A 288,358-nucleotide genomic window follows, 5' to 3' on the forward strand; every position below is an offset into this window, starting at 1 on the left:
ATTAAAATGCTCTGTTTCCAGGACAGGGCTGACTGGATGGTGTTTTGCTACAATACAGTCACTGTCTGACATTTGCTTGAGCAAGTTTCCCACCAGGAAGGAAGCGATGCCCAGAAACCTCCTTGGGCCCAGCTCACCACCAGCTGTCAGCACTATCTGCAAACGTCCAACACTGTGCCGTTGCTGCCACTGACGATAACCAGAAAAGCAGCTGAACCAAGCCGGCTGGCTCCCAGAGCAGGAGGAGTGGTAAGGGGTCATACAGCCCCTGCAGCATCCCCCAGCCAGTGCAGAGTAAGTTTCCTGTGTGCACATTGAGCAAAGCCCACACTGCCAGGGCAGGCCCAGCAAAAGCCACTCTTGAGCGTGCAAGAATCAGCTTTGTTGGCCAAAGTTCATCTAATTTGTCCTTAACAACCTACAATGATGTAAGACTTTACAGTTTCCCAAGACAATCTGTTCCAGCATTCATTACTGCAGCAAGTCCCCAGCTGAAGGGTTGGGAGAGGTTTGTAGTGCACAACCCGCAGGCACAACAGAGGCGTGTGCCACGGAGGTATTGGGATGGCTTTGTCTGGTGATGCGGTACCAGTGTGGTTCTTATCTTCTCTGCCCTTAGCCCTGGAGGAAAGAGATTATTTTTTTTCCTTTGCAGCCACTTTTTGGGGCATGAAGATTGCTTCTGTGCCCTCTTCTATCTTCTTTGGCTAAATTTATCAGTTTTATAAATGCGCAGAATGTCAAAGTAATGTCCTGTTGCCCTGAGAAAATCATTACTGTAGCGCGGCTGTAGAAGCACTGATTATGAAAATGAGTTTTGGTAGTTCTTGATTCAAAAAGACATTAGCAAAGACTTAATATTCCTATGTAATTTTATTTATTTATAAATTTTCAGAAATATGTCTTCTGTATGAGTCTCTTAAATATTACCTGATTAGGCCTTGATCCCATGACCTCTTACATGGGGATCTAGCTTTCCACTGAATTATATTATGAATAAATGTTCTATAAAATGACATGCAAACAAAATCATTTGCCACACATTCACATCTCCTAATAAAAATAGCTTAAAATCTAGGTAGAGCAAAAACCTCCCTTCATATTACTGAAAATAATTCCAAAGCTGTATAGCAATTACTCAATATGTAATTCAAGTTAGTCATGATCATGATAAACAACATTGGCAGAAATGTATATCTTCATACTTAATCACTCAGCGTCAGTGGCTTACAAGAATTCAAACCTGCCTCTGAATTTTGCTGTAGGAAGATATATCATCTTTGCCCGAGTTTCTGACTTATAGTAAGAAACACAGAGCAATATCACTGTAATATTTTGTATGACAATGATACTCCACTAAAATGAAAATTCAAAAGTATTCTTATCACATGCTTACATTAGTTTTTGTAGATACCTGCAAACTTCTCTTATTCTTTTTTGAAGCTTTATAGGCTGAATTTTGGAACAATGTAAGGTATATCTTTGTTGCAAAATACACATTTGACATGCTTACATAAACATATGCTCTGCAAAGCATAAACGCTGTATCACACACTCTGCCCTCTCTATCACATCCATTTTTGTGGCATGTCAGTGATCTCTGTAGGCCCAGAGGGACGAAACCTTTCAGCACTGGAAATCTAAAACCAGGGTGTACAGAGAGAGGCCTGTATTTGCATCACCTCAGCAAAGTCAAGGTGAGGACTCCAGAGACAGAGCCTTGCCAATACCGGATTTTGGAAGAATGAGGTTTACCTAGGTCATAATAAAAGAACGCCCAGTGATCGTAACTAGGTAGGGCATGTCTTTCACTGCTTCTCTACCTCCCTGGGCTATTTATGGCTTACACATCACCAATGAATCACAGAATCATAGAATAATTTGGGTTGCAAGGGACCTTCAAAGGTCATCTAGTCCAACTCCCTGTAATGGGCAGGGACATCTTCAACTAGATCAGGTTGCTCAGAGCCCTGTCCAGCCTGGCCTGGAATGTCTCCAGGGATGGGGCATCTACCACCTCTCTGGGCAACCTGGGCCAGTGTTTCACCATTCTCATGGTAAAAAATTTCTTCCTCATACCTAGCCTACATCTCTCCTCCTTTAGTTTAAAACCATCACCCCTTGTCTTATTGCAACAGGCTAAAAAGTCTGTCCCCTACTTTCTTACAGGCCCCTTTTAAGTACTGAAAGGCGGCAATAAGGTCTCCCCGGCGCCTTCTCCAGGCTGAACAACCCCAACTCTCTCAGCTTGTCCTCACAGGAGAGGTGTTCCAGCCCTCTGATCATTTTTGTGACCTCCTTTGGCCCCTCTCCAACAGGTCCATGTCTTTCCTGAGGACTCCAGCAGAGCTGGACACAGAACTCCAGGTGGGCTCTCACCAGAGCAGAGCAGAGCAGAGGTGCAGAATCACCTCCCTCGGCCTGCTGGCCACGCTGCTTTTGATGCAGCCTAGGCCTTCTGGGCTGTGAGCGCACATTACCGGCTCATTTCCAGCTCCTCACTCACCGATGCCCCTCACCCCAGGGCTGCCGGCACTGCTGCCAGGCAGCGATACCAGCGGCCCTTTAAGGAGGCGGCGCCAGCCGGTGCCCATTGGGGCGGCCGCGGCGCTACGTGTCGCCGCCATGGCCGCCGCCCGCCGGGCCCGCGCAGCGCGGCGCTGGCGGCGGGGCGGGCGCTGACAGATGTATTTGAAGCGGCCGGCGGGCGGGCTCGCCTTCTGCCTCTTCTACCTGGCCTCATGCTTTACCAACAAGGTGAGGGCGGGCGCGGAGGGGCCGGGCGAGGCAGCGGGAGATGCCGGGGGTGATGGGGAGTTCATCCGCTGTAGCGAGAGCGGGGGGTGAGCTGGGACCCGGGAGGAGAAGGAGGAGAAAGAAGAGGGATGGTGTCCTTACTCGTCCTGCCCTGCTCAGGGGGAGCCGGCGGGTCAGGGCTATCCCACCAGTGAAAAATAAAACAACAAACCAAAACCCAACGAAACAAAAAAAAAAAACAGCCCCACCAAAACCAAACCTCTGGCGTTTCATCCCAAAGCCCGAGGGCTGCCCTTCCCCGTGTGCACTCGTAACTGGGAATATGTGTTAACTGGAACAAAAATACCAAGTATCCAAGGAAAAATGTGAAATATTCAGTGTTACAGCAGTAGTGATGCAAATATTAGGTTCCTTGGACCATTTGACAGTTTAATTAACGGGCAAATTAAGGACAAGAAGGCTGTTTCCTACTGTGCAGCTCGGTTGCCTGTTGGTATTGCTGAAATGTCTAAGCAAAATGAGAAGTGGACTGAAGATGGCCACATTGAGAATAAAGCTGTAGAGTTTAAACATAATTTGAAGTTGTTTTTGTTGTGTTTGTGTTGTGTTTTTTTTTCACTCTGAGAGGGGGAGATAGAGTAACTGCTCCTTGCTGTCTGATTTATCAGAGAGTGTGTCTGTATTTCTGGTGCAGATTTCGAAAATAAATTATTTTTTTGAAGCAATTTGCGTATGGATATCCTGAGGGAGACTTAGGAAGAAAGCATGATTTTGGAGGTGAAAATAAAATCTCAGCACTGGCTACTGGTTTCTGTTCCATGGTGTACTTGCCATTAAAGATACCCAGAAGCAGACTGAAGTCCAGGTTTGAAACAAAGTTTGTAGGAAGAGATAATGCACGTGATTTGACAGACAGCTGGGAGCAGAGATTAGTTAAGCAGAAAGGGGTGAGAAGAGCTGCCAGATTGCATCATACATTGAAAAAGGCACTTGGCTTCAGTATACTTGAGTGGAAGTTGGAAGGACCTTGACATAGGGCCTCCATTTTCAAACCTGAATGTAGGGTTTAATGTAGTAAAAACAACCAGAATATAGACCTCTCAGTTGTTGCAGGTGGTATATAAATGCAAACAGGGTACGGGCATGTGCAGGTATCCTCTTGATTTAAAACCCATGTGACAGTTCTGATAAGCGTATATGTGTAACATGACCTTTTGTGAATCAACATGCTCTGTATATTGATACCAGATTCTTAGTGACACCCCTCACACCTAAAAACTGGGCCTTGCAAAGTGTTCAGCACAGTTTCCTCCCTCTTGAAAGCTTTCGACTTCTCCTTTTGCCATTGACAGCTTCTGCTGGCTCCTGGAAGGAATGGCAGGTACCTTTCCTTTCCTCTGAGGAAGCTTCAGTCATTCTTCTTTGCAGAAATAGAATTTATATACTTCTTTATGGGAAGTTGTTAGATCCTGATATACATATCAAAAGGTGTATGTATTTCTGCCTTGTATTTGCATATGTACATATATAGTGGGAAAGGACGCTAGTATCCATACTCGCAGACCCTGACACAGCATAATAAAGCGACAATACAGAGGCTTTGCTTTTTCCCCCATCATTTATTGCATCTCCAAAGGGCTTTATGGACTGCTTAATGTTTTACACAAAATGCTGTGTGAACAGAATGGTAGGTCTGTAAGATGAATTAATCATCACATTAAGATTATAGGTCATGATTCTGCCAAAGGTTGCCTTTGCTGTATGATACAATTTTAATTTACAAGTGCTTCCATCTTTTTGTTCTGTTTCACTCTTTTCACATTCAGTGCAATGCATGGAGTGTGCTCAGAAAGTGAATGATCAATGCAGAAGGTAGCCTTCTCTCTATCGTTCAGTGTGTCCAGTCATGTGTGTCTGATAACTTCCACAGTGACCGGGGCAGCATCCAGCAGTTCTGGCTTGGAAAGATAAATTACCTTTTTTTTTTTTTTTTCAGTTGTCTTTTTAATTTGTATTTATTTTGGTAGAAACTTTTTGTGTTTTGTTGCCCTCATGGTTGTTTGTTAATGTTAAAATGCTGTGGGTGTTTGATGTCCATTAATTTGGTATTTGTTTTCCAGTATGTCCTGTCTGTCCTGAATTTTACCTACCCTACCCTTTTTCAAGGGTAAGTACCATTTTAAGATACAGTTGCTTGAAAAATGGCTTTAATCAGTAAGTGTCTGACTGTTCCATGCTGAAACTAACTTTAGTACCTCTTGTCGTTACTGGCTTTTACAGTCTAGGGAACATACTTTATGAAGCCTTAGTAAAGCATTCATTAATATGTCTTGCTAATTTTTAAACATCATGATGGTGGTGTAATTAAAATAAATAGCCTCCATCATTTCTCATTTTTCTGAAAGTCTTATGATTCAGCATAGAAAAGTAGTATAATACAGCCTGTCTTATTTGGAAATGGCACTCATGGATAATGTGCAGTTGCGGTGTATTCTTTCACTGTGCTAATGAAAACCAACCTTAAACCCATCTCAGGCACATACAATTACTATGTTGCTTATTTTCATGCTCACCCTTTGTTGTAGCTCTGCATCACAAGTCATTGTCATATCTTAATGATCGTAATGAGAAATTTAGTGTTTTGTCAACTATCCATATATGCCTTCAGTGCAGTTAATATTTTGAGAGACATTTAGTGAAAATCTGGCTTCTTAGAGTCAAGACTTCACCCATTTGTTCTTTTGAGATAATAGAAAATCCACAGACACTGGATATATTTAATTCCTTTACTGCTGCTTGACATGGTTTATATTTTTCCCTGACTTACAGCCACAGGATTCTGATGATTTTAAGAATAACTGCCTTGGGAATCTCCATTTTCTTTAAGTGGATGCAGCTCTATTAAGTATATGATGAATACTTTCTTCAGTCACATGGGGAAAGGATTTTGAGTAATGTATGTAAAATACAAATGCAGTAAATCAGCAGTAAAGAAGCATATTTCAGTGGCAAGCAACTGCCTTATGGCATCTGTGTTAACAGTTACTTCCTTTTTCTAATATTTGGAAATGCATCTCAGTATCTTAATCTTTTTCTGTAAGTTCTGGGTTTTAAAAGGTGACCTTTCCCTGAAAATTATTAAGTAGCTCAGATGCACTTTCATTTAGAACTATGACAGATGAGCAAAGAAGGAAAAGTGTGTTAGACTCAGTTCACACTGTTATTGTTCATTGTCATTGGTTTTGTTCCCTATGTAATTTAAGACTATATTTCATAGAGCTAAGCATCTGGAACTGTTACTAACTTCAACTTCTGTCCTTAAAGCCTGAGACAAGAGGAAATTCTTTACAGTAAAGTTGATGGGAATTAATCACTGGCTTGGAATAGGTCATCAAACATCAGGGATACCTGGCTTTTGAGCTCTCATATGCTCTTAATCTAAAAAAAGGTGAAGTGAGCTGTGATAATAGCATTGAATATTCATCATATCCGTGTGGACAATGAGCTCACCCTTCTCTGACACTGTCCAACTGTATGTAATACTGCATAGAGTGAATATTTGTTTATTTGTCTATGTGTGAGAGAGATTATAAAAACTTTCTTAAATGCATTGCAGTGAATGGGAATAATAAATAAAACTACTTCTCTAGTTGTTATAGATGTTAATGTGATTTAACACTGTAGTACAGTATCTCTGTCTGAACTGTGCTAGATGTTCAAGGATTTTCCGCTAAGGAACATGAAACACCTCTCTGAAAACCACTACCTTAAGGAAGAAGGAAGCTAATAACTTATTTTAAAGCTTAAAAAAATCTGTGTGCATCACTACTAATTTTAAGTTATCTGCAAGCATTTCTAAGGCCTCACATACTATTTCCATAATAGACTAAGGGATGCCTTTATGGTAGTATAAGTCAGTTAAGTCAGTGCAGAATGTGTGTAATTGTTACATACCTTTTCAATGAGAAAACCACAGAATTGTGGTTTATGTGCAAGGTTATCTGCCTGTAAAGATGTTTTCTTTAGAGGCTTTGAATCAGAGGTTCATGCAGCATAATGGTGTTATTGTTGATGACACTTGATGCTTCCTACGCAAGTTGTAGCGGGGGGCAGGAAAGTGTTCTGAGCTTGAGGAAGTTTATAATCTAAACCCAGCACAAATAACCATGGGAAGTCACAGAGCTAACATTTGAAACTACTAGGACTACACACGTCATCCTTAGGGCTTATTATTTCAGCTGAAGCGATTCTTTGAATCCTGAAATATTGTTTATTTGTTCTAACAGTAACAGTTTATTTATAAAAATATATTAATCTCTTGTCGTGAACCTTATCTCACTTTCATCTTCAGATCATCATGACTGTAGCATCACTATTATTATTGTAAACCTTATGTGGGAAGAGATGATAACATTTGGATTCAGTAACATGACTAAAGTAATTGTGGTAGATGGTAATTTACAAAGCATTTGAAACAAGAGGTGGGAGAACCAGACTATTAAAGAATTTGGAGGAAATTAAGGCCCAGAAAAATGAAAGATTCAAAGAGGAATAGTGGCATGCCTGGAAACCTAGAGAAATGGTAGATAACTAGAGACATGGGTGTGCTGTGAGAATTTCTGTGGATTCTAAGGTCATGCTCCCCATGGCTAAAAAGGATAAAGAATTAAGAGGTGCTGTTTTGTTTCTGTTTCAGGTGGCAGACATTAGTGGGTGGACTTCTGCTTCATGTCTCTTGGAAGCTGGGCTGGGTGGAGATAAACTTGTGTTCAAGGTACCGTGGGGTTCTCAGTAGCTGCTAAATGCTTATTTTCTGTAGCTGCATTATGACGTAGTTAGGTTGGTTGTGGAAGTTAGGAGCTTGCTAAAATATAAGTCGGGGTGCATGTATGCGTTCTGCTTCATAGGTGTAGAAGAGATCTTGTGGTTTGGTCTAATGAATGTTCAATGATGCATGCTTCAACTGATTACTAATATGAAGTGGATTCAGTTTAACTTTGGTAAGAGAATCAAAAAAGCATAGCCATTCGTGAAAACTAAAAGGATAACTTATTCAACCGTCTGTCCACATCTCTTCCCTGGAGTATTTTATAGCATTATAAGAGAAACCTTAGTAATGTTCGTTAAGAGCATTGACACACCCTTCCCCAAAACCCCAGTGCAGTGAAGTCCACAAATGTCATCTGACTTTTTCTCTAAGAAATGTGTCTTATAAATGGGAATCACTCACCCTTGCCTAACTCCAGCATTTATAGCCACACAGCAAGAGCAGCCATTGCAGTACAGGATTGGCATAATAATCAAACTCCAAATTAAAAGGTGCTTTGTAGACGAAGGTCACCTGCTTGAACTGAGTGTGATGGCAACTCAGAAGAGTTGTCCAGCACACTGCACTCTGCTCAGGTGTGTCCATTCTGTGGTATGAAATGTGGCGTATCTTTTTTATTTTGCAAAATGTTGTAATTTAGAAGATGTATGCCCACAGCAATTGTTGAATCTCCATCTCTGGAGATATTCAAAACTTTACTGGACAATGACCAGTGTAATGTGACTTGACTCAGAAGCTGAAGAGGATTGGACTAGATGACTGCCAGAGTGCCCTTCTAGTGTAACTTTTCTCAGTGATTCTGTATTAGTAAATGACAACTGATGAATTTTCTGGTTGGGTTTCAAACAGTTGTCTTGCAAAACTGAATCTCCTCATTTGGAATGAAATTTTGGTTTTTTTATGTCAGAAGAACCAGACTTAGTTCTGTTTTCATGTCTGTGCAAGTGACTACATCACCACCAAAACTTTAGTCAAGTTGTAAATGGAAAAAGGATTTAACTTCCCATCTTGTATCAACGGCATTGATAAAATGAGAATATTGATGTAAAAGCTGTCATTGATATTGGTAGAGGCAGGATTTGGGTCCAAACCTTGCTTTAGTGACAGTTACTGATATATATACATTGTTATAAAACATATTGTTTATGCAGGCTTTGTCTTCACAGTACAGTCTAAAGGACAAAGGAATACGACCATCAATAGTGTCCTTTTTACTTCAGCTTTTCATCACTAGATGGTTACTTTTGCTTTAAATTGTGAAATTAAAGAAGTTGAATATTTTTTTCCAGCTTGGAAAAGGTATTTTTATTTTTTCAAAAGTCTGAAGACATTAAAGAAAATACTGGAAAAGAACCATTTTCGGCTGTCAAAGGGGATGTTTTTATCTAAGAAAGGTTTAGGTGAAAAATTAGTTCATGTTTTGATTTCAAGCCGCTAGATGTCAGCACACTATAGGAAAAGTGATTAAGATACATCGTCAGAAACCTGGTCATTACTTCAGCTAATCCAGAATGCCTTTTCTAGAATAGACTGAATTCAATTACCAGAATGAATTGACATGTTTTGGCTATAATTCAGCCAACTACTGAAGCATAAGTTTAAATCTGTCTGTCTTTAGAAGAAGAATTAAGCATGTGCTGTAATGCTTTGCTGAACTGGAGTTGAAGCGTCTATCTCCTGTAATAAAACCAAAACAAAGCAAGCAAAATACAGACAAACCAAAAGACAAAAAGATGCCCCCAAGACAACCAAAAAACTCCACAACAGATAAACAGAACATCTCAAAGCTTCTGTGTACCACTTCTACTCAAGCTGCTTCCCTCCTTCCATTTCCAAAGGTGATTTTTCTTTTTCTTTTTTTTGTCCTTTTTTTTTTCCTGGTGTATGTTTGGGATATGTAAGAATACCATATCTAGTCCCTGGTCTTCTCTTGCTTCAAATAATAAACTGCCACCCATTTGTTTGTTTGTTTCCACAAAAATCTCTGTATTTCTGTCATGTGGACTGATCTCATAGTCTTTCTGAGCCAGTTCAGGCTATCCCAAAGTGTCTCAGCAGAATGATTTTATTACATAGAGATCATCACCTTTTTTTCTGAGATCAGGAATGCTAACTTCATGATAAAGACCAAACAAAAGAATTTTACCTGGAGTAATTTCTCTTAGGTTTTGTGGATACCCTGCTTTTCATTTGCTTACCCCCAGTATTCCCAGTTGTGAGGGGCTCTTGTCGCCATCATTGTTGCTTCTAGGGGGTGAATGGTGACTGTCTGCAAAACATGTATCCAAAGCAAGGGTTCTGTGGAGGGCAGAGCAATGTGTGCAGCATCTGCACAAAGCTTCCAGCGCTGAGATCTGCTGCCCAGCTTCTGCCTGTCCTGGTATGCACTGTAAGTCCTGTGTGTTCTGCTTGATATTTGTCATAGCACATGAGTTTTCCCAACAACTAAGCAGCAGCTTAGAGCAGGGGTGTCAAACTCATTATTACCAGGGGCCACATCAGCCCATGTAGGAGTAGTTACATTTATACAGTCCTAAAATTACATTCGGCCCTTTGAAGGCAAGTGGCCCCCAGTGACAATGAGTTTTACACCCCAGGCTTAGAGCCTTGCTTAAACCAAAGCTCCAAAGTGTGGTTTAGGGGATGCTACCCATTGACTGAAGCGGGCTTTGGGTGTAGCCTTAGCCACAACAAACTCATCGGTTCTTTTATGTCGCTGAGCTTTCCTGTTTTGCCTGTATATCACTGTATTGCCAACATAAGAAGCTACTAATTGGTTTACATACAAGACAGATTGTTGGTGCTGACACATTACATCAAACATCCATGCATTCTTTTGCAGTCCTGAAATTTCCACTTGGCAGCATAAACTTCTACCATTACATCATGGAAAAGGCATTTGAAGTCCTTTTCCATTGCGCTTGCATTGGAGATGAAGATATATTTGGGATTCCTAGAATTTAATGGTGGGGAACATGAAAGAGTGACATTATGTTCTAAATGAAAATTCAGTTTTCATCGTGTGTTCTTTTCATCTTCCCAGCCATCCTTTCTTTTCTCCCCTCCCCCCTTTCTTCCATTTGTTTCAGTTCCAATAGGATGGGGGTGTTTTTGTTGATAAGGAGGTATGACAGTTTTAGATCCTGATCTTGATGAAATTGCAGCTGAAGTCAATAACCTTAAAAGGAACAGTGTTTGTATAAAAAATTATGGTGGCTACCCCAAAAAACAGAGCAAATACTTCTGCCAGTGAAAGGATCTAAAGGTTACTCTATTTTCCTTACCCTGGGTTTTTGATCAAGTCTCTTAGAAAATTATATGTATAAAACAAAGATAAAATGTGTGGTTTTGGTCTGTATTTACATGAATTTTTGGATATGTTTTATCTTCATTCAGACTGGTCTGGTTTTCTTGTGTTCCATGAAGTGTGGTACCTATAATTACGTTTTAACTCTTACATGTTAGCTGCAAATGTAATCCAAATTAAGGAACTACAAGCAATTTGATTTCATTTTGAGAACCAGCGTTATTCACTAGCGTTTTATTGACTTTAGTTTGAAGCTTGGGAAGAGTGAATGGGGGTAGCAGTGTCTTCAGTCCTGGGAAGCCTTTGGAGCAGGGCCTTAGATCACTGCTACTCCTGTTCTCCCTTGCTCAAAATCTTACATTATTCTCTCTGTAATTTGCCACCTACCCAATCTATTTTTCCCCTTAAATACCAAGATCAAAAAAAGAGGAAAAGTGCAAATTCTGAAGCTCCTTCTCAGAACTGAAACCTGACCCTACCGCAATAACCATGGCTGAAAAAAATATCAGCTCGATCTGCGATGACTTCATTCCTCCATTAGTTGTCAAACTGCCTCTAGGAGTTTGGCTTAGTCAGAGGAGTATCATTAGGAAATCTCAAGAGACAGGCTCCCACAGAGACAATCTGATCTTTAGGAAGAATTTCTTTGTAAGTCTGGCTGAGAAATGAATGTGTGGGTGGGTAAGTGTATCTGTACATAGTGAAAATGTGTGCTGTCTGTGCAAGTACGCCATTTTATGCCTTCATTTGTCAGTTTTTCTTCCTTTTACAGTGCATCAAGGAAATTAGCTGAAATTTCTCTTCCTTAAAACCAATAGGAGTAATTTCCATGACACAAACACTTCTGGAGTGATAGAAGCCAGGGAATAAGTAAAAGAAAGAATATATATCTGCAGATAGTCACTTCATCTAACCCCAGATAGGAACTAATATCTGCCTCAGACTTGTTTACTACATGAGAGGAATACTGAACAATTGGACAATGAATTTAATATGCACACCCTTGAAATACATGTACATATATACATATTATTATATTCCTTTGAAACCACTGTTGCTGGCTGTATGTAAACAGAATGTGGTGAAGTAATGGGATTTTAATTGTTTTCACAGGTCTGAAATCCTGTCATGGCTTCCTGCTTCAGTACTGTTTGTTGGCATTATTTATGCTGGCTCTAGGGCACTGTCTAGATTGGTAAGAAATGCACAAATAGAAGTTGGTTCTTTATTACCTCTATGAGCAAAAAACATTCGCTTCTTACAAGGTGTTTAATGCTGATCCTGGATTGAGAGGAAAGAAGGGAGGAGGGGTTTAAGTAATACGTAATCCATTAATGGTGCTAGAGCAGTGGTCCAGTCCTACACAGTGTGGAGCAGTATCCAAAAGCACCTCTGTGACAGTCCAAAGCACTCAGCATTTCTCCAGAGTCCTTCGTGTTTTGAGAACAGATCCTCAGCGGTCTGAATTGTGCAAGTAAGGGAGAAGCTGTAAGAGGTTACTAGCTGTAGTTTTGTAAAAGGGGAATGGGCCTGTGGGAAATCCTTCCAAGGAAAGGATGAAGATCATTTCAGTGAGATCCTTTCCAGGATTTGAGAAAAAATAAATTGAAGGTTGGAAAGAGATTATGGGAAGGGTTAGATTAATCAGTTTTATGATCATTCCAATCACAATAGCCTACCAAATGTTTAGAGGATATTGGATCTACTTTCACTGAAGTTAAATGCTTTTTACTTAAATGATATAGTCTTTGTTTAAAATAAAAAATAAAGGTGATGTGAATTTTTAAAAACCAGCAATGCTTTACTGGTCTTATGCAGTCTGCAAGGCCAGATTCTGCACTAGTTCCCTTCTGCATTCTGTCAATGCATCTTAATCTAACTCTGGGGCCAGCTCCTAAGCCCCCAAGAAGGATCAAAAGGGAATTTTTGACAAGATTCTGCTTGTAGTGATCCCTTGCACATCCCAGTGGAGAGGTAGTGTGGAAAAAGACAGGAGGTCTCTGTCCCGACAAACAAGGCTGGGGGCCTCATCTCAGACCTGAGTGGTGTTTGGGAAGCACAGGCATGTGCTCAGAAGCCCTGTGCCTCCAGATCAGGTCGGTCTGGGGGTGATTGCATTTATTTCCTCTTAGCTCCTTGTCAAAGCAAGTTCCATTGGGCTTCCTTGGTGTAAACTGAGCAAAGATCCCTAAGGAGAGCCCTGCCTGCAAACAGCAATAAAGCCTTGGTGGCAGCATCTTTTCAGTCTGCTCACCTGGGAAGTGGAGGTGGTATAAATTGCATCCTCTCTGCTATTTCTTCTTACTTCCTATTCATCCCTAAGTCACCCCGTTTCCCTCCTGTCCCCGCTCTGATCATTCAAGAGCGAGATGCACTGGAGTGGCAGAAGGGCTGTGGATGGTTTTGATTTGTATCCCAGACCTTTCTTAAGGTGCATCTCCCATTTCTGAATGGCTTTTTGATGTACATGAGTGGGGATTTAGAGGCCTAGTTCTGTGGCCATTTTGAAAGGATAGACAAAAGGACAGGTAGTCTCAGGCCATAGTTATGAGGTGATGCCTTGTGCTGGGGCTAAATTCAATCCTACATAGAAGCTTTACTTACAGTAACTTTGCATACAACAATTTTATGACACAGTGAGAAGGAAAATAGACTCTCCCAAACGTCTACCTGAACTGGCTCACCTCAGCAGCATATTTGAATTGAGTGGGTTTATTCTTAAAGCAGAAAATTATGTATGCTTTTTTTTTGATCAAATCCAAGGAGACCCACTTTCAAACACTCCTGTATACTGGCAGGGTGATAATCTTAATTTCTCATTGTGCCTCTCCCTAGAGGTGCTGGCAGCCTCCCCTGCCCAGGAGGTCAGGGCTGGAGCTGGAGGAGTGCTGGTTAGCTCCGGACTGTGATGCATTAACAAAAGTATGCAGAGCTGTGAGGGGAGGTTTGTACAGAGTCTATTCTCCCTGTCTGCCCAACCAGTAAACCTTGCTTTTCGTAAGCATTAAGCCCACTCAGAAATTTAAGAAATACTCACATCAAAGACAATAGACATATGGAGAAGTTTATCTGGGCTAGGCAAACTGGAGCCATTCTTGGCTCCAAAACACACTTGGAAGAGCCAAAAGCATGAGGAAGGAAAGAAAAACCCAACAAATTGCCTTCACAAAAGGAAGAATGTAAATTCTGCTGTCAACTTGTGTTTTTTTCTTGTATGTCCTATTACTGTGTCAGGCTCAGGATGCTGTTAGATACTTCTGGTTTTTTGTTCTCAGTTGTCCAGCAACAGGATTGAGAACTGTTTTTCAGAACCTTTGAAGCTGGAACTGAGAACGTCATGCCAGTTGTGTTTGTGTGACATTTTTCATTCCTTGGTAATTTAGAGGTGTTAAAAGTTATCTTGGTGTAACTGTTAAGTTTATGGATACACCCAAGTAGTCATTATGACTTAAAATGTTTAATTAGCGATGCTTATCCAGCTTGATGGGAATGAAAAGGAAAATGAGAAAAAAAATCCAGATTTCTGAAAACAAAGTCAAATTTAAGAGGTATTTGCTGCTTATATCACCTGATACTTAAAAGGCGTGGACTTCACTGAGAAATTAACTCATTCTCTACTCATGTGATTTAAATACTATAAAGAAGTGGGGAAATACTGCTTCTTAAAACTGCCTTAGTCTTTAGATTATCTTAATTGGAATAGAGAATTGCTACTATTTCAGCTGAGAGACCACAGATCTGCTTTAGAGGAAGTATTATGAACCACTAATTCTGGTTGGTTTTGCCTGGGGCGATGGGTGTTTGATTCACAATTGTTATCATTGGGGTTTGTTTCCTAATGATTTCATGCTGGGATGGTGTCCAGATACCTCACTGGGTATAATTTCAGCATCACTCGTGTATGAACTATTATATTTCTATGCTAATTTCTGGCAGCTCTTCCTCGCAGTAACTGAAAGAAATCACTTGAAATCATCTTGCCCATAATTTTGTTGCTAGGAGTCACACTGTATTCTTAGCACCAGCAGGCAGAGATAGGAAAAATAATGAGAACTGTTTACCGTGGAGGCTGCAGATATTTGAAGAGAGACGAAACTAGAGGCAGAAACCTGGTGCAAATCTCACCGAGGTAGCTGTGTTCAAACAAACCGAGTGTTGGAAAGCAGGAGGAGAAGCAAGCATGGTCTGCATCTAAAGATGCCTGTGCCATCTAATAGTGATTGGAATGAGTCTAAGTCCCTTTTAGGAGATGTAGCATGGGTTTACAATTTAAAAACAAAAAACAAAGCAACCACAAACATATGGGACAGCTGTACTTAAGAGGAGTACTCCTTCCTATGTATGTGACTGTCCTGGGTTCATTTGAGTGTTTCTGTTCTCTCTCAACGGCAGCCTATCCCGGTGTTCCTCACTGTGCACAATGCAGCAGAAGTTATAACCTGTGGGTTCCAGAAGTTTGTGCAGAAAGAGGTAATTGATCTGTTAATTGATACATTCAAGACACCTCCTGTGATATAACTGCCCTGTAGCAAGATACCTGATTTCTTTTAACATGGGCATGAATGCCACGTGCTTTGCTAGTCTCGCTGTGATATCTAGTCATTAATGAAACCCAGAGAGAGCTTTGCTGTTGGCAAGTGTCTGTATTGATGTTTTCTTTTCTGCTTTAGTTGATGAAACACTGCAAGTGCCTATCGACAGTTTAATCTGCTTTTTTAAGACTGGCTTGGTCCTGCTTGGTTTTTCCTTTTGAAAGTTAATATCCCCTTTTTCTCGTGCCCCATGTAAGGATCTCTTTGTTTGTGATGAGAGGGAGGAGGACTGGGTCCTTAGATCTAATCAGTGTGATATATTTACTGTGTTGTGTGATTATAGATAGATCACATCTCCACATGAAATGCAGCAAAACCAGAGCATTTTTGGATTTATTTTAAATGCTTTAGAATTTGTCCCAACACCTATTAAAGTCAGAAGAATATTTCTGGTGCCCTTTAGTAAGAGCTGGGTTTGTTTCTCACAAACTGCATTGGGGATTCTTCTTTTTAGGCTATAAAATGTTTTTCTAATTGACCAGAGAGCTGTTGTGTGAGGTAACACTGGGAAATCATTCATCACAGAAGTAATTTCTACAGTGGCCTCTGGCTCGCTGTGGGAGAGATCTTCCATTCACTACATGTGTTGTGTATATAGAAGACAGAGAAGTGGCCTGTGTTGGCTACTCCTGACAAACTCAAGAGGTCACTGAGGTTATGCCTGAGGGAAAAAGCAGTGTGTACCATGGCATGTCCATGTGGCATTGTCCTCTGATTAGTGTCTCTGTCGAAGTATTTCATATCTTCCTTCTAGCTCTCATGCTTATTACTCTTCTCTTTAAAAACAAAAGCGCTATGGACAGGGGTAATGCAAAAACAGGTCTTGCTGGAAAGCTTCTGGGGAACAATTTTGGACCAAAGGACTGGGAAACTCTAATGAGTTTAAATCAAGGCTGATTTGGCTGGAGTAGTACCCAGTTAATTAAGAATACTCAATATTTGAGTGCATACAATACACAGTTTTGGTATAGTGCAAGTTAAGTTTGAGGACCGGGTATAAAGTTCACATCTGGTTTTAGGTTTACCTGCTGGTAAGTAATCTGAAAATATAAATCAAGTTGAAGTAGGCTAATCTGCAATCCTGTTTTGTTTTTTTTTTTTTTCAGATTACATTTGCTAATCAGTGCTCAAATGTAATGGGCTGTTGAATGTTGCTTGCTGGATTTTTAATGTGTTTGGTGCAGTCAGATCAGCTGTCATCACTTTCCTCTTTTTGGAAGGAGAAAGCACTATTTTACGGTTTTCAAATGTTAATTTTTTTAATCATTTTTTTTTTTTTACAGCAAACCTCTCATCTGAAAGTCTGTAGGTAAGCTTTTGAAACTGCTCAGATTCAGACTTGTTTTGACTCCAGCTTCTGTATTTGCTTCAGATAATGGCACACCAAAACAATGAAGAATGTAAGGCACATTCTCATGGGTGGTGAGCCCAAATTGCAACATAGGAGTAATTAAGTATTTTTAAAATGTATTTGCCTTTTTTTTTTTTTACCAATTGCTTAAGTAGATACATATTTGTCTCCTTGTAAAAACAAAAAAGCCAGAAGGCCAGTGTTCCTGAATAACAAAGCAGTGCTTGTAAGAATGTTTTTGGAAAGAAGATGGAAACCAGGTTTGAAGTTCCAGTGGGTAGTCTTAAACACTAGGAGAAAGATAATGAGTGTGATAGAAAATAGCTAAAAAATGCCTTTCCTAAGAAATAAAAGGTTAGTGATATCTAGTTCTGCTAGAATAGTTCATATTAAGCTACACAACCTACCAAATCTCCTTGGCCCCAGTTGTTTAGGCTCCAAAAAGGAGATAGAAAGGGACAAACAGAAGACAGCCAGTCATGTATTAGAAGTTTCTTTCTACCCCCCATCCCCTGGAAGAATGCATATTTGCTGTCTTCTACATTCTGTAATCTTTTAGCTCTGGATAACATTGGGTTATTATTTAGTGTACTTAGAGACACCATCTATCCTAATTTCTCCCTGTTGTTTCCGTTATTTGACTTACTGTGGCCTTGTTTTCCCTACTGGATTATTGTCAAGGATACCAGTTTTTTATCATCTTCATTCTGTCTTTTCCTATGCCCCTAGAGAGCAAGAAAATAAGTTACAAAAGCAAATGTGTGTTATTATTAACAATGACAGTCCACAGAAATTCCACATCAGTGTGTTCAGTGTAGCCTGTCGAAATACTGACTCAGCCACAGGTTAAGAATTTACTTAGTCCAACTCAGTAGCTAGGAGAGGACTTGTGCTGTCCTTAAGCCATTTCTAGTGTGATACCACCCACTCCCACTTTGCTCTGTGTTCTGGAGTTACAGCATAACTTTAAATAGTCACCTCACCTTGATGAAAAAACTTCTGTATAGCTGTTCACAGCCACAAGCCAGTTTATTTTGGCTTTGTGAAGCAGCCTAGGGAAGCCAGATGGCAAGTGAAGAGTAGTATTCTATACCAAAAAAATGGTTTTTATCACTGCTGGGATGTTTTGTGCTGCTTCTCATACTTCACTGTATATGAGTTATGAAGAATGCAAGATGTAAAACTTAATTTTGGTGGCAGAAATTACTGTTAAAATATAGAATAAAAATTAAACAAATGAAATGTCAGTGTAAAATAGAGTGGAATTGCCTATACTTTGCGGAGAGAACAAATCCAGGTTACGAGCTTTTGGTCTTTTTTCTCTTCTCCACAGTGTGCTGTTCCTCCTGGCAGCAGCAGTGTGCCTTCCTTGGTGTGACACACAGGTGAGCTCTGCTTTGTACAGCTGCTCTAGTTAGACCTTGATGTTTGACATCTTATTAGAAAATGGGGAATGCAGCTTTGACTTGTAAGCTAGGGTGGGATTCCTGCAAAGGAATTGTAAATGTTGCCTGTTACCATGCTGTAGTCTTGCTGGTTTTAACGTGTTTGCATCATGGTAAAACCTCTGAACGGTGCAGACATGCAGCTTGTCGGTGAAGGTGGTCGCTGGGGAAACCACAGTTTAACTTCTTACAAGGCTTATAGCAGATCACTTAGATTTGAATTAATTGCAAGTGCTTTCGGTATGTTCCTAAATTAGCTTTGTAATCTACATGCTTCCTCTAGCTACTGGAGAAGGAAAGAAGGTACCTCCAGAGAGTGCTTAGTCCAGCAAAGATCTGTTCCTTGGAGGTGCTTTTCTCTTTTGGAATCTGTGGTTTAGATACTGTAGTTAATATCTGAAGTCAGGTGGGATGAATCTGGGAACTTGTCTGGTTGCATCTGATCAAATGTCACCACCAGAAGTGTTGCACCTGCTCTGGCTCCCTTCATAGTCTGTGGTGCAGAGCCAGGAACTTCTGGTCTAAAATTAATCTCCCCTGAAAGCAGACATCTAAAATATGCCAGGTGAACTTGTTTCAATTAAAAAAAAAAAAAAAAAAAGCCTTCCATGTGTATTTTCCCCATTGATTGTGAAAAAAACCTACCTTGCTTGGAGGCAGAAGTCTGCTTAAAGCACTTTTTCGGAGTTAGTGAGAGCCTCAGGGAGAGAGTGCTTAGTGGCTGAGAGGGGACAGGAGGCAAAACCAAAACCTTAGTGATGTTCCTCTGATCCTCTTGCCCCTGCCTGATTGCCAAAACAAGACTAAACAAACTGGGGTCTGTGTTTTCAGATTGTTTAAAATGGTGTACATACCTGAAAGAAATAGAGCTATTCTTGCCAGGACTAACCGAGAACCTGGATAATGGATGTATGCAGATCTCTCAGTGGGACTGGAAAGGCTTTACTCTTCCTCATCTTCTTTAGTTGCCTTCTCTTTCTTTGCAGCACAGCTCCCACTTGCTGTGCTTGCTCTGTGAAGTTAACTGCAGGGAAATGACAATATGTATGTTTACATGAACGTGCATTTATTTATGTAGGTGTTCTTTATTACAGTTTGATGCAAACGGTTATTTATGGGCCCTAATTCACTTGATCTGTGTCGGTAAGTGATTTTCTTTTGGAAAACTAATTAGAAGGAGTAAATGTGTTGATGAAGCAAATCAGCTTTACTATGAAGTTATTGATATTGAAGGTTCTTGATGTAAGAAACACTTGGAAAGAATGAAGCAGCTCAGTAAATATAAGAAAGTGCATTCCTTTTATACCTTTTATGTTGAAAACAACAACAGAATAAACTAGATACTGCAGTCAGTTAACAGTGGATGAGAAAACGCACGTACAGTATTAATCAGCATTAAGCTTTTCTGAGAATTTTTGATGGTTGTCTACTAGGAGATGCTTCTTTCTGAGGAGAGGAGAAACACGGAAAAAACCCAAAAACAAGCAGTAACTTGTAGTTGGAGATTTATTGCACACACTGGTTTTATTTAAAAACTGACAAAAATATTCTAAAGTATCACGGAATATGGTCCCAGAGGAAGGATGTTGAAATGCTGGGGTTTTTTTATGCAATCATATGCATTTTTAAAAAATTTTAACAATGAGTTGCATGACCTGTCAGGTTTTCTGTTGTCCTTTTCAGACCAAACATTGATTTAGTTGACACATAATTCTTCCCTGAAAAGCTGGAAACAATGAGACACAGAAAATCTGCAGAAAACAAGAATAGTAATTTTTTACTAGGAGGCTGGTGTCTTTTGGAGCATTAGGCTGAATAATAAGGAACTTGTATTTGGTTCTTAGCTATCCTATAGACTTAATGAGTGATTCATTCTTAAATTAAGTCTTGTCTGCAAATTAGGGATGATTCCTTCTTTATTTTGTATATTCATACTGTAAAATTTTCAGGGCAGAGGTTATATATTTGTGCTTATTTGTGTCTAGGGAGGTCTAGAGATCCCACTGGAAAATATTGTTAGCATACAAATAAGTTGGTTTTCTTTTCCCTTTAGGAAATGTTAGATGGTAAACATTTGCTCATTTAGATGAAACAAAAAGCTAAGCATTTTTCACTTCAAATACTTGTTAGCTGTAACAAGCGATGATATTGCTTTGTCAAAGCCAAGAGGTCTCATTTGCAAAGCAGTGCTAAGGCACGGAGGTGGAAAGCTGCCTAGAGAGTCTTCAGGAGGCCTCTTCTGTGTGCTTGAAACATGTAGGAAGTGCCAACATAATGTTTATGCTCAAAATGTCGCTTTCCATTTCACTTGTTTTTGAGAGGAAGTTGTTGATATGACTGTTTGGGGTTTTTTTATTTGTAGTTAGATTTCCTATCAACTAACACAGAATTAAGATGCTACAAGAAAGGGCAAACAGATGAACTGACTTATCACACAGTTAATAAAGACAGAGCATTAGTGACAGGACATGTGTTCTGCCCTTCAGCTTGTCTAACAGAGGCAGAATTGAGGACATTATGACATAGTGTTCTACTGGATATGCTTTTTATGTTCTGGTTTAATTTGTGAACCAAAAAAACCCCAACAAAGCCTTGAAGAAGGGGTGTGATAAAATAGAGCCTGAAGCTGTATTGTTCCTTCCTTGAGTGCTTAAAGCTTTTCCAAGAATAGAAATGGGAGCTGACCAAGAGGTGGGTAGGTCAAGAATGGAAAGAATGTGAAGACCCTAGAGCTGACAGAACCCTAAACAGGAAAGACAGCTCAGAGCCAACAACTGTAGGGGTCTGCAGAGATGAACACATCATAGAAGTTACCTGAAAAATGGGGTGGGCTGCAGAACCCATTCTGTGACACTTTCCTGTATGTATTTACACACACTCCTTTGTAGCTGCCATGGGCTAGGAGTTGTCTCTTCTTCAGAAGGACTAGCAGAAACACATGGCATGGCAGCGCTCCGAGACAATAACACTTGGAAAACCATTAGTTTGAAGCAATAGGTTCATTTTACTCATGGGTTGGGCATCCTTTGTGCCACGTTGCTAAACTGTAATTCAGAGGGGTTCCACGTCTGCAGGTACCACAGCCACACAAGCTGTTGTTTGTCAGAATGATTGCATGTTATGGCAATTACACACGTTGTTTCAATTACAGGGGCTTACAAAGTATTTCACAAGTTATGGAAACCTGGCTCTTTAAGGTAACATGTTTTAATATTCTTTTAAGAAGAAAGAGATTGCTATCAAAGAGGGTTAGAGACACATCTGTGTAGCACCCAGGTAAACTGTAGGGATCTCTGCATTATCAGCATGAGCTGGGCCGCTCTTGGTTAATCATTAATGACTTAGCTTGCACAAGGAGCCTTATTTATTGTTGATAACAATAGCATGTGGTTATTGATAGTTATACCTCTAACTCAAACACTGAATTAGTTTTAAGCAGTGTATTATCCAAGAGTGATGACTCGGTCCTGGAAAAAGAACCCCTAATTACCGGCACAGGCATGAAGAGGAAATGTTAGTTTGTGTTAGCCTTGCAGGCTGCATGGCTTGAATCTATCAGTATCTCCCTTTGCAACACCACCTCAAAAGTGTTGAGCAGCTGGTGACTTGCTGCAGGACTCGGAGGCTGAGCACTTTAAAAACCTTGAGACCTCTCGCTAATCCCATGTGGTGTTAGAACTTCAGCCAGACAATGGTTGTTCTGAGAGCAGGTGACATTACACGTTCACAGTGTCTATAACCTGCAGTTGTCTGTATGGATGCAGATCAATACGTTGCCACTGTGTATTATGTGTATGTACATAGTATTTACATGTCTAGGATATGGTTAAGCTCATTTCTTTCAAAACCTTTTTCCATCTCAGTTTAAAGAGTCTAAATTTTAGTCAGTCTCACTTTATCTTCACTTCAAATGGAACTCCCACTGACAGAGTAACAACAAAAATAATGTGCAAATGATGTGTAAATTAATATGCTGACTAATATATTTATAATATTTTGGTTATAATGTATATAATTATAATATTATGTTAGTTTAACCTCAATATACTATTGTGTCAGATATTATTTAATATTAATATAATGTAATATTACAATGTTATAATACTTATAATACACTGATCTCTTATACTAAATGAACTGCAGTACTAAAAGAACACCTTTTTTTTCTTTCCTTCCTCTCCCAGTGATCTGGACCAACAGTACATCAACTATGTATTCAGGTAAAATGAATAAGCCTTTGATACACCATAGCTGGTTTTATATGGTATATGTTTTCATTTTCAACCATGGCTTGTTTAGGAAACTCATAACTACCACTACTTAAATGTATTTATTTGGCCAGACATTCACTGAAAGAACAGTGCTAAGCTGAATGGCTTAGCAGCGCAATTTTTTTTGGCTCTGGTTATATGAGAACATGCCAATATACACCTGGGGAGGTAACGAGGTGTTAATTATGAATTTTTTAATCATCATGTGCACAAGCGATCTGTCATTTCCAGAAATAATATTTACAGAGTAACTCCCTGGCAATGCCCCTTTTCAGAAAATAAAACTCATACTAAATTGCCAGAAGGGGAGGTTGTGATTACAAAAGCACAATGTGCAAAGAACATGGGCAGTAACTGATTGTTCAGTGTGCTGTTAGCGGTGGGATTGAGTAATTCAGACTTTCATTTGGTTTTCTGATTTGGAGATAGAAAAGTGGATCGTTATTTTATAGTTAGTGAAAGAGCCTGAGTCACTGACCAGACTCCTCTGTGGGGCTTTTTTGTTTGTTTGGTGTTTTTTTTTTTTTTAAAAGGTCAATCCTTTCCTCAAAGAGCCATATAAGCCAGAACTTTTGGTGTGCGTGGCTTCTGCTAGATTTTTGTAAAGCTTTATTTGAGGTAAGGTATATAGAGACTTTACTAGATTTTCCCCCATCCGTAATCATATCTTGTATGTGTTGAACTCTTTTCTTGGAATGGTAGCTGAAGTTGTATGGGAGCACTGTAGAGTATGGATACTGAGTTTTAAGAAAAGATGGTCGAAAGGAATGAAATCCATAAATTAGCTCAGGAAGGAGCAGAATGGAGAGCAGAAGTTAGGAATAAACATAACAAAATGAAGTTGTGCTTGTACATTTGATTAGATGGATATGTGCTCTTGTCTGACCACATTCAGATCCTTGATAGGAATGTGTCAGGGACACCAGTGTAAGACAGTTACTTCACTTCAATTCCCATTTATCTTGTCAACAAGATAATTATAATTGAACAAGCATTATAATACTGTGTATCTCTTTCAATCTTAGTTCAATCAAATCTCCTATTTCAATAAAGAAGTAACACACACTGTTAAGGGAATAGAAAACTTCTGTAACACAGGCCTCTGATTTGGGGTTCGTGTGATTCCGGTGTCTGTTCCCCAGGGTCCCAGGCATTAATAATATCTGAATATCAGTGTGCTTGAAGTAGCAAGTCAGTTGTTGTTTTCCATCTACTATGAGGTGCAAAGCAAGTCAGTTGTACTCAAAGAAGATTTCTGTGTTTATTGAAAGAATTCTGAAGAATTATGAATATGAAATATGAATATATGGAACTTGCAAATATGCTGCGATGTGTAACAACCACCCATAAAGTCTTGAATGAGCTGTACCTATTTGTCTGTATTGAAGGGAGAATTGTGAAACAAGCACTAAAATAAATTGATTTTTCATTTGGCACCTGCCTGACTATGGCTCTCTGTTGTCATTTTAGTTAAAAACTGCATTTGGGCCTGAACCTTTAAAATAAAATTTTGGCTGAAGGTCATAATTTTGCAGCTTTGATTGAAAAGTCAGGGCTGGGTTCCCTGCCGTGTTAGTTGATGGTATCCTTTGAAATCTATGAAGCTGTGTCCAGCAGAGAGCAGGAGTTCCACATTACAGGGAGAGCATGATTATTGACTGAGAGGCTTTTGAAAGGGAGAAACTTCTTGCTAAAGAACTGTGAGGTGCAATAGTATGTATTTGAAAACTGTTCTTGGTTTTGTGTGTGGTGTTGGTTTTTTTGGTGTTTTCTTTTGTTTTTAAACCAACAACAACAATAGAATAAAAGCAAAAAGGTGTTGCCAAAACTTGGGAAGATTTTTGTCTTTAAGACTCTCAAAAGTCAGTGTAGCTTGTGAGCTGATGGTGCAAAGCAACTGTGTAAAAGTGGCTTAGAAGGTGTAGAAGACTGGATGCTTATTTGTTTGGCTTGGGTCTGTGAATATCTATATGTCTGTATCTATGTATGTATGTATATTTTTCTACGTGTTAGAGAAGCTTGTGGTCCGTATCATTTGGACCTCATCTTGTCTAGGGAAAACAAACAGTACCATGGGCAATGGGATAAGTGATATCTGATTTCTTTTAGAGTTTTGTTTTGTCATAATAGTGGATGATGTTTGAAAGGGTGGGAAATTTGGCAGAAGCTCTCTTCTTGTTTGCAACCTCCATGATGTGCCTGTGCCAGGAAGGTCCTCCAGTACTCAATGGGGCCAAAATCTCTGCTGCAGAAGGCACTGGCAGGGTTTGTCTCTTTGTGAGACCTCTTGGAGATGATTGCCACTTCCCAGATTTGGATGAAGCTGGTCAGCGTGTTTGAGAGCTATGTAGAGCTATATTTGTATGTGTACGCACAGCTTTATTGCACAAGCTTCATTTCTGTAGAAAATAGTCAAAAGTTAAATCACACTGAGTAGAAGGCATTTTACTCTGAACATTCTCTGAATGAGGCCTAACTCTCACGGGTAATTCTGGGTCAGAATTACTATGAATGTGTGTTTATCTCTGTTCTACTTCCAGAGCAGGGCAGTCTAATGTGTACTGGTGGTCTTGTCTCTGAGTAAGATTCTGTGATTTATGAAGGAACTTGCTAGAGTGGTATCAGTGCAATTTGCTCTTCTTAGCACTATTATCAATAGGCCTTTATATAGATCCTTATTTCTAACCTAGGTCAGACAACAAGCTGTGTGGGGAAAAAGAAAGCAGCTGTACAGGCACAGCCAGATGGTGTTTAGAATCATAAATCATAGAATCGTTTAGGTTGGAAAAGACCCTTAATATCATTTAGTCCTACCATAAACCTAACACTACCAAGTCCACCACTGAACCGTGTCCCTAAGCACCATGTCTACGCATCTTTTGAACACCTCCAGGGATGGTGACTCAACCACTTCCCTGGGCAGCCTGTTCCAATGCCTGACAACCCTTTCTGTGAGGAAATTTTTCCTAATATTTAGAGAAATATAGGAAAATATATAGGTTTTTTTACAATAGAGGTTGTTCAAAATGTCTCTTTGGTGCAGAAGCACAGTTATACTCTCAGTGTAGAGACTGCCTAGATAGAGCAGATTAAAGGTTCTGCCCCAAGCTACTGGTTGTTATAATGTAAGAATATGTTAGATTAAAAAAAATACATTTAGATTAAACATAAACATTAACTGCATTTGCTCTGTTGGCCATTTCCAGAGGTGCAACTGAAATTAGCAGTGTCTCCTAACAGATGCTATCTCTAGATGCCACACACTGTTCCTTGGTTTAAAATCTGGAACAAATTGGGAGGGGAGAGCATCTTAAGCAAAGGTACATTAGTGGGAACTTTCCAGAACCAAACAGATCTGAAGAAATATTTGCTGATGTTGAAAGTGTGGCGTTCTTCTCACTTTGTCACTTACGGTGTGATTATTTAATGGCTTTTATAAAGGGAGTCAGAGCAGAACAAGTTCAGGAGGAACAGCAGAGCCGTGCCATGCAGGGATGGGAGGGGTGATGGTGCCCAACGCCATCGTGTTCATCCATCCTCCTTGTGTTTAAGGAGGTGGGGCAGGAAGGAGGGGGAAGAAAAGGAGGGAAATGTACTTCCAAGAATCTCCCTCTAATCCTTCAGTCTTGTTCCCACTGCAGCATTGTATTTCCCTGTGCTCTGATTTCTGGATTGGTGTTTTACTTTCTAGAGGTTTTAGCAGTAATCTCGCATTTTCTTTCGTTCCTTTCCAGCCCCTCACTTTTTATTAAGGAGGGAGCCAGATTTCTTCCCCCGTAGCAAGCTGGCAAGGGGTAGTGGGTCTGCCTGGCATGTTGAGGGATACATGACATGTCTTAGAAGTGGGTCGCAGCTCATTTTGGGCTTTCTCCTGTGCTGAGTCAGGTAGAGATATTTTACTTCTTGTGGAGAACCTGTAAGAAACATCCCAGCATCTGTCACTGTCTGAAATTTGTTCATAAAGGCATACTAGATAACCTAGCCGTGACTGGTGAGGAGAAAACAAAGACAGTGGGAGAGTTTCAAATGGTGAATAAATGGCACTGACAAAGGTGTGAGGTAAAGGCTCTACTCTATGCAGCTAAACTACATCTGGCTTCTGGAAGAGCTGCTAATCTGTCACTTTTGTGAATTAAAAAAGCTGCAGTAAATTTTCTGCAATAGGGAAGGGCAGCTTTGCAGGCATAAATTGCTGTTCTTGCTGACAAAACCGCTTTTTAGCCAGAAAGAAAACCACGAGTGACCCAGCCCTCAGTATTGAGTATGGGGAAAAAGAGAGGAGCAGAGAAATCTGGCACAGGGATTTTGTTTTTGCTGCAGCCTGAGGTTCAAGCTGTCCTGCTGGAAACCTTTGAATCCCTAATCTCATTTTACAACATCATCATGTCTTTTCTACTGATGTTCCGTTTAGAGCAGAGTTACGGTACAGCTTTAATGCCATCTAACCCATTTGCCTTAACCTGCCATTTCACAAAGAAGGTTTTGTTTGCCTTCTATATTTTCTTTGGATTGAGGCCTGGGATGTCTGCTGGCATTATCAATTCCTCTTGGTTCCAGAACCAAGTTTCTCTCTGAGCATTTCCCCATCTCACTTTTTTTTTGTCTAAAAATTAATAATGCAAAAAAGAAAAAGTGGAGAAACATGGCTTAGTCATAATTCTCATCAGTGTTGATACAGTTTCACTTGACTTGCCAGTCTCCTGTTTTCTTTGATATTCAGTCAAAAGCAATAGGCCTTTGCTACTTTTCTCTTTTTACCAGGAAACTGAGGAATTGGGTCTGTTTATTGTTAATTCCTTTTGGCATCCCATGCAGGAAGAATGTGCATGTGTGGGGAGGAGCGGCAGGGGGGAATTCCTACTGTAAGTGATCTGCTTTGCCTTGTTTAATGTCTTTGTGACAACCACATCTTTCAAAAACATACATAAATATTGACAATGTGACCATACTGTAACAGCTGATGCCTTTCAAAGACATTGTATAAAACATTAAGCCTAAAATACTCGCCTATCTCTCTCACTCATGAACCTTATCATAGAATCATATAGTTTGGGTTGGAAGGGACCTTCAACGGTCATCTAATCCAACCCCCTGCAATGAGCAGGGACATCTTCAACTAGATCAGGTTGCTCAGAGCCCTGTCCAGCCTGGCCTGGAATATCTCCAGGGATGGGGCATCTACCACCTCTCTGGGCAACCTGTGCTAGTGTTTCACCACCCTCATTGTAAAAAAATTTTTCTGCCTGTCTGGCCTGAATCTCCCCTCTTAGTTTAAAACCATTACCCCTTGTCCTATCACAACAGTCCCTGCTAAAAAGTCTGTCCCCATCTTTCTTATAGGCCCCTTTTAAGTACTGAAAAGCTTCAATAAGGTCTCCGTGGAGCCTTCTCCAGGCTGAGAAGTTGCCTCCTTCAGCCCATTGTCTTCCACACCTGGTTTCAGTGACAAGCTTTCCCCCAAGGCTTCCTTGGCCATGAGATTTCCATGCTTTGCATTTCCTTTTGCTACTGGCACCTCTGCAAAAGACACTGAGATTCACCAAAGCATGCTGAGGGCAGGCCACTGTGCACAATAGCCCCATCATGTAGAGAACTGGGACCAGCTGAGAGCGAGCAGGCTTGGGAACAGTAGCTGTTTCAACACTAGAAAAGGGAGTTTGCTTGCTATGAGCACCACATTGATGATACTGTACTGCTACAGGTAGCTCATTTACAGCAAGTTCAGCTTTCTAGCCATAGCCTTGTGTGTTGGGAACCACTTCCAGCTCTTTCTCTGCCTTCACTTTTCCGTGTGCAGGCTTCCCTTCCTCTGTGGGCTGGGCTGGCACTTCACTGCCATTACTGGGCCTAGTGAACTGTAAGAATCACTGGCAATTAGCCAGGAAAAATTGCCTAGCTTTAGCATTCATAACTTGGATTAATGTCTTTTTACCTTTCTAAGTAAGTACAGTGTTTGCTGCTTAGCACGTAGCAGCCTCTCCAGGTACTCTTTTCTCCTTCTCCCTCTTGTCCTTTGTGTTTGTCATGGATGTATGTTGTTGCTAATGGGAGGAAGCTGTAGCTGTTATTTGAAGGCTTGCATGTTTCTTCCATCTTGCAGTGCCCCAGAATATGTTCCTATAGCCTTCTAACCATGGAAACAACAAGGAATAAAAAACTTTGAGGGGAGGGGGAAAAACCACACAGATATTTACCAGAAGAACTGATAGCACTGAAAAAGGCTCTGTACAGCCTATACCACAAACTCAGAAGGTGAAGTTTTTGTAGGACCTCAAAAATCTTAAGTGATACTCCAGACAAAAAACTGGTCCCAGCTCATTTTCTTGTTCACTTGTACCTTTCTGAAAAGTGTGCAGCATTTGGGCTGGTACTTGGTTTTATTTTAATGCATTTTTAAAAAATTGTTTAATTGCAGCATTTGTCCTTTCTCTGATGTTTGGGACGTGAATGTGCAGTACATGGACAATCATAAACATAAGACTCAGTATTTGACTCTTATAAGTAATATATGCACATCCCTTTAAAGTGGACATTGGTATGCACACAGCTGACATTAATCCTCTGACAGAGAGACACTCAGGTCTAGACACAAGTACAGTTCTCTATAGATTCTGGCTCAGTGGTGTCACCAGCTGGCTGAAAAGCAAGTGGGTCTGTTAAAAAGAACTTGGGGATAACACTGGATGCTGAGGTCTATATGAGGCAGTAGTGCATGCTCATGGCAAATTAAGGCAAACCATGCATTGAGCTACATGAGAAGGAGTGTGGCCATTAGATTGGGAGATGTTATTGTAAACATTGCTGAGGCTGCAGCTGGAATAGTCTATTCGGTTTGGGGGCTTCCAGTTCAAGAAAGATGCTGAGAAATTCAAGATCTAGCAGAGGACCACTGACATTGTTAGGGACTTAGAGTACATGGCAAGGAATGTTTGAAGGAGCTCGTCTTGTGGAGACTGGTGAAGTGGAGGCCAAGGTGCAGCCTGACAACTGCCTACACCTCCTTGAAAAGGAGTTGCAAAGGTGGCAGAGCCAAACTCTTGTGAAGAGTGGCAGATGATATGACATGGAACAACAACCACAGATTGCAGCTTTGGTGGTTTAGAGATGGGACATCAGGAAAAACTTCTTCATTAGGAGCATAGGTTGGCTCTGGGACAAGTTACCCTGAGAGGTGTGGAATCTCCAAGTTGGGAGATATTTGAAACCTGGGTTTTTGAGACAGAACCACAGAGGACATGATCATATATTAGTGATAGTCCTGCTTTAAGTGAGAGCTTGTGTTAGGTGACCCCAGAGATTCCTTTCCACACAACTTTTTTTTTTTTTTTAATTTATACTTATGCCTCAGTCATTCTATTTAACTGGAAAAAGTTTCACCATGAAAAAAAAACAAGCACAAAGCTGTCAATTTATAATGTTTAGGCTATGTCATAAATTCTGTAGTATGCAATTAATCTTTTTTTTATTTTTCAGTGTGGTGCTCTTGGCATCTGCATCACATCCAGCAGGTAAAGTGGATTAAGTTGTTCCTTTTTTATGTTTCCATATTGCCTTTCCTTTCCATGCATGTTTTCAGAAGCCAAACTCTGTAGGACTTTAGCCCTGGAATTTAACAAGAATACGAGCAATAATAGGGTATCCTGTAGGAAGAGGAGGGTATATAACACTGTGTAAATTGCATGATGTTTACTATACCTTTCTTAGCTGCCCTTTGCAAATAAGCAGCACGAGACAGACAGCAAAGAACAGCCTTTGAGGTGGGGCATCGTAAAGAACAAAGATTCCCTAGGTGAATATGTCCTCTTCAGAGCAGTGTCTCAGAAGTCCATTGCTCTCAGTGCTATGCAGAGATTTTGTTCTGTTGCTTTCATAGGATGTATCCCATCACAGGATTTGAAGTAGCAACAGAACAAAGGCTAAAAATGGAGAAATGGAATATTTCATGGTGACTAATATTCCTATCATAGTAGTGTTTAAATAGTTGGAAGGATAAAGATTGTCTGTTGCTTTCACTAGACATTTGCTCAGACAGAAAAAGGAAGAAGCATTTAAAAAAGTACAAATTTCCCCTTTTTCCTGGTGGCACATATTGTGTATAAAGCATTCCCCCACCAGGATAGACAACATGTTAATCAAAATAGTCCTGCATTTCAAAAAGTGGAAGATGAGCTTCCTCTGAATCTGTAGAGCCTGAAGGCTCCTGAGAATTGTTGTTACCAAGAACAACCGGGGCTCAGGTTCCTGGAAATGCAAGTACTCGAGACCTCTGCTTGGATCTGGGAGAACTTTTTTAAACCTCTCAACTTGCTTGGTGTGACAGAGTTCACGTGCCAGAGGGGGAAGCAGCCAACATATGTCTGTGTTTCCTGTTGCTTCAGTAGGAACTGTCACGAGCTCTGTAATATAATAAGTGCATATGCTGCATGTCTATCCACTGGCAATTGTTGCTTAAGCAGGATCTTTGTACACTAGCAAAGAATACTCTTATTTATCCCTTTGCCTTTTTTCAACCAAAGGCAGGAGCTGGCTAGAAGGAAGGTCAGAGAGAAATCATTAAACACACTAGAAATGTGGAAGCCATCATAAAGGAAAAGTCAACCAGCTGTAAATGCTCAAAGGAATGTTAAACTAGTGATGTTCATTTAATTGCTGTTCACTTGCTTGTGAGACTGGGTAATTTTTTTTCTGCTGTGTTCCACTGGATGTGTTGCTTTGTCCCTCAGGTGATCTCTTCAGTGCCTTGGACTTCCCATTCCTGTACTTCTACAGGTTTCATAGCAGCTGCTGCGCCAGGTAACCTCTTTATAACAGGCCAGATTAATGTTTTCAAAATAAGAGATCCCGTTGACTTCCAACCTTGACTCTCCATTAAAAATTTTGGAGCATGCAAAACCTTAGTTATACTAGTTTCTGCTGGCATAAGCCAGTAAAACTGTAGATAATACTTATCTGTGTGTATGTGTGGATATGCATTTGAAGGCCAGAGATTCAAATGTGCTGGAAGTATATGTGTTTAATTGAGTGAGTGCATTCTGACCAGGAGAATTCACAGTCACCAGTAAAATATTTTTTACCTAATGTAGCAAAGCATTGCTAAATAGCATCTCTCAAAAGCCTCTCAAGTCAGATTAGCCCTTGTAAAACTTGCTGTTTGCAGTGATTACAAAGTATTAGTCTTCAACAGTACATGGGTGTACATGGATTTATTTGCCTGTACATCTTGTTATTTGGCAGAATGCTTTTTTGGGGTAAAAGGGAAAAGCTTTAACAAACATTCCTTTATTTTGAGTAGCAAAAGTTCACTGCCCAATAGTGTAATTCTCAAAGGACAATGTAAGTATGTTTTCTGTAGATCTTAATTATCTCAGAATAATTTATTCCTGTCTTTCCCCTCCAGTCTCTTGCCAAATTGAAGTATTTTCCTCTTAGAGGGGAAAAAATATTTTCAAGCTAACTGTTGGCAAAAATATTTCCTGATTGTTAGGGATTTTCTTAATTGTATCCAGATTTTCCATTAAAAGAGGATATTAAAAATTATTGTTAAATAATTTCTCTATGTACATAGTTTTTTGGTATGAAAGTGGCTTTTTTTTCAAGGGTGGACAATCCATGCTACAAGTAACTTGCAGTTAGATATCAATTAGGTTCCACGGTAGGTAGGTGAAATCTGTTTCTTCTTGAAGGCAAGGTCTAACTGCAGGCGCTAGTGGGTATCTGTCTAGCCCAGATACTCTTCTCTTTCACTCTGGAATTTTACCACTGTTGTAGCCTCCCACTTCTGTTTCAATTGTCCCAACTTTAGCACTGTACACTACCACAAGTGGAAAGGAATAGTTAGATAGAGAAACAAGCATTTCGGTTACTCTCCTATCTCCAAAATCTAGTGATTTTGCAGATGTAAAAGGATTTGGAGGAAAACATATACAATGTAAAGTAAGGGTAACTGATGCAGCTAAATTTACTATCACTGCAGAATATCTGAAGCATTAGTAATAAGGTGTGAAGTGCCCAATTTATTTAATGAGATATTAATAAATCAATATTAATTGTGACATCAGTATTTCAGGTGTTATAATTAGCCATTTCACTTTTTATCTCTGAATTACACTAAATGGCTTCAAATCACTCTGACTAAAAGCCCTTCTCAGCAGGGTAGATGTGGAACAAACTTAAGCCAACTCTCAAATGTTTGGGCAATGCTGCTTCATTGAACTCACTGATTTCTCAGAGTGGAATGTGCTACTCATGTTCAGCAATCCATCCTCTGCACCAGGGAGCTGAATTTGGGCCTCATCTTTTATCAATAAAGCAGCATCTGCTTTCTTGGCTCCAGGCACAGTGGATGGTCCTTTGAGGTCTTGTGTTAGGGCTCAGTGTATGAGACTCTTGTACCTCCTGCTCCTGGGCAGTTACCTTACCCTACTGTGGTGTATCAAAAACACCTGTACTGACATGTGGCTGAGATACAACTTTTTTTTTTGTTTGAAACAACATCTAGAGCCAAAGCTTATAACCTCTGTGAGGTGTGGAGCAGAGTTTCCTTAAGAGTAGTCTTGGCTACAGAAGCACTGGGGACTACTGTTCTATATGACTTGAGAATCAAAATCCACTTAATTGTCAGGAGAGAGCTTTGTAATATGCTGTTCCCAGCATTACTGAGTCATCTGTCTATTTGTTATACAGTAGAAATGTATTTGACTTCCTAATTGGAATTTAGGCTTCATGAAGTTAAACAGCTTGAAAGCTACAGGCAGATACTTTCCAGTGGTTATTTTTTCGATTTGAGGCTCTGTGGAGGTTGAAGTGAGTTAGTTGCCAGACATGTGTGGCTCCTGTTGAAATTAGCAGTGCCTTTATTCAGAGCCATTTCGATGCCCGAAGTTAGTATTTCACCTCATGTTTCCAATAGTCTCTACTTTTCTGATTATGCAAGTGTATTAGAGGCCAGCCATAAGAGTGTCAGACTTTACTCAGACTCTAGAACAAAACCTGAGATAGACTAGACATAATGAAAGTTCTTTGTCCACCAGCTTTCTTTGTCCAAGCATGTTTAGCACTGCTTGGAGGGCGACTGTTCAATTCTGCATTAGGAAAACCAAGATGCCTGTAAGAGGTTGCTTATTTGAAATTAAGAGACTTTATTAACAAGTTTTCCCCATCCCTTGCAGTGGACTGTTGGGATTCTTTCTGATGTTGCACACAGTGAAGCTAAAAAGCAGCACAACCTCAGGGCAATATGCAGCATGGAGTTTCCTTGCAAAGGTAAGAGAAAGGACGTCATAGAAACACAGTGGATCTGTGCTTTTCCCAGGAGAACTGAGGAATTTCTGCATCTCTCTAGTTTCCCTTGTGATTCCTGTGTGATGCTCCTAGGGCCTGTCAGTGCAACCTCCATGTAGAGTTGAGGTGACAAATATCAGGTGCATAGCAGGCCAGGATCATTAGCTGAGGTGAAATGCTGTATATAGATTGAGTTAAATGGAACTGGGCTGATTATTTCAGCGAAGTATTTGGCCTACTGAATCCCAGTAATACGAACCTATACTTTCCAAAGGTGTTTTGGAGAAGAATACTCCTTCTGAGAGTGTGTGAACCAGCTGTTGTTTCCAGTATGTCTTCCCAGAGGCAAGAGTTAAAACTGTTTCTCTGAAGTTCAGTACCAGAACTCCCACAGCTATCATTGCAGGGGAGACTGGTGGATGTCATTTGGCTTGACACTAACAAGGCTCTTGACAGTATCTCCTGCACTCTTCTTATATCCAATTTAGACTGTTACAGTCTGGATGGGCAGACAATTAGATGGGTAAATAAATGGTTGGATGATCAGGCTCAGAAGATAGAGGTTAATGATTGCTACTCTAACTGGAGGCTTGTGACAGCTGGAGTAGCACAGGGGCCTGTGGTGGGACACCTCCTGTTTAACATCTTTGGTGAAGAATCAGAGATTATAAGAGTGCACTCACATTTGCAAAGGACACTGAACTGGGAGGATCAGTCTATAGCACTGGAGAACAAGGTTGCCTTCCAGAGGGACCTGGCCAGCTCCTGAGAAAGTCAGGGGCTGGAGCACTTTCTTTGTGAGGAGCAGAGAGAGACAGCTTTGGGAGCACCTAAGAGACAGCAGGCACCTAGTAGCTATGGAGAAATTATCAAGGCAGATCCAGGTTCTTTAGGATGGTGCATGGTGGGGTGGGGCAGGGATGAAGGATAAGTGTGAGTTGAAAGAAGAGAGCTTCAGATTTGGTATAAGGAAAAACTTTTTCACCTCAAGAATGACTCAGGCAGGGACGCAGGTTGTCCAGGGAGGCTGTGCAGTCTCCAGCTTTGAACATTTTCAAGACTCAAATGGACAAAGCCCTGAGCAACCCAGTCTGACCTCCTGTGGTCCATTCCTACTGGAATTATCTTATGATCTGTGGATCTAGGGTTTGGCTGTACTTGATTTAAGTTATTAACAGCTCATTTGTTAAATTATCAGTGGTAACTGCAATCAGAAGATCTTGTCAGACTCCTTTTCCTTGGTTAGATTTTACTTAGTTTCATCACTCTCAGCTAAGTCATCTGGAAACCACAACCTTCCCATGTGGTTTGTGATCGCAGCTTTCCTACTACAGTGAATGAAGCTCTTACCTTACAAAAAAAAAAAAAAGACTTGCGTAATATGCTTGTTTAGAAACTGTAGTCAAATGGGCCTTTGGTTTTTCTGGGGAAAAGAAGAAGGGAGTGATATGCCTCATTTTGTGCTTTGCAAGCTGTTCCACAATGTACAAGTCACGTAGAGTTTCTTACCAGTTTGAATTTCTTCCAAACATTCTGACTGTGCAGATTTTAGTACCTTAGCTTTCTTCTTGCTCCTTGGTAGCAAGTCAGCTGATCTAAAGCTTGCTCTTGCGTCTTTTATTTTCTTTTTTAACATTCTGGGTTGGAGATGGGAATAGCTGGCTCTGCTGGTAGGTATTGTGAATGAGGAGAAATGGTTCTACATGTGGTATTTCTGACCTATCAAAAAAAATGCAGGCAAAGATGTGTTGTGAAATATATTTTAAGTAGATTTGGGTCCTTCCCAGTTGAAGTGGATCAGAGACACAAAGTCTGGACAGGATCAAAGCTTTTCCAAAGTTCAAGAGTTTCTAGATTTGTGGGCTTTTGGCCAGTTCTAGACTTAAATTAGACAAAGTTTGTTCTGGCCACTGTTGTCAATGAAATTACATGCCTTTATACCAAGTAAAGATTTGTCCCCGTGTCACTATGATAATTTAATCTGTTCTTCAGCTTTAAACATCTCTGTTTGCTAATGTACATGGTTAAATTATCTTGCTTAGGAAGGTTTTTATAACAGGGCAGATTAGTGCTTTTCCTGTCGTAGCTTCTAACCCAGTGCTCAGCTTTTATGTCTTGAATAAGTATATTACTTATACATTACTTGGACATGAGATCTGTCTGTGGCACTAGTGTTTTTCACTAGTGTTTTAAAGCTTGCTATAAGCGTGATTTCAGGGCTCTGTCGTACCCATCTGAGGCAGTATGAGGAACATGGAGGAACTGCTGCTCCAAGTGATTTTGAAGTTAGTGAATACTTGAAAAATTCAATAACACAATATGTCAGTTTTAGAACAGGGATCAAAAGAGACTGCAGAAGCAGACACAGAAAGGCAGAAAGCAAGAGCTGAACTGGAGCTTGTCTACAAGGGTGAGGGCTGATCTACCAGCTCCTACAAAATTCTCACAGGGTGTGTTTTAACTGTAAGGAAGCATAAATTCACATGTGGTGTAGTTAGGAAGAGACCTGTCTGTCTGTTCGCTGGTGCTGCTTCCTTCAGGTCTTTGGAAGTGTTAAAACTACACATTGATCCAGCCCAACATTGCCTGGGTATGGGAGCTGTCTCACTCACATCTTAAGTCATCATAGATGCAGAAAAGCAGTATCTAACTCATGCTGTAAAAATCTGTTTAAATCCAAGTGTGTGACTCTTTTTTAAAAAAGGAAAAAAGAAAAAAGGGAAAAAGAAGGAAGTTGATGTGAATAAAGAATAAAGATAGAAAATATTTGAATTTGGACTTGCAGAATGAGATCCAGTGGAAAAAAAAATTCTGGTCATAACACTGGCTTTGTGTTCCCACATGAGCATTTTTCTTGGATTGAGTAGTGCCCTAGATCATCCTCTTAATCTCTCAGACTGACTGAAGTTTTCACCAGCAGTTGGAAAGGAGCAGCACATGAGGCCAGAATATGTTTGTCTTGCAAATAAGCCAAGAAAGGAGAAGGCTCCAATCCTCGGACAGCAGTGGAGGTCTCTTGGGAGGTGCAGAGAATCAGAAAATCTGTTTTCCATTTGGATGCTTTGTACCTATGTGACTGAGCTGGGGCCGAAATCGTTGCCACCACTTCACTTCTTGTTAAGTGCCAATAGACCAATAAACTAACCATGAGATCTGATCGGGCCTGCTTTGCAGATTTGAAACGACATTCTTTGTGAAGCCCACATGTTTGGCTTCTCTGCTCTCTAATTTTTCATTCACTTAAAAACTGGAGTTGGGTCGTAACTTGTTTTTATGATACTTACTTTGACTGTGGCAAGTTAATCATTGTATAAGGTTTTTAAATTCTTCCCCATAATGATTTCTGACAGCTTTCGTGTCAAAGCGTTGCTTTGTGCAGAGACAGATGAAGCACAGGTTTCATCTGTGTATATAGCCCTGTGTTGTATTTATAGTGACAAATACTCTCTGCACTTTTGCTGTGAAAGCAAATAGTGTGTGTGTTAGTCACATCTGTATAGATTTTTGAGAAATGCCAAAAAATCACTAAAGTGATCTGTAAAACAAACAAACAAAAAGCTTTTAAGAAGCCCAAGATATATGGAATGCTTTGTCATAGCCTTGCACAGATTTAATCCCCAGAAGAGCAAGGACTTGAAACTGTACTGAGTTTTCTTGTTTTAATTTGAAAGTTGTTCTAGTGTCATGGGTCACATACTGGAAAGAAAAACTGGACGTGCTTGTATATACAGACAGAAGCATCTGGTGAGAATGCTAATGAGCTGTAACAGTGCTGTCAGTGAGTTTGTTTAGATTAAGGCTGCCAATCTATATCTGGTGTTGAAACCTGTTAGTGTTTCTAAAAACTAAGCAGCAGAAATAATTTAAATCATGAATAGAAGAGGAAAATGGTATTTCAGAATATTTCTTCAAGACAGTGGTTACTTATGAATTCATACTTCTGTATCATGTTTAGTGTTACCCCAGTAAACTTGTAGTAGGGAATTCAGCTTGTTTCCAACAGGAACTTATTGAAACAGCTTGTTGTAAAGAGGAAGAATACATGGGAAGGTCAGTGGAACATGAATTTTGGATTCTCTCTTCCTCTCAGCTCTGAAGAACTGAAGTTGGATAACTGAAATGAAGTTGCATTGGATTTTACACTGATTTTCTTATGCATTGGTTGGAAGAAAATTTAGATCCATCTGAGCAGCAGTGTGCAGCCCTTTTCCCTATGGCCTTCCCCTGCACCGTTATGTACTCTAATGTAGCTGAATAGTGTTGGAGGCTCCCTGATACATAAAAGCATCTCCTGACAGCTGCTTTGCTTCCTTGTTTGTTAACTTTACAAGTGTTTGTCGCCGGTTACCCTGTGTTTAATATTGGCTACCAGACATTGCAAAAGTACATCTGCAGAAGCATCTGAAAGAGACTCTTACCTATGGCTCCTATGTGCCTAACTGTAGCCCACTGTACTTACACCTCAGCAGTTGTAGTCCTCTCCCAAAATACAGGACAGCTGTTCAGAATGACTCCTGTACTCTCTGATTTTATGTTTTGTGTCTCTAGATCTGCTTCTTTGGTCCCCATGGTTTCTTGAAGAGAATGGATAGACTAAATCCATCTTCATGTCAGTGCAAAAAAAAATGGATGATGTCTCTCTTAAAGACTGGGAAAGTACTGATGTTTTTTACTAAAGCAGAAAATATTATTTATTTTTTTCAGCTTCTCATAAAATGGAGAGGCCACAACTGCAAGTCGTCTGGGGCTCCTATCCTGGTTATGCCCACTGCACCTCTCTCCACAGATAGCAGTTCACATGAGAATTTTATCTGCTTTAATTCCAGAGGCAAACCAACCAAGAGTAATAAAATAAATTCATGGTTTTCCACATTTTTGCAGTCTTAAAGCCTCTGCTAAACCGTGCACTCCTATTCATATATCTCTTAATTCCTGTCTCACTGCTCCTTATTATGTAGGTGCTATAAAATATTCCAGTCCAAAATGTCAGTTCCTTACTTCTGCCAAGGGCTATTTACTTGCAGATAAGTGCCACTCTGAAAGATTCCTGCCATTGGTACCTTCTGAAGCAAATGGCTCTTCTTGTTCATCTCTGCCCTAATGGGAAAGGATTCTGGATAAAAAAAAAATCTGTTTACAATTTATATATATATAATAACCAGAAGAAGAGTGTATTTGGTTGTTTTGCACTTGCCCACTTGGTTATATTGTAGACTGAAGTAGTGTCATCTTTGCATGCAAGTGACAGGGAGACTCTTGGTTGAAAATCACATTGCTTTCTTGGCTTAGACCTCCTAAAGCTTTATGCAGAATGTCATAAACTCCCACTGGAGTTCCATAAACACAATGTGTTTGCACTCAGCAAAGATCCTAACCCCTGCGTGTAAGGCTGTCTCAGGATCTGTGCTCACCTAACCTGGAAAAACTCTGCAAACCTGGAAAAACTACAAGCCAAGGCCCTGGGAGAGGGGGAGAGTTGTGTTAGAGACCTGACCAGACTCTGCTGGTAGGTGCTCTCTGTGGCACCAGTGTAGTTTGAACTTTGTCTCTAATCTGAGAGATGGAATTTCCCATCCGAAGCTTTCAAGTGTGCCAAGAGGGGTTCTTAAAAGCAGAAGTGAGCTTCTTCTATCTATGCACCTTGGGTACTCACAGGCACGTGTATATGCACACACATATGCATAAAGATAATTAAAAATTGTAAAAATCCTTATGGATTTGTGGTTGGTCCTCACTGTGTGAAATACACACATTTATTCTTGACACATATATCTGATTCTTGGGGGTCACCATGGGGACTATGCAAATACCTTGGGAAAGAAAATGTTTTCCTCAGCTGAACTTGACAAGCAGATTAGGCAAACAGTGTGCTCCTAACTGTGCCTTAAGGGTCTAGGAAAAAAAACAGTTGCTGAAACCTTAGAAGTATAGGGTTTTGGGTAGTTTCCATGGAGACAGCTTGATAGTTATGTTGTAGCATCCAACACTAATTACACCATACAATTGTTGGGAAGACCAGTCTCCATAACAACTCGTTTGTGTGCTACATGACCACTAAGCTAAGTGTCATGTGCTCCCTGGGGGCACTAATGGAATTCAAGGAAACTGTCTCGAAAGAATAGCAGAGGCTCGTTGGAGATTTTGAATCTCCAGGTAGTGGAAAATTTTAATATGTATATTAAGAGGTGTTGTATAAGGGGTGCAGTTGTGTATCCATTGAAAATGGCAGCTACACAACTTTTGAGCATGACATGGTCACACAAATAAGCACGTAAGTTATGTGTTGCAACTTGGTGATAGTATTACAGCACGATTTTCATCTGTGCTCGATATAATAAATCCAGTCTCAGAAGTCATTTATTGATAGACTGAACCTTAAGGGATGCTCTGAATTAGTTTGTTTCCTTTTTATCCATCATGATATCCATTTGAAGCACATAATGTACATTTGGTGTTGTCATTCTCTTGAACATAAAGCTCACTGCAGAACCATTAATTTAGGGTATGTCTTTGGAAGGTACTTTTTCACCCCTACCCTTGACAAACTGTCTCTATATACTTATCAGTAGAAAATGACAGTTTAAAAGTAGATTTCGTCAACTCTTAACAGAATTTTGAATTGCAAAGGATGCAGGATCATTGGTTCCTCTGCATAATAGATTCCAAGTCGCCTGTGTGTTTATTTGGGGTCCTGGAGTTACTTACATATGGAGAGCTGAGGCTGGGAGATAAATCAGAAGCGTGACAAAGAGAAGACAAAAGAATGAGGACTTTTTTGCAAATTGTTTCCATTGCTAATGTGCTGATGCAAATGCCAAAATCATATGGGAGAACTGTGCACTATATATAATAACATATTAATGCAGAAGGTTTCAAAGCTAGCTAAGGCTAGGCTTCCGAAAATGAGCAGAAATAGCCACATTCTTCTCCCTTGCTCATTCCCTGTTCTTTTCAGGATCTGGCTCGCTAGTTGCCGTTTTGATTCTTAAAAACTTTCATGGGTGAAATATCTCCAGGCTGCCTCACAGATCTTGACCTTTCTTCAGAAACTCCTCATGTTAGTGAGCTGCTGCTGTCTGAAACGGGTGTCCCAGTCCTTCTCTTGCTTTCCCTCCCCAACTCAGAACCAATCCTTGCAAATTCTCAAGTGCATCCGTTTTTCAATCCCCCTCTGTACAACTGTTTAAGGATTAGATTTTGACTTTCAACAAGAGTCAGCAAACAGCCACAGGGCTCTGGAGGAGGCAGACTGAATGGCTTATGTCCTGTCCCTGGAACATGTGGTGCTCAGGGAAATCACACAGGCTTCAAACAGTCTTAGGAGATGGCCATGAGCTGTCCTTGGCCTATCCATGGGTAGCACAAAGAAAAAGAGGGCAGAGGCCAGCTTTCTCTTCATGTGTGTTGCTATGGATGGTTGTCCTAATGAGGTGGAAGGGAATGGGTCCTGTTGTAGAGTCTTCCCCAACCTTTCTGAGGGAACGGGAGGCCAAAAGCTATAGTCAACTAGAGTCACTTCTGTCACTGTTGTCCCATGCAAGAGGCATAAAGGGCCCTCTGGTGCCCACAGGGCTAAGTGTGTAACCTTGTGACGTTGCTCATAAAAGGCATTGCTCAAAATGGATTAGCTGGGTTAAAGTTTTTTTTAAAAAACACTTTTTTTTCAAGTATCACAGTTTTTAAGGTTTCTGATGGAATATTTTGACCTTTTGAATGGTTAGAAAGCCCTGGAAATACTTTTGGTTTTGAATAAAAACAGAAAACCTTAAAGAGCACCAATTCTTCCTTGCAGTCCTTAGCAGAATAATACTGCTACTAATAGCATGTTGATTTCTTTCCATTACATCATCACTAAAACAGCATAAACACACCAGAGAATGGCAATGCAGAGCCTATGTCTGTATTATAATTGTTGGGTTGTACAGAAGGGGGCCAGCAGGGAGATTTAGTTATCTGGTCTGGGAACTGTTTGTTTATGAATTAGGTTTTCCCAAAGGAGTAGTGAGATGGGAAATACAATAGGAAATGGACTTTGTACATGCACAGAAATACCAAGATTGTAAGTGTCATGCGGGAGAGAGGTTGATGGAAACTTGCTATTTTTGCTAACAGCTTTTTAAAAATACTTGATCACACACCCTGAAGTTTCCTATGCTATTTTTGATACTAGTGATATCCTCCACAGAGTTCCAAGTTAGTCATGACAGAAATATGTTTTGCATCTGATAATGTTGACAAGGAACATAAGCACTTCACGTATTTCTATGGATTTTAACAATGGAAAATGCATTATATTGCTTTTCACTAAAACATTCCCCTTAAGCCAGGCATCCTCTTTAGTTCTGACAATATCCTCAAACCCTTCCAGCAACATTTGTGCTTTCCATGAATGAATAAAGCAGCGTGCGTAGGATCTGGCCTCTTATAGCAGCGATACTGGAGGCAAGAAGAGCTTTGAAGAGGCACTCAAAAAATGCACAGGTCTTGAAGTGACAATGGCCTCAATCTGCAGTGTTCAGCCTGAGACCTTCGGGCAATCCAGCATGGAAAGAACAGTCACTGAGAATGTATTCAGCATCCTACCCAGCACCCCCTCTACAGCAAGGTACTCCAGGTATAATCGGTCTTGGCAAAATGGGCCAGTCCCCACCTGGGTCATTTGAGCCAGCTCTGGAGGTGGCTTCAGAGCAGACAGCTGGGTGGGTGGTCACCTACCTGGTATCTGTGTGGAAAATAAAGTTTGTTCAGTTTCGGGCCCCTCATCATAAGAAGGATGTTGAAGTACTAGAGAGAGTGCAGAGGAGGGTGATAAAGCTGGTGAGGGGCCTGGAGCACAAGTCTGATGAGGAGCAGCTGAGGGAACTGGGGTTGTTTAGCCTGGAGAAAAGGAGGCTGAGGGGAGAACTTGTCACTCTGTACAACTACCTGAAAGGAGTTGTAGGATGGAGGATGTTGGTTTCTTCTCCCACGTAGCAAGTGATAGGACAAGAGGAAATGGCCTCAAGTTGTATTGGGGAAGGTTTAGATTGGATATTAAGAACAAAAATTCTACACAGAAAGGGTTGTCAGGCATTGGAACAGGCTGCCCAGGGAAGTGGTGGAGTCACCATCCCTGGAAGTGTTTAAAAGGCATTTAGACGAGGTTCTTAGGGACATGGTTTAGAGCTAGAGTTAGGTTATGGTTGGATTAGATGCTCCTGAGGGTTTCTTCCGACTTAAATGATTCTATGATTCCCAGGTTGCTCAGGGTGTATTTTCTGCTGTCAGTCCTCTGGTGTGCTTTGTGAAGGTATTATCTGGTATACGGCAATACCTAAGCACTTGGCTTTGGCTTGAGTGTTCAGCTGACGTTTGAAAAGACGTTCAGTTTTTGTGATAGATGGAAACACATTGATGTGGCCTGTAGCACATCTGCCTTTGGCCCCGTTTTTTTGCCTCTCTCTCTACAGTGTTGAAGTTCTCTTTCAGAAGTTGTGATCCCTTGAGCTGTGTTCTCTTGAACTTTAAAAGAATAAACTGACAGGGGTTGAAAGTATCAGCCTGGTTAATTTGGACTTTGGTAAGAATTATGAAATGGTGGTCATAAAGTGGCTAAATGCTGAAGAATTATCACAGTCACTAAGTGTCTTCCACCACTGTGCAAATAGATTCTGCCTCTAAGGAAACTCAAGTCAATTCTCCTTTTCTTCATGGACCCCAGCTGCCAGGAACTTTACACTCTGCCTGCTGGAACCAGCTTTTCTTTTTTCTCCTGGATGCCAGCTGAGCCACCACTGAGATACTGCTGTGGAAGGTCATGGTCCAACCGTGAGGACTTTGGAATTGCCTCCTCTCCCGCCGTTAGGCAGAGGTCCTGATACTGCAGGGCAGTTATAGTAACAGTTCCTGCCAGATCTGGCCGCTGGCCCACCCGCTGGCATCTAACACTTGGGAGGAAGACAGACATAGGCAGATGCTGAGCTAAGTCCTTCCCAAAGAGCCAATTCCTTTTGTGCCAGATATATGTAGCAAACTGTCAGCTTGCCTGTTAAATTTGCCGCTTAACTGTGACAATGAAAAGCATCATCCTCTTATCTGAGTTATCAGCCTTCTCTGTCTCTTCGTGGTAACCTCAATTTCACGATCTCATCAGGGTTAGATGAGGTGAAGAGTGACTTGGGATGCCAAAAGCTCTTGCTGAGCTTAACATAAGATGAAGTGTATTTTACAGCAACAGAGCGTTAGAACAGCTGGCTGCTCCCCAGCTCTGAGAAGCAATACTTTTCAAATCAGAAAAAATAATTCTTTAACACAGTATACCATATTACTGACCAGTAAAGTTCAGGGCATCAAATAGAAGATAATGCTGAGACAATTGACTGAGTAAAAGTAAAGAGAGGTGTATATTTTTACAGGTTCAGATCTGTTCAAAGGGTTTCAGTGACTGAATCGCTAGTAATTTCAGCAGAAGCAGACATTATATAGAAATCTTTCTAGGACAGAAATGGAAAGATTAATATACTGTGTGCCACAGTGTGCAAGTTTCGTATCAACTAAGGCCAAGATGCAAATTCTTCCTTTTCTCTGATGCGCAACATTGACTGCAGACTTGCTGCATTAGGGGAGGATCATAAATTCTCCTGACTTCTCTGCCATCAGCCAATACTTGATTGAACAAACCCTTGGTCCACTCCAGTTGGTGTCTGTGATCCTAATAGGTAGAACACTTCACTGCTGCTGTTGTTACTGTTGCAATGCCTACTCCATTACACAAATATTTAATAATGCATAAAATAAGAACAAGATGGTAAATCACATTGCCCTGTCAGCTTCTGAGCTCAGAGGTATCAGGGAAGAGACTAAATGGCAGGAGCAGTTTAAGGCCTTTGCGGTAATGGGGCAGCATATAAGGAAAAGAGACTTCTCGACAGGCTGAAAGAGCAGAAGAAAAGTACAGTGAAGCATTATAATGTATGCAGCATTTACAGGAAACAGGAGATTATGGGGCTTAAGTTTGGTATAAACTGGAAATACTAACATATTTCAGCTTTTGGTCAAATATACATGCATCGACAGTCAATCTTTTAACAGCAAGAATGGACAAAGCACTTATTGGCAGAGCCAAATAAAAATAAAGTTATTTCACCAAAAGAAGCCTTCTCATATTTCTCAATAAATGACTTATGTTGTCCTTGCTTGACAAAGCTTCAGCTTCCTGGATCGTGCCCCTCATTTACAGAACTGACCCGAACAGATGCTGTTAGTCTGGTGCCTGCACACCCACCTGTTGGAATCATGATTGATAGTGTTTCCACATCAGCAGAGCTTACTTCAGGGAGAACAGCCGTGAACTGCGCAGGGTTTCCCCTTCAGCTCCTTGTTACAGAACCAGAGCACTGAGAGTAGTGACAGCATCTGGATTACGTTTTCAGTGGTCACATTTAAGAGCAATATTTCCATATGAACAGAGGCACTGTTAAAACTGAGTTCTGTACTATAACCACTCTACACTTTACAGGCTGAAGATTGGTGGCACTTCCCCAGCTATCTCATTAGTCACAGGAAAGGGAAATATATGTTTTGGCCATTATCTCCAGTAGTGGAGGGCAAATGCTTCTTGCTTTGGTTTTCTCTTTAAGATGATAGCAAGTCTGATGTTTGCATTTGAGTGAAGGTAGGGTGGAGTGGCTACTTGATGTGCAAAAAGAAATAGCTACCATAATTTTCAAGTCAATCTAGTATTTCACAAAGGGCAAAGAGTTTTGTTTTTCTTTAGAAATCTCAGGGTATGTTTCACTTTTTGTAGGAAAGGAAAATGAGTTATCATTGCTTGCAATTGTTCAGTCTTATCAGTGGTGTATATTTATATATTTCTATGCTATATATAACAAGTGTTTATATATGAAAGCATTTATAGGTATGTGTTTATGCATTGATAGATGTAGGCCTTTCTGAAAAGAAAAAGTCTTGTCTGATCATTGTAAATATGACCATGATATCCTGTTTCTCAAAAGATAATTGCTTTTGCAAATTCTGTTAATTACACTCAGTAACCCACATACCGTTCTTTACTTTCTGTACTTAACTACTGGAAAATGTCTCTGCAACATAAAATAACTGCTGTATCTTTCTCTGTGGTGGCCCTTGTGAGGTTTGAAAAAAAAGATACAGTGCAGAAATGAGGAAATTAAGGTATTGCCCAGAATCAGAGTCAGAAAGGCAATCCGTTAGCTACACATTAAATCTTTGTATGGCTGAGAGCTTTAAGGTGCCACGCAGCTTAAGGAGATGAAGGCAGAGGGTTCTTTAGCAGTGATTCAGAGGCAATAGGCAGATGGGCTTTTCTGCGTTGTAGGATGGGGCTGAGCATACAGCTGGGTTCCAGCAGGACCCAGTAACCACAGTATCCCCTGATGGCTCATTTTCTCCTGCTGCCAGACTGCTAATGAGATGCATACGGTGCAAGAACAATAGCTTGGCCACCTTTGTCGTATGAGGAATAGAAGAATTAAGAAGTTCGGCGACGATTTAGCAATTCTTTTGGCATTCACATGATGCTCAGGGTTAAAAAATGGTTATTGTGGCATATTAATGAGAAAGGATTATACAATAATCCTTGACATTGTGTTAATCTGATAAAACAGGATGCTGAATGTCTTCAAGGGAGCTGATACAACCACTTATTGCTTCAGTCTTGCACTTGCAGGATCAGTATCTTGCTTGTATTAGTCACCGTGTCCTGGAAATGAGAAGAACATACAAAAAACAGCACTGAGAAAAAGCTTCATAAATGCGATGGAAAGTAGAGGAGGGATACCTAATTCCCTAAATACTGGAACTGCATATGGGTATCTAGGCATAGAAATGCAGAGGATTATCTGCCCTCTAAATACATACTAGGGATAATTAAGAAATTTAATTTCTTATAGCAGTTGAAAAGCTGATATATAGGAATGTCCCTCCGTGATACAGAGATTATTGTTTTGTGTGTCAGTAAGGTGAAAAAACCCACCTTAAAAATATCTGGCTATTTTGCTGGAGGCGAGCATTTATACTGCTTCTGTTCCGAAAACATTTTAGAGAGCAGGCTGCTGATTGTGTTTGTCATTTGATCCACCCTTGCCCTCTTTTTTTTAATATGTTTTATTTTTTAAATGCGACATGTAGCTGATTTTAAGATGGATCAGAAATTAACTGCTATGAAAACCAGATAGATTCATTTACGCTAGAACTAAGTTTTATCATTACACTTAAGCATTTGACTGCCAGGGCATGTTTAAGCACTGGCTGCTTTTGAGTCACAATACACGGAACTAATTGCATTCTTAAAGAACCCCTGGAATTTACCATTATTGTTTTAATAATGCTCAACAAAATAAAGGAAAATAAAATATAAGGAAAGGACAGAAGAGAGTGACCAAACCTCCTTTGAGAAAAAATGTGTTTTAGAGAAGCTGGACATCTGTGCAGGCATTTAGGCAAATATGAAATAAAGGATTTCAAAGAAATTTGCAGAAGCTGGTAAAACTTCTGTGTGGCTGGATCAAAGCTGTGTGGATGATGAAGTCACTGACTCTATCACCGTTGCCATGATGCCACTGTTGCCATGGTGCCAGCATCACCAGGCCATCCTTTAAGTAATATCCTTTAAGGCCTGTGCACCTCTTGGTCATGGGTGTGTGTCAGGGAGGGTTAAAAGCTTTGTTTCCTTCAGGAGAGCTGAGCAGAATCCACCTGTGAGCAATGTGCACCTAAATATGTTGTAATGCACAAACCCATTGCACCGTCTGCTGAATTAATAGACTGACAGTCTCCAGTTATGTCTGACAGGGAACAAAAACCCTTAGGGCATGTCTGCACTTTGCTCAGGCGGTGAGGGTAATGCAGTAGCTGGGCTGAAGTTAGTTTTAATGAGCAGAACTGAGAGCAAAACCTGTTTGGTTTTCCCCTGTTTTCCAATATATTTCACTTAAGATTGTTTCTTTCCCTTGTTTGGGCTACTCAGCTTCTCAGGCAGGTTCATGGCACTGATTTTTTCTTTGGAAAAAGCCATTATTTTGGTGGTTCAAGGCTAAAGCTTCATTACTTTTCCTTGGAAAAAACTGTGTCTTTGCTTTAAATCTTCCTTGTTGGTGGATTTATTAGTACTGCTCCTTCAGGGGGCTGTATTATCAGTGGAAGCCATTAGGTTAAGCAGCGTATTTTGTCTTGCCTTTGGATTGGTAACAACAGGCTCTCACAGAACAAAGCTGAAAACTCTCACAGCTCATTTTGATGTGTTGATTAATACACCTGAATCAATATCTAGGGGAAGGAGGCTTTACAGAAGAGTTGGTCAGAGGAATTTTGCCCCAATTTGCTGTATGTCTTTTAACAAGAGATTGGCTGCGTCACGTTAAAGATGAGCCTTCAAGGAGGCTTCAAGCTTCTAGAAATGATCTAAATTGCATTTGAAAGCTTCCAGGTAAGTTTTTGTTTCTGTGGTAGATTCCCCCAAAGCTGACCTGCAATTAAACAGTTAATGCTTGTTTGATTTTGGTCTGGTTCTGCAGGCTGTATTCATTCAGGTACTGTGCAGGACTGGGAAGATCTTCTGTGCACAATATCTGCAGCTGTTAATAGTGCTCTATTTTGACTGACAACTATGGGAGAAAAATAGTATGTTCATTTTTTCTCCATGTTTTCTTTATATTTGATTCTTTTCCCCTGTCTCATTCACAAGCAAGCCAGTTGTATTTGACTTCAGTTCTAGTCTTCTTTCTTGTGAGGAAGAATGTTCCCATCTTTGTCATCTTCAGCAGAGATTTTTGCTGCCCACTTATGGCAGGTGTCCAGTGCCTGTTCCAGCCATCTGTCCACAACTGGTGAGCTTATTGGTGGTCATTGATGCCTCTCGCTGTTCATTGCCGACTTTCTGCAGTCTGTGAAACAGTCAGCACCTGGTCTATGAAGATCTCCTCTCAAGTTTGGGCTTTTTCAGAAAGGCTTGTCAGTACGTGCTGGGCCACTTTAGTCAGGGTTTAGACAGGAGAGATCCAGGTCCCTTGGTGTTCCTTCCATGTATTTGGCTGTCCCAATTAATGCCTTATTCTTCTGTTTCTGTATCTTCTGGATCTCTGTGAATCAAAATATTCTTGCTGAGGCGCAGAGAAGTTACCGATCTGGCAACCTTTGGATGTAGTTCAGTGGAGGAGAGCTAGATAGCAATGGCTTGTAGTCCGGCTGGGATGAAAAATGTATGTAAACAAGGAGGATTGGTGTTAATAGCTTAGTAAATTCCTGTGAATTAATGAATAAAGAAGATGGCATTTAAAGAATCAATGCCCTTTTTTTTTCCTGTTCTGAAGATATTTGTTTTTGCTAGATCTCCATACCTGACATAACATTTTGTGTGCACATATGTACATATGCTTATTCTCAAGTAGACATGTATACAAGAGACGTAACTCTGAAATCTGGGAAATTATTTCAGTGGCCATGCCTCAAGGAACAGAAGAGTACGTGTTGTTACTGATGTTTGCCAGCTGTAATTTCTGGTAGTACTGGATTATCTTGATGTAGCTGTTTTGAGTGGCACTAACAGTGATCCATCGCCCTGATGATATTTGATTATTATCTTAGCAGCTGGTTAAAACATGCAGAAGAGGGAGAAAACAAATATTATGTCTATAAAAAGCTTGACATTGCTTTAATTCCACCAGTAGAATGAAAACAAAGGTTGTGTACATCAGAAGCTTTTTCCTTATGTTTTGAGAAGATGACCTGATGATAAATAGAATAATTTATTTTGAACAGTGAGTGAACTTGATGAGCTGTTTCAAAACACTGTCTTTGGAAAAAATGCACATTCTTGTAAGGACAAAAGTTTTGGCAGTTTGAGGAACTGAGGTTACAAGGATTGGCTCTGTGTACACAAATTAAGGAAAACTTTGTAAAGTATTCTGTGTTCACTTACAGCAAGAACTATGACGTTTAACATTCTAGCAGTTTTACAGTGAATCAGAGGAAACATACTTTTTACATCGTATGTACCAGTATAGTTGTAATATTAACAAATCACGGTCATGTCTGGACTGAATCCGCCATATCTTTCCATTCCAGATAGGAAGATTAAATCAGAATCTAAATTTTGAAAATGTCCTCATCCATGTTCTTGACTATGTAGACAACATGCTCCTGAACACCTCAGAAGTGTTAGATATTTAAAATCTACAGCCAATTCCTGCAGCTTGAAAATCTTTCTCTAAAGTGATGGAAAGTCAGAGATGCAAGGGAGCAACGATAGCTTGGTCAAGAATGACACATTTATCTAATCAGTGCTGGCTGGTTTGAAATGATTGAGAATTGACACCGTAGAGGCTGTGGGATAACCACAGCTGGTCAGTGGAGAAGGCAGGCAGCAAAGAATGTCGCAAAAAAAATGTCCCCCATTTCTGTATCTTCCAGGATCCAAGTTTCTGCTTTGTCAAGTACCAGGAACCTTTAGGATGCCATTGCCATCTCCTGTCTTCAAGCCACATGTCAGACTTACCAGAATTTTCTGATGTTATCTGGCCAAGAAATAGCTCTAACAGAGAAACTGGCTCAGCAGTGATCTTGCCTGTACTCAAGGTCCTCCAGCAAAGAATACTCCAAGCAGTCTTTAATTTTTATTTCGTTATCTATAAAATTTAATTATTTTCTAATTCTAAATTAATGTATAAATGTATTTCTAATTTTTAAAAAAAACTTTTAGGAAATAAATTTGGCTTTCCCTTCTGAACATTTTTTCCTGTCTGCCCATAATGTGATTAGGAGAAAGGAGGGGATCATTCACGTCATGAGTTGTGTTGTGGTCTATCAAAGTTCCTTGGGAACTCTTTAAGTCTAGTTGGTAGTAGTGCCTCCCTCTGCTCATGAATCACTAAAGCAAATTTACAAATGCAGATGTATGAGAGCATGTTCTTTCCTTATGCCTCCTTTTGGCTGTGCAAGGGTGATTTTGTGTGCTGGATTTGTCCCTGCTGTGCAGCAGGTTCTTCCATATATTAGGATATTTATGCTTGGTGAGTCTTAGTCCGTTAACCAGCATTTCACCAGTACAGTTGTTGTTCTTGTTGCCCCTAATTCAGCTTGAAAAGGAGCAAACTCTGGGCCTGTGGAATTGACTCCCTTCTTCTCTTTGGATCCTGAAGATGTGCACTGCGTTGTCCTTCAGAGCATATTGTTAAATATAAATGACGATGTAGGCAGTGTGGGGGGTTTTACATGGCATCCGGGCCTGTCTTTGGTTCCCAGAATGGTGAGAATTCCTGAGGTTTTCACCCCCCCCTTTTGTTTTTTTGTGGGAAACTGAATCTGGGAATCTCTTCTAACCAAGAAGGAGTTTGAAACCTCCAACTGTCCCACTTCTGGGTTAATTTTCTGGAGGCCCATGTCCCCCTGCTTTGCCAGGCTGTGGTGTACCAGTACTCGAAGCTCAGACTTTCAGACAGGCATTTTACCACTGAGGAAATAGCAATTTGTTTCCTCCTGCTTGATTCCTCATGATCCTTCCTTAAAGCTTCACCGTAGTTCCTGCCTTACCAACTTCTGACAAGTTATCTTTGGCCATGGTTTCTCTAATGCACAAACCCTAGAACTCTTGGATGTCTGTGGTCATTAGATACAATGAGTTCAGCCTCATCTGTTTCTGTTTTGATGTTTACAATAGATCTTTCCTATCACTGAATCTCCTCAAAATATGTTGCTCTTATTCAGAAACTGTAGCAGGGATCTCACAAGCTTTGTTTCCCTCTTTAGGGACTTGGGTTGCAAGGTGACAGAGGAGTCTATTTCTCTGCTGTCTCACCCTTTCTAGGTGGGTCTAACCCCACTTCTGATGCAAACTTGTAGAAGGACTGCTGGAGAGGCTTGGAGGAGACTGAGGGGAGACCTCATCATGGTCTACAGCTTCCTCAGAAGGGGAGGAGGAGGGGCAGGCACTGATCTCTTCTCTCTGGTGACCAACAACAGAACCCGAGGGAATGTCAGGAGGATGTGCCAGGGGAGGTTCAGGTTGGACATTAGGAAAAGGTTCTTCACCCAGAGGGTGGTGGAGCACTGGAACAGGCTCCTCAGGAAGGTGTCACGGCCCCAAGCCTGACAGTGTTCCTTTTCCTAAAGCATCTGAATGGTGACCTTTGAAGTGAAGAAAGAGAGATTACTGCACTTAGCATGTTATGGTTTTGTGGTTGTTGTTGTTTTTGTTGTTGTTGGTTTTTTTGTTTGTTTGTTTGTTTGTTTTTTTTTTTTTTTAAGGACATTCAGGACTTCCATGTGGGTGGGTTTTTCTGAACGAAATAGGCACTTAAGACACTTTGGAAAATGCTGAAATGTACTTGAAGGAAAATTACCTTCTGAACTATGTCCTTAGACTTAAGATTCTTCCCCTGGAACAAATAATACAGTTAGCTTCCCTGAAAACTTGTTTTCTATTTTTAAATGCGCTCCTCTTTTAGAGATATAATCAAAGCTGGATGTTTTAGCAATGTGTTTTCCTTTTGCTTTGTTTTTGTTTTGGGGTTTTTTTTCTTTCACACGCTTACTTCATGTGCTCTTCCAACCCACATTTTGTTTCTCTTTGGCACTGAGAGACTCTTACATAATTTTTCAAAAATACAACAGTGTTCTGCTGTAATAGCCCAAAAGGCTACAGCCTGCATTTTTGCAGAGGTTTGGGATGATCACAGTAGAATGGTGTATTGTTTTTGATAAGGCCTGTTTTGGGAGAGTTCTTAAACGGCTGTTTCTCTGCTGTTGGCCTCTTCTCAAGTTGCTGATAAACAAGACTCTACAAGGGAGTGGGTGACACAACTTTAACTTGTGTCACTTCTCAAATACAGCACTTCAGTTTCTTTCAGGAGGACAGCTTAAAGAAAAGAATGATCTGTAGATACCACAGCTGCTATCCTTCATTAGTTCCTGTTTACATGCTCAGTAATGAATATTGTATCTTTTTATTTAATAAGTTAGTATTAGCCTAAGATAACCTCAGTGCAGTTGATTCTACAATAATTCATGCTGATGTAAAAGATAAATAGTTCCTTGTAGGTCAGCACAGCTGCTGCAAGGTGTGTGAGAGGAGAATCCTGCCTGCTGGAGGAAGACGTGGATGTATTTTAGAGTGATGCATTTGAACTGACAGATATTCAGCTTAGCTTAGGAGCTGTATTTGGGTGAAGTGCCGGAAAGATTCAGCTCCTGAGTGCTTAACTTCCACTACTTGCGGTAGGTGTCAGCTCTCTCTGGCTGCAAACGACTATGAGACAGGCCAAGGTGTGACCTGAATGCGGACAGTTGCAATATCGTTTCTTGAGTTTTGAAGAATAACTTTCAATTTGTGACTTTTCCTTCTCCTTTGTCAGTCTCTTTTGGGTGCACCTATGTTGTGATACGTGTACATCCAAGGCTATAGAGGTAGAGCTGATTGATACATACCTTTGATTTTCCCCTGGAGTGGGAGCTCACTTTTTCTGTTAGCTTTGGGCTTTACAGTATTGTCCATGTTGTTCATTGCTCTGGAAGGCTGTGTGCAAATACTTAAGTCAGATGGATGAATAGTTCCTATCAGGAGGTCTGTGGTTTTGTGGATACCAGCAATATGACTGCTGTGCAGGAATGGAGTGGATCTGCAGTTTCATGGCATCCTTCCTGGATGAAGTCCATCTCCTGCATCTTTCCCTGTACAAGGTGCCTCTGCTATAGGCAAATGCAGAACAGTCAGGGTGTGACTTATGGTAATATCTAGGAATTAAAAAACATCTGAATGCCTCAGTCTCCCTAAATTAGAGAACAACCCCTAACAGGCCAGAGGAGATGCTCACTGTGTAATCCCCATTAAGCACCACCACTCCTGTGTGTTGCTTCCTGCCACTGCGGGGTCTCACTACTGGCTCTGCTTGATTGTCCCCGCTCCGGCTAACTCATTAGAGTGGGGCTGGAGAAGTAGGGGACAATCATCTCTTTTTCATCCGCTGCTGCTCATGATCCTGCACTGATCACACTCCAGGCAGATTCAGAACCCTGCCTTTTAAAATGCAGCCTTAACAAATGTGGCGGTATTGACTAACAAATGGTTGGTGCAAGTTGTGGTGCACAGAGTCTACTCTAAAATGGCATTTGCTTCCCTACTGCACATGTAGTAGTGTTTTAACGAGTAATAGATTAACGAATGAAGTTTCTGCTGTCACCCCTGGGAGTCAACTAGACAAACAATGATTAGAAAATCTTAGCTGATAATTGTTTAAATGTTTTGTTTCTTAATTTCATCCTTTTCCTTGGGCAATTTTGTATTATCCTAAAAAGTGCCTCTCATTCCTCAGTGCTTGTGTTTCCCAAGTATTTGTAAATCACTACCAAGTTTTCCTTTCCCACAGGCATTGCTTATCCTAACTGTTGACTGAAAATCAATCCCTCCATCTAATGGCTCTGTCACTGTTCTCTGAACTCTTTCCATTTTACATTATCCATCTGGCAACAGAATGTCCCAAACTGCGCACAGGATGCAGATGTGGTAGCTTTGTAGCTGTTGAGGCAGGGAGCTGTTACAAATCGTATGTCGGGAACTTGCTGGTTTTAGGATCAGTATTGTGAAAATATAAAGTTGTTTGCTCACAGCTTCTCTGCCTAGAACACCTTGGTGTAATGGTATTTGTGATACAAACCCACTGAAGTTGCATTGTTTTTACTTATGCCGTACCCTGTTCCTTTTCTTTGGCTTTTCTGCACCCACCAACACATTTCAAGCTCCCATTCTTCTCAGAAATATGATGGTTTTCGAGCCCAGGATCTGAGTGCTCTCCCAGCCTGCTGTGGGCAAATAAAAGCCAGGAGGTTTCCAGGCCAAGGCAGCTGGGGTGTGTGATAAGGGACCTTCTGCTCTGGTTCCCTGTCCCGGTTCTGTAGGAGTGACAACTGAACTGTGACACATAACCATTGTACCATTTTCTCCATTCTTTCCAGCCTAACGAGCAGCATCTTTTGCATGTGCTTTTCCAGCAATACCCCACAGGGAGGTTCCTGCCCCAAGCTGGCTGTGCAGCTCTTGTATCCCTGTCTGTTGGGACTTCTTCTGCTTCATGGATTGATCTGAAGGGTTAACACGGGTGTCCGTCTCTTCTCCCAAGTGACAAACGATAGGACAAGAGGAAGTGTCCTCAAGTTGCACTAGGGGAGGTTTAAAATGCGTATTTGGAAAAATGTCTTCACTGAAAGGGTTGTCAGGCATTGGAACAGGCTGCCCAGGGAAGTGGTTGAGTCACCATCCCTGGAGGTGTTTAAAAGACATGGTGCTTAGGGACATGGTTTAGAGATGGACTTCGCAGTACAAGGTTAACGGATAGAATCAATGATCTTAAAGGTCTTTTCCGACCTAAACAATTCTATGATTCTCTGAATCTATTTCCTGCTATCTCTCACTTATATCAGGGAGGGAGGTTGGGCTGAAGTAGAAGCTCCATGTTTAGCAAAGTTGTTGAGTTTCTCCTGTCCACTGACAATCTATTTTAGGTACTAAATGTAATGGTTAAGACAGACAACGAAGAAAAAAAAATAAAAAGAAAAAAGAAAAAATGTGACTGCACATTGCTTCAGCAAAAGTATTTCATTTTTCATTCGTGATATCACAAGATCACAAGGTTTGCTTCTTTTTCTTTCAATTTTACAGGTTATCACTGCTAGCTTATCACCGTTCTTCTTTGTCATGACTGCCAATGTACTAACAATTTCTTGGTAAGTGCCTACGTGAGCTTTTTTCTTAACAGTAGAAATTAATTTCCACACAGTGCTTCACGTGAAAATACTTTCTAAATGTCACCTTCTATTAGCACCAGTAATATTTTGCATGTAAGGAGAACCAGGTGTGCAATGATGGATGCAGTTCAGCAATACAGAGAGTTTCTTCTGCCTCTGTGGGAGAACACAGACATTTTGGACATAAAGCCTCACCACAATTCACTCAGCATGTTTTACAGCTTGACAAATGGAAGCAATGGGCAAATAAATGACCCATTCAAAGTCATGCTATAAAGTAGTGGTGGAATTGGAAATAAAACACAGGCATCATGGTTTGGTGACAGCATCTTTTTAACCAATAGGGTACATTCAAGTGCCCTAACACAGTGTGTACTGTGAATGCATACAATGAAAATAGTAGAAAAAAAAATTATAATAAACTTTTTCTAAAGCTGTATTTTGTAATGTATGGCCACACATTATGAATTGCCTTAACCTGAATTTTTTAGGTAGCAGTAGAAAGGATTGGCATGCAAAGTTATGTGGTCAAAAACTATAGTTTTGGTCTGTGCTTGGACAGCACTCAGTGAAAGGGAATTCCAGCCTATGACCAACGCTCCTAGATGCTTCTGCTATGCAAATAACAACTAGATATGAGGTTGGGCATGTATCTCTGAAGACAGACTTGTTGTCGGAAATGAAAATCTGCTTGCTTTTTTCCCCTCACAGTTTGATTGTCATCCTAAAAAAACAGCTATGCAGTCAATGGAATTAGCATATTCTTTTTTCAGGTGTGAAGTTACAGGAAGGAGAATCTCGGTTTAAACTAGCCTCATATACATATGTGAATATGCATCCTCGTATGTGTGTTAGGTGCAGGTAATCTCAAATATTAAAATAAGTAATGTGCAAATTTTTTTAGCTCTTGCAATACATTTATGTGGCCGATGTGTGTAAGAGGTTGAACAAATATCAATGCACTCATAGTGCAGACCATTAACTTGCCATTCCTCACCGTGTTTTACATGTGTTTGTGCAGGTCTATCATGTGCATCATAGAGGTAGGCTTTTATAATATGTATGTATTCACTGACATGTATACTAAAAAATCATGTATGCCTTTGTTAATATGAGAACATAGACCTGTATAGTTGCATACACACCCCATATGCACTGAAAGTAATATAAATGATGAACACATATGTACCTTTAAAAGAAACTTTGCTTTAGCCCTTGGGCCACTGTTGCACTTTGACTGTCATAATTCAAAAATATAACCATTTTATTTATTTAGTTAGTTAGTTGGTTAATCATTTTGAGTGCTGTTATTGCTTGTGCATCAGCAGTGCCTTGGCTACCAGCAAAGCTCTGGAAATAGTTAGATGATAGCAGCTGCAAATCACTCATGAGATCATTAGTCACTGAATTTTTTAATGTTTCTCCAGTGTTGTTATAGACAATATAATATGTTAATTTCTGAGTGATAGGCAAATGCAGTTAGCTGTCACCCCACAATAAACAGAAGCTGGAGGATTTGCCAGATGGTAAAATTAAGGTAAATCAAGGCTTGATGTTTAGCAATGGTTTTTGCTTTGCTTCATCTTGAAGTTATAATGATGATTTCTATTGACCTAGTAATCTGGTGAGTATGGATTGCATGGGCACGTGGATACCTGGGATTTATTAAAGAACAGTTTAGATACAGTCACCTTTTTTACAGAACAGGGCTGTACAGTTCACTAATTTTTGTATAGAGTTGCCAGTCTAATTTTTAGAACGCTACAGCAGAGATAGGCTTCTTTTTTAAAGCCTTCATTTAAAATGTTGTAGAAAACAATGTGTCTATAGAAATTTAAAAAAAAAAAAAAAGTAACTTCTAACAGTCAGGTTTTGTTTTTCCTATATTCAATGGGTTTTTTTCCTTAGGATAAAAAAGAATATAGTATCCAACCTTAGCTTCTGAAGGAATTAATGCAGAGGGGATGTTTATAACTGGAGCTGAAATCCAGGCAAGACATGGGGTTAAGCTTCTCCAGAGAAAAGTGCTCAGAGGTTGTTAGTGATCACAGGCAGACAGACTCATATGTTTTAGATCTTTCTGAAAAGCCTGCAGTTCTCACAGCCCTTTGCTCCTTGTTGGTAATTCCACACCCAAAGTTATTCTGTCTCCAAAGTGGACCCTCTACAGACTGTCTGTAGCACCTACTTTCCAGGGCTGATTACTGTGTAAGTGTAAGATATTGTACTGTTGTTATACAATGTCTGATCCTCTCAGGAACAAGAGCAGTTATGTGATTTTTAAAACAGCTCACCAAAGGTAAGATTTAAGCGAATATAATGCTGTTAAAGACCAGAGAGCCTTCAGCTTTACATGTTGGGGTTTTTTTCCAAGAAAAAAAAGCGCCCTCTTACAAATGAACTTAACAGAAGTCTGTTCATTAAGGAGCTTTCCTGTTTCATAAACTCACTAAGCCATGAGGCTAAGATGAAAAGTCTGTACACTCAGCTTTGCACTGTTATAAAAGGGGAGAGGAGTTGGTATCCTACCATATTCCTGTCAGCTAGGATAGATAGCAGAGGAGATTTGGGGATTATTAACTGTTGCACGGGTTGAATGTGTTGACAGCTTATTTCAATGAATGGCTTTTGTTTGTAAAACCATTCATCCTGATTTGGAGCCCTGCTTCTAGCCTGAGTCTTGGAGGGAAGCATTAGTGCTGTTTTGTCTGGGGCAGGTTCTTTCACCAGTTTCCTCACAAACAGAAGCAAACATGGGAATTCTACCCACCTTGCTACTACCAGTGGGATCTCCCCAAAGCAAAATTATTTTTCCCTGTTTCCTCAGTTCCCAAAACCTAGGCTTTATATCTCTTCATCACTTCAGGACAGAACACAACACAAACAGAAATTGCAAGGGGGAATTATTAACCTAATAAGGTTCAAACTTTCCTGCTTTCCTTTCCTCTTCTTGCTAGTGTATGGGTGTGCAGCTGTTCTTTTACCTAGGTGCAACCTTCTCCATCTAGATTTCTGTCTGTTGATTTTCATGTGAATAGCACCTAAAATATAGAAAGGGTAGTTTCTGGTGAGATCAGTTAAAGACGACATTGCTGGTTTCAGCCTTTTCTCAGTAAGGCAAATGAAAAAATCACTGGGTTACTGTCTCTAGGTTTAGATGTGTTTAGACAAAACAATACCTTTCTCTTAATGTTGTGCTGTTTGCCATTGTGTGAAGTAGGGGGACTTGCATGATCCTAAATTTGTGGTATACTTTGTTTACAGCCTTGTGATCAGTGGAGTTGGAGAAGCTTTGCTTGTTTACACTGAAAGGACAGGCACATAAAGAGGAACCGGATCTCACCAGCTGGGAAAGAGCTGACTTGCAGCCTAGAGACTCTATCATGAATAAAATGAGGCAGCAGGAATGAAGAAGTGCAACCAAACACAAGGAAAGAGACCTATTGTTTTTCTATTGAGAAAGAAAAACTGTGCTATTAATAGTGCTGGTAAGAGGGCAGCATAGTTGGCAGGATGGTTAGGGGCCTTTGCCTCAAAGCAGAAGACAAACTATTTCTGATTGATGTGGTAAAGGAAAAACTGTTCTGTCTCATGCTGGTGGCTCTGTGCTAGAACCTCTCAGGAGCAGCTTCTTGCACAGGGAATGGAACTCAGGAAAAGCAGCATTCCCCACTGGATGTCCCTGTTTCTTTGTGTGGAAGCTGACGGCAGGTTGTACCAAACAGTGTCAGAGCCCAGATCCTGCCATGAATTCAGGATCAGGAGGGATGGATTTTTGTCTCCAACTGTTCCATAAGCAGCAAGCTGCTGCACACAGGTCTCTAGTCACGTCGTCTGAACTGACACGGTGACTGAGGCCATGGGGAGTCTGGAGATAATCCCCTTCTGGATCTGCAGTGGTTTGACAGCTTTGCAGAATGGGGAAATCAGCAATAAATCTCAGTATCTGTTGTGGTTGCTCTGTGTGTATTTTTTTCCTCTCTCGTTTTCTGAGATTTCTCTTGAACTCCGCAAATTTTTGTCAGCTGGAGGGGGTGGAGGGACACATAATGTTCCCAGCAGTGGCTTGTCTCTTAAATTACTGCAAGAGGCAACAAAGATTATGAACCTTGACTGAATGTCATGAAGACTCTAAGGTAATTCATGTCAAGAGTTCTTAAAATAATTTCATTTCTGGTTGCTTAATGGCTGTTAGAAATTAGTCTGGATATATTAGTTCCTGGGAAACCAATCTATGTGGAAGTAATATTAAATGATGAGTTGATAATATGGTGCAGAAGGTCTACATGGTAAAAGGAGCTTGATAACAAATCTTCAATGAGTAGAGGGACTTGTCTCACATGACATTAGATAACTAAAGAGTAATACCTTAATCTAAGTTGACAAAGTTTCCTTCATAGTCAATGGAAGGAGAGAGGTGCCCTCACAGAGATGATTCTTCTTGAAAAGACTGCTGTGTTAATATGACTGAAAGACCCTCTGGAAGTGCAGCTCTCTCTAGATGGAACCCTGGTGACTAGTCTAGGCAAGACATGTGGCTTTTAGAAGGCTACAGTTAGCAGAGGCATATCTGCTTCAACCTAACAAATTCCACCAGATGGGTTTTAAAGTATAGCCATGTTTAAACTTCAAATAAAACACCATAGCTTAACAAAGAAGGTATGTTTTACAAAGGATTGCAGTCTATTTCTATGACTGAGAAGTTTTAAGTAAATTTTCATTGGTTTTCAGAAAAAAAAAAGCTTTCAATTAAAAAAAGATAATTCAGAGAAGTAGTCTGACCTGTATTGTACCTAAGCTTATCCCAGTTGATCGCAAGGTGTCTGTTTATGCTTGCATGTTGTCCATGTAGGCTGGGTCACGCTCTGGCTTGAGTTTGGAGTGAGCCCTTTTCTTGCCAGGTGGTAAAACTCAGGTTTGGGAAGAAAGGCAGCGAGAGGCGCAAGAAACCTGTGCTTGAACTTGAGCACTGGTCCTGAAACCAACATGAACCACATGGCACAGGGACTTGAGCCCATCCTCATGCCCAGTGAGCCAAGGCACAGCCAGCCATAGACCCTCAGGGCCTTTCAGGCTGGAAAATCAGACATTGCTAGGAGTAATGGCTGCAGCGTGCTGGCTCTGGGGGAATTCAGCTGCTGAATTAGCATCTCCCTGCGTAATAAGAACACTACCTTTTTATTTAACGTCATGCATGTTAAACAACACTGAGCTGTTTGCTTCTGCTTTCATTTTTGTGCCTTAGTGCAATATGCTTGCACTTCTAAGACTCTGCTTGATGTAAGTAAGGTCTAAATTTATTGCCACATAACCAAATCGAGGAAGCAGAGTTGACAGTGAAGTTGGGCTCCTCTATCAAACACGGCTGGGAAGAAAAGGCAACCTCTGACCTGATCTGCTTCAGGTGAGGATGACTCCTGCAGACCAGCACAAACAAGGCTCATCAGCCTTGCTAAAGACTCAGAGGAGGGTGGAAGGGGAGCTTTGTGGCCCTCAAAATCTGTTTCTGCATGTTCAGAGTTGTCCCAAGGTGTTCATGGCATGGGTTGGCTTCCTTCTTCCTCAGGCAGTGGCAGAGGTGACAGCAGAGCCGGGGTCTGGCGTGGCAGCCGGCGAGCGAAGGGCTGCTCAGGCCTTCCCAGCAGCAAGCGGCAGAGGGTTCACCCTGCTCGAGGGAAGAGTTTGCAGAGAGAGAGACCTTTGGTGGGCTTCTCGCTGTTGGAACAAGTGGTGCCTTTGTCAGTGGTGAGTGCTAGGGTGGGGATGTTGGCCTGGGAATGGTGAGCTCTTGGGAAGGGGCGTGTTCCTGCCAGTGGTATTTTGGGGAGAAGAGATGCAAAGAGGTGTGGGTTGGGCTCCCTGTTCCTGGCAGTAAACAGCCCCAGACAGGGAGGGGATTATGGCGGGGGGAGACATGGGGACGACAGACGCAGACTGGTCACTTGTGGAGACTGGTGGCTGGAGGGGATGGGGCAGAACAAACCTTGGTGGTTCCTGAGGAAGCAGAGACCTGAGCTTTAGTTCAGCCCTGCCTCAGAAGGAGGGGTAGTGCCTGGTAAAAAACGTACTTTGGGGTTGTTACAATGAGGAGGAAAACTCAGAAGTTCAAGCTTAAGATGGCTCTTGCAAGACTAGCGAACAGTTATGTTTAGTAATTTAGAGAATGAACATGCAAAGGGTGGATTATTTATATCTAATTGTTCTTTTTTCCAGTCAGTCAAAGATACAAAGTGAGAAACACACAGCTCTAAGGAGGAGTTCCTTTACTTTCAATGATACTAATTAAAGCCACTAATTACTGCCTGACTACAACACAGTAGGTCTGTATCTCAGCTGCTGGTAGAACTTCTGGTTTTATCAGTATCTGTCATTTAAGTTCTTGAACTGTCTCCATGTCAGACTAGAGAGAGAAGTCAGAGTGTGCTAGTCTTTCTGAAGGACAGCAGGTCCCTGGAGGCTGTCCCACTGTGGTGTTTTCTTATCTACTGGTTTTGATAAAACCACTCAGACAGAGATGGTCCTGAATCATGTAAACCCTTTCTGATCTTGTCTTGCTGACACTTTTATTTTTCAAATGTCTTATTTTTTCATCTCGCTGAAGTAATAGGTTTGTGGCAAGGCTTGTATTATCTGCTGCAGAGGCTCGTGTGTGGCTGGTGTTTGTGCTAAGGAGCCTCTACTTAAAGCCAAGTGCCATGGAAAGAAGACTGAAATTTTAAAGCTGATGGATATTGACTACAAGTGAGTTACTAAAACGCGGGCAGCAGCGATGCTGTTTCAAAACAGTCTTGTGGATCTGGCGGCTGCAACATAGCTTCCAGCAGAAAATGTTGTTAAATTAATTAAATGAACCTGATGCTCACCACTGAAGCGATTCTGTTGTTGCTTATTGCTGAGTGGCTGTTGTGCTTTGTGTTGGAAGAGAATCTATGCCATGCTTTCAGTACCAGTTTAATACTGAAGCTGAAAGTCTGCAGAACAAGAGATCTTAGCAAGAAGCAATAGGAAAAGCTTTTTTAATTATACTTTAAAAAGCAATAGACCTATTAAAAAGCTTGGTAGGGGATAGAGTCCTGATTTACTATTACTCTTTTTAACACATATGTCCGAGTTGGTGGATGAGTGTATATATATTTATGTTCTTGTTTCCCCATCTCAAAAAACAAGCTCTGAAAAATTCAAGAAATGTGATGTCAACATAGGATATGTTTTGAAAAGGATGCTTTTATTAAATATTGTAGAAAAGTTAGTTGCTGGGAGCTGTGCTGAGCGCTGAGGAAAGGTTTCCTCCAGCTTTGTTTTCCCTGTAAGCTAAAGGAGATGGTGGGTTGAAGAAAACTCCGTAGCAAATTTGCCTTGCCCGGAGCAGAAGCTGAATGAGCAGCTTTCAAACAGATCATCTGCTACCGCAAACCAGGCGACAGGCTCAGTGTGAAACTTTAATCCTGTTCCAGACGACAGACACAGGGACAGGCTCATTTTGTTTGAAGAGAAGGTGTGGGTGAGGGAAAGGAGATTGGGGGCAGGACTGAAAAGAGTTGGGGCCAAAATAGTTTCATACGAGGAAATCAAATCGGAAGAGATTTGCTTCTGAAAAATGTGTTGCTTATTCATAGGGGGATTTTTTTTGTGTGTGTGTTTTTGTTGTTGTTGTTTTGTTTTTTAAATTCGGATATATTACAAATACATGTCTGTTTAGTCCCAAAAACGGATTAAAGGCGCTCATGAAGGTTGTGTAACTATTTCCATATTAATTGCCTTGTCTGAGAAGCTTAACCCTTTTTTAACTATGCTTTGAAAGTGGCATTGTGTAAGCTTTGATTTCTGTTAGAAAATTGACTATTATTTTTTGGAGGGATGCAGGTGAAAAAGTTGTGCTGTCTCTTCTTGATCAGGAGTGTACCTCTTCCCTACTGTCTGGGATGGAAAGCAGTCACACAGTGCTCTTCTACCTTTTCATAAATGTCTGGGCTTCCAGAAAATGAGAGGAGCCAGCTGGCATGTGAACTTCTTGATTTGATGGTATACAAAAATCTCTTCAAAAACCACACTGAGAGCAAACTTAGAATATTTTTGTCTCATGCTCTGCCATTAAGGTTTAAAAACATATAGCTCAGAACTTGCCCAATTGCCAGCTTGTACCTGCATAGAAAAGCAAAGCACATGGTTTTATGTATCGTAAAATGAGTGCAATCTTCTCGAAAAACCACCTGGCAAAGGATGAAATCCCCTAATGGCATTTGCAGACGTGACTGTAAGAGAGGCTGCGTAATGTCAGGAGCTGAGAGTGCTTGAGCTTTTCTTATTACTGTTTGCTATCGGCAGTTCCATACCTTTCATGACTCCTCACAAGTATTTTGAGATGGTGGCAAACTTGTGCTTCTACAGATGAAGCTGAGGAAGAGGTGGTTGATCTACCCTAAGACTTGTGTTGGTCCAAGTACCCTGGGAAGCAGATGAAAGGCCCATTTTCCTCTAGGACCTTGATCCATGTTTATGCTTAAACTTCTGATTTCTGTACCCCTTGATGATGATGAGGAGGAAAGTTGGTGTGCCAACAGGTTTGTTGATGCTGGAGTTGCAGGCATGCAGCACCTTGCAAACCTGGGTAACATTAATGCCGACCAGAGGCAAGCTGGCTGGATAAAACCAACCTCCAGCACAACCCCAGCTGATAAGGAGAAGGCACTGATGTTGTTTGGAGGAAATGGATATTCAGACTGAGGAACTGGTAGTTTGGAGTTACGTTCATTGAGTCATTAGACAATGAAGATGGAAAGGAAAGGTGGAGAGCTGGAAATGCCACTTGCCATACCTGGTTGCAGAAGGGGCATCACTAACACCAGACAGATTAACAAGTGGGTTAAAGTTCCTGCTAAGAGGACTGTGGCTCAAGCATGAAATTGTTGTTGAGCAGAAGTGTTTTGGAGATTTGAAAATACCCACTGCAAGAACTAGGCTGCAGTAATTAGCAGTCACAGCACGAAAGCATAAAGGATTCATGGACTGGGGTAGGAAACACTGCAAGGCAAATATTTCTCAAACCTTCCTTTGAAAGCTGTTGAGACTAAGCCGCTCTGGCTAATCGTCCCCTCTAGCCCTGGCTAGAGATGGGAACCAGCAGGGGTTTTTGCTGTTCCTCTGTCAAACACGTTCTGGAACATCAAGGAATGAGCTTTGGCTTCAAACAAGCCATGGAAAACTTCTCTCAAGGAGTCACTTCTCCCTTAATAGAAATCAGTCTGTTCTTTGCCTTCTAAAGGGAGGGGTCCCTGTGCCTTCATACCAGTTACCTCCACAAGCTGACAAGTTAGCGGATGAATTAAATTCAGGTTAGAGCAGTCAGAAAATATTTAATTGAGACCCTCCCTCCCTAGAAGTCTGCAACCCTGCAGGCAGTCCAATACCAGCAAAAAGATCATCAGCGTGTTGCCAGGGTTGCTCAGTGTGATCAGCCCTTACAGTGAGTTTCCTCATTTAAGCTGAATGACAGAAATGCCAACCCCATTTTGGCGTCACTGGAGACCAAGCTAGAGGTAAAGTTGCGTGTGACTCTGCAGGCATTACCCTGGATCTCGCTTTCCAGCAGTTGAATGACTTCATCTACTTGTGAAGCAAACTTTAGCAGTTTGTGGAGAACACCCCGATAGCTGTAGTGTAAGAGGCACGATAAATTTTAGTGGGCAGAAGAAAGCAGCGCCCAAGTTCTTCTCATCCTGCTTCTTGCTGTCCCACTGCCTACGACTCAGATCTGCAAATCACTCCGGTGATGGCTACTCAGAAAACAGCACTGAACTTTCTTTCAAACATTATGCTCCTTCAGGGCAAAGTTAATTGTTTTCTCTCATTTAATGTCTCCAGTTATATTCAGAGAATTAGGATGTAGGATAGACACAGAAGCTAAAAATTTCAGTAAGGCAGCTTTTATTTCTTTATTAGACTTGTCTGTTCATACTGTCTTCAGCATGGTTGCTCCTTGGGCTTATTACTGATGATGAATAAGAATAGACTGTGCAGATTAACACAGATGGTTGTAGCCTCAAGACTCGATGAGCTGTAACCAAAGAAAATAAATCTCTATTTTCAAGGGGAGCCTTACACAACAGAATTTCATGTGGCTCAGCTGTATTCAAAGTGGAATATTAAAATTGCTGAGCAACGAATTGAATGGCTCATGTTGTGAATAGCCATGTTGTATGGGTAAGTTGCTTACCACAGCCCCTCAAATGGAAAAAACCTCAACTATAGTGTTTTCTTTTGGGTTAAAACAAACAAACAAACCCATAAAACAAACCCACGGTGATTCAGAAATCTTTGGAGAAAAGCAGTGTGGTTCACCAGAGCTAATGCTGAATTGCAAAAGCAGCACCACTGAAAATTTTCACAGAGGAACCCTTAACCTCCTGCTACAGAAACTGGTGTAAAAGATAGACAGTAAGTTCCCCTTTCCCTTCAAAATCTCTCTTGTGTTTTTCACTCTTCTTGTTTATGAAAATGTGATGCAAGGGCACCATTCTGGTTTGAACTCCTCTTTGAAACCATGGAAGTCTGTTTTAAAGGAGTCAATGCAGTGGAAAACAGCCGAGATGGTTGTGTAACCTCTTGCTGCCAGTGTCTGGGCCTTCAGCAGCCCAGGGGAAAACAGGGAGAGTTTTCCAGACTAGAGGAAACTTGGGTCTATCACAGTGTTCCGCACTGTGATTTAATAAAGCACATCTTCTTTTAAACTGACGCAGATTAAATTTGTTTATCAGTCAGTTATGATACTCTGTTCACTGCACATGGGCTTTGGCCTAGGTAAAGCTCCCTTAAACAGATGGTTGTGCTGGTGGGAATGTCTTAGCCTGTGACTGCAGCTAGGAGAAGGAAAATAATGGAATATTGCATCAGCTCCCAGTCCGCTCAGTTGTTTCATCCAAAGGTAAAGACTGGAAGGGTTTTGCAAGTTCTTATGTTTTTCTCAGGGAAAGGAGAAATGGGAACATACTCTTAAATAGGCAATGTCTTTCACGTTGGTCTCTCTGAGAGACTTCATGAACTCACTTCATGACAAATTCTTTCATAGGCTGGAGGTTCGACCATCTTTCCTTAATAGGAAGGTACAAAGTGCTCTGAAATATTTTTGACCATTCCAAAAATATATTCCTGCTATAGAATTCTATCTTCATTTTCCATGTGATAGTTTAAAAACAAACAAGAAACCAAGCCCATGGCATGAGATTTCAGCTGGAACATTCTTTAAGGTTTTGGGGTATTTTTGGTGTAGAATCCATTAAGGTTCCGTGTCATTATATTGGTTTCATATCCTCTTATTTTCTATAGTAGTCTTATGTAAGTAACCATAGTTACAATTATACTAAAAATAAATATTTCTTTTACTTTATTGCTACACTGTTCACTGAAAAAAAGAAAATAATATGAGGGCAGTATTGTAATTAAATCGATCAGCAGGTTTAAGAGCAGCAATTCAACGTGGTTTTCCAGCTTTTTATTTACCTATTTTTCCCCTTAAGAACCCCATTGCTACGACCTAAGTTCAGTTGCCCTTTGAAATGTCAATTTACTGGCTTCTGCTCTCTGGGCAGCAGCAACCCAGTGTGGATGGGTTTCCATGTGCCTTCATGGGCTTTTCTAATGTCTGATGAGATCTTCAGTGAAGGTTGCTGCAGTGCCTTCTTCCCTTTACTCAGCTGCTTATTTTAATGAAACTACAGAGTGATGTCCCTGAGCCTCCTTTCACTTTCTCAAACTTAGTGATGAGTACAAAAGTGAGTGGAGAAAGCCCAAGTGTTATCAGATATGTCTCAGGTCTATAAGTAGTTAAGGAGAGAATAAGTTGGGTGGTTAGCAAATTTAACGTCATGGCGATCAATGTCCTATCGTATATGTTCAAAAGATCAATTCTGCAAAGTGTCTGAACTTCCTACTGGTGAGGAATATTTAGATTTTTCATCCCTGTGGCCTTAAAGACTTTCATGGTACCCTTCTTTATCTTCCTAACCAAGGAGCTGCTTTGGGTCACAGACTGCCATTTCTTTAAAATTTGTCCTTAATAATTGTGCTGCCACCATCAATTAAATTCACCAGGTATTTTTCTTCCTGACCTCCTGCAGCTTTAATCTGAAATTTTCCATTTTCCTGCCCATGGATAGCCTGGACCATCACAGCCTGAACAGACTCCAATTTTCCATTAATGGACACAGCAGGCTTTTAAAATGAATCAGACAAAGGGTGGAGTCTGCAGCTCGGGGTACACCATGTGGAAGAGTCAGCCAGACCCAACTCCCACTACTGCACAAGCTTCTTCCTGCTTATCTTTGCATTTACTGACATAATAAAAGGTGAACCAAGAGGAACGAAGAAACAAAATAAAGAAAAACCCCACCTAAACAGCAGCGGTCAAGTGAAAAGCAGCTAACAAGGAATAAAAGAGAGAATGTGATTTCATGATTCTTAATCCATCTACATGATCCATAATTTAAACTGTGATACCTGGAATGTTCCTCAGAGAGTACATTTGAATGCAATGCCTCATACACTCCACTGGTTGCCCACGGAAATACTGATGGGCATTCAGTCTCTGCTGCTCGCTGGAGGATGTTTCAAGATAGCTGGGAGGGTGTTGCTCCAGAAGAAGGCATCAAATATTGAGCACAGAGTGCATGTAAATGCCCTGGAATTGCTTATGAGTTGGTCCAGTTTTGGCTAGAAAAAACATTCACAGCTAGCAGAGACGGAGATTGGAACAACTTCCTGATGTTTGCAAATGAAATGTGTTGGACTTCATCCATCTGAAACATCTAAATCATACTTAGATATTTTCTTAAAATGCTTATGCTCCATGAGGAGCTACAGTGCAGGTAGTTGGTGGGTTGCATCATGGGAGGCCAGATCATAGACCTGGCACTCTTGAATAGCTCACTTTTGGCCTTGGGGGCAGAAGGTAAGTTGCTAGTGATTGTATTTCAGTCATGCTGTTCTGTGCCCATTTAGTCACAGAATCACACAGAATCACAGAATTTCAGGGATTGGAAGGGACCTCAAAAGATCATCTGGTCCAATCCCCCTGCCAGAGCAGGAACACTTGGATAAGGTTACACAGGAACCTGTCCAGGTGGGTTTTGAATGTCTTCAGAGAAGGAGACTCCACAGCCTCCCTGGGTAGCCTGTGCCAGTGCTCTGGCACCCTCACTGAGAAGAAATTTCTTCTCGAATTTAAGTGGAACCTCTTGTGTTCCAGTTTGAACCCATTACCCCTTGTCCTATCATTGGTTGTCACCGAGAAGAGCCTGACTCCATCCTCGTGACACTCACCCTTTATATATTTATAAACATTAATGAGGTCACCTCTCAGTCTCCTCAAAGCTAAAGAGACCCAGCTTCCTCAGCCTTTCCTCATAATGGAGATGCTCCACTCCGTTAATCATCTTTGTTGCCCTGAGCTGGACTCTCTCCAGCAGTTCCCTGTCCTTCTTGAATTGAGGTGCCCAGAACTGGACACAATATTCCAGATGCGGTCTCACCGGGGCAGAGTAGAGGGGGAGGAGAACCTCTCTCGACCTCTCACAGATTATGGAAGAAGAGATCCTTTTCTTCAGAAGACATGATGATGCAGATGAAGATGATGATGATGATGATGATGATGAGTGGGTAGTCATTGCTTCAATTCTCCTTTCTTTAGGTGAATATGACTTTAACATGCCTCAGTTCCCCCTTTTCCTCATGGGATGCTCATGTGGACAAATGTGGTGAAGGCCCCTTTCACTCCTTGCCAGTGCTGTGGGTTTCCTTTTGAAGGAAGGCTGAACATGTGGTGGGTGGGTGCACAGCCAGGTCTTAACACGCAACCAAGAGGTAGCCAAGGTATGCAGTTGGAAGCCAGACCCACCATGTGTTCCTGCCCTGCAATGACGACAGACTTCATACCTTTCCGGATTAAAAGGGATGGCACATGGCAGTTTGATTGTGCTCTCACCCACGGAAGTGGCAGGACATGAGGAAAGTGCAAGAGGTTCATGCCTCTGGTTAGGGGTGTTCACACGTGTGGTGTTCTGCAGGGACATCCAGCTGCTGGCAAGTGGGGAGGGACTGGGGAAACAGCATGATCTAAGCTGTTAATCCGGCTGGAATGGTAGCAATTCCATCATTTTTGCTCTGAAAGGGATGAGAGCAGTTCAGAAATAAAAGCTTTTTAATGTATTTTTTGAACTTCACAGCCACTATGTTTCTATATTAGGTTTTATCTTTTTAAACCAAAAAATACAATCGGGCTTCTTCAATTGCCAGCAGAAAATACCCATGGTAACTGCAGACTCCCAGTGCTTGTTTATAATTTCATGAACGGTTCCTCCCTCCCCCGAGCAGCACCTCAGCCTGTGATTCTCGGCAATCCTCCCGAGTCTCTTCCCGGAGCGTTATCTCCCCTCCCCACCCTGGGCGGCTGTTTAGTCAGGACCATATTGAGGTGTGGAGGAGCTCAGGGAGTCATGAATGTGCTGCTGTACCAGCCCAGACTGCCACCCGTGCTCCTTGCAAGACGGTAGCAGAGCAGCAGAGAAGAAATGGGTGGCTTGAGGTAGCATAGGTGTCTCCAAACCTTTCTTGCTGGAAGGCTCCAGTCTTTACAGGCGCTGAAAAACTAAAAGAAAATCCCAATATTCCATTTCCTAAATCACTGAACAGAATCCATTCCTGGTAAACAATGCTCTGCTTGTGAACACCGGGATTTAATACTGGATTGTAAATAAACCAGGCTTATTAGGCTGCCCTTCTGCCTGGTCATCCTCTTGCTCTCCCAGTCAACTCTCAAAGTAAAAACCCTCCAGCTGTTGGTGGGGGGAAGCAATGGGGAAGAGGAATCTTGACCTTCATGTCTGTATGTGTTGGGAAGAAGAGTATAAAGGCTGGCTCATTGGTGCTGGTGAACTGAAAAAGTGTAGGTTTCGACCTCGTGTTGGTGGTTCTGGAAGCCTGGCTTGGACAACTTCCTCAATGGAGGTACCTTCTAGCATTAGCTAAGGCAACACGCCACTGCACTTTGAAGCTCTTGGAAGAGGATTATTTTCACCTCTCCTTTCTCCTTTCAGTATCTTGTCTAACTAGACACCTGACCTTTGTTAAGAATACCTGCTGCCATGGAGGACCCACCCACCTCCTAGTTCCCATGCAGAAATATTTCGGTTTCAGGTTAGATTAAATACTGATATGAGTTCAAGAAGTTATAAATTAGTCACCATTGAACTTCACTCACAAACTGGAAGGCTTCTTCTGGTGTGAGGCATTAAGCCCTGGAGCATCTGTCTAAACAGTGTAGCAGAGGTTCCTAGCTGGTTTGAGATGATGCTCAGTAAGCTTATGGAAAGGGTTGTATGACAGGCTAGAGGAATGCATACAAAAAGTAAATTAATTTCTGATGGAAGCCAATATTTAGCACTCATTAAGCTACCCAAATCAGCAGCAACTTCTTGGTCCCCCCCTGCCTTGCTTTGAAGGCATACAGGCCGTTTTCCAGGATCACAGTGTCTGCTCTTTCCCAGCAGCACACTGGAAACATTACTTCTCACTGTTGATCCTGGTGTTTGCCCTTGGGGGGTCTGGGCAAGGCAATTTTTGGTTTACAGTGACTGAAAAGCTCTTCTCTGAGCTCATCTGGACCAGCAGGCTCCAGGCTGAGGCAGGGAGACTTTGGGTCTGTGGGCTCACAGCAAAGTTGGTGGGAAGGAACAACATTCAGGGTTTCAGAAAGACCTTTTTGCTTGTGTACATGTTTCTTTGAAGGGATGCACCTGAATTCCCTTCTTCCTAATTGTTTTTTTTTTTCACTCCTTCACTACAAAGTTTAAAATATAAGATGAACCAATTAAGGTCAAATTCACCTCCCATACCTTTTTCTCCCCTCCCCAAACATGCAACTTGGGACAGATTTAGCCTCAGCTAGTGGTGGTGGCATCGTTGCTGTGATTACTCAGTCTATCACTTTGCTAAACCGCTGTTACCTTTTTTTCCTTTTCTCAGGTTTTTTTTTTTTTTATGTTTATTTGGGGCCTGGTGCCAAAATCCTTTAGGGTCGTGGGAAGGTGTTATCGTCTCCTGCCAAACTACTCCTCACTGCTTCCAGAAAAGGGCTTATGCTGTGAGCTACATATGATGGGGCAGGAGCAATTAGCTGAAGTTCTCTCATTTAAAGACATTACAGACTATCCCAAGGAAGTCACTGCTTGTAAGTGAGTAGTTTCAGAAAGTGATTACTAAAGCGTCTTCCTTATATTTCTGTGTTCTGAGACCTGTGTAAATCCAGCTGATGTTCAAATGGCTACAAATATGGCTAGAGGTAGGTTGAGGTGGGGAGCCAAACCTCTAGCACATCTTTATTAGAGTGGAATGAAAATGCTAAATAAATGGATGCTGTTTGTCAACACCATCTGGCCTACCTAGGCCCACCTAAGTGTTTGATTTAGGGGAGAAAAATAGCTTGAATGCCAACAGGTGGTGGATAATTTGGTCGTGTGCACACTCGTGAATGTCCAAAATTGAACTTTTGTCCTCTCAAGCAGAAGCGACTGCTTGTAAGCTACAACTGGTACAGGGGCCAGTTGTAAATTTTACTAACACCTGGACTGAAGTGGTATATCCCATATTCTCCAGTGAACAAGGAGTCACAAAACAGGGGCATTGCTGAGCAGTCTGCTTGTGCCTCATCCTTCTGCACACTGACAGTTTGGACTGGGAGAACCAGGGCCTGGCAGATCCAGGAGGAGGAGGTGCTGCCAAAAAGAAGAGCTTAGAAAAGAACAAACCAAAAAAACCAGTGGTTTCAGAAGACGAAAGTGAAGATCTTGGCTGGAGGAAGTGGGGACTCTGCAAAATCCCACCATTGGCTTATTTAATAAGCAGCTTTATGTCGCAGAGGAACAAAAAACCCAAAACCATTTGACACATAGACATGGGAGAACAGAATACTTTGACATGTTGTCACCAATGAAAAAGAGCCTCGGTTTTTCGTCTTTTTTTTAAACTTTTATTTATTCTTTTTTAGAAAAGGAATAAACTCTGCATGGTAGAGTGTACGGTATATAATTTCAAAACAGAACAAGTGATATGGAATGGATTATTTTCCCCAACTATTTAAAGTTGAACCTAAAATCATTTGTAAATCAACACTCATTACCATGTAAGACAAAGGCGAACAATCAACATGGTTTTTTTTGTTTGGTACGTATTTTCTCTACCACTTCAGCTTGAATCTTCCCAGGGTTGGGGAGAAAAGGGGGGCAAATCCTGCCTGTTGTCCTAACCATAGTCGTACTGACCAAGCTTTGTGCTCTGAGACCTAGCATCATATGGCTTTATATACGTTCCTAAGTGAACAGTGCAACATCATCACCATCGTAAGTGTTTATTCCACATTCAAACTGTAACTGAACATCACTCGGAAACGTTTTCCCACCCCCAAGCCAATAAGAACAGCAACAAAAAGCAGAAAGTCTCCAGCAATCAGATTTCATCCCAGAAATCTGTGTAAACTGTAGATCAGGGTTGGGTAGCAGCACAGAAGACAAAAGATGTGACAGCGTGATTCAATAGCGTCTCTAAAGACTACTGTAAGACTGTCATTCTTTAGTCGGCATCTTGCAATCACAATTTGCTTTTTCCCTGCAATACTATAAAGCAACACAGAAATAAAAAAATCAGACTCAAAAGCAAAAGGTAGAAGCCTTTACAGAAAAGTAAAGCTTCTGCTTAGCCTTGAGTGGTCGCTATTAGAAACAGATCTCTGCAATCAGAAGCGAATCTCGAATGTACATACATGATTTTGGTGGGAAGGGATGCAGCCAAGGATGGAAGCCCTTCTAACAGACCTGCAGACCTTTTTGGCTTGTAAGTCAACACTACACCTCCTTTTTGGGCTGAACACACTGGCAGGGCAGCTGTAGGTGCTGAGCACACATCAGGCTCTTGGCTTCTCTGCTCCTTGGCTGCATGGGGGCCGGGAGAAGGAGGATGAGGAGGGAGCAGGAGTGCCAGTGAGGGCCCTGTCCTCCCCTCGCTCCGCAGCCGGTCGAGTGATGTGTGTGTTGCAGCGGGGAGGTTAAGTGCACGGTTCTCTCTTTACCCCCTCCTCCCCAATCCTGTTGGAATGTATCTAATCAGTAATTAGATAAGTATTAATAATAACTATAAGCTAGCATTGTCACCCTCCCCCTTTAAATGGAGGGAGAACAACAGCATCAAACAAATACCCCTTTGTCCTGACATGTGTAATCTTTCCAGATCCTATAGAGCAATCATATGCAGGCGTTTTGCATACTAGAATTTAAAAGAGTCAAAGGTGGTAAAGAAACTAGATGTTTCTTGGCCTAACTGAAGGAAATAATACAACTGATTAAAGTAAGAGCAAAAGAAAGTAAGCATTAGTGTGTTTACATCCTCTGGTACATCCCACTTCTCTATGTTCTGCTCACAAGCCCTTTCCATGCTCTGAGCAAGCACTCCCAAACTTAGAGAGGTAAGGCTTCAGCTAAAATCTCTTGGCTGAGATTTATTTTTATGCAAATACCATAAATGTATTTGATTTACCAGATCCGTGTGGGGCATGCCAAGGGCAACACTTGTTAAGTGAACCAGTACAGGAGAAGATTGGACAGGGGTGTAATCCCACAGGATAAGAGCAATTGAACGATGTCCGTAAGCATGGCAATAGCTTAGTGTGTATGGAGCGCTGGGGAGCTTGGATGAAACCCTCCAGCTTTCTGGGTGTCCAGTCAGAACCAGGGAAGCTGAGAGAAGCTTTACTGTAAAACTCCAGTACTGAAATGCCTAAAGGAACTGGACCTCTAACTTCAACGGGCACCGATTTTAGGTTTTGCACAGTTAACTCTAGTTAAAAACCAAAACTGTAATAGCTGATGCCCCTGCTGTTGGAGCCTTAAGACACCTGTTATACTGCTGAGCCCTACTCTTTTTTTTTTTTTTAATAAAACACTGTTTTAAGATAGAGCACAATAAATGTGCTTATTACGCACTCTAACATAGAGCACAGAAATACAACACTACAGAGTGCAAGTCTAACCATCTCCACAGTGGGAAAAGTGCGAAGGTTAAAAATATGCATGTGGCTTAACACAAGATATTTTTAAAAAACAAGACATGGAAATCTCATACTAATGCTTTCATCTTTATAAACATGACTGAAAACTTAAGGTCAGTTGCTGATCCTTCTCTCGTAGTAGTAGTAGTGTAATCCTTTCAAAGGTACAACATTGGAAAGATCAGAGAATAAAAAAAACCCCAAGTGTCCAAAAATGATCCCATTTACCACTTTTCCAGTAGTTATGTTTTTCAAGAAGTAAACACGTAAGGTCACCTTGATCTTCGCCATCGGTAACTGATCCACTCGGAAACAGCTAAGCCAACCACCTGGACTGAGATCAGCTCGGTGTCACACACGCACACACACACAGGTACACACACAAACACCCCACAGGAGAAAGTGCACTTTCAATTGCTGATACAAAAATAGATTGGCACATTCTTTTTTGACACAGTGAAGAGAATCCTCTTTAAAAGCTTTTCCACAATGTTAAGAAGTCCTTTTGGAAGTTGCAGCAGGTCTGTAGAAAAAGCGCTATGAGAATGCACTTACGTGGGCTTCCAGGGTTTGTGTGATGGAGAGAGGGGTGGCAAGAGCTGACTTTCTAATTTTTGCCTACTTTTGTAGCTGTAGTCCCCACAGGTAGGGTCACTCACCACCCAGGTTCAGCACATCAACCATTTACCAACAGCTCAGTCTTCACCTGCTTTGAGAAAGTAGCAATATGTGAATTTGTCAAAGCTGAGAGCCTTACGTCGACTCAGTGTTTCCTGTATGTTGCCGGAAAAACTGGTTTTGTGGGGAGAGAGAGAGTGAAGTTTTAGGAGTCTGATTTTGCATTTCCAGTAGTAACTGCAGCTCGGGAGAGCCAAGCGGGAACAGTCAGGAGCTCCTTCCCCGCAGGGCAGCCAGTGCTAGGAGTTCTGCACTAAGCGTCTGTAGTGCGGCATCACCTCGTGCTCAGGAAGGTGGAGAGCGAACTCCAAGGCCACCAGCACTGGGAACTCGAAGGCGATCAGCTCTCGCCTGTTCAGCCGGAACTTCTCTTCCAGTTTCTGCAACAACAGCCACGGAAAACAAAAAAAATCTGAATGAGGATTTGACTTTCTAGCGCTTTCTTACAGACAGTATTCAAAACACAGGTGCTGCTGGCATTAAACCTCTGTCCTGCTGGACTCGCATGGCTCTAGGTTCAGAAAATGAGAGCAGGATGAACGGGATGTAGTGATTCCTTCCTGTGAAGGTGAACTCACAAAGCTCAGTCAGCCATGCAATTTCTGCCATGTTTGTTGTTTCACTCGTTCCATCTCCAGCAGATACATCTAACAATCACAGTGATGACCACTGCTGGAAGAGGAAATCCCCTGACTTCGTGCAAACATTTAAATCACTTGTCTAATTCAAGACACGCGTCTCGTAACTGCCCACAAACTTCTCACGCTCCTTAAAATATCTAATTTTCCTTCCATCATCAGACTGTGTTATGACACCCTAATGAGGAAATTATTTCTGCTACGATTAGATACATTTGATCTTAATACCTCAGAGGCAGAAGGTGTCACCTGCAACAACCATGAAAACAGTGAGTTACAGAAACTACTATCCTCAAGGGGGATGAGATGGGTTTCATAGCTGGATTTCTGCTGTAACATACTAAACCTCCCATCTGTTGTTTTCCCTGGAGCTGGACGCTACAAGTAGGCAACCAGCTGTTTGGGGGTATTTCTCCCCTCCCTGTTCTCTTCTTCTGATCTCCCTGGCTTGCTACTTCTCTGGTCTACTGAAAAGCTCAATGTGTCTGAAGGACGGACCAGTGTTTCAGGATAGCAAGAGAGGTCAGATCTTCCAACTCCCACTGGGTTGATTTTTTTTTTCTGGTTATTTGGACTGGATTCTAACAAACTGACTGTTAATCCAGCTCTGTGACTGTGGCACAAGGACACGAGTCCAGTCCTGCCCTCCGACCAAGTTCCCATGCCTGTTGAACTGAGCTGGTTGTAGCCAAGCACTCAGCTACCTGCCCAGGCTGCAGGACTAAATCAGATTGGCATCTCAGTGCTTGCAAATGGATTATGGAATAACACTCCCCTCTGTTAACTTATTCATATGGATGGGCTAAAAGACCAAACATCATACTCTACAAAAAAAAAAGTGGGGGTAAGGTGTTCTAGTGGGAACACTTCTTTAAGTTTTCTTGCCCAAAAGCTTAACTTGTTGAAAGAACTACAAACTCCCTCTGAAATTCGTATCTGCATTCACCTCTCGAAGGAAAGTCCCTATTGACACTCTTGAAAACATAATTAAAAGCAAAATTAATTTCCTGAGGGCTAACTTTCGACTTGTATTGACAGAATGGTGATCATATTCCTCTCAGACCTCAGAGTTTCTGATACCAGGGTCTTCAATGACATCACATGAGCCTCCCACATCTCTGCAAGTGACATAGATCACTATTACTTCCACATAAATGTGTAACAAAAATGGTATTTAGCTGGCTGTACAGCTGGAAACCCAGAGGGGAGTGTGACCACTGACAAGCGCGCTTGTGTAGACGCCACACCAACACTTCACGTAGAAGGAACACTGAAAATCTATTGATACGTACATCTATAAGATGCTTGACTTCATGTTTTCTGAGGTCACTGCCAATTTTGGCTGCTAAAAGAACACAGGCTCCAGCACACAGCTTTCTATTCTGCTTGTTCAGCTTCCCCTTGAGAGCGAGCTTCTCAAAGTAGACAAAGGCCATGGCCACTGTGGGCTCTTCAAAACCACATTCTTCTTGTGCAAGCTTGCGCATTTCTCTCTTCAGGCTGAGTAAAGAGACCAGAGAAATATGCTGTGAACTGTGTTTTAAAAAGCATTTCTCCTTTCACCCTAAGAGCCATCCTTTCAGAGATTCCTCCTTAGTCAAATGGAGGGGAAAAGGAGAATGTAATTTACTGGGCAGGTATTTTTATGCTCTGTTTTGGGGACACATTTCATGGCACATTTTGATCTCATCCTTCCCCCTCACTGCCCCCAATAGATAACTGTGTCAACTGAAAAGCTCTGACAATTTTAGTAACAATATTTCACCAGAAATCTTAAGCTGCATACCATTTATTTAGTAACAACAGCTTGATCGCTTGTGCTCTGTCTGCATCTTTGCTGCTAGTTATAGTTGGTCAAATCCAAACCGACAGTCCTTCCATGTACCCCAGTATTGTCTGTTTACAGAGCAACACGACTCAGGATCCTTACGGCTACTTCAGTCAAATGAAATTATCATTAGTCCAGTGAAGCAATATGTCCAGCCTGCTACACTGGAAACAGTGATGAAATATCACAGCTTTCCTGTGAAGCTGACCACTTGTTTTGCTTCTGGCCATGCTCTCTGGACAAGGCACAGAAGTCAACGTTTCTCTTTCCTCAGTCTCTTTTTAAGCTAAGTACTGTGAGCTCTGAGACTCTTCTGTGTTATTTTTCTGGATATTTTAGTACAGTGCATGCCCAACTTGCAAACTCAGTCCATTAGGTGCCACATTTGACACCTGAACAGTGCATGTTTGTACATTCCCCTATCTTGTTTACTCATCCCACTAATCAAAGCAATCATCTGACTTACTGTGCACCTCTGCCTGTCACTGCTCCTGGAAGATCAATCAGTGCTGTGCTTCCCCTCAGGTACAACAGCAATTGCACCAAAATGTGAGACAGCTGCATCATGTTGCAGCCTCACCAAGCTTTGCAACCTACCTTCTTATTTTACTGAGGGTTAACTTGATGTGAGGGAACTTCTCCCTAAAGGTCTCATTCATGTCCTTCTTGAGATCTGATGGCTTCACGTAGTCTATGACTGTGGTCTGTAACACACAGTCAAGAGAGAGTTACTCTTTTAGTTTGTAACAAACAACATCACTTGATTCCCAAAAGCAAGGAATACCAAACAAGTGCCTGTCAGTTCCAATGCTTTCAGTAGAAGGGAAAATTAAGCCTGAATTAAGGCAACAATTTGTGACTGCTCCGTCAGAATAAGTGACCTGAAATCTGAGATGACTGTTCAGCACAAGCCCCTAGCAACACATATTAAGATCCTTCAAGTATTGCTGAGAGTGAGTTTAAGCCGAATGTGGGTGAATAAAACCTAGCTGAGAAGTCTTGTTAAACCAAAAGAAATCATCACAATAACCAGTTTGATGACCAGATTTTGTGTGCGTATCTCCGTGAGGTTCTGAGGCATATTGTGAGTTTCTCTCAAGTTGATTCTTCAAAGGAACTGCTGCTACAAATTGACTGCCATTTGTGATGAAAGAGGTGATTAGCCTACACGTCAGGTAATTCAGTAGAGCGCAAGGTAATAATACGCTCATAAGTTACACAGTAAACAGACAGAAATACTGAGTTAGCACAACATTCAAAGTGTACAGCCTCTTTCCATTATGTTGAGCTTCCTATTCCTTTTTGTCACAACCTAAAGAATTTCCCCAGGCAGTAGAGGGCCCCCCAGGCCAGTACCGTGATACCAGTGCTGGCATCTACGGGTGCACAGCACTTCTCTCATTCCCTCAGTCTTCTTTCAGGTAGCATTTTGTCCAAATCCTCTCTCACCTCTCACCTGGCCAAAATCTATCAGCTGCACAACAAACCAACCCTCATTTTGGGGACGTGCCAAGTCTCTTCCTGGCTTTCACTGTTCTGGCTGTTGGACAGAAGCAGAGAGGAGCCCCAGGGCAGCCAGGGGACAACCTGGTCCCCAACCATCCAGCTCCTGGCCAGCTTCAAGCACAGGCAGTGGGACAGCAGTAGTCTGCAGGGCATTCTCCTTTCAGTAAAATAACTTTTCCCTCTAGTTTCTGTTTATGATTAACCTATATTATGGCAAAGGGCCATTAACACTAAGCAACAAGAGGTGGAAAGAGGTGTGAAAAACAATTGCCAAGTGTTATACCTTTACAGAAGATGCACCCTTGCTGTATATATACTCATGGGAATCTAAATCAGCCAAAAAGACTGACTGCATATGCTTGCAGGTGTTTTTTTTCAACAATTAAAATAGTATATGGAAGGGCTTGGGGAGGAGAGAGTGTAATGGCTCTAGAGAGCAACTGGACAACTCTTGTTATCCGATCATGTTCTTGGCTGGATAAGAAATTAACACAAAGGGCAGAGAAACACACCTAACTTGTCCTGCACTTCATTTAGGAGCTATGGTACTGAAATAATGGATAATTATAGGAATCTCAAAGAAAGCAGAGTACATGTTTCCCCTAAATAGCGCACAGCAGTATTTGAGAGAAACGTACTGTAATAAAGAGGAAAAAAATAAACTTCTTGCCACAGGTTGCTGCTATGGTCATATATATGTTTTAAGATGTGGGCTATTCCACTATCGGACTTGCAACGTGAGCAGCATCCTCTGTCCAGATAAATTACCCCCCACTATGTCCTGGCAGGCAGTTCTGGGCACATCACACACAACAGCTGCCTGCTGTTGTCCCAAGTAGAAATGCTTGCAAGCCCTCCCCACCCTCCCACTTACATGTTAAGCACCAATCCAAATTTTGCTCAATAAAGACGACAACTTAAGGGATTTCAGTCCTATTAAGGAAAGCTGCCAGTTGTAAGAAATCATCAAAAAGGAGAAAGCCACATCAAACCCCTTCAGCTACCCCTGCTGCCCTGCCTGCATACAGATGAGCCAGAGCGCGGGTCTGGGCAGAAGCTGCAGTGCCACTGAGGTTAAAAACTCATATGCTGTCTTGATGACATGCTACCATGCTTGAGTAAAAGGAAGAGAGGAGAAGATAGGCAGGAGAAACCTTGCCCTGCTTGGGGCTGGAGGGAAAGGCTTCAACTGAATGTCTGGGTCTGCCTGGTTTTAATCTTGCTGAGGTTGGAAGGACTTATGCACACACCCGTATGGTCGCGGCTCTTTGTCACAGACAGCTTCTCACGTGCTTCATTTTACCTGGCAGGGCTCAGCCCTCTGAACCAGAAGAACAAAAATCTCACCAATTACTCCTCTCCTTTCCCTGGGACATCACTGCCTGTCTGCCTACTCTTTGGTTTTGTTGCCAGAGGACCATCAGCAAGTTGGGTGCTTCTGATGCTTACACAGATACACCACAAGTTCGTGTTATTAAGAGAGTTCCTTGCCCACAACTGCTATAAGAGGACTACTGAAACAGGCACATAACGTAATTTTGAACAGTGCCATCTGATACTCAAAGTACAGAAACATTGGTCCACACTGCTCGCTCTTAGAGAGTCAAGAGACACTGAGCACATAAAGGTTACCTGCTGTTAATCCAAAGATGATTTTAGTTACTACCAGCACTTTCTGGGCAATCCTAGAAAGAGTGAGCTCGCTGTTACTGTGAAAAGCTACATGGCACTTTATTTCATGCTTCACTGCAAACCTAACTGCCCGCTGTTTGCTCTCCATTATCACAGAGCTTCTTAGTTTTATCTTAATTACCTCCTGCAAAATGATCACAGGTTTTTCTGGCAGGCTTGCCTTTGGCTCTCTCCAGGTGATCATCTTCCCTTGCACAGAGGAGGAGGCAATCACACATGAACCTCCCGTGCGTGACAGACACCACTTTGCAGCCGAAAGGGCACGGCAGTGGAGGGAAAGCACAACCATCCTCCGGACTCAGCCAAAGGGCTGCACAGAAATGAAGATGGACAGCAAGTTTCAGTTGCTTTCACCTCTAACAAGTGGGTGCTGGCACGACCCCAGCTATGGGGTGACTGCACAGAGAGGGAGCAGCAGCCCGCCAGGGTGCACCTTTCCCCACAGCTGCTCTGCAGACACCCTCTGTTTTACCCAGGACTCCTCCAGCCCCTGGGAGATTTGCCAGAATTCAGTTAAATTCTCTTTAGAAGGAAAAAAGCCCTTTTTTTAAAAAAAAAAAAAATTAAAGCAAAGCACTTCGAGGCTTGAGAACAAGCAGACAGCTTAAAACTGAAAATGGTAAGGAGGTACGGCTATTTTTAAACACAGAGATTTGTCAATTTTGTCCTGTTGATAAGAATCTCCCCCCGCCCCCCCCCAACTCCAAATACTGCTGCTTCCTGCGAGACAACAGTCTCTACAATATAAATCACAATAATGAAATCCAGATGAAAGCTGGTGCGTGCTGGTTTTGATTCATGTAACAGGATAATGGCAGCATGTTTGAACACACTGGCTCTCAGGCAGCTGTCTCATCTTGTCAGTGCCATGCTGGAGAGCTCAGCTAACTGCCCTTATTCTCAAGAAAAGGAATTGTGCAACTTTTCTTTCTTCTCCTCAAGTTTTTTTTTGTTTGTTTGTTTTTGGCTGCTGCTGATGCCCAACTTTGTCTGATCAGTGGGATTTGCCCAGCTGGTGCCCATAGAAATGCATGCATGTGGGACCCTGCCCACCAGAGAGGCAGGCAGAAAAAAAAAGTTGACAAGTGTTTAAATCAATGCTAAATTCATGTTGGTTGAGTGATGGAACTAGCTACCCCTTCTAACTGTTTCTGACCAGGTACCCAAGCACCCCTCTTGCTGTCATGCTGTGGCTGCGGCACAGCACCCACGAGGCTATACAGAAATCCTGGTCCCAACCCCTCTCCTGCCCAGGGCACCTCCTGCACCCCATGAATGGCTTGGAACCGAGCAGCAACCCTGCCCACGAGGGACAGAGAGCAGGAAACCTCTGGGGTGGCCCAGTGACCCAACAAGGACCAGCTGGGATCTGACACAGGAGGGCTCTGACCTAACGTCATCCTTCCCTGCCTGGTCTCTGCTCAGCATTTACATTTCTCCTCACTCTTTCAGGCCACTGCCTGGTGCTTGAGCTGCCTGCGTGTCCCAAATGAAGCCACCATGCCGAGGAGAAGATGTCACAGAATCATAGAATTGTTTTGGGTTGGAAGGGACATCTTCAACTAGATCAGGTTGCTCAGAGCCCTGTCAACCCTGGCCTGGAATGTCTCCAGGGCTGGGGCATGCACCACCTCTCTGGGCAACCTGGGCCAGTGTTTCACCACCCTCAGTGTAAAATTTTTTTTCCTCTTGTCTAGCATGAATCTCTCCTCTTTTAGTTTAGAACCATGACCCCCTGTCCTACTGCAACAGGCCCTGCTAAAAACTCTGTCCCCATCTTTCTTACAGGCCCCTTTTACGTACTGAAAGACCGCTAAACGGCATGGATTTTTGTCTGTCTGGAACAATTCTAGTATTGCCCACGTAGAATCACCGTTCAACACTGATGTGCCAAATTTTACAAAGGGTTTGCAAATATTTCCCTAAAAGGAGCACGGTGTTTTTCTATCCAAACATGCTTTCTTATACCCAATGTTATTTTCCCCACCAAGCAGGCACTTTGCACTCCCAGACCTGTCAGACACACGAGCAAGGCACTGGGAACTACCAAACTGTCTCTCTCATACTCTAATCTCGAATGTTTGTAACTTCTGTCATCCAGAAACGTCTGTCTTGTTTCTCACAGCTTATTTGCACAAAGCACATTTCACTTCAGTATCCAACCATACTCCTTTGTCAGCTCTGTTCACGTCCTCTGTATACAAATCTGTGTATGTATATTTTAGTTTAGCAACAGAAGTTGCACAAGACAAATGAAAGCCTTGCTATACAGTAGATGCCTGGACAACATGACAAATGCTTCAGCTGAAGTCTGTACTCTGCACACTTTTTGTATGTCTGGCAGTTTTGAACTTGGAGGTTGGCTTGCGTGTTATTCACGAGCATTTTCAAACAGCTGCTTTCTCATAGGAAAGCTGTATATATAGTTTCATAAATATGGGAGGAGGGAGGATGCCTGAAATGGTTGGAAAGACTGGCAAAATGAAATATTGTTGAAAATAAATCCTACTTTGGCATGCTACCAGTAAAAGATGATCTAGCCTTGGATGCTTCTACCTCCTGTTTAAGAAGGATAAAATCAGAATAGGTGAATAAAATGAAAGGTATATGATAGGTTCTCTTCATCTGTCATTACTCTGTACCCCTGATAAATCTACTTGACAAAGGACAGACAGAAGGTTGATACCTTTAAGAGACTTTCGGTAGGTCAATGTTAAGTTCTCAACCATATAAGAAATGAAAATATCTCTGCACTGCCTGGCTACCTTATATGTACCTATAAACTGTCAGTAATCTAATGCATATACTTACGGATGACAGTGCATATATATGGGAAATCCTGCTAGAGCAGAGGCTTAGAACAGTGACAGAAAACGGGAGAGATTCCTTCTTTATTAAAAAAAAAAAAAAAGTACTAAAAGATGTTTCTGTTGTTAGAAAGGTATTAACATTCACGGATTTTAAACTGAAAGATTCAGAATTTCATAAAGCAAATAATCTCAAAAGTCTCTCTTTGAATTAAAGTACATGGAAGGATGCCAATTATTTTATATAGTTAACACACTGAAATAATTCTCAATTAATACAGTGTGTCATTGTTACAAAATAGGTGTTTATTGGAGCCTCGGCCAAATATAGCATCAAACACATAGAGCACAGGGTTTAAATATGAATATACACCACCACTGCGATCCTCTGCTCCTTGAGGCTTTTGGGTACGAGGTCAGTAGCCGATAAAAAAGCAGTCTGGAGATGCTTAATCTACAGCTACGGAAGCAGCTCGAAGAACAGGGTGACGGCACCAAAGGATGCTGGCTGTAGCGGAGTACTCCTGACCTTGATGCTCCTTGGGAAAGACAGAACGGGGGAGCGAGAGACCAAATGCACTATATCATCACGTAGGGCTTTTGTTAGACTAAACGGCCAGGGCAGCAAGCAGTTCTAATTTTAAAAGCACACTGAAGGAGTAATATTTTAATAACTCAGCCTGGCTGTGCTCGACACTAGTGCTGTACCTGGCAAGTGCAGGCTAACAGTCAGCCTGCTGTAAGAGCACTGCAGACTTTTGCGATGTGCTTTTTTATTAGTGGTGTAGAGATGTCAATTTCTTTTGACATAATTAAACCACTACCCTGAAATAGTAGTTAAGTACCCAAACCAATTTCCAAGTGTATCCCTTGGGCACGGACAGATGGATATTGCAGGGATGTTATTACAGAAGGGTCACTCAAAGTCAAGATGCTGCTTTTCTTCTTTCACTGCAAGTTTTGGCAGCACACAGCAGCTAGGTAACACGCCCCTGTGCTTCTCTGTTACCAACAAAAGCAGGACTGCAGGGTCAGCCTCCCACATGTTGCAGAGTGAGTTTTCTCCTGCATGGAAGGAGTTTGTCTCTGCTGACAAGAAAGCATGGAGGCCAGGGAGGCACTGGGGAGGCTGGACATACGCTGGTTGACATGAGACTCGAGCAAAGAAATTACTGCTCTGTCTGGTAGATAAAGTTCCTGTTCTAGAGAGATTTAAGAATCTGCAAGAATTCCTGTTTTAGCAGTATCAGCCAGGAAGACATCTGTTAACCATGACATGATGTTTCCCTCCTGCCCCCAGCATGAAATTTTTCTACCTCTTACTGTTTATATTGCGGCAGAGGTTGTAGATTCTCCTAAAAGACGACACAAAGCGAAATAATTTCTCCAGGATAGAACAGAATTTTAGTATGACTAATATAATTAATAGAAGCCATAGAGTTTGTGTTGGGAAAGTATTGAAAGCTGCTTTTTCATAATAGTCCCCTGGCAGGCTGTGGGTTATTACTTTTAGAAATGCAACAGAGAAGTGTTTACCCCTTCAAGCCACGAACTTCACTGCAAAAAAAAAAGACCAAACCGAAAGCACGTCTTCCTCACAGCTTTCTTCAAGGAGCAAGCTCAGCTCCTCCTTGAAAACAGCTGAGGACTTGCAGTTAAAAATGCTCTGCAAGCTCAGACTAATTCTGTTCAGTAAAATTACAAGACTATAAAGTGATGAGAAACTCAGGCTCCATGAAAATGGAGGGAACTGCACATCAAGTGCTAACTGCATGTATTTCAGAGTAAAATCCAAGCTGGACCACACATTTTGTTTGTTTTATGCCTCGAGATAAAGCCTGTAGTGTTTACTGATGCAGAATTCACACAGACCTCCACAGAGTTTTACCAGCGGTGTAATTCTGTCCTGCAGTGCGCCAGCCAGGCTCCCAGGAGTAATACTGGTGCACGTGGCTCTATCCTGCAGCCAGCACCACAGCCCAGCACCCAGCCTCGCTCATCCGCACCGCCACACGTGCACCATCCTCTTGCACACCTTCTCCCCTTAATTGCTCTGAGAACCACAACTGGGGAGCGTGTGTGGGGGAAATATCTACAAGCTTGCAGCTGCCAAGCATTAATGCTAAATGCTGGCCAAGTAACAAAACTTTAATTACAAGCTGCAGCTCTCTCCACACACAGCATAATGTTCAGCGCTGACATCAGAGCTGCTCTCAGCTGCTCCAGCACTTGTGAGAGGCAGTAATTACAGATATATTATGCTCAGGACCAGAGACTGGTTTAAATCTTTCTACAGCAGCTCTCCAGCCCTGTGGTCATTTGGCAGAGGTCTGTCACTACCATGATGGCTGCGCGCGGTCAGGAAAGAACCACGGGTTTCTCACTGTCCTCACACTGCAATTCGCTTTAATTGCAGCATATGCTGATTTTTATATTTGGGGAAGAAAATGACTTGAAATCACAGTGTATTATGTTCCTGTTCACACTGATGTGAACTGCAAGGAGGGGGAATGCCAGCCGAGTCAGGAACATCTTATGTGGATGTGAGTAAGGTCTCCTACATAGCTGGTATGTCCCTATATTCACCAGCTGGATGCACAAGCCCTCCTTACCCACAGCCCAAGCTGCAAAATCCTATTTAACCTGCAAGCTCCCTGGACATTCTGGCACCACCTTTTCTCGCTCCTCGTGGTTGAAAGAAGCACCAGCCCCTTGTGAAATCTCTCAGCCGAGCACTGAAGAACAAGCACCCACTCTTTGGTTTCTTGCAAAGCTGTGCAGCTCCTGCGTGGCACCACAGCTATGCTGCTTCAACCGGGGGCAGGCAAACCTCTGGGACAAGATGGCTCTTGGCACGGGCCTGTGATTTCCACCACCAAAAGAAACGCAGCATTTAATGTCCTTTGGCCCTTTCTTAGATTAGTGCCTGCCTTCAGAGAGGGAGATTCGAGTGCTGCAGACCCTCAGGCAGTGCTGAAGCAGCGATGTCTTAAAGGCAAATTCAGGCAAAAAAAACCCCAAAATGTGAAATAAGACATTTTTTCCAGACACAGAGTTAATTAACCCCTAGAGAAAATGAGAAATCAGGGAGAATCCTGTCAATGCAGACATATTCTAGACAAACAATGACATTGATTTTAGCAATTGCCCTTGAAATCCATTTTTCACCTTTGAAGCATCTAATCATACCTCTGTCACAGTGGAAATCCCCAGTCAGCTCCTTACTGCAATAAAAGTACCTCAAAATGCTGTGGTTAACCAGCATATGGAACAGAAGTGCATCGAACACCCGCTCTTGGGCAGAGATGTCCCTGACCTATTTTGGCTCGCCTGGCCCCATCTATCTCAACATCAAGTTGAAGGGGATCAAAGATCTCAGGTGATCTCAGAGGACTCATTACCTGGTGCACATTCGCGGCCTGAGGAAGGTTAGAGACACAACCATGACAGTTAAAGCTATGTCCACTTCGGATGCCAGTTAACGACATCTTTCTCTTTGAGGGAAGGCAGTTCCCTGTCCATGACAGTAACCATATCAAAACCTAACAAATATTTTCCCACTCAGATGTACCTGCCATAAAAGGCTGCTGACACTTTGTGGGTTGGCAGCCAAAAAACAACTCGCCAACCCTAAAAGTAAAGCTGTTTGAAAGTAAGCAGAGGACATACCTGACTTCCCATTTGAAAATCTAGTACAAACACTGCCTCAGAGATCAACCAAGCCTCTCTGTGCAACAGGCAGAACATTCCTGGCAGCAAGGAGATAAGCTTCAATCTATATGGAATACGTAAAATCCATTTATTTTTAAGAAGCAGCACCCAAGAGCCCTATTATCAAATAAAGACCAGGGTGGGACGTAGAAAAGAACCAACAAAGATTGTATGTTTATATACATGAGTAGTTTCTTAAATCCAATCTCTGTTCCAAGTTAAGTGAGGACATGGATGACACTTTAGCCCTCAATGTTTTAAATCCCATCCTATTTGTATATAGATAAGAGTACTAGGTCAACACTTTGTAGGGCAAAAAAAAAAACTTTACCCCATTGCCTACTACTTCTTTGATGTATAATTCACACAGATATGTGCTCACACTCATACAATGCTACATCTTGCAACAGTCCTTCCAAAAGGGCACAGCGGCCTACAGACTTGGTGCAACCAAAAAAAGGCTATGGAGTCTCTTCCCACAGAAAACACTGAGTTAGAGCACAGATCAAGGAACCGCTACGTGTCTGTATTGTTATGGGTTTGGACGTAGTGAAAAACGTACAGGCTTTGCTTGTGATTGTTGCAATTAAAGGAAGGACTATCCCATGGTGAAATAAATACCTGGGAAACAAAGGCCCTACTAGACACCGAAACACTTGTTCTGAGGAGTGAATGATAAGCATCAAAACACAATGTAACTTCATGACTTCAGAAAAACCCTAATGGGCATCCTCCTATTTTGTAACAGATGACAATTAGAGCAAGCATAAATTTTCCTCCAAATGTGAGAGAATGAACGTATTGTTCTAACAAGCCTTTCATCTAAAGCATTTATGAAATACAGCGGTAATAAAAGCGTTTACTTTTGTAATACCTCCATGAGTTTGTTTTTACATGTCCCAGTAAGTAACTGTCATTTAGAACAAAGCATTCCAAAAAGCTGTTATTAGTAGATTAATAATAATAATACTAATACTAATAATAATAATCTTCTTAAAATACAGCCAAATGTAATCTTAACCATCAAAATATTGTTACCAAAATTTATCTGTGCTACACCATATTTTGCATGTCACTTACCATATATGAAGGAAATATTAAAACCCGCTTATGTTTGCCACACGGCCATTGGGGATCATCTAAAAGATTTGGGTCATATTCAACAAAGTCTCCCAGGTCACTACCTATAAAACAATGGTAGATACAAGAAAGGAATTAATTACATGAAGAAACATCTGGACTTAACAGAAGTGGTAAATGAGTTCACAAATAATACAAAAGATTACCTTCATGCAATATTTTTGAAAGAGTCCAAAGATTTCCCTAAATTTTGAAGACTCTTTTCAATACTCATAAAATTTGAAAAAATACAGAGGACCTACAGCTCATGAATTACCTGGTAAATGTGAATTTAGGGCTTAGAGAACTGCAAAATTATATAAAGCTCCACAATGATTTCTGTTTCTGGCAACAAGTTTTCATCTGTTGATGCAGATGTTTTGATTTGTTTCATTTGATGGGCCAAAATAGCCTAAGCATATAGTGCTTTGGCTTATGTTTTGTGACCAGTTTTGTAAACAGAGCCCCTTCCAGCCTAACAAAGGTCACAAGTATTATTTACACCTTCAGCTTATGATTATCGTGTTGCCGCTGTACATTTTCCATAGCAAAGGAAGGTAACAATGAGCCTGACGCATGAGGAACAAACAGTGCCGGTGTCAGGAGGAGGCACGTCGAGTGGCATTGGGGGCTAGAGATACAACCAGCAGCCTTGTTTACTTAACTTTCTGTCATCTGTAAGCCAGCTTTGCTCAACAAACAGGGAATGAGCCGTGATCCACCCACGTGAGACATATTTTGCTTAATTTAAGCAAAATAAGGGGCTAAACCATGAAATATGTCTGTCTTTCACAATAACTGCCTATCATCGGGGTACGTAAGGATATTAAAACACGCTTCTTGAGAAGTTACCTGCGTCAATGCTCCCCTGGGTGCTGTTAGCTCTTGCCAAAGAAAGGCTACGATGGCTTGCATTGCGAAATTGGGAGAAGGATGAGGTGGAGTCGATTGTGTTCCTCCGAGTTCCCAGAGCATTGGTGGGAAATAGGAACTGTGTGTAAGAAACTGTCTGAAGAGAAAGAACGGACAGACAGTTACTATCAGCCCAGCTCAGCCGCAGCGTTGTGCCTTTAGTGCATCCCAACTGGAAGCAAGGGGAGCCAAATTAGAGGAGGATTTTCTGGATTTAATAGTTAGGCACAGATGAACAAACACCAGTCACGTGCATTTGTTTCAATGCAGTCAGTTTATCCATGCAAAAAAAACCTTTTGCAAAGGCGTTAGTTCTTCAACAAAACCAAACCACAAACGCACGCACACATACAAGCTCTAAATACCCTGGATTTAAAAATCCTACTCAAGGGTCGGATTTTAAAATATGTCAATTTCATTTCTGTTTGGTTTTTTTCTACAGGGCCTTCTCTGTAGCAGGTTTCAGCTGCTACTTTACTTAAACAGCATCATCTATATGGGTCCCTCGGCACAGAGCTGCCAGAGGCAAATCACCTGAACATTGCTAAACTTAAGGACTTTCTCCAGTATTTTTCTCCTTTAGGATTTTGTCTGGCAGAATCTTATTGCTGTCACAAGTGAGCTACCAGTTTACAGTCATGGTTGAGGGAGATCATTTACTACATCCCAATATGGACTAAGTGTGAATGAATAACTTGTGACAAAATTATTTTTAGAGCATACCAATTCTCTGCTTGCACCGTTGGCCAGGAATAGACTAAGTCTTGCTTCTTCTAGGTTTATTATCCAAAAATACTATTATATTGAAGAAAAAAGTTGTCTCAGACTCTAGACTGGTTTATGAGGAGGTCAGAACAGGTATCAAATAAATCATGTGAGCTTTCATTTATTTATAAGCTGACAGATTGTCCTCAGGAATTTACAGCCTGTGGTCTGGCCTGACACCTGGTTAGGTGAGCGGATCATGTGTAGCAGCATTGACCTAGGGCCTTTAAGTCCATAATTGACAGCAGACTGGGTAAACTGAACTGTAAAAAGTAAATCAGGCTTTCAGAAAAAAAAAAAAAAGTTTAAATTTATGATTAAAATTGTCTCTCCTCTGTATATTTGTATAAAATGGATCACTTTCGCTAAAGATTCCTAACTGCTTTTCTATTCAAGTGAATACACTCTTGGATTTTGAAATACTCATCAGATTTGTATTACTGTCTTCCTGCTCTTTGGAAAAACATACTGTTAAACAAAATTTATTTTATTAAATAAAATTAAGAGCAAACAGACTTACAGTTTACAACTCTCACCAGAAATTATTTTCAAGCCTCTGACAATATACCTCCTGTTAGAGCCAGGGGAAGGCTGCGTGATTCAGTAATGCTTTACAGACTCAGATGTTGCCAGAGGCAAATTTCTTCAAGGAGATAGAGTTGTTTGCACTGACAGCTTGGGCAGTCCTCCCAAATTTCAGTTTTCACATACTGTGCTTTACCTATTGTGTTACACTGCACGTTATAATTTATTTTTATATCTGTGCTTGTTATTTGTTAAGCCATTTTTTCCCTTACTACACAAGATCTAAGGAACTGAAGAATCCCCACCTTCCCATCTGCTCCGAGCTCCACACCTTCAAGACCAACTATCTCCTTGAGACACACTCCTGCAGAATGGCACTGGCGTCCACCATCCAGCTTCATATCCCTGGGGAACAGAAGTCAGAGCAGAAACATCTCTTAATACACATGCACGCCTTATTCACCTTCCAGCACCCAATGGTGAAATAACATATAGCAGCATTAATCCAAACATGCCAATGCAAAGCACAGCCTGGGTAACTTTTTCTACAGGAAGCATTTGCATTGTCTAAAATACATTATAGTGATTAGTTACAGAAAAAACCCACTTTGTTCCAGGTTGCACCTCATACCCCACCTATGGTATAAAGCAAGGCTCCCAGTAACTGGGTGCCTCTGACAGAAGCTGGGACTGGGAGAGAACTGGGAGTCCTATAAACTCCAGGTGAGACCCAGAAATTTAGCCTGAACACTTGATAGCCACATGTCCAGCAGATGGACACTCCCAGAGTACAAACCTATGTCCCCCTATGCTGTTGGACAGAGGTAGTTGCCCATGAAAGCCTCTGGGAGGGATTCCTGCTCCTCTGGAGAATGTCCGAAGCCCAGTGACCCTCCTGATGGAGGCCAGTTGGAGAAACCCAGCCCTCCATCACCTTCGGTGGAAACCTGGGTATCCACTTTAGGAAGAGTGACCCACTTGGCATCTTACACTTGGAGATACATAAGATGCTAAAGACAACCTGGCTGTATCCCACACTTTAGCCTCACAATCAAAATGTGAGTGAAGGTAAAAAAGACTATGAGCAAATTAGTGCTCTGGAAATGACAGCTGTATACAACTGCAGAGTATTTATCTCACAGTATTTTCCTGGCTGATTTCTGCTGAGGTCCAAGTATGTGATTAAAAATCTGTGTGGGAGAGATGCTGACACTGAGGCAGGGAGAAGCCATGTGCAGGCTCTTCATCCTGTTTCAGGGCTGAGCTTTCTCCTACTTTGTCTCTGTACACTCTGTTTTCTCATCTTCCCTTTCCAACCTGTCATTCGTTTTATTTCTCTGAAACATGGCAATCAGTGAGTCCCCAATAAATCATGCACTTTACTGCTAGAAAATCCAACATGTCCATCTGCTGGAAAACGTACTTCTATGTCAAAGGAAAAGACTGGATCAAGTTTCTAATCCCAACAAAGCCCTCTTAGTTTCTTGATTGGGGTTCACTTAGCACAGTGTCACATTATCATTCCTGTTTCCCGATATTGTATTACTGAGGGGTCAGACAAATAATTATGTAAAAATAACCCTCTGTCAGAAACATGTGATTAGGCTCTCCACTCTTGCACAGAATGTGCATAAAGGTACTATTTCTCATAAAGATAAATGCCAAATAATAACCATTTCAGCAGGACTTATCCTAGAAACAAACGCACAACCTGAGGAAGCCTCCAACCCCAAAAATGAAAACAAAAATCTGAATTACCTGACATAGCATAAGAACAGTCTAGTTTCCTTCAATTCAAAACTTTACAGACACAGAGTAAGGAATAATGCCACTACAACTTTGAAAATAACTCATGGAAAAATCTCTCCATGCAATTAACAGACTAGGATAGGTAAGTCTGTAACTCATCAAATTAAAATCCGGCACCCTTTGAAGAATTGGCACAGCAGCTTTTAAACAAAAATTAAAAAAAAAAAATAAAGCAGCTCCGAGGACTGAAAATAAATCAGTGCTCTTGGAGCAGGGATCAGAGTCAGCTGAAAAGCGTGAGCACGCACAGGAATGATCCCTGGACATGAGCTGAAGATCAGTAGATGTTAAGACCTCCATTCTCCCTATCTTTCTGGTGTTTCTGAGGAAGACTCTACCTTCAGGACCCTGGGAACAACACTGCAGTTATTATCCCTCATCCTGAGTAGCAACAGCTACTTAGCTTCTACTGCTCCTGAACATATGCTCTGTATTTCCAGATAGTATATGATTGCTTGTGTTGTAAACCAGAGTAATAAAATATTAGTGTTTGGAAAGAAACCTGTCCATAAACCAGAGAATTAATCTCCGTCTCTTGAGGAAAATCGGAACTGAACAATATGCAGTTTCTTGTAAATGTATAAATGGAGAGGCTCATCCCAGCTTTTGCACATCCTCCTCTCACTGGTAAAAGATCTCAGTGAACACTTACTATGAAATTCCTAGGTGACTTTACCTCATGCTTTTTGAGTTCCTTATTACGACAACCAACACCAAGCTAGTTAAGCTTTTGCAGGACAACCTTCTTTTTTTCCCCTCCCTCCTATTACAGACAAATAAGTTCACAAATGCCTCAGCAAACCCAGGGGCTGCCACCTTGCTGCTGGGGGAGCCCCAGCACAGCTGCTTCCTCCCCACACATCCCGAAATCCCAAGAGCAATGAGGAAAGACCTGGGGTTTGCCTCTGCCCTCTCCAAACGGGTGAATTTTTCTGGGGAGCAGTCAGGATGGTTGTTTGGGTACATCCAGCCCAGCAGCGCTGTCAGCCACAACCACCAAGTCCTTCAGGACACATGCCCTTGCGTGGCACCACGGCCCATGGGCACCATGGGGCAGAAGCATATGGAGAATAGACACTTCATATTAAAAAAAAAAAAAATAAATCAAGCTTTCACTGTGTTTAACTTATTTAGATCACTGATGGCACTGAGAAACTGCACAAACCAATAGCCAGTAGTAAAAGGTGATTACAAAATAGAGAGAAGGAAAGATGGTCCTTGCCAAAGAGGATTTTAAGCAAACTTCCTTCTTCCTCAGTTTTGATTTTCCTCTATTTTCCGAAAGTGCTTTTTAAAAAAGTTTTTAAGGGATTCAAGTTGACAACAAAAAGCGTAATGTGAACTTAATTCTGCTACCTTCAATTTCTTTGAGCAGGGAAAGCTTGAGGAAATGAGAAGATCAGGGATGACATTTTCTTAGGATGCAAAAAACTAGATCCCACTTTTCAACAAAGTTTGGGGAGCTACCTTGATTTACACCAGTGTCAAGCTCTAAATATTCTATTCGTGCACACCATTTCCAGAAAGCTGAGCAGCGTTCTGAGCTACGCTCAGAACTAAGCACATCATTTTAGTTGTCCAGAACTGCAGGAAAAAAAAAAAGTTTCTCCACCTAGGGAGAGTTCACAGATGTTCTTGGAACAGTACTGGGTGACTTGGGATTGCAAATTTGTTGTGGGATGGTGAAAAGTTTTACCAAGCAGGTAGATAATAAAAAAACCAGGAAATCTCACTGTATCTTTTATTAGTCAGGCCAGGATTAACAAAATATAAATTGGATACTATTACCTTTGGAAGCATAACATTGCTTTAATGAATCAAACGTTATGCTTTGATGTGATCTACAAAGCCTCATGGAAGACTCCTGCTGGGCACTTGCTCTTTAAATGACAGCAACAGTTGAACACTTAAACCTGTGAATAATTTAGGAGTCCATGAAATATTAAATAGATTTCCAGATACATGAAAAAGCTTTCTGCTCATTGCAAAAGGAATCTGATAATTGTTAGTTAGAGATCTAAGCCTTTTGTGTATGTATTTTATGCTTAGTGATTCTTGACCGTTAAGATTTAATCTAAAAGTAAAGGTGATTCATGAGACATCAAGAAAAGATACTGTTCGTATCCTTCACTGTAAATAACTTCTACTTAATGTTTCTGTTTATATGCACAAGGACAATGACATCTTTGGAAAAATGTGCTGCCAGCCAGCCCAGCAGCAGATTTCCCGCTGCCTGAGACTGCCTGCTTTAATTGATCGAGAGCTTTCAGATCCTAATTACCATTAGTGTTGCTAGAACAACTCCAGCGGCAATTAACAGGGAGAGTAGGTGGAGAAACTCCTGGGAAGATGGGTTTAATGGGTCAGTATCTTTTTTCTCTCTCCAAACATATTCAGGCGTCAGCACATTAGCTTTTGTCCTGATGTTTTGCCCAAGGTGGAATAAAAGTTCAAAATGTAAACATATTAACTTTTTGGGATTCATTGCTTAATTTCAACCTAAGGGAACACACGGCAACTCACAAAAATGAGCAACAATGGCTCCATAAAATTCATGTATGGGATGATTAGTTTTGAAATGTCCTGTTGTGGGAAAAAAACAGATGTAGGTGTCCTTCTCTAAAGCTGACATGCACTTGGTTTTTGATTGTGTTTGGTTTGGGAGAAGCAAGGAAGGCTGGCAATGGCAAAGAAAAGCAGAGCTAATTCAGTTTCTCTGTCATAGGCTAAAAACAGATAGTCACTCTTCCCCAAGCCAAGATTGATGACTTAATCAAAATTGCCTGGCATACAAAATCTGTTGGGCATGAATAGCAAGGCACTGGGTAACAAATCTGGAGGGCATAACAGACTATCCTGCTTTGCTGTGAGCTTATTGCTACTGTCCTTACGGCAATCTGGATGCTCTCTTTTCTCCTGTAAATATTCCTGTCTTCCACACTCACTGAAATGCTTGTTACCTCGCCTGCCAAAGTAAGTGACAGCATGGGTGCGGTGCGTGAGACAATCTCACCTAAATGCTTCTTTTCGCCTCCTTTTGCATACAACTTTCTTACCCAGTTTAAACAAACAAAGATCTCAGAGTTTAGATAATTAAGGCCACTGGGAATGCCTGGCCTATAGACCCATTGATTGTTGTGGCTACATGATATTTGGGGTGATGGTATTGAAAACATCTTGCTTGCAGCATCATTGAACTCTGGCAAGCACTTAATTAAATTCAAAGTTAAATTCAACAATGATTTATCTTCAGAAACCAGATGAAGCTGGTTTGTAATATTTCTGAGGGAACAAATTCTTTTTATCTAATTACTTGCTGCTTTACTTCAGAAGAATGGTCCATTTCCTGGGCTTCAATCCATTCAATTACCCATATTTTGTCACTTCCCTTAAATGGAAGCAAGTTCAGTGAGATAAATACCAATATTCTTGTCAAGACAGCAATATTCAGCAGCTCTGCCTGCTGCAGGTAAGTTTCTAACCACTTAACAAATTCACTGCTGTGAAGAATAAAAGATGAAGTGAACTGGCTGGTTTTACAAGGACAAGCACAGCCTGATGCTCTGGATTTTCTGCCCTGTAGCTCATCACCTCCAGCCCCAGTGCCACTGCAAGCCCAAAGGCTGAGAACGGGATGTCAGACCAGCCGTGCTGCGGAGCCGCATCCCTGCAACACCACCAGCTCTCCTCCTGCCCCGGGTCTTCTAGATCCATCTCCTGGGTGGGACTTCACAGGACCCCAGAAGCTCTAAAAAGGTTCTTATAACATCACAAAATAAAATATCATTCCAATAGGTATGATTTCAATCTGTGAATGTTTTTGCCACTAACAAAAACAAGCCTAAAAAGTCACTAAAAAGTCAAAAACATGGTTTAAAATTATGAACCATTATGATGCCGAAGAAAAAAACAGAACTATAAACCCAGTTAACTTCATTGCTGTTTTTCCTGGGGGGAAAGACAATATGGTACCTTCTTCTTCCTTTGTAAAACCACTAACAGTGACAGACATACATGGCCACCTACTTTTCTGAAAATGCTTATGCACCTTAAAATACTAACAAAAATCAGACTGCTCTCAGTTCTCTACAAGCATCTTCCAAGCTTTTCTTCAGACCACATGGAGCAACTCCAAAAATATGCATGAGGACCGTCAGAATTGTACCATCTCCTTGGAAGTTAAGAAATGGTGTCTAGAGAAGCTTCAAGAGCAGGTAAGCAATGGGGAATGGGTTCCCTTCTTCCTCTGCCCAGGAAATCTGCCTTTTCAAGGGTAGCTATCTGGAGGCAGAACTGAACCTGGTCCTTCTCCATCCCAGCTGGGGTCACACGGAGGGTTCACAGATCGCCCTTGCACAGACCATGCTGGGGAGTTAGGTGGGCAGAAATCTGTTGGCATGTTCCCCTGTGCTGGTCACAAGGGACAGCTGGGTCGTAACAATTCTTTGGGGACATGCACAGGGATCCTGGCACTCATAGAGTACAACCTGCCTGGTGCCTAAAGGGCTAATATCTGCTGTGTCTGATTCACCAGCTCCTGTCTCAAAGAGCTGAAATCCAGTTCACCAGAAACCATCTGCGGACCATCTCCAAATGAATAATTCCTTCAAGTCTTGTTTAACCCATCTTCAAACAGTTCCACTCTTTGGTCTGCCATGACACGAATCCCCTCTGAGGGCCTAGAGCAGATCAGCGCGTGTGTGCATGTGCTGAGTGTGTGTGTGGCGGGGCGGCTATTTGTTCGTGACTTGAGGCATCTCCCCCTGTCCTGGAAGAGGAACAGCACCAAGGCTCAACTCCACTTGCCACGAGCTTCCACCATGACGACCTTTGACAAAGGAGGTGTGTGCCACAGTAGCTCAGGGGGTGCACAAGGTGCATCGCTGATAACTGTCATTACCTCCCATTTTCTGCCCCTCTGCAGAGCTATATGGAGATTAATACTCATCTGCTGAAAGGAACATATGAAGTGGATGCTAAGCCAGAAATACAGTTTCAATACCCTTTGCAAAGTAGCTCTTCCATCTTTCAGAACATTATATTTCAATACGAAAGACGAACTTATTTTTAAGTAAGAGGAACCTGAAGAATAGTATTAGCATAATATTAGATACGATGTTTCAAATTTGTAAGTATTATTAAAGAATACTGCGGTGTCAACACGATCCACAGCAAAATATCAGTGAATGGTGAGAAATGATAGGAGAACCAGTTTTTATAAAGCACAAGTATCTCTCCACAGTGGGAAAAAAAGTTTAGTCATCACTACTGCATCTCCTCATGCACGTGTTTTGTTTGTAAATGCTACCACAAAATCCCTGTGGTAACAGCATGTGTGTTTCACAGGTGAACAAGATGTTGTTCAGCAGAAAAATCCACATCATTAATACCCTTTAGTCATGAAGATTTCCAACACATTGAAAAAAAGAGTAGCAACTGCACAACTGATCCTGCCATAGCACTGTTAGCCCTTGAGTTGTCTCACCTCTAACCTGTGCATCACACGACTTTGTATTTCATAACAACATAAAGCCAAGCATTCAGCCAACAATATCAGTGTTGTTGGGTCCTGTATGTGCTACCTGCCTCTGCATATCAGCCTGTAATGATGACGAGTGTATGTGTGTGTGTGTCAATTTAATAGCAGAGGTAATAGCACTGTTACAGCGCTGTCAGTACAGGGCAGCTCTCTTACCACTAAACCCCGGGTAGGGCCTGATGACTCTGGGCTCTTAACACTGCAGGATGCTGGGGGCCAAGGGAAGCCAACAGGGAAGACACTCAGTGCCTCTTTCAGCTTCTGCCTTGCAGTATAGCCTTCCTTAAACTGCTTTCAATGTCTTCAAGTTTTGGTCCTGCACATTACCCTACTCTTGGTCATGGAAACGGGTGACGCTGTGCCACTCTTCAGATCTCCAGCAAAAATACAGGCAATCTTAATGTAGCCAGACCTGCAGAGGAGAACTTATGGCCCAGATCCACGAAGTACCTGCCTGTTGGTGACTTCAACAGGAGATAACATGTCTCAAAACCTGTGTTAATTTTGTTTTAGTTCTCTCCTTTTTAGTTGCACAAAAGCACTATAAACTAAAGCATTGAGTTTCCATCAGATACAAGATACGGACAAAATTTTGAAGGCAGAAAATTCTGGGGATTACTTCTGTTCATGACTTCTTTCTCCCCATCGTGTCACTCTTTGCTTTGTAATTTTCACTTCTGTTCAGCATGACAAAGAAAACTAGAGAAAGTAATTCCCCTGGCACACACTGTCCTAGCTTCTCAGCCCCAGCAAGTACCACCAGATGGGCCTTCTGAAAGCACCAGCAGTAAAAACCACCATTGATCACCAGCAGCCCCTGTGCTGCTCTGGAGCACATTTCCCTTCACAAACCTGCTGCCAGCCACGCTCCAGTGAGCCGGCAACTGCCCAGCTGCCAGCGAGGGGAACTCGGGAAACCCAGGGGACAACTCAAATTTCATCTTCTCATGTATTTCCACAGCTCTGCTCGCCACACCCCCCCCCCCCAACCTTCATTTGTATTTCTACAACCATTGAAAAACACAGTCTGGGGGCTTGGGGAGGGTTTTTGCTATTGTAACTTGACCTCAGCATGAAGGTGGGCAAGAAAAGGACACAGCCAGGAGGACACTGCTTGTGTCTCATTGCAAGGGCTGATGCTGCCCCATCCACCCTGGCCATGTAGGTAGAGTTTCACTGTGTCTGTGGGAACTGCCTTTCAGACAGGTTTTTTGAACAGGTCTGCTAGTGCAGTTTATCTGCCAGCATTGATACAGTAGAGCTCTTCTGTGCTGCATATACAACATAACGGGAGCTGTCAGCCTCTCCGAAACACAGCTGTGCCTGGAGATCTCCTCAGTGGCCACAGTGCCCATGAGTCATGGTAGAGGTGGAGAAGCAGCAGCAGTTCCGCCGTGTGCTCCTCTCACAAGGAGCAGCGTCCCCTGCATGTGCGTCCATCCCGTTCTCCCGCACTCCTGACAGGGCTTACTCCAGCTTGTGTTAACTGCGGACATGCCAAGGTTCCCTGCAACAATTTCTTTTCCTAAACTATTCACTAATGTTTGCAGAATGTAAACCAGTCAGGACGTTTTGCCTGGGGACACACATCAGCGATTCAGAGATTCAGAGAAAGCAAAGCTAAAGGGTGCAGTCACTACAGCACCTCAAAAGGGTACTAGTGTCTCCCCCTTCTCCCACCACATATCCAAAATGTGCAAAGAAGCATGCAAACACTGTGCAGCCCAAACAGAGTGGCTACAGTTTATGCCATACTGCCTCATCTGTTCTTTGCACCAGCTGTTCCTGGAAGGAGGTGCCACTGAATTGTTTCTCTCTTCCTCTGATGCTCTGGTAGAAAGACAGAGGGCATCTTTTTTAAAATTCTTGGCTTTTTAGCAAAGGGAACAGGGCTGGATTGTTTTGTTCTGGCACTTGCTACTTTCTCATCCCATGCCCTTCTTGCTGCGTAAGCACAGCACAAGACATGACATGCTGAAATAATATTTAGGTTTGCAGTTGAGCTTGTTACTGCTCTAATTTAGAAACTATAACCAGTCATCAGCATTTCAAAATATATTCAGTTTTCAATAAAGATGCAATTTCCACAGGCAAATGACCATAAATGAATGACAGTGTACCCAAGAAGAACAAACAAAGCTGTCAGTCTGTCAAGAATTTGCCTCATGTGTCATCCCCATTTAATCAAGAGAAAAAATGTACTGTAAGAGACAGGAGAGTAAGTCAACTGTCCTATAAAGGTGTCTCCTTTCTTTGTGCATTAAAAATAATCTCCCTTTGTTTTGAATTACTGATGCAAAAGCAACTTGTGGCACATCATCCTCCAGAACTGAATAGATGGCTGAAAAATACAAGCCAAATTCATCCTTTTTGCACTTGATGAATTTGACTCTGGATGATTTGTGGGTCTTTCGAATGCACCTCAGTGTATCAGCCGAGTGTTCCACACAGAATTTAAGTCCCGCAGGCTCTGAGCTGATCCAAGCTACAGGGAACTCCCAGCTTTTTGGCAAGTGGCCGCGGTGGCCAAGCTTCACCCTCCGCCCCAGGGACATGGAGCTGCCACCCACCAGCATGACCCTTCCCAGCTTTGTGCTGTGCCTCTGGAAACACCCAGCAAGCCGTGCCCCAGAGCCTGCCAGGCAACGTGTCCTAGCCAAGTTCAGTTTCTTCCACTTCAACAGGTTCACTCCAAGAGCAAAAAGCCTTCTCAGCCTTTGGAGAACTGCTTCAATCCAAATAAACTTTTCTATCAGAGGTGTAGCATCTCAGCACACCAAGGGATGCACAGCAGCTCCAGGGATGTTGCTTATACCAGCTAAGAACCTGCATGGTAGTATGGCCAAAATAGTCTGTTCTAACTGACTGAATGATCTGACTAATGGTTAAATGTACAATAAAAGGGTATTATGTTTAAATCCAAATATTTCTTTATAGTTCTGAAAATCTAGATACAGTAGCACCATGTTTGTGTGGGAGAAGGAGAAAGCTAAAACTCCTTATAAAATAAAAGCTGCGATGTCTAGAATACTTGTTTTGTCAAAGCTGAGTGAGGTCAGAACAGACAATAAAACCAGTGTATTTTTCAATAACATTGATTTCAGGAGGGTTTAATAACCAAAGGTACCACAACACATATAAATAAATTGGTGACTGAGAGCTGCAGTTTCAACTTGGTAATGTTCCACAAGGCAAATATATCTAAGTGCATTTATCTCTTCTCAGAGTAGATACATAAAAGCATTAGCCTCTATCATGCTGTTGTCTTCTTATCAGGTCTACATGCAGGCCCAGAAAGACTATGTAGTACATGCATAAATATACATACCCGACTTGGGTACAGTCTCGATATGGCAGCACTGAAAATATGCTACAGAAGGATCTTCTGCTGCTGATAAGGACTATTCTAAAATATAAAAGAAAATAAAAGAAATCAAAGACTAAAATTTAAAAATCCCACCACAATAAGCAAAGCAACAGATGTTACCGTTGAGAAATTTGTAATCATAAAACTTCCATCGTGCATGATTTCTCCCTCCTCTTTTTTATCTCACAGGTAGGCTACCACGCTACTGATTCTTCACAGAAGCGCTGAAACCTGTGCCATACATTACACAGCAAATGAGTAGTGGAGTCCCATCCCCTCCACAGGCTTTCTAGGAAGACTACCTGGAGTACATTACTTGGAACCTGAGACAGACGTTGTTCTAGTGAAAGGAGCCCTGGTGAGAGGAGTGCACCCAGAGAGGCAAGGAGTCGTTCTGGCAACTCATCGCTGTGGCTGAAACCAAACAGTCAAAACTCACAGCAACCCCGGTGACCCACACCAACAACCACCTGTGATGCACACCACAACTCCATGGATGATTTGGAGTCTGCATTTATCGGACAGGAATTTCCAGCTACTAGACATGATCTTTCTCTGCTAAACCAGAGGACTCCCTTGATTTTCAGCTTCCTGTTCCTGCAACAGACTGACTCAAGGATGAAGTCAAAGTTTGCTATTGTCATAAGCTTTCAGATCCTTTCACTGTTTCCCAGGTTTCTCCTTGAGTCTTTTTCAGTTTTTCCCCATCACCCTTCTTGCTCTCTGGGCAGCATCACTGGCCTCAGTGGTTGCACAGATGGCGAAGATAAACATCACATCTTTCAGTCTTACCTTTAAGATCAGTGTCTAACCCTGACGACCCGCCAGCCTCTGTGCTCAGTAACCACATCAGCCCTCTTGGTTCTGATGTTGCATTGACACTCAGGCACGACTGATCCCATCGCCCCTTCTCCTCCAGTGCCGCACCTGTCTCAGTCACTAAACTGTCAGGGCTGAATCCCTCCTCTAAGCACAGTTTGCCTTCATTGCCTTATAGGCAGGTAGCTCAAGATTTGGCTACATAAAAGCACACATTATCTGCCTGCACAGAGCTATCCCAGAATCCAGGCCACTCTTACCTCAAATGCCTTGTATTTTTAACCAGTCTCCAAATCTCTGCATCATCTGCAAAGTCACTGTGTGGCATTAAATCACATATCTTAGAGCAACCTGTTTGTTTTACAGCCACACTATTGCCTTTAGCCATCATGCTCTGACATATCATTAGGCAACATCAAAACCACCCTGAAGTCAAGATCCACTTTCCATTAAACTGTCTGGACCACCAGTAACTACATTATTATCATTTTGGGAGATGCAGATTGGCAAGAAGCCAAGGGAAGCTTGTTCAAGACCAAAGATATAAAATGCTAATAAATAACTGATTATTTATAAATATAGGATCATAGAATAATTTCAGTTGGAAGAGACCCTCAGGATCATCGAGTCCAACCATAACCTGACTCTAGCACTAAACCATGGCCCTATATACTTTTTCCTTGTTATCTTCAGGACACCACAATTGTACAATACACGCTAAAAAGACCCTTTTTCCCTTCTAGAGTTGGCCAACAGGCTGCATTCCCTCAAATTCTTCTGAGACACAATCAGGGCAGTTTGTGCCATGTTCTAATCTGATTAGTTTTAGAATTTACTGGTGTTTTACCTTTCTAAAAATCTTCACTTGTGGTCCAAATGCTAGGACCTACTGCTAGGTTGGTTGTCAGGGCTACTGCACTGCCTTGCCCTGCTCTTCAACATTTATTTTTTCTGACATTATGTGCTACAGGTCTGTGTGTAAGGATTTCACCTGAATTTCTCATTCTTTGTCCTACACTGGTCAAAGCTGGACAACAAACCCTAGCAAGCTATTCTGTTCTTTACTGCCCCAAAAACACTGTATGTGTCTACAAATCTCATACTGGTTACACTGTTGTTAAAACACTGTTTCCTTAAGGGACCAGCTTAGTCATCCTTCTTGGAAAGGGCTTAGATCCCCAAGAGAGCTGCTGTATGTAATGCTTGGGAAAATGCAGAATGATCAATTTTCCTTCTCCTGGATCATTCTGTTAGAGCAATCCTATTTTCTTCCTTAAAAGCATGTTTAAAAGCAAAGTGGTATTTACCTGCTAATAAAGAAAGGTTTCTAATAATAGGCATGCATACAGCATTAGGAAGTTCTTCTGCAGCAGATAATGCATGATTTCATTGTTTGTCTGAATGCTACAACACCCTTTACCTATGGTAAACATCTCAGATCCCATAAGATGGCCTCATGGTGCATCACTAAGTTATAAAGCAGGGGGGGATAATTTTTCACATTTGAGAAAGGCAGCAAAAAACCCAGCATATGATTAATTTTGTCCTTGCCACTGCTTACTGCTGAATGGTTGCTACTCACAACAGCTTGCTTGTTCACTGGAAGCCTTGTTTGCTGATGTATGAAACTTGGCACAGATTTTGAGGCTGACATCAGAAATCAGCTCTGAATTCCGAAAACCACAGTACCCACTAAGCATATTGCCCCCACTCCCTCTGGCTTCTTCAAAAAATACAGCTCTTCCACAAATGCCCTATACCTCCCTAACAAAAAAAAAAAACAAAACCAACCAACCAACCAAAACAAAACCAACCAAACAAAAACCACAACAATAAAAACAAAACCCCCTCAATCCTTACTACTTAAACAAACTAGTGCTTCCATGTCCACCAGCAGAGACAACAGAGGGAAGTTACTACTGAAAAACTTGCTGTGTGTATCAGGAATCAGGCCAGAAAGGAAATAGAAAGCATCAGCCCAGCCTCTAGTTTTTTCAGATTTTTTTCCCAAATACTGCCTTTCTTTCAAAAAACCAACTGGGGGACTGTCTTTACATAAAGATCTCCCAGGCAGAGCAGGAAAGGAGCGCACAGCTTCCACTGCCAGAATGCCAGAAAACCTGCTGGAGAGGGCTGGTTCAAAACAGCCTTAGGTGCTGGACTGGAAGAGAAGCAGGGCAGGCAGCGGTCAGAAGCTCATCACAGAGGGACAGAACTGCATTTTACTTGGAGGACTGATGATATGCATGGAAAATAAAAATATTCTGAGGGCCGGCAATGGTTTGCTGGAGCAGAAGGTCCAGAAACTTGTCATAAAGTGCACTTTAGAGAAGGTGTGGTGGTAGCTGGCTGCTGTTCAAGAAAATGGAATTATTGTTTGTGGGAGAAAAGGAAGTCTCCTGGACTTCAGTTCTTCAACAAAGAGCATCTACAACCCTGTGCAGCAGTGAATGACTTATCTCTGACATCAGAAGCAGATCGAGTCAGAGTGGGTTACGTGCCCCGATTGCTATTGTGCCACCTAGATATCTTTAAAATGACTTCATGAAAAGGTTTTTACTCACTAACTCTCATATTTCACCAAGAAGTTGTACTGATTACTATGGTTCAGAGCAACCATTATTTTGCAAGAGAGCTCCGACAATTTGTAGTTGTCTGAGACTGTACAAGCTAATCTTGCAATTTCTTAAATGAGGTGTATCCTATAAAACTACAAAAACTTATTGAGCACAAGGCTCTCAACAGAATAAGCACTTCACTTGACTTGAAGAAGATAATGTCTGTTTTCTCTAGCGTCTGTCTAGGTTTGAGTGTGTTGCACAAAAAGGCTGCCATCAGCCAATGTGATGTATATCATATGTACCATATACATGCAGAATATTGTAGCCTCTTCTTTCATAGCTCATCAATGATGTTTGTCTACCAGGGCTTTGCTGCCGTGCACACAAAGGTGAAACACAGAAACCATGGATGCTGTCTGGGTGGCAGAAATGATTTTGCAGTCTCCGGAGCTCAAGCTGGGGCTGCTGGAAGGTGGCTGAAAGTAATAAGGAACTATCAAAAGGGCACCAAACCAGACATTTCATACCCTACGGATGCTGTTTGGCCCTGGCATGGAACTGTACGTATACTAACAAAAAAACTGAGAAAGCTATAGCATGGGGGTGGGAGAGGAGCACTGTTTTACTGCTTTTATATCTGCTAATATGGGATGACTCTAGAAATGTTCCTGTCCCACTCTCACCACGAATTGTTTGTTCAGCTGGCTCAGGTTGTTGTTTCAGTGGCCTGTTCCTGCTGCATAGGGAATCTTCTGCTTCACAGTTTATGGAAGATACCACCAATAAACCTGCTGAGTAAAGTGGGTGAAACCACATGCTGGTTGCTACTTGTGCTAACTTGTAGGTCAGGGTTGCCTTGCCTTTCTCTTTTAAAGGGAAAATTTATTTTGTGTTATTTTACAAGGCTGTTTTGACAATACAGTCTAGGAAACCTAATTTTCTAGCTCCTTTAATAAGCTACATCCTAGAAATCTGAAGAAACCGGTTTAACCAGTGCACAGAACCATAAACAGGAAGCTTTAAAAGGACTGGCTGACAAGCTGCAGTCTGGGCACAGGTGATTTTTCCTCTGTGCTGAAATAGATCACAGAATCACAGAACGGTTGAGGTTGGAAGGGACCTCTGGAGATCATCTATTCCAACCCACCTGCCAAAGGAGGTTCACCCAGAGCAGATCACACAGGAATGTGTCCAGGCAAGTTTTGAATGTCTTCAGAGGAGGAGATTCCACAGCCTCTCTGGGCAGCCTGTTCCAGTGCTCCGTCACCCTCAGATGCTGCTAACTTCTGTATGGACACGATTTCCACCCCTGCAGTTGGATATAAGTCTAGACTGGGTTCTTCCACCCTGCAGCAGTTTTCTGCAGGTCAAGTTTCTTCAAGTTTTTCCCAGCTCTTTGGAAACCTAAGTATGCAGCTCAAGCCATAAAGCAGTTTCCCAGATCATAAAACTCTGAGAAATGAATCCCAAAACCTTTTCTCTTTCATTTTTTTCCAGAATCAACCATCAATGTCATCAATGGTCAGTTTTTTCTGCAATGTTTGTAGAGATGAACTCTTATTTTAACCACAGCCGGTCCTGCCTTGCTGCTGGACTGTCGAAGGCTGTACCCAGAGCATCACTGCTCAGCTTGTGTCACCCCCATGGCTGAGAGGGGAAGAATTCTTACGGCCACAGGACAGGGACACCTCATTTCACAGGCTGAGAGCCACAAATATGAGCAGTTAGAAGACAAACGAGCCCTGAGCTATCTTGTATCAGACACAGCGTGGCCAGCAGGACTAGGGAAGCGATTGTCCCCCTATATTTGGCACTGGTGAGGCTAAGCATCAGTTCAGTGTTCAGTTTTGGGCCCCTCACTATAGGAGTGACACTGAGGTGCTGGAGAGAGTTCAGAGAAGGCAACAAGGCTGGTGAGGGGTCTGGAGCACAAGTGTGATAAGAAGCAGCTGAGGGAACTGGGGCTGTTTAGCCTGGAGAAAAGGAGGCTGAGGGGAGACCTTATCGCTGTCTACAGCTACCTGAAAGGAGGCTGTAGCGTGGAGGGGGTTGGTCTCTTCTCCTGAGTAGCAAGCGATAGGACCAGAGGAAACGGCCTCAAGTTGCACCAGGGGAAGCTTAGATTGGATATCAGGAAACATGTCTTCACAGAAAGAGTTGTCAGGTATTAGAACAGGCTGCCCAGGGAAGTGGTGAAGTCACCATCCCTGGAGGGGTTTAAAAGACGCACAGGTGAGGTGCTTAGGGATGTGGTTTAGTGTCAGTGTCAGGTTAATGGTTGGACTTGATGATCTTGAGGGTCTTTTCCAACCAAAATGGTTCCAGGATTCCATCATCCACACTGCAGTTTTCTTTGCTGTGACACTCACAGTCACAAGCCAGAGAAACAATTACTGAAAGCGCTAGCTATTTTAATGACCAGCTATCAAATTCACCACTCAAAAATATATTCGGTGTAGAAGTTTTCAAAGGTGGGATCCTCAAGTTAAGTGAAAGGCTGACATGCCGCAACAGAAGGCTCAGGGGTTTTAGAAAAAGCGCAAAGAGCCCAACTCCAGCACAGCTCAGTGTCAGTGTCGTGACCAAGCACAAGCTGCCTGGAACGAGGTCCTGGGCATGGGAAGGAGTCCCAAGAGGTGTTTCTATGCTCTGCAATACCTGTGCTCCTCCGGTCACAGGGAAGCAGGGACTTTTTTAAAGGTATTAAGGTACTCAGAAACTCTGTTGATTTTAGGATGAACATATAGAACAAATCCACTTGGATTTCCAGAGGTCCTTCTCATCTAGAATTCCTATTCACTTCAGTGACTGCAACAACATCAGAAAAACAGGGTATGTGCTCGGATTACTTACTGCTAGACTTAGCTGGCCTTTGGGGTGACACAAACTGTTGACTTTCCATTTTATTTTTAGCTAATATTGCTGTGGCTCTTTGTCTATAGGATGAAAAGCGTTTCTAAAACTTTGTATCTTATTCTTATTGTATCTGTCTTCTACCTAAAGGGATCTTTATTATTATTCTTATTGTGGAAATATTCTGGAAAACTGTGCCTGCTGATAAAGAAGCCAGTTGAATAGCAGAAGCTTACTCACTGTTTCCTTAGCAAGAAAAATATTAAGTTATATTATCAGACATAACAACTGATATATAAGCTAAGACAAAATGCTAGGATATATCCTACAAACACTTTTTTGCAATGGATTGAAAAAAATGTTAATGAATCAAATATTTATTCATTTTTTTCAGATGACATTTCTATCAAGTTTATGACTGTTTTTTCTGTAGGCATCTCAGAAATTAAACATTCTCTGTGAAATAAAACCTTAGGAATAAGTATTTTCTCCTATAAGAAATTCATAAAGCATACATGTATTTATGCACAAAACAGACTGAAATGAGAGGGCTGCTTTTCAGCATTTGACTCCACATGTATTCGTTGTAAAGATAATAACTGGCTGCTAGTCAGACAATAGTTAAGTCAACAGTTCTGCCTACGTCTGGTTTGCTACAAAAGCTGTTTCTTAAAAGCCATCATCTCTCAGAGCCACCTTCTGCAGTATTTATGTTGATTACTACCTTTCACTTCATTTAACTGTACGTGTGAGAATAAACATGAGGAAAATTTTACTCAAGCCAAGTAACACCTACCAGAATTCAATTCATAAAACTTGTGGTTCAATGTAATGTCAGAATTTCTATTGACCTGGTTCCATGTTTGATGGAAACCATAGGCTACATGCACGAATCAGTCCACAGGAACGTACATGGTTCTTGCCCACAGCAGTTGTATGAGAACAGGCGTGGGCAAGGGTCGACTTTCAGTGGGATGGTTTAGTCTACATGAAGCCTGTTCAGATGGCCTATTTCAAACCTATTCAGGTTTGGAAGGACAAGAATAAAATCATGAGGCACATGGCGAAATTGTCTTGGAGAAAAAAGGAGAGGGCAGGTGTCGTCTTCATAAGCAGGGAGGAGCTGGTTTCCTTTCTGAGGTGGATGATGCTGCCATAAAGAACCTATTTTGCTGATGGGAACACTGTGAGAGGCACTGTGCCCTTGCAGTAAGGGAAGTCCCTGCTGACTGCTGCTGTACACGTCCCACTGGTGCTGCAATCCAGGCAGATGCACCCCTCACACAACCCCCGGGTGCCCCCCTGCCTGCCTCTGCCCCAAAAACAAGGATCCCACTCCTCACCTTGCCACCACCACCCCTAGCACATTGCGCCTGGGAGGACACAATGGTGTGACTGGGATCTGTCACGTTTGTAATTTATCTTGTAAGACTCGGGATAATCTTAATACCTGTCCCTGAAGCTGTTTTCCTGAGTTACTTGCCCGCTAAGCTTCCCGCCAGAGGCAGCCCTGACAAGCAAGCTAGCTTGACGCCTACCCTCACACCCACTAATAGATGTTGAAACATCATTCAGCCATTGCTAAACTTCTTCCCAGCAGGTTCGGCCTCTCACACCTGGCACTACTCTCGAAGAAACGCAAGCAGACAATGCACAGTTTACTCCCACTGATTTTCATTTTACGCAAGTTATCTGCATTATGGAGACACAGGTCTTGAAAATCCACAGGTCAGCACTTCCACTGACCCTCACTTCACCCGAGGAAGAAGGATGCACTGCAACCTGCACCTTCACGGACTAGTTTAAAGCCCATTATTATACATTGGGTTAAGCAGCAATAGCACACTGTGCCCTTGCATGGGGATGCTGACCCTGCCCTTTCCCTCAGGCACCATGGATTGCCTTTGCAAAAGCAGCCTTTGCATGCACAGTACCTGCCGTTTCTGGTGTCATGTTGCCGCATGTTCTTGATAAAATGAACCTTCTTAAAGTTCTTTGGTCTGGGTGATCCTGAGAGTGTCCGACATCTGAAAAAGAAATCAGTTGCGGGGTGGGGGAGGGCGGGAAAGAAGAAAAAAATAAAAGTATTCAGTTGCCTGCCGTACAGCCAAGAAATCTACACAAAGGCAGGAAGGAAAGACAAGACAAATGATTCAAGTCACCCTGTGTTAGGAATCAGCAAGAACAATAAAGACAATACGTCTGGAAATGCGACAGCTCAAATAAAATAATAATAATAAAAAAAAAAATAAGAAAAGGCACCACCACCCCTCCCTTCACACACAAAAAAACATGTAATAGAAAAAATCTCCGCAAAAAAAATTTCCTGTAATCTGCTGTGACAGCTTAGCCCAAGCTTTCAGAGGAAAAAAAGATTAAACTAAAACAAAACGTGGTAAAGATGGGATTTTCACCCTTATAGCAACACACACACACAATTTTGTATCCTCCTCAACTATTGATAAAGGAGTTACTAAGGAAAGTTCTTTCTTCTTTTAATTTTAGAAACATGTAAAAATCTCTCATTTGCAAGGATAATGCCTATTTACTTTTTACTCTAAATATTACTTTTCACATTCCTGACAGCATAGAAAACAACTAAAAATAAATTACCTCAGGAGAAAAAAAAATACCTTTCTTCAAAACATTAATCCTTAAATCTATTTTACATCTGAATGCACTTTTTAAATTGCACTTAGAGAAAGAAATTGCCAGAGGGAGGAGAGATGAGACAAACAGCAATATTCGCCCCCACTTCCAGCTTTGCTCTTTTTAATCAGCTGAAACCACAATGCATGTGGAAGCTTTTTCTCTATCTCAGTGCTGTTTTCTTGCACGGCACAGCACAGCGCGCAGGCAGCGGGGATAACTCCTCCGCTCGCTGCATGCCCAGGGCTGCTGGACCGCAGCTACTGCATCCTCCGTGGAGACAAGGGACAAGCATCCTCTGCCTGCAGACGGGACCAGCACAGTCCCTCTGTGTTGAGGCTCCCTAATCTATTTTTCCCCATCCTCTCCTATACATAGGCAGAGTTCAGCAGCTTCCCAACCCCAAGAGGTCCTTTTGTTGGACTGAAACCGCAGCCCACCAGTCCCACAGGCCTCCAGAGGCTGTCCCCAAATGCTGCACGGGCACACCCTGAGGTGGGCTCCCATCACTTTGCCATTTCTCCCTTCCTTCTGCTAGTAAACTCCTTAACATTCCCTCAGCCTCGGGTTGCAATTAGCCTTGTTACTTTCTTCACAGGAAGATAACACCAAGAGAGAGGTTCTACCACCAATTCTGCAAATTAGCAAGTAAAAATACTGCCTGGCAAACCATAATTTGTTTGTATCTTTTGCCAATTATGCGTTTGAATCATTTATGAGACTGCTTCATAACATGCTGGTAAGCATTCAACAGTAAGCTTGGTAAAAATAATCAAGTCTTGGTAATAGGCCAGTTGGTACAGCCTCTGCTATTAAGTCTTTGCTTTGAGGTGGGGAGAGACAGCCAAACTGCATGTAGATAAACAAGGCTATGGGCTAAACATCAATATAAACCAGCTGAATTGCAGGTCCCACGGTAAAGAGTCATTCAAAATCAAGCTGCTGCCTTGCTGAACAGCTGACCTGGAAGCATACCACGCACCGGTCGGATTACCGCTCAGCCCGCTTCTGAACTGTTAAGCAGTTGCTCCGTTTTCCATCACCCTAGTGACTAATTACTGCAGTGCCCAGAGAAGCTGTGGCCTCCTGGATGCAGGAATAAAGCCGCACTGAAGCTGCTGATATAACAGGGATGGGGCAGATTTATTAGTGAGGCAGCAGTCACAAACCCACCAGCCAATACAGAATGACAGTAACGTTGGTTACTGGAATAAGACCATGTGCGTGGAGAAAAAAAAAATATAAAAATCCATAAAAAATAAGAATACTAAAAACATTACCCTTCAAAAGCTTACTTTATTAAACCAGCCTACTTAGTTCTTAAAGGTATTGCGTTAGAAGCTAGGAATTCCTGTTAGTTATAACCAAATTTCTCTATTAATCAAATCTGACTTTTTTATTTCCCGACATTTAATTTAAATACTGACTTTTTACTTAATACCCTAAATCTAGGGAATGTGTAATTCATGTCACCTACCACCCTGTAGGGTGCTTGAGGTTTCACTTTACCCACTATAAAGAACATCTTAACGTGAACACCCAGCTGGTTTCCCACATGCACAGGGACAGTAGGTCTGTCTGTACACATCTCACAGACAAGTAACCGGAGAGAGAGTAAACAAAATGACCTTCGCAGTGGGGCATTTTCCTCTATGTCCTCCAGAGTCTCCAGAGAAGATCGCTGGGAGATCAGCCGACGTCTGCAGAGAAAACAGAACAGAAAAGAACGCCGTGGGTTAGAGGGCATGAGAAGGTCCTCAGAGCTGGTTACTTAGTAATGCTGACAAACTGACAATCACTAGCTGAGCTGTACCTTTGGATATTAATCAGTTTTGTTCTGTTCTCCTTACCTTACTAAATCCTATTGATCCCAACCAGAAGCAAACTTACTCCAGACAAATTTCTGTAGCAAAACAGAAGTTGAAACTTCCCAACAGCTCCTCCTCAGTTTGTGCTTTCTGGTTTTCCTTCCTTCAAGGGTTTATCACCCACCTAACATCAGTCCCACGTTTACCACGGTAGAGCTTGCAATGCTGCAAGTACAGCTCTTTGATAAAATAACACAGATGCAGATCTACAGAGAGTGCCTGTCATTCACACTGCCATATTCCTCTTTGCCCCGTGCCTTTTTTACCAGATAAATGCTACTCACTTCTCAGTGATGTCCATCTAATCTCTCCTATGAGGACTGACTGAAGAGAGATGAAAGATGATGGAGCAGCAGCACTGCACACAAACCAGCAGTTTAAAAGGGAGCTCTGACCACCCCTCTGAGCAGCATGGATGAGTTCAGTGCTGTTTTAAACCAGTTTTCTATGCTGAGTCAGATCCTTCTTCCACCTCTCATGAAAATAAGTAAGGAAAACCTAGCATTCCAAGTTTTCTGACTGTTCTAGTGGGCAAGGAAGAAGCCTGTTACAGGCTTGGTTTTAGCAGCAACCTCCAAACACCCCAAAGGCAACACAAACTGTGGAGCTGCACCCAGCCCTCCAAAAACCGCTGTAAATAGAAAAAAATAAATGTAGAAAATAAAGGCCATCTGAAAGCACGTAATGAAAAATTAAGCTGGCCATCATCAGAACCACCCCGCTGGTGGATGTCAAGCAGCTGCGACAGCCGCTGTACCCCAGTACGGTGAAGTACAAGTATGAATTTAAATTATAAAAGTCCACATTGACTACCACTATTTTTTTCCCCAATTACCCTAATATCTTTCCTACCAAGCTGCCTTACTGCCTTGACCTGCAAATGAAGAGTTTCCAGATCTCAGTGTGTTTATACCCCCGTGCTTGGAAGGGTGCTTGCGCATTAATGTATTCCTGGGCCGTATTTTCACAACAAATTGTTTTCTCTGATGCCAGCATAAGCAGTTTCTAATCCATCTTGCAATTTGCTAGCCTCTCCAGTTGTGCTCCTACAACTGCTCCAGCAGCTGTGCTGCAAATCTGATTACTGAAATGTTTTTCAGTTCAAAATAACCCTGATGTTCAGTGATTCAGTTTACTACTAGTTCAAACACCACATTTCTATCACTAACCCCCAGACAATACATTTCAGGACAGCTTGAATGTGCATGTGGCTTTTTGTGTACTTAAAAAAAAAAAACTCAAATAATTTCTAGAGCAACTAAGTGTGACGCGTAAGCCTCTTAGGAAAATATGCAAACTTAAATCCCCTCAGGTTTCGTCTAAATTAGAATTTTAGAAGATCTGGTGCAAGAGAGGATACACATTCAAAATTCTAAGAAAAAATAAAGTCCACATTTCAGAGGGTGCTGAACTTGCTGGCACAGACGAGGAAGAAGGTACCAAACATCTGCCTCCTGTGCCCATCGGTGCTGCCTCAGCTCCATCCATAGTCAGAGGACACAGAGATGCTCTTACAGAGAGAAATTCAGATCAGGAGGTGCTCCCCCTCAATTTTCAGTTGCACTGGTCCATAAACAAAAGGTTCAATTACCAGCACTGCTGATGTAGCAGATCATTGTTGTTGCTTTTTAATACCTCTTTATACATCATTAGCTTAATAACACACTTAAATGATGGTACCCTCCCATCTCGTGGTGTTACAAAAGCATACTTTGCATGTTGTTGGTCAAGGAGAGATAAACAACAGTACAGCCTTGCTACCCTCTTCATATCAAACTTATCTAACTAGTCACACAGTATTTCCCCTAGGTGCCTTTTAGATGCCGTAAGGCGCTTGTGTATCACCAGATGCATATTCCAGCTGCCACTGCAACTCTCTTCCAAGCCTCTCCTCACCCAAAGTTATGCACCATCCTCAACTTCATTGCCAATACCTTGGCAGAGATCAGTTGGAAGATCCTACATTTGCCTCTGTTATTAAGGCAGATGCATTGGTTGGCAAAAATACATGCGACTGCATTTCATTAACTCCAGGGCAGCTTTAAAGGCTGGTCATCCAGTTGCCTGTTCAGATTCCTTGGACTTTCCTTGCTGGTCACAACTTCTTAAACCCAGCACCAGGGATGCTGCCTCCTGGGTTTTGCTTGATAACCTTGAATGCAACACGGGCTGGATAGGAATCACTGCCACATCTCTGGCACAAAAGAGCTTAGACCGATTTTCAACAGCAGTGATTCTGCAGTATTTTGGGGACCTACCATGGCAAGGGAGTCTGCACAAAGAAGTGGGGGATGCTCCTTGGCTCGCCCACTCATGTGAGAGGAGCACTGATACCTGAGCTCCCTCTCAACTAGTGTGAGCATAAATGCGACTCTGGATAAATTCATCCAGGAAGGAAGGAAGGAAGGAGTTAAACACCCCCAAATCACCAGCAATGAAGAAGCATGGGTCCCACAGAAGCCTGCAGGGATATAAATGGGGGCTGCCCCAGCCCAGTCCCCTCCCTGTGCAGTGAGAGAAAGGACATCCAGGCCACCACCCAACCCAGCTGAAAACTGCCACATCTTTCACTTGTCCCCAAAATCATTAGTTTTAATCAGTTCAGCAGCCGTGTGGCAAATTTGCAGCAACTCCACTGAAATCAGTTCACTCTGCCCAGAAATTGCACCCTCTTTTCGCTGAAGAGCTCAGTCGCAATGAAGTATGTGCAATTACTCCACTTTATCTCAAATCTTTATTTTGAAGCCTAATTAAGATGACCTAAATACTAACCTTTTATAAGCTTTCCACAGCTGGATATTATACAGAAATGCCAACTAATGAACCCACCTGCTGTGAACAAAGTCACATCCTGTGCCACACACATAGGGGAAAAAAAACAATTTTGGAAAAGCAAAGCTTTTGAAAGGGTATTCCAGGGAATACAAGCAAAACCAGTTTTTCATTGTCTTAATTAAAAATTAATCGCCTCAACTGGTGTTTAATATTTAAACTAGTTTATCATCTTTCTGCAGTCAAGTAGTCAGGACTTGTCTATACAACACCTAAAAGAGTTATTTTTCAAAAACTGGCTGAAGTGCTACAGCAGCTGGTATATGTAAGCACTTGCAGTGAAACAATCCAAACTGATTTATATCACATAACACTACCATTCTGATTTAAAGCTGTGTTGATACTTATTTTATACTAAAAAAGTCCTATTTAAATTATAATTAGGGGAAAATCCTCCTATTGTTAAGGAAGACTTCTATACACAGACCAAAATAAAATAGCACTATGTGACTCATATAGGATTCAGGCTTTGGGGTAAGTCTTTAGGCAGATGCATTTTCAATATAAAATGCTTTAAAAGTTGTGCAAAGTAAATGTCAGTCAGCTAACACGCACTAAAATACAACTGCTCTTCATAACAAAACTGAAGATGTTTCAGTAAAAATGTTAATTTCTCCTAGTTCACAGAAAACCTCAAAAAAAGTCCTCCTAGTTTAACTACCACATCCTAGGTATACCACACTTGCCCCTCTCTCTCCACACCCCCATACACAGAGGAGCAAGTAGTTTAGCTCTGGGGAAGATGACAACCTCCTGGTTCTAACCATCAGTCCCTGCAGGACATTGTTGGTCACAGTCTCATCTAATTAATAGATTTTTTTGTTGTTGTTTAAAATCATGTAATACCACTTTCCCTTAAACACCTATCTAAAATATTTGTTTTCCTGTTTCCTCCCTGTTCCCTCTGTAATTGTTACATGAGTCTAGAAATAACCAATACCCTACAATCAAATTCTAAGCTCAGTCCAAAGAAAGAGACTCGAGATAACTTGATGCCTTGGTATTTTAAACAGCTGTTTTCTAAGATACTCATGACCCTGTTTGCATACTGGATTTATCTGTGACCAGCTGTCTCAATCTCTGTGGAAGTTTCTTAAAACCTAAAATGTTGCTTCCGTTTCCCTTCTCTGAAGTCTGATTAATATGTGGCTCAGTTGCAAAAATGAAATAAAATACAAGGACAAAAAACCAGAAAGCATGTCTGTAACCAAAACATTAAATAGCCAAAGTGAGCAGACTGCAGAAAGACTCACTGTGACCAACCCATCAGTCGGTGGAAAATTATCTTCACTGTCAATTGTTGCAAAATACTCAGCTCAATTATTAAACATACAGAATCTTAAGCCACATAGACGGGAGGTGATAAAAAAATGGAGCTGCAATCAGAACACTGGATAAATTCATCCAGGAAGGTAGGAAGGAAGTAAGCCAATGATAATCCAAGAGATAAGGAAAAATAAATCCATGTGTAATGACTTTCTAGCACAGTTACAAAATCAGGAAGAAAAAGTTGCATTTTAAATATACCTCATTTTTGTGAAAGCAGTGCGTGCAATCCCCCCTGCTTCTGTTGAGGTTACAAACCTACAACAGCTGAAGCCGGCAGTGTGAGTACCACTGGCTCCCAGAACAAAAGCATCCCTCAGGACAAGCTTCTCCACTTTGTCTGGGACAAATGAATCCCCTCAAGGGCCAAGGAAATATCAGGGCTATCACCTTTCTGGTCACAACAGTGTTTCTAATATCGTGGCTTAGGAGCATCAGAGAAGTGCAAGACTGCTTGGTGCTTAGAAAATGTTGAATTCCTTATTTTCACCATGCCCTCATCACAAAATGTGTCTCCTACACACAGGAAAACTACGATATATACATATATATATACACAAGGGGAGTGGAAAGAAAGTCATTAGTATACTTGCAGTGATGGGGAATGAGATCAGGATACTGGTAAGAATACCTCAGGGCCTGCCTAGAGGTGTAAGTGGTGGGTTTTCCCCTGCCATCCACCCACCCTTCTGAAAAGTGCCAGCTCAAAGAGGAGCTCTTGTCCAAAAGCTGACCTACCATTGCCCAAAAGCCAAACTAGTCCTTTGCAAGCACTTCATGGGGAATTACCAAAACATGCTTTGGATGTGCAGCTCCCACATGCATCACCTTGATCCTACCTCTACGGGAAGAGCAACCTTAGGGTTGTTTTTTCATTGTGTTTCATATTGTTCCCTCCAACACCAAAATAGCTTGAACAGTAAAAGGTAAACAAGGAGAGTATTCAATGAGATCTAAGATCAGGCTTCTAGGTGCCAGAATGGGAAAAAAAATATTTAAAGTAAATACATCTATTATATATTACAAGTAAATATGTATCTATAAACACAGTTCTGGTCTATAGTCCAGAACAAACCCTGGCTGTTGAGTATTTCAGTTTCTTCAGCACATGCTGGCCACAAACCTATCTTGCAAGCAACTCTGAGTTTTGAATCAGGTACATTTATCATTCTCCTCCTTAACTCCTTCAAAGTTAGGATCTGAGTACAAACAGAAACGCAGTCTCCTGGCCCAGGGGAGCAGGTTGGCACCAGAGACCTGCCAGATGCAGGCAATGCCCTGTCCCTTTGTCACCCAGGGGAAACCTAAAAGCCACTCATCTCTGACTACTCCTCAGCCTGCCAGCTGAATGCCCCTGCCCGAACTCCCAGGCTGAGCTGCTGTCAATTAATACACTCTTCTGAAATATTATACAAGACATCAGCTGTGTACGAATCCCCATTCGCTTCCTGACCCCTGACTGCGTGGCCCAGCATGAACCCAGATGAAAGACCCGCTAATGAGTCACCTCTCGCCCTCCCTCTGAAATTTTTACTGGGATTCTTAAGTCCCAGCTCATTTCTTCCTATCTTCTGTGAATATCACAGGAAGACAAACACAGGAAAAACAAACCCCGAGACTATTTAAAATTATTAAGGGAAACAGAGTTTCCAGGAGCTGCCCAAATCGATATAAAGCAGTATTTAATTGTGTGCTATCATAATTACATAGTAGAACCATTCTCTGCAAAGAACATCAAACTCCATTTAGGACTTCCAGGCTGCACAGCGCATTGGCAAGGTTGCCCACAACGGGAGTTAGAAGCCTCTGGCACATACTGAAAATGGGTTGTTTTGTGAATCCAGCAGCCCAACCCAAACACACAGAGAATCTACCAAGAGACCTCGATTTAGCTGTCACCTACATGCAGGGAAGATGCAAACACGGTTTAAGACCACAATGTTCCACAGTGTGCTGTGAAGGAAAGTCTCTGATGCAGAAATCCTGAGCTAGCGGGACCCGTGACAACCTGCTCCTCTTGGCATACGTACTGCAAGGAGAGAGATCTTCAAACCTTAGGCTATCAGTAGTCAAGAGAATGCCATGCCAAATGCCTCCTCAGTCTCCACCAACCTTCTAGGGGTAACCAGGAAGACGGGCAGAAAACAAGAATGTAAAGGTGAGCTACGGCATGAACACGCCTCCAGGCCAGACTCCTCACAAACCGGATATCCCCCCTGCACTGAGTATCCTTCACATATTGCCATCCAACTCTTTCTTCAAACCTCATCCTCCCGCAATACCCAAGGCGGAAGCTTTGAAATACACAGCACTCAAACTGCTGCCTGCTGACCTGTCTGCATTTAATATCTCTGCGTAACAAATTTGTCCGTTGCCATCTTGAGGGTAGGATTTTTTTGTGTGTACAAATCATACTCGTGTCAAATACAGAGTGCAAAAAGAAAGAAGTAAGAAGGAATGAAGGAAATCAAGATGACAATACTGAAGTATCCCACTGACCTTTCACATAATGCTCTGTTCACAAATTATTATGTAGCTTTACACATGTGATCCTTCAAATGGCTCACAAAATTCTAGCACAGCTTCATCACAATGTCCCAGAGGGATCACCTGGGTCTGGTTACATCAAATATAAAATGAGGAATAACAGTACTGTGAAGAGATGGGGGACTTATACTAGAATTGCTGAGAAGCAAACTGTTCACTAACAAGGCATTTGTATAGTGTGAATGTGTATACAGGTGTGCAGAAAAACAGAAGGTATGGTAGAACTGTTTTTTAGAGTCTTTCACAGTTCAACTTGATATATTAATTATTAGTCTTGCTGGAAGACATTATTCTGGGAGGAAATGCATTCAAAATTGGGCATTGATATGAAATCTCTAGTGAGGGAAAAAAAACAGATTGAGTCTGGGAAGAATGGAACAGTAATCACCACACGTTGATTCTGGGGGCCCTTTCATTTTTCACCTTTCCCAGCTGGATTTCCAATTCACTAAAAGCACATCTTGTTTGAAAACCTACCATCTTCCCTCTGCAGGCAGCTGTCTCTGTATCCAGTCCTCCTCCATTACCCAAGCCATAACGACGAGCTAAAGCTGCAATTCAGTAAGATTCATTTAAAGACAGCAGAGCTCTCACACATCCTGAAGCACCTAGAATCTACATCCTCTATTATCTGTAACCAATGATTTACAGATTCACTGTCTTCACTTTACTGACTCTGCAGCAATGTGAGAAGATTCAGAAGGCTTGTGCACAGTGATTTATTTTGAGTATGCCTGAACACTGCCACAGCTGTATTTTTCAGGCCAGCCATTACCTCATAACCTAACACATATAATCATGGTATGACATCAGTGGGCACCAGCTTAATTAAAGACACTCAAAACTAGCAAAGGAGCAAACAACTAGATTAATCATCTGTCCTTACAAAAACAAGGATGCTTGCCAAAGCAGATATAATAACACTGTAAAGAACATACAAATTATCCATCTTTATGTCCTTTTTTGACAGTAAAACCCACACCATAATAGCCTTTGTCTGATCAACCTTAGTCTAACAGATTCTTTATGTGTTGTTTCTGACAAACAAACTCTGTGCATTGTAAAACAATGCATATTTAGGTCTGTCCACAAGCAAGGGTGCTTCTTAAAAGTCACATACTAAGGAGCTCAGTTCTTACAAGCTCATGAAGTGGGTCCATGAACAACTCACGAGGTTCAACAAGGCCAAGTGCAAGGTCCTGCACCTGGGTCAGGGCAACCCCTGGTATCAATACAGGTTGGGGGATGAAAGGATTGAGAGCAGCCTGGTGGAGGAGGACTTGGGGGTACTGGTGGATAAATGACTGGACAAGAGCTGGCAATGTGCACTTGCAGCCCAGAAGGCCAATCGTATCCTGGGCTGTATCAGAAGCAGCGTGGTCAGCAGGTCGAGGGAGGTGATTCTGCCCCTCTGCTCTGCTCTGGTGAGACCCCACCTGGAGTTCTGTGTCCAGCTCTGGGGCCCTCAGTACAGGAAAGACATGGACCTGTTGGAGAGGGGCCAGAGGAGGCCATGAAAATGATCAGAGGGCTGAAACACCTTTCTTACGTGGACAGGTTGAAAGAGTTGGGGTTGTGCAGCCTGGAGAAGAGAAGGCTCCAGGGAGACCTTATTGTGGTCTTTCAGAACTTAAAAGGGGCCAATAAGAAAGATAGGGACAGACCTCTTCACAGGGCCTGTTACAACAGCACAAGAGATAATGGTTTTAAACTGAATGAGGGGAGATTCAGGTTAGACAGGAGGAAGAAATTTTTTACACTGAGGGTGGTGAAACACTGGCCCAGGTTGCCCAGGGAGGTGGTAGATGCCTCATCCCTGCAGACATTCCAGGCCAGGCTGGACGGGGCTCTGAGCAACCTGATCTAGTTGAAGATGTCCCTGCTCATTGCAGGGGGATTAGACCAGATGACCTTCAAAGGTCCATTCCAACCCAAACTGTTCTATGATTCTTCCCTTCTCGCTAGGGACAGATCCTGGAGCCAAACAGCATAATTGCTCTGGGAAAAGTAAACTACCTTCTCTTTCCCTTCATCCCTGCCACTGTGACTGGACACAACATCTTCCTGTAACTGGGCACTGGGTTCATAGGTGGTAGAGCATAGGCTTAGATCACTTTCTTCTCTCTCTGTTGAGGTCCCTTGCTCAAGCACAGCAAATCGTAATTTACACACTCCCAGCCTGAGGTAGCTCTCTCCTGGAACAGATCTCTATTAAAAATGTAAATGTTTTCAGAAATTGGTTTACTCTATTCAGAACATTTCGTTCGTATGATCTGCAGGGTGAAAGACCAGCTACAAACTGAACATATGGTCCAGCTTACCACAGGTACACATACAAAGAATAATTATGGTTTCGAGAGTGACCTTTAGGAAACTGGATCTCTGCAAGAAACCTTCATTTCTTGCTACTCCCAGTAAGCAAGTATTACAGGGATCCTCGTAATACTGGTAACATTTGGTTGTGTAGCTGTATCAGTTGCTCACTGTTAAGGGACTGTGGCACAGGAGTGTCCGAAATTTAGATAAGCTTGCCAAGAAGCCTCCTGGTCTGTTTTCACAACAGAGAGTACCCAGCAGTCGCCCTAATTAACTTTTCATCGACTTGGCAAATGCAGCCTACATCTGCAGGCTGGGGAACTGCCTTTCCCCGGATCAGTATTTCCCCAGGAGCGGACAACACAATCGGCAGAGGCTGCAGACTCAGAAAGCATCTCCCCCGCTCCCTGGTGCAAACAGCCTTTCCCAAGGCCAGCATCCCCCACTCACTCAGGGAACACATGCTGCTCTGCCACCCTAGAAACAGCTGGATGTGAAGATCTGAAAGGGTCCCAAATTTATGGCCTTTTATATCGTTACATTCTGCACATACTCTCAAAGAGCTGGGTTAGCAGATGTACAAAAAAAATGCTTATTCTGGTAATCTAAGAAGCCTCCTGCTTAGTAAATTATTTAATTATTAATCAATTACTATTATTATTAATTATACATTATATATTACATATTATATATCTTATATAGTACATAGTAATTATATTGTATTATGCATGATATATTAATTATATACTATAGAATAATTAATTATTAATTAATTATTTAATTATTATAGGGCTGAATTTTTCTGGGTGCCAACTAGTTGGCCAGCAAATACCCCATCCTGAAAAAACAGTTTTCAATCAGTTTTGGGGGAAAATATAACTCAAAGAAATTTGAACAATGCCCTTAACAACGTGCTTTAACTTCTGGTCAGCCCTGACGTGGTCAAGCAGTTGGACTAGATGATCATTGCAGGTCCCTTTCAACTGAAATATTCTATTCTATTCTATTCTATTCTATTCTATTCTATTCTATTCTATTCTATTCTATTCTATTCTATTCTATTCCATTCCATTCCATTCCATTCCATTCCATTCCATTCCATTCCATTCCATTCCATTCCTATGTTATGCTATGCTACAGCAGACTCATCAACATACCAAAAGTGAGGAAAGCTGCAAAAGGACTCTGTTAGACTGGGCATACTTATATTTTAAATTATCAGAGATATAAAAAACATCTCAGTGCCAAATTTGGCCAACAAAGTCAATTTAGAGGGCTGCTTTAAGACCAGCATTTTAGAAGGTAGCACAAGACCCAAATTTCACATTTATGTACTTGGCGAGCTTCTCTGCCTTGGTTCGCCCACATCAGCGCCATGTTCACTATCTCCACATACAGCCATGACGTGCCAGAAGCACCAGAGGCAGCAGCTCAGGCAGATGCAAGACCAGGCAGCCCTCTTAAAGCACAGATCACTGTACGAAATAACTCCAGTGATGATTCCTGACATGTTCAGTCTCTCCCCAGCACACGCTAAAGATACGTTGCATTTGTATTTACGTAATGAAAATGGGAAGAGGTTGGCTGGCCTAGTGTCACAGTGACCTACTTCAAATGTCTCTTGAGCCCGTGACCTGATCTAATCTACAGTACATATAACAAAACAAACAGATAAAGCAATCATTAATAATACAGTTACAACCCATCCTCTGTTAGAGATGATTAATGGAAAATGGGTTCACACCCTAAACCTTACGGGAAATGTGGAGGATCCAAACTACCCAGCTCTTTCCATCACAAACAAATTGTTAACACAAATGTTAAGCTGCCTGTGCCTATACATTACTTCAGATGGAGACCTATACACACATGAGGTGGGAGAAAAAAGTCTAAAAATTACAGTAAAGCTCCAGGAGGGGCAGTTTGTTAGTGGATCTCCCTCCCCTGCTTCCAAGGCTCAGCAGAGGCAGGGATGGCTCCCACAATCCCACATCTGATAATGGACTTTTCCCTTGTCCAAACGGATTGCCATAAGCTCAACTAACAAAGCATTTAGAAAGGTGTAAAACATCACCCAACATTTCCAAATCTACGCAGCAGTCAAAGGTGGCTGCCCAAGGTACCTCTCCCTAAATGTCTGGGAAACACAAGAGACCTGAAGAACACCTGGCACAGGAACATGAAGTGATGCAGTGGTTGGTTCCCTCAAAGCTGAGGTGTCCTACCCTTACTTAGCCTGAATGATTTCCAGGGCCTGGCAGGAGCAGTGGTTACAAGCATAGCTATGTTAAGTACAACCTTAGCCAGAGTAACAGACCTTGGGATGGCAAATTCCATGACTACAGATGCAAGAAATTATTTAGCTCTTCTTTAGCTGAGACCCTTTTTAAGGCAATGCAGAAATAGATATGTTTGATATTTAAGGCCTTGCCTATCTGCCTGGAACAAATCAATCACATTACCATTTCCCTAGGGTAAGTAGGCATAAGGATAAAACCTATGTGGATGTAAGCTAACAAAGATTTCCTGTTTTTCTGTTTTCCCTTTCCTTTTTCTTCTCAAAATCACTGCACTTCCACTGGCACCCTTTAGAGACAAGACTTTTTTTTAAGAGTTGTAATACAGCCTAGTCCTCTGTGAACTGGAGGATTTTTCTTGATAACACAAAACAAGGCACTTCGTCATCTGACTCAGTAGCAATCTTAAAGCTCTGCAACGAATTGCAATGAACTTGCAGCTCATTAGCAATGAATTCAGTTGATGAAAGGTTACAAGGAACCAAGGACAATTTTTACTGAGCATCTCCAGGCAGTTTTTCCAGGTCATCAGCTCTCTTTCGCTAACCAACGAACACATCTTGCATTCTTTAGAAAGTCAACTGCCTGTTTCCCCATAAAACCCCCACAAGTATTGCCTAATGAAACGCACAAAGAGTCCTTCTCATGCTAAGGGACCACATCTCAGGATTCTGCTCACATGTTTTACTCGGGGATGCTTTGATGTAATAGCATGGGAGAGAAATTTTGAAGGATTTACAGATTAATCAGCCAGAGCAAAGATGTGGGTTAGGACTGCGAGAAGCACGCTCCTCTGGGATATAATCTGCAGCTCAACTTACTGCAGATGAAATGAAACACGCTTTGGGAATGCAAATGAATTAGGATGTTACAAAAAGTAATTCGATTTGGACCAGCAGGGTTTTAAATTTGGTTAGTTACCTACAAGATCTTTATTTAACTGTAAACCTGGCACAATACCTAGTATGATCACCAATTTGGACTTCACTTTATTACTATTTTAAAAAATTAGGCTGGGTAACTTATTCTAACGGGTTTTCAGGTCACATCTATATTATATATATGTATATCTCTATGCATTTACACACTTATGCATGCTCTGTAACAGATTTGCAGAACAGTGGGATGTTTCATATGCATAAAAACAAGGCTAAGATTTTCATTCATATCAACAGTGTGGAAGAGATAAGTGGAACAAGACAGCTAATTAGTCATTCTCCATTTCAATCCTCAATAACCACAAAGAGAACTTGTTTTTTTACTGCAGGCATTGTCTTACATCAAACAATTTGTAGATAAGAAAAATAAGTTCTCTTCCTGAAGGCATATAAGCAAGTATTTTGATACAGAAGATGAAAGAGCATTAGAAATTAACTGTAACACTTCTTTCCTTCCCTAGCCACTGGAGTATGTCCATTAGGATGCATTGCTAACATATCACTCTATTATCCAGACTGACAAATTTTGCGCAGTCTGCTGCTTCAGTACTACAGAGCACAAGCCATTAATAGCTGACTGCCTCGCTCAAATGAAACAAGACAATTATCAGCTGTAACTTACACAATTAATATTACTGCTGCCAGCATTTTCAGCAAAGATTTGGTTCTTTTATAGATCATTTGAAGTCTTTAGGGGATGTATTATTAGTACATCTGTCCTCCTGTACACATAATTATCATGCAAAAATTCCATTTATCATGCTGATAAGGATGTACTTCCTATCAGCTGATAAACAGGCAAGGCAACCTGGTTGCCCTGGCTAGTTGGGACCATGCTTATCTCCAGGAGCATTTCTCCTGCTTTCCAGTTGAGCCCATGGCAATTTTCTGAAAAGACACGAGGCTTGTGATAACCTCTGAGTATGGGGTATGTTGTATTTGAGCTTGGGGTACACTGTATTTGACACCGCTTGTTTGTCTCATTGGTTGGTTTGATGTTCTCCTGTAATTTTCTGCTCCTCACTCCTCCCTCCAAGACTGAGCAAATGCTCTGTAGGTGTCCAGAGTAATGGAGCTGCCGCAGACGGAGCAGGTAGCAACCAGATTCAGTATGATCATGACCTTTTATGGGTACCATAAATCATGTCCATGTCATAGACAACAGGCAACACCTACTTCAACGCAGCATCACTTTAAATATACAAAAATGGCCAGATGTAAGCAGACATCAGTAAACAGGTATCAATCCACACCATAGTGAATTTTGTCTAAGATGGGTATGAGGTTTTAAAGAGTGAACACCATTAAGACTTATCACACTCTGGTGCTTTACATGCAGAATAGCCCACAGTAAGAGGCTTAATGTGCAGAGAAACTGTTCTCATGGACAACAACCTTCAGAGACCGACAGAACATACTGAGACCAAAATAAGATTAAATGAAGTAAAGGCCAGCCCCCATGCAGACCTCCTGCAAACTACGGCTTCATAATTGGTTTAAACCAGCCTCATTTATGCTAATAAACTTATGCTGTGACCAAAAGGCACGGTGCTGCTTCCAGCCATCTACCCAACCCCTGCATCATGCCAGTAGAAGGGCTCCTGCAGCCAACCAAGTAAGGGAATCGATCCCGCTAACAAGTGCACAAGTGAAAAAAAAATGATTAGTCATCAGTTCTTATATGGTTTTTTGAGGGAGGAAAAGACCTACTGTCCTCAATGGGATCAGCCCCAAACAATCCCCAAATCACAGCAACAGACCTGCTGTTCCAGCATCCCTGGCGGTTGATCCCGTAGCTCCCATCTGTCCCCAAGCTTTTCTCCATCACAGCTACAGGTCTCACCTCCAACTCAGCCAGTTAGCAGCTACAACAGTCACACGGAACAAGTTTAGGTTGGACTCCTTCAAGCTCAACAGATACAGATGCCAAATAGGCATGTGGCCAATACTGACCAACTTCGGCCTCTAGGTACCGCATAGCACAGCTCCAGCACAGTTGATGGTTTTCTGCTTGGTGTAAAGGAAGGAAAGCAACACGCTGGCAGCAAAATGAGCACCTTATCATTTTTCTTTATCTGTTTAAACATCCTTTTTTAAAAAAATTGTTTTATAAACTGCCTGGCAGGATGTAAGGGACTCACAGGATGCCCCATGGCTGATGGAATCACGCTGCTGGAGTGAAATGCAGAGGAGGCCAAGACTAATTCCCGATGACATCAAAAAGCAAATGTTTTTTCAAAGATAAATTATTTTACTGCTGATAAATGTGTGATAAAGTGTATGAAATATTCTTTTAAAATGTGGGACAAATTCATAAATCTAAACCAAAGCAACTGCAACTGCAGGCTGACACTGGTACACGCAAAACAACTGCACATTCACAGAAACTATTAAATTCACTATGTTAACATATTGATCCATTACAGATTTTAGGCAACTTATTCCCAGAACAATCTGATTTAACTTAATTTTTAAATTTATTTTAATTTTTTTAAGACAGAGTGGCTATGAGAAATGAGCTAACACAGTGGTTCAACCAATTATTCTCCTTATCGTGATTTTCCAAGCTGCAGTAAAGCTGCTTCATGACCTAATCCAATGGCAAACATACCATCATTATACAGTGGTGCAAGCAGATGACTTGTTCAAGCAAGTGCTGCTTGGTGTGAATAAAATACATTGCAGAACAGCATCTCAACATAAACACTGCGAGCAAAGGCAGACCTGCTTTCCTTTACACTGAGCTCATACTTCCGCTAACAGAAATGAGCAGGCCAAAGGGACACTCCTAGGTTTATAACAGCAACAGAAAAAATGCAGAACGCAGTTCCAAGGGCAAAATTTTCAGGCTGGAAACTCCAAGTAGATCCAGCAATCAGGACCACAGGCTACATTACTAGCCCAGAGGCACTGCTAGTTGTTGGGTGCAGGGTTTTGACTGAATTAAAAAAAATAATAATAATAATCTGGTTTTATTTTAGCCACTATTCTCAGTAAAAATTAAAAATCTCAGCTTTTGTGGGGAACAGAGCATTTTGATTTGCGTGAAGCCAACGTTTCACTTCATAATTTTGTCTTACCATACACACACATATATATATATACACACACACACGCATATATATTAATTAGATGATAGAAAAGACACTAAGGAAAAAAAACCAAACAAACCATTTCCCATTGTTTGAACATGTCACCTTTCTGAAAAATTTTTCTTCCTGAAAAAAAAACCTCAAGAGTTTCCTCTGGTTTGGCTTAACAGCTATAAAGGTTGTGTTTCCAGGCAGATGGAAAATCTGGCTTACCCACAGCTTCCTCCCTCTTCTCCACACATAACAGTTCACCGTTGTGACCACAAGAAAGATGTCAACCACTGCTAACACTTTAATTGGCCCCCAAAGTCGCAATCTTTACATAGCAAATATAATAAGTTTTCTCAGTGACATACTGCAACAATGTTTAACAGAATTGCATAAGCAAAGTTATATTTAAATCCACTGAAAATGCAATCCGATTCTCCCAGAGCATGCTCTGGTTATAATTAATGACATATTTGATTAATATTCACTTATCTATTTTTTTCTTTTTTAGGCTTGTGCCCCACTAATACATGGACAGCAGAGAAAAATATCTCTTCTACTAAAGAAGCTCTGGCAGGCATTATGGATAACATATGAAGTGTGGCCATACTGCTCTCTGTCCTCTATTACTCTCAATTTTCTTCTCCAAAAGCATTTTCAGCAGCTACTTCCAGGCTGTAACCACAGCAGGAGTCGGAGGTATTCAGCCATTGACGTCAGGCAAGCCAGCAGAGGATGGAAAAGGAAAAAAGAAATGAATTCAAAGCACTTTCCAAAGTGGCCCAAACCCTTAGAGGTGGTGAGGTATCTCTCCTCCTGGCCCTCTGTCCACAGTGTGATGCTGTACCAAGGAATCACTAAAATGACGTATTTATCCTGTACCTGTTTCACCGCGTATTTCCTGAGCTGTCCTACCACTCTAGTGAGGAGTTCCTTTGAATTTAGCTCTCCTGATTACTTGCAAAAAGCATTTGAAAAAAGGAATGAGAAGACCAACTTGATAGTTGTTCGAACAACCTGTTTAGTTTCATTTGCAGACAAGTAACGTGTTCCATCGCTTCACACTTCCGCAAGATTTCATACTAAAGGATGGCAATTTTCTGAGCAATTCGGAGCACAGGCTCTCTGAAACAGGGAACACCAAATTATCTATCCTTACATGAGAACAGTCAAGAGAGACTTTTTTACACCAATGAAATTGCAGTTTTCTGAGGCAAGAGAAAGACAGACACCCCAACAGCCAGCCTCTTCAGAGCAGGCCTCATGAATGCTACCTTTAGCTCCATGCTTAACATGAATGTATGAAAAATTACACAAAGGCATATTCCCCAACCAGTCTCCTGATCCACATCTCACTACAAAACAAGTCTTGACCCCAAATCTCTGCAGCATTTCGAGATCCTCCCAGCAATAGGGGAAGGACGGGGAAATGAAGAAGAAAGTGGGAGGAAGAAGGAATTGGCTGCTTCCCCTTCCCAACCTTGTATTTCCTTTGAAAGCTTTAAACATAGAGTAAAAACAGCTGCTGCTTTCTTTTCCTCTTTCCTAGAAAAAGATGGACAAAAAAGCCCTAACTTCCTTTGCTCTGGCAAATATCCCATCCCCGCCAGGTTTGCTGGGGAGCTGGAGCCCTGGAGCAGCAGCTGTGATTGGGTTGCAAAGTCCTGCACACAAACAAATTTCACTCCAAGTGTTTCTTAATTCCCATTTGAAGCCTAGTGTAGTGCTCCAGAGCATAACTAAATATCCATTAAGCTTTTCACAGAATCAGGCCTTTAATTTTAAAAATACTTCTCTTGATCTCTGGAAGACACTTCTAACCTCATCTACATGGGCAAATGATTTGACAAACCATACATACCTAAAAAAACCCACAAACTGAAGGGAAACTCAGTAATAACAACACCCTGAGCTACCACAGCCAATAAGCCTGTCCAGTTCCACAGGAACTGGGGAGATGGCCATGGCATTGCCTAATTTAACAAATATTTGGGAGAAGATAAGACCTTATTTCAATTCACAGACTACAACAACCGAATAAAAATTCTTAAAAGAAGGACCAGAAATACAGGGGGTAGCCTTGTGTCCCATCCCAACACTACACGCTGTGACCATTTTGCAGTATCACTTTTTGATCTTCAAGGTACTTTTACTATTGCTGGTAATTCCACTATTGTCAAAAATCATTAAGTCATCCAAACTCATGTATTGTAAAAAGATACTTCATGACTGGCTTCATGCCTCCAGGATGGGATTGTGGGCAGCCACCATAACCCAAGCAAGTGGCTGCTGTTGGGACGAGTTTCAGCAAGAGCCAGGCACCACCCCCAGTGTGACAATAAAACACCATTACGAAACCCTTACTCGTGCAAAACAGGTAATTTTGAAAAAGCTCTGAGCTGGATTTGAACATTTCGGTCCGGCAGGTGATGACACCCCGTCTCGTGACAGGTTAACAACTTGTCGGGGATTTAGCACGCCCCAGAGCAGCCAGCTGGTTTTGTTGAGACAGGCAATGGTGCCACCAGGTCATGTCCACAGGTGAAAAGCATTTTCAAAACAGGAGGCAATTGCCTTGCAGGGAAAAAAAAAGAAAAAAATCAGAAGTCTGTCCTGACTGATTTCAGTATTACAAATTTCTGGACACAGAGGGTGCCCACATCCAGAGCCCCCTCACAAATACAGTTGGAAAGGTGATGACAGGAGAACAAAATTAAAGGGTTGGAGAGATGCACGGGTGCCCTTTCATTTCTCTACACCTCCCCCCGTAAACTCAAGAACCACATCGCTGCTCGTCAGGGTGCGCTGGGGAGATGTCAGCGCAGAGGTAATTCATCAGACAGCCCTGCTCCCAGGGGACAGTGCCGTACCAAGGTCCCTGAGCTGCCCCAGCCTGTCTGTGCTGTACCCATGTCTGCCTCAGAAGCAGCATCTTCCCATGACCAGCAGTCCCAAGGCAGATGCTAAAAGCAAAATCATGATGGAGACAGCTGGTACCACTTCCACAGTGGTATCTGGCATTTTTCTGAGAGCCTTATCTCTATCAAAAAATACATGCAAGGACTCTTCTACATGTGCATATGGGGCCTCCAGTATTCATCACTGATTCTCTGAGAGCAGAAAGCACGAGAGACCCAAGACTGTTATTCATTTAAACCACAATACAAAGCTAAAACATATTAAAAATTTATGAATTTCTGTAAATCCTAAAGAGTCTTGGTTTTGCCTTCTGGTATGTAGGTCTTTAAGGCTGCATCATTTTAAAGGTTTTTTGATCTTGAAAGTTAGAAACTTTGTCAAAGAGACAGAATACAAGAAGATTAGACTGAGCATCTGCACCTCGTCCCAGTAGTCCAGGAACTTAAAAAACCATCTCTCATACATTGCAAGACTTTGAAGCTGGTGATATTGGAATAAGTCCCTATGCAACAAAGAGGAGACATGGGATCCTTTATTGGATCATGTGATCTAAAAATGTTGCTAGTGCTTCCAACTGTCAAGAAAAAACATACTAAAAATCCTTTAAAGAGCTACTAAAAATCCTAAAAACCTCTAAGCCACAGCTCACAGTCTAAGTTGTTTGCTCCTGTTTCCCCTAGCCAGGAATGTGATGTGCATGTATATGCTACCTTTCAAATGTGATTACTGAGTTCTGCTGAAGATACTTGCCTATCCACGTAAAAAAGGTTTGAGTCCCTGAAAACAGATGCAGTGGATCTGGCTCTGCTATTCCATGCAACTTAAAAAGCTATGTATTTCCAAAAGCTGAAAAACCTAAACGTGGTTTAGAGAGCAGAGTCAGACCTGTTCTAGCTTAAACCAGCACCTATTTCAGTTTAAGGTGCTGGTTGGTGTTTTGTGAACTGGTTGTGAAATAAAATGTTGGAATTGTGAGCGTATTTGCTTCAGCCCGCCTCTGCTTTGGGCCAGTAATCCCTTTAATTGCCCTTAATCACCTCCAGCCACCTCCAGACAGAAGAGTCTTTGCTCCATAAGCAGCATCAGGCAGGCAACAAAAAACTTAAAAACAGCAAAAACGACGGGAGAAAATTTAAGCAGCAGCAAATTGTCTCCTTAAAAGACTAAGCATGTATATATATTGAACCAGTCTCACTCTGCCACAACTTTGGATAAAAATGAGTTTTTGTCACAGACTTCACTGCTTTAGTGCCTGGTATTCTCCCAGGTTGTATTGTTATATTCAGCTTCTAATATTACAAGAACTAATTACACACATTCATTTACAGAAACATCTCTAAGGTGACCGCTGAAAGCCCATTCACCAAGATTTTACAATATACCAAGCTAATAACTAGAAAAAAGTCACTAATACCAATAATTAGATCTGATCCTTCAAAACCTCATGTACTTCAAGATTCCAAACAAAGGTACTAACTGCATGATTAATGATGCACTTTTGCAGAAACCTCGGCTGATGGGGCTCGTGCTTAAATGAAACTACAGAACTGCTCACTTTGAGTGTCTTGGGCAATGACTTTATAAGCCAGGGGCAGCAAGTTACCTGGGAGTATAAGACTGAATGTATCTATGTTTGCAGGATTGGGCTCTGATTTAAAAAATTATATATATATATATATATCAATGACAAAAGCTAATGTAGAAACACTTATTTTAAATTAATCACCTCTTTCAAAAGAAGTGACTAAATATAACACCAAGAGGATTTACTTTACAACAGCCAGGGGGGTGGTGAAAAAACGAAAAAAAATCTATCTTTTTAAAAGGATTAAGACATACACAGATGGCACAAACATTAAATGCAGACCTAACAACTCCAATACTGATTTTACATTATTTTTGTGTGAAATGGCTAACCTTATAACATCACACATCTTAGATCATCTGACTTGTGTGTCTGTCTGCATATTCAGCATCACGGTCCCAAGCTGAATAAACACAGAGAGAGAAGAAAGAGATTCTTGTTTCCTGGCAAAGCTTCTTGCATCAAAGAACTGAAAGCAGGGCAAAAGGCCCATTCAAAAATGTGTCACAAAACATTCAACTGCAGACCTAGGAGCTTTGTTGTGAGAGGGGAAAAAAAATGGATTTTGAACACCAATGTTGCCTAATGTGATTATGTGTATACAACAAATTCCCATTTAAAACTCCCCTGTCTGGGAGTTAAACACAAGCTCCTTTCACCTGTGCCAGTATTGGTTACATCATTTTGTAACAAATATTAGGCAAACAGGGTATAGACCACAAAGCTGCAACAGAAAATACTTAATTTTCCAAGGAGGCTCTCAGGCAATTAAAGAAACAATATACTTCCCCATAGCAATATATTTTATTATCTGTCAATACACATCTCTTTATTTTGGCTTTAAGTAGGAATTCAGGAAGCATACACTTTGTAGTATAGTTTTGGTTTCCTAAAGCTTTCAGATTAGATATAAAGTAGCATTTGGGTAAGTAAGTAATACACAAATATTAGTACCCTGATGGCAATACTACAACACATGAAGACGAACTGCTTAGCACCCTTTTGAACTCTCTTGCATGTAAAAATTTCTCTTCATATTAGCCTGAAGGGTACAGAGAAGGAGGTTCTGTATATTCCCCCTACACAATTCCTTTCCTTGTTTGTTTGGGTTTTTTTAATGTCTAAACTAATTCTGCACCTAACCACAACAAGCATACCATGCTTTGAAGGTTTTCAAGAAAAATATATATAAAAAAAAAAAAAGAGAACCAAAATTGGGAATAGAACCACTGCAGTTCTAGACAGGAAAAAACTCTTTTGGCAACTGGAAAAACTTATCCCTGCACCTCATAAAGAATAAATGCAGCTAACAATACAGAATAAACATCCTTGCTTGTACTCATAAGGACAAATATAACGTGGACATACAGCTATTGTTTGAAGTCAAGCACACCTAAATCCTTCACAGTGACTGCTCCAGCCATCCCACCATGCTCCAACAGGCTCTACACCGTCTTGCAGCCTGCAGGAACAATGTCAACAAGAAAAGGGATGGTTGAATAATCCCTGTGCCTGCCGTGAAGCTTTCCAGGGCAAGACGGTGCAAGGAGGTGGTGGTGGGGAGGGCAGCGGAGCAGGGTTTGCAGCTGGTGCTCAGGTTCTCCCATGGCTGGTGCTCAGGTTCTCCCACAGGAGCTCTCGTGAGGCAGCCAGCAGCACTCCCGGCAGCGGTGACCGAGACACTCAATCCCAACAGCGGGAAACCATCCGTACAAGTTTAACAAGTAAAATGGGGGATGCAAGTGCTAACAGATCAGCCTTTAGTTACTTGTGAAAGACCTACAAGGAGAACTGAGAAGGTTGCCTCTCTTGGCCAGGATGTGTTAACCACTAGTTGGAAAACAGGAGATTTATACATCTTTCTTTTTCCTTTAGAAACAGCAGCAACCTTACAAAGAATCCGTCCAGTGAAGGAACCAAAAATGCACTTCTGGCACTGTCTCTTCAGCTGCCCAAGCACCCGCAGCATTTTCCCTCCTCCCTGTAAGTCTCTGCAGAGGAAGAAGTCTGAACTAACTGCTGCTGTATGAGGGCAACGGCCCCCACAGCAGCAGAAAAAAAAAATCAAATTACACAAAACTTGTATTGTTTTGCTTCTGTCTTCCTTTGCCTTCTCAGACCTGAACAACTGAGGCTGTCTAACACAGAAGGGAGAGGGGAACGGCTTTGTGCTTGGATGGGCCAGAGCAGAGGGATGCACAGATGTGTTCATCAAACGCTGCCTGCATCTGGCTGGGACAAGGGGAAAAGCGCAAATGTGAGGAGCTGCAAACAGCACGGCTGGAAGAGGAGGCACCCAACCCTCGGCCTCTGTGCCAAACCCCAGTGTGGTTCTCTCTTGCAAATCTTGGGTGGGACCAACCACGAAGACTCATTTGGTAGCTACTCACACAGAAGTCAAAGGCAAATGTTTGTATTATGGCTTCTGCTGAAAGTGAAATTAGCTATACTTTGTATGAAAGTGGTTTTGTTTTTCTTTCTTTTAATTAAACAAACGAACTCTTCTCCCCAGGTCTCTCGAACTGAAACCACTACTTCCTCAGCCGCTGTGTGTTCCCTTCTAAAAATAGCACAGGGCAAGGGTATAACCATGCTGGGTATGACACTAGACCTCTGTGTTAATCAAGTTCACAAACTGCCATCAACATGTGATGCAGAATTTTGAAATTCTGGTTTTCCTGTTTCACCTTTTTCAATAAACAGACAGGAAAGATGCCTGTTAATGTGAATAACTGTAATTTTAAAAAAACCAAAACAAAACACCACAAACAAACAACAACAAAACACCAACCAACAATCTTCACACAACTTACAACATTACTAAATGAAGATTCAGAAAGCTCACAACTGACCAGTAAAAAGAAAACCGATGCCCAGTGGTATGACTCAACAAGCAAAAATTATGTTTCCCCTGCAAAATCTTTTTAAAACCCCCAATGGAAAGAGGGAAGTCTGTAATTCCCAATGGAAATGACTAGAGAAAAAGCATCTGAATTCACAGGGTGAAACAAAAAGCGTATTAACCCAAGTGGAGAGAAGGGTGTGAGAAATTTAAATTAGTTCAATATGAATCCTTTTGTTCTCGAACAGGGACCTGAGACTCTGTGGGTTTATCTCCACTGTGTTTGAATGGTGCAAAGCCAGCTGGCACGCTGCAGGAACACAGTGCCTGTTCTGTGATGACTGACTGGTGTCCAGTACAGAAGTCCAGGCTGGAGCTGGTCGGAACCTCCGTAGCGTGGACATCTGGTCCTCAGCACCAAGCTCCTGGGTCTACCGATCTGCTCCTGATGGGCACGCTGCTTGTTGACACTGTGATGGGCCTTCTGGGAGGAGAAGGCCCAATTTTCTCACAAAGGCTCCAGGCTTAAATAAATTATAGCGCTGGTGGGTTTTATGTAGCTTTGTTTCAGCGCACTGGATGTTTAAAATACTTGTGCAAAACAAGAAACAGTGTAACCCAGTGGGACTGACTGTCCATGTCACAGGCACATCATGTGAGGAGCTGACCAAGCCTCTGAGATGTCTTTTTATTTCAATTTTGCTCTTGTTCTGAGCTTGTGGAAACAACAGCTTCAGAAGCAATCAAATTACAGAATTACATTCACATTGCATTAGAAAAGCACAAACTGCACCCCATTTTTCTGCTTGTTATAGCCCATGTCTCTCCATAGGCTGAGATGCAAAGGATTAATAGTGCTGTGGCCTCCAAAGTCACATTTCAAATTTTATAAAGGGCATTTTTGTCCATTTCTATTAGTGGGTCAGCACAAAGCAATCTCCCTGACTCAGTGATTAAACCAGAGGTGTGCTGTTAGCATCAATAAAAGCAGAACCACGATTACATCCCACAACAACGGCAACCACTCCCCAAAAAAATGCCAGGGAGGACAAGTATATAAACGGGAGCAGGTTTGGACAGTGTGGTAAGGAAAATCTGTGAAAACCCTTAAAAAATGCACATGCTGTCTTTTCAAAATGAGATTTTCAAAGGAGCTCAGAGAGTTCCTCAAAATTCATGGTTCAGAGGCTCCTTCAAAAATCCCGGTTTGAATTGCTCGACTGCTCTGCTCACTTTAGCTGGAATAACACAAGACAGACATCTAACTCAGAACAAACACTGGAGAAGTGAAGTCTTCATTACCATAACCCCACATCTTGGCAAAGTGGATGTAAGGGTCAAGAGCCTCTCAAAGGCTGGGTTTCTTCTAACGTGTGTAAATGACAGCCACAAAAAAACCCCACCAAAACTACCATGTTGAAATATTGCTGGCAATCACACAAAACAGAGAACTGCAACGACTGCAAGACAACTGCCAGTTACACGAAATACCCAAAACTGTTGATATCACATTCATTTATCCAGTAAGATATTTGAGATATGCAATCACTCAACAGGTTGGAAATACCACCTCCGCAACTCGAATCAGAAAGACAGGCCTAATCCTGTTCTCATTTGTACCCGAGCAACCCTGCAATTAATTCAGAGCCCATTTGTTTTCAGGTGCCTCAACCTTTGCAAACACACAGTGGCTCACGAGGGCTTTTCCACTCCAGGCTCGTTGCTCCCATCCCACCTTCCCACGGGAGGTAATTCCAGTTACAACCCACACCTTTGTGCAGGGTCCTACTGCACACAACTGTTTGTGGGCTGGGGGCTTTGCTCCTAAGGGATATGAAGGAGTAACAGCATTTTGTACAGCACTGAGCGCAGCTTCAGTACCACACCATAAAAAATCCTCATTCCTGCTGCAAGGCTATGTCCTTTCAGAAGAAGGAAGTTTATGAGCTCACAAACTCACTGCGAGAAAATACATGTTTCTGTTTTCATCACCCATTCCTCCTTCACACAGGGGATGATGAGAGTAATAGAAAATACTCCCTTGAAAGTGCCTATTTAAGAGTGCTGGCAAATTCATGCCATTTGCATTTTTTACTTTTTAAATGCATTTGCTCAAACTCTGCTCCCTGTTACACTCTAGCACTATCTTTGACTTGAATATCCTTACATCAATAAGGAAACGAATGAACGAATAAACCAATATTTATAATAATCCCTTTAAAACAAATAGAAGCAAAAAACCTTGGACAATGAAGTCTGTTCCTTGAAACAAATGTGCGCAGACACTTGCTATTTGAGAGGCTGCTTGTGAGTTCTGCAGACCTGGAGTGCCTTCTAAAATAGAAAAGCATTTTATCTCGAGGTGAGTCATGCACACAGAAAAATACGGATTTTACAAATAAATCTCAAAGGTCAGGACGGAGGCACTTGACAGTGGCACTTTGTGTTCTGCTGTAAACAATTCTGCCTTTTTAAGCAACCACCTCTTAGCTGCCACTTCTGGATTAGGTTATGCTAAAAGATGGCATTCTACAAAAGAGTAAAAACCACCAATTAAAAATCATACCCAGTTTTGGTTTAATTAAGTAAACAGCCTCATAATATTAGGAAGGTTCCTAAGATACACAATGGGTTGAAAACAGGAGGTTATGTGAACTCCATTGTAGAAAATGTAATTACGCTTTTGTATTTTAAAGACCACGCTTCCAAGACAATAGCAGAGGGTGAGATTTCCACACCTTTCTACATAACCTGCTGCAGCACCTGCACGACTCCCAAGCTATTAGATGGTACTTCGCACTGTAGCGTCTGAAAGCTGTTTTTCCTCTCTTCATATTACTCAAAAAACACCTCCATATTTTACAGTTGGAAACAGTATCATTCACTTAAAGCAACTCAGAGAACTATGAAGTTTGCTTGTTAACTACCAAGCCTGCTGAACTCCGCCTACACTACATGTATCAAGAGAGAGTCCTCATTTTCATGTAGCTCTGTCACCTAAGGAGGACTTCACTCTCTGGTGTGCAAGTCCACCGCACCCCACGGACATGTGGGTGATCCTTCTGTCACTCGGCGTTTGCCTGGGTGTAACTGATAGCAACCTCGACTGAAAAATGAGGAACTGAATCTCCTTTTCTGTGGGATCTGTAGGTACTACTGCAAGTGTAGATGCAATAGGAAAATAAAAGTTTTGCCTGTAGAGGGGTATGACAGAGAAAACACAAGGAATGAAGTTGTCGAGCAAAACAAAAAGAAAAAAAAAAGAAAAATATGTTTTTGAAGCATATTTCAGACCATAGCTGACATCTAGCTTCCACTTTAGGTTATATCCTTCAGATGGGCTGAGTACAGTGGGGTGGGAAATTAAGGTTCCTACTACCACGTGCCAGTGCAAACAAGGAGTAACCAGAGCTTCTTGAAGTGTAAGTAAGGCCTGTATTTGTGTACTCACAAATGTATGCATATGGCCCAAGCAGGCCTGAAGGCAAAGGGCCTCATGTGATAGTTATCTCCTGGTTCCCCTTTTCCATTCCCACATGTGCTGGGGGTATCAGATGAAACCAGCCATCCCTCCAGGTGACACCAATGGTCCTTCCTGAGTGCCCAAGGCATCCTAGGTCCTTGGGATGCCCTCCCCCTACAGCAGCATGCACCCAGGAAACTACTATGAAATGCAGCGCATCTGCCCCTGAAGTCAGCTGGCAAAGATGTGCCACTTGCACCCCTCAAAGGGCACACCACCACACTAGGGTTATAATCTGCTTCTGTGCTAGCAGATGCAGTGGGGAACAGGCTGCTCCAGCGCTGTCAGTTCTCTCTATAAAAAACAGTGGCAGTAACATCCAACCCTTTCATCATGATGAAAATCCATGCCACAGTGCCAGCAAGTACACCTCCTGTCAGACAGCTCAGCTCCAGGTCTCTCATCTCCTCCTCTTCCCTTCTGGCATATTAACCTTCTCCGTCCCCTTTGTCTACACAAAGAATGTGTGCAGGTATGTCCTGTACGGTCACAAACGAGGCCATGTGCACCAGATAGCACACAGATGGCTGAAAAAAAGTTACCTGTAAACAAGCTGCAAACCAAGTGGCACTACCAATTTCTTGGCGGTCAACATTTGACCCAAAGCCCAGAGAAAGGGAAAAGCAAGCTGAAGAGCTTCATCTCTCTTCATTCCGTGCAGCTTAGTTCCAGCTGCGTGATGTGTTGCAGAAAGAAGTCAGCATAATATCATCTTATAGATTTTTCCAGTTAAAAAAATCAGTGGTTTTTGTTTTTCTTTGCAAGAAAATTTATGCTTCTTTTGAATGCTTTTACCCATAAACTGATGTGCCTATGTCTGATCTGCCTTGACACCATGTAGATTTGAAAACCTAATCATATTTACCTTGGTAATATGGTTAACTGTAGGAGCACAAAAATGCGATCTGCTGTTGTCTAAAAAATTATTAAAGTTATCTAGCTTTCTATTTTTTAATCTCCCCAGTGTTCTACAGTAAAATCCCTGATATTGTAAAGATTTACTTACTAGCATAACTTTATACACCGGTGCTTTTTTTAACTGAGCAGTTCTATACATATGTAAACACCGTTCAGGCTTTGCAGGATCCTGGGTCAGAAAAGACATACCTTACTCTGCAATCCAAGACCAGCAGGCAAAAACACATCGCAGTTGTGGTGAGTGAATCTTTTTCTCTCCAAACCTCAATTTCATGAAATTGCTAGCCTGGTCTATAACAACACGGAGGAAGACATTACTGCTTGCTCAGAACATGTGCTTGTCCTTTATATTCATATATAGGGTGAAAGGCTTTAAAAAAAAAAAAAAGAAAAGAAAAAAAACTTCTATAAAGGAAGGTAGCCTTTGATTCACTTTCCATTCACTTCTAAATTTTCCACAATAGAAAACCTTCCTTAGGCAAAAACTCTGAAACGCAGCTGCCAACAGTAGTGTTGACTTTGAAATACGTGATAAGAACAGAAAATACATTTAGCACTCATGACAGGAAAACAGTTGCAATTAATATAACACAGTAGCCCCTGTAAAGAAACCTCACAGTTCCTTAAATACATACTTCTCTAAATCTGCATATTGGAGCCTGAAAAGCAAACCCTGAGAGTCCTGAAAGTTTGCCGTCGGCACATCGCATTTTCCCCAACCACTGGTGAAATTTTCTTCTCCTGATTTGCCCTCTTTACCCCACCCTTGCAGCAAATAAAATTTCTGCTAAGCTCTTCTTATGAAATCAAATACCATTCCTTAGATTTCTCAGAGTGTTATTTGCAAACTGCAGGTCATCAGACAGATACTCTTCATATGCCAAATTATGTCATTTACGTTTTCTAGGAATAATACTTCTTACAGCAAACTGGCAAGGGGTATTTAGTTGGGTTACAAAAAGAGACAGCTCTGTGTCTCACTGCACCTTCTGTGTTGCTAAGCCTGGTACCTCATGGCAGCACCACAGCCATCAACAGGAATTCTGAGTGTAGAAGAGAATGTTTGTCAGAAAAGATTGATTACATCCTTGGAGGTATTAGCATACATCCAAAGGTGAATTTTGTGGGCATTTTCATGGCTCAAATAGAGTCTGATTTCCCATATTTAGCATGGTCTAAGTTGATATCTACTGAAGTTTCAATGTACAGGATTCCTAACATGTAAAACTAAACTTCTGCATTTTCAGGTTATATTATGAAGACGATCCTTTATGTTTGTGTAGCGGAGATCTTGCCTGAGAGACTACAAACAGCTGAAATCAGGGTGGAAAAAAAATAAAATCAGGATTTGGTTCTGCTTCTTTACCTCGTATCACACTCAGCACTCTACAGAGGCTCTGGACAGCCCACCTGGTATTTATTTCTTTGAAACAAGAAAGCCAACAGAATTACTACAGGGTTGTTTTTTCTTCCTTGCAGAGAGGACACATGGGAATCTCATATTTGTATTTTAGCTGTTTTGAATTGTTCCAAGATAAGATATATCCTCCACCATAAGAGTTTTCAAAGTCATAATAATTACAGATTAAAGCATACTTCCTATCCAAACGCTGTCATCATGCTATCTATCCACCATCAAACTATGTTTTTGTGATGGTCTGGAGGGCTCCTAAGGAAAAGGGCCTGGCTACCTACACAGGAACTTGTCCAGTAAAGAAAAGGGTGAAAAGAAAGACTGAGTAACGGAAATGCACCGACCACACAAGCAAACCTGCTGAAATGTCTCACTCCTCTGCTCTCCTGATGGCTAAAGAGTGGTCACCGCACACCGGTCAGGCACTGGCACACTATAACCACAGGACTTCCCGAGGCAGCATTGGACCTGGAAAGATTTGAATTGGTGGCCAGCCAAGGCAGCCAACACAAACACGACTCTTCAGGTGTTACCAGCTCAGGTTTTCTCACAGGAGTTAATGAGCAGCCACCCAGTGTCGTGGTTTAACCCCAGCCTGCAAATAGGACCACGGTAGCCACTCACTCCCCCGCTAAAGTGGGATAGGGGAGAAAACCAAAGAGGAAGGGAGAAAATAATCGGTTGAGGTAAGAACAGTTTAATAAGATGATGACGACAACCACAGAAGTGATACTCAATGCAATTTCTCACTAACTCCATTTGTGCTGAACAGCCCATCCCAGAAAGGAGAGCACCCTGGTCCCAGTCGATCTCAGTGAGAGCACAAAAAGGCAAGAGGCAGACAGGCCAGAGGGTCACTGTGAAACGGCAGATAGCAACAGGCTGAATTCCAGCAGCACTCCAAATGGACTAGAACCAAACTCCGGAACGGAACCAAACTCCCAAACAGAACTAACTAGCTAGAGAAGTCATCTCCAGTTACATACCCAGCATGCCGCTGATGGTGGGGAATATTTCATTGACCAACCTGGATGTTAGTCTGGGTTCTGTCCCATTACTCTCCCTCCCAGCTGCTATTTTGCACCTGCAGCTGGCAGCTCAAAAGTCCTTGGTCTCCCTGACAACAGCTGAAATATCAGTGAGTTCTTAAATTCTTTTCATACTGACTCCAAAACACACCTAGCTGCTGCAAAGAAAGAAGGTAGCTCTTCTCAGGCAAAGCATGGGAAACATAGCATATTATCTCATTCTCATAGCAAATCCAAAACAAAAGACCATGCTAGCTACTAATAAGAAAAGTTCCTAACTGCAAGAAGAAAATCAACCCAATTTCAGCTAACCCAGCAGACCCAGTCAGAGCCCTCTTACCTGTCTGGCTCTCAGGCCATCTCATTCTGAAACCTGCCAAGTCCTGAGGCTTCGGCAGAGGCAGGTCCCTCTCAGCATCTGTCATTCTGTGAAGGTGTCTAATTAATTCCCTAGTAGTAGTGAACGCTATGTTCTGTTCCAGCTCCTCTTCAGAATTAACAGCAAAGGGTTTTCATTGTCTGATGATTATTACCTTTTTTATCTGCCAGAGATGCTTGCTAAATAGTGTAATAAAAGCCTAAAATAAGCCAGAGCAAACTTCTGTGGGATCTGTTTTTAAAAGCTTTGTGTATTAAAGGAACAAGGCTGATGCACCTATGCTGTCCATCTGTCTGTGCATCGCTGTATTGCAGTGACTTCTGAATCACAGGTCAACTTCAATCAACAGCTAGAAGATGATGAAATTTTCACAAGTTTCGAAGGAAGCAACAGAGGGAGGCGCAAACCGGTGTCCTGCACAAGGGACAAAGCAGGCAGAGACCACCAGAGATGGATGATGGTCAGCATGACGTGGGGCTGGCCATGTTCGGCCTGTGCACAGCTCCAGAAGCCCACCGGTGGTCAGTGACCGCTCCAGCATGGCTTGAAGTGACCGTGCTCATGCTGAAGGACATGGGTGTACTCAGTGTTCCTCACAGGACTCCCAGAGGAGCTTGCAAGCTGCGTGCATGGGGACGCCAGCCCTTTATCAGGGGGGCAGCCTGTGGGAGCAGCGTCAAAGACTTACACAGGGCCCGTAGCAGTGAAAACGGGCCATGAGGGACCTGCCCCAAGAGGCACAGCAAGACGCTGGTGCGGCCAGTGAAACTGCCCTTATCACCCAAATCTTAACACTGTTGTTGAATGTCACCTCTCCAGGATGGCACAGGAAGGCCATTAAGCCTCCTGAAGTGACAGCTGAAGTCAATAAGCATCCCCTTCTTCAGGGACAGCAACCATCAGTGGTATTCAAGGTCACACACCTATGAAAAGACTTAGTTCAGCATGCGTACTTCCCATTCACTTCTCAGACCATTAAATTGCTGTTTTCACGCTACTCTTGTATACATCATTCTGAAACCTGGGTTGTCTGAAGGGCTTTAGGTTCAGTGAATAGCACAGGCTTCATCACACACAAAAGGTCTGATGTGTTTCCAGCACCTCACAAGCCCACTCCTGATGCTGGGATGACCCCGCAGGGTGGACGGTGCCCCCAGCTCTTTGTGTTGCTCCCCCTTCAGGATTCTGCCTGCAAGACACTTGTTCCTGAGAGGCTCTTCTTTTGTCTCCAGCATGTTCAGTTTGGAGGCATCTTCTGTGGTGGGCTGAGTCTGCACTGCCTGCAAGCTCTGACCTCACAGCACTCTGCCACCAAACTAAACAGCGGGATGAGCTCCTCAGCAACATCCTGGAGGCCTCCTCCAGCACCATCAACCCATCACACTTTGCAAGCCATAGAAAAGCCAGGCAAGTCAACTGTTCCAGCATCCTCCTTCACTGCATCTCTCCAGAAGATGAACACCGAGACCATACGCAGTTCTTTATTTTCTAATGGGTAGAAACAAATTCAATCTTCATAAGCTTTACTAGTCATAAATTAATTCTAGAATCACTCAGGAAATGAGATTTGCCCTGTAGGTCAATAAATTCTTAAGACAAACCTACTTGGACCATGATAACTTCAATGTCCTTTGGAGTGGACCTCCCTGCAGCAATTACTCAGCAGATACTCTTCTCTCCTTCCTTCCCAGCACCAGCTGCTCCCAGAAGGAATTCTCCTGCCCATCTGCCTTCAAGCCTGACACAGCAACACAGACAAGCAACTGTAAGCAACATTTCAACTACAAATCCAATCACTGATTTGCTTCCTTAGGAAAAAAAAAAAATAAAAGGCATGTGCTTGTTTCTAACTACCAGGCTCACTGGGAAAGGCCTTAGGTAGAAAAGGAAACGTCAGCAATATTTTTCCTGAAGAAAACTATGGCAATGAAAATTCTAGGCATCCATAAAAACAAGTACCTGTGACCATCACCTAACCTCCAGGATCTGGAATAATTTTAAACAAGTGTTACTGAAATCTCGTTCCACTGAGTTAATTTAAGAAGTTATTAAAACAAATTATAATTTGACACAATGGAAAACCTGGCAGAACCTGCCCCTGGTTTCCAACAGCCTCATGTCCTCAGCCACCCGTTGACCACAAAACTGAGAAAAACTTCTTCTGCACTTGACAGGAGCCTTTGGCATCAACAAGCCAACTTCTGAATAAGCATTTTTTTCCATTTACATATAATTACATACTAGCCTCCGAACAGCTAGAAGCTCCTTGTTCTTTTTTTGTATCGTTTGTTCCTTGTGAATACACATAGAGCACAAACCCAAACCACATTAATGATCACCTTGTTAAACATAAACTAGTATGCAATTATAGAAACTGCTAACACAAACAAAAAAGCCAGGAAACTCTGATTATATGTTCACAATGGTTTCTGAAAACTAAATAAAAACAACAACATAAGACAGCCTGTCCTGCCTGATACTGTAATAGAAAACGGTTTCGTGTTACAACATAACTTACATGTCTCAGCATAGAGGACTAGTCTGTCAAACAACACATCAAACTCAGTATCAAGCCTGCTGCAAGGAAAGTGGAAGGATGAGAGGAGAGACAGCAGATGCACACATGAACTGCAAAAAAAAAAAATCTCTGATTTTCCTCTCTGCTTCTCTGCATCCTTCTTCAGGCAAGCTAATGTCTGTCTCTGGGCAGCTGCAGCGATTCCCATCCCGTCCCACCGAGAAAGGCAGGCCATGTGCTGGGCATTTGGGTCCTTCCTCTCCATTAAGAGAGCAGAAGGTCTGCTTGAACCCTCTATCCTTGGGCTTGTGCCAGCCCTGTGCATGCCTACAATTTATCTTCTGCGCAGCCAAGACTGACCCCAGCAATCGGAGCCCCTACCACGGCTTCTCATTGACACGATGAGCAGCAAACGTTCGATACAACCACGGTCTGCAGCTGTCCATTCCTGATGTGTAAAAATATATACCTTTTCCAGAACTGAAACAAATCTACTGAAGGCAGGCCAAAGTCTGCCCCAGGCTGCACATGTGCAGCATCAGGGCAGTCAGCAAAGCCGGGGGCATAACCTGGAGCTCTTCTGCACTGGCGCCAGCTGTAAGCAAGTGCCACAATAGAGAGCCTCATGCCTGGGGGAGTTATGCAAGGTCTCCACCACAATTTAATATAGCTCTCAAGAAAATGAAAGAGTCTGAGAAAAACAGCACTTTCCTTACATCTTATACCACAAGAAAATACACAGCACAAAGGAGGGATGCTGTAAGACTGGAGGAGCACCCTGACCAGGTTTTGATAGGCGACTTCTCTTGCCTTGGACTTGGGCTATCCATGCAGTCTGTCTGCACACTAGCAGCACAGCCAAGCTTGGACAACACTAGATTTCCAGGCTATAAACAAGAACAGTAATTACCTTTCCCTCTTAAACTCCACACTGTTCTCATGTAACAACAACAACAACAAAAGCATCAGTTGTGGAAGGAAAAATTCAGAGACTGGCAAACAGGGGCAAGGGAAAAAATGACAGGTGGAGGGAAGAAGTGATACAGGTGAGATCTGGGCATCCTTCCTAGAACTGTGCACAGGCTCAAAGCATGCAAGCCAGGAAAATGAAGGAAGATCCTCAGGAATCCAGAAAGATGGCACACGAATCTTTTATGAACAATAGACTCACTAACTGCAAGGCCAAGGAGAGTCGAGTCTCTTGAACTAAGAGGGTACTGCCAAGCACATTACCACCAACAAGTAAAAAGTCCAAGAGTAGAAACTGCGGGTCACTCCTAACTCACAAGGCCATGTGCAACAGTATGCAGAACCATGTCACAGACTAAAATGCCCAAGTGTCACACTGCTGTACTGGTGAACTACAGCGCAATTGCAACCGCCCAGCAGGCATTTCACTTGAGGAGGTGGGGCTCCCTAGCACAGCACCTGAAGAGGGGCTCAAAAAAACCACCAACACAATCCAGATGGAAGGGGAGAAAGAAAGAAAAAACAACCCCTCCCTCCCCAACAACCAACAGTGGGGCACACAGCTAAGACAACTTTCTCCTGGAATACCTCCAATTTCTCCAAGCTGGTTGGTTTTGAAAGGGATTTTTCTACAACGATCTATGCTCAATTACCCTTATAAACCCTTGCAATAACATGTGACTCAAAGTCTACCTACTTGTTCAAGGGAGAAACTAGAAAGGAGTGTGGCAAATGGGGAATGTGGGAGTGGCCATCGATGCGGGCTTGGGGAGCACAGTAATTTCCTCCGGCTTCTTCCCCGGTTCTTTCCTCCACCACAGCCTTTGATATCCAAGCATGTTGTTGAGGAAGTGAACAAGATGATTTTGTACCCGTGGTGCAATTAATCCATATACATTTGCACATTTTTACATGACTGCACATTCTTAACCAAAAGTCTCAGCTTTTCAAGCAGGTGAGGATATTCCTTTAAGGATTAAAAGGCAAAAGAGTACCTGGCGGCAAGGAACCACACAGAGGAACATGAAGTGCTTGTACATAAATAGCTTATTTAGGGAGGTAGTGAGACGCTGCTCACACTCTGCACATACACCATAGTCCGTAGGCATCGATGGAAAGATTTCCTTCCCCTTTTGCGGGCTACAGATGTGGCTACAGTGCCCTTGGCTCAGGGTTGGTTCCCAGCCTGCTGCCGATAAGCCAGGCGGCAAGGCCGGCTGAACCCGCCACCAGCCATGAGATAGGGGTGACAACTGCTCCGGAGCTGTGCTCGGCTGCAGAACGGGACGGCAGTGGTGCAGCCGTCCGCCTGCACCGCTTAGCAGGAGCGAAACTTTGAGCATGACTGCTGCCCCCCGGGAGGCTCAGGCACCTTTGCAGACCTGTCCCTGCACGCCCGCACTTCCCATCCCATCCCCGCCGCTGCCGCTGCTCCCCCCGGCCAGGCGGCAGCCAAGCGCCCAGGGGCCCGCCCGGCCCCGCCGAGCGAGCCTCCGGCGCTCCCACCCTGCGGCTAACGGGCCTCTCTACGGCTGCCCCCCGCCGCCCGGCTGCCAAGTCCCCCTTCCCGAGGGGCGAGCCCGTCGCCTGCGCATCCCGCGTATCACCTCCGCATCCCGCGCATCACCTCCGCATCCCGCGCATCCACCATCCTCGCGGCGCGGCTTACCGGGACCGCTGCAGCTCGAAGGCGGCGGCGGGGCCGGGCTGCCCCAGCTCTCCGCCGCCGCAGACGGGGCCCTGGGGGCTGGCGCGGCCGAAGGGCGCCGGCAGCACCCCCGCCGTGAAGGAGTTGAGGCGGCCGCGGCTGCCCGCCGCCGCGGCGCCCAGGAAGGCGGCGGCCGGCACCTGCACCGCGGCGAAGGCGTCCTCCTCTTCCTCCTCTTCCTCCTCCTCTTGGGCCCGGGGGGTCTCGGCGGGCGCCGCCGGGGGGCTGCCTAGCCGCGGCGGCGGCGGTGGGGCCTGGCGGGGCCTGGCGGCGAGGCCGTCGTTGCCCGGCGGCGGGGGCCGCCCGTCGAGGGAGATGCTGGTGAGGAAGGATAGCGCGGCCTGCCTGCGGCGGGGGTCGCTGCGCGCCGGCGGCGGCTGCGGCGGCCCCGGCGGCGGCGGCCCCTTCCTGGGGCAGGGCTCTGGTGGCGGCAAGGGCCCGGCGGCGGGACTGCCGGGGCTGGCGGCGGTGGCGGCCGCCGCCATGGTCGGCCGGCTCCCCCTCCCCTCCCCGTTGGCCGGGCGCTGCCTCTCTCTGCCTCCCCGTTAGGCGGGCGGGCGGCGGGACATGGGTGCCGTCGGCCCGCCGGGGTGCATGGGGGTTCCGCGGGAGTGCCCTCCGCCCAGCCGCGTCGCACTGCCCCGAGCCCCCGCCGCCCGCCCGCTCCGTATTTATAGGTGCAGCCGCGCCGCCGAGCGCCCTGTGCAATAACACGGCAATCACGTGTGGGAAACGGGGAGCTGGAGGAAAACAAAAGCCCGGCCAGCAGCCCGGAGGAGGAGGAGGGAGAAGGGTGGGTCTCGGCGAGCTCCCTCCTTTCAACCTCTCTCTCTTTTTTTTTTTCCCTTTCACCCTCTTCCCTCCTCCTCCTCCTCCTCCTCCTCCTCCTCCTCCTCCTCCTCTTTTTCCCTTCCTGGATGAGTGGGGGCGGGCGGGAGCGGGGGAAGGTGGAGTCTGTGTCCGTAGTACACAGCACATGGCTCTCGGAGGTTGGCATCGGCAGCACCGGACCCGGGGGCTGCGGCTCGGCTCGGCCCGCCCGCGGCCGCTGGAGCGGCACCGGGCTGCAGCTGTGCCATGGCAAGTGGCCCGGTTGCTGCCCCGCTGTTTTCGCCGGCAGGGGTCCAGTGCCCCGGGGCAGGCGCTGGCGCCCCGGCGGGCCGGAGCGGGAAGGCGGGGACCCCCTGAAATGCGCTTGGCAGCCGGTGGCGCGTCCCCGTTTGCGGCTAAGCCTGGCTTGTCCCAGCTCGCATAGGTGGCCTGCTGCAGTGTGAGGCGTGTGTAACATCTCACGAGTTCCTTAAACCATTAAAGCAACCCTCTCCCCAGCCTTTCCCTTCAACCGCGTCCCCGACCATTCCTTCTCTTGTGCACCAGAGAAAGTGCGGTTTTTTAGTTTGCCCTGTCTTATGTAGCCCAAGCCCCAAATTTGTGTATTCCCTGTCTTTTCCGAAGTGATGGCTGTTGTGCAGCTGACTGCGGGTCTGCACGCTCCCACCTCCTGCAGCTGCGGCTTGGAAGGGTGAGCAGCCAGTCCCACCTCAGCATGAAGCTCCTTCGTTTTTTATTTTGATCAACTCAACCATGCTACAAGTGTTCTTGTCCTGTGATGATAATTTAATCAACAGCTTATGTAAGGGTTGGATAACAAATGCATACAAACAGCAGAACATATGGTTGTTGCAAGATAGTGATGTGCGCCTGCTTCATAAAGCATTACAATGGCTTGTATTATATTCCAGTTATAGTTGGTAGATGATTTACAAGACATCCCAAACTGTCACAAGTATTGTAATATCCCCTACAATTTTATAAAAATCTTGCTAATTTGATAAAAAACGATTGATCAGAGAGGGGAACCTAATTGTATTGTTGGAGGAAGCCCAGGTTTGTGTTCCCCTCAAAACTGACCTTTTAAGCATTCAGTGACTTTAGAATCAAGCTCTGTGACATGGATTGATTTCTGAAAGTTTGTCTTTTACTGACACTAAGTGTCACAAAACCTGAACTTTAAGGGGCCAAGTCCATGGGGTGTGCTCCTTATGCAGTAAGGGCAGCATCCAGAGCAGGAAGCAGTGAGCAAGGGAAGAGACAATAATGGAGGAAAGGTATGTTTCCTAGATCCTACCTTCTTAGTAAGTGCTATTCTGAGATGGGCTTTCTCATTTCAGACAGCTCTCTTGAGGTTTATGCCAATGCTGGTCTTTCTAAACAGAGGGCACTAGTGTGCCTGTCCCTGTGGCACAGCAAGGACAGATCATTTGGTTGGGAAGTGGGTAAGCTTCCGTACTAGACTTGACTCCCCAGAGAAGAGCCCAACTAGCTTCTCACACCTGTTTGGGAGATGCTCTGTACCACTGTAGTTGCAAAGTATCCTTCAAACTTCTGCTTCGGAGAGGAAGACCAAGGAGTTGCAGGCCTGCTGCCTTCCTTTGATGGGGCAGGCAATGCTCGTTTCTGGCTGGAGGCCCTGTCCCTGCAGTGGGAACCAGAACAATGTTTGGTGTTGGGGCAATGATGTCCTTGGCTCCCATGGAGAAGCTCCATGGTCCTTTTGAGACAGTACCACCTCTAAAAGAACTCAGGATGTTTTGAAGGAGGGCTTCTGGGCCACAGAGAAATGTCGAAGCTCTGTAGCCTGATGGTCAGCATGTTCGCTGGCTGCTGACCTCTGTTCCAAGAATTGCTACTAGATGGTACATAGGTCAATGAAACTCAGACCCGCAATGTTTCAGCTGAGTTCGGTATAATACACTGGGAATTTTTTTCCTCTTGCTTTTCTGAGGGGAAGCAGCAACAGTGTGTATTTTTCTCTGGAGCTCAAAAGCTTGCTATGGCAACTGAGTCCTGGAGTGTATTTTCTAAACCCAGCCTCTCACAAGAGAAGGGTCTGGGAAAGAGAACCACCATCAAAATGCCAGTGGTGGAGTTTCAGAAGCTGGTCTAACTTGGGATGTTTTTTATTAGTGCAGAAGTGTGCACTCCCTTCACAAAATTACTCCTGTGGTGGGATAAATCGCTCTCTGTTGTAAGCATTATTTTAAATGGAGCCATGACCCTAGAGCTCCTCTAGAGCTGTCCCAGATGAGAGTGTTACCCCATTCCCTTGTCCACGTGTGCATCCAGTTGCTTTTCGACACCTGATTTTTACTGTCTCTGAAATGGGGAATACTCATGTGAATAGTTGAGTTTATCAAACCTCCTTGCATCAAAATTAGAGAGGTCGGGTTAAATCGTAGGTCTTAACTAACCTGGCTCATTCAGCTGAGCTCACCTTGCCACCCAGCGCAACACTTGCAAAGTGCACGTCTGTGTCTACCTTGATGGACCCAAACTGATGCCCATAGTCTAACATATGCAAGCCACCTCTGAGGGTGTTGTGTGTACATGGACTGCCTTTTCCAAAAATTACGTTGAAGATGGGTTAAAACATCCCTTCCACTGCACGTGAAAATAGACCTGTTTGATAAAGCCACATACAAGAAGAAAAGCCTGTCTTTTTCAGTCTGAAGTGAAGCTATTTTTATAACGAGTGGGGTACCACAGTACAAAGATAATTGGCACATTAGAAATACCAGGTTCTCTAGACCTATTTGTACATTTAGTAGCAAATGAATGTGCACAACTTAAGGTGAATGTTTTTTTCCAGTTACTTATGTCCTTTTGATCTGTGCTTAGTGAGACTGTAGATTACATGTGCTATAGTAGTCCTGTCTGCTGGAGGATATGTGGAAATGTTAAATAAATTTACTTTGCTCATTGAAACTTTTTTCTTTGATGGGGAACCAGTGGTTGACTAGAGGAAATAGCAAAGTTGAAAGGAAAACCAGAAAGGCATATTCTGGAAACTTGCTTCTGTGACTGTTTTTTCAATCATTTCCCTCTCCGAGTTCTCTTCCAACCAACCATCTCTACCCAAGTGCAAGCAAATGTTTTTATTTCAGAGGTCACAAGCTTATGTAAGTGGTTGGATGACAAGTGGTAATAGGAGTGATAGAGCATGATGGCTTTTTCACCCAATGCACCAAGATCTGGAAGAGAGACTCACTAGTTGAGGGTGTTCAAAGACAACATGGAATTTGGGGGGCCAATTAACACAGGTGAGTGGCAAGCCTGGCTTTAAAGAGCTTGAGGAGGGTGGAAGAAGCCTGGACTAAAATGAAAGCTCAGCAATTTACCAGTCTGAGAAATGAGATTGGAGAAATGGTGCCTCTGCGTACCTGCCTTCAGACGAAAGTTAATCCAGGTGTGGAAACCTCATGTTGTCTTGGGTTTACTTTAAGCAGTGTGAGGGCAGTCCTGCTGGAATGCAAACACGTGAAGAGCCAGTCTGAAAGGCCACAGACCTTGAGCTAAAGCTGTGCTCCTGAGCAGCTTGCCAAGTCCAACTTATAGGTATCTTTGCAGGTGAATTGAAAACTTCACCTCAGATTTCAGTTAGAGACAAGTTTTCTTTATACTGACAGTTAACTCTGCAGAAATAACCAGTCTTGAGTCACCAGTGTGAGTCACCAGGCCAGTTCTTGAGTGGCCTCAGCATAGTGCTTGCCTGCTTTAGTGGCAAAAACAAGTTTCTTGTTGTCACTGATACTTGTTAGAGCTGGCAGAACCAAGGCAGCTAGTGGAAGAAAAAATAAATGCAATTATCTCTTGTAATTTTGACAGGCTTGTTTTCTGACTGTCGGGATCAGTCAGGTAGTGCTGTTATGCAAAGCTCCGTGAAGACGTAGTCTCAAGATAACACTTCTGCAGTCCTGTAGTTGAGAACAGGGGTCATTATTACTGGTGGTCATAGATATCACTGTCAGATCCAAACAGTTAGGCAGATTTCCCACAGCCTGTGAGCACTCTTGCTTTGCAAGACTTTGGAGAGACAAGAAATGCACAATCTTTATAAATGCTTTTTCTATCCTTCCTGGAGTCCCTTTTCAGAAGAGAATTGCACTTTGAAAGAGAAAAGCAGATGTAACATTGAAGAAGGACTTAGGATATGCATTTAATAATCATCTGCTTAGAAGGAGTGTCTGGCAGAAAAAAAAGCAGAGGGAGTTTGAACACGTTTCACTGAGAGCCATAGTTAAGAATGGAAATTGGATAAAGACAGTACAAATTCTTTACAAAAGACTAATACTGCATCTGGATAGCAAGGTCTGTTTTCGTGCCAGGCTCTAACCTTCAGTCTGTTGTAAATTCAGCCTGATTCTCAGAAATGCTAAGTACTTGTGCTTCCCACTGGTGATTTTTCAGGAGCCTGAGTGTTTTACTTGTTGAGGGCCACCTTCGCTAATTGAAATGTAAAAGCTTGATACTAACGTAAGTGTCACCGTATTTGAAGAGCAGCGTTCCTTGGAAATGTGTGGGTCCACACTTCCCTCTTTATGAAGAACTTAACTTTGTATTGTTCCAGGGTAGGTGCCAACATCAGCCAGTTAACCTAAAACCAAATTCATGTATGGCAGCAGGAAAGCGGGAGAGATTTGTGCCTGCCTGCCGTGGTTGGAGCAGTGTGTGTGCCCACGGGGCAGGGCGTGCAGGAGCAGGTGCCCTCAGCAAAGATGAAACGGTGTCTCTGCAGATCAGCTGAGGTGTGGATGGTCGGGGCACCCAGCCTGCCACTTATTTGAGATGTCAGAGGTGCAGCATGCGTGTTGTTTTCGTGTGCGTTGAAAAGCTCCTGAGATCTAGGGCAACAAAGATGATTAAGGGACTGGAGCATCTCCCATATGAGGAAAGGCTGAGGGAGCTGGGTCTCTTTAGCTTGGAGGAGAGGAGACTGAGGGGTGACCTCATTAATGTTTACAAATATATAAAGGGTAAGTGCCATGAGGATGGAGCCAGGCTCTTCTTGGTGACATTCAATGGTAGGACAAGGGGTAATGGGTTCAACCTGGAACACAAAAGGTTCCACTTAAATTTGAGAAGAAACATCTTCTCAGTGAGGGTAACAGAGCACTGGAACAGGCTGCTCAGGAGGGTTGTGGAGTCTCCTACTCTGGAGACATTCAAAACCCACCCGGACGCCTTCCTGTGCGACCTCATCTAGGTGTTCCTGCTCCGCCAGGGGGATTGGACTGGATGATCTTTGAGGTCCCTTCCAATCCCTAACATTCTGTGATTCTGTGTGATTCTGTGATCTTCAGTAGGCTAGTAGTGCACATATGGGTGGTAAGGGCAAATTTGGTAGTTGTTTGCCTCTTGAAGAAATTAGTGCAGTCTAGTTAAGTGGTCAAAACCGGAATCTATATCAGTTCTCCAGCTTAAATTGCCTTTATGTGGGGATGGTGGCAGCAGCCTTTTATTAAGAATACTTAACATTTTCCATTGCTAGATCTGCACTAGATGAAATTCAGGCCAAACATTTCTTGGAAAACTTTGGTCAAAATGGTTATGCCAGCTTCAAGGGCAAGACCAAGGAAAACACATGGCTTTGCCCACCTTAGAAATTCTTGTGACATTTCCTTTGAAATACCCCAGCATCCCTGCAACCAGACAAGAGTTCAGGAGTTGGGTTTCTGTCTCTGAGCTTGGGCTGGGGAAGGAGGAGGGGGTGCCCTTCCTGTCAAAATCCACCTACCTCTGTCCAATTTTAAGCCTTTGTATCATAGCTCACATATGCCAGCTAGGGACTTATTCCTGCCTAGCAGCTGAAACTGCCAGTGAGGTTATATCTTCTTGGAGCAAACCCCAGCCTTCTGTGTTTGCTGAACCGGCTGAGCACATGGGGTCGGTCCCCAGAGCTCCAAGAGCACTGGAAGGGATGTTCCCAACTGCTCTGGGCCATGGTGGAGGCAGCTGCTGGACCACAGGTGCAGAGCGGGCAAGTGGAGCGGAGGAGGGAGCAGCCTGTTTGGACGTGGAGAGAGAAGGAGCAGCAGGAGGAAAAGATACCATCCTCGGGTCTGATGCATACACACAGGGAGGGGCTGAGGGCTTGCACATCCAACATGAATTCCTCCTCGCTTTTTATTTTGCATACTTGAATTTTTAAAGTTTCTTATTCAACTTAAGCTGGCTTTGAGGTTTTTTTTTGTTGTTGCTGCTGTTTGTTCCTTCAATATGCTACCGGATCCTTTAGAGACGCACACTAAACCAGGAGCTCTGGTTTGTTGGGTGCTGCTCAAATGCTTCCCCATGCCTCAGTGAGTTTGTGGGATAACTAGACAAAACAAGGAAGGTGGCCATGTAGGAACTGCAACTGGAATGTGGCCGCTGCTGGCTCCTACTGGAGTGATTAAATGGGAACAGGGCCACATAGCTCCTCCCTCCTTTGGAAAACAAAAACTGTGGGCACTTGTACAGAAAACAACCCCTGTCTCTGTTTGTCCTTGTCTTACTGCGGTTTTCTTCTGTGAAATCAGATTTTTGGTTTTTTCAGTATCATAAGTTAACAGAGGCGTGAGGTTCAAAATGGAGTTGAAACAAGAAATGGGCAAATGTCCTGTCTGCCTGGACGTCTCCTTAAGCAGCAGCATAAATAAAAAGCAACTTGTAACTGCAGTAGAACAGAATGACTGGTCACTAAAAAGAGCTTTTTTTGAGGTTTTCATTAAGTGACGGCCGTGATTTATCCTGTTCTTTACCGTTTTGAGACAATTTTGAACCAAGTACGGGATCACTGGACATTAAGATTTCAGAAGGAAGCCTGGAAGAAGATCTGTCTTCATCTGTTAATTTTTAATTGCCTCGGGATAATTTTAAAACAGGCTGAAGATTTCTGAAACATTCATGTGAGCAAGTCCTTCAGTTTGCTGGCTGTTGATGGTAGGAAAATCCTCCAGTTCACAGGGCAGTCAGACTGAGGAGCTGGATGAGAGTGAAAACGCTGTTGACACCTTCTCAGACATGGTTTTCAATGAGTAAAAACATGAAATAAATAACGTCTGAAGTTCCCAGAGGGACATACTGGTGGAAGGTTTCACTTCAGAGACTCTCCTACGAGTTCAGCTTGACTGGAAATGTTTAATATTCAAGAAAAAGAAAAAAAAAAAGTTCAAAGGACTTTTTTTTCTCCTCTTGAAAATATTGAATTTAGGGAGTGTGACTCCAAGGGGAAATGAAGGAGGCAAACGGAAAACTTTTTGGCGGCAGGAGCTGGGGTTTTGCATTCACCTCAATGGCATTTTTCAGTCTGCATGCAACATGATCTCCCATGAGCATCACACTCAGTTCACTCTGAAATTTCAAGGAATGTTTAAGAGCCCTTTTAAGTTTGGAAGATCCTCAGCAGATAGTGCTTGCTGCAGGCTGGTATGGAAAGCAGGCAACCAGAGGGGAGAAATAAAACCTACACCACCAAGGTTGTATCCTGTGACATTGAGCCGCTGGCATAGGGGTCTTGGGGGGTCTGCAGCCACTTCTCCTTGACACTGGGGTGGGGTGCGGGTCCTGACTGGATCCTCCCAGCAATAGTCCCAGGTAAATATTGCCACTGGCAAATTTCCAGCAAATTAAACTCAGCCAAGTCAGCTCTGCCTCTGTCCCAGGGCGGCCAGAAAAACTGGTGCAAGCGACTGAGCTTTTCAGGAGGAAGGTGAAATGGTGGTGACCTTGTTGGCCAGGGGATCTGGGACTGGCCTCAGCTGTGGGCTGGGTGGGAGGAGGATGGTGGGCATCTTCTCTCCTCAGAAACCTCTGAGTTGCTGCATTTGCTTCCTAACTCCTCCTGCTTGCCTTCTGTTGGGAGGGGAGGGTGTCCAGCCCTCTGCTGGAGGAACAGCAAGTTCACCTGCAGAGGAGTGGCCATGGGTGCCCCAGCTCTGTCTTGGGGTCCCCCGGGATAGGTGGCTGCCCGTGGGGCTGGGGACAGCTCGCTGTCACCAGGAGGTAGACCAGCAGCTCAGCCCCAGCTGGAGTAACCTTAACTTGCCACATGCCCAAAATCCGATAGAAACTAAAGCTGCTAAAAATTGGTCTAAACAGGATACATTTCTCCTCTGAATGTTTTGGCAGGAGAGTTTTGTAAGCAGCGAATGGAAATGACGTAAACAGAAAGGCGATTGTCTGGCAAGACAGAGCCAAAGTTTTCTGCTGTCTCTGCTCAAATTGAACAGCACCTCGGTGTAATAATCTTCGAGCTGAGATCAATGAGGCTGTTTAAATAACTGGAGCACTCAAGTGTAGAAGAAAGTAAGGGAAGCGAGATGGCACTGAAATCAAAAGACTAAAATTCAAGCCTCCTTGAACCCTCAGGAAAGGATAAATCCATTAAGCTGTGAAGAAATCAGTGATGGAAAGAGCCCATCAGATTAATTCTAGAATTTATTACAGAATAAAACTTAGGGGCCAGAAAGTGAACTGAAAGAAATGGCAATGTAGCAGGAAGAAGCAGCTCTCCCAGCAGGGCATTTGGTACCTATTTGGTCCCTCTGCAGGTCTTTTTGCTGGGAAGCTTGACACAATGGTGTTTCCTTCTTCCAAAGTGAAGGTTTAAGTTTACTTCTGATTTACTGCAACCAAACCTTCTGAAGTTTAGTTCTAATTTACTGCAACATCTTTGCAGGTGGCTGTTTTTTGTGCCAGTCCCTCAGGAAAAAAGAAATATTCAGATACACACTAAAAAGATTTTGGAGATATATATATATATATATATAATATATATGTGAATGTATGTGTGTGTGCGTATGTGTATATATATTTCACTTTGTCCTGTAGGGATGTAATTTTGACTAGCTATAATAAGACATAATACATATGCTCAAAGTAGAGCAGGAGAAGCAATACGTAGCAAAATTATTCTGCTAGCTGTTTTCGGAAATGTTTTAGCCATCTCCATGATGCCAGTGTGACTGTGTTCCTATGGGAACAGGCTGCCTCAAAGTGAGAGGCTTCTATAGCAAGAGGAGGTGAATCCTGGCTAAAAACTTGGGGTTTATCACAAATCTAAATATTCCGTAAATTTCAATTATTCTGCAATATTCTGATTAAATTCACTCATTTTCAAAACTAATTAAAAGAGTTCTTTTCTACTCTGCCAATGAGATGCAATCAGCCACATTCAAACCATTGTTCAGACTAACTAGTAGATCCTCAGTAGTAAAAGCTTGTTTGCACCCTCCTTGCAACCATGGTGTTACTTCCAGAACTGCATCCTAGTGACGATACCCCTTTTGAAAAGCACCATACTGCAGGAATAATCCCATGGGCTTTAATGGGACTACTGCTGGACCAAAGTACTATTCTTTGTGAAGGAGCATATTAGAATCTGGCTTGATGATGATGTTTGCCTTAAATGTGTATTTCCTCTGAGAAACAAGGTCTTGTGTTGTATATAGTGAGAGTTTTATGTTGCCTTAATGTTGACTTGCAGCAGGAGCAGTGCCTACAGAAGAAAACCCTGGAACTTCAAAGCGCTGTCAAATATAACTTGAAAAGAAGGGATTCTGGGGAAGAAAAGCGTCGATCTGACCAGTCAGTCAGAGACCAGAACGATCACTGCAGCTAGCTCTGTACTTCTTTGAATCAATATTCTGAGTGTTCATTCCCTGAACTGAAGCAGATCAAATGCATCTTTGCCTTTTTTTTTAATTTTTTTAAGATTGGTCTGTGAAAATTTCCAGCAAAGTAGCTGTTGTGCTGGTAAGTGATATGAAGGAGACAGAACTTAATCTGCAGTTCTTTGCCAGCAGGTAATGAATGAATGAACTGGGAATTACAGGGAAGCTGAGACTTGAATTTCAAGGCAAGCTTCTAAGTTGGGGAAAATACGCAGTTAAATGGAGTCATGTGCTGTATGTAAAGGGTACAGATGTAAACAAAACCTCAAGTGTGGTCCCATCATGTCCCATGCAGTATTATGAGTCCAGAAATACCAGTTTTCTACTGGAAATAAATGAAACAAGGGTGTCAAGAGTTGCATCTTCCAGTCCTGATCTTATCCTTCCTGTAACTGCTGCTGAAACGTCTCTAGCTCTGTTCTCAGTTGGTCTATGTCTTGCCTCTGCTGGCGTGGTCCTGATGCTCCAGTGTCAGTACTGCTCCTTTTGCACCTCACTTGAGGTGCAGAGGGTGGCCAGGGTGATACATCCACCAGCTGAAGGCACTGGGACCTTGTGTGTGCTGGTTTCCCTGTCATCCTCAGGGCAGATGATGGTGAGATGACCCTAAGAAGAAATCCTTAAGGTGCTAAGACACAGCAGATTTCAGATGCTGGTAAAAAAAAGCTCCAAGGAAAGGGCTTGGTGTTGAGAAACTTGAAGCATGTTTCAGGAGAGATCTGCTGCCTGCACAAGATTATGTAGTGCTGGTGTAACAGGTCACCTCAGCACCTCACAAGGGGCCACAAGGTCCCATCTCCTTGTACAGTTTCACCTGAGTGATTGTTTATTTTTGGGAGTAGAACGCATGTTTGTGAGGAAAAGGAGTGAAGAGGAACACACTGTAAAGAAATGTTTGAAAATTGCAGAACTTCAATTAGTGTTGAAATTCCTCTTTCAAATCCTAAGAAACATCCTGGTTTAAATTTCCTACTGCTCTAAGCAGCAATGACACATTGTCACCACTCCCCATATTTGTTCTTAAGAAGGTACAGGAGTTTTACACTGACTGACACCTAAGCAGAATTTCAGTGGACTGAAAATAATATCTGATAATGTACCATGAAGCATACTGTGCCCTTGGAAAAAAACTATTTGCCAATTCTGTCTTTAGAACAACCCTTAGAGCTCACAGGAGAACCACACAGTGAAAACATGGGTGTGTTAATCCTTCGTAAGCTCGGTAAGATGTGAATTTGTTTGAGTAGCCATCTGCTGGTCTTGAGCCTTTATTATTTGCCTGCCAAGCAGAATGAGGTGGGCGAGGGATATGTGGCTTTTATTGCTCTGTACAAAGCATGCCTGGACTCTTGAGAGAAGGAGAATGAGGGCACATCAAGGTAAGAGGATGACAAAAGCAGGTCAGATCATTTGTCCCAGAGCTTCAAATGCTCACATTCAGCATGCAATTGTTTACAAAGTGCATATATTTAAAGGGCAGCAAGCCAAGTAGTTTTAGGCCAAATGTGTGGCTAGTTAAGGAAACAGTTACAGTGCATTTAGAGTGATTCCCATGAAATGTAATTTTAAACTGTGCCTGAATCCATGCAGTTTTGCCCCAATTCAGAGCCAGAGGATAGCACACAGTGAAGCAGGACACTGTAACACTCAATGCCAAACAGACTGAGGGCCAAAGCTCTGAAAGGGGCTGGTCCCTTTCACAGAGGATCTTTCCCCTCTCCCCTTTGAATATTCCCTTGTAAGTGTTACACAATGTAAATGCGACTGGAGTGTGTGGGTGAAACCCAGAAAGAGCAACTCCCCACGTGAAATGTGCCAGCCCTGCTCAGCATTCGCAGGGATAAACCGTGTTTTGTGCCAGGATGCCCGGCTTTGAACAGGGAGTTTCCTCTGCCCAAACAACAGCAACATCAGTTGGGGCTGCCCTGATGGCAAGTGTTTTTAGAGGGGAGGAGATGCACAGGTCGAAGAGAAATGGTTTGCAAGAGAGGCAAGATTGATTTTTCCCATGAATGCACTGGGATGGTGTAATGGCAAACCCCTTCGAAGCAGGGTTTGCTGGTTTTCCACCTGCATTGTGGACAAAGATCCTTTTCCCTGGTCATGGATATGGTACCTGACCTGGGCAGCGCTCCCTGCTCATCCCTCTGCCCTCCTGCAGGATCTCCTCTGGAAGCAGCACAGCCCTGCACGCACCATGGATGGTTATAGCTAGCTGTTTGAAGTCCATCAAAGCGATCTTTAATACAGTGTGACCGACTTACAGGCTTTCCTTTTTTTTTTCCTTTTGCATTGGCCACACAAGGAATAAAACAGAAGGCATGCAGGACATGGTGAATGCTTCATCCTGTGCTGGAGTGTGAGTGCTTCAACAGGACAGACTGCCAGAGGAACATAATCTCTGCCCTTGCTCTTCCTGACCAGGGCTGATGGAGCTGTTTTTCCAGTTAATTTCCAGCTAGGCTATCAAAATAAACATCTCACCAAAAGCTTCTGCCTTGAAGTAGCCACCCTCCCTCTGGATTTGGCTTCTTTCTGTTAATCCCTGTGCTGTTGAATGGGGGTCTCCTCTCTCAGCCTTTCCCCTGTGCAGCCAAAATTATCCCCTGCACAATCTTACAGAGCATGAGCATCTCACTTTAGTTACACAAAAGCACGATTTTAATGGCTTAGAGGTGTCCTGTCCCTGTGACAGTTACCTGAATGCAAACCCATCACCTGCATCACAACCCAAAGTGAACGGGATTTTCTGCTGTGCCTTGTGCAAATTTTGTCATTAAGTCACTAGGCAAGAGGATTGGGTTTTGACTGTTTTTATTTTGGTTTGTTTATGTTTTAGTCATCATTATTTGCAGACAAATACTAAAGTCCATGGTTAGGTCACCTATGGTCAAATTTCCTTTAACTTTCTAGCAGGGGGTGAAAATTGAGTCATGACCTTATGATCTGAACATAAGCAAACAATCTGTTGTGGCAAACTCATGGGGGGATTAAAAGAATATGATGATTCAAGGGAACGACATCCTCAACCTGAGATCATGGTTTTCACAAGGGCAGGAGGTAACAGCTGTCTGTTCATCAGAGGATTATACCTTCCTGCTGTTACTGCCATGACCCTAAATAAAACCTCTAATGCTGGTGCAGCGGTGTGGCCGGGGAACACAGCAGTGGAAGGAATAAATCCCTCCATTCTGCTTTGGGGGGTTTCTGTGAACAGAGTTTCTGGAGCCTTAACTAAATTATTTTTCCTGTTATGTCAAGAACTTGGAGATTCAAGTAAACTTCCTTCTACCACCGATCCCTTTCTAAAATCATAGGTGAGCACTCCCCATCCTGCTGAATATGTAATTGAAAGGCATACACAAATACAGTGTTTAATTCCAAGATTTTCCTGTATTTTGGTTAAAAATCTGCTGGATTCTGAAGCTTAAATTGTGCTAGATTTAAAAACACTTGTCTGTCCAAGAGCACAACATGAATGAATATGAGCATTAAATTCTGCTGACCATTCACTTGCAAATTTTTCCGCTGCATGTGATTCCAGGACAAATATTGATTAAATAACCTCCATGTGTGTGAAGTGTGGTCTGACACCCAGAGCGACCTTTCTCTTCCGTGTCTAATCACCAGAGATAGCTGTAAGCTTCCTTTTGTATCAAAAAGCTTGTTTCATAACCCAGTTCCCCTGCTCTTTGGAACCTGAGTTTCTCCATTTGTTTGTTCAGCCAGTTGAGGTCTGCTGAGATATTTCTCTGTTTAATTTGCTTGTTAGCTTTGTCACTGGCTGAAATGGCCTGGGGCTGGTTTGTTCAAGGCTTTTTAAAAAATTTTTTCTGGAAGAGCTGATGGAGGGATTTACTCCCCACAAGTCGGCTGGCATCGCTGCACGTGAGGTTCGCCTCGCTGCCCACCGCTCCTCCACCCGGATGGGCAGCATGGTGTACACAGGCAGCGAGCATCCACTGAGTCTCCGATGGGTTTTATCCAATGGACCTCCCTTTTAGTTTTTAAAAACACCATGTGATATTTTTTAAATGCTGATTTTTTGGGGATGCAAGGAACTGACACCTTTTCTTGCAAAAGTGCTGAGCTTCTGGGACAGACGGAGAGGGGACGGGGTCAGGGCCAATGTTTGTCCAGGTCTGACTCAGCTGAAGCTGGTGAAGTGCAGAGTGCAGCAGAGCAACAGAGTTTGAATGAGATGCTGTCTCTCTTAGGGATGCTTTTTATTACAGGGAAAGAAGAAAAATATTATAACCGACCAGGACTGAGAGGGGTCTGAAGCTTCCTCACAAGGTGGGGAGCAGGGACAGGTGCTGATCTCTTCTTGCTGGCAACCAGTCATAGGACCTGAGGGAATGGTAGGAAGATGTGCCAGGGGAGGTTCAGGTTGGACATTAGGAAAAGGTTCTTCACCCAGAGGGTGGTGGAGCACTGGAACAGGCTCGCCAGGGAGGTGTCACAGCCCCAAGCCTGACAGTGTTCAAGAAAAGACTGGACAACACCCTCAGAAACATGGTGTGAACTGTGGGGTTGTCCAGTGCAGTGACAGGGGCTGGACTCAATGATCATTGCGGGTCCCTTCCAACTCAGGACGTTCTATGATTCTACAATTATAATTGCATTTTATGAACATGGAATGCAGTGTATGAGGCTCCTATGGAGCCCCTAGCCCACCCAGTAGGCTTCCCATGGGAAATCTGGGAGAGCACCTGGGCCCCTGCACACACTTCTCTGTACCCAGCCACCCTCCGTGTCCTGGGGATGTATGCTAGGAGCTACAGTGGTGGGAGCTGAGCCCTGGATTTATTTGTCTGTCATTCATGCCCTCACCTAAACTACTCATGTCCAGGCCTCAAGCTCCCAGCAAGGACATGCACATTTGTGGAGCACGCATTGCTCCCTTCTAGCCTAAGAAAGAGTAGTATTTCTTCTCATGTCAACTAAAAATATTCATACTGGTTTCTCCTGAGATTATGATTCTTTTATAAATACGTATATATGAAAAATAATAACTCAGACTATATATATCAATAAATACATATTTGTGTGTGTATATATATATCCCTGATTTCCCCTTTCCTTCTCTTCTCACAGCCTGAGCAGTCCCAGTGAGTGGACAGTAACTTTCCATCACAAATGCTTTTCCTGTGACTGTTTTTTTTTGTTTGTTTTCAAGGCCTGCCACATGAAAATAGACATAATGTTTTCATTTTGGCTGTCTATAAATAAATAGAAAGTTGACTTTGAGAATGTGTTACTAGAACACATCAAGTCATTCTAGGATTACTACCTTTTTAAAAAATACTCTAATGATTTACATGTAGATAAGCATTATGATAATGAACCAAAATCTCTGTTACGCAGTGGTCACTTATAGCAGCTTTGGTTCTTAGTTGGTATTTGCCTTGTTGGGTATTCGTACCTCGAACCAATATGCTCATATCTTTTTGTTACAGTTTCCTGAGACCTGATTAAAACTAAATCTTGGTCTTCATAGGTCCAAGCCTGTGTCTGGAGCCATGCATGTGCCAAACCAAGGGGATGAAGTGCCATAGGAAGCCATCTTCCTCCTCTGCCTGACCTAACCTAGCCAGTAAAGGCTGATGCATGGACTTCAGCTGCCAGCAGAGCTTCGCTAGGGTTGCATCCCCTCTTCCCCCTGCTCAATGTAATGGCAGATCTCTCTCCGTGAGGATTCTTCATGGAGACTGTCTATGCTTTTAATGTTAGCTCAGCTGGCAGAAGGCAGCAATGACCCAAGTGTAGTGCAAGCAGTGTAGTCCACAAGCAGAAAAGCAACTCTCTTCTCTACTGCTGAACCCCATGGTGCCTCCTGAGATCATACTGGGACCTCCAGGTGGGTCACAAGTTAGTGTGGACCCTGTCAACTTCTGCTGGCCTGCTCCTACTCCTTGACCTCAAGTTGCTGCTGGGCATACAGCTTATCTCCATGAAAGCTGATCTGCTTGAGGGAGATGGGACCTAAAGCAAGACTTAGGAGCGACTTAACGTCACCCAAGATTTCATTTTGTCTGCCATGAGCAAGCATTGCTAACGCAGGCCCACAGCAGAGAGGCAATCTCAACACAGACTGAAAGGAAAATATGGAAATATTTCTTGTAATGCCCTACACAGGGATATCATTACTGACTTGGAGCTTTAGCAGGCTCCAAGCTGGCACCCTTTGGCAGGGTAGCAGGATGTTCCCAGCCCTTGCTGTTGGGGCATGTGGGATGGCACTGTCTCACAGAGACACTTTGCTCACTACTACTTCCACTGGGATATCTGCTTATTTCACATGGGAACGAGCCTTCCTCCTCCATGGAGGGTGTGAGTAAGCTGTATGTCCAGACAATGGTCCAGACAAAACTTCTGGTGTGGGAAATCTCCAAACTTCTGGAAGCTGGGATGCTGTGTTATGGGAAGAATGGCTCCCTGTACTTTCCCCATATCTCTTTCTTTAAAGTCACAGCTCTGGTTCAGCAGACCACTGCTCACACTAGATGCGCTACTCTTCTTGTGGCTGTCTTTTTAGACATATGGACCAAGCCTTGAAGCTGCCTTTCAGTTCAGCTTCATCAGGATCTGGCTCTCAGTGAGGATGACTGTCCGTGCAGCACACACAAATGCTCGGTGCACTGGCATGGAACAGATCTCGCCCGAGCATTTTGCACTTGGGTTACCATATTGCCCTCTCACTTTGACCAGCATGTTTCGCTGTTCGTTTTCCTGGTACATGATTTGGAAATCCCTGCTCCAGAAGTATGTAGCTGCTGAGCAAGCAGGCTGGATATTAGGTGGAGGTTAGAGAGATCCTGGCTCCTTCTTTGGACATGCTCCAGCATCTCAATGTCTTTCTTGTAGCAAGGCGCCCAAAACCAGACACAGTATTCCAGGTACGGTCTCATCAGCACCGAGTACAGGGGGACAATCACTTCCCTAGTCCTGCTGGCCACACTATTCCTGATAACAAGCCAGGAGGCTGTTGGCCTTTTTTGGTTTTGTGTTTTTGTTGGTTGTTTTTTTTTTTTTTTCCCCATCACCTATTTCTATGTCATAGAAAGCACTGGAGATCATGAAGGACTTTTTCTTACCTTTTTTTCAGCCCAGGGCAAAGCCTTCAGCACAGAACTGTGTCACAGCCCCAGCTATCCATACATCTCATGTGACAGGACTGCCTCGTATCAATGCATGACTTAAAAAGGTTACTTATAAAAGCTACTTTGCAGGGGAAAGTGAGAGTGCAGACCAGCTATTCACACTTAACAATGCTTGCAAAGTGAAACTGGCTCACTGGAGACCAAAAAACAGACAAGTGAGTAAGGCTGACCGGGTTCCACTGTGTTTTTTGTTTTCCTGGGGAGAGGACACGGGCATCACCTGTAAAGTTTGCCCTCTCAGCTCAGTTGGGGGGTGAGTTAGTTGTTCCAAACAGTGTCACAGCCAACTCAGCCCGTCATCTTGGCATTTGCTGAGGTGTTGTTTCTGCTTGATACCACATCTCAGGAATTTAAAGGGATCCCTGGAATTTAAAAGGACCTGAAAGCTTTCCATTGCTCTGCTTTCTCAAGGTTTTTCCTGTGCTTATGTTTTTGATGCTCAGAGCAAACAGATGCTTGTTTAGAAAGAGGTCAGAATTCCAAGACTCATAGGAAATACTGTCTGCTTCATTTTGCACTGATTGGTACCCGAAGCTAAGCACGGGAAGTGTTCCTGTGAATAACCTGAGCCATTCCCCCATTCAGGGCACTTCTTGCTCGTGCAGAGAGCTCTCTCGCAGCATTAGCAGTGGGAGACCATCTGTGCACGAGCTGGAGAAACATGTAAATATTGCTGCTTTGGGGCTGTTATTTAGAAGGTGCTGGGCTAAATGATCTATGAGTGTGCTCAGCACTGATGCTGAGAGGTTCTTCTCAGGTTGGCTTTTATCACTGACACCTCCTTATGGGGTCTCACTTACTGGAAAATGCCTGGTAACTGGGCAGTGGGAGGGACCTGCAGTCCCAGGTCACTTAGACTATCATCTTGTGCTCAAAGCTGTGTAATCCCTTGCAGCATGTGAGAATGAAACCCACAGGCATTGAAGAGAATTAAACCCACCCTGGAGGCCTCTGCACTAGTTGCCGCTCAAAGTTTATCCCTCTGTAGTTTCTTTCTCATATATTTGTGTAGGGGCCGAGTTAGAGATTGTCACCCCAGTGGTCAGAAGTGGCTTCCCCCTGTGCAGATCCTGGAGCAAACACCAGTAGAGACCAGACACCGTGCATCTCTGTAAGCCTGGGGGAGCACAGTACAGACAGCCAGATGTGTTGTTCTTTCTTGGACATCATGGGTAACACTTGCTGTGTGATTGCTGTATCATGTGCCAGTTATATAGACCAGTTCTCGCCCCAACAGGTTTCCCTTGCCCACTGTGGAGTCATCTATTTGTTTAATGGAAATAATTGGTTTAGAACCGCAAATAATCTAAAACTCATTCAATTCCAGACTTCAGGTTGGTTATTCATCCCCTCTGCTTTCAGCAGAGCAGAGCCCTGGATGTGGGGGCTCTATTTTGACATTCATGCAGCTTTATTTTTTGGAGGTTGCTGGACCCAGCAGCACAACAGGTGAGGCTGTCTCAGCTCCGTGCCCCAGGTCCAGGCTGTGGCCAGGCTGGGCACAAATTCCCAACAGCCATGCACATAAAACCTGTATACACACTTGCACCAGCACAAACAGCTTCAGTCCTGCCTTCGTCTACATCTGATCAGGATGAAGGGTCATCAGTGGGAAATACATACCTTTGCACCATGTGAACAACAGCTCTCCTCATACACCCAATCTATCCAGTAGCTGCTGACACCTGGGGGGCACACAAGCCCCCAGGACCCCCAGCCACACTCCCATTGCAGGCACGCAGACACACAGAGGCTGTGGACTCCTCCAGTAACCAGCCATGGGCATCCAGTCCACCCGGCAGCTGGCCCTGGATTCTCACATCTCCCTTTGCACAGACACACACACATGTGCAGACAGGTCTCACAGTGGACCCCAGGCCCCACAGTCACCCTTGCCACTGGCCTAGAACCCCTGGCCCTGCCAGTGGCCAACTGCTCCAGCTGTCTCACAGGGCAGGGACACACATGCCTTTGGCCCAGGCTTATCTCCACTTTGATACCTGGCTCCCAAGCCACCTGTCCCACTTGCCTGCCAGCAAGGGTGGAGACCTCCCTACCCTGAGAAGTAGATAGAAATGGAGTTTAATGAAGAGACAGGCCACATGGCAGCAATGGCATGCTGGACAAGGCAAGACAAGTGTACTGACCAGCTGCTGTTGGCATGTGCTGGCCTCTTTATTCCCTAATTTCCTCACACTTGTTATTCCCCAGATCACCATGATCCCTCCTTTTCGGTAGTTTTGGTTACCCCCCCATAACATCACGGCCTACAGCTTCCTCACAAGGGGAGGAGCAGGGGGCAGGTGCTGATCTCTTCTCTCTGGTGATCAATGACAGAACCTGAGGGAATGACAGGAAGATGTGCCAGGGGAGGTTCAGGTTGCACATTAGGAAAATGTTCTTCCCCCAGAGGGTGGAGGAGCACTGGAACAGGCTCCCCAGGGACGTGTCACAGCCCCAAGCCTGACAGTGTTCAAGAAGAGATTGGATAACACCCTCAGACACATGGTATGAATTTTGGGATTGTCCTGTGCAGGGACAGGAGTTGGACTCAATGATTGTTGTGGGTCCCTTCCAACTCAGGATGTTCCTTGATTCTATGATCCTGTAAGATTGTGCAATCCTAAAATGCTGTTCCCCTGCATCCCATAATGTGTCACGGTCTGTCAGGTGCTCAGGAGAGTTTCTCTTCTTGTGTCACTATGATGGATGTCAGCCATGACGGGTGTCACCCGTGGTCCTTGGGGCTGAGTCTCCTCTGGGACAGCCCTGCAAGGAGCCAGGGAGGGACTCGTGTCCTCACAGAAATTTTACTGGGGGCCTCCACGCTCCTCTGTGTGTGGAGCTGAGCCTTTTGTCAGAACATTAGGTTTGACATATAGAAAACTTTCTGCCCTCCCATCCATCTTATTTTGAAGGCTTTGTTTAAATAAAAGCAGAAATTCCTACAATCATCTGATTGTAAGGATTTTAGCGGTGCGACACCTGTGGGCTTGGCAGTGAGAGCACGACACTCAAAACCATTGCAGAGATAAAAACTGGAAAGTGGAATGGTCTGAAGACAGAACCAAAATATCTAAGTGGACAAATGTAGGTAGCAAAAGAGAAAGATTTCATAAGGGCTGTAAGTAGGCCAGGAAAATCCTGGAATTCCATGTGTTGAAAGTTCATCAAACCTGTTTGATATAAAGCAACCTGCAGACCACTTCTGGGCAATAAATGAGTCTCTACTATCCCAAAGCCTTGACAAATTGAAAAGGCTAATGAGTGGGCAGTTCAGACATCCTCCCTGGAAAATTCTCCCTTCTGGCATCAGCCATAGCCAAGGAGCATAAGATCTTTTATGTTGTAGTTTTTTTTTTTTTACCTTTCAAAAGAATGAGGGATGTGCAGAGCAGTAGCTCTCCTCCATGAGGTCTGCAGGGATGGCAGCCACAGACATAATCGCCTTATTTTATTTTTCTTTGCTCTGTTCACGATATTTTTCCAATTGCATAATTTATTCTTGGTTAGTATATAGCATAAATAGATGAAAAAGATGCAGTTCCCCCTGCCTGAGTGGTAAAAAATACAGAAAAAGAGGTGACTAAGGCTTAAAATATAGTAAGCCGATCTGAAATATTTGATTCAACAGCCATCAGTTGTATGATGGCTCAATGAAAGCCACCAGAGTAGAGAGTTAATCCAGATTGGTGAGTTTTGAAAGTGGCTGTGGAATAGGCCAAGGCCTGGCAAAAGGCTCTTGGCCATCTTTATGTTAATGTGCTTCTCAAACTCTGAGGAAACAAAGAATATTTTCACATAAAACTCCTTCAACATGGGTTGTCCTCTGTCAGTACCCCAAATTACAGCCAAGCTTTCTTCAATGGGATGTGAAATAGAGCATCTTGCTTTCTCTTTGCTGAACTTGGACATGTTTCAGAGTGTCTTGAGTCTGTTTCACTTTAAAACAAGCACCCCACTTGAAAGATTTCAAGTTAGCCTGAACCAAAAGCCAGAATCCAGAATTCTGAAAGAGATGGGGAGTTGCTAAAGGAAATATTTTACCATGAGGAATGCAGATGATGTCCCTCAGCAGGCAGGCACTAGTTTTGCTCCTGAAAAGCTTCATACATACAAGACTCAGAAGGGTTGGTCAGGTTAAAGCAGGGTGCTACCTCTAGGTAGCAAATTAGAGTGATGGAAAGAAGTGTTGTTTTTTGGGAGATACCTGCAAGTCTCTTAACTGTGTGTTGAAGACAGTTCCCTCTTGGAGAATGACTCTGTGCTTCCTAGAGCTCATGCCTGGTGTAAAAAGAGCTACCAGGGGCTATGGGGACATGGGTGAGAGCCCCTAGAGTAGGTCATGTCAAGCTTACATACTCACTTAGAATAATCATTTGTAGGCTCTTGGTAATAAATACCTTAATTCTTAGTGTTCATATTCTCATGTCCTTCCCAGTTCAGTCCTAGAATAAACAGATTCTGCAGTTTTCTTCTGAGAAAACCCACGAGATCCATTTTTATATATACTGAATTGGAAATAGTTTTCATCACAAAGGGAAACATATTTTTAGAAAAATTGTTTCAGTCGTAGTTCACATTTGTTTTAAGGAATACAAATGCCTTTATAAATGAACCACTTTCTGTGAGGAGATCATATATGCAGTAACTTTAAACAGCTGGCACAGCCTGGAGACCACCAGTACCCACAGCACAGACTTGTTTTTTTTTTTTAAGAAGAATTGATCACATTTAATGACTTAGGAAACCTTAGTTTCCATAATGCTATGTTAGAACTGTTTGATCATCTAACGGCTTGATACAATTTTCACAACAGCCTCCTCTTAGCATGGAGAAGAGCCTTACTGAAGTCTCGATGAGGGTGGTTGTGGAGCATCTTGCCAGTAAAGCCAGTAAAGCACCGCTAACTCCCCCAGCTTGATGCTCTCCATTAACAAAGGCAGAAGATGGAGCAGGTCAGACACACATGCAATTCCTTCCTCAGGAAATGTGTAATACCTTTCAAGAGTCACTAAGAAAACACTGTCAATACTCAGAGGCTGAGGGATAAAAAGGGCTTTTTGACACCCCCCACAACCAGTTAACTCTCTCAACACAGGCTTGAGAAGAACAGTCATATTACCAATCATTTCATGTGCTTAACTGTAATAGAACAAGAGAGAAGAAGAGTATGGCTAAAAACATATTCTTTATAACTTTTTGTATTTCCTTTTTTCCTTGTTTAAGTGTCAAACTATTAGGGTTAAACTTCAAAGTCCCGTTGGTTTGTGTGAATGATTTGCCAAGCATTTAACAATTTATTAGCAATTAATAGAGCGTATTTGGCAGGCTAGCAAAGCAAAAACTCTTCAGTTGATACCCAGCAAGCAAACCACTTTAGAAATGCATATAAAGAGCACAGTGATTTCAGAGAGGGTTGTCATAATGAGTTTGAATTTCTTGCCTGCTTCTATTCATTTGGCAGTAATGATATAAACTGAATTGCATTAGGACAGAGTGAAATAATAAAAAGTAGTCTAATATTTCAAACCTAACTCTTTCAGATGTAATTTTATGGAAAATTTTGGCTTTTTGTTCCGAAGTGGAACACTACTAGAATTTGAGATACTGGATGTTTTCATGCAATACGAAATCAGCTTTTCTGATTTGCGAGTATCAGTGTCCTCATTCTAATTATATTCATCCTTACATTTGTGTGATAGAGTACCTGTATTTTTTAAAACTGGCTTAAGTAAAACAAAATTCTAATTAAAATAATTGCCTCTTCTAGGACATCTGTTCAACATTAAAAGAATATCAACTCATTATCTGCTACACATTATCCAAGATAATGTTAGCATTGTTTTTCATTTTATGTTTCTTTTCAATTGCTGCTTAAATTCCCAAGTGCTCTGAAATAGTGAGTCATTAGGAATGTCATTTCAAAGGCTGTATTTAATCTCTTTATCTTTTCCCACAACTGATTTACCCAAGGGCACGAGTAAAGCACATGTAAGAGATTCCCAAAGGCCCCCAGATCATTATTTCTTTCTTATCTAGCCTTATTTTATTGTCACTTTATTTAAAACTATTCTAAAAAGACTCATTGAGTTGCTAATTTTGACTGTGAGGCAATTGGGTGGCTTTTGTCACCACACTGGAACTGAATGTTGTCTCTTCTGCTTCTTGTTTCACATGTGTCTGATCCACAGCATGGTCTTCCGTCTACTTCTACTGTCTTTGGAGCACAGGCATGTAAAGCTCTTGTCTTTTCTACCACCATGGTTTTTTTTAAAGCCTTCTCCGTGTGAAACTGTTAGATAAGTATAACCAACATCAAATAAGGTACTAAGAAAGTGAAAACTAATTAATTCAAAGCAGTTATTCAAGTTGGTGAATATCAAGCATAAAAAAATCAAAGACCTAACTGATCTCTACTCTGAAATTTAAAGCCCTAGGTAAGAACATCAAGGATGTTCTATGTAAACTGCTCAGAAATAAGAAGGGGAAAAAAAGGGAGATCTTCTGGATTTCCAAATTCTGGTTAAAATTAATGTATACTGGTACAGTAGTTGAAATGTATTGATATGTGTCATCACCACACAGAAGTGGTACCTTTAGAGAAGAAATGGGTGGGATAGAGGTAGACACAGGACTCTTCTTACCATTATTTCTGGGGATATTTTCCTCATTTTGCTTGTCTGAATATCTCATGTGTGTCACCAAATCTTTGCTCATGCATCAGCTAGTTCCAAGAGTTGAAGTTCCAAGTGTTGTTACCAGTGTAGAAAACAGGTACCAAATGTTACTATTCTGATCTGGTAACATACTCTAGTCTGAGGATGCCTTCCCAATAAATACATCCTTCTAGATTTCCTGTCTGTAATGAGAAACTTTCCTCCCGTGTTGACCTTAAGCTCCAACTAATTTTCCTAACAAGATGCTAAAAAGAGCCTTGGCTACAAATGAGACTCTGATTAGCTTTGCTCATGGCCGCAGCTGGAATGTAGACAAAAACCACCCAAGGGCAAGCGGTCTTCAAACATCCTTCTCAAAGTTCCTGCTGTGCAGGGTTATCTCCCACCATTGCCAAGAGTGGGAGACAGACATGGCTGTCCTTGGCTGGAGACTCCCAGGGTTTCTCTTCACAATGAAGGTGGTGCCATATCTCCTCCCACCGTCTGGGAGTCCATGTGGCTCTGCTGTGATGATGCTTGCACCTCAAACACTGTGCCCAGGACACCAAATGTCTAGCCACATATGTATCCTAAAAGTATTCTAAAAAGGAGAAGCAGATTAAAGAGAGGGAGACAGAAGACACAACTATAACCCAGAATAAATCTCATATTAATATGACCATCTAAGGGAGAAGAGATTTATCTGTATTTACAGCACTCATCATTTCAGACTTGATGGTCAAAATGCACTGTATATTTTTAGATCACATCCTTGTTCTAAGACACAGCAATCCAACCTGTGCTGACCCATCACTTCGTAACCTGTAAAGTAATCCACATAAGACAACACCATTTATATCATTTACAGCACATCATATTTCCATGTGCTGACATACAGGAACACAATTTGTCCTCCAAGACTTCACGCAAAACACAGACTAGGGCAGCAAGAGGAATTCTGAGAAAAACGCTTTGCATTTCAGTTTTTATCCAATTCAACTGTTCCCTGTGTGCATGAGGCAAGCTTGGTCCATCTTCCACTGAGTCAAACTTTGGGCTTATTTCTGCACTGTCTCACTCTTTCCCTTGGTAGTTAGTTGTTCACACTTGTACACAGAGAATGCTCCTGGAAATTTATGCTTCCTCTGTTCAGGAACAAAGCAAAGAGTGAATCTGTTCAGACTAAGCAATATTTCTGCACTAACATGCAAGAGAAGGTATCATTAGTCTTTTTTCCAAATTTTCCACAACTAATTAATTTAAATATAGTAAAGCTCTTTCTTTGAGGCTTGGGGTCAATAAGGTCAGGCTGATTTTAGTGTTGATTATGGCTAAAAGAGTCCACTGATAACCACATTATGTATCAACAACTAGCACCTCACCACTCCCTTCCTTTCCTTTCTCTGCTCTTCCTCTGCCTATGATTTTTTTTTTTTTTTTTTTTGATGGGAGTTTCCACTAATCAGCAGACAGATATTGTCTTCCTCCTGCTTCATTAGGGACAAGCCATTTGTCCTTTCAGTGTGAGAAAGGCAAAGTTCAAAAGCACAACTCATGGCCAAGTTGGCCTTGCAGGCCATGCAGGAACCGCAGCTTGCCTGTGGACAGTTTAACAACAATCTGCCTGATTTCTTTGCTCCCAGCAGCCCAAGAAACGGTTTATGACCAAAGGTTTGCTTTTCAGGCTGAGATCTGTTTGCAGACTGAGGCCCCACCTTGAGTCCTGTGTTCAGTTTTGTGGCCCTCACTACAGGAAAGACATTGAGGTCCTGGAGAGAGTGCAGAGAAGGGCAACAAAGCTGGTGAGGGGCCTGGAGCACAAGTGTGATGAGGAGTGGCTGAGGGAGCTGGGGCTGTTCAGCCTGGAGAAAAGGAGGCTGAGGGGAGACCTTATCACTGTCTACAGCTACCTGAAAGGAGGTTGTAGCATGGAGGCTGTTGGGCTCTTCTCCCAAGTAGCAAGTGATAGGACAAGAGGAAATGACCTCAAGTTGTGCCAGGGGAGGTGTAGATTGGATATTAGGAAAAACTTATTGATGGAAAGGTTGTCAGGCATTGGAACAGTCTGCCCAGGGAAGTGGTGGAGTCACCATCCCTGGAGGGGTTTAAAAGACATGTAGATGAGGGTCTTAGGGACACAGTTTAGTGACAGAGATAGGTTATGGTTGGACTAAATGAGGATCTTTTCCAACCAAAATGATCCTATGATAAGGCTCTGGATGTGCTAAAACCATCAACTTGCCATCTTCATGTTTTTGGGAATGGCACTAGGCCACTGACTTGAAGGCTGTACCATCACTGGGGCTGTGCCTATGTCTTAACATCACAAACTTGAATATACACTAAGAATCAGTAAGAATACAGGTGTGTCATTGTGCCCTAGTACTCCAGAAGCAGCTCTGCTGGAATTCCTGAGAGTTACCTTGGATCAGAGTTCAGAAAAGCTGGCTTTCACAAACCACTTCAGTCCACTCCAACGAGGGCTGTTTCTGATGTCAAATGGATGGGTTTGTAGACATTACTGTCTCTTTGGGACTTGTTACTATGACAGATTCTTATAAACAGAAGTCAGATGAGGCTGCCATGCAAACATGTTGTTGTCAAATCCTCCCAGTCACAGCTAATGTGGTAGCAATATATATCAACATATTCCTTAAACAAAGTGCACAAATCCTAGCATTAATTACCCTAAGTATTCCCTTATTTCATATAATGAGAAGTCTTAAGAAATTGGCTAACTAAAGGAGAAAGGGTAGTCTTATATTGTTTTAAATGTAACAGCAGTTCCTTACTGTCCTCTAGTGGAGCAGAACTCTCCTCACGGACATTGCTTTTTTAAAAAAGTGTGTATTGCTGAAATACTACATTGTACGTTGTTCACTCTTATGTATCAAAAATATCTCCAAATTGTCATTTGTATGTATCAGTTGAAATACTATTGAACTTTGAAGTAAGTAGAAGTTAGTAGTAAATGGCAGAATTTAAACAAATAACACATTATCAACAAGCTTTGCAACTATAGATCTGTGGATAGAGCATAGATGTCATGTATTTAGTGACAACTCTCAAGCTATCCCTAGGTTGGCAGATGCACACCAAAAGATGGGGTGTGTCACATTTTGAAGAGGAAACTGTATCTCAGGGTAAGATTCTCTAGTAAATATACTGTAGAATTTGGCAGTATCAAACATGAACGAACATGAAGTACGTATGGCCAGACTGAGGGACTCCTACAGAGAGATTATCTCCCCCAGGATATTCTCCCAGCTTCCTACAAGCCAGACTTCAGAAGCTATTGAGGCAGTGGCAGTATCTTGGACACACCCTTGATGACTTCTTCCCACCTTATGTTCTTGTTAAGCTGCCCAGATGTTCTGTGCCCATAACATCCTGCAGGAGCTCCACAGCATAATCTGAGGTTCAAGTGGGTTAAGTAGGAAGCTGCTTCTTTCTGCTTGTAACTAAATCTGCTGCCTGATGCCTCTTAGTGAGAAACTCATCCTATTTACCACTTCCACATGTCAAGACTTCAACTGGTGCCTATCGTGCCCCTTCTTCTGTGTCTCCTTTTCAGATTCTGCTTTGCAAATTCTTCCCTTTACTATATTCTTGTTCTACTTGCACAGTGAATAATTTAACCAACTTGCTACTTTGCCCTCCCCACTTTCTGCAAACAGGCTGACTGAAATGCGCCCTACCAGCAGAAATCCACAGGAATTGCCTCTCGCTGTGCTGATTTTAAACGGGCATAACCTATCAAAGAGCTTTTCCTTTTATACCATGACAAGTTGGTTCTACTACAAGCTGTCAGATGAACCATGTTTTGACACCTTCAAAGAGTCTAGAAGACTGTTAGAATGACTTGCCTTTAAGAAGTATTGACTTTTTGCGTTCTATCTATCCCTAGGTCTGAAAGTCTTGTTCATTATACTCCGATGAATTAGCCCACTGTTTCCAACACTCTATAAAAATTCAAACTGCAGCTCCACTGACCTCCTTGGAGTCTTTTTCAAAATCTGCTAGCAGAATTGTCACTTTGTACTCCTTGACCATCAAATCTGCTTTAAGTGACAAGTTCCACGCTACAGTGTGGTGGTTAGCAGTTTCTTCCCTCAGTTTTGGATGCCTGGATGGAGGCTCCAGTCCCAGCCACTTGCCAACGCTCATTGCACCGACCTTTTCTGCCATTTCAGCTTATAACAGCTTCTCCCACCCACCCACATTTATTGTCAGCATGTGTTAGTAGATATGTGAATGACTAAAGATTTGCATTGTTATTTGCCTTTCTGCCTTTGCCATTCCCTATGACATGCTATGGCAAATTAATCAACCAGGCACGTAGGGCGTGGACAGTCCTTGGTGACACACCTTCTGTTTTTCTGCAAGTCCTGTGATTCCAGCTTACGAGGATTTTGAGTTACTTAGTGTTACACTTCATCAAGTTTTTTTAGTTTTCTTTTTGGGCATATGCCATAACCTCTCCCCCCGTAGAGCCTACTGCCACTCCTATGTAACTACACGTGGAATTAAATGGTCCTATCCCCAAAGTTTTAAAATACATACCTCTTTATACACACACACACACACAAAACATAAGAATAGAAAGTGCAGGTGTTTTTAATATATATATAAACCAAAGTATCTGTACTTTCTATTGTTTTATTTTGGTTTAAGGCATTTAAAGAGTTGCTTGTTGTATGATCTCTTTTTACAGGGAAATCTCACTGGTTGAACCTAATTCCGATTGTACACTGCTTAAATATTTTGTTTACTTCTAGAACGCAATTTTATTCCAAAGTATCTTATAGTGATCTTTGGCTTGCCTACCTACGTAAAAGCGTTACTTTGCTGCTGTGAAACCAGATGTTCTTACTCTCCAAGCACAAGTATGGAACTAACGATATCCCCGCTACAAAAAAATAATTTAAAATACCTCTGGAGAATCCTTCATAATCCAGTGACAGTAATGGCCCCCATCTAGAAGAACTCTGAGCATAACTGTAATCCAAATTTAGAAATAACAATGCTTATCTCCTCATTGATAAGCAAGACACAGTAACTGAGTACAAATAGATTCAAATTTAAAAAAAAAAAAGGATATTCTAATTTAAACATTGAGGAAAACATGGTGCTATACCTTTAACACCAAAATTTAAGAAAGACACTTGGACTACATGGTTTTTATATCTCCAAACTATTAACAGTAGATGCCTTTCATATTTAATACAGCTTTATTACAAGTGGATACAACTCTATTGCCAATAGAGAAAGGCTATATAAAAAATCCAGTGCAAAATAAAAGCACCCTATAAAATCTGCATTTCTGTTCTCGTTGACAGGCATTCAGATCTTGCAAGAACAACCGTGATTTCAGTGACTTCAAAGCAGTTACTCACTGACACAAAGTTTAGACAGGATTTGCTGGAATTTTAGCTGTTGACTTCAAAGAAAAGAAATGGGAGACTCATTGTCTGAGAGATGCAAAATGAATACAAAATGTATTAACACAATACGAAACAAACATACATGAAATAGTTGTTTCCTGGTGCATCAGATTTTCAAATTAATTTTATAAAATTTACATATTTAGTGAAATGATTTATAATCGGGGAGAACACAGTTCTTTATTTCAAGTTTATATTAACTATAAATATCTAAAGACAGGAAAGATACTCTTCAAGTTGGTGTGCCTTACTTCCCCATCCTTTATGTCTTCTGCTCTTTGCCTTTCGGTGAAAACATTACGGCATAAGGCTGCCGTCTTTTTGGACGTTGACAGGGAGCAAGATCTTCTTTAATATATCCTTAAAAGAATAAGAACAAATTTGAGGTAAGAAATACAATCTAAAAACATGTGTATAACTTCAGTTTCATTTTTTGTTTACCTTTAAGAAATAACCTTTTTTCTTTTTTTTTTTCTTTTTTTTGTAGCACCTGGTTCTCACTTGACAAGATGTGAGAGATCCCAGGGTGCAGTATCATTAATGAAAATACTGAGCTGCATTCTAGTAAGTGACTGCACAGCAATGCAATACAGACAGATAATACTGAGGAAAACAGAAACTATGAATTGTTTATCTATTCAAAATAAAATTGCATTTTTCATTGTCCTTTCTACAGATTTTACGTAAGAGTAACAAAATATGTAAGTACTGCAAATTCAGTTGACTGATAAAAGTAACTTTAAAAAATATATTTCCTAGTCATACAGATGAAATCTAAGGTACATGTGCTTTGTGGGTCTAAATAGTACCTCTCTTTGTTTTGAGGGCATTTTTATTCACTAAAGACTTGTCCATCTGGAAGAAGTCAAACATGAACCTACAGATCAAATACACCTTGAAAGCTCTCTGATAGAAAAGCTTACAGAAAATTTCTGTAATATGTTTAACTTAGCAAACACTGAGAGTAAGCAGACATTTTATGCAAATCAGTTACAGCATCTGGCTTTTGTCAAATCCTTACTGTTTATCAACACTAACATCCGCTGATGTGAGAGGAGTAGATTCCTACTTCATAGCTGGAAAACGCTTTCTATGCGACTCAGTTATTTAAAAACCCACAACTGGTTCAAGATACCGGTAAGCAGAAAATACATCCTTTGTACCCCACTACTTCTAAGTGACAGCTGCAATGGCTGATCATGGGAACTCCCTCTGGTGTTTTGGTGTTCTTGCCGCACTCTTATGTAATATGGCTTTTTAACAAGAAAGGATGATCTAAAGTCTGCCTCTGATGTGCTGTTGAGGACAATTAATAACTGAACAGCTCTTACTCTAGCAGAACAAGCAGATAGCTAAGAAGCTAATTTTAACAACGTTACAAGCAGATTCCAAACGGTTACTAACAGACAATCTCACTAACAGGATGTCTTAACTGCCTGAAGTTATAAATGGACATGCCTAGTTGAGGTCAGCTTTCATGTCGGTTTGAACAGGTAAAAGGCGACCAGGTTGGAAGAGGAAGGACTATGTTTTGTTCATCTTGAAATATAACGATCAAGAACCAAAGGCAGCTCTAGAGTGATGAGAACTCTCTCATTACTTACAGTAAAGGAGGAATGGATTAGCCCCAGCCAAGCCCTAACTGGATACACAAGAGAGGAAAGAGATTACCCCCAAAGAAAGCAGTGATTCAGCAGCATTCCTGAGGTGTAGGCTAGCTGGACCAAGGGATTCCTTTTCCCTTATGTGATATCACAGACAAACTGATGGGAAGAGAAACCAAACAAACCATAAAGCCCCAAAACAAGCAAATAAAAAACCACAAACAAAAAGCCACCACCACAACAAACCAGGAACCATTTATTTTCCTGAAGACTGAAGGCTAACCAAGCCTGAGGCAGTTAGGCCCAAGCCTAAGTCTGAGGAACCTTAACAGCCTGCAAGTTCAGTAACTAGGTTTAACCTCTTGCGGTAAATATTTAAGAAGGGGGAACGTGATTAAGGCTTCAAGAAGAAATTTGACATTTGAACCCCACAACAGCCAGGGGGAGGCTTAAAGTTCTGAATGCCATGTTTGAAATGCACATATTCCTTGGAAATACAACTTGAAATTTAAAAAACTCAACTCAGAACATCTTGATTAAGTAGTATGATGTGCTCTACAAAAGATATGCAAGTCCCTAAAAATCAAGGCACTCTGTTCTGAAAGATTAAGGATGATACTGAAACACTATCACATAAAAATACACGTACATCTCTGGATACATTTTGCAATGCCTGAAGCTGTTAGGAGAACAGATAAAAATAAGATTAACATCTCACAACTAATAACATATACACTAATAGAGACACAAGTAACTCAAAAAGAGTTCATATATGGCTTTTTACCTCCGTTTCATAATTTCTGAAGAAATGTACATATAGTACAGTACAAACTCACTGTGTTTTAAAGTCATTAGTGAAAAGTCGTTGTTACACCAAGCTCCAAGATCTAGGTAAACCAATTATGGAAGAACAATCTTCTGCGTGAACAGGAGTCAAAAACCAGCTTTTGACTGTCACTAACATCCAAGACATATGTATTAAAAACTAATCACACCGATGTTTCCATTATCATATACTATGGAACTCTAAGGATACAGACAAAGGAGATCAACACTGCCACCTGTGTCTCTCTCCTTAGTAAGTAAAATCTCCGCCTTTGCCCCTGAAAATGTCCCTGTTTTTGCTTTCGTTCAAAGACACATTGGGTTTTAAGATCTATGAACATTCCCATTTTTTATCCTCTTTTTATCTAGGCTCTGAGGAAGTTTCCTTATACTTCTTAGTAGCACAGGAGTTGCTTAAAAAATATAGTAGTTATTCAAAATAATGTTTTCCAATATGAAGTTCAACAAGATTGGGTGAGAAAGGCTGCTTTATGAACCAGAGGTAATTTCAAGAGACTATTTTAGGGATAAAAAACAAAACAAAAACTAAAACAACAAAACCAAAAACTAAACAGCTTTAAGAAGTCCTTTGTAAGCCTTTTTTGCACAAACCTCTTTCAACACAAGTTTGGGTAGAAGGAAATCCAACCTCCCAGAAATTTTCAGGTGTATTTGGAGGAATGTAGCGAAATCTGTGTCTTGAACAGGAAGCTAGTTTCTTTTCTCTCTCTTCTTCTGGAATGTCTGCATAATACTGAATGTTAGGAAAAAAAATATTCCAAGTTAAGAAATTCATACATATAGAGCAACTGCTTTACACAATGACGTCATTATTAATGACCGTTTGTTAACGCTTATCTAAAAATAATGGTGAAGACAGCCATGAGTAGAGATTTTTTATCCAAGTGACAAACATCTGGCTGTTATCCTAAAAGTTTACAAAATTTACAGATTTAGTATAACCTTATAGTGGTAAGTTTGTTAGCTCTATATCTTTTAACATATCACAGGTACAAGGTTTAGGCACATGTATAATTATTCATGCCATCTGTTTTACTGACCTCACAAAGCTACATAGAACAGATGTTCAAATAGATGGGAATTTTCTAATAAACTTAAGTTTCAGCTCACATCTACATAATAAAATAGAAACATGAAAACACACACTAGAAAATCTACTCTGCTAAATTATTTCCAGTGTCTAAACCTACAGTATTAACAGCAAACTTAAGTAAAAATGTTTCCTGCTTTAGTACTCCCAAATTAAGAGTGCATTAAGAGCTGGTTTAACTAGCTAACACTGGGATACCAGAAACTATCTGCTAGTGGGGCATTCTCTAGAGTAGGGGTGTCAAACTCATTTTCACTGGGGACCACATCAGCCTAGAAGTAGTTATGTTTACACTGTCCTAAAATTACATTTGGCCCTTTGAAGGCAACCACAAGGCTGATATGGCCCCTAGTGAAAATGAGTTTGATACCCCTGGTCTAGACTATGCAGTAAATTGGTTGGCTACTCTTTTATCCCTGCCAGCTGTGTTGGGGGCTGCACTGAGAAAAACATCTAGACTCTCCAAACTTCTTTGCTGGGTGTTGCCATGAGCAGCATCACGGAAAAACAGTGGGGTTTGTAAAGTTTTCTACTGTTTTAATTTGTGATTCTAGTTAGCATCTCCTAAAAATAGCAATTTGGCACTGAGATATGACAGAGTACCAAAATATTTTCAAAGCTGAAGGCACTGTTTGATTCAAGTGACTAGCCAACAGGCACAGTATGGATCTCAAAAGAAACCTGGCCCTCATAAAAGTGGTAAAACAATTATGTTGAAATGATAGTGTTATTATTCAAAATGGCAAACTTCAGTTTAAAACCTCACTCAATCAGCTGGAAAGGGATCTAGAGTCTGAAATAGGACAGGAACAGAACACTTCTGTCAACAGAGATTACTTCCTGTCTCCATCTACTGGTAGTATTTGAGAAAACCTACTTATTTGGAATAGTAAAGTACACTAGTAAATTCATTAAATATAAAACAGGCATAAAAATCCTCCTCCCCAAAATCACGAGATATAAATACTGATGATTATGTAGACAGAAGAGTAATTAGAGCTCTGAAAATGTCAGTGACAAAACTGCCTCAACTAGGAATAGTAGACTTATTACATCTTGTCATTCTGTATTTTGTGGGAACTGCAGCTCTGCCTGAAACCGAGGTACATTTTCTTCACCCTCCCCATAATCATTTCAGGTGTCTTGCTGTTCTACAAAGTGTGACACCAGAATATATTCTGCTCTTGGAGCCCTTACTAGTACAGGAATCTGATCTACTAACATGTGGGTCTCCTGGTCAAGAACAGAGATTGAGGTTGTTAGCAGGTTGTACCCAAAATTTCAGAAGCCCTGGTTCATAGGATAAAGTGCCAGTTCCATAGAAAATATGCAGGAATGCTTATGAAGCCCCAGTAAAAGGTTCTTCAAAATACACTGTGCACTAAGCCCAGGTTACTCCCACAATCTTGACAGCAGAACCCTTGCAGTCACTGAATTTGGAGACAGTCTGAAAATGTTTGCTACTGTCTTATACGAGATTCCCGTAAACAGGAAAAAAAGCCCATGGCCAGGACCAGAAACAAGTGGGTATCAGTAGTCAGGGGCTGAGTCAGATGGAGTTGGGTCACTGTTATGCAGCTGGACTTCAGAGACTCAGCTGGAAAAATGACTGTGATGCTCAGTTAAAGATCTAGAGACTAATGAGAGAAGAGGAATGTGTAATTATCATCTAGTACACATTCATTTTCACTGGTAAAAGTCAAGAATTTATATAGCGTTAAGTCAACAGAATTAATTATAAGAATTCTACAGTATCTTTGTAAACCAAACAGATTAATAGACAAATTTTATTTAAGGATAATCAGCAGTGTGCTCTATGTTTGTCCTTTAAACAGACTGGAATTTTAGAAATCAGCCTACGAAAAATTTGTAGTGTGCCACATTATTTTAGTTAAAATGTTTAAAATTGGTGTGGAACATTAATGAACCAAACAATGAGAAAACACAGTATAGTTTTGTTGGAACAGAAAATCAAATGACAAATCAATGTTCAAGCTACGTATGTATTAAAAATGAACTAGGAAGTAACTTTTAAAAAATTCTATTTTGGTCTGTTTAGGAATCTATTGAAATTTACAAAAATGAGTGCTATGTGTCTGCTAAATAGCTAAACCAACTCTCGATTGTTTTCTAGATTGATCTCACTATACACAGCATTTTCAACCCTCAGAAAACATTCAAGCTACACTTTTCAATGTGTGAAAATATATGCAAGAATCTCATCCTGCGATATCTTCAGTGTAAAATAATTGTTTACAGAACTCTGCATTTTGCAGTCTCAAAAAGAGAACAAATCCTTGAAATGTTCTTCTCATTAGTTTAGCATAAACTTACAGAGTAATTTCTGTAACCTAAACATATATAAAAACATCTGACTGATTCTTCTATTTCCATAAGCTAGTCTCAATAACTGCACTAACAAACGTTTCTTACAAGCTACCAGTAACTCCTATGTACGATCTTTCTCCAATTGCATCACAGTCATAACAAACCAAAACAAGCCATCTTATCAAATGTTCTACACTGTGAAGTGAATTAGATGCTTCCATGATATTCTAAGATAAGGACTTGGAAGATAAGGACTTTGATATGAGCTTGCTGTGGCACATGCAAAAGTTCAATCTCTCACATCTGCTCAAATTGTCAGGTAACTCTCCCCACTCTCATACTGCCCACAGCATATGGCCAGAAACAACTGACTGGTTTCTACCCACTCCCTATAGATTTCCTTAGACTTTGGAGACTTTTCAAACCTATATGACTAATAAGTACGCCAAGACTTTTTAAAAGCATCATTTATGCTTTCCCTAATACTCCCCTTTTCCACAGACATTTCATTCAAAGCTGATTTTATTACGGTGCAATGACACAGCCAAGCATTCCACACATGCTTATCTTCAATGGCGTACATAAAAAAACCCAACAACAACCAATGAAAAACAAACAAACTAAACTCCACACCCAAACCAAACTTTTCTAAAGTTTAATGTAAAACCTAATATTGTAAAATAGGAGCTGTAAATGTTTCCAAACACCATAGTTACCACCCCCCGGAACATCTTGTTAACTTTCAAATCCTTTAAATCAAACATATTTTTGAAAATGGTATATTTGTCTGTAAAACCTAATTATTTGTATTCAATAAGTTTTACCCAAGTTATTTTTTCATGAATGTGTTTCTGTTAAAAATATACTCTAATAAATTTATTCAGCTAAGTAAATGTGACTTAACTATACAGTGAATAGCAGGAGAATCTATGAAAAATGTTGGTTCTATATAGGTGTGGAAAATAAGTAAAAAGATTTTAGAGAATTCATCATTATTCAGTCATCAATCCACACTTCAGGCAAGTCATAATGTATTAGATCATTGCCTAATTAAGTCCAGCCTGAAAGTCTACTAATGACCAAATGAAACATGTCCTTATCAAAGATGTAATTACTTCAGTATTTTCTCTCTACACCAAGTATCTGAAAGCAGTTTAGTAATTTGAAAGGGAGGAAAAAATGTGTGACATAAACCCTACAATTTCACACTTTCAAACCTGCTGATGTGAACATTTTTGTATGCATTTGCACATATACACATTGTCACCTATGCTGCTGTGATTACCTGGAAGCGCAGGCACTCCAGAAAACAAGAAGAAAAAACAAAAACCACACACAAAAACCCCAAATAAACAAACACAACACCACAAATCAAGATATATGTATATATAGGTACAACAGGACAAGAAACTTATTCCAGTAGCTGTACATTTCAGTAAAGCTTTTGAGCTAAAGTTTAGAAACTTGTAACTATTTTTGGACAAGCTAATGTATTTTTTATTAATTAAAATCTTACTGGAACCATGATGTGAGAATTTTCCATCCACATATATATAGACAAAAAAAAATCATGACTTCCTAAGTGATATGCAGTTCCTGTAGTTAAAAACAAACAAACCAACCCAAAACATGGTAAAAACAGCTTTGGTAAACATTTACTTCTCTACTACTGTAGGTGCTGCTGATGATACAACCAGATTCATGATTTCAATAACATTTCAGCACTTAGATATTAGCAGAGTTAGAAGAATGGAAGATTGATCAAATTTTAAAGCATTACTTACTAGTTCACATTCCTTACAAGTGTGGCCAAGCAATTTTCTCCTTTCTTCTTTTTTTCTAATAACCTCAATATGAGGAAAATCTAACACAGTATTCTTTCTGAAAAACAAAAATGTTTTTACATGATAGCACAGTTATTTCTCCTGCATGTCTGGAAATCTTTGATTTTTATAACACAATGAAGGAGAGTTTCAGGAAAAGAAAAAATACCAGAAAATGCCTGCAAAACCCAGTCATACTGCATTTCATAGTCGGGCTATTTTTGTAACTACAACAGTTCCAGTTTTTTAAAATGTAATATGATCTTTTACATAACCAGAAATGTGTCTCCTTATGATGGCTTTCATAGTGTGAAAGCAGTTACTAGATAAAAATTACTCAAGTATATATCTTCTGTAGAATATTTATTTTGTCCAAGACACAGTTGTGCTTGCACTGATTTCTGCAAGAGTAATGTATGTTGGGGTTCAAGAACAGAACAAATAGATTATTTTCAACTTACCTGCTCACAAAACACTCAAGTTTTCATCTACAAAGATAACATATGCTGAGGTAAAAAACCCCCAAGATAACAACTATTTAACTGAAGGGCTTAGTATCATTATGAAATGAAGATTCAGACTACCAATGATGATTATACAGAAAAGCAATAGAGGAAGCACTAAGAGGTACATTTGTTAAACATTACTCATTTATTGCCTAGAGGAAGGGGCAAAAATGCCAGAGAATGAAAGGTTTTTATTTGTACAAGCAACCCATAGGCTCTTTGCTCGTAAACTCATGCATGACCACATGCCTACCAGAAACAACATGGGTTACAAAATATTGCATTCAATACAATTATAAACAGCAGAAGAAGCAATCCCTTCTCTACAGCAAATCTCATAGAAAGGCATCTCAGTATGTTTATTTCTTTTCCTCGTTAGCCCAGCTTTTATCTAATTCACTAGATATTTTACTTGCATCTTCAGCTGCTAGTATGTTATACACAAACACATTTATTTTATGGTAGAACAAGTTCCCTATAGGATATAAAGAGCCTTAAAATGCCTATGCAGAACAAACTAAATTACCTTTCATCGCTTTTGAAATAGGGCTCCACAAAAGCTTTCTGCTTGGCTTTATCTTGTTTATCCTCGTGTTCTGTAAATATACATGCAAAACAAAAAAATACATATCATAAAGTTTAACAGACTGCCTGGAGAAACGTCTGTATAATTATTGCTCAGCTATTAAGAAATCCAAAAATGCCACGTACATTCAACCCGAGACAACAGATTGAAACAGATACTAAAAGTAATATAGAACTGATCAAAAAGCATTACTGATGTAGAAGGAAAACAGCAGCGAGACATATTTAAAAAGGTAAGCAGAATAGAAAAGGAAAGGTCCTTAAAATACAAAATACTGTAAAATATTTGATAGAACCTAGGATAGGAAAAAACAAATAATCTGCAGCCAAAAGCTGGTGTTTCCTGTAAGAGTCATTTTACTGTACATTTCCTATGCCATGTTCCATTATACCACCCATATTTCTGTGGTGGCTACATAAATGAACTCCCAAAATAATTTTCATATTGGTTTATGTTATGTCCTCACAATGAATAAATTTTTCCATGCATTTATGAAAAATGAACTCATGCTTTATTTGGCATATTTGTTCCTAAAGAACAGAGCCTGACGTCAAATCAACTTTTGTTGTTTAACCAGGCTAATAAAGACAAAACAAATTATATCCCACTCCTTAGTTTCTTGCTTGCTGCTGTTATTCCTTTATCCTGCTCTTCATCATGAAGAGTTTCTTTTTCATCATGTGCAAGACTCTCTTCTTGTAGGCAGGATTCATATTCTTCATAGCTTGTTCGATCAAACATATCTGTTAAGGTATCATTCATTTTTTTTTCTTCTCCTATTATAAAAAGCATAATGAACATCCAAATCAGTCTCTTGACAATTTAAGTCAATAAAACATATTTAATCTGTATCGAAAGAACTAACACTTATTTCCTGCTCCAGTATTGCTTAGCTCAACATCAGCAACACATTTATTCTTTCTGCAGTTTCTCTGACGAACTTTTAAGTGTGGACAATGCTCATTTATTTTTCATAAAGACAGCCTGATACAGTTTCTAAAATTTGATTAATTGCAAAATCACTTAGTGTAGCTTTAACCTTAACACTGGATACATGAAATTTTTGTTCTTGTAATTATGGAGTTATCCACGCAGAAGGAAATACTTTCTGTGGGTAGGAGATAAACTAAGGAAATGTGATCAAGTTGTAACAGCTTAAAAAACCAAAACACACCATTCAAAGTCACTGCCCTGCAGCCATGATTCACCACATACCATAAATTAAATGTGAAATAAACACACTTGGATTTATTTCAAATATACCAGTTCTAGTTATATGCCATTAAAAATTAAATTAGCCTCCCCATAGAAAGTCTAATATGACAAACAGCAAACTTGCAAAGCTGTTTGTTTTAAGAGTGATTGTTGCAGGTGAGATCAGAACTGTTATATGGTTAAGTATTTAAGCACTGTAAAAGCATAGCCACTGGCTCTATCTCAGCATGAATCCTATCAAATAAGTTAAAAAAATAAAACCAAACAAGCGAAAAACCAAAACCAAACAACTGATTCTACTAGGAAACAGACTGATCTCTGTAACCTGCAAAAATATATCAGTGCTGTTTTACTGTGAGACATCTTCTACTATCTACTCATACAGAAGAAAAAAATGCCCTTTACCCTTTCTTTCTCCAAAAAAAAAAAAAGGAAACCAAAGGAAAAAAAAAAGTCTTACTTGGACTGCTTTCCTGGTTTTGCTCTTGATTCTTCATTTTCAATAGCACACTTTCACTAACGTATGTATAATCCATATCAACAACTTCCCTTCCGACTTTTGACTGAGTACCACCCTAAATAAAAAAAGCAAACATGACAATTGCATTCAGAAGAAACTTGTGTGGTTGGTGTTGCTGTTGTATATCTGAAATGCTTTCACAACAGTTACTGGCATCTTTTTGGACACTTTCTGTGATGTTTTTCTGCAGCAATACCTGCATGCTAAAGATGTAAAATCTAGGTAAGAGAATAATGTTTTGAAAGTCAAATGTGAAACACTTATCTAGCAGATTACTTTACCTCATAGGCAAGAAATGCCTTAAAAATTTTCATGTTAAATTCTACAAAGATAAAAAAATAATGAAACATACAGAAATTAAAAACAAGTGAAATTAACACATTTTAAGACAGCCTTTGAGTAAGACAAAACAAACAGACTTCAGCAAAATTCTCAGAGATCCTAATAACCAACCTGCACTCAACTCAAAGCTAGATAATAGTCACTTTCTGCATATTTGCTGTTATTTAACATGAAGAGAGATCACCATGAACATTTTCACAAGAAAAATAACGTGATTAAGGTTTTTTTTCTTTTTGTCTTAACAGAAACGTCAAACCACCCCACAAATGCATCAGTTTCATACTAAGTAGCCACCCAGATAAGTTTATCAAATACGACTAGATAGTGGGAATTTTTTAGGATAGCTATAGTGTACTATGCATAAACAAATATATCTGGAGTGCAAACAAATACAAAATGAGCTGAATTTAGATTTATTAGAAAGTGATTTTGGTCTGCCCAGAATAAAGTTCATAATACTGCTTTTCTAGGCTTTTTTCAATATCATAGAACATACAGATTTGTTACATGAGCTTACCTTTGTATCAATCACAGTAATGTCCATTTTGTACTGTGAAAGGTCAGCTCCTGGGTCTATGCTCCACTGAAGGTTTTCTAAAGGTTTATCTTTCAGGTCTGGATGCCAAGAATATGACAAGAAAGACAAATAATCAGAATCCACTTCTGGCAACAGCATCCTATAGTGTCTAAATAAAAAGTCAGCTTTCCTTTTATCAATTCATCTTTGGGCTGAGGGATTGTTTTTTCTCAAACAACAAAGAGGCTCATTTGGTGTGAATCATATTTTGTCAGAAGAGTTAGAAATAGAACTTTAAGTTTTTTGTCACATTCAGGGAGCACACCACACCTTTGTGTTTGTATGAGGTATCTAATACATAGACTAGAATAGCCATAAAACACTCTGGCAGGTAGGATCTCTGTACTGTGTAAATCAAGTAGTATTAATACTGGATGTAAAACATTAGAACGATAAGAATACAAAAGTCAGTTCTTAGAATACAGAAGAGTACAAAAGTGTGTCTGGTCATTGTTCCAGAGGTGGCTCTTGATTTACCTGTGAATTAGAGGTTTAGATTCTAAGCTACATGGCCACAGCAACTGCTGACACTTTTTTTTTTTTAAAATTCATAATGCAAGTATTTCTAAATAAAGTATGCAGTGCAACAACTCAACTGAGGAGTACAGAAGCAGTGATTCTACAACCTCAATTCGAAAAATAAGTTTTGAGACTGGGACCACTTAACAAAAGATACAACTTCTAGGAAGACTATTGGCAGCATCTGCTCATTATCACTAAAGGTACAAATTTATTTAAGAGATCATCAGGAATCGTGAAAAATATTAACAAAATGGTTTATCTTTACACGTAAGTACAGTTTTCAGACATTTGATATAGACAGCTTAAATTTCCTGAGATATTATTTCAGTATTCATATGCTGCAGTAAACAAGAATGCTAAATAAAAACAAAAGAACAAGATTCCCAGCCTGTCAAGTTTACAGTTGAATGCCAACAATATGTTTATAATTTAGTGGCAAAAGAAGAACAGGAAGATGCAGATTTAAAATGTGGAGGTGATCTTGAGAAGACTTGAACAGAATAAGACTAAGTTAGAGGCAGAAAATAGAAAGTGATTAAAGTGTGAAAGAAGATGACATGAAAGATTCTGTTCAACCATAGCACAGGCTAGTGGGGCAAAGACAATAAAAGGAACATTTTCATCAAGTTACCTTGTTCATTTTGCAGTACTTTATTTTTTGATAGTCTACAAGGGTTTGGTTGAAGTACAGACGCAGGTTCAGACTCTCCATGTCCTATCCTTGTTTTCTTTCTATTTGGTACATGGCCACTGGCAACCTAACAACATATTGCAATTTTACTATTTCCTAAAATTTAAATATAATATTTCAAAGGAGAAGGAAAAAAATGACAGAAAAGCATACCTTCACATCTTCAAAAAGTTGCTCTGTCTCTGCAGAATTTAACAGTGGTGCAATTTTGAAGGGAAGAACTTCTTCTTTCATTTGGATTTGCATTTTCTTATCTGGGAATGGTTTTCCCAGCATTGCCTCTTGTACATAGGATTCCTCTTGTAAATCTCTGCCAAACAAACAGCTCTCATTGTTGGCATTTTGAACAGATGATGAACCTTCAGGAACGGGTTTCCCTAGCTGTGAAAAAATGTCATGCAGAGTCACCTGTTTCAGTCTGTTTTTACAGGTCTCCTCATTTGCTTGTTTTTTCTCTTGACAACGAACTCCAGAGAAGCGATCAGAGAGATCCAAGGGCTTATCAACTGTGTGTTCCCCATTCATATGCGGAATGTCTGACTGAAAGGGCACAGAGTTCTCTTTGTTGAAGGATGTCTTTTCACAGTGAATTGCATGTTCATCTTCAGCTTTCTTTCTCTTAGCACACCGGCTTTCTAACTGCCGCTGGTGTACGAGAAGGAAATCGCTCTTGATTGCCTCATTTTTAGCTGCACAAGTGTTTCCGACACAGGTTACAGCCTCATTATTCTTTTTTACAACCATTTGCCTATTGATAGAGGTCTGGTTGATAACTGAGTTGATTTCAGTTCCAAGATTCAGTGGCGCAACAAAAGCAACATCTTCAGACTTTGATCTACTTTTATGAGGTCTGGAACTGGAAGGATTGTTGAAGAGGTTGGTTTTGAGATTAGGCTTCAATCCTGAATCTAAAATACAAGGTGCATGACTTGTACTTGAGTTGTTCTTCATACTGCTAGAAGCTCCAAAAACAGGAGAAGCTACCTGAGAATCCCAGTCAACATGTGGCGGAGTGTTCTGAGATGGATCTGAAAGACTAAACACAATGAGAGAGATTTTTCTGGTGTACACAGTGGGCTGGGAGGAGAGCAAGGGATATAGAAAAATTACAAGTTTCCTATGAGTGATCTGCTTTAAAGCAGTTAGAGCTGATAGTATTAACTCAAAACAGAAGGAAAAATAAAAGGGATTTTTTTTTTCTAGGAGTAAGTACTGTTGCACTTAGAGCTGTAAAAGGCTCATAAAACAGACTTTATTCTTCATTTTAGTATGGTGTGAAACTCTGCCCCACATTTCACTGAGAACCAACGACAGAATGAAGCTTTTCTAGGCATCTCTCCTACCAAAGGACTCCCTACCTTTCAATGTGAAACAGAAGAAAGTGAGAATCGTGGATAGATCTTATTAATCACAATAACTTCTGCAAGTGAAAGAAAAATGTGCAAGCTTCTTTCAGGTACTCTGTTTTTCACTTGTCATCATTAGAACATACATTTAAGTGAACAAATAGAGGCTAAAAAAAAAGTTCAGTTAAGACCACAACATCCTGAGGAGAGTGGGAATGGCTACAGTCAGCCACTTAGGACATCTAGTTGGCAGAAAAGTTTTATGATCATTTTTCTACCCCAGCTCCAGGCCTCCTTACGCCCAGGTTTAGGGGCCTCAGAAGATACCTTGAAATAACAAGAAGTCAGTGAGGGAGGGACTGAGTACGCAGAAATCCTAAATCAAAAGTTTGAGAATTAAGTCAAAGTCCACAGTTTTACGTTTTATCAGTTCCTCTGCTTCTAATGTTATTTACTTGCAAGAAGCACATATAATATTGAAATATTTATTTCCATGTCTGTACCTTTAAAACAAGCTGCTGTAGGGTTTTAAATTCTACTAAAACTAGAACTTCGTATAAGCCTGTTTAAAACAATATTATTATAACAAAGTGGAAACACACCCTAAATTGTTGTCATCATTTCTTGATTCAGAAGTTGGATGTTTTCTTGAGTCTTCAGACTGCGTGCTCTCTGGGGCCTGGCTCATAACAGTATTAGTTCGGGGAGGACTTAGTACACTCTGGGACTCCTTGCAAGGGGTGAAGAAAATGAAGAAAGGAAGTGTGAGAAGCTATGAGAATTAAAAATTAGAAATATGCTAGGTTTGCACATAAATATTCTGAAGACCCATTCAAACTGAAATATTTACAGCTGAAAACAAATAAAAAGTTAAAAAGGAGATAAAATTTTGATCAACAGCTTTAAAGAAATCTTATGCAAATGAAAAAAATAAATCATAATTCAAATGCAGACACACATACAAATAGTCTGCATACTACTACTTTCACTGTAGTTACCAAGCAAAAGTGTTAAACAATCTCACCTGAGTCACCAAACAATATTTTTTAGTGTCTTAGATATGATTGCTGCACAATGGGAGTTTGGCAGACCCAAGTGTTTAGTCCAATGTCTTAGTCAAACTTGAAAGTAGTACACACAAGTAGGAACGGTGCCCCTGCCCTCCTCCCCAACCCCCAAACAGGCCAGCACAGTTATATCTCTTCTTGCTAAAGTAATTCTGTAATGAGTAAGCAAAAGCAAGCCAAAGAGAGGTTATCGCATCTTGGAATACTTTTGCAGAATTTTAATGCAAAAGAGAAACATACTGTTTTCAGAAACAACTGGCACAAAAAACTGACTATGTAAGATATCTGGGAATACTACTTACAGATTCCTCTTGAACGGCAAGTCCAATTGTTTCTGCCACGACTGCAGCCAAGTTAAAAGATGGCTTTGGCACAGGATAGCCTCCCATCCTTAGTTTATCTATACGAGTAGAAAGAAGTTCACAGTAAGTTACACACACATTATAATATCTTACTCGACTCACGCAGATGGTACAAGGACAGAACTAAAAAGATAATGAATTAAAATCATAAATAGTTTGACCTGTGTCAGATAGAAGTCTTATCTGGAAGTGCTAAGTGGAGAACAAGGGCAGAAGAGGAATTTCTGATGAGAGCAAACTGCTGTCTCATTACAGACAAATAAGTCTTCCAATTAGAAACAGCTCCCCAAAACTAAAATACAAAGACAAGCCAATGTAAAAATTGCTTTTCAAACTCCCAGTCCAGGGCATGAAAAGTCTGAGAAAAGCACGTAGATCAGTGAAAAAGTATATTTTTAGTAAGATGCATATTTCCTAGAGTACACTTACAATTATCCTCCTTATATTTTTATTAGAAAAGCAAATAGATGAGTTTCCCTTCTTTCAGTGGTTTAACATTACTCAGTTTATTAAACTGGGGCAAGGTAATGTGATGGGAAAGTACAAGAACTACAACCAACACAACCCTGACATCCACGAACAATTTCAAAATGCCAATTCTCAGCCATTTATAGTTAAATATTTCACAGAAAAAAAATCAGGGTCACAGAAAGTTCTTGTAAAAGAAGTGTTTACGCAGAAAGACTTGTACCAATTCACAACTGCAAAAAAAGGGAATAATTAACAGATGCCTTTCTAAATGTTACATATTGATGTCAGACATTAAGTGCAATTCTCAGAATGCTTTATCTCCCATACAGCTGGAAAATCAGATGTAAGACACTTGGATAAGCCTTATATTTTAAGATATCTGCAGAAAGTGCTGCATTGAGCTTCTTTTTATTTCTCGAATCTAAGCCCTGATGCTATGATACATGACTGAGGGGCATACAGACAGGCATCACCAGACAGGCATTTCAGCAGCAATTCTGTGATTAAACATAATATCCTTTTTCTGGCACCTTTGTGTAGAGATGAACCCTCACCTGTTGAGGAACCCTCCATTTTACAATATTTTTGCCTTATTTCGAATGGAATTAGAACTAAATCAATCAATACACTTACTTTGTATAGGGGACAGTTGTGGATCACAGGTATCTGCCACTAGTATCTCTTCTCCATGGTGACTGTTCACTTGTGTGGAATACAGTGGAATTTTTCCAAACTCTAGGAGAAAATGTAGAAACATTCTCAAACAATGAAATTAGGTATCCTGTTATGATAATTTTGTGTAAACACAGACCATGATCCTGATTTTAAAAGCACTTGAATGTGAATTTTGATATGTCATTAGATCCAGTAATCTAAACACATCTGATTATTTTTTCTGAGATATCACTATGACAAAATAGTCACAAATATTTCATATTGATCCTCTATCTCATAAACATGAGCCCAGCCAGTCATCCATTAAACAGTGACAGGTAATTACATCACTTTCTATACTGACCACATATAAAGTATGTATTCAATCCATATTTCACTTGTTAATATGGGAACAAAACTATTACAGAGTAAACCATTAAGTGGAATAACTTTCTGCATCAGCTAAGGTAATGAAAAGGTAAAAACCCTGAGACTTGAATCATGGCTAATTTAGTGCCATGTAGTTCTTTCTATCTAGACATCAACAGCTTTTCATAGCCATTAACTGTGATAGGTATTTACACCATTTCTCACATATTTAACTTTGGTTTTATTTAGTAGCTCATTTTTTATATATAAAAAATGGAGAGAAGTAGGTATGTTCAGAAAGGATAAACTATTCACAGCATTAAAATTACATACACAAAATAAAGGGCTTGAATAACCACCCTACTCTCTTCACCCTGCAGTTGTGCTATTTTCATTCTTGGAAAGAAGCTTTTAGTCAAGACTTTTATTTAGATGTAATGGCATAGCATTTAAAATAGCTTTTTTATTTGACAAGGTAAATTAACATATTAAGAGTACCTCGACAGTTTATCATATTTCCTGTGTATCACTAAAGTACAAGCCCAAAGTCCCTTGTTTCACAAAAATATTTGTTATAGTTAAAATACATTAGAACTATTTCTATGACATTACAGAATGAAGTTTGGAAACCAAGTGTGCACAATACTTCTGGACTTAGACACAGAACAAATCCTCACAGTGTATCAGTACTAGAAAAAGAAGGATCATGCAGCTGTTAGAATGAGAAATTTATCAGTTTCAGTATTACTTTAATTGCAGAATTGCTGAATGGGGCAAAACATTTCTTTCACTCTCCACTAGGTGGTGACATAGCCGTAGGCACAAGCCAAACCCTAACATTTTATTTTTTATTACATTTGGAGTTACAGCACAGATATGGGTTGGAAAACTGTTATATTTGCATGTGTATGTGGATGAACATAAGTGGGAGGCTGAGATAAGCTTTGAGCTGATATAAGAGTTACTGCTAAAGACATTTTTCCCCAACTCATGTATGATGGCATAATGGAATTATGGAAATGAGCCAAACAAACAAAAAACACACAAGGTTTTTTTCCATTCTTTGCAATCAAATTTATACATTATCTTTTCATTTAGCATTCAAAAATATATTTTCAAATTAATTAAAAAATACAATACTCTTACCATTGTTGCTTTCCACAAGTTCCAAATCTGACTGTGTATGTTCTGTGTATCGGATATGCCTGTTCTCCTTTTTTCTTCTCATACGATTAACCAGAGAAAATGAAGAAGTCAGAACTGGAGAATCTGGAATGACTCCTTCTTTTAATTCCACTGCTTGTTGCTTTTGCTCCCTGAAGACCAAATTAGGTGGTCAAATAAAACCTCAAGTCAGCAAGATTTTATGTTTTTATTTCAGTAAGCAGGACACATAATATGGTTCAAGAAAGCAACAATTTAGAAAATACAGTCATCTTAATAACACCGCAGCGTGAAAAAAGTAATACTAGAACACAGTTTTTAGACACAACTAGCAACAAATTCACTGTTACTCCATCAATCCTTAAACCAGCATACAACTCTGGTTCTTCACATTTGAAGTCAATGTTTAGCTACTGCACTATGGAAGACTTTCTCCCTGGAAGAAAACAGGGACTATGGAGTTTTTAGCTTGTCCTCTGAAGCATGTGCTACTTGAACTAAAGAAAGCTGAAATGGATGGGCTAGTGTCTCCCTCCCTGTTTGGAAGGCCCTGCTGTAAATACAAAACAAAAGCTTTTGGAAATGGTAATCAGCTTTTTAAACGGTAATGAACTGCACTACCTTAAAAACAATCCCTCTCCAGACCATTGTATGATACCTTTTATTCACCCCACAAAGGTCTTCAGAGAGGAGTGTAAAAAGCAATGAAAACCATGTAAAACAAGTAATGTAAACCACGAGTTATGAAGTTTCTGTTCTCTCATAGTCAGCTCTAACAGCATGTTGCAGAACCAGTATATAAAAATTAGTAAAACAAGTAACTATGTCTTTTTTCTCCAAAAACTCTATCTAGACATAGTAAGGAAGTAACAACAAAAAACCCCATTAATTTCTGTTCCTTTAACTTAAAAAGAGTTTGTATAGTACTTAATAAGGGCATTGCTACCTGCCATATGGTGCTGGTAGTGAGAAATGGAGGACACAGCAAAAGAAAAACAAGGAAATCTAACTCATCCTGCTTGGTCATCTTTCTGCAGTAGCACTTTTTTTCTGCATTTTTGCAGGTAGGCTTTTTACCATGACTAACTTTGAAGACTTAATGACAAACATTGATGCACTGATGCTCTGAAGTCTGGATGAATCCTATTGTATGATTCTGTAATACGTCTTTTCCAGCACATTTACGAAGAAAGCACCATAACTGGAAAACTCTATCACCTACTTGGATCATCTTAAGAAACAAACCAAAATAAACAGCAAACCAATAAATTAATCCAGTTACTTCGCAAACTGAAGTTAGCTATTAGAATTCTCTTCACATTTTCTAGCACACGTGGCCTTGTATGACAAATTAGCCTACTATAAATGTATCTTTCTGTACCTTACTTTTGTGCAAGCCAACAGGTAGTTCTTACATACCACCACAAAAAATTATCAAGTTAAGAAACTGCCCAATATACATCATAAATATATAATACATGATTTCAGAATCTTGGAAACATTTATCTGAGACCCCAGGAAAGGCTTTTGCAGAAATCTCCTTGCTGTTTCTGTCTGCGGATAATGAAACCCTAATCTGATAAAGGATCGGATAAAACAACTCTTCTAGAATTTAATTGATTTCAATTTTATGAAGGATATTTAGACTTCTTTTCCTAAAATACTAAACTTTGGTAACAAAATACAGAAGATTGCAAAAATCTGATTTCTTATCATGCACCAGAAACAATCTGGTACCTTGCACCTAGGTGATTATGTTATATTGATCTAAGTTGTTTGTTCTAAATAAAGTTACATGACTATAGCTCAATGCAGTAGCTCTACTACAAATAGCAGGACTATTCTTGTTAATTACTGTTTATCTACTCAGCTCTGCACTTATTTAAATAAGTTACTTATTCTGCATGTCACATGGTTAAGTGCTACATCGGTCATTACCAACTGGAGACTTTTACTGGAAACTAAATTACAAGACTGGAGATCAAACTAAGACATCTGGATGGATCTGTCTGGTGTCAATTTTTTTTAATGTCACCTCTTAACTGCTGTGAAGCTGTATAGAACCATTATTAAAAAGCAATTACATAGTGGGAGGCATATAGAATTTTTTTACTACTTGGTATTAAAGAGGAGTACTCCTAGGGTCATGAAATATGTTACTCTGAGAAGATTAAATGCATACAGAAAAAGGATGATTAAGGTGTAAATGATGAGAGACAAACCAAGAAACATAAAGGAATAGGACCACAGTAATTCTGAACTGAAGTCTAAGTTGTTTCACACAAGTTGACTGGAATTTGGCAAACACGATGCCCATCTACAAGAAGGGACAGAAGGAGGATCCAGGGAGTTACAGGCCTGTCAGTCTGACCTCAGTGCTGAGGAAGGCCATGGAGCAGATCATCCTGAGTGACATCATGTGGCACATACAAGAAAGCTAAGTGAACAAGCCCTGTCAACATGGGTTTATGAAAGGCAGGTCCTGCTTGACCAACTTTATCTCCTTCTATGACAAGGTGACCCAACCAGTAGATGAGGAAAAGGCTGTGGATGCTGTGTACTTGGACTTCAGTAAAGCCTTTGACACTGTATCCCACAGCATTCTCCCAGAGAAGTTGGCAGCTCATGGCCTGGATGGGTGCACTCTGCGATGGATAAAGAACTGGCTGGAGGGCTGGGCCCAAAGAGTTGTGTTGAACTGAGCCAAACCCAGTTGGTGGCCAGTCACAAGTGGTGTTCCCCAGGGTTCAGTATTGGGGCCAGTTCTGTTTCATCTCTTTATCAATGATCTGGATGAGGGGATTGAGTGCACCCTCAGTAAGTTTGCAGATGACACCAAATTGGGTGGGAATGTTGATCTGCTGGAGAGTAGGATGGCCATACAGAGGGATCTGGACTGACTGGATTGTTGGACTGAGGCCAGCTGTATGAGGTTCACAAAGGTCAAGTGTTGCGACCCAAGAGCAGAACCCAGCAACCCCAGGCAGCGCTACAGGCTTGGGGAAGAGTGGCTGTAAAGCTGCCTGGCAGAGAGCGATCTGGGAGTGTTGATTGACAGCTGGCTGAATATGAGCTAGCAGTGTGCCCAGGTGGCGAAAAAGGTTAACTGCATCCTGGCTTGTATCAGGAATAGTGTGGCCAGCAGGACTAGGGAAGTGATTGTGCCACTTACTCGGCACTGGTGAGACCTCACCTTGAACCCTGTATTCAGTTTTGGGCACCTCGTCATAAGAAGGACATTGAAATACTAGAGCGAGTTCAGAGGAGGGCAACAAAGCTGGTGAGGGGCCTGGAGCACAAGTCTGATGAGGAGCAGCTGAGGGAGCTGGGGCTGTTTAGCCTGGAGAAAAGGAGGCTGAGGGGAGACCTACTGCTATCTACAGCTACCTGAAGGGAGGTTGTAGCGTGGAGGGTGTTGGTCTCTTCTCCCAAGTAGCAAGTGATAGGACAAGAGGAAATGGCCTCAAGTTGCACCAGGGGAGGTTTAGATTTGATATTAAGAAAAAAAATTCTTCACAGAAATGGCTGTCAGGCATTGGAACAGGCTGCCCAGGGAAGTGGTGAAGTCACCATCCCTGGAGGTGTTTAAAAGGCATTTAGATGAGGTTCTTAGGGACATGGTTTAGTGCTAGAGTTAGGTTATGGTTGGACTAGCTGATCTTCAGGGTCTCTTTCAAACAAAATGATTCTGTGATTCTAACAAAGTAACACCATCCCTGCCTTGCACAGTGCACCATATTTGCATATAGTTACAACATTATATTGCACATTCTTGCTATCATGTCAGATTATAATTTGACAGTCAATTTGTAGCTCATTATTCTTATGGCTTTCTTTTGAAATGTACTATTTTTTTCTTTTAAAAATTATAATAAGTTTATTTTTTAAATTGATTGCAAGATCCTGGTACTTGTTGACTAGCTGAGCATCCACTTTTCTAGTTAATCTAGAAGGAAAGAATTGGTAAAGAATCAACAGCAGAATAAACGGATAAAATGTGAGGCTTTGCTATTCACTGTGACCAGAATAATCCTGAAGAATCATGAAGTCAAACAGAATTTCTATGAACAATTTTTCTCTGTTCAAAAAAAAGACGCACACAGTTAAAAGAAAGTAAAATATCTGCACAATACGAAGATGCTAGTCTTATGCTATTATAGTGGCAGCAGACTGTTTTCACAGTCTATTAAAAAAAGAGGAAACTCAAGTTAAAAAGGCTTAAAAGCTGATTTTTATATCCCCAGACATTACTACTGAGGAATGGGGGGGGGAATATCCAAAAAACCCCAAAACTTACTCCAACTCCTTCTGTAATTGCTGGAACTGTTCAGTTATCTTTTTATTTTCATCCTGTAAGTTGTTCTTTTCATTCACTGCAATTTATAGGAAAAAAAAAAAAGGGGAAAAAAAAAGAATCAGTGCACACATGTTAACATCATAACATACCTAATTTTATCAAGTTCTTTAAGGAAACAGAACCAATTCTAAAACATAATACCATACACCCTCCCTATGGCTTACCAAAAGGAATTTCCAAGCCAGTCATTAAAATGTTGTAAAATGGTGTGTTAGAAAAGCCAAAGGTATCAAAATTACTGGATCATATTAGTTCTACACAATCATTAATTAGTTTTGTCCATGTACATACAAGTGAGACTGTGTTGCAAAGATGAATTGCTCACTCAGCTCCATGGACAAAATTGCTTCCCTAGCTTGAAGGCAGCTTATGAAGTCTAAAGTAATTAGAATTTGCTTTTAGCCACCGAAGCGACCAGTTAATTGGAGAGAATGGAAAAAAACAAAAATTCTTAAAAATCAGGTGAATATTTCGGAATTTAAGAGAGAGCAGTCAGAAATTTTTTATTTTACTTCTCCCAATTTCCAGTTAATTCTGCCTGTACTTCACACTAGCTTATTGCATCACCTTCAGCCTTTTTTCCAGGCTGTCTCAAAACGACATAGTGATAGCTTCCAACTTTTTGGATCACTTTCATTTTATTTTTCTTGTTCTTACTTTTCTGTTGTGTATTTCACTTCTGGATTATTCTTGACTGAACTTTTTTGCTGGTTGCAGGAAATACATAAATTGTCATATAGATCTCAACCCAAATCCATGGATTGACAGATAGTGTTCAAGAAGATTTGTACCTAAAAGGTCTCACCCTGATTTTTATGGCACAGAGCTTTATCTAGAGATTGTTTGTACCTTGTTTGTTGTTAATCATTAAACTCAAGGATTCAGAATATTTTGATGTAAATATCCAATATTAAGAGTCTTTGAAAAATTAATGTATTCTATATAGGTATATATTCTAATATTTCTATAATTTAATTAAGCACTGAAAAGATACTTCTTGTGTCTGGCATTTCCCATATATTAAATCTCACTGAATGTCTGCTTGTTCTGGATCAACCAAGACTATTAAACGATACAAAATAATGGTAAAGATACAATTAACATTTTAAAATCCTGTCCTGTATTAGTTAGTACTTCATACAACTAATTTTTCCAAACTCTCTTTATTAAGAGATTTGTTTTCTCCAGCCTTCTTGGCACCTACAACAAATAGCTTATTTTCTCCTGTTCCATATGTACTACTTCCCGATTTCAAAAAGAGTCAGCTACAAGCTGCCTGGTGTAAAGCAATTCTTCCGTGGCTTCAGAGGATTATGTGAAAGTTATGGGTTACTGCAGTTAAGTGCAAAGACCAACTACAGAACACAGGCCAGACCCAGGGAACTTCTGTTTGAACTTGCTCCTTTGTGATCACCAGTTACTTTTGAAATCAGGGTTTCCTTAGGAAAGCTGGCAGTCAGTAATTCTATGCCTCAGCTGTAGGAATAAACAGAAGCATCCACATTTTATCTAAAGTAGCTACTTCACACTGTAAGACTTTCCACGTCAGTTCACTTTCAGTATCAGCACTTCAATCTCAGAAGGTGGGTCAAATGACTAGTAATTGGAATGTTGCATATTTTCAGACTGTAGAGTTAAGTATCCCCGACTGAATTTCTCGAGCTTACTGAACACAGCACACATAAATTATGTCAAGTTACAGGAATTAATTAAGAACTAGTTTACAAAATAGTATGTTTTGTCTTGAGACTCATGGATAAAACTCACTAAGCTCGGTGATAAGTTTAAGATTCTGCTGCCGTATATTTTCGAACTCTTGCTGCTTCTTTCTCATATGTTCCTCGGTTACAGCACAACGATCACATAATCCCGCTCTTAATCTACAATAAAAGAAAAAAAAGGCCCTCTGTTAAGAAAATATTACACACATGAAGCAGATATCCACACTTAACTGGCCTTTTGAACAATGAAAACCAGACAGTTTCTGACAACTATGCACAACACCACTAAGTACTGTGGTTTTATATGTTGACCATAGCAATACTTTGAGATTTCTGAACAGTCTAATACTACACCTAGTAACGTTTGCATAAATGCCTGTAGGTACTGGATACTTCTAAAGCAACACACATTACTTTATTGAAGTGGAGCATGCTACACCTTGCCAGTGAAAGCTTTTGTGAGGTGTCCTATTAAGAATCCTGTCATCTATACATTACCATTTATTATAAGTACAGTTCATTCAAGCAAACACAAATAAGCAAAAGCATTTCAGTAAATACAGTTACTACTTCATCTAAGAAGGCTATATCACTTCAATTAAGCAAAGCAATAAAAAGACAAATAGTAAATTCGCTCTGTAACAAATACCAAGCAAATGTGAAATCCTTTATCTAGACACCAATATTTAAAAGCAGATTCAAAAGTCCACGTGAGGCATTGCCTCCACTGTCTCTAATGGTTTAGATCAGCTGTTTAAAGCTCACCCACTATCAGAAAAAGACTTGTTACGATAACTCCATCCAACTTGACACATTCATTTATGCAATGAAATGTGCGTTCATTTTACAGGCAATAGCCAAAGTATATTTATTTCTGGTACAGAACAAAAAGCTAACAGTTTTACCAAAGTATAAACCAGACCTTATTTTGCCTGCTAAATAAGAGACCAGTTGGTTAAGAGTGCTAGCATTGCTGCTGCTAGCACTTGTAGTATTAAAAAACAAACAAACAAAAACCAAACAAAAATGAGAAAAACAAAACAAACCAACAACAGAAATCCACAAACAAACAAACTCCCACAACCCCAAATAAAACACTTAAGTTTCCAATGTCGCAGTTGAATACTGGAAGTAAAAACCATCTTGGTTTATGGATATCTTAATATTGTGGAATTATGGAAAGAGTATAATACTGAAATGCCTCTTCATACCAGCTTATCTGACTAGCTGTGTAATAAACACAGTTTTATCATCTCTTTGTATTAAACCACTTTAAATACTCTTCTTGTTTTCTGCAATATGAGTACTTCATCTGCTAATGGATTAGAAAAAAACATCCACTCTGCAAACGTCTCTCTACCTACGTGGTGTGAAAGTTTATTACCTGTATGGTTACAAGTTTATCGCTAGATGCCCTTCACAGAGAAGCAGAGCTGAATGCAAAATTTGACTACCATAGCTCTAAAATTTGAAGTAGCATAGGAATGTGGGAAAATAATTTATTATGTAATGATCTCCTGTTCCCAGAAAGCTTCTGAAGAGCCTATTAGCAGCAAATTTAACATACACTTTCCAAAACAGTTGTTTTCAAAAGAAGAAAAAATGCACTGTAATTTCATATCTATTGGTTTTGTTCTGCTACACCAGATTAAAAAGGAACAAATAAGTGAAAGGCAGAATGAGTCAAAAGGTGATCAGAATGTCTAAGTCCAAAAGAAGGCAAAAGACAGAACATGTAATTAAAATTAGGTAAAACTGGCAACTGAGGAAAAGGACCCCTCCAAATCTAAAAGATTTCATAGCAAGTTCTTGCATGAGTTTCAAAGTATATAATATATTCTGCCTTTGAGTTTTGCACTTGTATTACATCTCGATCAATATCAAACCTAACTCTACAAAAATGGATGGAAAAAAAAGTCCTTAAAATGGACACTTGCCTTCCAAGCAAATCTATTTAACTTCTGTTCATCTTAACTGAACTAAGCAAGCTAAGCACTTCAAAAATAAAGAAATAACAAAAAAAAAAAAATTCAGTCAGAAGAATCTAAATTCTACACTTTTCTTTAAACACACTATTTGGATTGCATTAGAAAAGGACTGGTTTATGACAAACAGCAAAAACCAACCAAACAAAAAAACAGACGAAAAATCCCAAACCAAATTAAAAAAATTACAAACAAAACCAAACAACTTCAAAAGCATCCAGAGCTACTCTGAAAGAAGAAAACACAACAAACCCAAAAGATAAAAGATGCTACTTCACCTGTCTTCTAAAACCTTGATAGTGTCATGAAGTGCTTTTTGCTGTTCTCTGAGCTGTTGGTTCTTGGTGTAAAACTCTTCAAGCCTTTCTGCGTCCCTAAAATCAAATAGAGAAAAAGTTAGTTCTAGCTTTAAATTACAGCTATTAGGTTTTCAATAGAGAATTCTCTCTGGTTTGTTTCTTTCATATGCTTGGGAAATGTGATTATCATCAGCACAAATACTGAGTTGAAGATAAATGAAGCAAGTATTTCTGATGAATGGTAATTTAGAAATGTCTGAGTTAGGAAATGAACAACTAGTTTCTAATTCATATTACAGTTTGGCTTCTGTTAATAAATCTGATTTTTGCTTAGGATAAAAATTAGAGTTGAAGACAGCCAAGGCAGAAAAGCTAATAGTATTCAAGCAACCATTTCAAGCCATGTAAACTCAAGCACATTTCTTATTTGATTTTGCAGCTCAGCTTTCACAATCAGGTCATTTAGGTCTTGTCACAGGAGTGAGTGCATCTTGTGGTGTGGCAAATCACACTAGCTGTGTAAAGTTCTGATAAGCCTTTAGATCCACATTAGAGGTTTAGTTCCTCAAGAAGCAATTCTCAGAGTCTATAGAACATGGATTCCTATAATATGAATACAAGCAAGAGACCTCTCTTCCCCAAAAACTCAGAAGATCTTGGGGAAAATAATCCTAGCTTTTAGAGAAGTTATTTAATTAACAAAGAACATTTCCTTCTCAAATGAGGTAAGCAAAAGCAGTAGCATTATCTTTCCGTTTTTAGCTCCCCTCACTTCTACTATCAGATGACAAGACTTATTTAAATACAAACAAGATATGAGCAAAAAGCATGCAATTTTTTTCTACAAGGAAATTAATTTCCAGTAGAAGCTAACCCGCTGAATCTATGAAACATGACAATGACTAATTTCTGAGAAGTCATTCCCAGCTGTTCTTGTTACCATGGAATCCTTTGTATATTCCATGAAAATGGGTGTTTGTTTTCAGTGTGCTTGAGAATGATTATTTGAGGAAGTAATGAAATTAGTTGACAAAAAGCTGCTAAGCACACACACAACAGGAAATAAAAATATATTTACCAATTTGTTGATACAATTCTTTTACACAAACATACTTTTAAATTGGCACTGTCCCTTTAAGACAGGGTTGTCAAACACATGTTCATAGTGCTGGTTTTAGAGTAATACAAGAAATTAACTATCAGAGGTCACAAAGCAAATGGGACAGCCAGAAGCTTCCGCAGTATACAATCACAGGCATAGTTTATTAATTCTGAATTTTAAGAACACATTTTATTTCTCTGTACTACCAGTCAGACCAATATTATCATTTTCAGCTGCATATACAACATATAAAACAATGACATGCAAACAGCAGGAGGGACTTTTTAAGATTTCTTTCATTTTAGAAGGACAAAGTGTTAAAGTTCTGATAGAGTTCTGTTATCTCAGTTCATTAACCAAGTACAGTGAACCGATGGCAAAATCTGGACTCTGACAAAAGCAGTCTGTATTTTTCTGTATCTATGGCATAAAACATGCTATTCACAGTAGGCCTAAAATAGCAGATTTTAAAATCTTTTGTCAAGCTACCTTTAAAAAAAAAACCAACCAACCAACCAAAAAAACCCACACAAAAAACAAGAGACATTGACATACACTAATACTCCTTTCCTCCAGCCTAAACCCGGTAAAATGTCATAGTAAGAATAAAATGACAAGAAGGAACCAGGCTTTTTGGTTTTTAGTATTCCATTGCACCTGATAAACATGACAGACATTTTTGGCTATGAAGGCACCCTGAGTAATGAACAGTCTCTGACCTAGCATTTACAAGTAATTAACTCCAGTGCTGAAGTGGGGTACAAAATAAGGCGTTCATTGTCAGCTGATTACCAAGTCTGAAATACTAAACCTCAGATATCCAGATGCACCAAGAAGAACAAGACCTCCTATGTAAGAGTATTGTATCTACAATGTGGTAACTGTAGAAAGCTTCCAGCAAACAATAATTAAACCATTTGGTATGTGTTCAGTCACATCACTGATAATATTAATCATCTAGAAAATTAACTGACAAATTTAAGGTTTTCAGACATTTTCATGACACACCAGGTTAAATTAACAATAACAGCAAGAGATAATTTAATCCATTTAGATTAAACATGAAATAACTACTTCATTTCTCAATTATACATACAAAATAACAAGATGATAAATTGATTTTTCCAGGAAAGTGTAGCTTGTAAGTATAAAACGTAGCAGCAAATATTTGCTAACTGAATGTCAACCTAATAACCAAACATAATTTCATCTACTAACATAAATACATTCCTTGTGACAGTGCAATATCGTTCTTAATGTTCAGAAAGAATATCTTTAAAATGTAAACAACACATACACTAATTTTAATTAAAGATATGGCAAAATCCCATGGTACACCCTGAACCCAAAGTCTTGATAACATTCACATATTTCACAGGCTCATATTTCCAATTCATTAAAAACTCACCGATAAACCAAATCGGCAACAGGACTCTATTGCCACTTTCTTAAAAATCATCTGTGAACTCTTACACACAATTAAATTGCAGCTGCAAATAGTATACAATCTGTTGTACTAGTGTTGCATATTCAACAAGAAATGACATGAAAGCTTACAAATCTGGATCCTGAGGAGCAGATGGGTATGTGGGGGAAACAGGAGCTAGCCATACAGGTACTCTTGGGATTGTAAACCCTGCTGTAGAGCTGATGAATTGCTTAGTAAATGAAGGGAACCCTGACAGTACCAGAATAAGGTAGACGCTGTTGTGGAAGTGCCTAATCTTTCCTTTTGTGATCCTATCCTGAATTGTTCCTTCAGCTGCCATTGCTACCTTCTAGCGGCTTCTCTGCAGCCTTTAGTTCCCAGAAAGTGCAAAGAAAACACCGTTGCACCTGCTCAGCAAGCATCAGATAGAAGTCAAAACCATAGGCAATTATCTATAGCTTCCACAAATGAGATCTGTATGAATGTAGTTGAAATATCAGAAAACACAATACTGCACAGGCTCAAAGTGCTACTGCAGATAATCAAATGTCAGCAAAATGGGTGATATTTAACTGAAATTAGCAAAACACAAGCTCAAAGGAAGCTTAAGCACTACAAAGGATCAAGAACAACCAAAAAGATATCTAAGAAAGGGAGCAAACAGGCATTATACAACTGAAATTCTTCCAAATGGCTAGTTAAAAAAGAAACAAGAACAACTTTCCTAGAAGTGAGACACAGGCATAATTGCCGAAGAACTGTTATTATAAAATTAGACAGCAAGTAAAGTACGTACTGTAGTACAATTAAATTACACCTGAAATGCCAGTCTCATTTTAAAATGCATTTAGATGCTTCATGTTGCACGAAAAGGAAAGACGGATTCCACTAAAGGGAATCTACTCCTACAGAAAGACACCTTTGTTTCCCTCATGACCAGGAATATAAGCACATTGGGGAGTTTAGAGAAGAACTATCAAAATGCTAGAGAATTGCTTGAGTTACTACAGTGCAAAAAACCCCACATGATGACCTTATTTTTCCAGACAAGGGGAGGGTTATTTCCTGCTTATAGAATTTGAAAAATGTAACAAAAAAACAAAAAAGAGGCAGCTGAAAAATCTAATAGGAATAAAACTGACTGTATGATGAGAGAAAGGTTAGTTCTGAAGAAGCACAAACTACACTTGAGAGCACTGTGGCTACACTTTAAAACTCAGATTGCATATCTTTGACTTCAGATGGCAATGCTGGGAATGCTAATTTGCAGCATTTTTGCTAATTTTAAGAAGAGTTTAATTTCTTTAACATACCTAAGATAATTATATTGTTTTCCAAAGTGGAAAAAGATCAAGTAATTTATTTTTATTCCTCCTACACAGCACTTTATAAAGTGCAACTCATAATACATGTCATACATAATATTAACATAATATTAATGTAATTAAACCTGAAGTCAAAATTTGAATAAGGAATTACATTAGCATATCTCTTACAATTTCATTAAACATGGCTTCAGTCAGCAGAAAGAAACTAAGAGCTGATTTAATGTTGTAAATACACATTGTGACCCTACAGCACATGTAAATCTTGTAGTTCATAATTTTTTTCCCCTGAATTGCTTCTAACAAACAGAACTAAAACTTAGTGTCAAATAATGACTGCAAAAGAAGTTACATGTGCCTTAAAATATGAGAATTCACTGAAAATTAGCAAGGTTATTACCAGAATGTTTACTGAATGACTGAAACATGAGTTAAGACACAACACTAAAGGTAAATGTAGCAAAGAATAAAAAAAAATATAAAATTTGGCCTGTTGTCTTGTCACTTATCTTTTAAAGATTCAACCTCCATTTTAAAATGTCTACCTAGTTGTCTTTCATATTATAAACATCAACATCTTGATGGGTATCCTAGAAATACCATATATGAGAAAACTTTGTACCAGTCATTTGTTCAAGGAAGGCAAACCCAGTGTTCAGGTTCCACACCCTATGAAGAGTTACATGTATCTTCAGATGACTTCAGCTGAATTACTACAAGAGCAGAGATTTGTGTATGTCTGAATGAAGAACCCATGAAACCTCAATTGATCTTACAAGAATTATGGTCCATTAATGGTACTCAGACTCTCCTTTAATAAATTAAATCATTACTTTGAGTACTTACAAGCATCTTTCCTTTTTCAACTTGGATATTTTCAGCTGTAAGCCTGAAAAATCGAAATAAAATACGTTATAGAATTCCGATTCAACAAAATGAGTGAAACAATAAACTAATTCTCCTTTCACCAATGACATCTGCAAAAGAGAGGAAAAGATGCCTCTAATTTTGAGAGAAAATGGTTCATTCTGGACTTCTTGAGTACGTTCTACAGGATCTTGAAAACAAACACATATTATGATCCTAGGAGACAGAGGCTTATTAAACAAACACACAGATTCCCACTTAAACAGGTTAAAAAGAACCCTTGTAAAAAAGCTCACACATAAACACCAAGTACTGCCCGTTTATTTTCATTGACTATGTCTATACAAGTAGCATAAAATATGTTCAGTGTACACATACATGCATAATTCAACGCTTGAAATGTAGTATCCAGTGACTGAACTGAAAGATATATTACAATGTATATGCAAAAAGGAAACATAAAAAACAGATGATTCAAGGCTTCAAAACACAAAAGGCCAACTTAATCTATTGGAGGTAAGCTACCAGTCTCTCAGAGTCAAAGCTTCTTTGGAACCCTCTCAAGGCGGACTGAGGAATGATAGTTAATCTGTGGCCTTTCTCCCACTAAGGCCCACACAGTCCTAAACATATGCCTGTGCAGATGTAAAAAGGTTTGCAAACACAACTGATGCTCTCAGGAGGAGAATATGAGGTGTCTTTTAAGCCTTCTTGCAAATCCATTAATCATTGAGTGTAAAATGATAAACTTATGAAATCAGAACACTTTTAAGAAAACTTCTGACAATATACGTATACCCGATACAACATCTTACAATTGAAAATGTTGGTTAAGGCAGCTAATAGACTTTTTTCTCTCCCCTATCACACTCAACTGGGAACATCTCAAAGGGGTAAACTACTTGCTTGAGGAAGCTCCCTCTTTAGGCCATGGACAATGTAACATTCAGAGCCTCAGTGAACTCATGCCACAGACTCCTACAAGATGCCAGTGAGACGATGAGGTAAAAATGCATGACTTTTTTTTTTTTTAAAAGTAGAGTTCCTAGCAAATATAGCAAAATTTCTTTTATCTGTAAGTATTCAACACCTGTGAGATGTTATGTTCTATCATGCAGATCAGCATAGAAATAGGGTTTATTTTTTTAAGTAGATGCTATTCATCAAGTCAATTAGGCATCTGCAATTAGAACCCCTATAAAGCATGCTTTAATGCTGCTCCACGCCCATTGGAAGGAATGAAGCTGCACAACAATGCATCTCCTGTATGAACAGGTAGTCTGTTCAGCAAGTATTTAGAATTGTAACACTGGCAACCTGAGCCACAAATTGAAGAGGCAGAGCTCAAAAGGCCCAGTACTGTGCTACAGGTAACACTATCTCCCCTCTCACCTCAATTCAGGAGGAACCAAACTAGTTACTTAAAGGCTGCATTTTTTTCTTAATTCAAATGACTACAATGAGAAGGCAGGAAACCAGTTTGTTACATTTATCCAAGAGCATTGAATTACTACATGTGCTGTAATCTCTTCCTTTTGTTTTTCCCAAGCATTGGGAGGTTTTAAGCATAATAATTTTAAAAGCTATGCTTAAGATTTCATTATTTAATTTTATGTGCTCACTAGAATGTTATGTGAAACTCCAGTATGTACATTGCCCATTCAATTCTTTCACACAATATTTCTATGAAGTAGGCAAGCTGCAGACTATATAAGTTTACCTAAATCTCATGAGCGCTTTAGTAAATGACACACTGTCCCCATTATAGTGATGAAGACTCTATTTAAACTATCATTAGGCAGATTAATTAACCACACAACACTATTTTATGAAAGTTACAACTTGATTAGACTACATACCTTTAATTTTTCAATTAACAGTTATGACAATCCCTGTTCTGATGAATTTTCAGATGCATTAAACATACTTTCTTAAAATTGACGGTGCGCGGGAAGACTGCAGTGTCTTTATCGCTGAAGTTTACTCAGAACGGGTTGGACAAGCTTCTGTCAGCACTGACAGAGACATAATCCTACCTTAAGGGTACAGAGATGGACCAGATGACCTCCTAAGATTCCTTCCAGTTCTGGTTTCTATAATTACTTACTTCTGAAGAGCTTCTAGCCATTTCCTTTCCTACATCAATCTATCAATGAGATTGCTTTTCCTCATAATTTTCTCTACATCTATGACTACAGTTTTTTCCCCATTGATAGCTTCTGCTTTTCACAGGTAAAGTAATAATTGAAGAGAATCAGGCTATTTGTTGTACACAAAACTCTCCTCACATTTCCATGCTGAAATACCTTTATTTTCAGCATAGAGCTTTAGACTTCAATTCATCCTCAGGAACCATGCTGACATGATACATATGCAGCAGGTATCCATATAATTATTTTGAGGTAGATGCAAGTATTAACACCTGAAGAAATTAGTCACTTTATAAACAGCATTATTTAATTTCTTTCTAATTTGTGAATAACACACAAGTATCCTACACATTCTACAGATAGGAAATAAAAGCAAATATAGTTTTAATGACCATTATTCTGAGCTGCTGAACACTTCTTGATTCCACAAAAAGTCAGTTAACATTGACCATTGCCAACATCTTTGGAAACCGGGTTGTAAGAATCCTACCCATTGTCACATAATGAATTTGAGAGAAAATGAGAACCATTTTGGCTGAAGAGGGGCAAAATTCGGTATTTTTTGCAACTGATCCATTTAAAAGAAGCCGAGTTTGTTCAGCTAACATAATGGAAAAATACACACTTTACAATGTAGCAATATAAAAATTCAATAAAATCCATTTCCAACTGTATGAGTTTGAAGTATTTTCTGGTCTACATTCCATAGATATATAAATATGATAACCTGTAAAATAGGCCTGACCATCCTACTTTTCATGGATTTGTAAAAAAATAAAAGAATTCTACCACTACGGTGTTTCGTACATTGTGCATTGTACACGCAAAAAGCTTTTTCTCCAACTACTAACTTTCCCTTAATCCACCTTCCACCATCTTTAAAATAATTTTTTGCTGACATTTAGATTGGAAACTCATGAGTCAATTTTAATTCTTATTTATAGACTTCAGAAACAAGCAAAGTCCAGGCAAGCCTGTGTTTGATGTTTCTAAAATATCTTCCAGTATTATTTTCTATAAGAGGATCCCCACCTTTTGAAAAAATTAACTATCCTTCAGGCATGTCTTTGATGTTATCATGGAAGACCTAATTTTACCTAACACGGTGTGGGACATACTGACAAAGGGCTAGGCATGAAAAAGACTGCCTAGTGGCAAAATTATCTGGCCCCACCCAGCATGCATTCTAAAGCGTATCTTCACTTGCATGAAGAAAACCAAAACTTTAAAATCACGTGCTGCACATCCCAAGAAACTAGAGAAGGGGTCACTTAACATTACCCTCTATATTAGAGTTGTTTGTTCAGTTTTTGTTGTTCAGACATGCCATAAACTGCCAGATCCCATTCTGTCAGTATTTCCGCATTTATCTGCAGTTGACATCACATCAACTCTGAAATGAACCATCAAGAATTTTAAAAAAAGTAATAAAAAATAAATATTATTTTTCATGTGTTTTGGAACACTATAAAATCATATTTCATGTGGTTACATATACTTTTTTAACGTAACAAAATCCTACAAGATGGTACATCTTCCCTTTCAGTTGCCAAACTGATAGATGTTCTTCTATATTTTTGTTTGTGGTGTTTGGTTTTTTTTGTTTGTTTTTAAGTTACTAAGGTAAAGCATCAAGGCCCAATGTTGCAAATTGTTGAGTCAAGACTTTCAGTGTGAGGTATGAAACCCCTACACATTATAAAACAATTACTCACAGTTTTTGAAATTAATAAGTGATGACACAACTGGACCTAAATGGACAGACCTGGAACTGTTTTGAGGCTGGTGGAAATGACCAAGGCCACTGGAGTGGTCTGGCTACAAAGATTCACTTACATGACTAAAGCTCTTAATCCACAAAAACTGACCTGCCTTTATTCCAGTCTAATAAAAATACTATTTCAAGTATAAGCATATGTTGTTGGAAGATTCAGTCAAATACTGTTCTAATTCCATCCAAAAGAACGGATTGTGTGACTTTAGATTAGCCGAAGAAAATCTTTATTTCTTATGGAGGATTCTCAGCAAAACATTTTGTGAATACTACTTGTGAAACAATATTATAATAACAATATAAATGTATGATGCCATAATTCATCTTTACTTTGAGTGTTATTAATGCCCTGCACTACTGAAGAATGAGCAGACACAGTCAATCCATAGTAAAATTGATGTCACAGGTCACAAAATATAATGTAAAAATAAGCAACTCTATTCTAATTTTTCTTGGGAAAATTCAGCACATTAAAACCAAAGAAATAATTTTTACTTCAGTAATATTAATCTGCAGTGGTGCATATTTGCACAAGTTAGAGGAAATAAACAATGTGATCCATTTTAATGTATCTGAAGTGACTAAATCCAAAGGCAACAAAAAACTGACCCATTTAATAACTTGATTTGGAAACTTTGAATCATAATCCATTAAAGTAACATTTAAATATTTCCTAAGCAAACACAGATCCCATTTAACATTGTGTTACTTTTTCTTCACTGACCTAGCAAATCTTTTACACTTGTTGATAGCTTAAATCTAATCCTGCTAAACCAGGCTTGGGAAGTCAATCTGTAAGGGTCATTTCTAATCATCCAGTCCAACTTTCTGCTTAAAACAAGACATTAAAAATGTATTTGGTTCCAGGCAGACAGAGTGGTACTCTGATTCAAAGCTTTCCTGTGATAACAGACAGTCTACTGTGAATCTAAACTTTTACAATTTACCTTGTACTTCTTTGTCGTGACATTCCTTCAGTTTGGACCACAATTCCTTGAAGAAATCTCCAGGAGGTTCCGCAGAATTAGGGCTCCCACAGCTCCCTCCAGATGCATTCATCTTGCTTTTTCCTGCTCCCAGCTTTGTTGACTTATTTGCAGAACAGGCTCACTCTCACACTTGAAATTTGAAATTACATAGTTACGAAGTTGTTTCTGAAGACAGGTGTATGCCTGTAATGACAGATCAACAACGCTTATGTTTGCATTTCTCAGATTGTAACTTGCAGCCATGGATGAAATACAATGCTTACTGCCTGTCCTTGTCAAGTTCTACTTACATACTGACAGTCACCCTAAACGTCTGGAAGATGCTAAGTATTTTGCTACAAATAATTATAAACTAAAAGAATTTCCCCCTCTTAAACAGCTATCAACTTAAAATTTCATTAAGATGCTTAGAAGTCTCTTTTTCCTAGATAAAACTACAGTAAACCAGAACTGTTTTCCAAAATCTTGCTGTCAGCAAAAGCATTTGTCAAAAATTTTGTCAGAGATATATTTGTGTATACACACCCTTTCCATAAACATGGATTCAAAAGAAAAGCTCACATCCTCTTGAAGTCTTCATGATTCTACATTAAAATTATTCCCACTCCTTGATGAAACTGGAAATTCATTTCAAAATTTATAAACCTCCAAAACACTAATATTTGAGGAGAACTATCAGACAGCTCTGTCTTAAAAGCCAGACTGCCTACATAACTCACAACTCAGAACAATCTTACCCATAATTCTTATTTGTTTTGAAGGGTTTCTCAGCACAGATGATGCCCTCAGGTAAACTACAGCGGAAGTACCGTATTGAGATCTGGGTCTGAGCCAAGGAAAGATTCAGTTCTATCGGTACTGTGTGTCCAATTTTGAAATACGTAATCTCCTTGTCCTTCAGTTGTCTGTGTGTAAAACCAGACATTTAAAGTTTTCCCTGTTTGATGCTGTCAGTTTCAAACAAAGACTTTTGAACAGGGACTGAGTCATTACCAGGTGGACAGAGCTAGCTCCATTACTCTGTAATATAAATTACAGTAAGAAAGAAAAAATTGAAGGTATTTTGTACTATTCCTAAAGTAGCAGTGTGAACAAGCAAACCACAATGTCTATATAACAAATAAAAGAATCAATTGGCTCTGCAATTTTTGAGGCACATGTTATAGTCTTAATTCAGACAATACAAAGTCTGTAGTCAGTCAAGAAGCTGCATTTCCTATCTCGAGAGCCTTCAAGCAACTTAGAATATCTGAATGCAGCTACTGGTTTACCTGGTCCCCTAAATTCACTATGACAAAATGTTTAGTCCAGTGGTCAGTGACCTAGTGTAGGTTGGTTCTGTTCTGCTTTCCCATATCTGTGTGCACAGTCTTAAGCAAGTTGCTTTTCTTTCAGTATGGCTGTCTTTAAAATGGGATAAAAATAATGAGGTAATGAAACAAAGCATTATTCTCAACAACAAAGCAACACTTGAACTGTATGTTTCCTATAGTATAAGATACTTAAATGCTACAGTAACAGAGCTGACAGAACATTCAGCAACCATTAGGTAAGACCACATTTGCTTTAACACGCTCTGTCTATAGAAAATTCTGTGCCTACTTCAGCACGTGGTTTCAAGTTAGCTACTGTTCTTATTTTAAGACAAGTTCTTAATAGAAAATAAAATTACCTTTTCAAATTAGCATTGCCTACAATTCTTCAGCAGAAGTTGAACAGTAATCTGCTTGCATCTTTGCAGCTCAAATGCTTCACTTCATGTGCGGTCACATTAAACCATCTTACAATGCTTCTTTGTGGAACCAATTGCCTAGTGACATTAGGAATCTCTTTTAAATTCTTATTTTTCTGCCTTAAAGCACAAATATCTCAGAAACTATCTTTTTCTCTGTCAAGTGTGAGGGCAGTGAAATCAACAAACTTGCTCTCTTACTGTCTTAGATTTGAGTATGCCAGATGAATAATTTTCCATAAAAGGGCATCTGACTCTAGAATTACTAAAGGCTGCCCCTACTGTTTTTAGTTTTATCTTTTTTTATTCCTCAAAAGGGAACTGTAACAAAAAAATGTACGAAACTTGCCCAGAGTTTCTGCAAATGATCAGTACATCAACTGAATACAAACAGGGGAAAAAAAAAAAACAAAAGAGCAACAGTTTTTCCCAAGCTTCACCTCCTTCAAGATCCCAAAATAATACATTGCTTTCTACAGGTGTTCAACTTGTCTTCAAATAGAGGGCCCCAACAAGTGCAGAGCCTTTGACAGGTCTTAGCAGTTGCACAGGTGTAAAAGACATTCAGTCATGTCAGCTTCTCAGCTTAGTCTCCAGTCCTAAGAAAGGATTTTCCAGTCCTTAGAAAAAAAAAAAAAAAACACACCAACACCAAAACCAACACAAAAATAAAGAAAAAAACCACCTGAGCTGGATGTACAGACACTTGCAGGCAGGGAAAGAGCTGGAAGCTGCCTGAGGGGGGAAGGAAGTGCAACAATGCCAGCCCCTCTCCCCAGTGTCCTGCTGCTGTAGGCAGGCAGGTAGTTGGGCCACTCTCTCAGATGGGACTTTGCTCCTAACCCTCCCGGCTAAATCTTTCACAGAATCACCTACACACTTCTGTTTCCCTCTTCTTCCAGCCACCAACTCCCTCCAGCATCGTTAGACTTTCTGCAGCTTCAGAAAAGACTGCCCTCCTACACACACACGTATCACTGGCGGTCAGCACCGGTAAAGCACTGACGCTGCTTATCTGCAGTTACACTTGGCCGACAGCAACACACCGCCTCTCTGTGATTCTGCAGAGCACACAGCTTCCTGAACCCTGACCCTCACCAAAAAGCCTCAGCACCGGTTGCTCCTACAGATTCGGCTCTCCCGTACCACCCGCCGGTGACTTATTTGGGTGTCTCCCTCTTCCCTTTGCACAAGCGCTATGCAGGAAACTCACTCGTAAGACACGCCGCGGTGCTCTGAGAAATCCTGCCATGACCAGCGGCTGAGAGCTCACCAGGTGGGCGCACGCCCCCGCGCCTCAGCTCCCCGCCGGCCTGAACGGCAGAGGAGGGGTCGGGGATGTCCCGCACTTCTGAGCGGCAGCCTCCAAAACGGAGAGAACGGGCAAACGGGCCCCGCTCCCGGGGGCTCCCGGAGGAAGGAGGACCAGTGTTTGCAACGTGCCCCGCGGGAACCCGAGAGGACTCGGGGCCGGGGGAAGGCCCCGCTGGCGGCGCGGGGCTGCGGCGCAGCCCGTCACGGCGCCGGGCCGGAGCGGCAGCCGCGCGCTCGCGGCCGTTACCAGGAGGCGGCGGCGGTGAGAAGAGCGCGCGCCGTTACCTGGTTGGCTCCCGGCGGCTCCGCGCGAAACGGCGGGAAAAGGAAAAGCCGGGGCCGAGCGCCTTTCCTTGTGGAGGGGAGGGCGGGGTCCGAAAGGGTCTCGCGAGGCTTCCGCGCTGCTCTCGCGAGAGCAGCGTGGTGAGGGGCGGTTGCTCCAGGGGCCGCTCTCCGGCCCAGGGCTAGAGCTGCTAGAGCTGTCAGCGCTGCCCGGCATTGAGGTGCCAAGGGCACCACCATTTCACCATCCGTCGAGTCCAACCGCCGCTGCCTCAGCCCTCATCCACTCAGCCTGCGCCTGACCCGGCGTTTGGGACTTACAAAGAGAGCGGCCTGAGAAGAGCCAAGGGGACCATCCAGGTTTTAGCAGGTGTCAAGCGCTGTGGAGAAGCAAGAGTGTGTGTGAGAGACTGTGTTAAAGCAAATGTTGCCCATACAGGGGGAGCCTACCTGGAAGAAAGTCTTGATGGTTTCAATGTAAAGAGGATCTTTTATATTCCTGTGGCAGACGTGGCCTTGCCAATATTCAGGCTGTGCTGCCAAAGCTACCTTTGCTGCAGGATTTGTGCTCTGCTGATTGCTGGAGTTTATACAGAGAAGATGTGTTTGCAATGCTTTCCCCTCACTTATTGATCTTAACAGATTCCATGGGTTTGTCATTATAGCATATGATGCAACAGCCTAGAGCATATTTCTGTCATTATGAAAACCAGTAGGCCCATATAATTAGTATGGTATAAGGCAGCTAAACTTTTGTGTCACTTTTGAGATTTTTACCAATGAAATTATTTTGCTCAGATGGCAGGTCAATGTTCTTTCGTTCATTGGGACCAGCCCTGCTGTCTGCCATGAGAGAAACTCTTTGATTTTTAGTTTGTCGTTGTCCTTAGTAATAGAAACAAAACACAGCTTTTTACTGTTATTATTCTGCCTTCACATGATTCAGCTGGGCCATTTTGGTATTTATGTTAACACCTGCAGACACAGCTTAGTCGCATGATTAGAGGACACAATGGTGATCACTTTGCAAGAGCCAGTGCTGCAAACCACATAGTTGCTATATTGTTAATAGCAGTATGAAAAAAGTTAGGTGTTTAGATATTTAATGATTGTTAGTAACTGTTCCATCTTACTGTTTTTACATTACTCAGATCACTCAAATGTCCAGCAAGTATCACAGCTATAGAGCTACAGCGTAACTAAAGCTGAATCTGAAATACTTTTTCAACATTTCTGAAGTATTTTGAAATAGCAACAGACAGGGGTCAAAGACAACCCATGATTAAGCACGCTTTAAATCTGTTGTTCACCTTTGTTGAAAATACGCTTGGTTTCTCTCCAAATACGTACCTTGAAATGTAAAGTATTTTGAAAAATATGGTTGCTATCTTTTCTGTTAATTTCTTATCGTTTAACCACTTATTTTTCAACTAAAATAAAATAAAAACAGTGTTCTGTAGCTCAGCAGCAGATTACTTACATTGTAAGTTTGATCCATTATCGTATTGGTACACAAATGACAGAACTAAAATTAGCTATGTCTTATGGAAGAAACAATCATAATGGTTGGTGATAGACACTCCAGTCTTCTTAAACAGTATATGTTGCCAGCTTTTTATCCTACCTTTGAAACTCCTATAATCTAAAAGTTTGTGATGTGGGAAAGTAATTATTTCCTCAGAGGTAATAGAAATAGATGTCTTAAATATATACACAGACCTGGTAAGTAGCAATAAATAGACCTCCTGTCCACCGTTCAGGTATTTTACCATAAACTGGACCTTTCTGTTTATAGGAAGCACTCTAGAAAATAATTATGTCATCCAGTTTATTTCCCAGTAAACTGTGTGAACAGTTTATGTTCACATTCTCTCATGTTGAACTTTACAGCTTTATAAGTCCATTGACTTCTATGGTGTTATCTACTCAACAATAAGTGATAATGGATTAAGACCAGCAATTGAACTTTGCCTTTATCTCCCTTCCAGATTTATTTGATTTTGTGTATTCCATAATCACATACTTGGCCACCAATTACTGAACAGATCCCTGGTTCATTAAACATACTAGAAAACTACTGAAGAGTCTGATATTCCACATTCACTTACACTGAATGTCTTAAGCTGACTAGTCTAACTGGAACTGCATCTCATTCATATCATAAGAGTAAACACACACACCTAGACAATAAAACTGTGGGAAAAATACTTCATCATTGTTACACTTGAATGGATACGAAACTTTCTATGATGTTATGGCTCATGTCCAGATTTCAAAATAACCTTAATATGACACATTAAATTGTGCGACAGAATACTTATCCATGAGCAACTCGGCAAAAAGACAATCTAATTTAATCTTAGACCAATTTAGACCTGGCTGGTCTGAAATCTTACTCCTAGTGTGTGAAGCTGTTGATTTTCAATTATGCTTTAGCGGCAATGCCTTCCTTCTCAATGACTGGACTGTTTACCAGCGAATCAACTAATGACTGAATTTCTCTTGTAAGAGTACTGGACTGTTGCAGCACAGATAAAAATATCCTTTCATTTCCCTCTCTTCCTTTATTGTGGAGTAGTACAGAGACTGCATTTGTGTTTTTAGCCATTCAGGTATCTGAAGGTGACCTAGCTCCCTGCATTTTTAGACAGAATAGGGTTAAAAGAGATTAGCAGAAAACTTACATTGTTTGCTTCTATTACCTTAAATTTAGATGTAAAGATTAAAACCAGCTTTGAATTACACTGGGGAACTCCAATGTAAATATTTTAATTGCTTTAAACACAATGGTAAATATACCACTCTTTTCCTCTATATGTAAATATATATTAATACCTATATATATAGAAATACATTTATATATGAAATAGTGAAGTCCTTATTTATTTATGTGAGATTTAGTAGATTGCACATATACATACATGGGCAGAGTACTCACAACCTCCTTGACTTGCAGATCTGCATTGGGGACTAAATATATTGCTTAATTCTCTAGTCATGTTAATTTGATGAACTTTATGTTGCAGTTGCCAAAAAGGACTTCAAAGGAGCCCAACTTCAGATGCCGCAAATAAGAGCAAGTGGCACAGTTCAACTGCTACCTAAACAGGATTTGAACCAGGAGTGTAGGAACTGGCAGTTCTCGGAACAGTGTGATTTCTTACAGCCAGGAGGGTGCACAGAGTGCTCCACTGCTGTCTGGCACAGGTAGTTGCTTTCTCTGGAAAAATAGGGAGGAGCCACCCCATCACTCCCACTTAGCTGAATTTGATTCTTTTCAAGCTGCTTGTGTAGCTGCTTTTGAAATCAATCCAAGATCAAATTCCCTGATGCCAGTAACATTGTCCACTTTAAGTAACCCTCTTCTTTGAAGTGCTTTCACTGCTCCTCATCTGTAGTCAGAAACAGTCAGGATTTATTCAACTGGAGCTTTCAGTTCTTTTAGAGAGCTGTGATGGAGAGAAAAATAAGGTAACCTGAAGGATGCTGTTGCAGGACCCCAGTGCAGTGTTCCTGGTCCTCAGACTCTCAGCAGCAGCAGCACCTATTTGCATTAGCTGCATGTGGAAATGTTTTGCTCCTACTGATGTTTCTCTGTTTAACATGAATAGCCTGAGTAGTTATGTATATTTATCTCAGCCTTGGAAGGCTGCTCCAGGCTTTGAAGGCTGAAATGAAAGTTTACAGTTCTGTGTACAAAATCATGCACCTGCCTTTTACTGTAGAGAATGACAAAAATTCAGGGTAGGTAACGAAGGAACAGAGAAACAACATATGGGAAATAATATTTTACTTACCTTTGAGAAAAAAGGTCCCTAATGGCCACTTCCCTTCCTGCTCCCCCCGCCCCCCCGAAGGCAGCTGTGGAAAGCCCAAATAAAACAGAACACATAAACTGTATAAAGAGAGGATGGCAAGCAGTATTTTGAAAAACTGATTTATTAGGTCTGAATTTTTAAAAGTGCTATGTTAAAATCCTGTAGATGTAGAAATCAAAGCTGTCTTGTAGCATTTTATAGGCTCTACAGACAGTCCCTGTGCAAACCATACAGTTAAGCCAGCTATAATTTTTTTCTTTTTAAAATGGTGTATTCCTTAGCAAGTTTTTCTTTCATATTTGATAGCAAAATTAACAGAGGTGATAAAAAGTGAATGCTTTTTCGTGATGGATAGTTTTGGCTTCTGTGAGAGTGCAAAACTTTCCCTATGTTATTTTCTGTTTTCCCACACTTAGAAGAAAAAAACTTACACATAGATACCATGCTGCTAATGAGAAGGTCATCTCAATCTGCTATTCATTGAGTTTTTAAGATGCTCAGGAAGTCTTTTTATTGGCACTCTACAAAAGAATTATAACATTCATTTTTGCACCAACTTGGAAATAGCTGGCAGTAAACATGTCCATAATTGAAGCTTCCTGTTGTGTGACTATCATAAAGTCTTACATAATCCTGTATAGATATTTTGTATCTAGTGATTTACGTCCACTGAGGACACTACTTTATTATTATTTCTTTTTAGTATCATGAAAGATAATGGTATTTGTTTCACTTAAAGACAAATAAAATTAAGATTTCCAGGGTGATGAAGGTAGCTATGTGAGGGTTTTTAAAAATGTAGTTACACAGATGGTAAGAAGATTCACATTTACTTAAAGAGTTATTTTGTCCTAGCAGGCATGACAAAACCTGTCTTCATTCCTTTCTATTCAGCTCACTAAGTACTTCTGTGCTCCAGTAGTTAATCAGTTACCAGATTCCACAGCTTTTGTTTTCACACTGTTTAATTTTTCTTATTTGACACGGAGCCTGTGAATGGATTCAGTTGCAGATACGGGTACAGCTTTCAAGTCTGCCTACTCTTTATGATTAGGACTGCTTTTTGTTACCATTGCCACCACCGTTACTCCTTCTAAACAGGTACATTTCTAATAAGTATATGTAAAGAAAGCAGTTAAGAATTACATTTCCTATCTTACCATTAAGTCCATTCTGAATATGTAAATCTAAGTTTAATTTACTCACTCCATAAAACTGAACAATTAAAAAAGTTAGTCTGGCAAGAATTAGTAACCACACATCTTACTGTAATGGCACTATGCCTTGTCATGACAGTGCTGTTGTGAGACATGGATTATAAAAACACTGTATAAAAGAGAAGACCAATAGGCAATATTTAAGGTAGCTGCTCAAAATACTAAGTCATTGGCAAAGAAGTTTCTGTCTCTCACTCCCATGCTTAGTTCATTGAACTGTCTCTCCAGTAAATACTCTTGCAGACAGAGCAGATGATGTTAGGCTGCACACGGAAGGGTCAGAAAGCTGCACTCACACAAATCCTGTCGACAAGTGCCATAGAGACTGGCAGTACTCAGACACATTAAGGAGAAAGCCATTATATCACTTCAAGCATAAGAGAAATTTTTGCTTATGGTTATCTTAAATTAATGTTAAAGAAAGACTTTCAAAACTCACCCTTCTGTTTGAATTGTGAAAAGTTCTGTTCTTGATCGGAGTGATAAATATTTACTATTGACTTCCCCTCCAGCTATAAACCTCAAGTGTAAGTAAGATGAGGAAGCCACTGTGGACCACACTAGAGAATGCCGAGAGGAGATCTGCTGCACCTAAGATATATACAATGTGCAATGGATAACCTAATATGCCTTTCATTTAACTGGCTGGGCAGGTTTCTGCATTCTGGAGAGCATGGAATCATACCAGAATTTGTTGGCATAACAGGCCTGTCAGACCGGTTCCCTGGGCGCCCAGGAACCTGCCCAACCAGTCTGCATCAAAGGCTGGCCCAACATGCTGCAGCTCAGCTCTGCTCAGGGAGGCTCCTTACACGGTGAATTATTCACGCCTCTGTCAACTCCCAACATACTACTCAGAGAGAATGATGTAGCCTCCAGCAAAATAATTTACTGAGGGGTGGGGGAGTGATACATCCTTGTTAAGTGTAGCAAGATCTTATTGTTATAAATTTTCTTTCATTTTATATGCAGATACACTAGGCTAGAGGTCTTGCCCAGCATTAGTACAAAGAGAAACAAGGAAGAAAATGCCTTTTTTTTTTAAATAACACTAACCCTACAGACTTATAATAATAAAATAGCACCAAATCTTTAATGTGACCAGCTAAAAAAAACCCCAACCAACCAACCAACAAATTATGCTTTAATTCAGATTTATTTCCAGTCCTGCTTTGTTTCAGTATACCTACCATATTTATGGGATTCAGCATGGCTTTGTTACGTGTGGGTGACTTTGGGTGAGCCCCAGGTCAGTGCAAGCTCACCCTGAACTACTGCACAGGATATTTCAAGGTGAAACTGGTCAGAGAACATGGAGTGTATAGGACATGCTTCCACAACCACGAGGAACTACTTGAGCGGCAACACCCTTCTCTGAAGGATACAGCAGCTGCCCTGTTACAATAGCACATGGGCTGCAGCAGCAGCTGCGCTGCTTCTTGTTCATGGCTGGGGGGCAAGAATACTTGCACATCAGTCCTGCATATAGCATAGTTGTTCAAGCTGTAGGTACAGACCAGGATATGCCCCAACAGAAGCCTGCATCTGTGTAAACTTATTACTTTTTTTTTTTTTTTTCCCCAAGTACAAGTATAGACCATAATTTTTAAAGCTCCAACTGTGTTTGTCAGAGATGTTGACTAAAATCACTAGGACTTGTAGAAGTTCAGCACTTCTGGAAATGTGATCATGGGTACATGCAATCAGTCTGCTAAACCTATGTTTAGGCATGTTCCTTTATTTTTTATTTAGGCACCTGAAGTTAAACACTCAGGCTTGAAAAATTGGCTCCACCGAATGTTGTCAAAGATTCTGAGTAACTGTGGAGACATGTGTTTGTTCATAAAATGATCCTACAGGGGTATCATTGATCCTTTTTTTGGATATTTTCTTACACATTTTAATAATAGTTACTAGACAACTAGTGGTCAGAACAGGAAGTTACCATCAAATTCTACCAGCATTGTGCAACATGGGCAATTTTTTCATCATTAACTGAACACGTAAAAGAAAAAAATGTTGATATTTGAATATATTCTACTCAGATTATTTTACTGCAGTAAAGTAGCTCTTCCTATAAGACTACATCTTATGACAGCCTTGAAAGGAGGCTTAATTCTGGAGAAGGCAACTGGATTACTAACTGAGCTGAAATGACAGATGTACACTGTTTGTGCTTGCAGTCACACCACCGTAGGCTATGATTTCATACAGCTAAGCAGGGCTGGGCTTGGTCAGTACTTGGATAAGAGGTTTACAAAAAGTCCGCTGCAGGAAGTGGTTTTGGTGATTCAGGAGGCTATACTGAATAATTGGACATCAGTGCCAGATGTGATAGAGACATTGGTTTCTGGATATGCCACAGTGTTGGTGCCGTAAAAAACTGAAGTTTTTAAAGGCTCTGAAGCCCTTTCCACGAGTACTACATCTTGAACTGTAAGAAGGTACTATATCTGCCTATAATTTGTTTATATGAGTGTCGCGTAATTGGATAAATGATGTAACTGATTAACACAGGTAAATTGCCACCTAAAATAGCTGTTCAACTATACAGTGTGGAAAAAGTTCTGCTTGCATAATGGACTTAAGGAAGGCTGTTGTGCTTCAAAGCTGATCTACTTCCAGCTATGTCAGCTTGTCTCATAAAAGATACTGTCTGAAATTTTATGTCCTGCTGAGGAAAGATCATTTTGACTGTTTTTAAACAGGTAGAGTAGATGCCAGCTTTCTTGATACCCTTTCTCCAGATTAAAACTGGAGCCTTAAAGTGAGTCTGACAGTGTGTGTTTAAATGACATTGGGCTTGCTATTTGACTGTTTGCTGGACTCTGGAGAGTATAGGGATAAAAGGGATCTTCACTATCTCTTCCTTTGACTTGATTGCCTGAAGAAGAGTTTGGACACACTTTCTGCTCTCCAACCTCTTGCTCCCCAAGCCAAAACCACCATGTACACACCTTGCAGATTCAGCAGGGGCTTCTCATGTAGGGTTGCTGTCAGGGTTGAGACCTTGAATTAGGCTTTTATATTCACTTCCACAAGTTACGGAAATTTAATTTTTTATTAGTAAAAAAGCAAAGGTATAGGACAAAGAAGTAATTGTATGTATCAATACATTCTTGGATAAACATCACTTAACTGTTGTTCTCAGCTTTGTAACTCATAACAGTTCTGTAAATACATAAACCACAGTAATAAGTCAGACTTGCTCAGAGTTCTCTGTGAAAGAGCTTGCTTTTCCTCCTAAAGAAGGCAGTATAATTATCTGAAGTATTGTATCCTCTCTTACATGAAATATAATTTCCAAGAAAAGGATCTCACAGATGAATTCTCTTTCAAATCAAACCTATAATTAAATACTTTTCCAATTGATAATAAATTATAAGTTATTTGCCATCTCCAGTCTCAGTCAAGAAAAGTCACATTATGCTTACCTGTGAACTTTTCTAATTTATAAAATGATCACATAAAATCTTCTTCAGGAGAAGAGGCTCAGAGAGGTGCAATTCTGAAAAGTAAGACAATCTAAATGGTGCAGGCTTCAACTTGTTCTTATAGTGAAGGTATGCACAAACATTCATGTCTACAAGTATTCATTACAGAGAGTTTACAACATACCTCCCTGTAGCTATCAAAAGCTGCTCAGTACTTCACAAACAAATTCAGATAACACACATGCCCCCACACCCCTATCAGAGTTGGGTAATATTTCTCTCCTCAACTGGTTGTGTAGCAGCACAAGGATGGGGACACTGTTGCTTCATAAAGAGCATATTAAAAAATAGGCCAAGTCCTATCTGGAACAGTGAAGGGAGGTAGAAGCAGTTAATTTCTGACCTAGAGGCCAGCCAAAGAGAGAGCCAAAGGATGCAAATTCAAACTAAAGCTTTTTTTCTTTTTTTTTTTTTTTTCCGAGCAAGAACAGGTTTAGAATTTGTTACAACTAATTTGCTGATGACAACAATTTCTCATTTACCTCAGCTGAGACAGCAGGGCATTGGCAGAATATAAAAAGAATTCCAAGAGCGTTATCAGTATTCTCACTGCAAGAGTAAGCCTGATGTAAAAGCTTGGCTATTTTTCTTTGAGAGGGGAAAGCCTTGTCATATTATTCTTCATAGTGTCAATCTACCTCTTTCTTCACAATTCTCAAGACTGTCTTTAACGGTTGGTCCAATTCAGTAATTGGAGAAGGGAAATCAGTTTTGTGAACTTTTGGGCGTAGAGAGGTCTCCCTATGATCTGTAATGCTACAGGAATGTTGTAAGGAAATGTAAGAGAATAATTAAATCCTAGGAAATTCCAACATTCCCTTCTGCTCTTGGAGAGGAGGAGGGGGAGAAAGGAAATACAAACAGAAAGCAGCAGAAGCACTTCAAACCATGACACTGGAATGGTTACTCTGGGACGAGATTGCACAAATGGCTGGAATCTCCATTTTTGTTTCCTTCGAAGAAGTCCTCCCTACAAGTAGTCTTTTCCAGCACTCTTCTATATAGAGAGTGATTGGTTATTACTTATTTCAGAAATGACTTCTTTAGAAGAAAGGGTCAACATCCCTTGTCATTGGATTTTCTTCTTGTCTATTGTATTTGAATTATTATCGTGAAGTATTGCAGCTTATCTCCTAACGGGCAGGAATACTTTGCCTTTTTTGTGGAGATTAATCTTTACCGAAGTATGAGTATTTGCTATAAAGAGACTTATAAAGCAGAAACCAGAGTGGTTTTTTATTTTCCTGTTATTGTGTTCTTTTTCAGATGATACTGTATTAAGCAACAGGCTTCCTATGTGGAGACATGGAAGCATGGGATATCAATGACCTCACAGTTATCTTTTCTGATGCTGACATGAGATACTTCATTTCTCCATTTTGTATTCTACATCTTCATTTTTTTTAAACATAAGAACTACCTTCCCACCTCATGGTGATTTAGCTCGTACTTAGAACCTCTTCTGCAGTCCTTTGTCAAAGACCTTGGAAAATCCAAGTAAATCATCTGCTACTCATTTATCTGCTGTTTTACTAATACATCAGATAGTTTTAATAAGGAGCTACAGTCCTCTGTTGCAGGAGGCTTGCTGAAATGTCCTTAGCATATTAAGTTTCTCTTTTTGTTTCATACTGCTAATTGTAATAATAGTTTTAAACAAACTGTTACTGAAGAAAGGCTCACTAATATTTCCCAAGATTATTCACTAGGTCTATTTTTTTTTTTTTTTTAAAGAATATATATTTGTTGCTTTCTGGTGCTTTGAGTATTAGTGAGAAAATATGTTTTTGGTTTGAAACTTGATATTAGTGAGACAATATCTTTTGTTACAAACTTAAAATGCCACTTTGTTATTAAGCATCTTTAGAATTCAGAACATCAAGAGAAACACAACCACTCTTATGTTCTGTTACTTCATTCAGCAGTTTTTTGTTGCAGCATTTTCTGTTCCAATATCTAAAGCTTTGTTGATCTCTCATGTTTCTTGTACTTAGAAACAGCGAAACCAGGAGAGTATTGTGAAAATACTAAATGGAAGTAAATGTAGGTTCCAACTTTGCAAAAGAAAAACAGACCTTTGCAATTAATATCGTTCAGGTAAAATTATGAACTTCTGAAGTCAGAAGGAGCTTTGATAGTGACTTCACTAAAACCAGATTTTAATCCTCTTATGCTACCATTTCTGTATGATTAAAAAAATCAAACAATCTTTTGAAAAAAATTAACCATTCCAGAATATGTTTCTGTCTTGAGCTATTAAGGGAGCTACTAGCTTTGTGAAGCAAGAGGGAAAGATAAACTTGAGCAGGCTTTTCCCCTGTGGTGCTAGTCAGTACACAGAATATAGGACCATGTTGTATTGTAACATGAGAATCCCTTTCAGGCCTTGCATAATAAAAGCAGCAAATCAAGACACCAACCCATCAAGCCTCCAGCTTTGGCCTTCAGCCTGTGACTTAAACCATAAGTATGCTTGTATCAGTTCAGTGCATCATCCAGCAGATCACTAACTGGCTGTAATCCCGTGACCATCTACCTCTGGTGGGTTCTGTGGGAGAAGTCCAGCAGCGTCCCATTGCAATAGGCAGGAAAGCAGACTGCTTAACCGTGGGTTGTGCTCAATAAAGCTGTTAAGTGGCAGGCTCCCCAGCTGCATTGTAGGGTTTTTCCATTGTGCCTCTTGCCTGCCAAATAACACCTTGTGTCAGATGTGTTCTTTTGTCTTGAAATGGGTTGAGGTACTGTGTTGCATGTTAGAAAAGAGGAATCATAAGAACTTTTTTAATTATATGCACTTCATCATATTATTTTGCTTCCTTAGTGACAGCGCTTCTAAGGCTAAATAGCAGAAATTTTTCAAGAGCTACTAATGTATGTCTAGAATAAATGGGATAAGACCAGCATTGCTTCATCAGTCTATCTCCAAAATAGCTAATCTGGTTTTAAATCCACTTTTCAAGGTACAACATATTGAACTCAGAAGATGCTATGAGAAGGCATGCTGAATCTGAAGCTGACTGCTGTTGTTTCAAAAGCAGTCACTCTCAGAACAATCAAGTAACATATAGAAAACCCGGGGAAACTGATGTTTGTATAGCTTATAGGTCTGATTCCTTAACAGTGTTCTGTGTTTCTTATGGATATCCATAATTTAAAAATGTGGTATTTTCTCATATTCCTTTTATTTGTGCTTTGTATAAAGAGAAAAGAACTTTTTAGCCCTTTCTTTTGGTCTTATTTGTCATCATTTCTTAAATTCAGTTTTGTGCCCTCTAGCAGGTATCGCTGTCCCCACTTAAATATCCAAGAAATTATTTATGTCTTGGCTTAAACACACTGAACTGAATTAATTTTGTTAAAATAAATGTAACTAAAAGGAAGATGCGTTGGGCCTACTTATTTCATCTGATCTCCTCCTCTCTCTCTCTCATTTCTTCAGCTTCTGTTGTCTATGGGCAGTAGCTTATATTCAGCAAATACAACAAAGTCATAACTTAATTGCTTAACCTGTTGTCAGCTCTCCAGACTTTAAACGGAAAAACCTCACACCAGTATGGCAGCATTATTGAAACAGGGTGAACAGAGGGGCTTGCTTTCATGCTTCATTCAGTATTTCTTCTTTATCCTGTTTAAAATATAGATTAGCTATCTCCTGGGTGATCCCAGGAGGAGGCAGCTTCTGGCATTCGGAGGGGAAGAGCAATGGGAGGTAGCAGAAGGTGTGGTGGTGCCTTCCCCCAGCACAGCTCCCTGCAGAGCTTCTGTCCCCCTTCCTCTGCCGAAACATGCAGCTGGAGCCCTGACGCGCATGAATGGCAGAGGCTGTCGCTCCCCTTCTTGATTTATCCCAGAGCCAAGTTTGCCATTGTCTCCCAGTTGTGCCAATGAAAGCATTTGTCCGTTTTCTTTGTGGAGAGCATCAGTGACATAATCTGGTTAAATATTCTACAGTTTAGCAAAAGGAACTTTTAAACCAAAATTACTGAATTAATATAATAGCGCAGCCCCATGAACCCTTTATTAGGGTAGCTGAAGCACTGGCTAACCTTCACAGGGCAAGCAGAAGTGATTGGCCCACAGGGTTATTTTCATATATTTCATTTTTGAACAAACCCATCAGTGGTATCATGTTTGAGGCAGCACATGCTCAGACCTTTTCAATAAGTGAAAAGGATCAAACTTTTGGTTAACTAGCACATGCACAGTGACCAAAACCTTATTTAATATGATATGAATGCTGTTCAGGCCTTAATTTCATGAGGAAACTGTATAATGAACTTACAGCTACAAAGTAAGCACATTACTGGAGTAATTCTCAAAACAACACAGTGCTATTTCCTCATTCCCAACTTGTTTATCACTGATAAGATGGGATCAAATAATAATAATAAAAAAATTACAACACCCAAACACAGGAAAGGTAATTGTGATTTAACAGTGTATTTTGTGTCAGATATATTTTCCTCCCTCGGGAAAGCTGTATAGCTAAAACATAAACTCTTCACCTGCATGGGAAAGATTTAAACTTTGAAGTGATTCTTCATTACATGCTGCCGGTCAAGTTTCTTTCTGCACTGTGGTTACTGTGTTACACATAACACCACAGTATTTTCAATGCTCCGGTGATCAAAAAAGAGAAGTACAATACAGACACAATGTGAGTATTGTTTTTATGTAAATACTTCTGAGATTCTGAAAATTCCAAGGAAGGAGGGTATTTGCCTTAAGGAAAGCATATTTTTTCTAGAAGTTCCATAAGTTCCTGACAGAAGGCAGTTGTGTCAGGGCTGATGGCTCCAGGTAGCTGTTGTCGGAGCCTCCACCCGAAGTACAACCAGAATCCAGCTGATAGCTCCTCAGGATTCTGAACCATCCTGTCTGAGAAAACAGATACTGCAAGATTTTGTTGTAGAAGGACTTTCTAAATGATTCAATTCAGCCAGACCAAATTCATCTGCAACCACTTCTATTGATTTCCACTCCTTATCACCTAAGCTAAGCCAGGAAGTCTAGTTTGAATGTGAACTTCAGTAATCAGACAACTTTTTGGATTTGCTCAGTGCAATCAATTTAAAATCTCACCTTTCATCAACATGTCTGACATAGGAAGATTAAAGAGAAGTAAACTAAGGTGTGAATTTACAGCGCTCTAGCTACTCTGCCTTAGACCCTTCTGAACTAACACTTGTAGTTGTGTGTCCTACTTTCCAAGTGGACTAACTAGTGAGCTCTGATGGCATTCCCTAGTCCATTTGGAAGTTGTTACCTTGTATAGCTGACACCTAAGTTGATCTACTGGAACTTGCTCATATGTGAGATTCCTTTGTATTCTTCTATGCTGAGCACAAAGTGGGCAGAAATGTCAGCAAGCCTGACCTGGACCATCTCCTCTAAAACTGGTTCTTGTACAGGTAAAATGTGTAAATGAATTGGGTGCTATGTAATTCAGGTATCTGAAAGGGACTGTCCTACCATCCCTTGTGCAAATTCTCTCAGCATTTTCTTCTTTAGGAAATAAATAATATTTTAAATACGTTTTTCAAAAGTAAAATAATTGGAATTTGATCTAGAGTTATAAAACGGGTCTACTCGTAGAGTGTGGAGGCCTTGAGTGTTTCTGTTCGCAAATCAGCAATGCGGTTTTCTTCTTATATAAGCATCTAGAAATGTAAAATCAGAACATGCTGGTGAAGCCATTCTTTGTTTGGCCCAACACTGAGAAAAATCACACTGATGCACCCTCTAGAATTAACATAACCACATTTATAAAGAAACACCCCCTACCCCCAACAATCTATTTGTAGCCAAAACTAACTGGTAACAGTCACTCTTCTTAGCTGGCCCAAACACAGACTCTCCACTTACCTTATAGCTGGTCTGACTCATACGCAGTCAGAACCAGATAGTATTCTCTGTAAAATGGCGGGAAATAACCTAAAAGACAGGAAAGAATAGTGTCTAACAAACCCGTTTTGAATTCAGGAGATGAAAATGTGTGAACGAAATGAAAATCTGAGAGAACACCTTCCCCCACCCCAGGCAATTTAAAGTACATATGGAATAGTGAACAAATAGTGTGTTTGTACCTCCGGTCATATATTTTTTCTGACACTCATGTCCGTAGTTCACTCCTGGCTCATACTCAAGCAAATACAGGAATATGATTAGTTCTAAGAACAAATATCAGGGACTAATATTTGAGTTATGCTTTAAAAGGCACCGAAACAAAAGCATGAAGTGTTAAAACACATCTGAGGTATTGATCTAGGCTCTGGTACCACTTAAGCGGACTTAAATATTAAGATACAAAATATTTGACTAATGAAGTGCACAAAATTATTTTACAGCCTGAAAGAGATGATCTCAGTTTAAGTGAGGGAATACTTTGTCCTGTTATGCTTTCTCCTGTTTATTTGCTGCTCTTTAGGTTTTGTGTTTAAGGATTCTTCAAAGAATTGCGTCTATTTATTCTGTGGAGGCACACAGAACTGAGGGATGAAATTGTTCCCCCTCCTTTATAAACTGGGCTGGCAAGGATTCTGCTGCCTAAAATCTTGTGCTGCAAGGGAAAGGGAGTGCTTGGTGTCCACACAGAGAATTGCTGCTTCTCCTGTGCAGCCAGGTACCTAGCTGCTCCTCAGGAAAAGGCTAACAAAATAGATGAATGGTGGCTATTTTGGGGTGAAAACAGAAGGGAGGGAGGAGTTATATCTCCTTGCGGGAGCAATATACTATTTCCACTTTCTTCACTACAAAAGCTAGGGTTAAACCCTCAGCTCTTGAATTTTGTCAGCACATGCGAGTTACTTTATCCTGTTTTTTAGGGTGCCCAGATTCAACTTTCCCATACCTGCTGAGAAGCCCTGGAACAGCCCAGTGTCAGCAATGCTGGTTTCTAAGAATTCAGCACACTTGTATACTTACTGCTCAGATTTTATCTTTGTTGTTTTTCCAGTCATGTCTGCCTCTTATATTTTAAACACAAAGCAGAACAAGGATTAATGCAAGTGGAATGTGAGTACTGGAACACAGCCTATTTGTTATAGGAAACTATGGTTACGCGTTACTGATGATCTGACATAGGCTTGATTGTCTGAATTGCAGCATAAACCAGGAAACTTACCTTTGAGGAAATATAAACCTTTTATCAATGGCTAATCTCCAGGTTGTTTTATTAATGTCAGTGAGAAACAATAATTCAGTGACAGAAATGTGGTAATTTTTTTTTTCCTCGTCATAGATACTCTGCCTGGGTCACCAGTAATACCAGGTGAATTTTCTTCAGAAAATAACTTTTTTTCTTTTTTGCATCGCCTGTAGCCATTTACAATACCAGGCCATAGGAACAGCATCAAGAAAAGGCATTCTGGTCTCAGTGAATGTCATGGCACAATGGGGTTGATTTCACCTGGAACTGGTTTAAAAACTGAAAATGGTCACTTTGGTTTCCCCTCTCTTCTTCTTGGAAGTTTGTAGACCCTGTTTGGCCCATTCCTGGGTTGTGAAAGAAACTGAAAGCTCGAGCATGCCCTGGCTCCCCACCACCTTGTTGACCTAAAAACTGGGCAGGATATGGCCCAACCTCTGCAATTTTGATCAAAATGCCCTTTTTAACATAAAAAGAAGTTTATTGGTGGGACAGAAGTTACTGCACTGAGTTGCCTTGCAAAGTTTCTTTTAAGGGACACCGGAATTACTGAGAATTCAAATAATACTTAGCTTCAGTAAAACCGTGGGAGTTTCTGTCTGCCATAGGCACGACATAAAGGTTAGACTGAGCCTCTGAGGGTGAGGGGTGTCAGGAGTGATCAAGGGCAGGGAAGGGGGACAGGCTGCTACATTTTGTTTTGCTTCAGGCTTGTGACACCCCTATTGCACTGCTGCTTGGAGACTTGGCACCTTCTCTTTTTCAGCTGGTGTAATGAAATAGTCCACTTCTTCTTCTGGATGCGTATGTATGTGTTGTGGGAACAGAGGGAGCAAGGGCAGCGCTGAAAATCCCACAGGGGATCACAGAGCACACTCCAAAGCACTTGGCTGATGAGCTGCAACCTGTTCGGCAGCACCGGGTACTGTAGTTATTGGCAAGTGCTATTGAGGCCAGGGTTGGAGAAGGCAGCAGCTGACACTAGTGGTAGTACTGAGGGTGCGAGTAGGAAGGAGGACACGAGGACAACAGGGATGACAGCTGATATAGCAACTGCAGTGTGAATCAGTGCAGGAAGGGGGAAGGATTTTGGACAAGAACACAGACAATTTGGATTTGAGTTCGAAGGATTTCTTCTCATGGAACTAAATGCCTGCTGCTACTTTCTCTAAATATACTTGCTCTCAGGAGAATTTATATTGTTACCCAACTGCTTATGAAGCAGTTCACCAGTACTGGTCAGAGGGAATCTGCATATTCCATTTTTAATCTTGCTTGTGTGGGGGAAGTGATCTGCACCTTTGCTAAGCATATTGCAGTCCTCAGAGAAACCAAACAATTCCGACATCTGAAAAACAGTAACATCAATGTTTCCGATCATCAGCGTTTTCAGCAGTATCAATCAAACAGCATGCTTAAGAAATCAGGAAAATGTCTTTATCCAAGCAACTTTTTCCCCATTTCTGGGCTGGTTCAAATTTTTCTCTGATTCAACTCTGGAATAGTCACCTTATGGTGATTGTTAGGAAGGTTGGAAGAGTTAAACCAGGGTGAATATGGCCCTTTTGTTTGTGCTATCTGTACTTTTTGTACTCTAAAGCTCAGAGTGACACTTGATATTGTACTTAGTCAAAGCCTTTCAAACTGTGCTCTCTATATCAGATTAATGATGCTCTGAGTTACACAGGCAGCAAATCAACCAAATCAATACACATACAATAGCTCAGGTGTTTTTTTTGTCAAAAGAATGAAGAACTTGCTGTGACAACAACACCGGAAAGATAGAAATATGTGGGCAGCTGGCAGTAGGGCCTCGTTTGGACAAGTGAACAGCCTGAACTAGTGTCATCTCACCTGGCATGTGACCTGAGAGAATTTGGCTTTGAGTTCTTTCCTCCCTTTTGCATGGCCCTTTGTTCATTGTCTTTCAGCAGTGACTGATGTTTGAAATCCATATGCTACTGCTACATACAGAGCTGTAGCACCACAGGAAAGCAACCTGAGCTTTAGAGACACTTCAAAAGCAAAAGGACATAATATCTATCATGGGACAGCCACTTAGGCAGGTCTTTTTATAAAGTTTTGCCCCTGAGGACATGCAGTTGCCTAATTTTGAGCAGCCATTTCCTTACCTTTATTCTGAGGGATCACGCAGCTCAGCTGGGACCTCTGCACTTCCATCAAGGATGCTAGCCACCTCAATACCTAACTACTAATTCATGCGTGAAATACTTTTCAAAAAATCCTGATGTTAGGAGAAAAAGAGATTAAACTGCCATTTTTATTTGAATGTTTGGGTCTGAACAGGAAGAAGGACTCCGTTGGTAGCCTGAGGAGCTTGCTTCTGCAGGGTCAGACTCCAAGCCTTCCAGAGAAATTCCAATGAAATCTTTGTTACAAATTGTTGTTCCTTATTTTTTTATTACGTAATTTCGTTTTTGTATTGCAGGAAGATCAAAAGACATATAAGCACCATGAAAGAAATCTAGGAAGAGATGCAAGTCCAGAGAACCTGGCGAAAAGCTACCAGGTGAGTGATGTCGGGGAGGCTGAGCTGCTGCTGGCTGGGCCTGAGATTCCAGGGTTAAATCTAGAGCGTTACTTGCATTGGCTGCTCAGGAAAGGCAGATGCACAAGTGGAGTTTTATTTCTGTGCTTCTTGTCCCTCTATAGCTTGAAGACAGCTAATAGCAAGAATGCTGCTGCCTCAGATCCCCTCCAAAGAAGATGATTGCTTAAGGCAGAGCGTCTGTGAGGAAAGACATTGGCTTCCTATTCTGTAATACTTTCCCTGATGTGTTACACAGCATGACAAATAGAACAACACTTTCATGATGTTTATATGTTTTATAATACATACTAGCAGTAGAATCAAGGCCAAGTGCCAAGATGGTTAATTAATTCCACTTTCCTGAATTACCCATAAGGTTTTAGTTATACGTGGCAATTATCTCCTTTAAACTGTTAAACCTGCAGAAAGTATTTATTACCTGCTGTCTTTCTACCTGCACAGTGGCAGGGGCAGAGAACCTTGCAGTGCACTGCTGGCTTGGTGACACAGAAGTGACACACACCTTCCTGCTGCTGTTAGAACCACAACGAGCTGTACCAGAAGCCCTGTCGTGCACGCAGCTGCCAGCAACTCACTGCCTGAGGAGTACTCATTCCAGGAGATGAGACAGAAAGGGCAAGGCACCAGTGTATCATCATCATGGCTGTTACGTGGAGGAAGAGAAAAGACAGAGAGCTGAAGTGGCAGGCCCAAGGTTGCCTTGAGGAGCTAGAGTCACTTTAAGGAACTGAATCCTCCATTTAACCTATGTCTCCACCCCAGGACCTACCCACAGAGCTCCATGTTAAATCACACAAATCTTACAGATTTCTTTTACGGTTTAATTTCCTTCTGCTTCTAAAACAATGCCAGTCCCTAGCCGTGCTTGCTTCATGGAACTTCAAGGGCTCCGGCAACTTAAGCAAACAAGGAAAACCACAATCAAAGGCAAAACATGCTACTCCCTGCTTGGACTTCTAGTCTTATTCTTTCTGCTGAAGGTTCCTGGTTGCTTTTTAATTATCTTAATCTGATTAGCCTTCAGTGGACCTGTTGTATGATAATGAACCTAAACTTAAACCTAACAGTCTGAGGCTGCTACATGACTGCATAGGGTGATCTAGTACCTCCCGATCTGCTTGCAGACACATTAGAGGACCTCTGTTCCAAAGCTGGTGCACTTAAATGGTTCTGGTGTTTTATGCCAACAAATTACCAGATGTCCTGTTGTGGGTCTGATGGCCCTGACAGAGCTCCCTAAGCCACGTGTGCAGGCTTCATTCACTGCATGGGGCCAAGGTATTTAAACCTGCTTTGGGCTGCATGGTTTGCTTCAGTGGTTCTTCTTTCCTGGGCTTCCTGGCTCACTTTTCGATGCAGGTCTCTGTCAGTTTACAGGATAAAGATGATGTATCTGACCCATATTTAATAGCTAGACCACCAACCATCCCAGCAATCCAAAGTGAGTAGACAAAACCAGAGGACAATGTACAAGCATGTGATGAATTTCAACTCCTTTACAGAGAGCTGGGCAAGGAGGAGGGGATGTTCTCCAGATTATAGCTTTCCCTGCTGGTTTGGGGAGCCATGGCAGTGAGGTGGTAGGAATCCAGCTCAAAGCTTACAAAGCTAAGGTCCCTGGAGAGGGATGTAGTTATAAAAATGCACACTCTTAACCTAGTAGGAAAATAAAATAGTTAATGGTGCAAAATTAGAGAGTTTTTACAATTGCATTTAAAACCCTAGGGGAGCCTGTAATGGGCTAAATGGACTACTTAGAGAAAAGCCCTCATGTTTTCCTTTTTTTTGTGTGTGTTTTAATTTAGTGTGTGTAGCTGCCGTTATGTATAAACCAAAACTTATGACTCTGTTACAACAGGAGAAAAGAACACTTTATTGTCTGCTGTTGGCAGATCACCCAAAGTCCCCTCCCAACTTAACAAGCGTTAAGCTTCAATAAGACACAAGACACTTCAGAAAAAAACATCGCCACAAGGCTAATGATGACAACAGCTGCCAGCAAACTTTCCATTGCAAGCAAGTAAAGACTTGAAACAAATTTTAGCTCAAGTTTTGTTTTAGTAGCATCAGTGACATGTCTGTGCCGGCAAAGGCTCAAATTGCATTCCTTAACACTAGGACTGTAGACCTATCTCCTGGAGTCATTACATTGCAACAGCTTGGTAGTCATGAGTAGAGTTGTGAAGTCTTTAACAAGTCTGACCTTTTTCTTCTTTTAAGAAAAGGCATTTACATCCTAAAAAGCCAGTGAGACATATCACTGGAGTCTCATATAGATGAGAATTTCTTAATGCCAAAGAAAGTTAAGGTGCCATTTATGTTTGGAGGAGAGCATGAGTAAGAGATTGTGGGTCTCAGCAAAGCTGGGGAGTCGAGAACTTTGTAATTCTGTTTACTTTTCTCATATTAATTTTCTTCTTAGCAAGTCATTTAAAGCCAAGTCTACATCAGTGGCTTTACCTACATAAATTAGAGCTCTATATGGTATGAGTAGGTAAAATCTGACCTCTAGCCTTTCCTTTCATTTTCCAATCTATAATGCAGTGCCAGTTTTACTGGGTGGATCATGAAGTTGCTCTATATGAAGTTGCTTTATACAGAAAGCCTTGAAGATAATTAGATGAAAACAAACCCATGCTAACAGTTAAATATCTGAACAATATAACTGCAAGATGGTACAACGCAGGTAGTGAGTACTGTTTGGTATTATAGAAATATGAGTTCACACTGTCTGTTGTTGATGAACTCTCCCTTCTCAGAACAAGTGTTGACATTTTGCTCACCATCTTCAAGAGCTGCAAAGAAATAAGGAGCTAAAGCAGGCTGGAAAGCCCTTCTGACATCCTGACTACATTTTCTGTCTTAGGAGAAGTGTGATCTTAGAATGGGGACTGTGTTGCAGAGGTGGAATTAGCCATTGGGTAAAAATGGGTCTTCTGTAACAAATCTGCTCCCTGTGCAACAGTCAGGACTACTTCCGTGTCAGTTTTCTGACTGAAGTACATTTTTGCTGTGTGTAACCTAAGACAGAGGCAGATATTGCATTTGCTTTGAGAAGAATCAAGAAAATCTGGACCAAATAGACTCCATTTCCCTTATTTGGTGGAGCACAAACCAGAAAGCTGCCTGAAACTCAATGTACTTATCTGTGTGTCTGCAGTTTTGGCCCTAAAGTACAATTCAGCAGCTTACATATCCTACAGTGTTTTGCTGCATACACCAGCCTTTTTAGAAAGCTCCTATGCTGACATGCCTGCATTGTATTGACCATGTAATTTTGCTGCATGGTGATGAGAGCAGATAACTTGACATGAGTTAACATAGCAGATGGGTTGGCACATGCTTGAATCTGGGCTAAGGAATAGTGTGGCTCCAGATCTCTGCTTGTTTGAAGCTCCTGCATTTTGGGTGTTAGTGTTCAAATTATTTGGACATGAGACAAATTTGGGCTTAAGCATGTGCTGGGAGCCAAGCTTGAAATGCAGTCTAGAAGGTGGTGTCCATACCCATGCAGGCTGTAGTGCGAAGTCCCATTACTGAAGCCGCATAGGGGTATCATGATCTGGCCCTCTGCTGTTGTTTATTTATGGTGTCATCAGTAAAACACTAGGGTGATATAGCTTGACCTTTATATCCTCTACTGAATTTGTACTACATGAGAAAAACAGCTTTTAATGAAAACTTAAACCAAGAATATTTGTTATTAAGTCACTAAGTGATCACAAACACTGAGCCCTATGTTGCCATTTCTGGAGTAATTTTTCAGACCATGAATGTACTATACCATTTGCAGCTGGCCATTAAACAGAGTGATATTTAAGTAATTGGCAGATTCACCAAGAAAAGCATTTACCCTACAAAACTACAAAGTTTCTAAGGGGCTTTTACAAAGGTGTTTTATATTTGTGGTCGTATCATCAGCATAGAAAGAATAGTACAGGCAAAAGGATTATGTCGTTAAGGGACTTACACTGACTATAAAAAGTACAAAAGAATATTGGATTTGAGAATTTCTATTGAGTATTTTTTACAGAAAACCTGATATTAAAGCCATGAAGAATCCTCATCTGTATTTCAGGGATGTAGTCCTGGTTACTTATATGTAAAACATTTGCCTGTCTTTATTATTTAGGATATATGTCTTAAATTTATTTCTTTTAGAAAGAACAAGACCAAATTCCTATGTTTTTACTTCAAGGCAAAACTCCCACATTTGGCCTAAATGAAAATGACTTGGCTTGATTTATCTGTCATTTATTTTCTATGGAACATGTTGTGGTATTAATTTAGGCAGGACACTCCTCATTGTTTGTGCTGGGGAGTCCTGCTTAAAACATGGATCCACATTACACTATCCTAATGTTGGACTTGCAGTGAGTAATCAGATCTGAACGAAGAGGCAACCTGATTTTGGAAATCTGTTACCTTTTGTGCACGCTCGACTTTAAAAAAAGAACAAAGAGACAAAGTTCAGTTTGAATTCTGCCACACAAAAGCGGCAGTCCTTCCTATTCTCTGAGAAGGGAGATTCATTCGGGAAAAAAAAAAAAAAAGAAAAGAAAAAGTTAAAAACCCCCTGAATTGCATCCTCCCACGAGGACATTTAATTTAATAAAGCAGCCTCCTCAGGATTACTCCACTGTTGCTTGGGTGCCTCGAGGGGAGGATTCTTCCTCATGAGGGGGAGGATCTTGGCCAGGCATGAGGGAGACGCTAAGGCTGGGTGTTAGGGAGTGGATTTGTCCCTGAGGGCACCATTCCCCTTTCCAAACAGCTGTATGGATTTCTGATGCAAATTCTGTCTTCATTATATGTTCAAGAGGATTCATTTTTAGGTAGGTCAACCATTTCGCACTCCCTTCTGAATTCCCCTGGCTAACCTACTTGGTCTGGCAGTTTGCAGAACTGCTCACCCCAGGTCCTGGTGTGTACCTGCCACCCCCTTCCATCCTTGCCCCCAGGCAATGGAATGTAGGATGATAATGGTGTAAATGAATTGTTGGCAAGTTACACAAGGGTAGTCTGAGTTTTGGCTTTGCTATGCCAGTGTTGGTAATTCCAGGAAGAACAAGGTACGCCTTCTGGCTTTTGAGGTGGACCAGTGGAGGCCCCTGCCCCATCAGTAGCCAGAGTCTGGAGTGGTCTAGTTGGCTGCTATCCCAGAACCAGTCACCCACCAGCTCCCATGGGCCAGAGCTGCTCCACCTTGTCACACTAGTTTGGTAATTTCTTGTTTCAGTATCAGTTTACAAGGTAGAAGCAAAAGACAAAATCTACTGTAGGCTCCTAAAGAAGTGAAAGGGGGCTTTCTCTGTCAGCCTCAACATGAGCAAGACAGAAATGAAGCCCCCTAACCTTTACAGTAGTGCCAAAGTCTTTCAAAATGGGAAACAGATGCCTGCTTTTGGGAAGCTTAGTGGCTACCTGTAGCACAGTGCCTTCAACCCAGCAATGGATGCTGTCCAGGACATGACAAAGCAGAAGCTGAAGTTTTACATAGACAAATAATACACTCTTCTATCTAGAAAACGTATTCTATGGATATAAAATAATATGTTATTTGCTGCTAAAATATTTCAGGCCAAACAAACTAAGAATGGTGTCAGGAATGAACAGGTTCGCAACAAACTTGCATGGTCAACATTCTTGTGCAGGGTCTTGAAGGATTGTTAGATACTTTCCTGACTTTGGGGAATATTGCTAAGGACTAGTCCTTTGCTGTTTCTACTTTACTTTATTTTTTAATTCCTCCCCACTTTTTTTTTTTTTTTTGGAGGGGGGCGCAGAAGGGGTAGGAGAAGGGGGACTTGAAGACTATATGGATGTGTGATTTTGTTCATTTGATGTTCTTCATGCTTCTGCCTCCCATAGCAGTCTCCCTGGTTTGTCCTACCTATTTGAGTTTTCAGGAGGAAGCAGGAAGGAGGAGAAGCCAAAGAGCTATGGAGGAAAGGACATTGAAATGCTCTAACATCCAGCAGCAGGATTACATTTGGCAACACACACGTGCCTTTCGCTAAGCCAAACTTCCTCAGATTAAATGTTTTTGGCCAAAAATCAGAATTGCTAAGTACACCGCATATTGAACTCATTTCCAAAAGTATGAGAAAAGAGGATAAATACTCTTCAGTTTAGAAAAACTCAATGGCATCGTATTTTGATATGTAGTTATCGATACTTACTGAAAAACGTGTGAAGTGTGATTGCAAGTGACAGGGTCACGGAACCAGACTTTTCAACAAAAAAGTCGATGATCCCACCAGATGGCGCTTAGCGCACGAAATATCCGTTAAATACGCCTAAACCGCAGGGCTTCCAGTGCCATCTAGTGCCGCCTGCCGCCTTCCACCTCGGGCAAGAAACTTCTTCAAGGAGCCCCCCGAGATGACCGACTTCTGAAGGAGGAGGTTATGCTGTCTCTGTTCATCATGTGCAACATATGCAATGGTTTGAGATAGGCAGTGTGTCTGGAGGAAATATTACTGTTTTGTAATACTCTGATTCTTTTCTTGCACTCCTCCCAAATCATCCCACCTTCACGGACCGGGTACTGGTTTAGGTGCACTTTTGGCTGTTCTTTTGGTAACTCTGATAGCATTGACATTTACTATAAAAAGTCATCACTTTCAAGTAAAAAGTGTAAGTAAAAAGAGGTGGACTGTGAGAACATGTCTTGTTCAGTACACTTTTCAGAATTACACATTGCACACTGACAAGCCTCTAATAGAAATTTGGCAAACATTAATGAGTTATTATTATAGCTATTAATGTTACCATCATACTTTGTTCGCTTCCCTTTATCCCATAACAGTGAAGCAAACAGAAGGAATTACTGTAGACAGGAATTTTCAAGCATTCTTTTTTGAGCAACAAATCCTCAGTTCCTTCTGCTTTGCTGCTGAGCTTGCAAATACTTACTGGAAATCTCTGTTGTTCATCACAGGGGAAAAATTTTAAAGCAAATGAACATCAAAGAAGTAGTGAGAGGAGAAGGGCTGGCAGTTTCCACTTTAGACTATCCTGTGAAAGAAAAAGAAGTTGTTTTATCTTTGAATGGATGGGACTTACTCATCTCTGCACAGCTGCCTGCTTTATACAGTCGTCCAGCTTGCCTGAGCATGCATGTTTTCTGAGTGGGAAATGCCCTGTCCTGTTATATCAGCTCGTTTTCTCCTGAAAAAGAAGAGCTAACAGCAATGTTCTTCTCTTGCAGAGCTATGATCTTCTGAGTGATGATTTTCTACATTTAGCTGCTTTATTGCACACTGAACACTTGCCATTTCTAACAGAATGAAAATCTTCCTAGTAGTAGAAAGAGGTTAATTGCAATTAATTAATACAACAAATGCTTACAGGCATTGCCCGTTAAGTAATTATTTTGGATAGCAAACTGTTGGTTGTCTTTCCCCCATCCATGCCATTTCTCTGTTCCTCACATGGATCACAGTGATTTATCCAAATGCAATAGGCAAATACAGGCGTTGTCATGTTTTCCGTCTCTTTTCCACCTTCATCAGAGTGGCTGTGTTGTGCTTTGTCTGCAAAGGACACCTGAGCCACCTAGAGCGCAGAAAGCATGGAGACTCCCCGGAAAAGGTCAATGAAGGAGTGAGGAAGAGGTTTTTCTGTCCAACATGAGTGCACCAGGGGCTCACTGGTTTAACCTGACACAGACAGACCTGGCAGGAGTCGCGCAGCCAGCCTGAGTAATGTCTTGCTCTGAGTTTTGAGCGTGTAACAAAATGAGGGAGAAAATTCCTAATTGGCTCACCTTGAAAAAAGGTGCGGAAAATATGAGTCTTTCTTGTCACTATGTTTTTGTTTGTTTGTTTGTTTGTTTGTTTTTTAAAGGTTCTATTTGCTCTACAGTTAATATACATTTTTTGACTCTTGATGTCAAAGGTAAGTGCCATATGTGGGTCTCAGGTTCCAGTTAAACAGAAGGCGGTGACAAACACTGCATTTCTGCTAACTTCAGTGGAATGAGTTCTCAGAATTAAATGCATGCTAGAGATTTTGAGGTCTAAGCACTTCTATACAGTGCGGTCTCTGCTTAAGTATTTTGCTGAGTCGAGACCTGAGACACATGTGGACCCGGACTTGGATGTAAGGCAAGGACACCCAGTAGAGTACAAGCATGACTAAGAATGTGTTCCCTAGAAGACGCTTGGAATGGTTACTTGTGCCTGCAATAAAGATTGTCTGATGCTTCCCAGTGAGAAAGTGGGGGCAGAGTAAGTGGGAACAGATGTGGGGATGGAGAGTGAAGCCAGGGAGAAAAAGAACAGCAGAGTTTTCCAAAAAGCAAGTACATTTTTCTTCTGTGATTGAACTGTGCTTTCCCAACTTTCATCTTTCATTTTCTGTCTAATAAATAGCATTGAAATGTACTCAGTAAAGATCTGTCTCATCTCCCTCCTGTGGCTGGGCATAGACAATATACTTCTACTGTGTCACCAAATGCTCAAGCAGATTAGGACAATCGAAGGCTGTGCTGTGGGTCTAAGTTTTTGGGACCTGATGACTACTCATGAAGTTTTCCAGTACTCTCCCCTCATTTTTTTTCTTTAATGGAATTGCATGTATAAACTACATTATTTAGCTTGCAAGTCAAGCACTACAAAGAAACAAAATATAAATTGCCTGTGTTACGTTAATTTGTCTCTTCCTTCTGTGTCCATGACATTTTCATTATTTTTTCCCGCGGGGTTGTTAACTGGGCTCTATTCTCAGAACAAATCAAGTTTCTGTCAGTCTCATCTCTGGGAAAATGCAGAGGATGGACCCAAAGCTATAGTCTGAGACACCGAAAGTTTGCAGTTTGCTGTGGTAGTTCTGTTAAAATCCAGCTACAAGAGAAATTAATGTATGCTAGAAGAAAGAAGCAACCAAATGTTTACTGGTTTTCATCTTCTCTTTTAAAAACCTATAAAACAATGTGGTTCTGCTTCTGCTTCATGAGCCAGGCAGGTGGTGGATTGTGTGTTTCCTGAACCCTCTGCTGTTTGATTTGGCCAGTAATTAAATCTTGGGTAAATTACGGGGAAAATTTGTGCTGACTGATTTCTCTCGTGGCTTGTATAGTCCAGGTGGATCAAGCAGGGGGAAAGACGTAGGGACTTCCAGACAGATGAGAACTATCAAAGCCTATGGAGGTTGGCACTGGTACTAGCTGTTTCTTTGCAGGCAGCACATGAAAAGCAGCGCCCTTCAGGTGTTCATTTCCAACAACTGGTTTCAAAACCTCAATGGGAACTACGTGAAAGGCTTAATTTTTATTAATGAAATTTCTGGGCCAATGGGGAAATGTAGGTTTAAGTAGGTGATATTTAAAAAATCCCATTTGGTCTTCCCTGTTGGAGATACCAGAAGATGTGGTTACCTCAGAAAGGGTCAAATGCCATAACAGACGTTCTTTAGAGGCTCCTGAATGGAGACCCAAGTGCCACCTGAGATTCCTTGTAAAGAGGATTTGCATACCTAAATGCAAATGCTTCTCATACTCAGCAAGAGAGTCTGTCTTTGGGACCTGGGGTTTCAAACTTGTCATGGCAGACTTTATTTAACTCTTTTGATTCCTTCTTCTCAAAGAAAGCTGGGCAGAAAAGTGTTGTCAAGAGATTTGAGCTGATGACTGAAGCTTTTGTTTCTGCTGGGCTACTTCTGCATCCCTGTGTAAGCTAGTACTGACTTAAAGACTCATCTTGAGGACTTTCAAATATATCCCTAGCTTCCAGCCAGATGCCATGAGCCAAAAATCCTAGAAGAAATGGTCTCCCTAGGAAGAAATGAAGAGAGGGATGTGAAGGATAATTGGTTTTACTGGCTGAGGTAAACCATATTTGTGCTATGCATGACCTCCAGTGCTTTTTTCTGGGGAACAGAGCCAAAATCTGTTAGACTCAGTTAATTGTGGAAACTCTTGTGGCAAAGAGATATTCTTACAGGTTTGCTAATCCTTCCCCATTGTAAAAGTTTGCCTCACCAGATGAAATACCTCTTTAAATTCATGAAATGACTTTAATTTTTAAAGCATACAGTAAATTATTGTTTGAATAGGCAAATAAGATCCTGGTGTTGCTTTGTCTTGTCATGGAAGGTCTTTGAGGCCTCATCCACACTCAACACGGTCCCTTCCAATCCCTAACATTCTGTAATTCTGTGAACAGTAGATTTATATTAACCCTAGGAGGCACCTGGCAGAGAGTAGAGCAGGAGCGGCAGTGCTGCCCTGCAATAGCGGAGGAGCTACTAGCAAGATTTGGCTGTACTGCCTTTACTCCTGCCCTAAAGATGTTTTATTAAAGCAGTTTTAGAAGCAAATACAGACATTTGTCTTTTTGCATGATCTTCTTGATAGTGGGTGTAACTGCATTTCAGGCACAAGCTGAGCAAGGAGAATTTTTTTTTTCCAAGACAAAAATGCTGAAGTGATAACTGTCTACTTGAACGTAGACATAAGGAAAGGCTAAAGTAGAAGACCTGTCCTACTTCAGCCTTTCTAGCATTGCCCTAGAAACCTTGTTCTCCACTTAAAGAAGGAGTTTTCATGAAGTGTGAGAGAGCCCCTGAAGAGTGTGGAATTACAGAATCACAGAATCACAGAATGTTAGGGATTGGAAGGGACCTTGAAAGATCATCTAGTCCAATCCCCCTGTTGGAGAAGGAACACCCGGATGAGGTTACACAGGAAGGCGTCCAGGCAAGTTTTGAATATCTCCAGAGAAGGAGACTCCACAACCCCCCCGGGCAGCCTGTTCCAGTGCTCTGTCACCCTCACTGTGAAGAACCTTCTTCTCAAATTTAAGTGGGACCTCTCGTGTTCCAGTTTGAACCCATTGCCCCTTGTCCTATCATTTGTTGTCACCAAGAAGAGCCTGGCTCCATCCTCATGACACTCACCCTTTACATATTCATAAACATCGATGAGGTCACCCCTCAGTCTCCCCTTCTCCAAGCTAAAGAGACCCAGCTCCCTCAGCCTTTCCTCATAAGGGGGATGCTCATAAGGGGGAGGAGAACCTCTCTTGACCTACTAACCACCCACCCTTCTAGTACACCCCAGGATGCCATTGGCCTTCCTGGCCACCAAGGGCACAGTGCTGGCTCATGGTCATCCTGCTGTCCACCAGGACCCACAGATCCCTTTCCCCAACGCTGCCCTCTAATAGGTCATTCCCCAAATTATACTGGAAGCTGGGTTTGTTTTTCCCCGCCCAACTCTCCAGCCTGTCCAGGTCTCGCTGGATGGCAGCACAGCCTTCTGGTGTGTCAGCCACTCCTTCCAGCTTGGTGTCATCAGCAAACTTGCTGATAGTGTACTCTATTCCCTCATCCAAGTTGTGGATGAATATATTGAATAGTACTGGTCTCAGTACTGACCCCTGAGGCACTCCACTAGATACAGGCCTCCAACTAGACTCTGCTCCATTGACCACAACTCTCTGGCTTCTTTCCTTCAACCAGTTCACAGTTCACCTCACTACCTGATCATCCAGACCACACTCCCTCAGTCTAGCTGTAAGAATGCTGTGGGAGACTGCGTCAAATGCTTTGCTGAAATCAAGATAGACCACATTCACTGCCCTGCCATCATCTATCCACCTTGTTATGTCCTCATAAAAGGCGATGAGGTTGGTCAAGCACGACTTCCCCTTGGTGAAGCCATGTTGACTGCCCCTAATGACATTCATGTTATGCCTTGAGATGACACCAAGGATAAGTTGTTCCATCACCTTTCCAGGGATGGCGGTGAGGCTGACTGGTCTATAGTTACCCGGGTTCTCCTTCTTGCCCCTTTTGAAGACTGGAATGACATTTGCTTTCCTCCAGTCCTCAGGAACCTCTTTAATTTTCCATGACCTAGCAAAGATGATGGAGAGTGGTCTAGCAATGACTTCAGCCAGCACACTCCGCACCTGCGGGTGCATCACATCTGGACCGATGGATTTATGGATGTCCAGATTGCTTAGCTGATCCCTAAACCAGTCATCAACAACTAAGCAAACTCCTCCACTGCCCTGCCTTCCTCTGGGGCCTCAGCGGTACAGGGCTCCTCAGGACAGCCTCTGGCAGGGTAGACAGAGACAAAGGCGGCATTCAGTAACACTGCCTTCTCTCTATCTTCTGTCACCAGGGCACCCACCCCATTCATCAGTGGGCCTACATTGCCTCTGGTGTTAGTTGTATCTGCCATGTATTTGATGAAGCTCTTTTTGTTGTCCTTGACCCCTCTCACCAGGTTTAATTCTAAGGAGGCCTTAGCTTTCCTAGTTGCCTCCCTACATCCTCTGACAACAGCCTTATATTCTTCCCAAGTGGCCAGCCCCTCCTTCCATGTTCTGTAAGCTCTCCTCTTCCACTTGAGCTTACCCAGCAGTTCCCTGTTTAACCATGCAGGTCTCCTGGCTCTCTTCCTTGACTTCCTACATGTTGGGATGCTCTGATCTTGAGCTTGGTAGAAGCAGTCCCTGAACACTAACCAACTATCTTGGGCCCCTTTACCTTCAAGTGCCCTTTCCCACAGGATTTCCCCTAGAAATTGCTTGAAAAGGCCAAAGTTGGCCCTGCCGAAGTCTGGGCTTGCGATTCTGCTAGATATTCTGTTCCTGCCACATGAGTTCCTGAACTCCACCATTTCATGGTCACTGCGGCCAAGGCAGCCCTCAACCTTTACTGCTTCAACCAGACCCTCCTTGTTAGTGAGGATGAGATCCAGCAGCGCTCCTCTCCTCATCGGCTCATCCACCATGTGCATCAGGAATTTATCATCAAGGCACTGGAGGAACCTCCTGGACTGTGATTGTGAGGCTGATTTCAGCTGCCTGTAGAAAGTCTCATCAACTTCCTCACCCTGATCTGGTGGCCTGTAATAGACGCCCACAACAGTATCATGCTTGCCAGCCTGCCCCTTAATTTTCATCCACAGACTCTCAACTTGCTCCTCATCCGTGCCTGGACAATACTCAATACATTGTAGTTGCTCTCTCACATAAAGAGCAACTCCACCACCTCTCTCGGCTGACCTGTCTTTCCTGAGAAGGAAATAAAGGTTTATTTATTCAAGCCCTTATTATTGCTGGTGTAGGTTATCCCAGGGTATTTACTTGATAGGAGGCTAGAAACTTGGTACAAAGATAGGCCTCAGTGTCCATATAGAGAAAACAAAAGCTTTACGTCTTGTGTCTAAATGGTCAACCTCCTTCTCAGAGCATTGGTAAAGCACATCAGCATATCTGATAAAAAATGTCTGCTTAACCCTGTTACCAGAATTACCTGCACTGAGTAGCAGTTTCACAGATCTTCTACTCTCCTCTCTCAACCTACCTGTGCTGGATTCCTTTCCTCCACTATAACTACAGTTTTTCATATAAAGAGAACATATACCTTGTCTATACGCTTCTCATAAGCAAGTTGGTATATGAGGGAAAACTTGGTCTTTAGAGAGGGAAAACTTGATCTGAGACAAAAGCAAGTGCACCCACTTTTAACCTGCTTTCATACGTAAATGCATATTACCATAATGCTGCCTGTGTACCTATCTTTCAGTCCTCTATAAGTTCTGAATTTGCTGACTAATTTCGGTGCATTTGATGAAGGAAACTTGACATTAATTTCTTCTGTGTTCAGTGAAAATTGGCAGCCAAGCAGAGTTGAGGGGCCTGACGTATTTTTCTGCTGAGGGAAAGACTTCATCATGACCAAAACATTGTTACTTGACATCAGAAAATCCTCATGTGAGACAAAAGGAGCTGATAGATGGCTTGACCACAGGAAAAGTTTCAATCAGAGTTTGCATCTTATTAGACATAGAATAATTCAGTCACAAGATGCAAAGCCACAGGAAACTGGACTTCATTTTCTGTAGCTACTTGTTTTCTTAAATCAGAATGTTTGGGGTTTTCCTCTCTCTTCACTTACAGAGAATTATTACCGCACTCTGATCCTGGGATTTGAACTTAAAGCATCTTTATGTTTTAAATATAGTTTGCTTTCTATTAGTTTGTAATACTCCATCAATGTAAAACTTAATTGTGTAAAATGAGGATAGTAAGTCTGAGTATTAAAAAAATACTTGGGAAGTCTATCTGCTGATTAACTGTAGAGTTTCTCAATGTTCAAAAATACTGAGTAGAAGTACATTTCCAAAGACTGATTTAGTTTTCCAATCAATGATGTGTGTGCAACTTATTTATAGTACATGCTGTGGTTTTGATTACATCAAGATTTCACTGTAGCTCTCAGCTTACAGTTCTTTGAGAAAAAAAAAAGTACCATTTTGAGTAAAATTGTCTAGATTTGTTTGAAGCCCTGAGGATTAATTTACTTTTGGGACATTGTTATTGTTCGTTAAATTATTTATTTGGTTATTCTGTTATTTATTTAGTGAGATCTATTTTCACCTTTGGCTTACATACGATAAGAGAAGTGTCATTTTGAAAGCAGAAACAAGTGAGATTAAATAATATTTGTATATATTTCTTCATTTTGATGTCTGTGATGATTAAGGGAGTGGAGCATCTCCCTTATGAGGAAAGGATGAGGCAGCTGGGTATCTTTAGCTTGGAGAAGAGGAGAATGAGGGGTGACCTCATTAATGTTTATAAATATATAAAGGGTGAGTGTCATGAGGATGGAGCCAGGCTCTTCTCGGTGACAACCAGCGGTAGGACAAGGGGCAATGTGTGCAAACTGGAACATAGGAGGTTTCACTTGAATATGAGAAGGAACTTCTTCTCAGCAAGGGTGACAGAGCACTGAAACAGACTGCCCAGGGAGGTTGTGGAGTCTCCTTCTCTGGAGACATTCAAAACCCGCCTGGACACCTTCCTGTGTAACCTCATCTAGGTGTTCCTGCTCCAGTGAGGGATTGGACTAGGTGATCTTTCGAGGTCCCTTCCAATCCCTAACATTCTGTGATTCTGTGATTCTGTGGAAAGGATAAGACTTCTTTCTAGGATACAAACTGTGGCGATGGATTTATTCTCTCTCTTTCTCTTCCTTTTTAAATTTCTTGTAGCCAATAGGTTGGTGCATGGCATCTTTCTTTGTATGGTAAATCCAGTTTGGTCCAGTTCAAATCACTAGCCAGTTCAGTACCACCATTTAACACTTAAATAACAAGTTACTAGTCATCCCCAAAGGAAACAAAGAAGTTAAATTAAGCTGTCCCCAGCCTGAAGACTTATTGTGAGATAATGAATATTCCATTATCAGGCAACAGTGAAGTGGAGCAGACAAATCTTTGAAGCTTCATGAAGTTTTGAAATTAGCATCTGTATTAAAATATAATTAACATTTCCTTTCTAAATTCATTTTCCAACTAATTGGCCAAGCTTTGGTTTGGAGCTGGAAATGTCATCCAAAAATATTTCATCTTAGCAGACTACTCTACATAGAGTAATCTGTCATTATATTCCCTGTTTTACGCTTTCTTCCTCCAAGGATTTTCAGCCATCATCTGTGCATTGAAGTAACTGAAGACCTGGGCAAATTTTCAGTCTGAACTAAGTGGTAAACTGGACTTTATTTTGGGTCAACATAACTCAGATAAAATAAATGGCACCCTGTGCTCAGTGTCAGTGCTGTGTGTCCACGTGAAGGATTTAAACTAGTGGAGTTAAGCTCCCTGCCCACCATGCAGACAAAGCCATCGTTCAACTCCCAGCTTTGGCGAACTGTTAAGCAGGGACAACCTTGTTTAACATATCACTGAATCTGATTGATATGTTAATATCATCCAAGTTCAAAGCAACACATCCTGGCAAGATAAACGCTATTTTTTTTCTTGTAATTTACCATTTCCTTCTTCCGTAAATCCAGCAGACAAAATAACAATGGAGAGGGGGAAGGGGGCTGGGTCGGACCGATGGTTTTAAAAACTAAGAATGCTTTGGCAAAGTCTCTCTAACCTGTTACTGTAAACATCAGCAGTCCTGTCACTGTCTCGGCCCATATAAATACGTTCATGGTGCCCCACCTAAATCAGTGAAATATGTACATAGTTCAGACATACAAGTTAAATCCCAGGCAGCAACAATAACGAGTAGGAACCCGAGGTCTTTTCCCAGGTTTTATCTTTTGCAGGCATCAGTGCTGAGAGGGTAGTAATGCGGTTACTAAATCCTTCTCAGCCCGAATCCTGCTTCCTCTGTTTGTGTGGCACTTCCTCCAAGTGTTGTGGCTGGGGCAGCAACGCTGGGTTGAACACAATAGTCCTGGGCTGAGATTGTTGTCACCTGTCCTTTTTTGTCTCTTGATTTTCAACCTACTACACCTAAGCTTGAATAGAAAAGCCTGTGGGCAACTTCTCTTTTGAAAAAAAAAAAAAAGGATAAGTTGCATGATGTTAAAAAACAAAGTTCTGCTCTGTGTGATCAGACCTCTGCTCTTTCTCCCCTTGAAATCAAACTTCTCCAAAGTTTGTACTGCATGAGACATGACCAACATGTGCCGTGCTGCTTAAGAAACCTCATGGTCAGTTGTTGCTTATTGTAGCAGTGGCTATTACAGAACTGTGGGAGAAAAGCATTTAAAATGTGACTTCAAAGGCACTGCTGGCACGATTAAGGTTTAGCAGACATTTAAAGCCCCCTCCTTGAACTGCATCTGCAGTGTGAGGGATGAGAAACCAGGCTGAAGCATAGTCCTCTCGGGTTGCTTGAGAGGCCTGAAAAACAGCTCTTACTCAGCCAGAAGATATTTTGCACTGATAGATTTCCAGCTGATTAGGCGACAGGAAGAGTTTAGTCAACACTTTGTCAGAGCACCCACTTATGTTTTGTTCTAAGGCGTTACAAATAATGTAGGGGCTCCACAGCGCTGCTCAAGTCTCTCACCGTCCAGATTTCACCTGGATTGTTTGAACATAAGGAGAGAGCTTTAAGTGATCAGTATGATGGATTGACAGGCTTGAATAAATTGCAGAGCAGTGTGAGGTGCCAATACGATCCCAAGGGCCAGACTCATGTTCCCAGGTCCCACCTGCTGACAGTTCTGCAGGTACATGAAGTAGCGTCAACCACTCCCAGGCAGGGCTGCTCTGTTCTGGACCAGACAAGGCTCTCCTGGCCCCAGCCAGGACGGGACCCATTACGGTAAGCTGTATTAGTGGGTGTGAGAGGTCACAAGGGTACAGATTGCTCTGCTAACACCTGTGCTTGGGAAAGAGCGCAGGAGTCCCACAGTATCAGGTGGCTGGGCTCACCTGGGCACCAAGAGCCCTGCCATGCCACAGTTCCCACCCCAGCTCATGCCAAGCCCTGGTGTGGGGATCTTCATTACAGAATCACAGAATGGTTGGAGTTGGAAGGCATCTCTGGAGATCATTTAGTCCAACCCACCTGTTAAAGAAGGTTCACCCAGAGCAGATCACACAGGAATATGTCCAGATGGGTTTTGGATGTCTTTAGAAAAGATTACTCCATCTCTCTGGGCAGCCTGTTCCAGTGCTCTGTCATGCTCAGAGTAAAGAAGTTACTCATGTTTAGATGGAACCTCCTATGCTTCAGTCTGTGCTCATCACCCCTCATCCTATTGTTGGGCACCACTGAGAAGAGTGTGGTCCGTCCTCTTGACACCCATCCTTGAGATGTTTATAAACATTGATAAGATCCCCTCTCAGCCTTCTCTTCTCCAGGCTGAACAGACCCAGCTCTCTCAGTCTCTTATAAGAAAGATGTTCCAAACCCCAAATCATCTTTGTAGCTCTCTGCTCGACTCCCTCCAGTTGTTTCTTGTTCAAAGAAGGAGAGCGGTGGAAGGGGCAGGTGCCCTACAGCACTTCCATCATCTCCTCTTGCCCTGTGCTGGCATCAGGGAAATTGGGGAAAGCCTGCACTTTGCGCTTGGTACAGGGCTGCTGCTGAAGTATTGCTCATGGCTGAGCTGTTGACATCTCCTGAGGTTTTATGGGGCCTTCTTCCAGACACAGAAATGGGTGGGGGATTCAGATTTACCAGCTGTGTCCTGGGCTGAACCTAGAGTAGGCATCCAGAGTACTGACTGGTGCCTCATCCTCTTGCTCAGGAGAAGGAGGTTCATTGCAGGGGGACTGACTGGCAGCGCTCCTGAGTGATCATCCTGATTAATGCTTAGATGATTGTTTGTGTTCCTTACAGTGGGAGGGGGCACAGTCCCTTCTTGGAGACAAATGCTGGCAATTTATGCTGCTCAGGAAAAATGTAAATAATTGCAAATTTCCATCCTACTGTCCAAGAAAGACAGCATCGTTTTATACATTTGTTTTGGTGCATTATAATTATAATCACTATTCTGGAACATTATTGGAAAAGTTATTGTTCTTTCTAAAATGTTAAGTCAGTTTAATGAATAAAAAGTTAATAAGCGTCTTGTTCTCATTATTCGTTTATTATCCAATTACTTCACAAAATTGGATCTGAAAATGTAAAACGTATTTTTATGGAATAAGAAATGCTACAATTAAGTTTTAAAGAGTAGATTGTTTTTAAGTTCCTGCGGAGGATATTAAAACTGAATTAAAAATGGAATCTGAAAATGAACAACAGCATTAGAATGGAATGAAAACAAAGAAAAGGAATGAAAACAAGTTAATAAAATTGTTGATAGTACATGGGCATGGAAACATTGACCCTTTCACTACTGTAACTGAAAACATTTATTGTTGCCACCCTCCCAAGGAGCCGACCTGTCCCCCTAGCTGTCTAACTCACTCCTTATACACCGCTACCCACTTAAGGACTGTAGAACACTCTGCAGAATTAAACCAGCCTAGGCCTTGTTCTGAACTCAGGCAACTGTAAACCTGGAGCAACTGTTGTCATCAGTGGAGCTGGGCTGGTGGAGATCTGGGTTTGGTGCCTGTAACTATTCCTTCAAAATGTAATGCACTTTACAGTTACCTCCCATTCTTTGATGCATGCAAGAAATTTCTAGTTAAATGAATCATACAGGCAAAACTTTGTTGAATTGCTAGTCTGTAAGAAACAAAATAAAATAAACATACTGATATTTCTGTGATGAAGTGGAGTCAGTTCATTTTTCCTGAAGAGATGGGGAACTGAAATCAAGGTGCTGCTGTGAGAAGCTTGGTGTCTTTTGCATCTTGTACAAGATGACTGTGTCCTCTTGGGCTCTATCAGCCACTACATCTTTTGCAGTTGAGAGCTCTGTCATCTTGATTATCAAGGCAGAAAAAGGCAATAGGAAACCTGATATGGAAAGCGTAGCATGCAGTTTTAATAATCTGAAAGCTCCCTTATGTATCTGAGCAAACAGTTTGAGAGAATTCATTTCATAAGATTGACAACTCCCCAGTAAGGATTTTTTGTGCAAAGATGGAGTAATTTTTTTCCATAGTTTGAAAATATCTGTTGAACTTCATGAAATGGCCTGCTTAGTAGGTAGCTTGCAAACAATGAGCGGTCCATATTCAATGGTGAAACTCTGCATGCAATCAGTGACAGTTAATTTTGTAAATTAGGTTGGTAGATGGGGTGCAAATATGTAACCTCAAAAGAAAACATGATTTCTCAACTGTGAATTTTAACTGACAGTCCATGTCCCTTGTTTGCCAGCAGAACGTGTGAGTGTAATATTCATTTTTCATAGTATTCAGAAAAAGAGAAAAAATATAGTATCATTAGAAATTAAATGCAGCATATAGCTGTGAAAACATTTGAAATGGAATTTGACTTTGGATTCAGATACAAGCATTTTTATGAGACTGTTCTTGTAACAGGTTTTCTAAGACTTCACAAAATAGTTCAAATTAAGGCCATGAGCCTGTTCATGGCCTTAGATTCTTTAAATATTTGCATTGGAGGGTAAGGTGATATCTTTCTGCATATGATTATGTTTATTAAATCTTTTAATATTAATGACAATTCATAGGCATAGAGTACCCAGATTTGCATGTATATGAGTTTGCAAGTCCTTTTTATTCCAAATGGATTGTCTTAAAAATTAAAACGTTTCTTAGTAACGTTTGATTTTCTCTCATATATTACTGGCACATGAATGAATGCAGAACTGCTTTTAAGCTAAATTTTGATTTTATTAAGTCCGTGTCTGGCTAAAAACTACTTTGCTGTACAAAATATATGATAATCCTTTATTGTTCCATGCTCTGATGGCAGCTAAGTAACTGTATGTCAAAAAATATGGCCCTGTCTTTCGCAGAGGCCATCGGCACTATAATGTTGTCCATATGACAAAAACTTTCCATTGGCACACAGGTATTTCATTCTCCTAGCATATGGGCATATAAACTTAGGCATTTCCCAGTAGGACAGGAGGTAAAGAGTCCCAAGGTAAAAAGGACAAGGAACTCAAGGGAAAATCTTGTTTTATGTCTCATTATAACTTCTTCATTACTAGGATGCCTTGCACACTGATTTATTAAAAACCATTGCCAGCTAATAAATTCACAATAGCATACAATATTGTGACAGAACTAGCTATAAATAGGGTATGTATATTTTTTTGTTCAAAATTCTGAGCTCAATCCAACGTTAAGACATAATTTATACATTCTCTCTACAGCTATTTTCACATGCTTCTGGTAAACTACACAAAAAATGTGCCATTCTGTGACCTTTAGCTGCTTTTCCCTGGTATTTCCTCTTGTCTCTTGGTGAAAATGAAGCCTAAAATTTTGCAGTCTGTGTTCAGAAGGAAAACTTGCTTCTAGTTCCTCTTATCCCACAATTCGCTCTTCCTGGTTAAAAATATCTGGTGAAATAATGATTCGTATGAGCTTTTACTTAAGGGATGACTGAAAGATTATAAAATGCCACAGAAAGGATGAGGAGAACACAAGAAGAATTAGTGAAGGGTTTGAAACCCCTTTACTCACCCTGACTGAATCCAGAAATGTCACTATATTACTCATCAAGGAATAACCTCAGTTTCCAGTACTGCTACATAAAAGTTGCTCTCCTTTACTTATGGGACTTACACTAGGATCAGGGAGACTGGGTTACGCACTCTCAGCTTCTTGTATTGAGTTTCCCATATGTCCTTGCTGAACAGATGGCTGATATTCTCCTAGATAATGAATTCTGTGGCTTTCTTTCAAAAATGATGCCACAAAACATCCTATGATCCCCTGGCATCACACGGGAAGAAATAGCTTCAAATTATTCCAGTCTGTTTTCATTAGCGCTTCATCAGCTGACTTTGCTGGTTGCTGCAACTCAGTGAATTATTTGTTAAAATGCTAATAACTACCTGTACCTGTAAAAACCTCTTTCCTCAGCTCTTTATCCCACCCACTAGAAGACGAGAAATCAGCCAAGAATACAAATGGTACTGCCTTGCACACCAATAATGGATATATGTAGTATACACACCTTGCTGCCTGAAAGTAATTCGGCCTCGTGAACAAAAATAAACTTTCCATTGCTCTGAGATCCCCAAATGCCATGTCAAGGGCACACACCTTTTTCTTGGACTCCTGCTAGCCCTCACTAATGCAGTCTTTCACCCACTGGCAGCGTTCGCTCAGGACAGACAGTGTAATTCAGTTTTATGAAAACTTATTCAGACTTATACAAACCCCTCTTAGTTATTGCAACGCTTTTCCTTAGAAACTTTCTCTCCCTTGGTGTTTTCAAAAACCACTGAATTTGGGCATGTTAAATTCTTTCTTCACCTGGGGTGCCTGCCTTATCATCAGCCTGACCTCCTGTGTCAGATGATCATGCATAACCTACTGGACTTGCCCATTACCCTTCTCCTCTCGGTCCTTTCCCATCTTCTAAATTGATTTCCCAAAACATAACACTGCAGCACCATGACCTTCAAGGTTTTCTCTCCCAAACAATTCATAATTCTGCACTGAGAAAAGATTCCTCTCCCATTCATGTCACAAAATACAATTGTCTGGTACTTGTTACGGCATCCCTGGTGTATGGATTTTCTCCATCTCACTTCTAACTTTGAGGTGCTTGGAAGGACCACGCACAAAATAACCGAGTCCTCAGATTGTGAGGACAAGACATCCCTAATCACAGTGGAAAGAAATTGCAGTATCTACCTGGACATTTTTAGCGGTAACTTTAGATATATATCAAGTCTAACACTATCATAAACTTCAACAAGCAGCTGCAATAGTCAGTACAACCCCATCTAAAACCAAATGCAGGAAACACCCAGATTGTTGCTGGATTTCATGCAGAATCACAAGCTTCTGAAGTTTGAAGGAAAGGAATGGCTACAATATAGTCCTTCTTGTGGCTGGATTCTTCATGCCAAAGTGTTCCTAGAAAAAATAGAAATTGACCCTCAGCAAGAAATACCATTTTGGGACACTTTTCCATGTCCCCTGCCTGCAAACTTAATCCTACCCATCTCTGAGGCCGTACTGCTTTTTTTTTTATCTTGAAAATTCATTGGGAAACCTGTAGCTGGAAACAAGCTATCAAGCCCTTCCATATCACAGTCCTTCAGATGCCCATCACCTCAGGGGTCTCTGCTCCCACAACAGCAGAGAGGTTTTGTTGTCTTGCTGAGGACTGGAGGTTGAGTAGAAGGGCACATCAGAGACAAATACATATTTCCACAAGAATTGAGATTAAATAAGCATAGTTCCTCTTTATTTTCATCCTGGGATGATTGCACTGGTTGTTTGAAGGCCTGGGTTTGAGCTGAAACAGTAGGACAAGAGAAAGATTTTTTTTTTTTCTGGGCAAACCCTTTGTTTTCTAACAAGGCTGAGATCATGATCTTGTCTCAGAGGGAACCTTAATTTGGCTGTTCGCATTGACTCTCCTTGCCATGAAGCTTGTGGGAACTGAAGGTGTTAGTCTAACCTTGCTGGTCAGTGAAATCAGTATTTATGTATAAAGGATAGAGGTTATCTACAGAGCATGTGGACTTCTGCAAATGAGGCTAAGCTGCGTATTTTGGACCATTTTCCTTATGTATCTCATACATCAGTCATCCTTTGTGGTGTCTGTGAGGTTACATCTGTGTAAGCAAACTTACCAGTCTGGGCAGAAGTGTGGCATTGGCACATCCCTGCCTGTAGTGTTCAGCTGGTACCACACTCTCTGTGCAGTTTTGGCCATGGTGGTTGTGCAGACAACATGCAGTCCTTATTCAGGGATGTGGGCCAAGATTGTTCCCATCAGATGTGGTGTGGTCAAGGCCACACTTTCCTGAAATGAGGTGCAAGGATGAGGGGCAAAGACATTTTACCTGAAAGCCCAGGCCAGATGACAGCTGTTGGCCTACTTTACTGACTAGTGAAGATGTAGCCTGAAGTCCTCATGGTGCCGGAGATCAAATAAACCCCCCCTGTTATCACCTATAGTGGAAGCACAATCCACAAACTTGCAGCTAAGCTTCCTTTTGGCTTTGCATTTCTCTTGCACCTCCTAGGGGTAAAACTGTATTTCTGGCCCTCCTCAAGAACTGTGCGAAGTCCAACATGAAGGACATACTTGTAAACCTCTCCCCAGACTGAGAAACTCGGTTCCAGTGTGTCCATACTGCAAAACACTTTCTGATGCTGCAGGCTTAACCACAGCTCAGCACAGAAGTAACCTGTTTATTCCTTTTGGAGACGAAAATATTTGTGTCAGCTGCAGCTCTAATCGCCCCAAATCCTTACCCAATTTCTAGCATCACCCAGAGCTAGGTTCTTCATTCAAGCTACAGTTTGCTCTGGGGGTTCAAACCACGAGCAAATTTGTAGCAGCAGTCAGTAAAGCATCTGAGTGCTGTCAGGGGGTCCTTCCATCTTTCCAGAATAACTTTTGTATGACAGTTTAAATAAACTCCCTGGAGGAACTGGGTCTCCTCCAGTCTCACCATCAGCTTGACAGGAAATAGAAGAGCATTTTCTCCCACTCACACACTCTCTTTCATACACACAATTTAGTTTCTATAGTGTTTCTCAGTCCCTGATGAAACCATTTTCCCATATTGTTCGTCAGGTCTCTTTTCATCCAACAGACAAGAGAGAAGGGGTGTAAATACACTCTATTAATAAAATGGCCAAAATTGAAGCAAAACATCACTTAGCTCCAAACAACACACTAGGCTTCAAGAAATCTCCAGCCCAGACTTGACTGGGACTGTGCTTTTAATACAAACTGAAGGCAGCATACACTGTTTTGCTATAAACCAAGCACTGGTCAGGAAGACACTGGCTAAGCAAGATTTACTCTGTCTTACCCTGGCACCATCTTTCCTGAACACGTTGAAGACAGTTCTTGTTCAGACAAACAAGCAAAGCTCAACAGCAATCATTCCCTTTATCTGGCATCCAAATCGTTTAACCTTTCGCCACTAAAATTAAAAAATCCAGTGCAGACCTCTTTTTGATCCAGGTTATGTCTCTGAGAACTCTCAGCAACAGTAATGGAGGCAGAAAATGTTGAGTTCATTGTTTGGATATCTCTTGTACACATTAATGAGGAAATTTCAGTAGCAAAGAAGCCACTTGAGCTAGTAAATAGTAAATATCAAGAGAGTTTGATACACAGAGAAGATACTCAAGGAACAAACAAAATATTTGCCTCTTTTTAGGCTTCTAGAAATACTGTCAATTAAAATAACATTTGACTTTTGTCTCTAGTATAATTATTAATTCTCAGAAACTGAGAGTCAAAGCATTTAGCTTTAAATAAACAAATGCAAAGGAAGTTGTAGTCTCAGTTCTGTAATTTGCAGAAAAATGATTACCAATACCCTTGCGCTCCTAGTAGAACAGTAGGTAGCTTTGAAACATGGTAGATTACTGGCCACATAGACTTAAAATGACTCTAGAGGTGCAGATGTTGAACAGTCAAACACCCAGTTTCATCTTTGTAATTCCCTGAGAACACTGCTTTGCATTATCAATCGTGCATACAATACACAGTTTGTCTTGTTTGTGCTTGCAGGTTTTGTAAGCTGTGGTGGTGGTGCTATGGTCATGGCAAATGGTAGGAAGAAGCACACACATTCACACCGTTCACACATTCACAACAACTCTACAGCTGGGTGATAATTAGAAAGAACTGAACTGGCTGGCAGGTACCTCGTCTATAGTTCATGTGTTAAAGATAACACGAAACAAGCTGTTGATGCACACTTTAATAGAAGAAGAGTTTGGATCTCTGGGAAATGACTTGGACACCCAGAAAAATGTTGTAGAACCTGATTATTTTTCATTGTGACTGATGGGTAGTAATTTCCATGATTTTACTATAGTGTTTTTTATGCTGTTCATGAGTAGAAACACATTTACTGATATTAACTGTAGCTGGAGGTGGCCCTAATAATGCAGTTTACTGAACTAAAATCTGTGTGAGGATCTTAAAGAAGCACAGACTGAAAGACAGAGAAACTCGACTTGAAGAGTGTAAAGAACAGCAGTTCAACCTTCCAAAATTTTTTGTCCTCAAGGTCCTAGTTCTACATAATTACCAGAGTAGACAGATGTCCATTCTCAACACAGACAGGACAAGCTGCTTTTAAGTACTATTAATTTTGGCTATATACAGCTCAGTTAATTAATGGGCAGGCTTTTATGGTAATCCAGCTAGCAGTGTCTATATAGTAATGTTATAATTACATGGCCATCCCTGATGATTAAAAACCACCTGCTTTGTACTGAAGCAGAGAAGAATTGCAATGAACCACCTTCTCCTTTCTTCACGCAGTTAATGGATTTGAATGAATGATAGCATTCTTTTATTTTTTTTCCTCCTCCAGAATATGCTATTACCCAACTTACTACTTTTTGCTCATTCAGCATTTCATAGTCAGAGAGGTTGGAGACATCACTAGTGCATTTCAAATAATAATCCTCCCAGGTGGGAGTCAATTATGTGATGTTTTAAATTACTGATGCTGCTCAACTACATGCATCTCTGTTTACACTAGCACTAAAATTGGCCCTGTCTTGCTCAGCAGATGCGGGAAGGGCAAGAAATCTTCTTACTTTTGGGTCCTTAGGTGAACACCTGAAGTGCACTGATATCATTGGAAACCTCCCATTGGCCTGGGCAGGTTTTTGCACAGGCCACACATTAAATTGACTTGGGGACCTACTTTTTTTGTCTGTACACATACCTTTCCAAAATGGACCAATATACATTTGTCTTGACCTTTCTCTATGGAAAGACACATTTAGAGTCTAAAGTCCTGATCCTGTGAGGGAATTTACTAATGACATCTTATCCATCTTCAGAAATTCCTGATTCAGAAATCATATCAAAAGACAGACCCCAAGCAATCTCGTGTTCAATCTGTGTCTTGCCAAAGGAAACAGGATGAGGAATCTCTAGCGTCTCTGAGGACAAGTCTTCTCTCTTCAAAAGTTTTCTTATCTCTGGTGTGCTTCAGTTTAGGTGAGACTTATTTAAATATTATTAAAGAACAGTACCTAGCTGAAAATTCTGTCATCAAGACTTCCAAAATCAGTCTCCACCAATAAGATATTTTAGATAGAATAGACTCCTCAAATCAGTGAGGATACATCTAGATGCAAGTAGCTACCTCACACATGGTGGTATAGGGACAAAAAGTACATTTTGAATATGTAGGCATTTTTTAATAAATTCAATAGAAAGAACATTTTCCTGTCTTCCCTTCTCCCTTAGATAGCTCGTTTATACATCATTAGACCGTGGACCTCCCCCCCCCCAACCCCTGCAACCATAACTTGTACTACTCACAAATGACATTTCAGGAAACATTACATTAAATAGAGCAAAGCAGCATGGTTGTGCAATTCACTTGATTGAATGCACAAGGATAGAAAGCCAAACCAAGCCAACCCCCCCTTGGTCTGAAACCCACAGAGCAAACAGAACTCCTGCTTCATGCAGCATTTCCAGATTCCCAGGCCTGGTTGAAAGCCTTCTACTGATTTACGAGTCATGAGCTGGTGAGTTCTAAGAAGTGAGCTTCCAAACAGAAGTGCTGATAGGCACTGCACTGTATCATATAAGCTAGACAACACCTAGGCAGATTCTCAAAGGATGCTTTCATTGGGACAAGAAACTATACAGTGATTGAGTGCTCTCCTGTCACTATCTTCTCTTCTCTTGCTTTGCACAGTATTTAACCTTCAGATGCTGATAAATTTAGATTTTTAAAAAGTTTTTGTTCTAAAGAACTTGCCTGCAGTCAGAGCACAGAAATATATGAAACCTAGTGGTGAAGGTGCCAGTGAAACTGATTGATGCAAAAATCTGGTTTTGAGGAGGGGAAGAAGGAAGGGGGGCAGGAGGGCGATTCCTTTAGTTGCACTTAAAAGAAACAAACTTGAAAACAAGACAAGAAAGTTGAGTGGAAGCTGAGAGGTTGAATGCAAGCTCTGCCAAGATTTGAAAATTTACAAGCTAATGCTGGTACTGCATGTTTTCTTAATGATTGAGGAGTCAATCTGTTTTGTACATGGAGCTCCCAGCACAGAGAAAGTGCAAGTTAACAATTTATTCTAAAGTCAGAGAAGTGATTAAAAAAATATTTGCTATTGATATTCCAACTGAAGAAGTAGAGAAAAAAAAAGTCTCAAGGCATGTCTTTACTGAAGCATTCTTTGTCAAAGGTCTTTCTTAATTGAATCCCAGAAGACATCTGGCCAAGTTCTGCCTCTTATACTCCGATTTTTGTTTCTGAGTGGGAGACTGAGATTTAGGTTGTGGTTCTGCTACCTAGCTGCATCCTGCACTTGTATGTACCTCTGTACATCTCTTGTCCATCTAACAAACCTGTCTGGACACAAACTCTTAGAACTTACTCCTGTAAAATCTGTTGTCTCAATGGGATTTCAGGCTTGTACGTGCTTGCATGTTAAAACAGCTTTCACAAAATCTTGCCCATCCAAAAGAAGAAAAGAGACTCCAGGTTAAATAATCATCAGTCTGACTCTTAATGTGAAGTAATTTTAGGCCAAAACCTAATTTTTTGAAAGCAGTTGAAACTTTGTCCAGATCTTGAGTAAGACTTGAAGTACAAGTTAGCCCTATCTTTTAGAAGAAACAAATATAAAATGTAACAGGAAACTGCAAATGGGACTGCTTGTTATCATTCTGAAAAAGGAAAAAAAAGAAACAAAAAAATCAGGATTTTGGAAGAAAGGAATATCTGTGAAGTAGGGACATAAAAAATTACTTCCTGAAATGACATCTAGAAACTAAGATCTTCTTGGAGCCCTTCAGGGATGTGCCTAGGCTCCTGTGACCACTCTGGGAATCTCACTATGGCTTCAACCTGAGTTGCTGTGGCTGGTTTGGAAGAAGAGACATTGGATTCATTTGCCTCCCTTTATTCTGGTGAGCTGCAACTCTGCTGTCTGCATGCTTTCTAAGTGTGAGCTGTTGCTCACTGCAGCCATGACTCTCATTTCTTTGGGGTCACCAGAGGGCTTCTCCTAACTTGGCTTAACAGTGATGGCTTTGACTTTGGCTTTGCAAGCAGAAAGACAAAATTAAGACAAAGAAGACTCGCTCCCTCTTCCCATGGCCCAAGTGGTCAGATGACAAAACCTCTGGGCACATGTGCATCTCACAGAGTATCGCCACTCAGAGACAACCAGGTGGCTCTGACAAAGCTCTCAATTTGGAGATATACCCCACAGAGCTGCTGGGTGATGGCCAGGATGGCTCAGTCCCAGCAGCAGAAGGTGGTGTGGGCTCATGCCCTGTGTCCATGCCACAGGGTTTAGAGCAGGTGTTGAACTGGGTCTGGCTGAGATGGAGTTAATTTTCCCAGTAGCAGCCCTCATATTGCTGGGCTTTGCATTGATAACTAGAAAGGTGTTGATACCGCAGCAGTGTTTCAGTTACGGCTGAGCAGTGCTCACACAGCATCAAAGTTGTGTCTCCAACGTTCCCCTTCACCAGTAGGCTGGGGTTGGACAAGATCTTGGGAGGGGACACAGCCAGGACAGGTGACCCAAACCCACCAAAGGGATATTCCATACCACATGACATTTGCTCAGCAATAAAAACTAAGAGGAAGGAGGAGGCAGGGGCTAGGGGATGCATTCGTTATTATGACATTTGTCTTCCAGAGTGACCGCTATGTGTACTGAAGCCCTGCTTCCTGGGAAGTGGCTGGACATTGCCTGCTGATGGGAAGCAGAGAGTAAATCTTTTATTTTCTTTTGCTTCCTCACGTGGCTTTTGCTTTTGCTCTATTAAACTGCCTTTATCTTGACCCATGAGTTTTTTTGGTCATATATTCTCTTACTCCTGTCCTACTGGGGAGTGGAGCGCTAGAGCAGCTTGGTGGGCATGTGACATCCAGCCAAGGTCAACCCACCGCAGCAGTAATTTCAGATACCTGTGCAGGGCACTGCATTTTTTGGTAGAGAGTAATCTCTTGTCCTGAGCCATGCTTGCTCAGGCAGCACAAGAGTGGTTAACTTGAAATGTCAAAGCAGCTATATTTTTAAGAAAAATGAATTCATTTTTTATGCCAGACTTGGGGGACAGTTCAATTTTTGTGCTACAAATGCAGTATCAGGGTTGCCTTTTGGTATGCATTATTCACAAGCTGGTCTGGAGACAATTTTTTTCTTCAAAGTATTTTTTTAAAATGAATTGTTTGTAGTTCAGATGAAGTTGTTCCTCCTCCAGGCTATACATCAGTGCCTCACTATGCACCAGTTACTCCCTTAATTTACAAGCTGTGGTAGTCATTGTGTGTTACTTTGTTTTTAATTTATTTATCTGGGAAAGATCCACTCCAAGTCAGTGTCTTTCCTCCCTCACTTCTCACTAAAATCCTACTTTTTGGACAGATTATAACTGGAGTATAGAGCAGTCAAAGTGAGTTGCCCACTTTTTCAAAGCACTTGTCTTCCACTGAAAATTCACCTAAAAGGGGATCCAAAGGAGTCAAGTGAAACACCACGCTGCTGAACACACTTTTGCAGCAGCACTCTGTATTTAGCTTCATGTTGGCTGATTTGAATTAACCCTGTGATTTGCACAGAGTTTGATAATCTTTGCCTAACTTCTTTTGAGTGTGTCTTACCTCCATTTATACTGATCGTATAGAGATATTTTAGCATCAAATTTAATACCTCTTCTCGCAACCATGTTCTAAAATGGGTGTAATTTCTAATGAAGACCCACTGCTGTCTGCTCTAAGATCAAAACCAAAGTTCAGACAGCTCTGTGAAATCTGGTGTATTAATCGTTATTGCTAACCCAAACCCCGGCTCCTTCTGAACCTTTCACGGACTGATTAATTCTGGCAGATTTTTTTCTTTTTAAAGTGGTTAGGATTTTTTTTTTATACCCAAGAAAAGCGGCATTTCTGCATGGAGGGGGTGACCCATGCCAGGACTCTTCATTCTCATTCCAGGAATACAATATACCCTTTGATGTGCACTTACTCCGCAACTCACAAGGTAAAGCTGACTGACCTCTTGTTTTGTGCATAGGTAATTTATGCACTGCCTCTGGGAGCACACAAATGACAGGACTTACATGTGTGAACCCTATTTGTGCATGAAATCAAGTGCAAATTTAGAGCAGATGGGATTTTGACTCATAAGTGATAGAATTTATGGCCAAGATTAAAATGAAAAAAAAAAAAAAAACCTGAAGTTAGTTTCCCAAATATATTCTTAGGTACTCAGGGACCTGATTGTGAAAGTGAGGAGCAATGTACAGCTCCCCTGAAATTAGACAGGATATGCACTGGGTGTATACATGTATATAGGTATATACTGGATATATGCAGGATGTATACAGGGTGCTTAGTAGTTCTTGAAAAGCAGACTGCTTGTTTGGGTACTAGGTATGTGCCTAACTCAGTGGCTTTCTTTATAAAAGATGACTAAGCTGCCTTATACAAGCCATTTGGTTTGATTATCTGTGCTGCTCATGTGAGAAGAGGGATCAACCGTGGAGAGAGGCGGACATGGACACTCACCCCAAGGTAACACTGGGGAGTCCCGAGGGGCAAAGCAGGGCAGTGGTCAGAGGAAGTGACTGCCACAAGCATTGCTCTCCACCAAAAAAGGCTGTTGTATGTAACGAGTCGGGCTTCATGGTTCAGGGCTGCCAATTTCCACTGTAAATTTTGTCTGTACAGAAGCACATCTCCTCTCTTCTTTTGAGATGTGTGTCTTCTGGAATCCTCCTGGCTCGGTGCTCACTGGCATGAATGCAATACTCTTCACAGACACAAAGGAATTCTGAACTCTTTATACATATCTTTGTATATGTGTGTATGTATATAAACACACATCTATTTAACCAAAACATGTCTGCTTCCAAAATCAGACAGACAGACTGATCAGTCTTAAAAGTTGTGGCTGCCCTAGTCTAGATCAGTTCTCGTATTGTACCACCTTGTTGAGCCCTTGGCCAACCTTTGTTTGTGCCACTGCTGATGATGGGATGCACTCACTAACAGCATAGGAGTATTGGTAAGAGAAGTTGCATTTAGCTGGTGCAGATCCCCAGCAGATGCTCTTCAAGGCTGCGGATTTGTTCTTTTTTTGAAATTTCATTTAACTTACTTGGTGACTATCTCTATAAGCTTTGGACAAAAATGTTGTTCTATAGTAAGCAATGTATGTACATAGAGTGTATTCCCAAAGCCAGTGTTTAGAGAGCATGAGTTTTAACTTCTCCACTCTTCCCCTTCATCTTCTGATTTCTTCCTCTCTCTCTCCCATCTGTTCACAACTGGGCAAGGTGCTCTGCTTCTTGCTTTTCCTTGGTGGGCTCTTGCATCATTAGATGTCCCTCAGGACCTGCTCACAAGCAGCAGGGCAGGTACCTGGGATAGCTTTGTGAATCCCATTCCTTCTACGTAGTTTGTGATTTCCCTCAAGCCTGTGGAAATGCTTCGTGCAAGAGACTTCATGATGTGCTAGGATGTCCATCACTGAGGGAACCCTGTCATGGTTATTGATGATTCTTTATTTAAAAAAATCCATCAGAAGGGTGGGAAAACATCTACTGGAACCTCCAATCCATCAGGCTTTTTGTTTGACTGTAGACTTTCTCTATCAGCAACTAAGAAGATTTTATGCTATGTTGAAACTAAACCACACATCTTAAAAACAAACAGGCTTCTTTTTGCAGGACATACTGTGACTCCCTGTTGGAGTAAGCACTCATGGATGTGAGTAAAGAGTGCAGAAAGTTATGGATAGTTGTGGTGGGTTGACCTTAGCTGGATGCTACGTGCCCATCAAGCTTCTCTGTTGCTCCACTCCCCAGCACGACAGGAGGGGGAGAAAATAAGATGGAAAAAACTCATGAGTCAAGATAAAGACAGTTTAATAAAGCAAAAGCAAAGGCCACATGAGGAAGCAAAATAAAACAAAATATTTATTCTCTGCTTCCTGTAGATGTCCAGGTGATGTCCAGCCACTTCCCACAAAGTAGGGCTTCAGTACTCATAGCAGTTGCTCTGGAAGACAAGTGTTGTAATCAAGAATGTGCCCACAGCCCCTGCCTCCTCCATTCTCTTAGCTTTTGTTGCTGAGCAGATACCATATGGTATGGAATATCCCTTTGGCGGGTTTGGGTCACCTGTCCTGTCTATGTCGCCTCCCAAGGTCTTGCCTGCCCTCAGCCTACTGGTGAAGTGTGGGGAGGAATGTTGGAGAGACAGTCTTGAGTGCTGCTCAGCAGTAGCAAAAACAGTGGTGTGTGGTATCAACATCTTCCTAGCTACCAACGCAAATCGCAGCAATAGGAGGGCTGGTATGGGGAAAATTATCTCCATCTCAGCCAGACCAAATACAGCGTTGTATAAATGCTAAGGGAAAAGCAGTGTCATAGCTTTTCTTCTTGGTCCATCCTTTTGTCAATCCAACTACTAAGCCTGTTTGAAAATCCCAGCCTGAAAGTTTCACAGCCGTGAAGCTCAAGACGTAACTAGCCGAAGTGTGATCCTTTTATCTCTGTTGCTCCCTCCCTTCGTGTGTAACACCAATTTGTTATATGTTACTTTAAATTACAGCAAGTGCTTTGGGCCAAGGCTGCATCCTACTATGTGCTGTTCTAGATTAATATTTGGCTTTAAGAAAAGCACTACTGGCACTCCTAGCTCTGCTGTGAGTACTTTGGAAAGAGACCAGTCATCAGGAAGGATGCCCTTTCTAGAACTGACATGTGGTTTGCACCTTTGTGCTGAGCACTTGTCTGACTCAATATTGTAAATGATGTAATTCCCTGCTGTGGCTGCTAAGGCTGCTTCACATTCTTCTCACTAGCTGCTTGCAGTGCTTAAATGAACCCCACCATATGGAGAGCAAATTCACTGTGAGGTGAATTCCAAAGAATGAAAAAATGTCAGCCTTGATCCCAAGGCTTGTTGTCACTTGACTGGCTGCTCTGGTGGCACATTGCAGTGAGGGCAGAGTAAATGGCTCTGCTGACATTTGTTTCTGTAGTCTGGTGAGGATCAAGTCTGAAGGGAAAAAAGTAGGCCAAACTTGCTGCCCAGCACCTGATTTCAGCTGCAGTACTAACCTGGTTTGAGGCTATAGCAAACAGAGGCACAAAGAGCTGTAAATGGTTCCTTGTCTCCCTCTCTTTCTTCCAGGTAACTGTTCTCACCAGCACTCAGAGATTCCGAAATCACAAGCCAAAAAGAGTGGTGTAAAAATGTCCTGAAACTTAAAAAAATTATCTAGCTCTTCTTTGCCATCTGGCATGTGAGCAGCTTTGTAGTTTATCTCGCTTCTGCTCCTCACAGCCACAAGGGACGGAGTTATTTTTTTGTTTCTTCATAACGCTGAGGTTCTCAGGTAGCCAAATCAAGTGATTCCAAGAGATGGAGCTTTAAGGAAAACACTAAATATTAGGGAAGCTTGTGATAAAATTGCAAGATGTAGAAGTCTCACAGAATCTCAGTGCGGAACAGAGTTTGACTTAAAAACTGAATACATGACAAAGGCCTGCATTACCTAATAAGTATGAAAAAGTGCAATAAAGTTGTGAGCCATTTCTGTTCTTTTGTTAGTGACAGAGTCACACAGCAATTTCCGGGACTGTAAAAACATCCTAATAAATTTCCAGTGTTTCCTCAAGTTGAATGAACTGCAGAAATGCTGCTAGCCTTGGATAGGTTTAGCGTTCACATCAACTGCTCAACAAAAAAGTCAGCTGAATCATGGGGCAGCTAGGAATGGGTTGTAAATCATGGTAGCAGGCCACACAGGAGAGAGGGCTGTTTAACAACGTCACCAACAATAGGTTTCCTTCAAGATGGAAGCAAAGCCTTCATCCATGATGGAAAATGAATGGGTAAACCAAAGGAAAGACTGCGCCCTCTCACTAGACTTGTGGTTCGAATGAGTATTTAGGAAAGCCCTGGTGGTACAAGAAATAACTAGGGATCCGGCAGGTGTTTCTGGTGCCCCTTGTAAAATTTGAAAGCAAACCTGAAGTGCGTAATGCCATGCATGGGAAGCACAACTATCTGGTGACCAGCTCTCCTGTAGGACTGGCAGGTCACCTCAACCACCCATCATCCAGTTCCTTGCTGGAAGCAACCAAGCTTGAAAATACTGCATTGCTGCCTTAAATGCTTGAAAGTGCTTGCCTTAACTGCTGTGATATAAGTCAGGGATCTGTGAGACTACAGCAAGAGAAACAAACTGGAGCAGTAATTTGTCTAACTGTAATCAATCAGATTATACTGGTATCACTGGGCTACCCAGGAGGTCTCGTTTGGATTGCAGTACGTGAGACCAACCTTGGAGGCTCCTCAAGAGAGTTTTTCTTTTTGTATAGATGCTAAGAAGAAGATAAATGCTTTTTGACAAGAACGTCACGTTTTTTCAGTGTTTCCTTTCAAATGCTGTAATGTCACAGGGTGGACCTTGGGAGAAGTGGCAGGTTGAGCCTTTTGCTGTTTCAGCTAAAACAGGACAATTGTGGGACATAAGATTCCTGAGGGTGATGGGAATTGGTGGAGGAAGTCCTTCGGCTGGTAAGAGGCAGCCCTTTCCTCCGAGGCCAAAATGGGAGCACGGTGTACAGGGCAGGAAGCAACGCCAGTGGTCGCCAGCTTTCCTGAGAGACCTGTCAGGCCCAGGTCAAGGCAGAGGGACCCAGAGGAGGAAATGCGGATGAGTTGCTGCAGGGGGATCCAGCAGGAAAACGCAGAAGGAGGGGATCACAGGTAGGGATCCCAGCTCATTCAGAGGAGGGTGCGGATGCAGAGGATGGATGCACTAGCGAGGAGCAGAGGGCTTGGTGTGGCTGAGGCTTTCCAACAAGAGGGATGTGAATTGTGGCTTCTCCTCAGCAGAGGGTGAAGGCTGTGAGAGCCACAGCAAGCATGAAGCTTACTAAAACTGTTCTAATCCAGAAGGGCTTTCAAAGAACCAGGAAAAGAAATGGCTAAGGTATTTGGTGGGGTGAGTGTGTGTATCCGTGCAACCCATTTGCCCATCTCCCGAGTGCTCCCCACTAGGTGCCAGTATAGGAGCACATCGCTGCATGTATGCACCCAGGAGGGAGAAAACAGGCAGCACATTTAAGACTTTTTAAAAATATATATATGTACGCATAGTGTTCTCAGTTTAAAATTAACTCTAAATATACAATATGAATTACTCATGTGGTCACCAGTAGTCTCTAAAGGCATACCTATAGGCAATATTGCTATTGAATTGTTAGGTGCAGCAGGACACAGGGCACTGGGCTGCCGTAGCCTTCGAGTGGTCCCCACTGCCCCTGGGCACTGCAAACCCCAACCAGCCTGGCACAGACAGAGCCTGCCTTCTCCCGTATGCCTGGGAAACAACCACATTGCCTGCATCCAATACTCACTGCTGGAAGAATATTTAATTGTCAAATTGTGGGTTTTATCAGAAAACAACAAACATGTTTGGTATTATTGTTAATTATTTTTTTGAAAAATCCACCTTGCAACAGGCATAGGTAACTCCTAGTGAGTATAAATAATTTCATAAATTACTGCTGCACTTCACCATAGATGCATTTACAGTATTAATATAAAGCAGGATGACACTTGGGATGGAGAATGCCTGGTAGGTAACTGACCGAGCCTCAGAACTGAGCAGCAAGGGTCACAAAACACCCACATTTCAGGTACTTTGCAAGTCTTTCTGGAAAAAATTGTCCCTGCATGCCTTGCACACCATCTCTGTGTGTACTCTGCAGATTTAGATAAAAAATTAAGAGACTGAAGAGTGAAAAAAGTAATAAGCAAGTAATAAGCAGACTGCCATGGGAACAAACAGTTTGATGAAGCTCTGATGCCTGTCAAGTCTTAAATCTTTCTGAAAAGAGGTTAAGTCTCTTGCCTTGCTTTCTCTGTTGCCTGTGCCAAAATAAATAGAATATGCTCAACTGAAGAAAACAAATACTTGAAAATAATGAAAAAATCAATAGTACCCTTGTTATTCAGTAGCAGGTATACAGATCTAATCTGACAGACCGTATTGAAAGTGTAAAGTGAATGCTCACACACATGTATTAGTAACGTCAGATGAAATGTTAGCTTAAATCTTATCAATTCAGTTTATAGGACAGGGAGGAATTACCAACGTATATCTTACCTGCAAGCCCCTCATTTTGGAAAGGATGGCTCTCAATACAGTGTGTATTTGTGTGTGTTTAAAAAAGTTTGGATTTCAGATACCCTTCTTCACTACTGTGAAGGTTTTAGTATTGCATCAACCTGTCAGCTGCTCTGATCAGGAAGAAATAGTAAGAGCAGACGTGTTTGCATGGAGAAATTTAAAGGAGTCTTTCATTCTTGGCCTGATATCTTTATTCCCATGGGTTGAGGACAAAGAAATACACAGCTAAGAAATAATTTCACATAAAAAATACATCCCTTTGTCCAAAAGCCCTGCAATGTGTCATGCTGTTGTGGAGTGTGTACAGGAACTGCCTCTGCCCTTTTGTGCAGAGCTGGCCTTTAGGCTCCATGCAGTCTGCAGCCACCGGCCCCACTCAGATGAGGGAACTATGAATTTAAAGAGATTCCCAGCTTTCCTTTTCCAAATGCGTTTATTTCTAGCCCTTTTCCACAGCAAATGGAAATATCTCAGGGAAGTGATTCTTTTTCTTTTGCCAGAATTGGGAAAAACATAGAAGAGTAAAATGCAGTCCTCCATGGCTGCGACATGGGCAAGGAAAGACATAGTGATGGAGGGAGGGAGAGAAATTTTGTCCCTGTAGGTCTGATCTACTCTCCAGCAGCCCAGGAGGCCTCCAGTACAAGCTGCTTTGGGGGAAAGTACAAGGTGAACACATTTTTACTGCTCCACTGTTTAAACCAAGGAAATGGATTGCAAGACTGTGAATATCAGAGGAGGAATCCATCCTATTATTTTTGGAGCAGCATTGTCTCTGAAGTGTGCAAGTCATCAGAAGAGAATGAATTCAGTGATGAGTATTTTCAGCGATGAAAAAAAAATGAGTCACCAAGACATTTGGTTTGGGGGGAATCACAAGAATGGTTTGAGGGGAGTAACAAGAAGGGACAGGACCTTATTTTTGAGAGTATAGTCTGTGTCCTGTACTCTCTTTTGGTAACTGGTCATGGCAGAGGCTGGGTTGTCACGTGGGAAGAGGGTGTGCGGTAGGGTGTACCAATGGAGAGAAAGCCAGAGAGACTTGAATGTGTCATCTCCATTTCCAAGATGCTCCTCCGGGTTGTCCAAAATGATCCAGTGGAACTAGTGCTTCCTTTGTGGGACACAGTGCTGATGGGGGTCTGGGTGTAGCTGAGGGTGGTGCTGGCAAGGAGCACAGCTCTCCCAGGGTCTCTGTGCTGCGTAGGGAACATGGAAATGGCTGCACCATCCCTTGGTATTGCAAAGGACAGCTCTTCTCCTGTACCTCTTGGGAAAGGGTGGCCTGGGCGCAGAAGTGATCTGATCATCCCAGAGCCAGCACTGGCAAAACTTCAGAGAGCCTTGACTTACCTGGGAAGGTGCAGATGACAGGTATGCACATTGTTTAGCTGCAGGCACTTCACTTGGCTGGTTAATTTAGGATGACTGTTGTCACTGATTAAGGAGGGCTTTTCTCCTAAGGCTTCGTATCTCATCACGTTGGGGATTTAAGTTATACGGACGCTTCTTGTCTTGAGTACTCACAGGGTGTAAGGAGTGTCACCATCGCAGTTATCTCTTCTTTCAGATCTCCACCAAAGTGGGGGCTCACAGGGAGTACTTCCCACTTCATAAACAGCACAGGAAAGTTTCTCAACTTTTTGTAACCAGGCTTATCTGGTTTGAGGCCCTTTGTTTCAGTGAAGCTTAGCAAACCACTAATCTTACTTGTAGCAATTCTTTCCCAATGGAGAGCTGTTTTGAGTGCCAGGTAGTCATCCTTTTTGTGAAGAGGATGACCAGGTTATTGGAGGCTATTGTAGTATCCAGCTTTGCTTAGTAGAAACAAAATGTGCCATGGGAGCAACTTAAGGCATATAACTTATAACCAGCTGTTGAAGCATGGAAATACCTAAGTGAGATGTGAATACTAACATTACCAAATCTGCCACACTGCCTTTGCCACTTTTTCCATCTCTGGTGTTTCTTGTCCTCCTTGCTCTGCTCTTTGTGGTTGACTCAATTCTGCACTCCTGTGGTGGGCCAGGCACAGGCTCTCCCTCTAATCCACTCCTGGGAAATGGCATTACCATTTTTGTGTGTGTATGTGAACACACTACCCTGGAATTTTCATGGAAGAGAAAATGGGCTAAATCAATTAGAGCAACACAAACTGCAATAGGTTTTGCATGAATCTATAGGCAAGATAAGAATTATCTTCACTCCTCCCCTGTGAACAATAACTGACAACATTACACCCCTTCTCAAATGCTTTTTGATAGGTTAATGGGCCCGGTTTGAGCACATATAATTGCAGCAGTTTTGGTTCAAGAGCTGATGTGATGGATTATGTCCCTCTTGATGCTTGGGGTTGGGATACAATACAGAGAGACTGCCTGGACCCTCTGGTGCCAGAGGGCTTAACACGGTATTGACAGGGCTGTGCATATTAAATCCAGATCAACCTTCTGAATGAACGCAGGCACATCTGAACTTACACGGCTGGAAATCTCCTTCTACAGTCTTAAAGGAGTTATTTTTAGTAAAGGTTTTTGAAAAAAAAAAAAAGAAAAAAAAAAAGAAAGAAAAACCTCATACCCCGACTTACTGCTGAGATATGAGCTGAAGAAAACTCTCCTGTCAGATCTGTTTCATATATGTTACAAGAACGGCAAAACAGAAAAGTTCAGCAGGGCATTATTGTATTTTCCCTTAAAAAAAAAAAAATCCTTTTAAATTTATGGGATCTGACAAACCAGTCTGGAGGGTATCAAGTCCAAATTAATCTAGAGATACCCCTCAACGCTGGGTGATAGCTGCTGATTAGTTCAGCAGGAACTTTTTCCTGATGCTCTGCAAATGAAAATTAGCAAACTCCAGGGCTGCCTTGGAAAAAAGAAGGCAGCGACATTTCTTGCTGCAGAGGTCCACGCCACGTAGCACCACTCTCCCAGGCTCAGCCTGGGTAACTCCACTGGGTAACTCTGCGCTTTCTGACTCTTCCCTTTGGAATGAGCCAGGCTCTTCCCAGAGCCAGGTACGAAGCAACTCATGGTGGGGCACGCAACACGTTCTCCTTCTTGCATGACTGCCAGTTTCTAAAGACATTAACTTATTTTTTTCTTTCCATTAGTTGTAAACTGCAACTTCAAAATACACTGTAAAGTTAAAAGCAATTGAAAGCACATAAATGAGACAGTACCTGAGACAGTCTTTTATCTTGCAAGCCCTCATGCTGCTGAGCACGTTTGTCATTTGGAGACCTGATACCACATCCTACTGCTCCTGGTACAAAGCTCCCCAAATCTATCAGCAAATTTTTCATTCCTGCCTGACCTCTTCCTATGTGGCCCTTCACAAACACAGTGGAGAGCTTGATGCAAGTCCAGCTAACACTAAGGGAATTGTTTTGATGGTTTTCCAATAGGTGTTGAGTGATATTTTCCCATTTCATGAATTCACCAGACAATTTGGTTCGCTTGTCTTCTTGTAGCAAAGAGATTCCCACTGGAACCAAGTTAATTCTCTTACGACATTCTTCCCCACTGAAAAAAAGGTCTTAATTCAGACAACCCAAAGTATTTTGCAGACATGTACCCATTTAAAGAGTTTTTTTGTCAAGAGTACAGGTCAAGTCTTCCTTAGGGTTCACTCCTAGGAGCTGACAGAAGCATGTTCAAAACCTCAAGAAACCTGGTGCAGTTAAGGTTTTTGAAATACGGTTCTCAGTTACATCCCAGTCCAGTTCCCTTGACTCTTGGCAGTTTTGGCGTAGGTGACTGTCTCTTGGCACATCTTCAAGGCCCTACTTGTGTTCCATGCCAGAAGCCCAAATTTCAGAACCTCAGAATTATTAGTAAAATTAAATTGTTATTTTTCAGTTATGTCTAATGTGTATCATTAACCATTACTGAGATGGAACATGTGCTAGGGCCTTGCAGTGTGCTAGCCCAAACCATGACGCAACTCATGGTTCATGATTTTTTAATATCAAATATACAGAAGTGTTTTAGGAGAAAAGAGAGATTGATTTCAGGAAGGGGAAAACACCGAGGCTGGTTATTTCTGGGCTACAAAAACAGAATTGTCAACAATTCCCATGAAAATTTATTTTCAGAAACTGTGAATCATTTTCCCAGTAGAAACGTATAAAATAGTAGAAGACAATCTCCCGGCCCCCAATTTCCTTTAATGTGGGTTGTTTGAATCCCTGTTCACCTAGTGGGACTTTCCAGCTTACAAAATCCTGGAGAGTACATACTAGAGGGAGCCAGGCCACTTCTTGCTCTCGAGTATTTCTGTGAGTAGTCAAAAGTGGGAAATCCTTAAAATGTTTATGAAAAGTTTTGCTTCAGTTTTGTATGGTTCTTTTCCATCTGGTCCTTCTGACATCAACACAGGAGTTTCACTTCTCTCTAACCTACTTAGGATCTCCAAAGTCACACCTGAAGAAATTAATCTTGGCACAGATGCCAGCTGTGTGATCTAGGAGAGCTCTAAGTTTTGTTTGACTTTGTGCTGACATTAAGGGATGCAAGTACTCTTTGGAGCAGATGGGAAATGGTCCTCTGCAATGGAGAGTCCTTGATCTTGCTCAGATGCAATAAGATAGTCTTACTTGCTGTTTGGTTTGAAGAAGTAAAATACTCCTTTTTACCCTTAGCCAGTAATAGGCAATAATGGCTCTTACTGTGGCTTAATGGTTCTGATCTGCAAGATATGCTTGAGTTTGACGTATTAACATTCTCCTTAACATGTCTCTGGATGACTCCTCACCTTATGGGGTGAGACATGTGAGGCTATTCTCATGGGTAAAGTACTATATAGTATACAACTAATTAAAAATCAACCTTTTGGGTAAAGGTTGCCTTATTTTCCATGCTAAGGCGGGAGCAGTTGAGAAAATCCGCTACTAATCATTACTTTGCTGCTCTCTGTGTCATCCCACACTCCATGATCTTGCAGTAGTTCTACTGTGCATTTTTTTATTCTGATTGAAAACTGAGGTTGTCACCTGAAAGCCTGGCTGATGGTACACTGCTTCTCTTTTGCAGAGTTGTGAAGTTTGCTGACAGATGTTGCCTAATTTGAGAGATCGCTGATGACTGAGACCTTACAGACTCTCCCATCAGTCTGTTCTCATTGCCACTATCCTACCTCATGTCTGTTTTGAATCTTCTGGGTGACAGTATAAGCCCATTACTTGTATATAATAAAGTAATGCAATATTCCCTTCCTCTTCGCAGCTTCTTTTTTCAAGTATGTATTTGAAGATTGCTGCCCTTTTTTCTTTCCTCCCAGATCCTTTTCCCCTCCAGTTCACACAGATTTCCTTTGCTGATCCATGTTTTCAGGTTCTGTGACCATTCTTGTTCCTGCACTCTCTGGTGTTGCTCAACATTTTTCTTGTAGTAAGTGTAATACTCAAAACTCAACACACCACTCCCAGCAAGCCCTTCCTATGTCTTTTAGGGTACAATTCTCTTTATATAGCACGGAGTGGTAGTTGGACTTTTTTGTGATAGGCCTGTCTGTTAGTATCCCAAGTTTGTTAGGTGGCCAGGGTAATTCCTTTAAACATGTAGCATTTATTTCCTAGCTTAGGAAATACCTAGCATCCAGTTTCAGTTCTGGCAATTATAAGCTGACAGGACATGCTTGCTAGCTCTTTGATTCTGTATCTAAAGAAAGCAGGGGTGATAAAGGGCCATTGCTCTGGAGATTTTAGTATTTGTTGAGTTAAACATTGTTGAGCAGTTTAGCATCCCCACCCTTGTCATGAATGAATCTGGAAAGAATGAGTTTGAAGTCTTGTTCTGGTTGACTATAAACCTTTATTATATGTGGGATGTTCCTTGTGGAGAGGGGGAGGCAGTTGCCTCCCAGACAAAATAAGCAGAATTCATTCGCCTACTCAGTGCCCCACCAAGCAGGGCGTGATGGGAGTAATTCAGGGTGCCTGGCACCTGCTGGAGCGGGACGGCTGGTTGGCAAATGTAAACCTACGGTCAACCTTGATGACTGTCCTCAGTGCGGACTGTAAATAACAAAAGCATTTATTTTATTTTTTTCTGTGGGGATGGGAACAGTGGTGAGACTAAACAGAAGGAATTAAACCCACCATCTTGCTACAAACAGGTAGTCACATGCCCTCAGCTGTCACCACTCTCGGTCTGTTTCTGAGCTTTTCCTATCAATTTGTACTCAAGGAAAGTTGGCTTACATCTTCTCCCCTTATCTTGTCCTCACTGCAAGAAGCAAGGCCTAAATGAGCAATTCTTTACAGAAAACAAAAAAAGGCAGAAAAACGCAGAGACTGTGTAACACCACCTTTTGCTCCTTCCCTTTCCGATCTTTAGCTCCCTTTCACAGCCATATCAAGGGATACAACCACGAATGCCTTCACAACTTTATTGAAATTTTACTTTAAGTTTGTTTCTATGACATGTTCCTGTAACTGGTGCTTTGTTCCCAATTCAACCCATTAGCCAGGATCCATAGTGTGTTATTTTCAGTAGAAAGGGGTGTGTACTTGAGCTATGGGCAAATAATCCTCAGTCAGGTTATTACTGACTACAAAGGGTATCATAAAATGCTCACCAAAGAAGTCACTCACGCAACGTTATCATTGCAGTCAGAAATTCCTGATCCTTATAGAAATTATTGGAGTCTCACAGCTGCAGAAGAAAGGGCAAGAGGAGCTGTGGCTGTATCACTGCAACCTAGTGCTTTGTCTTGTGAAAGATTTGATCACCTGGCCTTACTGGGCTGAATTGCCTCCTGTTTTCTGAACTTGGAAAATAGTTTGAGTGGTCCTTTTTGGTCCTTGCATGGACAGTGATTAGAAATCCTAGCTGCTCTAGATCCAAGCTAAGGAGTCAAGCTCATCAACTCTGGAAGTGCTGGACCACGGAAACCCAGGGGCTGCAGGCTCAGACTCCATTGGTTCTACAGACAAGCACTGAAGGTTTCACATTGTTGGTGTGCTTTATTTTCCAGAGCTAAAATACTGGAACAATTCCAACACCAAGTTTAGTTCAAAGCCATTGGATAGACAAAGGAGGAGAGCTTTTACCTCTGAGCCTGTTAAATTTGTATTTTTATATACAGTACATTATTTCTCAGTGGACATACACAGAACTGTAAATTGCTGCATACAACTGTCCAGATCCCAACAGGAATATCTGACAGCTAAATGACATGTGAGATTGGGAGGATAGTGACCAAGGGCAGAAAATTAAACCTTAAATTAACTGGTGTTGCTTTCCTTTGATTAGATTTTGAAGAGCCGTGATTTGTATCCCTCTGCTTACTTGCCTGGGTGTGACCAGCTCTGCACTGCAAACTCAGCTCTTCTGGTTAAAAGCTGCTGCTTCTACAGTGTTCAGAGTTTGTACTGTAGAATGCAGTCAAAGGCATGATTCATGTTACAACTTAAAAAAAAAAAAAAGGAAATCCATATAAAATGTGACTGTTTGTAATGGTAGAATTCACATTTACAAGTATTTTTATGGAGAAGTGTTTATCCTCCCATAAGAGAAGTGCTAGATGGGTGTATAATGAATTCTCAATTATCTGCAGGCAGTTTATCCAGGTTTTGGATTAACTGTGCCGCAGAGGTCCTGACAATTTGCTGGCACTGTGCAGATGGGTCCATCTGTACTCATGTGCTCAAGCACAGTGCTCCAGGATTGAGTCCAAAGCTTTAGCGAACTCTATGTGGCAACACCTAAGTACGCCCCAGCTCCAACAAAATTCATCCTTGTGGCTGCAGTGTTGCAAACATACCTAGAGTTGCACATTAGCTAATACACCCTCTTGGAGCAGAGTGCAGAAATACCTAAGATATTGTGCAAACAGTAGGTTGTATCTGGCAAAGTCAGAGCTGAATTAGAGCTAATAATTCTGGCTAAACTTAAGTTGACTCTCTCTGGAGTCAATCACAAAGCTGACCAGTCTTCACTTTCAATATATGCAATGTGCTAAAACATATACAGGCTGTGTCTAAACTGTGTTCCTGGGAATGACTCTATGCTTCCAGCTCTGGAAGCCTCCCAGAATTAGTCCCAAGCATCTACTGAGTTGAAACCTGGAGATGCAGCAGTCCCTTTCTCCCTCTTTTCTCTTCCTCTGTGCAGGAGAATGGCCCTGCTTCCTAGGTGAGGTCCAGTAACAACTCAAAATACTAGGATTGCTTTACCTGTGACACCACAGGAATTGAAACTATGCTAGTCACACAGTGGATAGTATGGTACATTTGAAGTGCGCTTGTCACACATGAGTAGTTTTCTGTAAATTGGCTTCTACTTTGATGGTCCGGAAATGTCCATCTAGAGCAAGCATCGTGCATTCTGCCAGCATAATTCATCATATACCACCATGAAGTCCGTGACATTGGGGAAGTCCATAAGTGCGGAAGGATTTGATCCAGCAGTTTGCTAAAGTCAGAAAGCATTACTGTTTATCCAATTGCCTTAACTTTGCACTGTTCCACCTTTTCTTCTTAAATTCCCCCTCTTTATATGGTAGTGAAGGAAGTGAATATGTCATAAAAACCTCAGAGAGGAAAAAGCCATAGATGAGTCACTGAAAATATTGATAAGATCACTGATATGAAGCTGATCCATAGCTTCCAGGCTTCCTGTTTTTCTATGCCCACTCCTCTTGCAGTTTCTCAGGCCCAGCTATGCCCCTCGTCTGTGTTCAGAGGGGAACCAGAGGGATTTCTTCACCTCCTCGCAGCAAGGACATATGCCAGAGTCACAGAGTCCCTTCCTTGCTGTGCCAGGATGTCATACAGTCTTTAGCACTTACAACAACCCCTGACAATCCTCAGAGCTACTTATAGCGGCAACCAAAACATCTTATCACACCCCTGCCTTGATGACAAATAAAAACTGCAATTTGATTATTAACATCTTTCCAAATACAGGGCTGGATCCCACTGATTGCAAAACTGGACTTGACTTTAGTGGAAGCAGATCTGACCTCAGGGTATATTTAGAGAAAGTAAGTAGCAGCTATTTTCCCAGTGTTTATTTTACATTTCAGGTTGAGGCATTTGCAAGTGCGGTTTCTGCTGGACTTTGTATAGCTGGAGTTGTGACTAACAATAATAACAGGCGAAGCTGTGACTTTGCCCCAGCCCCGGAACCAGAGGCCACCCTGTCCCCAGAGTCACGTAGAAGGCACATAGTGACTCATGGCCTTGTAATCCCTCTGCTGGGTTTCCCCTCACTCTGCAGGAAAGGAACTTTTTTTCCCCTTCTCTGTGGCACTGCACATGGTCCCAGCCATGCTGGTCCCATAACCCTGAAGCATTCCAGGAGTGTGACTGCACTGAAATCCACAGGTCAGAAGGTTTAGCACCCAAAGGAAGGTAAGCACTGCTATGCAGCAGGAAACTAGGCTCCATTTTATTCTACCTGGAGAACAAGCCAAACCTGCTTCATGGTGGAGGGCAGCACACTGGGTAAGTGAACCCACAAAACATGTAACATGAGCAATGACTTCAAGGTGCCCTGTGATTTCCATCTGCACCCTTAGTTTCCACATGATGGTGCAAGTTCTCTATGTTGGTCAAGTGACTACACAACCTGTCACTGGGCCTCTTTTAGCACTGGAACAGGCTGCCCAGAGAGGCTGTGGAGTCTCCTTCTCTGGAGACATTCAAAACCCACCTGGACACATTCCCGTGTGACCTACTCTAGGTGAATATACTTTGGGAAGTGGGTTGGAGTAGATCATCTCCAGAGGACCCTTCAAACCTCAACTATTCTATGACTGTGGCAGTCTCACACATCAGCTTTATTCATTCATTAATTAAGTCATCTCCTTCCTTGCAGAGGTACCATCCTCAGGTGATGCTAATGGATCTTACCATATGCATGTGTTGGCTTCTTGTGTGATTGTGGCTCTGGAGCATTCATGCAGGGGCAATCTGGAGAGTAGCTGTGTACCTATTGACGGTGAGAGGCTTGGAAAACTCCTGGATATTTTGAAAGCTTCTGTCAAGGCAACCTAGCTGTGTCATTCCTCTGTGTCATGTTCAGAGTACCCAAACTTAGTTATGGTTGCCTGGACAACAGATAAGTGGCATTTCTTGGACACTGCTTTCTTCTAAGCAAGGAGATGGTAGTGGAGTTCCCCTTCTTTCGTATCTTCCATTGCTTATCATCTCCACTCTGTCTCAGATGGATTAATATTTAGGGAACTGCTTTAGCCAGTGTTGTGTTTCCTTCTAAAGCTCTGGGATCTCTGTGCTCGTGGATAGCTAGATTTGGGGGGCACTTGTGTTATGCTCACATTAAAGTTTCATGTTTTCTCACCAAAATGTACATGGGCTCATCAAGTGACGCAACTTTGAAGGGCCAGCCACATGCAGGTCTTTCACCAGGAAAACCTGTGCTGGAAGATGGCACAGCACTCTGAGATCTGCTTCTCTCATGACTGAAGATCATTCAAGATCGGAGCCAAATTAAAGAAGATATGGATTTTTTGGAAAATGTTCAGCTGCAGTCCCCTGAGATTAAAAACATGACCATTTTGGTTTTAATTCTTAGAATTCTTACTTATGCTAAGCTCTCACCATCACATCACTCAGAAATAATGCCTCTACTGTTACTGGTCAGCTGGGAAACATAACCTGTGAGACAGAAGATATCTCTACCATGCTGTGGCATGTAGACACCTGAGATAGCTGTAATACATAGCCCTGAAATTGCACTGCATTTTGACACATACATGCAAGAAGGAAAAGTAGGCCTTATGTGGCCTCCCTCCTTACACTGCTCCCAGGACCCAAATAAGCAAAGCTGGCTTGGGCAGGCCTATCCTCTACCTAAGGATCTGCATGGCTCATGTATTGGTGGTCTGTGCTACAATGCAACAGTGGATACCCAGCAATTATGATTTTGGCATGTATGCTTCACCCACTAGTACAGGTCAGGGTCATCTTTTCTCACCCATGTACAAATGCATTGTCCCTGTCCTTCACACCCGTTGCTGGCTTCCCACACAGCTTCAGCTCAGACTCTGAAACAAAGCTTGCTGACTCCACTCTTAGCGCAAAGGTGTACTTCTTTAGTATTCTCTCCGAAAAAAGGTAACAATGCACATATTTGGGACAATACCTATAGTCGAGATCCCTAAGACTAGCTAAGTCAGTGGAGTGGATCATACAGACATACTTTGAATGTCCTTAAACACTGCCTACATGGGAATTGATTGGGGGTTCGGTGTTGTGCCAGCACTCTGAGTAGATGTAGGCTTTTTTCCATCCAGAAAATTTGACCGTGCATTCTGTCAGAACTGGAATTAGATTGCAAGTAAAAAAATTCCCAAGGTTTGTGGTTAACTCTCACGAAAAGCCAATGGTGCTACGTTCTTGAATCAATTGAAAAAAATGAATGTCCCAAATAAATACCTCCAAAGTCCACAAATTTGAAGTGTCTTTGTGTGAACCTCTTTCACCATCCAGGCAATCTTGGTTTTACGTTTTGTGCTCAGACCACATCTTCCCACAACGTAAGAACCACCCTCCGGTCCCCACTGGCTGATGGGAGCTGTGGGGACGGGGACGCCTCTGGTGGGGGCAGATGATGGAGGGGCTGCAGCTCTACAGCAGTGTCCGAGCTGCGAGAGCCGCCCCGGCTCTCTTGCTGAGGGCAGTGTTGGCTCGCGATGCGTGTTATCTTCTTTCAGAGCTCCTTCTCCCAGTACATAAACAAATTTGTTTTTGTTTAAAGACTTTCCCACACGAGTGTCTGCCAAGTTCAGAGGACTGCTCTTTGAGATAGATCTTGAAATTTTTGGAATGGGAGATGAGATTATATAATAAATTCAGCTAGTCTCAGTGAAGGCAGTTGGGAGATGCTGTTTCAGACTACAACGTAACAGCCAAAGGGATTAAGAAAAATAAAAGAATCCACAGAGCATAAGTGGGGAAGGAGCTCGATTTTCAGTTTAGTAAGTCTAATTTGGAAACAGATTCACAGAAGAATCATCTACACATCAGAGGATGGATGAAACTTTCTCAAAACAGTAAACCTGAACAGATTATTTCTCTTAGAATAGCCAGTATGCTTTTTTTCTTTTAATATAAATCTTGCTGTACATCTTGTTGTGCATCTATGTTTCACTGTTTTTCATGTAACAGTCGACTGGTGATTTAGAGGATTATCATTGGTCTTATTACTGCGATAATGTTAAAGCTCCTGCTGTTTGCCATGTAGCTAGGCAATCTGATACTTGATGTCCAGTTCAGATCTTGCACTTCTAAATAATTAAGCACCTCAAATGCAATGGTTAGAAATAGAAATGCAAGAGAAAGATTCCTTTGTCCTGTTGAAAATTTACTATTTCCACATGGTGCAGGACTTTTCCAATTTTAGCTCAGTAGTGCAAAATTTTCAGAGAAATGGAAGTTCAAAATCCCTGTGCAGCCGAGGAGCTGGCCTGGCACTGGGAGTGCGTGAAGGCGGGCAGGCTGTGTGCCAGCGGGGCTGGCCAACCACCCTGGGCTCTCTCAGCCCACCCTGTGCTCTCTCAGCGGTTTCAGTGGAACCGATGCAGTCGGCTGAACTCGCTTTTTCTCATGGAAAGGCTGCTGGCAGTGAGACTGAAACGAGAGGGAGAGCTGTCGGAGCAGCATCCCCAAGAGAGAGGGAACTGCTCATATGCTCACCATCTCTAACCCTCCTGAGTAACATCTCTCACGGCCAATGACGGTAGGTATTGCTGTGCAGTGGGAGAAAATGTGACAAAATGTGCAGACAATACCAAAACGGCAACATTTTTGGCGTATCCTCATGTCTCCTTCATTCTGCCTTAGTGTTTCTCCAGCAACTGGTTCATCCTTTCATCTGTAAAGCACCCAGAGAATTAGTACAACAACAGTAGTGGTGGGAGGGGGCTTCATTCTTAGCAAGTAGTCCTCTGTAAATAAATACAATTAAAATCATAGAATAATCATTATGGTACCATGGGAAAATAAATTTAGCCTACATTTTGACAATTTATTAAACTGTATTTGTGTACTGAACAGGGAACCACATCAGTTTTACAGCACTTGATTCTGGCTGCAGAAACTGTAGAGACTCTTGGGAGATAAAACATCTTCCAAAAACAATTTACGGACCGTATAACAAGTGGTCTTTGTTCAATACGTAGCTTAAGTTTTTGGAGAGATAATTTCAAGCTTTCTCCTCTCGCCTACACAACTGAGCTTGTTTTCCTTTATGCAAGGTCTTTGAATTTTACTGCTGGTACAGGCTAGAAAGTATTCAGAGCATGTTTCTTTAATTATTTAAATTTTCCATGAGATTATAAATTTTCCATATAAACCTAAAAAAAAGCAGCTGTATTATGAAAGATAAAAATGAAGACATGTTCATTGCATGAAACTCCTATTTGTTGTGGTTTTCCTTAGTGGGAGAAATATTTTTTATGTAAATGTGACAGTGACACCTGCCCTTTTAATCTACAGAACAACAAGAACAACAACAACAAAAAAACATTTCTTGTGCAAAGTAGATGGAAAGGTGTTTAGTGTTTTCTGGCCACCAGGTATCCTAATAACAATGAGATGACTGGAAAGACAGGAAGGGGGAGAGGAAGAACAAGGAAGGCAGTCCACCTGAGAAGAAGATGCCAATATCCATGCTGCCACGTCTTTCCTCAGATCTCCATTCCCCTAGGATCATGCTTCCACAGTTGAATATCCCAACTTCAGAGCACGCTAACTGCCTTCAGCTCTGATACCTCAAGGCTTACTGAAAATTAAAGAAACTTTGCAGTCTTCTGTGAGCATCTGTGGTCCCATCCGTAGGCCAGGAGTTTCTGGTTGCTCCACCTGCCCCTCCTGACCCACTACTGGGCTTCCACTGAGGCAATGGGGTTTGCTACCCAGGCTGGGTGCACTGCAGAACCTGCCATACCCTGCAGATGCTGCCACAGAATGGGTCCAAACCTTTGTGCTCCTGCTGACCTTCATCTCTTTGCCTGTAGACCATCTGCCACTGGGCTCAGGCACATTGTTCCTCAGGCGAGGACACCTTCTCCTTGCATCTGGTAAGTGAGCAAAAAAGGGTCCTGGGAAACCTCAGAGGATTTATATACTTACATCCTTCAGGATGTGGGGTTGATTACTCAGGAGGTGATTTATACTTTCTTCTGAGTCAGTGCTGAACTGGTCCAGCACATTGTTCGGAGAGACTGTGGTGCTCTGGTGCTGCCTTTCATATGAGTCTGGAATTGGAGGTTCTGATGGTGTTTCCTCAAGCAAAACCAATCTGGTCCTGAAAAACTTGCTGAACAGAAAATGCAGCCAGCTGTGCTTATCTTCCACAGCTTCACTCGGTTATGTTAGCCACACTTTCTTGTCTTTAGCTGTTCTGTGGTGTCGCCAAGCATTTTGAACAGTGGGAAAAAAGTTCATTTGGGAGGAGTGTGCTCCTGTGCTGTATGGTCCACAGTTACCTCTCATGGATGTTTTTCAAGATAACTTAAATCAGTCAGCTCCTGTGAGACTCTTAAGTGAGGGCTCATACCAGATGAATGTGATGTGAAAACTAGGATTAGGGAGAATGGGTGTGTGCCATTCTGTAAAAAACTGGGGAACAAATTCTGCTTTGTCACTTCATAGAGGTGGAGAAAAATGCTTTCTCCAGTTATTAGGTATGATTTATAGCTAATGGCCAAGGCAGGTAGCCCTGTGATTACTTCTTTTTGTAATGAGACACTTCTTCATCCTTTAGAGGCATTAATTTATCTGGAGACTGCTAACAAATACATAGAAAATTTGAAAAGCGAGACAGGCAATGAACTCCTCTCCACTTTTGCCCTTTTTTTGTGTGGTTAGAGAAACTATTTTAGAGCATCTGTTTCCCAAACTGCAAGCCAATCTAGTCCAGTTGTAAAAACTCACTGTGTTATGCATCATCCCCTGGAATCAGAGCTAATGAAACTTGACACAATAATATGATCAAATACAGCCCCAATGAATAAAGCTGTCGCTGTTCTCAGAATGGTTACTCCAAGAAAACAAAGCCTAAAAGCTCATGCCCTAGTTTTCTTCTGGACCTTATACAACAGGAATGTTCAGAAGATGCTTTTAAAGATCATTCCTGCTTCCTGAACAGCACCCCTACTGCAGAGACCCCCAGAAAGGACCAGACAATGCTGCAATATCATGAAAAGGCACTTGCAGAGGAAGGCACATCCTCACACTTTTAACTGATCCAAGAATTTATTAGTTAACAGATCATCACTTCCTTCCATCGCTTCTGGAAGTTTTGGTCTTTTAATCATGCCATCATGCTCCTGAAATGTGTAAGAAAATGGAAGCTCTGCATGCCTGCTTGGCTTGACGAGGACAAGAGTCCTGAAGTGATCCAATCTAAACCATCCATTGTTTTTGGCCTGCTCACAGTGAAATAGGCTTGTTCAATCAAATACTATCTGTACCAGATGTCAGGATACCAAGTCTACCTTTGAGAACCCAGCAATTTATCTGAGAAGTGACATGATGGAAATCAATGGGCCTGATCCGCCTGCTCTGCTGACGTTCTGGTCCTCAGGTTCCACTGCATTACAAGGAGTTACTTTTGATCTGTATGAACAAAAAATGAGGGGTGCATCTTTGTTTTGACTTGAGGTTCATAGTTAAGCAGAAGTGGAATGACAATTACGCTAATAATGGTGTCATAGCTGGGTATCTCACACAAGTTCGCATTTGGTCTGGAAAATTGTGAAATACAATATTTCAACACTTCTTCTCTCCTGCCCAGGCAGCTTCAGAATCACAGAAGTTTATTTCGAACATATGGAAAAGACGAGGAAGGTCCTCACAGAGATAACAATCTCTATAACCTACAGTTGAAAGCTGGGTATCTAACACAAGAATTTAGTTCTGAGAAACACAGATTTAGGTAGTAGCAAGTATTCATTGACTAAAATATTGACTGGTTGATTGATTGATCAATTGATTGAAAAGGTGAATTGAGAGAAGCCCTGCAGAAAATGATTTGGGGGTATTTGTGGGTGAAAAGCTGAGCTTAAGCCAGCAACGTGCGCTTGCAGCTCAGAAGGCCAATCGTATCCTGGGCAGCAGCAAAAGTAGCGTGGCCAGCCGATCGAGGGAAGTGATTCTGCCCCTCTGCTCTGGTGAGACCCCACCTGGAGTTCTGTGTCCAACTCTGAGGCCCTCAGTACGGGAAAGACATGGACCTGTTGGAGAGGGACCAGAGGAGGACATGAAAATGATCAGAGGGCTGGAACACCTCTCCTGTGAGGACAGACTGAGAGAGTTGGGGTTGTTCAGCCTGGAGAAGAGAAGGCTCCAGGAAAACCTTATTGCAGCCTTTGAATACTCAAAGGCAGCCTATAACAGACACTTTTTACCGGGGCCTGTAGTGACAAAAAAAAAATGGACAATGGTTTTAAACTGAAAGACTATAGGTTTAGATTGGATATAAGGAAGAAATTTTTTACGATGAGGTTGGTGAGACACTGGAGGAGGTTGCCCAGAGAAGTTGTGGATGCTCCATCATTAGAAGTGTTCAAAATCAGATCAGATGGGGCTTTGGGCAACCTGAACTAGTAAAGGATGTCCCTGCCCATGGCAGAGGGGTTGGGCTAGATGATCTCTGAAGGTCTCTCCCAACCCAAACCATTTTATGATTCTGTGATTCCAAATATCCTGCTTTCTCAGATCTGGATTGCTCATTTGTTGGAGATGCAGTCAGTGGCTCTATGGGCCAGAGAAGTGGGTGTTAAATGTGTGATTGCTAATAGCTCCACAGATAACTCCATGTGTCCTTGAAATATTGAGAAGAATCAAGACTGAAAATAAAAAGCTGTTTCTCTTGAAATGTTCTAAAGTGCTTGTGAATTGCCAAAAAAAGAGAGAAAACATTGCCAATGCAATAAATGTCTTTCTTAATGTTGCGATGTGGCCAGAGCTCTTGCATCACAGTCCCTGTCAGACCAT

At 41.5% G+C, this 288,358-nt stretch overlaps 3 protein-coding genes across 13 annotated transcripts; 1 reads left to right on the forward strand and 2 right to left on the reverse strand.

Moving 5' to 3' along the window:
• Positions 1–2,615: 2,615 nt before the first annotated feature.
• TMEM241 (transmembrane protein 241) lies at positions 2,616–96,452 on the forward strand. Of its 3 annotated transcripts, XM_065830265.2 has the most exons (16): positions 2,616–2,757; positions 4,878–4,924; positions 7,454–7,531; positions 12,006–12,087; positions 15,285–15,362; positions 16,768–16,793; positions 18,169–18,220; positions 19,375–19,423; positions 21,432–21,477; positions 22,465–22,500; positions 30,025–30,059; positions 31,275–31,344; positions 33,720–33,813; positions 55,496–55,560; positions 56,603–56,624; positions 58,846–59,532. In XM_065830265.2, the coding sequence occupies exons 1-16, from the start codon at positions 2,686–2,688 to the stop codon at positions 58,888–58,890; spliced, it is 897 nt and encodes a 298-aa protein (XP_065686337.1). In that variant the 5' UTR covers positions 2,616–2,685; the 3' UTR covers positions 58,891–59,532. The 3 variants fall into 3 exon arrangements, with proteins under 3 accessions (XP_065686337.1, XP_071660296.1, XP_065686338.1); XM_071804195.1 differs by lacking the exons at positions 56,603–56,624; positions 58,846–59,532 and adding an exon at positions 96,242–96,452; XM_065830266.2 differs by lacking the exon at positions 56,603–56,624.
• On the reverse strand, positions 72,576–148,299 carry CABLES1 (Cdk5 and Abl enzyme substrate 1). 5 transcript variants are annotated; one of them, XM_065830261.2, is made up of 10 exons: positions 147,415–148,297; positions 112,075–112,146; positions 109,732–109,824; positions 101,526–101,603; positions 91,155–91,254; positions 89,500–89,656; positions 88,609–88,712; positions 78,410–78,516; positions 77,277–77,484; positions 72,576–75,726 (listed from the first exon to the last, which is right to left on the reverse strand). In XM_065830261.2, the coding sequence occupies exons 1-10, from the start codon at positions 147,936–147,938 to the stop codon at positions 75,586–75,588; spliced, it is 1,584 nt and encodes a 527-aa protein (XP_065686333.1). In that variant the 5' UTR covers positions 147,939–148,297; the 3' UTR covers positions 72,576–75,585. The 5 variants fall into 5 exon arrangements, with proteins under 5 accessions (XP_065686333.1, XP_071660294.1, XP_065686336.1 ...); XM_071804193.1 differs by lacking the exon at positions 147,415–148,297 and adding an exon at positions 147,353–147,372; XM_065830264.2 differs by lacking the exon at positions 147,415–148,297 and adding an exon at positions 143,864–143,887.
• A 28,114-nt stretch (positions 148,300–176,413) lies between these two features.
• RBBP8 (RB binding protein 8, endonuclease) lies at positions 176,414–222,214 on the reverse strand. Of its 5 annotated transcripts, none has more exons than XM_065831830.2 (20): positions 216,625–216,689; positions 214,966–215,103; positions 213,252–213,476; positions 208,360–208,402; positions 203,637–203,732; positions 201,420–201,532; positions 199,593–199,668; positions 195,278–195,447; positions 193,742–193,843; positions 192,578–192,675; positions 191,811–191,938; positions 190,016–190,898; positions 189,803–189,929; positions 188,590–188,687; positions 187,671–187,785; positions 186,604–186,771; positions 185,936–186,005; positions 184,865–184,961; positions 180,254–180,395; positions 176,414–177,572 (listed from the first exon to the last, which is right to left on the reverse strand). In XM_065831830.2, exons 3-20 carry the CDS (start codon positions 213,361–213,363, stop codon positions 177,475–177,477), a joined length of 2,736 nt encoding a protein of 911 aa, XP_065687902.1. In that variant the 5' UTR covers positions 213,364–213,476; positions 214,966–215,103; positions 216,625–216,689; the 3' UTR covers positions 176,414–177,474. The 5 variants fall into 5 exon arrangements, with proteins under 5 accessions (XP_065687902.1, XP_065687899.1, XP_065687904.1 ...); XM_065831827.2 differs by lacking the exon at positions 216,625–216,689 and adding an exon at positions 216,239–216,501; XM_065831832.2 differs by lacking the exons at positions 214,966–215,103; positions 216,625–216,689 and adding an exon at positions 222,096–222,214.
• Positions 222,215–288,358: the final 66,144 nt, after the last annotated feature.

The sequence above is a fragment of the Patagioenas fasciata genome, chromosome 2 (genome assembly GCF_037038585.1).
Source record: "Patagioenas fasciata isolate bPatFas1 chromosome 2, bPatFas1.hap1, whole genome shotgun sequence".
Classification (NCBI taxonomy): Eukaryota; Metazoa; Chordata; class Aves; order Columbiformes; family Columbidae; genus Patagioenas; species Patagioenas fasciata.

Excerpts from the sequence above, each read along its gene's own strand:
- TMEM241 (XM_071804195.1), top strand. The coding sequence starts at position 2,686 with ATGTATTTGAAGCGGCCGGCGGGCGGGCTCGCCTTCTGCCTCTTCTAC. Across the intron at positions 18,221-19,374 it reads TTCCTTGGTGTGACACACAG|TTTGATGCAAACGGTTATTT; the intron begins GTGAGCTCTGCT and ends TCTTTATTACAG. Across the intron at positions 31,345-33,719 it reads CATAGCAGCTGCTGCGCCAG|TGGACTGTTGGGATTCTTTC; the intron begins GTAACCTCTTTA and ends CATCCCTTGCAG.
- RBBP8 (XM_065831832.2), bottom strand. The coding sequence starts at position 213,363 with ATGAATGCATCTGGAGGGAGCTGTGGGAGCCCTAATTCTGCGGAACCT. Across the intron at positions 189,930-190,015 it reads AACTTTTTGAAGATGTGAAG|GTTGCCAGTGGCCATGTACC; the intron begins GTATGCTTTTCT and ends ATATGTTGTTAG. Across the intron at positions 186,006-186,603 it reads AGCAAGCAAGAAACTAAGGA|AACACGAGGATAAACAAGAT; the intron begins GTGGGATATAAT and ends GTATATTTACAG.
- CABLES1 (XM_065830261.2), bottom strand. The coding sequence starts at position 147,938 with ATGGCGGCGGCCGCCACCGCCGCCAGCCCCGGCAGTCCCGCCGCCGGG. Across the intron at positions 101,604-109,731 it reads CATGACACCAGAAACGGCAG|AATAGTCCTTATCAGCAGCA; the intron begins GTACTGTGCATG and ends TTTATATTTTAG. Across the intron at positions 91,255-101,525 it reads CGAGACTGTACCCAAGTCGG|GGATATGAAGCTGGATGGTG; the intron begins GTATGTATATTT and ends TCTGTTCCCCAG.